Raw genomic sequence first — 217,691 nt, 5'->3', positions numbered from 1 at the left:
ACATAAAGGGAAGCAGGAGAGTAGGGAACGGGAGCGGTTGCTGCAAGAACTTCTGAGGGCGGACAGGCAATATGCAGAGGCACCGGAGGAGGGACTGTACAGGGAAAGGCAAAGGCTACATGTAGAATTTGACTTGCTGACAACGGGTACTGCAGAGGCACAGTGGAGGAAGGCACAGGGTGTACAGTACGAATATGGGGAGAAGGCGAGCAGGTTGCTGGCCCACCAATTGAGGAAGAGGGGAGCAGCGAGGGAAATAGGGGGAGTGAGGGATGAGGAAGGAGAGATGGAGCGGGGAGCGGAGAGAGTGAATGGAGTGTTCAAGACATTTTATTAAAAATTATACGAAGCTCAACCCCCGGATGGGAGGGAGAGAATGATGGGCTTTATGGACCGGCTGGAATTTCCCAAGGTGGAGGAGCAGGAAAGGGTGGGACTGGGAGCACAGATTGAAATAGAGGAAGTAGTGAAAGGAATTAGGAGCATGCAGGCGGGGAAGGCTCCGGGACCGGATGGATTCCCAGTTGAATTTTACAGTAAATATGTGGACTTGTTCGCCCCGCTACTGATGAGGACCTTTAATGAGGCAAAGGAAAGGGGACAGCTGCCCCCGACTATGTCTGAGGCAACGATATCGCTTCTCCTAAAGAAGGAAAAAGACCCGCTGCAATGCGGGTCCTATAGGCCTATTTCCCTCCTAAATGTAGACGCTAAGATTCTGGCCAAGGTAATGGCAATGAGGATAGAGGATTGTGTCCCGAGGGTGGTCCATGAGGACCAAACCGGGTTTGTGAAGGGGAGACAGCTGAATACGAATATACGGAGGCTGCTAGGGGTAATGATGATGCCCCCACCAGAGGGGGAAGCGGAGATAGTGGTGGCGATGGATGCCGAGAAAGCATTTAATAGAGTGGAGTGGGATTATTTGTGGGAGGTGCTGAGGAGATTTGGTTTTGGAGATGAGTATGTTGGATGGGTGCAGCTGTTGTATAGGGCCCCAGTGGCGAGTGTGGTTACGAATGGACGGGGATCTGCAAAGTTTCGGCTCCATAGAGGGACAAGGCAGGGATGCCCTCTGTCCCCATTACTGTTTGCACTGGCGATTGAGCCCCTGGCAATAGCATTGAGGGGTTCCAAGAAGTGGAGGGGAATACTTAGAGGAGGAGAAGAACACCGGGTATCTCTGTATGCGGATGATTTGTTGTTATATGTGGCGGACCCGGCGGAGGGGATGCCAGAGATAATGCGGACACTTCGGGAGTTTGGAGAATTCTCAGGATATAAACTGAACATGGGGAAAAGTGAGTTGTTTGTGGTGCATCCAGGGGAGCAGAGCAGAGAAATAGAGGACTTTCCGCTGAGGAAGGTAACAAGGGACTTTCGTTACTTGGGGATCCAGATAGCCAAGAATTGGGGTACATTGCATAGGTTAAATTTAACGCGATTGGTGGAACAAATGGAGGAGGACTTCAAGAGATGGGACATGGTATCCCTGTCACTGGCAGGGAGGGTGCAGGCGGTTAAAATGGTAGTCCTCCCGAGATTCCTCTTTGTGTTTCAGTGCCTCCCGGTGGTGATCACGAAGGCTTTTTTCAAATGGATCGAAAAGAGTATCATGAGTTTTGTGTGGGCCGGGAAGACCCCGAGAGTGAGGAAGGGATTCTTACAGCGTAGTAGGGATAGGGGGGACTGGCACTACCGAGCCTAAGTGAGTACTACTGGGCCGCCAATATCTCAATGGTGAGTAAGTGGATGGGAGAAGAGGAGGGAGCGGCGTGGAAGAGATTGGAGAGGACGTCCTGTAGGGGGACTTGCCTACAAGCTATGGTGACGGCCCCATTGCCGTTCTCACCGAAGAAATACACCACAAGCCCGGTGGTGGTGGCGACTTTGAAAATTTGGGGACAGTGGAGACGGCATAGGGGAAAGACGGGAGCCTTGGTGGGGTCCCCGATAAGAAACAACCATAGGTTTGCCCCGGGGGGAATGGATGGGGGATTTGGAATATGGCAAAGAGCAGGAGTAACGCAACTGAAAGATCTGTTTGTGGATGGGAAGTTCGCAAGTCTGGGAGCGCTGACCGAGAAATATGGGTTGCCCCAAGGGAATGCATTCCGGTATATGCAACTGAGGGCTTTTGCGAGGCAGCAGGTGAGGGAATTCCCGCAGCTCCCGATGCATGAGGTGCAGGACAGAGTAATCTCAAAGACATGGGTGGGGGACTGTAAGGTGTCAGATATATATAGGGAAATGAGGGACGAGGGGGAGATTATGGTAGATGAGCTGAAAGGGAAATGGGAAGAAGAGCTGGGGGAGGAGATTGAGGAGGGGCTGTGGGTGGATGCCCTAAGTAGGGTAAACTCATCGTCCTCGTGTGCCAGGCTAAGCCTGATTCAATTTAAGGTGTTACACAGGGCACATATGACTGGAGCACGGCTCAGTAAATTTTTTGGGGTAGAGGATAGGTGTGCGAGATGCTCGAGAAGCCCAGCGAATCACACCCACATGTTCTGGTCATGTCCGGCACTACAGGGGTTCTGGGTGGGGGTGACAAAGGTGCTTTCGAAAGTAGTGGGGGTCCAGGTCGAACCAAGCTGGGGTTGGCTATATTTGGGGTTGCACAAGAGCCGGGAGTGCAGGAGGCGAGAGAGGCCGATGTTTTGGCCTTTGCATCCCTAGTAGCCCAGCGCAGGATACTGTTGATGTGGAAGGAAGCCAAGCCCCCGGGGGTGGAGACCTGGATAAATGACATGGCAGGGTTTATAAAGCTGGAACGGATTAAGTTCGTCCTAAGGGAATCGGCTCAAGGGTTCACCAGGCGGTGGCAACCGTTCGTCGAATACCTCACAGAAAGATAGAGGGAATGGAAAAGAAGAAGGCAGCAGCAGCAGCCCGGGGGGGGGGGGGGGGGGGAGGGGGGGGGGGGGGAGGAACCAGAAGGAGTCTCAGGGTTATGAATATATATGTATAATATGTATAGGTCGTTGCTATAAATAATTGTATATTGGACTGTTAAATCATATTTTTGGAGAGTGTTTATCTGAGACAAGGCAGTTGCCATTTAGTTTTAGTTTTCGTTTTTGTTATATATTATTTAATCTTTGTTTATAAAACAGGTCATTGTTATTTATACTGTTATATTATTGTGTGAAGGATACACAGTGTACTGTGATGGTTGACCAAAAATTTTCAATAAAATATTTTAAAAAAAAGATATAGTCGCGACCATTCGCGTGGAATAGGTCAATGCCAACCTTGGATCACGGAGAGGTCTCTAGGTCATGTGGTTGGAGTATCTCCTTACTCTGCGCTGGTTGGAACCTCTGACAAGTTTCGCAGTTCAGGACCATGTCCGTGATGTCCTGGTCGATGCCAGGCCAGTAGACAGCTTGCCGGGCCCTGCGTCTGCACTTTTCTACGCCCAGGTGTCCCTCATGAATCTGCCGCAGCACCATGCTCTGGTGACGTAGCGGGATGACAATCCTGTCCAGCTTGAGCAGGATGCCGTCCATCAGCGTCAGGTCGTCCTTGACGTTGTAGAATTGAGGGCATTGCCCTTTCTGCCAGCCATTGCTGAGGTTGTGGGTAACTCGCTGCAACAGGGGGTCTTTGGCCGTCTCTTCTCGGATGAGAACGATCTTCTCATCTGTTGCCGGGAGAGTGCTTGCACACAGTTGTACCTGCAATTCAATGTGCTGGATGATCTCCAGTGGTTCACTGGGCGAGGTGACGGAGCGGGACAATGCATCGGCGATGATTAGCTCCTTGCCAGGTGTGTACACCAAACTAAAATCATACCTCCGGAGTTTGAGCAGAATTCTCTGCAAACGAGGCGGCATGTCGTTCAGGTCCTTTTGGGTGATGTGGACCAGAGGCCTATGATCCGTCTCAACAGTAAATGTTGGCAAGCTGTAGACATAATCATGAAATTTGAGGATGCCGGTGAGAAGACCTAAACACTGCTTCTCAATCTGCGCATATCTGGTCTCAGTGGGTGTCATTGCCCGTGATGCGTATGCTACTGGTACCCAGGATGACGTGTCGTCTCTTTGAAGCAACGCCGCCCCGATGCCATCCTGACTCACATCTGTGGTCTCTCGGTCTGGGTCAAAGAATGCAAGGACGGGTGCAGTGGTGAGCTTGGCTTTCAGCTCCAGCCACTCTGTTCGGCGCTCCGCCTTCCACTCAAAGGCGGTTGATTTTTTCACCAGGTTGCGTAGGGCCGTGGTGTGTGTGGCCAAATTCGGGATGAACTTGCCAAGGAAATTGACCATCCCCAGGAAGCGCAGTACTGCCTTCTTGTCCTCGGGGACTTTCATTGCCTCGATGGCTTTATTTTTGTCTGTGTCTGGGCACACACCGTGTTGCGAAATCTGATCACCCAGGACCTTCAGCGTGGATGTCCCAAAACAGCACTTGGACCTGTTTAGCTTGAGGCCATGTTCATGTGTGCGTCGGAATACTTTCTTGAGTCGCGACACATGTTCCTCTGGGGTTGTGGACCAGATTATGATATCATCAACGTAGACACGAACCCCGTCTATTCCCTCCATCATCTGTTCCATGATGCGATGGAAAATCTCTGATGCCGAGATGATGCCAAATGGCACTCGGTTGTAGCAGAATCTGCCAAAAGGTGTGTTGAAGGTGCAGAGCCTTCTGCTGGATTCTTCAAGTTGGATTTGCCAAAATCCTTAGGATGCGTCCAATTTTGTGAAGAAGCGCGCGTGTGCCATCTCACTTGTGATTCCTTCCCTCTTCGGGATGGGGTAATGTTCCCGCATAATGTTTTTGTTTAGATCCTTGGGGTCAATGCAGATGCGTAGGTCCCCTGAAGGCTTCTTTACGCACACCATCAAGCTGACCCAGTCGGGTGGTTCAGTGACCTTGGAGATGATGCCTTTTTGTTGTAGACTCGTGAGCTCTGCCTTCAGGCGTCTCTCAGTGGGGCAGGGACACGTCGTGGTGCGTGGACCACTGGTTTGGCATCAGGCCGCAGTAGAATCTTGTACTCGTACGGCAGCGTGCCCATCCCGCTAAATACATCTGGGTACTGGGTTAGGATGGCGTCGATGCCGGCCTGAAGATCCGAATGGGACGGCGTCGTGGTGTAGACCCTTTGAATGAGGTTCAGTTGCTTGCAGGCGTGCGCACCTAGCAGGGACGCCCTGGCTGGTTTAACAATCTCAAAGCGTAAGCTTGCTTGTGTGTGTCGGCTGGACACCTGCAGTTGGCAGGACCCCAGTGCCTTGATTGCGTTTCCATTGTAGTCCAGGAGTTTGCAGTCAGCTGGAAGGATTGTGGGGGGATTCTTGATTCGCTTGAAGTCATTCTGCGAAATCAGGTTGGCGGAGGCACCTGTGTCCAGTTTGAACTGGATGGGGCAGTGGTTGACCTTCATCACTGCATGCCATTCGTCCTCGGAATCCACGGCCAGGATTGATTGGACTTGCGATGTGTCCGGTGTGGGGTATTCGCACTTCGTAATAATGGCCACTCGGTAAGTGTTGTCCAGGTATTCATCACCTGGATCCATCGCACTGCCTGGATCAGTCATGCATTCGGTGTTGCACACATCTGATGCGCCGCTGTCAGAATTGGGAGCGTTGGCTCCTGACTGGTGGTGCAGATCTGCACAGGGCTGCATAGAGGTTTGGTTTCCCACAGTTTAAACAGCGCTTGCCTCTTGCAGGGCAGTTAAAAAAAAATGGGTGGTGCCGCAGTTCGCACACGTCCGCGTCATGATGCTCAGTGCGTCGTTGCGCATGCGCAGTGTGGTTTTCGGCCACTTCGAGTTCCCGATCGCATTGCACATGCGTCGGGCCCCGGGAAGAGCGCGCAAAATGGCCGCTTTCGTCAATGTGGAGGCGCTGCAACCGGGAGATGGCCTGAACACTCGCCATCTCGTGGGAGGCTTGTTTTTATCTTTCTGCCGTTTTGTACTGTGAATAGTGATTTTTAGAGTGCTCATGCACAGTACACGTTTCAATCGCGACTGGCAGGGCCATGTGCTTGATTTCCCCCGCAGAGGATCAGAGTGGACTCCAAAAACGATTTGGTCCCTGATCATGGAGTCAGTGATATCACTGAAGTTGCAGGATTGCGCTAGCAGTCTAAGGTTAGTTAGATAGGAGTTGAAGGATTCATCTTGACCTTGCATCCTCTGCTTGAAGATGTAGCGCTCGAAAATTTAGTTGGTGTCCACCCCGCGGTGGCTGTCGAATTTGTCCAGGATGGTTTGGTACTTTGTTTTGTCCTGCCCTTCGGAAAAGTGAAAGGAGTTGAGGCTCTCTATCGCATGGTCACCCGCAGTGGTGAGTAGAAGAGCTATCTTCCGAGCATCGGTCGCGCCATTGAGGTCGGATGCTTCCACGTATAGTTGACATTTCTGCTTGAATGATCGCCAGTTGGCACTAAGATTGCCGGTGGTCCCGAGCTGACGAGGAGTCTGAATCTTGTCCATTGTGCCTGTATTCAGTAGCTGGTTGTCACGCATCTTGCTGAGTTGAACTAAATAGATTGAACAGTCACTCCTGGTATCATGTTGTGCTATGCTGCTTCGGATAACACAGGCTGCTACTTGATGCAGTCTTAACTAAAGGATGCTCCAGACTTTGAAATGAGTTCACCGTGTTTATTGAACTATTAACACAGTTCTCAAATGAGTTCGACTCTCTGCTAATCTAACTGTAGTAACTCAGTCTAACTGTACCAGCCTGCTCTAAGCCACGTGCTGGGGTGTGATGCTGCTGATCAACCCTGTCTAACTCTCTAGATGTCTGTCTGTGGAAAGAGGCAGGGTGTGAGTGCCTCATCCCTTTTATAGTGTTTATGGCATGCCCCCTTGTGGTGATGCCACCTCTGAGTGTCCTAACTGCCCATTGGTTGCGTCCTATTCTGAGTGTTCATTGGTTGCATGTTTGCATATCATGACAAGGAGGACGGTCGCATCACATTGGGGTGGGGCTGCGCGAGGAACGTCCATGATACAATGGGCAAGAATGGGAGTGGTGGGCGGAACCTCGGTGAGGTCACAAGAGGGTGAAGCGCGGCCTGTGGGGGAGGTGGGGGTGGAACCTCGGTGAGGTCACAATAGGGTGAGGTGCGGCCTATGGGTGGTGGGCGGAACCTCGGTGAGGTCACAAGAGGGTGAGGCGTGGCATGTGGGGGGGGGTGGGCCGAACCCCTCTGTGAAGTCACAATAGGATGAGGCCTGTGGGGGGGTGGGTGAAACTTTGGTGAGGCCACAATTGGGTGGGTGGAGTCTGTGGTGGTGGGCGGGGCCAATGACCTCACCAACCGGCAGGTGTGGTTTCTCCTCCTACAACCCCCGCCCTCCGTCAGTAAGCAAATGGCCGCCCTGAGGTGCCTCTCCCGCCTCCTCCCGGTTGCTAGGTCGCCCCTCGAACAGGGGCTCGCCGGGAACCGGCGCAGCTACTCCAAGGGGCAGCAGCCATTCGGCAAGATGTACGGCGGCCGGATCACGGTCACCCTGATCCCTGGCGACGGCATAGGCCCCGAGCTGATGCAGCACGTCGCGCATGTCTTCCAGGCCACGCACGTGCCGGTGGAGTTCGAGGAGGTGCGGGTGGACAGCAGCGCCTCCGACAGCCGGGACATTAATGCCGCCATCGAGGCCATCCGGCGCAACCGGGTGGCGCTGAAGGGTAACTTCGAGACTGCTGTCGACCTGATAGCCAAACACCGCCGCTCGCTCAACGTGTTCTTCCGCACTGAACTTGACCTCTTTGCCAGCGTCAACCACTACCGCAGCCTGCAAGGGGTGGCCTCCCGGGCCGGGCCGCTGGATATCGTGGTGGTGCGGGAGACCACCGAGGGCGAGTACGCCCACCTGGAGCACGAGAGTGTGCACGGCGTGGTGGAGAGCCTGAAGATCATCACCCGCAAACGCTCCATCCGGCTGGCCGAGTTTGCCTTCAACTATGCCCGCCGGCATGGCCGCAGCCGCCTGGTGGTGGTCCACAAGGCCAACATCATGAAGCTGGCGGACGGCCTGTTCATGCAGTGTTGCCGCGAGGTGGCCGCTGGCTACCCGGAGATCGAGTTCAGCGACGTGATCGTGGACAACGCCACCATGCAGCTGGTGTCGCGGCCCAGCCAGTACGATGTCATGGTGACGCCCAGCCTGTATGGGGTGGTGATCAACAACATCTGCGCCGGCCTGGTGGGGGGTCCGGGTCTGGTGCCGGGCGCCAGCTACAGCCACGACTGCGCCGTCTTCCAGACCGCCATCCGCAACACTGCCCCGCGGCTGGCCAAGCGCAATGTGGCCAACCCCACTGCCATGCTGTTGGCCGGCTGCCTGATGCTTGACCACCTGCAGCTCAGCACGCACGCCACCATCATCCGCGACGCCATCATAAAGGCCGTGACTGACGCCAAGATCCACACGGCCGACATCGGGGGTCGTGCCAGCTCCACCGACATGGTGGACTACATCATTGACCGGATCGCGAAGGTGACCTCCAGATAAACTTTGAAATGGATAGTTTATCTGATAGCCCACCCATTGCCCAATGCTGCATACCAACCCCTCCCCCCCACCCTCCCAACCACCCCCCCCCCCCCCACCCCCATTGCCCCTATTGATTGTTTTGCTTGTGCAGTCTGCCTGAGTACATTGAATTAAAGAATATAAATTGTTTTTTAGTGCGCGACTTGAATGTTGCTAAGCGAGGGAGAATGTTGGCCGAGCACGTGTCAGGGCTGATGCAAGAATGGCAAGCTTCAGAGAGAGAGAGAGAGATAAAGAACAACAATTTATACTGCGCGAGAAGGGACCACCGGGGCAGGGTGGGACACGGTTACAAATCAACAGGTCTAGGCAGCGGGTGAGCAAGGGGGCCGTCCAACACAACTGTCTGCCCCTCTACCGCTCAGAGCTGCATTCACGTCCGGGTGCTCCTCGCGAGCAAGGGTGGAGTGTCCGTTGGCACCGTCGAGGTCTTCCATGTCCGGCTCTGCCGCGGAGGACTGGGGTGCAGTATCGACTTTCTTAATTGGATTGGATTGGATTGGATTGGTTTATTGTCACGTGTACCGAGGTACAGTGAAAAGTATTTTTCTGCGAGCAGCTCAACAGATCATTAAGTACATGGGAAGAAAAGGGAATAAAAGAAAATACATAATAGGGCAACACAACATACACAATGTAACTACATAAGCACTGGCATCGGATGAAGCATACAGGGTGTAGTGTTAATCATGTTTTGGTTTGAGGTTTTAAGTTTCATTCCCGATTTGTTTGTGTTTAAAGGTGGTATACCTTTAAGGGGCTGTCCCTTTAATTTGCCCTTCAGTTTATTTGATTTTTTTTCCCAATATTTTTATTCGCCTTTTTCACATTTTCTCCCAAATTTGCACTCACCAACAATAAACAATAATCAGTAACGAATGTAATGTCAATCCCCATATCAATAACAACGCTCCCATCCTCCCAGCAACCCCCAGACATTAGCCCGCATGTTAACATCAACAAATAACAAAAAGGAATCAGGAATCGCCCATAGTCGCCATTAACACACACAGCCCCCCTCCCCCCAACCCTCCCACTGCCCTTTGAGGAAGAGAGTTCCAAAGACTCCCAACCCTCTGAGAGCAAACGTTCTCCTCTGCCTTAAATGGGCAAGCTGATACTTTTAAAGTGACTCCAATTTCTAGATTCTCCCACAGGGGGAAACATCCTTTCCACATCCACCCTGCCGAGGCTCCTCGTGGTCTGATATGTTTGACAGTGGCAGCAGCGTGTGTACCATCTACAACTTCGACAGCACCTTCCAAACCCACCACCTCTACCATTCAGGCAACCCGCCCATTCCAGGTCTTAAAGCCTAATAAACCCTCCCCTGAATGGCTTGACCCCTTCCTGACCTTTGAGCACCTCGGTCAAATCGCCTCCCATCTCCGCCTGAGAACAGTCCCAGATTCTCCAACCCGCCTAGCCAACCAACGCCCCCTCATCCCAGGAACCATTCTTTCCCGACCCCCTCGGATACCTTTGAATGTTTCCCTGAAGCGCGGAGCCCAGAGCCAGATGTAGTCCTCCTGGTTGAGGCTGAACCAGGTGCTTTCCGAAGGCTCACCCGCGGCATCCTTGCTCTCGGACACGAGGCCTCCGTTCTTTTTCACGTATATACATTTTTATGAAGCCCAGAACCCTGGATGTGCTTTCTTTTAAACGCCAGAATGTTACCCTGAACATTCCTGCTCCATCGATCCTCACGAGCGCAGTCAGCCCCTCTTGAGCCATTTCGCTCTAACCGCAGTAACGAAATAGTTGGCAGGTGGAGCCTGATTGGTACAGACGTTTCCATGGAGAATGCAATAGTTGACGACCGACTGACAGTTAACTGCCAAGCATTCTTTGAAACTTAAAGCAGGCAGCCTGACTCTGATTGGTCAAGGCATTGTTTCTGAGGAAAATAGCACACAACAGAGAGGGGTTCATCAATTTGCTTTAATTTTCACAAAGCTTTACATGTAATACCTCAGCGTCTTGTTGACTAAAATGCGATTTTAACTATAGTTGGACTGATATCTGCGTACCTCTGTGGCTGGGTGGGCTATTAATCGACTCCTGTAGCTTCTTCTGGTCCAGAGGGTGAAAGTCCAAAGTCGCTGCCCTACCCACTGCCTTGAATGAGGGAAGGGCTTTCACTGCAAAGCTAATCATCAGCCACCACTTCCTTGTGTCAGGAGCGACCCCTACCTGAATGGTTGGTCAGAGAATGGGATGGGGGAGAGTTGGGGTTGGGGATCATTTTCACCTTTGATTTGATTTGTCTTTGACCCAGAAATCTTGATACCGAGTTATGCCATCCCAGCAACCATTGCTGTGATACCCCACTCATCCCCACCATTACACCCTCTTCCACCCCCAACCATCTCCACTTCTACCCCCCCCCACCATCACCCCCTCTTCCACCCCCACCTTCACCCCGTCTTCCACCCCCACCTTCACCCCCTCTTCCACCCTCACCTTCACCCCCTCTTCCACCTCCACCTTCACCCCCTCTTCCACCCTCACCTTCACCCCCTCTTCCACCCCCACCTTCACCCCCTCTTCCACCCCAACATCACCCCCTCTTCCACCCCCACCTTCACCCCCTCTTCCACCCCCACCTTCACCCCGTCTTCCACCCCCACCTTCACCCCCTCTTCCACCCCAACATCACCCCCTGTTCCACCCCCACCTTCACCCCCTCTTCCAACCCCACCTTCACCCCCTCTTCCACCCCTACCTTCACCCCGTATTCCACCCCCACCTTCACCCCCTCTTACACCCCACATCACCCCCTCTTCCACCTTCATCCCCTCTCCACCCCAACATCACCCCCTCTTCCACCCCCACCTTCAACCCCTCTTCCACCCCAACATCACCCCCCTTCCACCTTCACCCCCCCTTCCACCCCAACATCACCCCCTCTTCCACCCGTACCTTCACCCCCTCTTCCAACCCCACCTTCACCCCCTCTTCCACCCCCACCTTCACCCCGTCTTCCAACCCCAACTTCACCCCCTCTTCCGTCCCCACCTTCACCACCTCTTCCACCCCCACCTTCACCACCTCTTCCACCCCCACCTTCACCCCCTCTTCCACCCCAACATCACTCCCTCTTCCACCTTCACCCACTCTCCTATCCCAACATCACCCCCTCTTCCACCCCTACCTTCACCCCCTCTTCAACCCCACCTTCACCCCCTCTTCCACCCCCACCTTCACCCCCTCTTCCACCCCTACCTCACCCCATCTTCCAACCCCACCTTCACCCCCTCTTCCACCCCCACCTTCACCCCTCTTCCATCCCCACGTTCACCACCTCTTCCACCCCAACTTCACCCCCTCTTCCAACCCCACCTTCACCCCCTCTTCCACCCCCACCTTCACCCCCTCTTCCACCCCCACCTTCACCCCTCTTCCAACCCCACCTTCCCCCCTCTTCACCCCCACCTTCACCCCCTCTTCCACCCCCACCTTCACCCCCAGTTCCACCCCCACCTTCACCCCCTCTTCCACCCCCACCTTCACCCCCTCTTCCACCCCCACCTTCACCCCCTCTTCCAACCCCACCTTCACCCCCTCTTCCACCCCAACATCACTCCCTCTTCCACCCCCATCTTCACCCCCTCTTCCACCCCCACCTTCACCCCCTCTTCCACCCCCACCTTCACCCCCTCTTCCACCCCCACCTTCACCACGTCTTCCACCCCACCTTCACCCCCTCTTCCACCCCAACATCACCCCCTCTTCCACCCCCACCTTCACCCCTCTTCCACCCCCACCTTCACCCCCTCTTCCACCCCCACCTTCACCCCCTCTTCCACCCCCACCTTCACCACGTCTTCCACGCCCACCTTCACCCCCTCTTCCACCCCCACCTTCACCACGTCTTCCACCCCACCTTCACCCCCTCTTCCACGCCACCTTCACCCCCTCTTCCGCCCCCACCTTCACCCTCTCTTCCGCCCCCACCTTCACCCCCTCTTCCAGCCCCTCCATCTCCTCCACCTTCACCCAATCCCCCCTCGTCTTAACCCTCCATCTCCCTCTCTTCCACCCCCATCCCAACCCCTTCTTCTCCACCCCCATTTTCCCTCTTCCACCCTGTCCATTCCCCCCCACCACCCCCCCCCCCCCTCCCCCACCATCTTCCGACTCCTTCACTGTCCGCCTCCCCCACTGCTTCCTGGAATCTAGCCCCCTTCCAAACAAAAGGATGCGGAGAGCACGCGAAAAAAAGAGTTTGCACAGGTGACCATCCTAGAGCTGAGGGAATAGACTTGGCAAGAAGAGTAATGAACAGGCCGAGGGCGAACTCCAGAAGGCTAAGAGCCTTTGAAATTCCGGCAGTAAAGAGGGAAATGGGTCACAGTATCGGTGTTAACGGTGAGCGACATATCGTGGGCGTGCACCTCTATTTTAATTGACCAATCCACCACTCCCCAAGGCACCTCCCTCCAATCCCCCACCACAGGCCACAATTCCAATATGGAAGAAAAGTCCATGTTCTTTAAGGTTAAAACATTAATGGGCAGTGGTGGCAGTAATGGGGTTAGATACAGAGTACAGCTCCCTCTACACTGTCCCCATCAAACACTCCCAGGACAGGTACAGCACGGGGTTAGATACAGAGTAAAGCTCCCTCTACACTGTCCCCATCAAACACTCCCAGGACAGGGTCAGCACGGGGTTAGATACAGAGTAAAGCTCTCTCTACTCTGTCCCCATCAAACACTCCCAGGACAGGTACAGCACGGGGTTAGATACAGAGTAAAGCTCCCTCGACACTGTCCCCATCAAACACTCCCAGGACAGTTACAGCACGGGGTTAGATACAGAGTAAAGCTCCCTCTACACTGTCCCCATCAAACACTCCCAGGACAGGTACAGCACGGGGTTAGATACAGAGTAAAGCTCCCTCTACACTGTCCCCATCAAACACTCCCAGGACAGGTACAGCACGGGGTTAGATACAGAGTAAAGCTCCCTCGACACTGTCCCCATCAAACACTCCCAGCACAGGTGCAGCACGGGGTTAGATACAGAGTAAACCTCCCTCTACACTCTCCCCATCACACACTCCCAGGACAGGTACAGCACGGGGTTAGGTACAGAGTAAAGCTCCCTCTACACGGTCCCCCATCAAACACTCCCAGGACAGGGACAGCACGGGGTTAGATACAGAGTAAAGCTCCCTCTACGCTGTCCCCATCAAACACTCCCAGGACAGGGACAGCACGGGGTTAGATACAGAGTAAAGCTCCCTCTACACTGTCCCCATCAAACACTCCCAGGACAGGTACAGCACGGGGTTAGATACAGAGTAAAGCTCCCTCTACACTGTCCCCATCAAACACTCCCAGGACAGGTACAGCACGGGGTTAGATACAGAGTAAAGCTCCCTCGACACTGTCCCCATCAAACACTCCCAGCACAGGTGCAGCACGGGGTTAGATACAGAGTAAACCTCCCTCTACACTGTCCCCATCAAACACTCCCAGGACAGTTACAGAGTAAAGCTCCCTCTACACTGTCCCCATCAAACACTCCCAGGACAAGTACAGCACGGGGTTAGATACAGAGTAAAGCTCTCTCTACACTGTCCCCATCAAACACTCCCAGGACAGGTACAGCACGGGGTTAGATACAGAGTAAAGCTCCCTCTACACTGTCCCCATCAAACACTCCCAGGACAGGGACAGCACGGGGTTAGATACAGAGTAAACCTCCCTCTACACTGTCCCCATCAAACACTCCCAGGACAGGTACAGCACGGGGTTAGATACACAGTAAAGCTCCCTCTACACTGTCCCCATCAAACACTCCCAGGACAGTTACAGCACGGAGTTAGATACAGAGTAAAGCTCCCTCTACACTGTCCCCATCAAACACTCCCAGGACAGGTACAGCACGGGGTTAGATACAGAGTAAAGCTCCCTCTACACTGCCCCATCAAACACTCCCAGGACAGGTACAGCACGGGGTTAGATACAGAGTAAAGCTCCCTCTACACTGTCCCCATCAAACACTCCCAGGACAGGTACAGCACGAGGCTAGATACAGAGTAAAGCTCCCTCTACACTGTCCCCATCAAACACTCCCAGGACTGGTACAGCACAGGGTTAGATACAGAGTAAAGCTCCCTCTACACTGTCCCCATCAAACACTCCCAGGACAGGTACAGCACGGGGTTAGATACAGAGTAAAGCTCCCTCTACACTGCCCCATCAAACACTCCCAGGACAGGTACAACACAGGAAGTTAGCAGAGTGGAGAAGGAGACATCTGACATATTGTTGGGATTAATAACTGGAAGCACTTTAAGGCCTTTTCTTGGGGAATAAGAGCGGGTTAGAAAAATAAAATGGCGCAAACATTCTCCCCCTCTCCCGTCCCCACCCCTCAACGCTGTCCCTCCTCCTTCCCCTTACCCACCGCCCCTGTCCTCATGGTTTGCCGTTGAAGTTTGCGAACAAAGAATGTTGTATAATTGACCCGCTGTTTTCGATGAGCAATTCGCAGAGCTTCGTCAGCTGTTAGTCCGACACCAAAAGGGGCAGGTAGGGGGTGAGGTGCGAAGGGGGTGGGGGGGGGGGGGGGAAGCACAGTGGTGAGGTTTCAGGGAGGTGGGGTTGAGGGAACGGACAGAAGAGGGAGGGAGAGATCCCGCCAAGTCATTTGGAGCCTTTGACCTTCTGATCGTAGGTGCCCTTGCCCTTGTAGGCCGCCACGAAGCCTGTGTGCTCCACCAGGTTCTCCCTGCCGGCCTTGCCTCTGCCCTTGCCGGCCTCGTCGAAGCGCTCCTTGTGCGACCCGGTGAACTTGGAGACGTCCGTCAGCCGGTCCACGGCCCCGGCCTTGGCCGATTTCTAGAAGGGCGGGGAAAAGGTACGTTAGGCGGGAGGTCAAGAGGGCGGGGGGGGGGGGGGGGGGGGGGGGGGGGGGGGGGGGGCAGATGGAAGCCGTATCGGTCCATCAAGCCGGATCGGAACCCGGGAGTAGGCGCCTGGGGAGGTGGGGCCCGCTCCAGGGCCCCACGGGAAGGCAAGAAATACGAGCTGTGTGGGGGCAGGTAGGCCATTCGGCCCCTCGATCCCTCGCCGCTATCCCATAAGATTGCGGCCAATCTTTTTTTAATATACATTTCGAGTACCCAATTCATTTTTTCCAATGAAGGGGCAATTTAGCGTGGCCAATCCACCCACCCTGCACATCTTTGGGTTGTGGGGGCGAAACCCACGCAAACACGGGGAGAATGTGCAAACTCCACACGGACAGTGACCCAGAGCCGGGATCGAACCTGGGACCTCGGCGCCGTGAGGCAGCAGTGCTAGCCACTGTGTCACCGTGCTGCCTTGATTGCGGCCAATCGGATTGTGGGCCTCAACTCCACTCTCCTGTCCCCACACCCCCCAACCCCCACCCCATCCCCCATAAACCCAGTTGGTTGATCAGAACTCTCTCTCACTCTTGAATACATTCAGTGACCCGCAGCCTCCGCTGCCTCTCTGGGGGGAGAGGATTCCACAGACTGGCCTCCCTCTGAGGGAAGTAATTCCTCCTCATCCCCGACTCCAATGGGAGACCCCCCTCAGTTTTAAACTGTGCCCCTAACCCCCACGAGGGGGAAACATGCTCTCAGCATCCACCCCGTCAACACCCCCCCTCAGAATCTGATCTGTTTCAATAAGATCTCCTCTGGTTCTTTCTAAACCCCAATGGGTACCGGCCCCGACCGGCTCAACCTTTCCTCAGCGGACAAACCCCCTTCATCCCGGGAATCGGCCCCGTGAACCTTCTCTGAACGGCCTCTGATGCCGGTACGTCCCTCCTCAGGTAAGGCGACCAGAACTGTGCCCAGTGCCCCGGGTGCGGCCTCACCAAGGCCCCGTACGGTTGAAGAAAAACATTGCTAACTTTTAAACTTCACACCCCCTTTGCAATAAAGCCAACATTCCTGTTTGCGTTCCTGATCGCTGGCTGTGCCTGCGTCACAATTTTTTGTGATTCATGTTATTAGTCTCTGATGGGATGAGGGCCGATGGGGACCCGAGCATTTGTTGCCCGTCCCTAATTACCCCTTTGAACTGAGTGTGGGCTCGCTTGGCCATTTCAGAGAGGGGGCGGTTAAGAATCAACCACATGTGTGTGTGTGTGTGTGTGGGGGGGTTGGCGGTTATGCTCTGGAGTCAGACGTAGGCCAGATTTGGACGGCAGATTTCCCTTCCCCGAAAGGGGGATTTTAGTGAACCAGAAGGGCTTTTTAAAAAATACATTCAGAGTACCCAATTCACCTTTTCCAATTCAGGGGGCAATTTTAGCGTGGCCAATCCACCTACCCTGCACATCTTTTTGGGTTGTGGGGGCGAAACCCACGCAGACACGGGGAGAATGTGCAAACTCCACACGGACAATGACCCAGAGCCGGGATTGAACCTGGGACCTCGGCGCTGTGAGGCAGCAGTGCGGCCCTTGATGGGCTTTTTTTTAAAACAACAATCGATGATAATCGTGCCGGTCATCATTACCAAGATTAGCGCCGCATATTCCAGATTTTATTCATTGAATTTAAATTTAATCTTGAAAACTTTTTCACCCAGGGGGTGGTGACGGTCTGGAATGCACTGCCTGGGAGAGTGTTAGAGGCAGGTTGCCTCACATCCTTTAAAAGGCACCTGGAGGGCACTTGGCGCTTCATAATATTCAAGGCTATGGGTCAAGTGCTGGCAAATGGGAATAGGTGGGCAGCTCAGGTGTTTTTCATGTGTCGGTGCAGACTCGATGGGCCGAAGGGCCTCGTCTGCTCTGGGTTTTCTGTGATCCTGTGATAGCAAATATAACAGCAGTAGCAGACGTTAGTGACAGGTACAAGATACAAGACCCTCTCTCCTTCAGATAAACCAACCAAATACCCCACCACCACCACATCCCCACACCGTCCCCCATCCCCGACCTCACTTTGAAGGACACGACGGGTAGACTTTCCATACCCACCGTGATTCCCACCAGCGTGGGCTCCTTCCTGGCGATGAGTGCATTGACCGCCTCCAGGGCCTCGTCCTCGCCCAGCTCCCTGAATCTCTTCTTCGCCAGCTCCTTCAGCGCCTGCTTGAACTCCTCGAAGGTAATGACGCGAGCGGCCTTGGCCCTGCGGCGGAAGGAGGAGGGCGCAGATTGGAAGGGATTTGAACAAGAGGCAAATGTGATTTGAGAAAACCCCTTTTCCACACAGCGTGTGGTCGGGGTCTGGAATGCACTGTCTGGAAGTGCGGTGGAGGCGGGTTCAATCGGAGCGTCCGAGAGGGCGAGGGATGATTATCTGAAAAGAGACAATGTGCGGAGGGGGAAAAGGCAGGGGAACGGCAGTAGGTCACGATGCTCGTTTGGAGAGACGGTGCAGACACGATGGGCCGAATGGCCTCCCTCTGCCCCGTAAACGCTCTGTGATTCACTCTCAATGAGAGAGAGGAGTCGGAGAGACACCAGTCAGTGTACAGATATCTCCCTGAGAGAGAGGGGGGACTGAGAGACACCAGTCAGTGTACAGATATCTCCCTGAGAGAGAGGGGACTGAGAGACACCAGTCAGCGTACAGATATCTCCCTGAGAGAGAGGGGACTGAGAGACACCAGTCAGTGTACAGATATCTCCCTGAGGGAGAGGGGACTGAGAGACACCAGTCAGTGTACAGATATCTCCCTGAGAGAGAGGACTGAGAGACACCAGTCAGTGTACAGATATCTCCCTGAGGGAGAGGGGACTGAGAGACACCAGTCAGTGTACAGATATCTCCCTGAGAGAGAGGGGACTGAGAGACACCAGTCAGCGTACAGATATCTCCCTGAGGGAGAGGGGACTGAGAGACACCAGTCAGTGTACAGATATCTCCCTGAGAGAGAGGACTGAGAGACACCAGTCAGTGTACAGATATCTCCCTGAGAGAGAGGACTGAGAGACACCAGTCAGTGTACAGATATCTCCCTGAGAGAGAGGACTGAGAGACACCAGTCAGTGTACAGATATCTCCCTGAGAGAGAGGACTGAGAGACACCAGTCAGTGTACAGATATCTCCCTGAGAGAGAGGGGGGACTGAGAGACACCAGTCAGTGTACAGATATCTCCCTGAGAGAGAGGGGACTGAGAGACACCAGTCAGCGTACAGATATCTCCCTGAGGGAGAGGGGACTGAGAGACACCAGTCAGTGTACAGATATCTCCCTGAGAGAGAGGACTGAGAGACACCAGTCAGTGTACAGATATCTCCCTGAGAGAGAGGACTGAGAGACACCAGTCAGTGTACAGATATCTCCCTGAGAGAGAGGGGGGACTGAGAGACACCAGTCAGTGTACAGATATCTCCCTGAGAGAGAGGGGACTGAGAGACACCAGTCAGCGTACAGATATCTCCCTGAGGGAGAGGGGACTGAGAGACACCAGTCAGTGTACAGATATCTCCCTGAGAGAGAGGACTGAGAGACACCAGTCAGTGTACAGATATCTCCCTGAGGGAGAGGGGACTGAGAGACACCAGTCAGTGTACAGATATCTCCCTGAGAGAGAGGGGACTGAGAGACACCAGTCAGCGTACAGATATCTCCCTGAGGGAGAGGGGACTGAGAGACACCAGTCAGTGTACAGATATCTCCCTGAGAGAGAGGACTGAGAGACACCAGTCAGTGTACAGATATCTCCCTGAGGGAGAGGGGACTGAGAGACACCAGTCAGTGTACAGATATCTCCCTGAGAGAGAGGGGACTGAGAGACACCAGTCAGCGTACAGATATCTCCCTGAGGGAGAGGGGACTGAGAGACACCAGTCAGTGTACAGATATCTCCCTGAGAGAGAGGACTGAGAGACACCAGTCAGTGTACAGATATCTCCCTGAGAGAGAGGACTGAGAGACACCAGTCAGTGTACAGATATCTCCCTGAGAGAGAGGGGACTGAGAGGCACCAGTCAGTGTACAGATATCTCCCTGAGAGAGAGGGGACTGAGAGACACCAGTCAGTGTACAGATATCTCCCTGAGAGAGAGGGGACTGAGAGACACCAGTCAGTGTACAGATAACTCCCTGAGAGAGAGGGGACTGAGAGACACCAATCAGTGTACATATATCTCCCTGAGGCATGCAGGCAGGGAAGGCCCCGGGACCAGACGGGTTTCCGGTGGAATTCTACAGGAAGTATATGGATCTGTTGGCCTCGCTCTTGGCGAGAACCTTTAATGAGGCTAAGGAAAGGGGGACACTACCCCCGACAATGTTGGAGGCGACGATATCGCTAATCCTGAAACGAGATAAAGACCCGCTGCAATGCGGGTCATACATGCCCATCTCCCTCCTAAATGTAGATACCAAACTGCTGGCCAAAGTGATGGCGACAAGGATAGAGGATTGCGTCCCAGGGGTGGTGCATGACGATCAGACAGGGTTTGTAAAGGGGAGACAACTGAATGTTAATGTACGAAGGTTGCTGGGGGTGATGATGACGCCCCCACCGGAGGGGGAGGCAGAGATAGTGGCGGTGATGGATGCAGAGAAGGCATTCGATAGGGTGGAGTGGGACTATCTGTGGGAGGTGCTGAAGAGGTTTGGGTTCGGTGAGGGGTTTATTAGATGGGTCAGACTCTTATATGGGGTCCCGATGACAAGCGTAGTCACAAACCGGCAAAGATCGGGGTATTTTCGGCTACATAGGGGTACAAGACAAGGGTGTCCACTGTCCCCGTTACTGTTCGCGTTGGCAATTGAACCACTGGCCATAGCGCTGAGGGATTCTAAGAAGTGGAGGGGGGTGCTTAGAGGGGGAGAGGAACACCGAGTGTCGCTCTACGCAGATGATCTACTGCTATACGTTGCGGACCCGGTAGAGGGGATGCCAGAAGTAATGCAGATACTTAGGGAGTTTGGAGAGTTCTCGGGATATAAACTAAATATGGGGAAGAGTGAGCTTTTTGTGATGCACCCCGGGGAACAGGGAATGGGGATAGATGCTCTGCTGCTGAGGAGAATGGTAAGGAACTTTCGATACCTGGTGATCCAGGTGGCCAGGAACTGGGGAACCCTGCATAGACTTAACCCGACGCGACTGGTGGAGCAGATGGAGGAAGACTTTAAGAGGTGGGATATGGTGCCGCTGTCGCTGGCGGGCAGAGTGCAGGCAGTTAAAATGGTGGTTCTCCCAAGGTTTCTTTTCATGTTTCAGTGCCTCCCCATCCTGATTACAAAGGCCTTTTTTTTTAAAATAGATAGGAGCATTACGAGCTTTGTGTGGGCAGGAAAGACCCCGAGAGTAAAGAGGGGGTTCCTGCAGCGCAGTAGGGACAGAGGGGGACTGGCACTGCCGAGTCTGAGTGACTACTATTGGGCCGCCAATGTGTCGATGGTCTGTAAGTGGATGAGGGAGGAAGAGGGAGCAGCGTGGAAGAAGCTGGAGATGGCGTCCTGTAAGGGAACGAGCCTAAAGGCGCTGGTGACGGCGCCGCTGCCGTTCTCCCCGAAAAGGTATACCACAAACCCAGTGGTGGTGGCAACCTTGAGGATCTGGGGGCAGTGGAGGCGACATAGGGGAGTGACAGGTGCCTCGGTGTGGTCCCCGATAAGGAATAACCACAGGTTTGTCCCAGGGAGGATGGATGGGGAGTTCCAGTGTTGGCAACGAGCAGGAATTAGGAAGCTGAGGGACCTGTTTTAGACGGGACGTTTGCAAGTCTGGGAGCGCTAGAAGAAAAATATAAGTTGCCCCCAGGGAACGCCTTCCGGTATATGCATTTACGAGGCAACAGGTGAGGGAATTTCCGCTGCTCCCGATACAGGGGATCCAGGATAGAGTGATTTCGGGGGTATGGGTCGGGGAGGGCAAAGTGTCCGAAATATACCGGGAGATGAGGGACGAGGGGGAGGCGATGATAGAGGAGCTGAAGGGAAAATGGGAAGAAGAGCTGGGGGAGGAGATTGAGGAGGGGCTGTGGGCTGATGCCCTGAGTAGGCTAGATTCCTCGTCCTCGTGTGCCAGGCTTAGCCTGATACAATTCAATGTTCTACACAGAGCACACATAACGGGAGCAAGACTGAGCAGGTTCTTTGGAGTGGAGGACAGGTGTGGGAGGTGCTCGGGAAGCCCAGCGAACCACACACACATGTTCTGGTCGTGTCCGGCACTGGATGAGTACTGGGGGGGGCGTGGCAAAGGTGATTTCAAAGGTGGTGAAGGTCCGGGTCAAGCCAGGCTGGGGGTTAGCTATATTTGAGGTAGCGGAAGAGCCGGGAGTGCAGGAGGCGAAAGAGGCCGATATTCTGGCCTTTGCGTCCCTGGTAGCCCGGCGAAGGATCTTACTTATGTGAAAGGAAGCGAAACCCCCAGGCGTGGAGGCCTGGATAAACGATATGGCAGGGTTCATAGGATTGGAACGAATAAAATTTGCGTTGAGAGGATCAGCTCAGGGGTTCACCAGGCGGTGGCAACCGTTCCTTGACTATCTCGCAGAACAATAATGAAAAGATAGAAATGACAGCAGCAGCAACCCAGGGGGGAGGGAGGGGAGTGCTATTTTGTGTTTTTGCTATTTGTTTTTCTTTTTTAGTTGTTGTTAGTTCACTATATTACTAAATAATGTTATTTACCAGTTAATGTATAATCCCTTGTTGAGTTGTAAAAACGGAAACATTTTTGTTTGAAAAATTTAATAAAATATATATTTTTAAAAAAATATATCTCCCTGAGAGAGAGGGGACTGAGAGACACCAGTCAGTGTACAGATATCTCCCTGAGAGAGAGGGGACTGAGAGACACCAGTCAGTGTACAGATATCTCCCTGAGAGAGAGAGAGGACTGAGAGACACCAGTCAGTGTACAGATATCTCCCTGAGAGAGAGAGAGGACTGAGAGACACCAGTCAGTGTACAGATATCTCCCTGAGAGAGAGGGGACTGAGAGACACGAGTTAGTGTACAGATATCTCCCTGAGAGAGAGGGGGCTGAGAGACACCAGTCAGTGTACAGATATCTCCCTGAGAGAGAGAGGACTGAGAGACACCAGTCAGTGTACAGATAGCTCCCTGAGAGAGAGGGGACTGAGAGATACCAGTCAGTGTACAGATATCTCCCTGAGAGAGAGGGGACTGAGAGACACCAGTCAGTGTACAGATATCTCCCTGAGAGAGAGGGGACTGAGAGACACCAGTCAGTGTACAGATATCTCCCTGAGAGAGAGGGGGCTGAGAGACACCAGTCAGTGTACAGATATCTCCCTGAGAGAGAGTGGGCTGAGAGACACCAGTCAGTGTACAGATATCCCCCAGAGAGAGAGGGGACTGAGAGACACCAGTCAGTGTACAGATATCTCCCTGAGAGAGAGGGGACTGAGAGACACCAGTCAGTGTATAGATATCTCTCTGAGAGAGAGGGGTCTGAGAGACACCAGTCAGTGTACAGATATCTCCCTGAGAGAGAGGGGACTGAGAGACACCAGTCAGTGTACAGATATCTCCCTGAGAGAGAGGGGACTGAGAGACACCAGTCAGTGTACAGATATCTCCCTGAGAGAGAGGGGGCTGAGAGACACCAGTCAGTGTACAGATATCTCCCTGAGAGAGAGGGGACTGAGAGACACCAGTCAGTGTACAGATATCTCCCTGAGAGAGAGGGGACTGAGAGATACCAGTCAGTGTACAGATATCTCCCTGAGAGAGAGGGGGCTGAGAGACACCAGTCAGTGTACAGATATCCCCCAGAGAGAGAGGGGACTGAGAGACACCAGTCAGTGTACAGATATCTCCCTGAGAGAGAGGGGACTGAGAGACACCAGTCAGTGTACAGATATCTCCCTGAGAGAGAGGGGACTGAGAGACACCAGTCAGTGTACAGATATCTCCTGAGAGAGAGAGGACTGAGAGACACCAGTCAGTGTACAGATATCTCCCTGAGAGAGAGGGGACTGAGAGACACCAGTCAGTGTACAGATATCTCCCTGAGAGAGAGGGGACTGAGAGACACCAGTCAGTGTACAGATATCTCCCTGAGAGAGAGGGGAGTGAGAGACACCAGTCAGTGTACAGATAACTCCCTGAGAGAGAGGGGACTGAGAGACACCAGTCAGTGTACAGATACCTCCCTGAGAGAGAGGAGACTGAGAGACACCAGTCAGTGTACAGATATCTCCCTGAGAGAGAGGGGACTGAGAGACACCAGTCAGTGTACAGATATCTCCCTGAGAGAGAGGGGACTGAGAGACACCAGTCAGTGTACAGATATCTCCCTGAGAGAGAGAGGACTGAGAGACACCAGTCAGTGTACAGATATCTCCCTGAGAGAGAGGGGACTGAGAGACACCAGTCAGTGTACAGATATCTCCCTGAGAGAGAGGGGACTGAGAGATACCAGTCAGTGTACAGATATCTCCCTGAGAGACAGGGGACTGAGAGACGCCAGTCAGTGTACAGATATCTCCCTGAGAGAGAGGGGACTGAGAGACATCAGTCAGTGTACAGATATCTCCCTGAGAGAGAGGGGACTGAGAGACACCAGTCAGTGTACAGATATCTCACTGAGAGAGAGGGGACTGAGAGACACCAGTCAGTGTACAGATATCTCCCTGAGAGAGAGGGACTGAGAGACACCAGTCAGTGTACAGATATCTCCCTGAGAGAGAGGGGGGACTGAGAGACACCAGTCAGTGTACAGATATCTCCCTGAGAGACAGGGGGCTGAGAGACACCAGTCAGTGTACAGATATCTCCCTGAGAGAGAGGGGACTGAGAGACACCAGTCAGTGTACAGATATCTCCCTGAGAGCGTGGGGACTGAGAGACACCAGTCAGTGTACAGATATCTCCCTGAGAGAGAGGGGACTGAGAGACACCAGTCTGTGTACAGATATCTCCCTGAGAGAGATGGGACTGAGAGACACCAGTCAGTGTACTGATATCTCCCTGAGAGAGAGGGGACTGAGAGACACCAGTCAGTGTACAGATATCTCCCTGAGAGAGAGGGGACTGAGAGACACCAGTCAGTGTACAGATATCGCCCTGAGAGAGAGGGGACTGAGAGACACCAGTCAGTGTACAGATATCTCCCTGAGAGAGAGGGGACTGAGAGACACCAGTCAGTGTACAGATATCTCCCTGAGAGAGAGGGGACTGAGAGACACCAGTCAGTGTACAAATATCTCCCTGAGAGTGAGAGGACTGAGAGACACCAGTCAGTGTACAGATATCTCCCTGAGAGAGAGAGGGGACTGAGAGACACCGGTCAGTGTACAGATATCTCCCTGAGAGCGAGGGGACAGAGACACCAGTCAGTGTACAGATATCTCCCTGAGAGAGGGGACTGAGAGACATCAGTCAGTGTACAGATATCTCCCTGAGAGAGAGGGGACTGAGAGACACCAGTCAGTGTACAGATACCTCCCTGAGAGAGAGGAGACTGAGAGACACCAGTCAGTGTACAGATATCTCCCTGAGAGAGAGGGGACTGAGAGACACCAGTCAGTGTACAGATATCTCCCTGAGAGAGAGGGGACTGAGAGACACCAGTCAGTGTACAGATATCTCCCTGAGAGAGAGAGGACTGAGAGACACCAGTCAGTGTACAGATATCTCCCTGAGAGAGAGGGGACTGAGAGACACCAGTCAGTGTACAGATATCTCCCTGAGAGAGAGGGGACTGAGAGATACCAGTCAGTGTACAGATATCTCCCTGAGAGACAGGGGACTGAGAGACGCCAGTCAGTGTACAGATATCTCCCTGAGAGAGAGGGGACTGAGAGACATCAGTCAGTGTACAGATATCTCCCTGAGAGAGAGGGGACTGAGAGACACCAGTTAGTGTACAGATATCTCACTGAGAGAGAGGGGACTGAGAGACACCAGTCAGTGTACAGATATCTCCCTGAGAGAGAGGGGACTGAGAGACACCAGTCAGTGTACAGATATCTCCCTGAGAGAGAGGGGGGACTGAGAGACACCAGTCAGTGTACAGATATCTCCCTGAGAGAGAGGGGACTGAGAGACACCAGTCAGTGTACAGATATCTCCCTGAGAGAGAGAGGACTGAGAGACACCAGTCAGTGTACAGATATCTCCCTGAGAGAGAGGGGACTGAGAGACACCAGTCAGTGTACAGATATCTCCCTGAGAGAGAGGGGACTGAGAGATACCAGTCAGTGTACAGATATCTCCCTGAGAGACAGGGGACTGAGAGACGCCAGTCAGTGTACAGATATCTCCCTGAGAGAGAGGGGACTGAGAGACATCAGTCAGTGTACAGATATCTCCCTGAGAGAGAGGGGACTGAGAGACACCAGTTAGTGTACAGATATCTCACTGAGAGAGAGGGGACTGAGAGACACCAGTCAGTGTACAGATATCTCCCTGAGAGAGAGGGGACTGAGAGACACCAGTCAGTGTACAGATATCTCCCTGAGAGAGAGGGGGGACTGAGAGACACCAGTCAGTGTACAGATATCTCCCTGAGAGAGAGGGGACTGAGAGACACCAGTCAGTGTACAGATATCTCCCTGAGAGAGAGAGGACTGAGAGACACCAGTCAGTGTACAGATATCTCCCTGAGAGAGAGGGGACTGAGAGACACCAGTCAGTGTACAGATATCTCCCTGAGAGAGAGGGGACTGAGAGATACCAGTTAGTGTACAGATATCTCACTGAGAGAGAGGGGACTGAGAGACACCAGTCAGTGTACAGATATCTCCCTGAGAGAGAGGGGACTGAGAGACACCAGTCAGTGTACAGATATCTCCCTGAGAGAGAGGGGGGACTGAGAGACACCAGTCAGTGTACAGATATCTCCCTGAGAGACAGGGGGCTGAGAGACACCAGTCAGTGTACAGATATCTCCCTGAGAGAGAGGGGACTGAGAGACACCAGTCAGTGTACAGATATCTCCCTGAGAGAGAGGGGACTGAGAGACACCAGTCAGTGTACAGATATCTCCCTGAGAGAGAGGGGGCTGAGAGACACCAGTCAGTGTACAGATATCTCCCTGAGAGAGAGTGGGCTGAGAGACACCAGTCAGTGTACAGATATCCCCCAGAGAGAGAGGGGACTGAGAGACACCAGTCAGTGTACAGATATCTCCCTGAGAGAGAGGGGACTGAGAGACACCAGTCAGTGTATAGATATCTCTCTGAGAGAGAGGGGTCTGAGAGACACCAGTCAGTGTACAGATATCTCCCTGAGAGAGAGGGGACTGAGAGACACCAGTCAGTGTACAGATATCTCCCTGAGAGAGAGGGGACTGAGAGACACCAGTCAGTGTACAGATATCTCCCTGAGAGAGAGGGGGCTGAGAGACACCAGTCAGTGTACAGATATCTCCCTGAGAGAGAGGGGACTGAGAGACACCAGTCAGTGTACAGATATCTCCCTGAGAGAGAGGGGACTGAGAGATACCAGTCAGTGTACAGATATCTCCCTGAGAGAGAGGGGGCTGAGAGACACCAGTCAGTGTACAGATATCCCCCAGAGAGAGAGGGGACTGAGAGACACCAGTCAGTGTACAGATATCTCCCTGAGAGAGAGGGGACTGAGAGACACCAGTCAGTGTACAGATATCTCCCTGAGAGAGAGGGGACTGAGAGACACCAGTCAGTGTACAGATATCTCCTGAGAGAGAGAGGACTGAGAGACACCAGTCAGTGTACAGATATCTCCCTGAGAGAGAGGGGACTGAGAGACACCAGTCAGTGTACAGATATCTCCCTGAGAGAGAGGGGACTGAGAGACACCAGTCAGTGTACAGATATCTCCCTGAGAGAGAGGGGAGTGAGAGACACCAGTCAGTGTACAGATAACTCCCTGAGAGAGAGGGGACTGAGAGACACCAGTCAGTGTACAGATACCTCCCTGAGAGAGAGGAGACTGAGAGACACCAGTCAGTGTACAGATATCTCCCTGAGAGAGAGGGGACTGAGAGACACCAGTCAGTGTACAGATATCTCCCTGAGAGAGAGGGGACTGAGAGACACCAGTCAGTGTACAGATATCTCCCTGAGAGAGAGAGGACTGAGAGACACCAGTCAGTGTACAGATATCTCCCTGAGAGAGAGGGGACTGAGAGACACCAGTCAGTGTACAGATATCTCCCTGAGAGAGAGGGGACTGAGAGATACCAGTCAGTGTACAGATATCTCCCTGAGAGACAGGGGACTGAGAGACGCCAGTCAGTGTACAGATATCTCCCTGAGAGAGAGGGGACTGAGAGACATCAGTCAGTGTACAGATATCTCCCTGAGAGAGAGGGGACTGAGAGACACCAGTCAGTGTACAGATATCTCACTGAGAGAGAGGGGACTGAGAGACACCAGTCAGTGTACAGATATCTCCCTGAGAGAGAGGGACTGAGAGACACCAGTCAGTGTACAGATATCTCCCTGAGAGAGAGGGGGGACTGAGAGACACCAGTCAGTGTACAGATATCTCCCTGAGAGACAGGGGGCTGAGAGACACCAGTCAGTGTACAGATATCTCCCTGAGAGAGAGGGGACTGAGAGACACCAGTCAGTGTACAGATATCTCCCTGAGAGCGTGGGGACTGAGAGACACCAGTCAGTGTACAGATATCTCCCTGAGAGAGAGGGGACTGAGAGACACCAGTCTGTGTACAGATATCTCCCTGAGAGAGATGGGACTGAGAGACACCAGTCAGTGTACTGATATCTCCCTGAGAGAGAGGGGACTGAGAGACACCAGTCAGTGTACAGATATCTCCCTGAGAGAGAGGGGACTGAGAGACACCAGTCAGTGTACAGATATCGCCCTGAGAGAGAGGGGACTGAGAGACACCAGTCAGTGTACAGATATCTCCCTGAGAGAGAGGGGACTGAGAGACACCAGTCAGTGTACAGATATCTCCCTGAGAGAGAGGGGACTGAGAGACACCAGTCAGTGTACAAATATCTCCCTGAGAGTGAGAGGACTGAGAGACACCAGTCAGTGTACAGATATCTCCCTGAGAGAGAGAGGGGACTGAGAGACACCGGTCAGTGTACAGATATCTCCCTGAGAGCGAGGGGACAGAGACACCAGTCAGTGTACAGATATCTCCCTGAGAGAGGGGACTGAGAGACATCAGTCAGTGTACAGATATCTCCCTGAGAGAGAGGGGACTGAGAGACACCAGTCAGTGTACAGATACCTCCCTGAGAGAGAGGAGACTGAGAGACACCAGTCAGTGTATGTCATGATATTCAAACACACACATCATGATGGACACACTAACAGGCAAATCAGAGTACACAACACCACAACCAATCACAGACAAGAACACCAACCACATAAAAAGCACGAGCACGACACCTGGAGGTCAGTAGGTCTGGGGAGAAGGAAGCATGAAAGAGCTGTTGAAACACCACAAGCAGGGAGCCCCCCACGTGCAGAGTGCAAAGACCAAGTTGTAAATAGTGAGTTTAAATAAACAAGTGTTGTACCATATGCAACTGTGTTGGCTCTTCTGTGTGTTAGAACACCCAACACCACATGGTACAGGAGTGGATCGATACCTGCCTACCAACCTGCCATTCTGGACATGGACCACACCGGCAAACCGCAGCCGATGCAAGTCACGGGGAACCTAGGCACCAACTGGAAGCTCTACAGGCAGCGATTTGACCTGTACATCCGTGCCACCGAAAAACAGAATGTCTCGGATGATTCGAAGATTGCAATGCTCCTCTTCTACGCAGGCCCCCACCCAAATGATGTCTTTAATTCACTGGTGTTCGAGGAAGGCGAAAACCAGGCCAAATATGACACGGTCATCCTCAAAATGGACCAGCACTTTCAAACTGAAGTAAACGAAACTTTCGAAAGATACATCTTTCAGCAACGCCTGCAAGGTAAGGAGGAGCTTTTTCAACCCTTTTTGACGCACCTCCGGATTCTAGCGCAGTCCTGCGGTTACGGCACCACCACAGAGTCCATGATCAGGGACCAGATTGTTTTTGGCGTGGCCTCCAGTGGCCTACGCCAGCAGCTTCTTAAAATAAAGAGCCTCACCTTAGCGTCTGCTGTGGAAGCCTGTGTCCTCCATGAAAATGCGACCTGCCGTTTTGCCCGATTCCAGGCGTCCGAGTTGGCACGGAGGGGGTCCCCAGCCGTCGAATCGGCAAGCCAGGCCGCCCACGACGTTGAACGCATCCAGGCCGTCGATTTCTTCCCGCCCCACGGCCCGGACGACAGCGGCCGCTTCCCGCGCTTTTCGCGGTCTCCCGCGCAGGTGCGCGCCAAGAATAACGGCCACAACGAGGGACGCACTGCGCAGGCGCGCCCACCGCAAGATCGCACTGCGCATGCGCAGTGGCGCAACGAACGCCGTGACGTCATGACGTGCAGCAAGTGTGGAGGTCTACACTTAAAAGGGCAATGTCCTGCAAAATACCAACAGTGCAACAGATGTGCCATGATAGGCCACTACGCAGCCCGCTGTCGTGCGGCTCAACCCATGGATCCGGCGCATCCTCGACAACCTCGCACACGAGTCAGGACCGTCCAGCCCACGCATCAAGACTTCCAGTTAAGTGATGCAGATGACCAGGATGACTTCAGAGTTGCCGTCATTGATGTCAACAAGGTCAATGCCATCAATCCAGACGATGAGTGGTGTGCCACCCTGACGGTCAACCGATCGCGCGTCGCCTTCCGTCTGGACACCGGCGCATCCGCCAACCTGATTGCTTACTCTGCAGTCCAGGCCATGAAGGTCAAACCACTCATCACACCATCCCGGCTTAAGATGGTTGACTATAACGGGAACGTTATCCCGTCCGTAGGATCTTGCCAGCTACAGGTGACTCACAAGGGGTACACGGCCACACTCCCCTTCGAAGTTGTGGGCTCATCAAAGGACTCGTTACTGGGCGCACAAGCGTGTAAGGTCCTTCACCTGGTACAGCGCATCATGTCTCTCTCTCCAGATGAGATATCCGACTTCCCGGATGCTGAGTTCCACGCGAATCTCCATTCCCTCCTCGCTCACAACCAGGAGGTTTTTGAAGGCATGGGGACATTGCCACACACGTACAAGATTCGACTCAGACCGGACGCCATCCCTGTCGTTCACGCACCTCGCAGGGTTCCTGCGCCTCTCAAAGACCGCCTCAAGGCACAACTGCAGATTCTTCAGGACCAAGGGGTCCTATCCAAGGTCACGGAGCCCACGCCATGGGTCAGCTCCATGGTCTGTGTAAAGAAGCCCTCTGGCGAGCTCCGTATATGTATAGATCCAAAAGATCTGAACAACAACATCATGCGGGAACACTATCCCATCCCAAAACGAGAAGACCTCACCAGCGAGATGGCGCGAGCCAACATATTCACTAAATTGGATGCGTCCAAAGGATTCTGGCAGATCCAACTGGACCCGGCCAGCCGAAGACTATGCACATTCAACACCCCTTTTGGCAGATTCTGCTACAACCGGATGCCATTCGGCATCATTTCGGCATCTGAAGTATTCCACCGCATTATGGAGCAGATGATGGAAGGCATCGAAGGGGTACGTGTATATGTGGACGATATCATCATTTGGTCCACCACTCCGCAGGAACACATGCATCGTCTTCGACGTGTCTTCACCCGCATACGGCAAAATGGCCTGCGTCTCAACCGTGCGAAGTGTGCTTTCGGCCAGACGGAGCTGAAATTCCTCGGGGACCACATCTCAAGGTCCGGGGTCCGTCCCGATGCAGACAAGGTTAGCGCCATCACAGCCATGCCACGACCGGCTGACAAGAAGGCTGTCTTAAGATTCCTGGGCATGGTCAACTTCCTTGGGAAGTTCATTCCCAACCTGGCTTCTCATACAACAAACATGCGCCATCTCGTAAAAAAATCGACGGAATTCAACTGGCACCAGTCGCATCAGCAGGAATGGGAGGAGCTCAAGCACAAACTGGTCACGGCACCAGTGCTGGCCTTCTTTGACGCGACTCGCCCTACAAAGATCTCAACAGACGCCAGCCAATCTGGTATTGGAGCGGTACTCCTGCAAAAAGACAGCACGTCATCATGGGCCCCGGTTGCGTATGCCTCACGAGCCATGACCCCTACCGAACAGCGCTACGCGCAAATCGAAAAAGAATGCCTGGGCTTGTTAACTGGACTGGACAAGTTCCACGACTATGTGTATGGCCTGCCACGATTCACGGTCGAAACTGACCACCGCCCCCTGGTCAACATCATTAACAAAGACCTGAACGACATGACTCCTCGCCTCCAGCGCATCTTACTCAAACTCAGGAGGTACGATTTTGAACTGATCTACACTCCGGGGAAGGAACTCATAGTGGCGGACACTCTTTCCCGAGCAGTGAGCACACCACCAGATGCGGAGGGGTTCGTGCGTCAAATTGAGGCACACGTGACTCTGACAGCAGCAAATATGCCAGCTGATGATCCTTGTCTGGCCCACATACGCGCAGAGACGGCGACTGACCCTCTGCTGCAGCGAGTGATGCGCCACATGACGGAAGGGTGGCTAAAAGGGCAGTGCCCCCAGTTTTACAATGTGCGAGATGATCTCACCAATATAGACGGGGTCCTTATGAAATCGCATAGGATCGTCATTCCACACAGTGTGCGCCAGATGATTCTTCGTCAACTACACGAAGGCCACTTGGGTGTCGAAAAATGCAGACGAAGGGCCCGGGCGGCGGTATATTGGCCGGGTATTAATGAAGACATAGCCAACATGGTGCTCAACTGCACAACCTGTCAGAGGTTTCAGCCGGCGCAACCTCCGGAAACACTTCTACCACACGAGATGGTGACGTCCCCCTGGGCGAAGGTGGGTGTTGACCTATTTCACGCGCTCGGCAGAGATTACATTGTTATTATAGACTACTTCTCAAACTACCCGGAAGTCATGCCTCTCCATGATCTGACGTCGTCCGCAGTCATTGGGGCCTGCAAGGAAACGTTTGCTCGCCATGGCATTCCAAGGACTGTCATGTCAGACAATGGACCTTGTTTTGCCAGCCGTGAATGGTCGTCCTTTGCCGCAGCATATGGTTTCACTCATGTGACATCCAGCCCTCTGCATCCACAATCGAACGGGAAGGCTGAAAAGGGTGTCCACATCGCAAAGCGGCTCCTGTGCAAGGCGGCTGATGCCGGATCGGACTTTAACCTTGCCTTGCTGGCCTATCGATCGGCCCCGTTATCCACGGGCCTCTCGCCAGCGCAGCTACTAATGGGTCGCTCCCTCAGGACGACGGTACCTTCCGTCCTGGCACCGACAACAGACCATGAGGCGGTTCTTCGGGACATGCAACTGCAGCGTGATCGCCAGAAAGGTCGGTACGACACACGAGCGACGGACCTGCCCCCCCTGTCCTCCGGAGACAAAGTACGCGTCCATCAACCGTATGGTGGCTGGTCAGCACCGGCCGAAGTCCTCCGACAAGTGGCTCCCCGCTCGTTCCTGGTTCGCATGCCGGATGGTTCCGTGCGTCGCCGCAATCGGCGCGCCCTTCGCCGACTTCCACGTTCACAGCCACACAACACGCCAGATCCTCAACAGGCTTCCGAGGATGACTTTGTGGAGCTGCCGCACATCACGCCCTTTCCATCGCCACCCATGGCCATGCCTGCACAGCAGCCGGTGGTTCTTGATCCACCCTTAAGGCGGTCAACCCGAATTCGTCGCAAACCCATTAGAATGGACTTATAATACAGTTCATATGTTTAATAAGTTGGACAATTTTACATGATAACCTGTTGTTGTTTATCGTTCCAGATGTCGTCTGACTGGACAACTGTTCAAAAATTTTTTTTCTTCTTCTCTCGTTCGCATTTCTGTTATGTTATGGTACAACTGGATTCATGTGACGCACTCGACATCGCCCCATGTACATAGTTCCGTCATAGACACATGCTGCACACGACACACACACACTCTTAGATGCACTCACGTCACGATCATATTTATTACCACGTAGGCACATATCTTTGTAAAAAGGGGGGATGTCATGATATTCAAACACACACATCATGATGGACACACTAACAGGCAAATCAGAGTACACAACACCACAACCAATCACAGACAAGAACACCAACCACATAAAAAGCACGAGCACGACACCTGGAGGTCAGTAGGTCTGGGGAGAAGGAAGCATGAAAGAGCTGTTGAAACACCACAAGCAGGGAGCCCCCCACGTGCAGAGTGCAAAGACCAAGTTGTAAATAGTGAGTTTAAATAAACAAGTGTTGTACCATATGCAACTGTGTTGGCTCTTCTGTGTGTTAGAACACCCAACACCACAGTGTACAGATATCTCCCTGAGAGAGAGGGGACTGAGAGACACCAGTCAGTGTACAGATATCTCCCTGAGAGAGAGGGGACTGAGAGACACCAGTCAGTGTACAGATATCTCCCTGAGAGAGAGAGGACTGAGAGACACCAGTCAGTGTACAGATATCTCCCTGAGAGAGAGGGGACTGAGAGACACCAGTCAGTGTACAGATATCTCCCTGAGAGAGAGGGGACTGAGAGATACCAGTCAGTGTACAGATATCTCCCTGAGAGACAGGGGACTGAGAGACGCCAGTCAGTGTACAGATATCTCCCTGAGAGAGAGGGGACTGAGAGACATCAGTCAGTGTACAGATATCTCCCTGAGAGAGAGGGGACTGAGAGACACCAGTTAGTGTACAGATATCTCACTGAGAGAGAGGGGACTGAGAGACACCAGTCAGTGTACAGATATCTCCCTGAGAGAGAGGGGACTGAGAGACACCAGTCAGTGTACAGATATCTCCCTGAGAGAGAGGGGGGACTGAGAGACACCAGTCAGTGTACAGATATCTCCCTGAGAGAGAGGGGACTGAGAGACACCAGTCAGTGTACAGATATCTCCCTGAGAGAGAGAGGACTGAGAGACACCAGTCAGTGTACAGATATCTCCCTGAGAGAGAGGGGACTGAGAGACACCAGTCAGTGTACAGATATCTCCCTGAGAGAGAGGGGACTGAGAGATACCAGTCAGTGTACAGATATCTCCCTGAGAGACAGGGGACTGAGAGACGCCAGTCAGTGTACAGATATCTCCCTGAGAGAGAGGGGACTGAGAGACATCAGTCAGTGTACAGATATCTCCCTGAGAGAGAGGGGACTGAGAGACACCAGTTAGTGTACAGATATCTCACTGAGAGAGAGGGGACTGAGAGACACCAGTCAGTGTACAGATATCTCCCTGAGAGAGAGGGGACTGAGAGACACCAGTCAGTGTACAGATATCTCCCTGAGAGAGAGGGGGGACTGAGAGACACCAGTCAGTGTACAGATATCTCCCTGAGAGAGAGGGGACTGAGAGACACCAGTCAGTGTACAGATATCTCCCTGAGAGAGAGAGGACTGAGAGACACCAGTCAGTGTACAGATATCTCCCTGAGAGAGAGGGGACTGAGAGACACCAGTCAGTGTACAGATATCTCCCTGAGAGAGAGGGGACTGAGAGATACCAGTCAGTGTACAGATATCTCCCTGAGAGACAGGGGACTGAGAGACGCCAGTCAGTGTACAGATATCTCCCTGAGAGAGAGGGGACTGAGAGACATCAGTCAGTGTACAGATATCTCCCTGAGAGAGAGGGGACTGAGAGACACCAGTTAGTGTACAGATATCTCACTGAGAGAGAGGGGACTGAGAGACACCAGTCAGTGTACAGATATCTCCCTGAGAGAGAGGGGACTGAGAGACACCAGTCAGTGTACAGATATCTCCCTGAGAGAGAGGGGGGACTGAGAGACACCAGTCAGTGTACAGATATCTCCCTGAGAGACAGGGGGCTGAGAGACACCAGTCAGTGTACAGATATCTCCCTGAGAGAGAGGGGACTGAGAGACACCAGTCAGTGTACAGATATCTCCCTGAGAGAGTGGGGACTGAGAGACACCAGTCAGTGTACAGATATCTCCCTGAGAGAGAGGGGACTGAGAGACACCAGTCTGTGTACAGATATCTCCCTGAGAGAGATGGGACTGAGAGACACCAGTCAGTGTACTGATATCTCCCTGAGAGAGAGGGGACTGAGAGACACCAGTCAGTGTACAGATATCTCCCTGAGAGAGAGGGGACTGAGAGACACCAGTCAGTGTACAAATATCTCCCTGAGAGTGAGAGGACTGAGAGACACCAGTCAGTGTACAGATATCTCCCTGAGAGAGAGAGGGGACTGAGAGACACCGGTCAGTGTACAGATATCTCCCTGAGAGCGAGGGGACAGAGACACCAGTCAGTGTACAGATATCTCCCGAGTACCTCAGTGTCCTTTAGCGATGGGAATAGGAATTCACCATTCTACTGTGGGTGAACCTACACTGCCTGCACATCTGCCCAGGGAGGAAGCACACCATTCACCACTGTTTTCCCCACGGTGAACTACCAGCGGGAGGCCCCAGATCTCTTTGGGTCTGGAAAGCCGGAACACAGGTGGACGTGGCGGTGGAGGAAGGGGACTTCTCCACGAGATCCTGATGCCGATATATAACCATTAAAGACGATCTGGTGATTATGAAGTGGTGGAAGCTTACTGCGCGTGCTAAATGCATGACATGGTCGCCCATTCAGCACGGAGATGAGGAGAAATACTTTCTCCCACAAGGTTCAAGAGGGGGGCGTGGGGAGCAGGCACTGAATATTTTTGAGGTAGCGGTCGATAGATTCGGCAGAGGAAATCAAATATTATTGTCGGGGTGGAGGAGCAGGGAGGGGCGGTGGATGGGAATGTGGGATTCGAAGCCCAAACATATCAGCCATGATCTTAATGAATGGGGGGGGGGGGGGGGGCCCTAGGTTTCGGATGGCCTACTCTGGCTCCTTCCGAGGCAGCCACTTACTTGACCTTGGTGAAGACGATGTCAACGTCGGTGCCCGTCACGCTCTTGCCATCGATCACCTTGCAGTCCTTGCAGAGTTTGGCAAAGTTTTTCCCCGTCATGTCGCGCCCCGTGGCCTTGCTGTCTCCGTGGATGGCGAACCTGCGGAAGGACTCCTCCAGCTCGGGCAGACTTCCCGCTCCCTCCGCCATGCTTCGCCTCTCCCCTTCTTTGCCGGACCTGGGCGGGTGGTGGAGCTCGAGGCAGGCACAATGTTGGGGGGGCTGGTGGTGTGGGGCGGTGTAGGAATCTGCCGGCGTTGCTGCTCTGCAAGCACAGCCCTTCTGCCCACTCAAAGCCTGCAAGCGGCACACGAGAAAGAAAAATTAGCTCGTCGCCTAATACCTAGAGCTTCAGTTGGTCTCTCGCTCACAGCAGGCTGGGTAACAGGCTCAAGGGGCTGAATGGCCTACTCCTGTTCCTATGTAACAGGCTCAAGGGGCTAATTGGTCACCGCATGCTGTTCCTGTGTAACAGGCCCGAGAAGGCTGACGGGCCTTCTCCCCTTCCTATACAGGCTGGATGGGCTGAAAGGCCTGTTCCTATGGCAACAGACACAAGGGGCTGGATGGCCTGTTCCTGAAGTAACTGCCCAAGGCACCCAAGGTTATCCACGTCGGTAGCAAAAATAGGAAGGCAGATTGTTACAGGGCAGCACGGTAGCACAAGTGGGTAGCACTGCTGCTTCACAGCTCCAGGGTCCCAGGTTTGATTCCCGGCTTGGGTCACTGCCTGTGCGGAGTCTGCACGTTCTCCCCGTGTGTGCGTGGGTTTCCTCCGGGTGCTCCGGTTTCCTCCCACAGTCCAAAGACGTGCTGTTGGGTGGATTGGACACGCTAAGTTGCCCTTAGTGACCAAAAAGATTAGGAGGGGTTATTGGGTTGTGGGGATAGGGTGGAAGTGAAGGCTTAAGTGAGTCGGTGCAGACTCGGTGGGCCGAATGGCCTCCTTCTGCATTGTATGTTCTATTATTTGAATGGGTGTAAATCGAGAGAGGTGGATAGTCAGCGAGACCTTGGTGTCCTCGTGCTTCAGTCGCTGAAAGTCAGCGCGCAGGTACAGCAGGCAGTAAAGAAGGCAAATGGTATGTTGGCCTTCATAGCGAGAGGATTTGAGTATTGGAATAGAGATGTTTTACTGCCATTGTGTAGGGCATTGGTGCGGCCCCACCTGGAGTATTGTGTACAGTTTTGGTGTCCTTATCTCAGGAAGGATGTTCTTGCTATGGAGGGAGCGGAGATTTACCGGGCTGATTCCTGGGATGCCGGGACTGTCCTATCAGGTTAGGATGACAGTCATTGGAGTTTAGAAGAGTGAAAGGGGATCTCATAGAAACTTACAAAACCCTAACAGGATTCGACAGGGTAGGTTCAGATAGAATGTTCCCGATGGTGGGGGAGTCCAGATCTAAGGATGATAGATTGAGGATAAGGGGTAAACCTTTTAGGACTGAGGTGAGGAGAAATTTCTTCACCAGAGGGTGATATGCGTATAGGCATATCTATGTACAATTGTACCAATGTATATATTTGTATATAATAGCGCCACTGTACAAAGACACTGACCAATACATGTCGGGATAGCTATGACCTCCCACCAGCAGGTGGAACCAGACACAGACATATATATATATATCGGTGGTGGGGGGGGGGGGGGGGGGAGACATCTCCTTTCATAGTTTTACAGTAACGGAGACAGAATCGTTTGTACATAGAAATACATGGTTACCATCAGGAATAAATACGTGCAGCAATAGAACATCTTCGTGTTCTATGTATACCTCCGTGATCAAGGAAGCAACAGAACACAACACCAGAGAGTGGTGGATCTGTGGAATTCACTACCACAGAACGTAGCCGAGGCCAAAACGTTGTGTAATTCGAAGAAGGGGTTAGATGTTGCTCTTGGAGCTAAAGGGATCGAGAGATATGGTGGGGGGCGATGTTCAGGGCATTGAACCTGATGATCAGCCATGATCATATGAATGGCGAAGCAGGCTCGAAGGGCTGAATGGCCTCCTCCTGCTTCTTTTTCCTATGTAGGTTTCTACATAAGGCGTCAAATGTCCTGCTCCTGAGCCGCAGCCCTAATCCGCCCTCCTGGTGCCCGCTGCAGCAACGGGTACCAGCTGGGCCCCTGACCCAGGCCTGCAGGGTTTCTGATATGTTCTGCCAGGGACTTTCATTGTAAAACTTCTCGCCTGAGGCTATCGGGGCGGGGAGAGGGGGGTGGGGGAGGAAGACAGACTGTCCAGTTATGGTTTTGCGCGGGTGCGTGGGAGGCGGAGGCGCTTTTCGCAGTATCTTCATTGCAGTGTAATGTAAGCCTACTTGTGACAATAATAAAGAGAATATTATTACCGAGTGGGGGGCGTTGGGGGGGGGGGGGATGAGCCTGTTCATTTGCCCAGCAGACGGAGACCTGAGCCCTGCAATGCAAGGCCGACACTTGCTCTGCCAGGGCTGAGGGAGCTGCGCAATGTCGGAGACCCTGCCTTTCGGATGATGTATTAAACTGGAGACCCCCGCCAGGAGCACTTGAAAGATCCCACGGACGCCATTTCTGCTGGAAGAGTCGGAGGGGGACGCTCCCTGCCATCCCTATGGCAAATATTTATCTCCCAACTGACACCTCCGGGAAAAAAACACTCTCCTGTTTCTGGGATCTTGCTGTGCGACACATTGCCTCCCAGGTTTCTCCACAAACGTATGTCATTTGGTTGCAACGCCTGAAATCCCACAAAATCGCAGATCATCGCACATCATTCTTCCTATTTCACAACTTTCCCACATTCCAGGACAGCGGCCAACAAAATGCATTGTCACTCGATACCTGCTCATTCTCATAAGGGCACGCTGTCCCTGTCCTGGGAGTGTTTGATGGGGACAGTGTAGAGGGAGCTTTACTCTGTATCTAACCCCGTGCTGTCCCTGTCCTGGGCGTGTTTGCTGGGGACAGTGTAGAGGGAGCTTTACTCTGTATCTAACCCCGTGCTGTACCTGTCCTGGGAGTGTTTGTTGGGGACAGTGTAGAGGGAGCTTTACTCTGTATCTAACCCCGCGCTGTACCTGTCCTGGGAGTGTTTGATGGGGACAGTATAGAGGGAGCTTTACTCTGTATCTAACCCCGTGCTGTACCTGTCCTGGGAGTGTTTGATGGGGACAATGTAGAGGGAGCTTTACTCTGTATCTAACCCCGCGCTGTACCTGTCCTGGGAGTGTTTGATGGGGACAATGTAGAGGGAGCTTTACTCTGTATCTAACCCCGTGCTGTCCCTGTCCTGGGAGTGTTTGATGGGGACAGTGTAGAGGGAGCTTTACTCTGTATCTAACCCCGTGCTGTCCCTGTCCTGGGAGTGTTTGATGGGGACAGTGTAGAGGGAGCTTTACTCTGTATCTAACCCCGTGCGGTACCTGTCCTGGGCGTGTTTGTTGGGGACAGTGCAGAAGGAGCTTTACTCTGTATCTAACCCTGTGCTGTACCTGTCCTGGGAGTGTTTGTTGGGGACAGTGCAGAAGGAGCTTTACTCTGTATCTAACCCCGTGCTGTACCTGTCCTGGGAGAGTTTGATAGGGACAGTGTAGGGGGAGCTTTACTCTGTATCTAACCCCGTGCTGTCCCTGTCCTGGGAGTGTTTGTTGGGGACAGTGTAGAGGGAGATTTACTCTGTATCTAACCCCGCGCTGTACCTGTCCTGGGAGTGTTTGATGGGGACAGTGTAGAGGGAGCTTTACTCTGTGTCTAACCCCGTGCTGTCCCTGTCCTGGGAGTGTTTGATGGGGACAGTGTAGAGGGAGCTTTACTCTGTGTCTAACCCCGTGCTGTCCCTGTCCTGGGAGTGTTTGTTGGGGACAGTGCAGAAGGAGCTTTACTCTGTATCTAACCCCGTGCTGTACCTGTCCTGGGAGAGTTTGATAGGGACAGTGTAGGGGGAGCTTTACTCTGTATCTAACCCCGTGATGTACCTGTCCTGGGAGTGTTTGATGGGGACAGTGTAGAGGGAGCTTTACTCTGTATCTAACCCCGTGCTGTACCTGTCCTGGGAGAGTTTGATGGGGACAGTGTAGAAGGAGCTTTACTCTGTATCTAACCCCGTGCTGTACCTGTCCTGGGAGTGTTTGATGGGGACAGTGCAGAAGGAGCTTTACTCTGTATCTAACCCCGTGCTGTACCTGTCCTGGGAGTGTTTGATGGGGACAGTGTAGAGGGAGCTTTACTCTGTATCTAACCCCGTGCTGTACCTGTCCTGGGAGAGTTTGATGGGGACAGTGTAGAGGGAGCTTTACTCTGTATATAACCCCGTGCTGTACCTGTCCTGGGAGTGTTTGTTGGGGACAGTGTAGAGGGAGCTTTACTCTGTATCTAACCCCGTGCTGTACCTGTCCTGGGAGTGTTTGATGGGGACAGTGTAGAGGGAGCTTTAACCTGTATCTAACCCTGTGCTGTACCTGTCCTGGGAGTATTTGATGGGGACAGTGTAGAGGGAGCTTTACTCTGTATCTAACCCCGTGCTGTATCTGTCCTGGGAGTGTTTGATGGGGACAGTGTAGAGGGAGCTTTACTCTGTATCTAACCCCGGGCTGTATCTTTATCTACCCTGTTTTTCCCTGTTAATATCTTAGATGCTTTGATCAGATCACCCCTCAACCTTCTAAATTCTTGCGGAAACTGGCCAATTTATGTAATCTCTCCTTTTACTCAACCCCCGTATCATTTTTGTAAACCTATGTTGCACCCCCTCCAAGGCCAAAATAAGGTGTGGTGCCCAGAACTGCTCACATTGCTCCAAGTGGGGTCAAACCAGGGTTTTGTATACAGTGAAGCAACATCTGGGCAGGGACTCATTCCATTTTCTCCACTCTGGATGTGTACTTGTACAGGAGCTGTCACTGAGGCATGGTGGCCTTTATTGCCAGGTGTGATAAATGTAGGGATTTCAGATATATGGTGTGATATCTATTTGGTGCAGTAAGGGTTAAAACCCTGGGTTAGTGTGCGACTGCTGCGGTCATGTTCTTAATAATCCTGTTTTGAAAGGCAGCTAGGCTGTTTGGAGACAGAGGGGCAATTAAAGCATCGTAAAAGTTGGGCGAATGGATTTTTAAAAAAAAAATTCATTCATGGGAGGTGGGTGACGCTGACTGTGCCAGCATTTTTTGCCCCTTCCTGAGTGCACGTAAGAGTCAACCACATTGCTGTGAGTCTGGAGTCATATGTAGGGCCAGACGAGGTAAGGACGACAAATTTCCTTCCCTCAAGGACATTAGTGAACCAGATGGGCTTTTACGACAATCAGCAATGGTTTCATTGGTCATCATTAGACTTTTAATTCAGATTTTATTGAATTCAAATTTTACCGTCTACCATGGTGGGATTCGAACCCTGGTCTCCAGAGCATTATTACCCTGGGTCTCTGGATTACTAGTCCAGCGACAATAACACTATGCCACTGCCTCCCCATGCATAAAGAGTGTTAGAACAAAGAACAAAGAAATGTACAGCACAGGAACAGGCCCTTCGGCCCTCCAAGCCCGTGCCGACCATACTGCCCGACTAAACTACAATCTTCTACACTTCCTGGGTCCGTATCCTTCTATTCCCATCCTATTCATATATTTGTCAAGATGCCCCTTAAATGTCCCTATCGTCCCTGCTTCCACTACCTCCTCCGGTAGTGAGTTCCAGGCACCCACTACCCTCTGCGTAAAAAACTTGCCTCGTACATCTACTCTAAACCTTGCCCCTCTCACCTTAAACCTATGCCCCCTAGTAATTGACCCCTCTACCCTGGGGCAAAGCCTCTGACTATCCACTCTGTCTATGCCCCTCATAATTTTGTATACCTCTATCAGGTCGCCCCTCAACCTCCTTCGTTCCAGTGAGAACAAACCGAGTTTATTCAATCGCTCCTCATAGCTAATGCCCTCCATACCAGGCAACATTCTGGTAAATCTCTTCTGCACCCTCTCTAAAGCCTCCCCATCCTTCTGGTAGTGTGGCGACCAGAATTGAACACTATATTCCAAGTGTGGCCTAACTAAGGTTCTATACAGCTGCAACATGACTTGCCAATTCTTATACTCAATGCCCCGGCCAATGAAGGCAAGCATGTCGTATGCCTTCTTGACTACCTTCTCCACCTGTGTTGCCCCTTTCAGTGACCTGTGGACCTGTACACCTAGATCTCTCTGACTGTCAATACTCTTGAGGGTTCTACCATTCACTGTATATTCCCTACCTGCATTAGACCTTCCAAAATGCATTACCTCACATTTGTCCGGATTAAACTCCATCTGCCATCTCTCCGCCCAAGTCTCCAGACAATCTAAATCCTGCTGTATCCTCAGACAGTCCTCATCGCTATCCGCAATTCCACCAACCTTTGTGTCGTCTGCAAACTTACTAATCAGTGTTCCCTGGGGGAGTAGATAATTAGAGACATTGAGCGGGATTCTCTGGTCCACCAGCTGTGTTTTCCTGGGCGGTGCACCCTGGTCGGCAGTGGAATCCTCCATTCCCACCACCTGCCAAATGGGGGGGTGGGATTCTCTCAGCCCGGGGCCGGGCCGGAGAATCCCCGCAACCGGCGCGATTCGCGCCGTGCCGCCCCGACGCTGGCACGCGATTCTCCGGCACCGGTCGGGGGGCCGCTCTACGCAAGCCGTCTCACCGATCCTCGGCCTGCCGTCATAAAAAAGACAAGTCCCGCCGCCGTCGTCCACACCTGCTCACGGCCAGCGGGAACTCGGCGCGGAAGGGTCGGGGGGCGGCCTCTGCGGGGGGGGGGAGGGGGGGAGTCTGACCCCCGGGGGGGGGGGGGGGGAGCCTCCGATGTGGCCTGGCCCGCGATCGGGCCCACCGATAGGCAGGCAGGCCTCTCTGGCCGGCGGCTCCTTTCTTCCACGCCGGCCCCTATAGTCCTGCGCCGTGTTGCGTTGGGGACGGCGCGTTTTAGGAAGCCACCGCCCATGCGCGGATCCCGCGGCGCCCATTTGACCCCAGGAACAGCAGCTGTAGCGGCGATAAAACGCTCCAGTGCCGGGCTGGCCCCCTATCGGGGCCAGAATTGCTGATCCTGAGGCCGCGTTGACGCCGGCGAGGGGCGCGACGGCGTTTCCGACGGCGTCAACACTTAGTTTCAGGATCACCGAATCCCGCCCGGGATTTCCCATTGCGGCCACGGGAAATCCGCGGACGGGGGTGCACTGGTGCCGGGAAAAGGCAATTGTAACGGTCGTAGAATTCCAGCCATTGTCTTTATGATATTAAAGTTAGTAATTTTGTGTTGGTAATAAAGTTTGTTTCAATATACCACATCCCTATTTAATAATAATAATAATCTTGATTAGTGTCTCAAGTAGGCTTACACTACCGCAAGAAACTTCAGAGAGTCGTGAACACCGCCCAGTCCATCACACGAACCTGCCTCCCATCCATTGACTCAATCTACACCTCCCGCTGCCTGGGGAAAGCGGACAGCATAATCAAAGATCCCTCCCACCCGGCTTACTCACTCTTCCAACTTCTTCCATCGGGCAGGAGATACAGAAGTCTGAGAACACGCACGAACAGACTCAAAAACAGCTTCTTCCCCGCTGTCACCAGACTCCTGAATGACCCTCTTATGGACTGATTTCATTAACACTACACCCTGTATGCTTCAAACGATGCCAGTGCTTATGTAGTTACATTGGAGATGTTGTGTTGCCCTATTATGTATTTTCTTTTATTCCCTTTTCCTCTCATGTACTTAATGATCTGTTGAGCTGCTCGCAGAAAAATACTTTTCACTGTACCTCGGTACACGTGACAATAAACCAATCCAATCCAATCCAATCCAATCCATTAACACTGCAGTGAAGTTACTGTGAAAATTTGTGCGCGGAATCAGTCCTGGGGCGAGTTACCTTTTAAAAAATTAAAATAAAATATTGGGGTTTCTATCCGGTATCTTAGCAACTGGACCAGGATCACAATACAGGGGATCGGAGTACAGGAATGAAAGACATCTGTTCTAAAGTTGTGCAGCAATTTGGTGAGACCACATGTGTAGTATTGTGATTGGTTTTCTGAGTCCATGTTTAAGAAAGGGCAGACTTGCGTCGGAGGCCCTAGGATGAGCGGGGTGGGGGGGGGGGGGTGCTGGCGGTCTGAGCTGTGATGAGAGGCTGAGTAAATCGGGGCCTCGATTCTCTGTGGAGCTCAGAAGAATGAGAGATAATCTTGGGGAGGTCTGGAAGGTTTTGGGGGGGGGGGGGGGGGTGCTGATCGGAGGGCAGGTTGAGAGATTGTTTTCGCTGGCTGTGGAATGTAAAATACGGGGGCAAAGCATTTGACAAGGTCCCACATGGGAGACTTAGAAAGGAGGCAAATACACATAGGGTACAGGGGAACTTGATAAAGTGGGTTCATAGCTGGCTGAGCTGTAGGAGACATAAGAACATAAGAACTAGGAGCAGGAGTCGGCCATCTGGCCCCTCGAGCCTGCTCCACCATTCAATGAGATCATGGCTGATCTTTTGTGGACTCAGCTCCACTTTCCGGCCCGAACACCATAACCCTTAATCCCTTTATTCTTCAAAAAACTATCTAGCTTTATCTTAAAAACATTTAATGAAGGAGCCTCTACTGCTTCACTGGGCAAGGAATTCCATAGATTCACAACCCTTTGGGTGAAGAAGTTCCTCCTAAACTCAGTCCTAAATCTACTCCCCCTTATTTTGAGGCTATGCCCCCTAGTTCTGCTTTCACCCGCCAGTGGAAACAACCTGCCCGCATCTATCCTATCTATTCCCTTCATAATCTTATACGTTTCGATAAGATCCCCCCTCATCCTTCTAAATTCCAACGAGTACAGTCCCAGTCTACTCAACCTCTCCTCGTAATCCAACCCCTTCAGCTCTGGGATTAACCTAGTGAATCTCCTCTGCACACCCTCCAGTGCCAGTACATCCTTTCTCAAGTAAGGAGACCAAAACTGAACACAATACTCCAGGTGTGGCCTCACTAACACCTTATACAATTGCAGCAGAACCTCCCTAGTCTTAAACTCCATCCCTCTAGCAATGAAGGACAAAATTCCATTTGCCTTCTTAATCACCTGTTGCACCTGTAAACCAACTTTTTGCGACTCATGCACTAGCACACCCAGGTCTCTCTGCACAGCAGCATGTTTTAATATTTTATCATTTAAATAATAATCCCTTTTGCTGTTATTCCTACCAAAATGGATAACCTCACATTTGTCAACATTGTATTCCATCTGCCAGACCCTAGCCCATTCACTTAGCCTATCCAAATCCCTCTGCGACTTCCAGTATCCTCTGCACTTTTTGCTTTACCACTTATCTTAGTGTCGTCTGCAAACTTGGACACATTGCCCTTGGTCCCCAACTCCAAATCATCTATGTAAATTGTGAACAGTTGTGGGCCCAACACTGATCCCTGAGGGACACCACTAGCTACTGATTGCCAACCAGAGAAACACCCATTAATCCCCACTCTTTGCTTTCTATTAATTAACCAATCCTCTATCCATGCTACTACTTTCCCCTTAATGCCATGCATCTTTATCTTATGCAGCAACCTTTTGTGTGGCACCTTGTCAAAGGCTTTCTGGAAATCCAGATATACCACATCCATTGGCTCCCCGTTATCTACCGCACTGTTAATGTCCTCAAAAAATTCCACTAAATTAGTTAGGCATGACCTGCCCTTTATGAACCCATGCTGCGTCTGCCCAATGGGACAATTTCCATCCAGATGCCTCGCTATTTCTTCCTTGATGATAGATTCCAGCATCTTCCCTACTACCGAAGTTAAGCTCACTGGCCTATAATTACCTGCTTTCTGCCTACCTCCTTTTTTAAACAGTGGTGTCACGTTTGCTAATTTCCAATCCGCCGGGACCACCCCAGAGTCTAGTAAATTTTGGTAAATTATCACTAGTGCATTTGCAATTTCCCTAGCCATCTCTTTTAGCACTCTGGGATGCATTCCATCAGGGCCAGGAGACTTGTCTACCTTTAGCCCTATTAGCTTGCCCATCACTACCTCCTTGGTGATAACAATCCTCTCAAGGTCCTCACCTGTCATAGCCTCATTTCCATCAGTCACTGGCATGTTATTTGTGTCTTCCACTGTGAAGACCGACCCAAAAAACCTGTTCAGTTCCTCAGCCATTTCCTCATCTCCCATTATTAAATCTCCTTTCTCATCCTCTAAAGGACCAATATTTACCTTAGCCACTCTTTTTTGTTTTATGTCTTTGTAGAAACTTTTACCATCTGCTTTTATATTCTGAGCAAGTTTACTCCCATAATCTATCTTACTCTTCTTTATAGCTTTTTTAGTAGCTTTCTGTTGCCCCCTAAAGATTTCCCAGTCCTCTAGTCTCCCACTGATCTTTGCCACTTTGTAAGTTTTTTGCCTTCAATTTGATACTCTCCCTTATTTCCTTCGATATCCACGGTCGATTTTCCCTCTTTTTACCGTCCTTCCTTTTTGTTGGTATAAACCTTTGCTGAGCACTGTGAAAAATCACTTGGAAGGTTCTCCACTGTTCCTCAACTGTTTCACCATAAATCTTTGCTCCCAGTCTATCTTAGCTAGTTCTTCTCTCATCCCATTGTAATCTCCTTTGTTTAAGCACAAAACACTAGTGCTTGATTTTACCTTCTCACCCTCCATCTGTATTTTAAATTCCACCATATTGTGATCGCTCCTTCCGAGAGGATCCCTAACTATGAGATCCTGAATCAATCCTGTCTCATTACACAGAACCAGATCTAGGACCGCTTGTTCCCTTGTAGGATCCATTACATACTGTTCTAGGAAACTATCACGGATACATTCTATAAACTCCTCCTCAAGGCTGCCTTGACCGACCTGGTTAAACCAATCAACATGTAGATTAAAATCCCCCATGATAACTGCTGTACCATTTCTACATGCATCAGTTATTTCTTTGTTTATTGCCTGCCCCACCATAATGTTACTATTTGGTGGCCTATAGATTACTCCTATCAGTGACTTTTTCGCCTTACTATTCCTGATTTCCACCCAAATGGATTCAACCTTATCCTCCATAGCACCGATGTCATCCCTGACTGTTGCCCGGATGTCATCCTTAAATAACAGAGCTACACCAACTCCCTTACCATCCACTCTGTCCTTCCGAAAAGTTTGATACCCTCGGATATTTAACTCCTAGTCGTGACCATCCTTTAACCATGTTTCAGTAATGGCCACTAAATCATAGTCATTCACGATGATTTGCGCCATCAACTCACTTGGGACAGAGGGCGATGACAGACGGCTGCTTTAGTGTCTGGAAGCCAGTGACTAGTGGCGTACGACAGGGATCTGTGCTGGGCCCCCTAATGTTTGGCATTTATATAAATGACATTTCTGCCTATGTTGGGGTAGGATCGGTAAGTTTGTGGATGAGCAAAGATTGGCCGAGTGGTTAACAGTGAGTTAAAGGAGGATACACACGGATAAGTAGCAGATGGAATTTAACCCTGGAAAGTGTGAGGTGATGCACTTTGAGAGGAGCAATTTGACAAGGAGATATTCAGTGAATGGCATGACACTGGGAAGTGTGAGTAACTAAGGGACCTTGGCGTGTTTGTCCATAGATCTCTGAAGGCAGAGGGGACATTTGCCTTTGTCAATCGAGGCATAGATTACAGAAGCAGAGAGGCGATGATTGGAGCCGTGTAGAACGTTGGTTCGGCCACAGCTGGAGTACTGTGTGCAGGTCTGGTCACCACACTGTAGGAAGGATGTGATTGCACTGGACGGGGTGCAGAGAAGATTCACTGGGATGGAACGTTTAAGTTATGAAGAGAGGTTGGATAGGCTTGGAGCAGAGAAGACCGAGGGGCAACCTGATCGAGGTGTGCAAGATTATGAGGGGCATGGACAGGGTGGGTAGGGAGCAGCTGTTCCCCTCAGTTGAAGGGTCAGTTACCAGGGGACACAAGTTCAAGGTGAGGGGTAGGAGGTTTAGGGGGGGATTTGAGGAAAAACTCCCCCAGGGGAGTTTGGACGCTTCTTCATCTAACACTTTCAAGACCGGGACTGAGTTTTAGTCTCCCTTGGAAATCGAAGGACAGGGGGAGCAGGCGGGAAAGTGGAGTCGAAGCCCCTGAGATCAGCCACGATGGTACTCAATGAGGGAAGCAGGCCCGACCGGCTGAATTGTACACCGCAGAAGGAGGATATTCAGCCCATCATGCCCGCCTTCTCCCCGTCACCCCCGCAACGTTATTTCATTTCAAACCATCGCCGAATTCCCCTTGGGAAAGCCTTGGCTGAACCTGCCTCCACCACAGTCTCAGCCAGCGTATTCCAGATGTGGCGAATGTAAGAAATTGTTAAATATTATATTTTATATTTGTGGCAGCAATGTTATTAAAATCCATCCAGGCAGTGTGCGCACTCAAGCTGTGATTAAAGAGCCGTTAAAAAGTGAGACAACCACGGTTTCTGACTATTTACTTGTTTCCAGAGAGGAGGTTAATGGGACATTTTTTTTGATTGCTTGAGGCATCCTGGGGTTGAGATAATTTATGAGGGAGTGCAATGAAATGAAATGAAAATCGCTTATTGTCACAAGTAGGCTTCAAATGAAGTTACTGTGAAAAGCCCCTAGTCGCCACATTTCCTGCGCCTGTTCGGGGAGGCTGGTACAGGAATTGAACCGTGCTGCTGGCCTGCCTTGGTCTGCTTTCAAAGCCAGCGATTTAGCCCAGTGTGCTAGACAGTGGTGTCGAAACCCCAGCTAAACAGGCCGTGGGACATCTTAGTTGTGGCAGCACGGTAGCACAGTGGTTAGCACTGTTGCTTCACAGCGCCTGGGTCCCAGGTTCGATTCCCGGCTTGGGTCACTGACCGTACGGAGTCTGCACGTTCCCCCCGTGTGTGCGTGGGTTTCCTCCGGGGGCTCCGGTTTCCTCCCACAAGTCCCGAAAGACGTGCTGTTGGGTGAATTGGACATTCTGAATTCTCCCTCTGTGACCCGGACAGGCTCCGGAATGTGGCGACTGGGGGCTTTTCACAGTAACTTCATTGCAGTGTTAATGCAAGCCTGCTTGTGACTAATAAAGATTACTTTTATTGCAGATGGGAAAGTTTATGCGAGGAGCCAGGTCTGTCTGTAGTTTTGTGGTTTTGGCAAATTCTGTTAGGTTGAGCAGAAGGGTCTGACAAGACAGAAGAGCACTGGATCTGCTTTTTGAAAGGGTCTCTCTCCAAAGGTCTGCGCGGATACGTAAGTAAACCTGTTTCGTTAACTATATTTATAAGTGGCACTTGAACTGTATTGGGTTGCTCGATTGGAATATAGTGGCAGGTACAGATAGTGGGCGGGATTCACTCAGCCCGGGGCCGGGCCGGAGAATCCCCGCGACCGGCGCGAATCGCGCCACGCCACCCCGACGCGGAGAATCACCGCCATTGGCGCCTGCTTGATCAGCGCGGCGCCGGTCGGGGGCCACTTTACACGCCCCCCCCCCTCCCCCCCGATGATTCTCGGCCAGGGATGGGTTACAAAAAGCCCGACTCCCGCCGGTGCCGTTCTAATCTGCTCTCAGCCGGCGGGGCCTCGGGTGGGAGGGTCCGGGGACAGCCTGTGGGGGGGATCGACCCCGGGGGGGGGCGGGGGGGGGGCTCTGTTGTGGCCTGGCCTGCGATCGGGGCCCACCAATCGGCGGGCCGGCCTCTCGGGCTGCGGCCCTCCTTGTTGCGTCAGGGCCGGCGCGGAGAAGGGAGCCACTGCGCATGCGCGCGTTGGCGTCGGTGCCAAGTTGACGCCGGAATCAGCAGCGAGGGTCGTTCCAGTGCCGTGCTGGCACCCTGTAGGGGCCAGAATTGCTGATCTTGAGGCCATGCTGACGGCTTCGAGAAAGGTTTAGCTCACAAAGGGCTGGTTTAGCTCACAGGGCTAAATCGCTGGCTTTTAAAGCAGCCCAAGGCAGGCCAGCAGCACGGTTCAATTCCCGCACCAGCCTCCCCGAACAGGTGCCGGAATGTGGTGACTAGGGGCTTTTCACAGTAACTTCGTTTGAAGCCTACTTGTGACAATAAGCGGTTTTCATTTCAAGTTGTTCCTGTGCACCAGTCCAAAGATGTGCAGGTTAGGTGGATCGTCTGATCTGCCTTGAGTTCAATGACCCCCCGCCTTCTGAGGAAGAGAGTTCAGGGAGAGGCAGAAGGGTACCAGACAAGAGAGAATTGTTCCCTTTTAGCTGTACCCACTGAGGTGTATGTTATCCAACCACCCCCCTTTGAGTGACAAGTGACAAGTTGGATCTTGGGGGCCCTTCTCTCAAGCCTTGGGTCAGGGATTGGAGGGTACCTGGTGGCCTGTTTCCCACAGCGACCCACATTGCGCAGAATACCAAACTTGCACCGCAGCGACTCACCAAGTCGACAGCATCTTCCAAACCCACCACCTCTACCATCTAGAAGGACAAGGGGCAGCAGACACATGGGGAACTCCACCACCTGCAAGTTCCCCTCCGAGCCCCACACTCACCATCCTGACTGGGAAATATATCGGCCGTTCCTTCACTGTCGCCGGGTCACAATCCTGGACCTCCCTCCCTGACAGCACTGTGGGTGTTACCCACACCACACAGGGACTGCAGCCGGTTCGAGAAGGCGGCTCACCCACCACCTCCTCAAGGGGCAATTAAGGACGGGCAATAAATGCTGGGCCCGGCCAGTGACGCCCATGTCTTCATCAAGTGAATTAAAGATGCAGGCCTTGACATCTTTCCTGATGCCTGGCGCCCAGAATCGAACACTATTTTCTCGCTAAGGGTCTGACCGGACTTTTCAAAGCCAAGGCCAGTGGGGGCACAATACGCCGAATGGCCTCCTACGCCTCGACCGCTCCGTGTTTCTGTGAAGGGTGCCCGTGTGCCTTTTTAACAGCCTTCCGCCTGCAAAAATGTGCGCCGATGCCACTCTCTTTAAGGTAGTGCCCATATTACTTATTCTGCCTTACCTCCTTCCTCATAATAGAACACCCACTGTGCAGAAGGAGGCCATTCGGCCCATCGGGTCTGCACCGACCCTCTCAGAGAGCACCCTGCCTCGGCTTACTCCCCGCCCTAGCCCCATAACCCCACCTAACCTGCACATCTTTGCACTCAGCATGCGCGCGTTGGCGTCGGTGCCAAGTTGACGCCGGAATCAGCAGCGAGGGTCGTTCCAGTGCCGTGCTGGCACCCTGTAGGGGCCAGAATTGCTGATCTTGAGGCCATGCTGACGGCTTCGAGAAAGGTTTAGCTCACAAAGGGCTGGTTTAGCTCACAGGGCTAAATCGCTGGCTTTGAAAGCAGACCAAGGCAGGCCAGCAGCACGGTTCAATTCCCGCATCAGCCTCCCCGAACAGGCGCCGGAATGTGGCGACTAGGGGCTTTTCACAGTAACTTCATTGAAGCCGACTTGTGACAATAAGCGATGATTATGTCTACCTGTCATAACCCCCCACAAGGCCCAAGAGGAAAACCATTATGGATCTCCCTGTTGGGCCCGGGGGTTACGAGCTACCCGTATAGCGGGCAGTGGCCCACTCAGCTGGGGCTTGGAAACCGAGCATAAGAGCTGGCCCGAGCAGGGACCGGCGCCTTGGTTGTCCCTTGGGGGACTGCGATTGCAGATCGTCACTGCCCCGGAAGACTTTATGTTAAAAGTAAAATAAATCTTTGTCCTTCCTACCTCCCGGCTTCCTTGGTCATTAAGCAGCCCCTTGTTATTTCTATCGTGGGTATCAAACTAGGCGGCAAGACTCTTCCGGGCAGTAGGTTTATTCATGAAAGCGTCTGCTTCCTGCCACCTCCAGTTGGAAACCGCCTCTACGTGGAAAGCGTCTTTCCTTCCTCGCCCCCCACATTGCCCCTCCCCCACATCTGGGCAGGAAATCTCCCACCTCAGATGGGCCCACGGCTCTGTCGTCCCACCAGCGCCACGATCGAGCGGTGGCCACCGCCGGGACTGCACGCCTGGTCTCAGATGAAAAGGAAGTTGTGTAGGCCGGACTGAGCTGGGGGGCGGTTGGCTGGGTTTGAGAAGCTGGGGATGGCCGGGGTGGGGGTGGGGGCACGGAGGGAAGGTTAAACTGGCACAGTCAAAGGCCCCCCCCCCCCGGCCTCCCCTTAATCATGCCCGATTTCAGCCCGTGTGGTTAAAGCTGCCAGACACCGGGTGACGGGGGCGGGATGAGGCACAACAGGCTCCAGGGCAGGCAGACGGACTGACTGCCTGACCCCCCTCCACTGCTAAAATGTGAGATGGGGTGTGGTAATACCAGGTATTGCGGTACCTGAGAGATGGATGACCATTGGCTAGATCCAGGAGTCTACCATTGGCTAACGTACATAGCCCCGCCCTGAGAGGCGGGGTAGAAGAACCCATGCCGTCCCAGCAGCCTTCACTTTCTGTATCAAAGCTGCCGGGTACAGTTCTAGCAGATTAAAGCCTATTAGTTATGACTCACCTTGTCTCGAGAGTAATTGATTGCGCATCATGGGGCAGGGGCGGGCAGGATGGGGTGGGAAGGCCACGCACTGTATTTTACAATAATCCCCGCCCCCACCTTCAAATACTCTTCGATGAGGTAGGGGGGTGGGTGGGGAGGGCATTAGCTCCAGCCCCATGTGTGCAGAGATGGGGGTGGGGGGGTGGGGGGAGAGAGAGAGATAGACAGACGGGGCAATTTTACTAAAAGGGAACAAAGTCCCTTGGCGAGTGCATTTAGCCGCCTGTTTCCCGGCCCTCGCTGCGCAGAGAAACACAAGGCTATAAAACGCGACTCGCATTTGATAAGGGGCCTCAACGGGCAACGTGCGGCTGAGGCTGCGCGGAGCTCCATTTTGTGCACTGAGGAGTTCCGCTCGCAGTGTTGCACTATGGGAGGGTCCCGGGTTCCCCCCTCACACAACCCCCAACACCCATTACACCCACATCAAAAATGCCAGCTTTGCACCTTGGCAGTGCTGCTGCCAGTGCCACCTGGGCACCAGCAGTGCTATCCTGCCCAAAGTGAATGCACCTCGGGGTCTCCAATCCCCTGGGAGACCCCCACATGTGCTATTCCCTCTGGTCCCTGTTTGTGGAGACCAATTTCTTTTTCTTTTTTTTTCAAAAAATATACTTTATTCATAAAATCTATCATAAACATTACAGAGCATTTCGAATTGTCTTGACTGTACATTTCCATCAGAGTTACACATTCCCTTGACTTTCTTCCATTCAATTTTGATAACATTACACACATATCGCTCTTTACATTACAATTCCTTCTTAAACATTTACATTGTCATGTTTGTTTTACACATTGGAGTGTTAATGACCCAGACCGAGGGGGGTTTACACTGTTACCCGCCCCTCGGTGTACATTTGCTGGAAAGACTTTACACAGTGGTCTTTCCCCATTGCGCCTTGGCGGCAGCTGCCCCAAGCTTGAGTGCGTCCCTCAGCACGTAGTCCTGGACCTTGGAATGTGCCAGTCTGCAACACTCGGTCGAGGAGAGTTCTTTTCATTGGAAGATCAGCAAGTTTCGGGCAGACCAAAGAGAGTCTTTCACCGAGTTGATGACCTTCCAGCAGCAGTTGATGTTTGTCTCGGTGTGTGTCCCTGGAAACAGTCCGTAGAGCAGAGAGTCCTGTGTCACAGAGCTGCTCGGGATGAACCTTGACAAATACCACTGCATCTCTCCCCAGACCTTCTTTGCAAAAGCACATTCCACAAGGAGGTGGGTGACCGTCTCATCTCCCCCGCAGCCAATCCGAGGGCAGCGTGCGACGGTGCTGGGACTTCGGGTGTGCATGAAGAATCTGACAGGGAGGGCCCTTCTCACCACCAGCCAAGCTAGGTCTTGGTGCTTGTTTGTAAGTTCTGGTGATGAGGCGTTCTGCCAGATGACTCTGGCAGTCTGCTCAGGGAACCACCCAACGTCCTCCACAGTCTTTTCCCTGAGGGCCTAACAGAGCTCACCCAAGGTCTCCGAGGTGAAGAGAATAGATCTTAAAGCCTCAGATACCTCGGGAATCTGCACATTAAAGTGAGACTAGCTGCCTCGCTCTAATATGCAGATTTGGTAAACGATGGCCCCGCCCACATTGAGCGGATTCACATTGCGACGTCTCAGGAGATCACGTAAGATCTGACGAGGTGTTGCGAGCCGGGTAGATCCCGGGAGCGGGGTTTCCCGGCGTCCATTGGCCACATTGCGCCGGCGGCGAGCTGCTTTCCGGGTTCAGCGTGACCATTCGATCGCGTCCAGAGGGCGAGAGAGACAGAGAGAGCGAGAGACAGAGAGAGAAAAACAGAGAGAAGAGAGACAGAGAGCGAGATAAAGAGAGACAGAGAGAGGGACAGAGAGAGAGAGACAAAGAGTGAGCGAGAGACAGGCATAGAGAGATAGAGTGAGACACAGAGAGAGCAACAGAGATAGACAGAGTGACAGAGAGAGAGATAAAGAGAGACAGAGAGAGGGACAGAGAGAGAGAGACAAAGAGTGAGCGAGAGACAGGCATAGCGAGATAGAGTGAGACACAGAGAGAGCAACAGAGATAGACAGAGTGACAGAGAGAGAGATAAAGAGAGACAGAGAGAGGGACAGAGAGACAAACAGAGTGAGGGAGAGACAGGCCTAGAGAGAGATAGAGAGAGACAGAGAGAGAGCGACAGAGAGAGAAACAGAGATACACAGAGCGAGAGAGAGAGATAAAGAGAGGGAGACAGACAGAGAGAAAGACATAGTGAGAGAGGAGAGAGGCACAGAGAGAGACAGACAAAGAGAGATAGACAAACAGAAAGAGACAGAGAGAGAGAGAGAGAGAGAGAGAGAAAGTGAGATAGACAGGCACAGAGAGAGTGAGAGAGAGACAGAGAGAGAGAGAGAGACAAAGAGAGAGAGAGTTGGAGAGACAGGCACACAGAGAGGGAGAGAACCAGATGAATAGAAAGATAGAGAGAGACAGAGAGACAGGCACAGTGTGGTAGTCACCACTGTTGTATTATATTGTATATACGGGTTTCACGGTAAGGCCCCTGTACTACAGGTACGGGGGTAGATCCGTGCCTGCAGGCTCCGCCCAGTAGGCGGAGTATAAATGTGTGTGCTCTCCGAACTGCAGCCATTTCGGCAGCAGCTGCAGGAGGCCACACATCTCTGCTTAATAAAGCCTCGATTACTCTCTACTCTCGTCTTGTCGTAATTGATAGTGCATCAATTTATTACACAGAGATTTTACAAAGCTGGATCTCCGCATCAAGCCGGATCGCCTACAGCTGCACCCTCAGCAGACAACGCCAAAAAGGACTTCACACATTGGCTAGCTTGCTTTGAAGCATACATCGGGTCTGCGACAGGCCCAATCCAGAAGCACAGAAGCTCCAGATTCTGTACACGCGGCTGAGCTCCGATGTCTTTCCCCTCATCCAGGACGCGCCTACCTACACAGAGGCCATGGCGCTACTGAAGGAGAACTACGCTCAGCAGACCAACAAGATCTACGGCAGGCACCTCCTATCCACGCGGCACCAACTTCCCGGTGAGTCTGTGGAAGTATTCTGGCGTGCCCTGCTTGCCCTGGTGAGAGACTGTGATTGCCAGGCCGTTTCGGCCGCTGAACATTCTAACCTGCTAATGACGTGTTCATTACGGGCATAGGGTCGGCCTCCATCCGCCAGCGCCTCTTAGAAGGGCTACGCTTGACCTCGCGGCGACCAAGAAACTAGCGCTCTCGCTCACAGTCACCTCACGCAACGTACAGGCTTATGCCCCCGACCGCACGGCCCACCCCTCCTCGGCATCATGGACCCCGCCAGCGGCCACCCCATCGTGGACCCCAACAGCGACCGCCCCCAGCCAACCCCACGCCTGCGCCGCGCGGCAGCCAACCGACCTTGGGGGACCCAAGTGCTACTTCTGCAGACAGACAAAACACCCCCGGCAGCGCTGCCCGGCACGGAGTGCGCTCTGCAAGGCCTGTGGCAAGAAGGGACATTTCGCTGCAGTGTGCCAGGCCCACTCAATCGTCACTATTGTCCCGGCACCCCCCACGTGTACCCAATGGGCGCCGCCATCTTCCTCTCCTCAGGCCACGTGCGGCCCGTGGACACCGCCATTTTGCTCCACTCACAACACGTGCGGCCCATGGACGCCGCCACCTTGTTTGCCTCAGAACCAATGGGCACCGCCATCTTCCCTGCCCCAGGACACGTGCGGCCTGTGGGCACCGCCACCGTACCCGTCTCAGGACCCCTCATCGGGCCGCTCATCGCCTGCAACCGCTGCCGACCAGCCGCATCTTGCCTAGGTCACAATCCACCAGTCTCGACTGCACAACCTCGCGACCGCTTCGACAAAGGTGAAGGTCGACGGGGATGGGATATCCTGCCTTCTGGACTCCGGGAGCACTGAGAGCTTCATCCACCCCGATACGGTAAGGCGCTGCTCCCTCGCGGTACACCCCGCTAACCAAAGAATCTCCCTGGGCTCCGGATCGCACTCCGTGGAGATCCGGGGGTTACTGCATCGCCACCATCACCGTCCAGGGCGTCGAGTTCAGCGGCTTCCGGCTCTTCGTCCTCCCCAACCTCTGTGCTGCCTTGCTACTCGGCCTGGACTTCCAGCGTAACCTCCAGAGCCTAACCCTGAAATCCGGCGGGCCCCTACCCCCCCTCACTGTCTGCGGCCTCGCGACCCTAAAGGTCAACCCACCTTCCCTGTTCGCAAACTTAACCCCGGATTGCAAACCGGTCGCCATCAGGAGCAGACGGCACAGCGCCCAGGACAGGACCTTCATCAGGTCAGAGGTCCAGCGGCTGCTTCGGGAAGGCATCATCGAGGCCAGCAACAGCCCCTGGAGAGCCCAAGTGGTAGTGGTGAAAACGGGGGAGAAAAACAGGATGGTCGTTGACTACAGTCAGACCATCAATCAGTAAACGCAGCTCGACGCGTACCCCCTCCCACGCATATCTGACATGGTCAATCAGATTGCACAGTACCGGGTCTTCTCAACAGTGGACCTGAAATCTGCCTACCACCCGCTCCCCATCTGCAAGGCAGCGTTTGAAGAAGACAGCCGCCTTTACCATTTCCTTAGGGTTCCATTCGGCGTCACTAACGAAGTCTCGGTCTTCCAACGGGAGATGGACCGAATGGTTGACCGGTACGGACTGCGGGCCACTGTCCCGTACCTGGATAACGTCACCATCTGCGGCCACGACCAGCAGGACCACGACGCTAACCTTTCCAAATTCCTCCACACCGCCAAACTCCTCAACCTAACCTACAACAAGGAGAAGTGCGTGTTCAGCACAAACCGATTAGCCATCCTCGGCTATGTGGTTCAGAACGGAGTTCTAGGGCCCGTCCCCGATCGCATGCTCCCCCTCATGGAGCTCCCCCTCCCCCACTGCCCCAAGGCCCTCAAACGATGCCTGGGGTTCTTTTCATACTACGCCCAGTGGGTCCCTAACTATGCAGACAAGGCTCGCCCACTCATCCAGTCCACCGGTTTCCCACTGACGGCCGAGGCTCACCAGGCCTTCAACCGTATCAAGGCCGACATCGCCAAGGCCGCGATGCACGCAGTCGACGAGACCCTCCCCTTTCAAGTCGAGAGCGATGCATCAGACGTCACTCTGGCTGCCACCCTCAACCAGGCGGGCAGACCCGTGGCATTCTTTTCCCGCACCCTCCATGCCTCCGAAATTCGGCACTCCTCTGTCAAAAAGGAGGTCCAAGCTATTGTTGAAGCTGTGCGGCACTGGAGGCATTAACTGGCCGGGCGGAGATTCACTCTCCTCACTGACCAACGGGTCAGTTGCCTTCATGTTTAACATACAGCGGGGCAAGATCAAAAATGATAAGATCTTGAGGTGGAGGATCGAGCTCTCCGCCTACAATTACGAGATTTGGTATCGCCCCGGTAAGCTCAACGAGCCCCCCGATGCCCTATCCCGAGGTACATGTGCCAGCGCACAGGTGGACTGACTCCGGACTCTGCACGACGATCTCTGTCACCCAGGGGTCACCCGCTTTTATCACTTCATTAAGGCCCGCAACCTGCCCTACTCCATCCCGCCTACGTCCACAGCGACCGGGGATCCTCATTCAGGAGCGATGAGCTGCGCCAGTACCTGCTCAACAGGGGCATTGCCTCGAGCAGGACGACCAGCTACAACCCCCGGGGAAACGGGCAGGTGGAGCGGTAGAATGGGACGGGCTGGAAGGCCGTCCAGCTGGCCCTACGGTCCAGGAATCTCCTGGCCTCCCGCTGGCAGGAGGTCCTCCCCAACGCACTTCACTCCATTCGGTCGCTCCTGTGCATGGCGACTAACGAAACCCCCCCATGAACGTCTCTTTGCCTTCCCCAGGAAGTCCACCTCCGGGGTTCGCTCCCAACGTGGCTGGCAGCTCCAGGACCTGTTCTCCTCCGCAAACATGTTCGACTCCACAAGGCGGACCCGTTGGTTGAGAGGGTACAGCTGCTACATGCAAACCCGCAGTACGCCTACGTAGTGTACCCCGACGGCCGCCAAGACACAGTCTCCCTCAGGGACCTGGCACCAGCTGGGTCCCCGCAGCCCCTCCCCCTGCCCTGGCACCACCCTCCCCTCCCTCGGCGCACCCCACCACAGCCCCCGCTCCAGGACAATCCGTCCTCCCCTTGCTTCCACCCGGGGATGAAGAAGATGTCGACACGCTCCCGGAGTCACCGAAGACCAAGCATCTGCCTGAGTCGCCACCAGCACTGCGACACTCTCAACGACAGATCAAGGCACCCGACCGTCTGAATTTGTAACCTTCTCTGTAATTTTAAAACCAATCTGTATGTAAATAGTTTTCCACCACTCCCGCTGGACTCATTTTTAACAGGGGGTGAATGTGGTAGTCATCACTGTTGTATTATATTGTATATATGGGTATTACGGTAAGGCCCCTGTACTACAGGTGCGGAGGTAGATCCCTGCCTGCTGGCTCCGCCCAGTAGGCGGAGTATAAATGTGTGTGCTCTCCGAACTGCAGCCATTTCGGCAGCAGCTATAGGAGGCCACACATCTCTGTGTAATAAAGCCTCGATTACTTCTACTCTCGTCTCGTCGTAATTGATAGTGCATCACACAGAAAGAGAGTCAGATAGAGAGAAACATAGAGAGAGAGGTAAAGAGAGGGAGAGAGAGAGAGCTAGGCACAGAGAGAAGCTGAAATAGTGTTTGTCGGCGACAGAAATAAGGGCCTCAAGGCAAAAGTAGGTGACATGGAGAACAGGTGCAGGCGTATGAACCTGAGACTGCTGGGTTTGGAACCTGGGTTTGCCGGAGCTAGTCGAGTGCTCAAGACCAACTGAACACTTCTCTGCAAAGTTTTTTCAGCTGGTGGGCGGATTTGAGGGGCCGGATTCTCTGCTTCAGCGACTAAGTGCCGGCTCGAACGGAGAATTCGCGAGTGGCGTAAGCTGGAAAACGTCCAGGACTGGTAAGGGGCTCGCAGTGGTGCGGAATGAAACCCCCGGCTCCCGCGCCGAAAACGGGCGGAGAATGGGCGGGAGGGCCAGCCGACGACAGCGGCGCGCGGCGCAGTGACTCAATTTCCGGGGGGGGGGGGGGCGGAGCATGGCTGACCGGTGGTCAAACCGGCGCCCCCCCCCCCCCCCCCCCCCCCGATTTCTCCACCCAATCGCTGATTACGACATCGGCGCCGGGCAATGGTTAATCCTGCCCGCGGTGTTTGCTATGCCGTAACCGGACAGGGAGAGCCGGGCCGTGGGGCAGAAGCCGAGGCCGGATGAGTCACCATGGGCGGTGATCAGTCGGTTCCGCAATTCCCAAAGGAAGGAACGTGGACCAAGAAATGGCAGGGCATTGATTGGGACGGTAACATGGTAAGAATCTCCCAGGACATCGGCACTGAGTGGGCGAGACGACGGGCGGCCTGTCCTCCGGTGAAGGTGGTCCTGTACAATCAAGCAGTGCGGCGATTTGGGGTGGTGTACCCGGCGAAGCTGGGAATGACCTTTCCTTCGAAACTCCGGAGCAGGCTGAAACCTCCATCAGAGACCACGGGCTCGGTTTGAGGGGTGCGGGCGGGCTGTTTTGTGCGGGTGGCTTTACTGTTTGTGTTGATTCGAGTTGATTGGGGTAATGGCAGAGTTGGTTAGAACATAGATCATAGAAAATACAGCACAGAACAGGCCCCTCGGCCCACGATGTTGTGCCGAACCTTTGTCCTAGATTAATCATAGATTATCATTGAATTTACAGTGCAGAAGGAGGCCATTCGGCCCCCTGAGTCTGCACCAGCTCTTGGAAAGAGCACCCTACCCAAACTCAACACCTCCACCCAACACCAAGGGCAATTTGGACATTAAGGGCAATTTATCATTGGCCAATTCACCTAACCCGCACATCTTTGGACTGTGGGAGGAAACCGGAGCACCCGGAGGAAACCCACGCAGACACGGGGAGGACGTGCAGACTCCGCACAGACAATGACCCAAGCTGGAATCGAACCTGGAACCATGGAGCTGTGAAGCAATTGTGCTATCCACAATGCTACCGTGCTGCCCTTAAGAACAAATAAATCTACACTATATCATTTTCCCGTAATCCATGTACCTATCCAACAACTGCTTGAAGGTCCCTAATGTTTCCGACTCAACTACTTCCACAGGCAGTGCATTCCATGCCCCCACTACTCTCTGGGTAAAGAACCTACCTCTGATATCCCTCCTATATCTTCCACCTTTCACCTTAAATTTATGTCCCCTTGTAATGGTGTGTTCCACCCGGGGAAAAAGTCTCTGACTGTCTACTCTGTCTGACTGTTAGATAGGAGCACAGCCTCCGTTCTGTTTTCATGTTTATTCTCTTGTTCAAGTTCCATAGTTGTCGGGACGGTGCAGTGGGTGTAGTGATCTGTACATCTGTACATACATCTGCACATACACCAGGGACTGCAGCACAGATGTAACAGCCACAGCATCACTAGAGGGCATCAGAGACGGGTATAAGGGGTCCAGCCCAAGGTAGGATCCGCCTCTTTCAGAAGCACAGGGCTAGTGAGCAGCAGCAGACAGAGCCAGCTCAGCATAGGCAGCTTACCTTAGCTTCCCTGGTCATACCTCTTGACTGTATTACACCTAGTTAAGCTCTGGAAACAGAACGAACCTACTGAATAAAGTATTTGTGTTAACTGGAAGTCTACAATCTTTATTCAGACTTGGAGAATAACATAGGGGGGAGGACTTTGCTTCCCTCGGCTTAGGTTTCGTTTAAAATGGTTGGGGATGAGGACCATGGGGGAGGGGTGTTGGTTAAGAAATAGGTGGGACCTGGGGTGGGGGTGGGGGGGGGGGGGGGTTAGTGGAGGCGGCAGGCTGTCTGCCAACATTGAGGGGAGGGGAACTAACAGTGGCCATTTGGGTGGGACAGGTCGCCATCTTAGGTGGGCCTGTGGCCTGGGAATCATCGGTGAAGCTCTGGCCTATCGTGGTGGTAATGGCTGACTCGAGGTTGAGGGGGAAAGGTGAGAGACCCTCAGCAGGGGTGGTCACCTGGAATGTGTGCGGGGCCTGTGGGCCCCGGTCAAAAGAGCACAGGTTTCTGCTCCTTAGTCTGGGGGCGTACGGAATGTTTCTCCAGGAGACCCACATGCGCGAGATGAGATCAGGTGACACACAGGTCGCCAGTGACAGTCTGTTTTTAGAACAGTGGGTTAAGGAATTACATATGGGATCCAGGGGCCACTGGGATTGGGGTTGGGGGAGGCTATGAGATCTCTCGCACCCGTGCAAGCGGGCAGACAAGTGGGGGGGGTGGGACTCTCCTGATTTTAACGTCTCATCCGCAGGGCAGCACGGCACGACCGACTGCGCGGCACTCCCTCGCGGAGTGTCTGCCCAGGATCAGGGAGGGGGGCTTCGGTCTCTGGAGGGCTTTGTGGGGAGCCTGTGACCGTCTGGTCGAGGGGAGCGAGAGCCAAACGTGACCCTTGAACTTGGGCTCCAGTCTTAGGCCTCGGCCTTGCCCAGAGGCCAGGATCAGCTCAACATGTATTAATGGCCGGAACTTTTCACCTGTGGCTCCTGCCCCGGACAATTCATCCCACAGCAGGTCCGGATTGGTGCGAAAACGTAAAGGGCCTCTGGGCAATTATTCCTCCACCCCGCTCCCAATCCCTCCCACTTCCCGACCCGTTTCACGTGACTTCAAAATCCTGGCCCATGACCTGGACAAAGGGGCTGGGCCTCCTGGAGTTGGAATTTCCTGACGACGCAAAGATAGGCGGGGAAGCAAGTTGCGAGGAGGATAGGAAGAGACGGCAAAGTGGAATAGACGGTGAACGGGCTGAAATTTGGCAGATGGAGCAGAATAGGGGAAAATGTGTGGAGAAGATTCACTGCGGCAGGAAGAACAGGAAAGCAGCGTATTGCTGAAATGGAGGGGGACTGCAGAACACTGCGGTACAGAGGGACCTGGGTGTCCTTGTACATGAATCGCAAATCGGTCAGCACGCAGGTACAGCAAGCCATTAGGAAGGCAAATGGAGCGTTGGCCTTCATTGCAAAGGGTGGGGGAAATGAGGTTTTAAAGCTAGGGAGGTCTGGCTACAACCGTACGGGGCCTTGGTTAGGCCGCACCCGGGGCACTGGGCACAGTTCTGGTCTCCTTACCTGAGAGGAGGGACGTACCGGCATCGGAGGCCGTTCAGAGAAGGTTCACGGGGCCGATTCCCGGGATGAAGGGGGTTTGTCCGATGAGGGAAGGTTGAGCCGGTCGGGGCCGGTACCCATTGGAGTTTAGAAAGAACCAGAGGAGATCTTATTGAAACGGATCAGATTCCGAGGGGGAGGGGGGGTTTGACAGGGTGGATGCTGGGAGGATGTTTCCCCCTCGTGGGGGCGGTGGGGGAGGATTTAGTACGGGAGGAGTGGCTGGGTTTAAAAATGAGGGGGGTCTCCCATTGAAGACGGAGATGAGGAGGAATTTCTTCTCTCAGAGGGAGGTCAGTCTGTGGAATCCTCTCCCCCAGAGAGGCAGCGGAGGCTGCGGGTCGCCGAATATATTCAAGGCCCGAGTCGGAGAGGGTGGGGGGAGGCAACTCGCAGAAAAGAGGACTTGAGGCCCACGAGCAGATCAGCCGTTATCCCATCGAAGGGCAGAACAGGCTCGATGGGCCGAATGGCCTACTCCTGCTCCTAATCTTACAGACTGGAGTGACAAGACCTCAGCTTTGGAACGTGGCTTTCAATTGTCTGGACCAGAACAGGTCTCCATGTGCGCTCCCAATTGCTGGGCCGGTCGCTGATTGCCCTGCCCCCATCGCCACAACTCTTGGATCCTCTGAACTTTCGCTATTTCTTTCTCAGTTCTTGTTTTTCCTCTTGTGGTTCGGGGGACTGGCACCCTGGTGTTGTGCTGTGTGTTTGACTTGTTGCTGAGGCAACAGTGACAGCAAAACCCGCCTGTCAGCAGTTCACTGGAAGCATCTCGCCTGAGGCGGAGCAGGGTAGGGCAGGGTTAGACTAAAAATTCATCCTTATCTCATTCACTGGGGTCATCGGGAATGACAGAAGGAACAGGAGACGGAGAAAGGGCGAGAGGAAGAAAAAACAACAGAGAGAGGAAGGTCAAGACAGAGGGAGAGAGAAAGGTTAAGATAGAGAGAGCGAGGAAGGTGAAGACAGAGAGAGAGAGAGAAAGGTCAAGACAGAGAGAGAGAGAAAAGAGAAAACAGAGAGAGAGGGAAAGGATAAGACGGAGAGAGAGAGAAAGGACAAAACAGAGGGAGAGAGAGAAAATACAAGACAGAGAGAAAGAGAAAGGACAAGACAGAGCGAAGGAAAGGACAAGACAGAGCGAGAGAGAGAAAGGACAAGACAGAGCGAAGGAAAGGACAAGACAGAGCGAGAGAGAGAAAGGACAAGACAGAGAGAAAGGACAAGACAGAGAGAGAGAGAAAGGACAAGACAGAGAGAGAGAGAGAAAGGACAAGACAGAGAGAGAGAGAGAAAGGACAAGACAGAGAGAGAGAGAGAGAGAAAGGACAAGACAGAGCGAAGGAGAGAAAGGACAAGACAGAGCGAGAGATAGAAAGGACGACAGAGAGAGAGAAGGGACAAGACAGAGCGAGAGAGAGAAAGGACAAGACAGATAGAGAGAGAAAGGACGACAGAGAGAGAGAAAGGTCAAGACAGATAGAGAGAGAAAGGACGACAGAGAGAGAGAAAGGTCAAGACAGAGAGAGAGAGAGGACAAGACAGAGAGAGAGAGAGAAAGGTCAAGACAGAGAGAGAGAGAGAAAGGACAAGACAGAGAGAGAGAGAGAAAGGACAAGACAGAGAGAGAGAAAGGTCAAGGCAGAGGGAGAGAAAGTTCAAGACAGAGCGAGAGAGAAAGAACAAGACAGAGAGAGAGAGAGAAAGGACAAGACAGAGCGAGAGAGAGAAAGGACAAGACAGAGAGAGAGAGAAAGGACAAGACAGAGCGAGAGAGAAAGGACAAGACAGAGAGAGAGAGAAAGGACAAGACAGAGCGAGAGAGAGAAAGGACAAGACAGAGCGAGAGAGAGAGAGAAAGGACAAGACAGAGAGAGTGAGAAAGGACAAGACAGAGAGAGAGAGAGAAAGGACAAGACAGAGAGAGAGAGAGAAAGGACAAGACAGAGCGAGAGAGAGAAAGGACAAGACAGAGCGAGAGAGAGAAAGGACAAGACAGAGAGAGAGAGAAAGGACAAGACAGAGAGAGTGAGAAAGGACAAGACAGAGAGAGAGAGAAAGGACAAGACAGAGCGAGAGAGGGAAAGGACAAGACAGAGCGAGAGAGAGAAAGGACAAGACAGAGAGAGTGAGAAAGGACAAGACAGAGAGAGAGAGAAAGGACAAGACAGAGAGAGAGAGAAAGGACAAGACAGAGGGAGAGAGAGAAAGGACAAGGCAGAGAGAGTGAGAAAGGACAAGACAGAGCGAGAGAGGGAAAGGACAAGACAGAGCGAGAGAGGGACAGGACAAGACAGAGAGAGAGAAAGGACAAGACAGAGAGAGAGAGAAAGGACAAGACAGAGCGAGAGAGAAAGGACAAGACAGAGAGAGAGAGAAAGGACAAGACAGAGCGAGAGAGGGAAAGGACAAGACAGAGCGAGAGAGAGAAAGGACAAGACAGAGAGAGAGAGAAAGGACAAGACAGAGGGAGAGAGAAAGGACAAGACAGAGAGAGAGAGAAAGGACAAGACAGAGAGAGAGAAAGGACAAGACAGAGAGAGAGAGAAAGGACAAGACAGAGCGAGAGTGAGAAAGGACAAGACAGAGTGAGAGAGAGACAGGACAAGACAGAGAGAGAGAAAGGACAAGACAGAGAGAGAGAGAAAGGACAAGACAGAGCGAGAGAGAAAGGACAAGACAGAGAGAGAGAGAAAGGACAAGACAGAGAGAGAGAGAAAGGACAAGACAGAGAGAGAGAGAGAAAGGACAAGACAGAGAGAGAGTGAGAAAGGACAAGACAGAGAGAGAGAGAAAGGACAAGACAGAGAGAGAGAGAAAGGACAAGACAGAGCGAGAGAGAGAAAGGACAAGACAGAGTGAGAGAGAGAAAGGACAAGACAGAGAGAGAGAAAGGACAAGACAGAGAGAGAGAGAAAGGACAAGACAGAGCGAGAGAGAGAAAGGACAAGACAGAGAGAGAGAAAGGACAAGACAGAGCGAGAGAGAGAAAGGACAAGACAGAGAGAGAGAGAGAAAGGACAAGACAGAGAGAGAGAAAGGACAAGACAGAGAGAGAGAGAGAAAGGACAAGACAGAGAGAGAGAAAGGACAAGACAGAGAGAGTGAGAAAGGACAAGACAGAGAGAGAGAAAGGACAAGACAGAGAGAGTGAGAAAGGACAAGACAGAGAGAGAGAGAAAGGACAAGACAGAGCGAGAGAGGGAAAGGACAAGACAGAGCGAGAGAGAGAAAGGACAAGACAGAGAGAGAGAGAAAGGACAAGACGGAGAGAGAGAAAGGACAAGACAGAGAGAGAGAAAGGACAAGACAGAGAGAGAGAGAAAGGACAAGACAGAGCGAGAGAGAAAGGACAAGACAGAGAGAGAGAGAAAGGACAAGACAGAGCGAGAGAGAGAAAGGACAAGACAGAGAGAGTGAGAAAGGACAAGACAGAGAGAGAGAGAGAAAGGACAAGACAGAGAGAGAGTGAGAAAGGACAAGACAGAGAGAGAGAGAAAGGACAAGACAGAGAGAGAGAGAAAGGACAAGACAGAGCGAGAGAGAGAAAGGACAAGACAGAGCGAGAGAGAGAAAGGACAAGACAGAGAGAGAGAAAGGACAAGACAGAGAGAGAGAGAGAAAGGACAAGACAGAGAGAGAGAAAGGACAAGACAGAGAGAGTGAGAAAGGACAAGACAGAGAGAGAGAAAGGACAAGACAGAGAGAGTGAGAAAGGACAAGACAGAGAGAGAGAGAAAGGACAAGACAGAGCGAGAGAGGGAAAGGACAAGACAGAGCGAGAGAGAGAAAGGACAAGACAGAGAGAGAGAGAAAGGACAAGACGGAGAGAGAGAAAGGACAAGACAGAGAGAGAGAAAGGACTAGACAGAGAGAGAGAGAAAGGACAAGACAGAGCGAGAGAGAAAGGACAAGACAGAGAGAGAGAGAAAGGACAAGACAGAGCGAGAGAGAGAAAGGACAAGACAGAGAGAGTGAGAAAGGACAAGACAGAGAGAGAGAGAGAAAGGACAAGACAGAGAGAGAGTGAGAAAGGACAAGACAGAGAGAGAGAGAAAGGACAAGACAGAGAGAGAGAGAAAGGACAAGACAGAGCGAGAGAGAGAAAGGACAAGACAGAGTGAGAGAGAGAAAGGACAAGACAGAGAGAGAGAAAGGACAAGACAGAGAGAGAGAGAAAGGACAAGACAGAGCGAGAGAGAGAAAGGACAAGACAGAGAGAGAGAAAGGACAAGACAGAGCGAGAGAGAGAATGGACAAGACAGAGAGAGAGAGAGAAAGGACAAGACAGAGAGAGAGAAAGGACAAGACAGAGAGAGAGAGAGAAAGGACAAGACAGAGAGAGAGAAAGGACAAGACAGAGAGAGTGAGAAAGGACAAGACAGAGAGAGAGAAAGGACAAGACAGAGAGAGTGAGAAAGGACAAGACAGAGAGAGAGAGAAAGGACAAGACAGAGCGAGAGAGGGAAAGGACAAGACAGAGCGAGAGAGAGAAAGGACAAGACAGAGAGAGAGAGAAAGGACAAGACGGAGAGAGAGAAAGGACAAGACAGAGAGAGAGAAAGGACAAGACAGAGAGAGAGAGAAAGGACAAGACAGAGCGAGAGTGAGAAAGGACAAGGCAGAGAGAGAGAAAGGACAAGACAGAGAGAGAGAAAGGACAAGACAGAGCGAGAGAGAAAGGACAAGACAGAGAGAGAGAAAGGACAAGACAGAGCGAGAGTGAGAAAGGACAATACAGAGAGAGAGAGAGAAAGGACAATACAGAGAGAGAGAGAGAAAGGACAAGACAGAGAGAGAGTGAGAAAGGACAAGACAGAGAGAGAGAGAGAAAGGACAAGACAGAGCGAGAGTGAGAAAGGACAAGACAGAGAGAGAGTGAGAAAGGACAAGACAGAGAGAGAGAGAGAAAGGACAAGACAGAGCGAGAGTGAGAAAGGACAAGACAGAGAGAGAGAGAGAAAGGACAAGACAGAGCGAGAGTGAGAAAGGACAAGACAGAGAGGGAGAAAGGACAAGACAGAGCGAGAGTGAGAAAGGACAAGACAGAGCGAGAGTGAGAAAGGACAATACAGAGAGAGAGAGAAAGGACAAGACAGAGAGAGAGAGAGAAAGGACAAGACAGAGCGAGAGTGAGAAAGGACAAGACAGAGCGAGAGTGAGAAAGGACAATACAGAGCGAGAGTGAGAAAGGACAATACAGAGAGAGAGAGAAAGGACAAGACAGAGAGAGAGAGAAAGGACAAGACGGAGAGAGAGAAAGGACAAGACAGAGAGAGAGAAAGGACTAGACAGAGAGAGAGAGAAAGGACAAGACAGAGCGAGAGAGAAAGGACAAGACAGAGAGAGAGAGAAAGGACAAGACAGAGCGAGAGAGAGAAAGGACAAGACAGAGAGAGTGAGAAAGGACAAGACAGAGAGAGAGAGAGAAAGGACAAGACAGAGAGAGAGTGAGAAAGGACAAGACAGAGAGAGAGAGAAAGGACAAGACAGAGAGAGAGAGAAAGGACAAGACAGAGCGAGAGAGAGAAAGGACAAGACAGAGTGAGAGAGAGAAAGGACAAGACAGAGAGAGAGAGAAAGGACAAGACAGAGCGAGAGAGAGAAAGGACAAGACAGAGAGAGAGAAAGGACAAGACAGAGCGAGAGAGAGAATGGACAAGACAGAGAGAGAGAGAGAAAGGACAAGACAGAGAGAGAGAAAGGACAAGACAGAGAGAGAGAGAGAAAGGACAAGACAGAGAGAGAGAAAGGACAAGACAGAGAGAGTGAGAAAGGACAAGACAGAGAGAGAGAAAGGACAAGACAGAGAGAGTGAGAAAGGACAAGACAGAGAGAGAGAGAAAGGACAAGACAGAGCGAGAGAGGGAAAGGACAAGACAGAGCGAGAGAGAGAAAGGACAAGACAGAGAGAGAGAGAAAGGACAAGACGGAGAGAGAGAAAGGACAAGACAGAGAGAGAGAAAGGACAAGACAGAGAGAGAGAGAAAGGACAAGACAGAGCGAGAGTGAGAAAGGACAAGGCAGAGAGAGAGAAAGGACAAGACAGAGAGAGAGAAAGGACAAGACAGAGCGAGAGAGAAAGGACAAGACAGAGAGAGAGAAAGGACAAGACAGAGCGAGAGTGAGAAAGGACAATACAGAGAGAGAGAGAGAAAGGACAATACAGAGAGAGAGAGAGAAAGGACAAGACAGAGAGAGAGTGAGAAAGGACAAGACAGAGAGAGAGAGAGAAAGGACAAGACAGAGCGAGAGTGAGAAAGGACAAGACAGAGAGAGAGTGAGAAAGGACAAGACAGAGAGAGAGAGAGAAAGGACAAGACAGAGCGAGAGTGAGAAAGGACAAGACAGAGAGAGAGAGAGAAAGGACAAGACAGAGCGAGAGTGAGAAAGGACAAGACAGAGAGGGAGAAAGGACAAGACAGAGCGAGAGTGAGAAAGGACAAGACAGAGCGAGAGTGAGAAAGGACAATACAGAGAGAGAGAGAAAGGACAAGACAGAGAGAGAGAGAGAAAGGACAAGACAGAGCGAGAGTGAGAAAGGACAAGACAGAGCGAGAGTGAGAAAGGACAATACAGAGCGAGAGTGAGAAAGGACAATACAGAGAGAGAGAGAAAGGACAAGACAGAGCGAGAGTGAGAAAGGACAATACAGAGAGAGAGAGAAAGGACAAGACAGAGCGAGAGTGAGAAAGGACAAGACAGAGCGAGAGTGAGAAAGGACAAGACAGAGCGAGAGTGAGAAAGGACAAGACAGAGCGAGAGTGAGAAAGGACAAGACAGAGCGAGAGTGAGAAAGGACAAGACAGAGCGAGAGTGAGAAAGGACAAGACAGAGAGAGAGAGAGAAAGGGCAAGACAGAGCGAGAGAGAAAGGACAAGACAGAGCGAGAGTGAGAAAGGACAATACAGAGAGAGAGAGAAAGGACAAGACAGAGAGAGAGAGAGAAAGGACAAGACAGAGAGAGAGAGAGAAAGGACAAGACAGAGCGAGAGAGAAAGGACAAGACAGAGCGAGAGAGAAAGGACAAGACAGAGCGAGAGAGAAAGGACAAGACAGAGCGAGAGAGAAAGGACAAGACAGAGCGAGAGTGAGAAAGGACAAGACAGAGAGAGAGAAAGGACAAGACAGAGAGAGAGAAAGAAAGGACAAGACAGAGCGAGAGAGAAAGGACAAGACAGAGCGAGAGAGAAAGGACAAGACAGAGCGAGAGAGAGAAAGGACAAGACAGAGAGAGAGAGAAAGGACAAGACAGAGAGAGAGTGAGAAAGGACAAGACAGAGCGCGAGAGAGAAAGGACAAGACAGAGAGAGAGAAAGGACAAGACAGAGCGAGAGAGAAAGGACAAGAGAGAGAGAGAGAGAAAGGACAAGACAGAGGGGGAGAGAGAAAGGACAAGACAGAGAGAGAGAAAGGACAAGACAGAGCGAGAGAGAAAGGACAAGACAGAGAGAAGGAGAGAAAGGACAAGACAGAGAGAGAGAGAAAGGACAAGACAGAGAGAGAGAGAAAGGACAAGACAGAGGGGGAGAGAGAAAGGACAAGACAGAGAGAGAGAAAGGACAAGACAGAGCGAGAGAGAAAGGACAAGACAGAGAGAGAGAGAAAGGACAAGACAGAGAGAGAAAGGACAAGACAGAGAGAGAGAAAGGACAAGAGAGAGAGAGAGAAAGAAAGGACAGGACAGAGAGAGAGAAAGGACAAGACAGAGAGAGAGAGAGAAAGGACAAGACAGAGGGGGAGAGAGAAAGGACAAGACAGAGAGAGAGAAAGGACTAGACAGAGCGAGAGTGAGAAAGGACAAGACAGAGCGAAGGAGAGAAAGGACAAGACAGAGAGAGTGAGAAAGGACAAGACAGAGAGAGAGAGAGAAAGGACAAGACAGAGAGAGAGAGAGAAAGGACAAGAGAGAGAGAGAGTGAGAAAGGACAAGACAGAGCGAAGGAGAGAAAGGACAAGACAGAGAGAGAGAAAGGACAAGACAGAGAGAGAGAGAGAAAGGACAAGAGAGAGAGAGAGAAAGGACAAGACAGAGCGAGTGAGAGAAAGGACAAGACAGAGAGAGAGAAAGGACAAGACAGAGAGAGAGAGAGAAAGGACAGGACAGAGAGAGAGAGAGAAAGGACAGGACAGAGAGAGAGAAAGAAAGGACAGGACAGAGAGAGAGAGAGAAAGGACAAGACACAGAGAGAGAGAGAAAGGACAAGACAGAGAGAGAGAAAGGACAAGACAGAGAGAGAGAGAGAAAGGACAGGACAGAGAGAGAGAAAGAAAGGACAGGACAGAGAGAGAGAGAGAAAGGACAAGACAGAGAGAGAGAAAGGACAAGACAGAGAGAGAGAAAGGACAAGACAGAGAGAGAGAGAGAAAGGACAGGACAGAGAGAGAGAAAGAAAGGACAGGACAGAGAGAGAGAGAGAAAGGACAAGACACAGAGAGAGAGAGAAAGGACAAGACAGAGAGAGAGAAAGGACAAGACAGAGAGAGAGAGAGAAAGGACAAGACAGAGAGAGAGAGAGAAAGGACAAGACAGAGAGAGAGAGAGAAAGGACAAGACAGAGAGAGAGAAAGGACAAGACAGAGAGAGAGAGAGAAAGGACAAGACAGAGCGAGAGAGAGAAAGGACAAGACAGAGAGAGAGAGAGAGAAAGGACAAGACAGAGAGAGAGTGAGAAAGGACAAGACAGAGAGAGAGTGAGAAAGGACAAGACAGAGAGAGAGAGAGAAAGGACAAGACAGAGAGAGAGAGAGAAAGGACAAGACAGAGAGAGAGAGAGAAAGGACAAGACAGAGCGAGAGTGAGAAAGGACAATACAGAGAGAGAGAGAGAAAGGACAATACAGAGAGAGAGAGAGAAAGGACAAGACAGAGCGAGAGAGAAAGGACAAGACAGAGCGAGAGTGAGAAAGGACAATACAGAGAGAGAGAGAGAAAGGACAAGACAGAGCGAGAGAGAGAAAGGACAAGACAGAGCGAGAGTGAGAAAGGACAAGACAGAGAGAGAGAGAAAGGACAAGACAGAGAGAGAGAGAAAGGACAAGACAGAGCGAGAGTGAGAAAGGACAAGACAGAGAGAGAGAGAAAGGACAAGACAGAGCGAGAGTGAGAAAGGACAAGACAGAGAGAGAGAGAAAGGACAAGACAGAGAGAGAGAGAAAGGACAAGACAGAGAGAGAGAGAAAGGACAAGACAGAGAGAGAGAGAAAGGACAAGACAGAGAGAGAGAGAAAGGACAAGACAGAGAGAGAGAGAAAGGACAAGACAGAGAGAGAGAGAGAAAGGACAAGACAGAGAGAGAGAAAGGACAGGACAGAGAGAGAGAAAGGACAAGACAGAGAGAGAGAGAGAAAGGACAAGACAGAGGGGGAGAGAGAAAGGACAAGACAGAGAGAGAGAAAGGACAGGACAGAGAGAGAGAAAGGACAAGACAGAGAGAGAGAGAGAAAGGACAAGAGAGAGAGAGAGTGAGAAAGGACAAGACAGAGCGAAGGAGAGAAAGGACAAGACAGAGAGAGAGAAAGGACAAGACAGAGCGAGAGAGAGAAAGGACAAGACAGAGAGAGAGAGAGAAAGGACAAGACAGAGAGAGAGAGAGAAAGGACAAGACAGAGAGAGAGAGAGAAAGGACAAGACAGAGCGAGAGAGAGAAAGGACAAGACAGAGAGAGAGAGAGAGAAAGGACAAGACAGAGAGAGAGTGAGAAAGGACAAGAGAGAGAGAGAGAAAGGACAAGACAGAGAAAGAGAGAGAAAGGACAAGACAGAGCGAGAGAGAGAAAGGACAAGACAGAGTGAGAGAGAGAAAGGACAAGACAGAGTGAGAGAGAGAAAGGACAAGACAGAGAGAGAGAGAGAGAAAGGACAAGACAGAGAGAGAGTGAGAAAGGACAAGAGAGAGAGAGAGAAAGGACAAGACAGAGAAAGAGAGAGAAAGGACAAGACAGAGAAAGAGAGAGAAAGGACAAGACAGAGCGAGAGTGAGAAAGGACAAAACAGAGAGAGAGAAAGGACAAGACAGAGAGAGAGAAAGGACAAGCCAGAGCGAGAGTGAGAAAGGACAAGACAGAGCGAGAGAGAAAGGACAAGACAGAGAGAGAGAGAAAGGACAAGACAGAGAGAGAGAAAGGACAAGACAGAGAGAGAGAAAGGACAAGACAGAGAGAGAGAAAGGACAAGACAGAGCGAGAGAGAGAAAGGACAAGACAGAGAGAGAGAGAAAGGACAAGACAGAGAGAGTGAGAAAGGACAAGACAGAGCGAGAGTGAGAAAGGACAAGACAGAGAGAGAGAGAAAGGACAAGACAGAGCGAGAGTGAGAAAGGACAAGACAGAGAGAGAGAGAAAGGACAAGACAGAGCGAGAGTGAGAAAGGACAAGACAGAGAGAGAGAGAAAGGACAAGACAGAGAGAGAGAGAAAGGACAAGACAGAGAGAGAGAAAGGACAAGACAGAGAGAGAGAAAGGACAAGACAGAGAGAGAGAAAGGACAAGACAGAGAGAGAGAAAGGACAAGACAGAGAGAGTGAGAAAGGACAAGACAGAGCGAGAGTGAGAAAGGACAAGACAGAGAGAGTGAGAAAGGACAAGACAGAGAGAGAGTGAGAAAGGACAAGACAGAGAGAGAGTGAGAAAGGACAAGACAGAGAGAGAGAGAAAGGACAAGACAGAGCGAGAGTGAGAAAGGACAAGACAGAGAGAGAGAGAAAGGACAAGACAGAGAGAGAGAGAAAGGACAAGACAGAGCGAGAGTGAGAAAGGACAAGACAGAGAGAGAGAGAAAGGACAAGACAGAGCGAGAGTGAGAAAGGACAAGACAGAGAGAGAGAGAAAGGACAAGACAGAGAGAGAGAAAGGACAAGACAGAGAGAGAGAAAGGACAAGACAGAGCGAGAGAGAGAAAGGACAAGACAGAGCGAGAGAGAGAAAGGACAAGACAGAGAGAGAGAAAGGACAAGACAGAGCGAAGGAGAGAAAGGACAAGACAGAGAGAGTGAGAAAGGACAAGACAGAGCGAGAGAGAGAAAGGACAAGACAGAGCGAGAGAGAGAAAGGACAAGACAGAGCGAGAGAGAGAAAGGACAAGACAGAGAGAGAGAGAGAAAGGACAAGACAGAGAGAGAGAGAGAAAGGACAAGACAGAGAGAGAGAAAGGACAAGACAGAGCGAGAGAGAGAAAGGACAAGACAGAGAGAGAGAGAAAGGACAAGACAGAGCGAGAGTGAGAAAGGACAAGACAGAGCGAAGGAGAGAGAAAGGACAAGACACAGAGAGAGAGAGAAAGGACAAGACAGAGCGAGAGAAAGGACAAGACAGAGCGAGAGAGAGAAAGGACAAGACAGAGCGAAGGAGAGAAAGGACAAGACAGAGCGAAGGAGAGAAAGGACAAGACAGAAAGAGAGAGAGAGAAAGGACAAGACAGAGCGAGAGAGAGAAAGGACAAGACAGAGAGAGAGAAAGGACAAGACAGAGCGAGAGAGAGAAAGGACAAGACAGAGAGAGAGAAAGGACAAGACAGAGAGAGAGAAAGGACAAGACAGAGAGAGAGAGAAAGGACAAGACAGAGCGAGAGTGAGAAAGGACAAGACAGAGCGAGTGAGAGAAAGGACAAGACAGAGAGAGAGAGAGAAAGGACAAGACAGAGAGAGAGAAAGGACAAGACAGAGAGAGAGAAAGGACAAGACAGAGAGAGAGAGAGAAAGGACAAGACAGAGAGAGAGAGAAAGGACAAGACAGAGCGAGAGAGAGAAAGGACAAGACAGAGAGCGAGAAAGGACAAGACAGAGAGAGAGAGAAAGGACAAGACAGAGAGAGAGAAAGGACAAGACAGAGAGAGAGAGAAAGGACAAGACAGAGAGAGAGAGAAAGGACAAGACAGAGCGAGAGAGAGAAAGGACAAGACAGAGAGAGAGAAAGGACAAGACAGAGCGAGAGTGAGAAAGGACAAGACAGAGCGAAGGAGAGAAAGGACAAGACAGAGAGAGTGAGAAAGGACAAGACAGAGCGAGAGAAAGGACAAGACAGAGCGAGAGAGAGAAAGGACAAGACAGAGAGAGAGAGAGAAAGGACAAGACAGAGAGAGAGAAAGGACAAGACAGAGAGAGAGAGAGAAAGGACAGGACAGAGAGAGAGTGTAAGGTTTTCGGGCAATTCGGCCCTTTTTGGAGAAACTCAGAGACTGTAAACCGACTTTCCAGCCAAGGGAACAGAACCAGTTTTCCCAGCAGGCTTGGCCCGCTGAGCTGAGTAAGGGCATAAACACATAAATATTTACAAACACCCCCCTAGGAGCTACAAGGAAGAAGGAGCCAGACAACAAGATAACATCAAGACACAGACAAAGGGGCACGGGAATACACAGGAGGCTTGCATGCAAGCAGGACAATGGGATGGTCATAGCCCCATGCAAATGTAAATGACCTGGCCTCCACCAGAGCAGAATCCAATCAACACCCCATCAACATAGCAGCTATCTCCGGAGCAGATGGAAGTCTTTGAAAATCTTCAAGGGAGCTCAACCTCGTTATCTCAAAAAAAAACAGACTGGAGGCGGACCTAGGGGAGGTACTCCCATCTCGACAGGTCTGACCGGCTCAAAGGGGGCGGGACCAGCGGGAACTTTAAAACTTACCTTTTTCAATGCAAAAGGGGCTGGCCGATCACAGAACAAAGCCAGGTAAAGCAATATAAAAGGGGCTGTGTTTTCAATTGGGGGTCTCTTCGTTCCTGGCTCGACCTCTGCACCCCTGACTTGACCTCTGCAGCCTGTGACCGTAAGTAACCCGCAGCAGCTTGCGAAGCTCCCTTGATTTTAATAGTGGTTGAGGCTTTGGGGAAGGGAACTTGTTTTGTGCCTTGTGATTTTGCTAAAACCTGTGTAACCGTAAGAATTTTCGTTGTGTCCGCTATATTACCTTTTGAATAGACTTAGTTGTATTAGAGCATAAGATTTTATTGTGTTTCTTCTGTTGATGATTTTGACCTGGGTTTTACAATAAATCTTGATTTGATGCTAATTGGAGTCGTTTAAATTCTTCAATCCTTCACCAGCGATCTCTGACCAAGTCATTGTTAAAAATACTCCTCACCTTAATTCCGGGTTCAAGAATCGAGGGTCATCTTGAGCGGTTCACTCAGGACAGACTGCTGGTTAGGAAATAAACAGCAGTGTCCTATTCTCTCTCTTGGGAAAGCTACTCTAGTGGAGTAGGAACCGGGTGGGGGTTGTACCACCGGCAAGAGAGAGAATCACCTGGGTATTGGTAGGGGTCTGGAGATCTGTGTGATATAAGTCTCAGGCTGTCGGTTAGGAATAAACGGCAGGCTTGAATCAGTGCTCTCTTCAGTGGAAGTGTCCCAGTGCGACATCCCCTGGCCTCTGAAGTTTCAGTGCCAGCTGGAGAGAGACACACACAGATATTCAAACCCCAGATATCGACCCAGTAGTGGAGTAGCGGAGATGGCACCCTCTACAATGGCGACCGCGGCAGGACCCCGGTGGTTTGGAGTATGTGACTTGGCAGAGGGGGTGAGGGAACGAAGCAAAATGGAGGAGAGAATATCCTCGTATTTGTGGCAAAAGGTCAACCTCACCAAACCTTGGGTTTCAGAATTGATCAATGCGGAGCAACCGGTAATGGCAGCGGCTGCATGGACAGAAAGCAAGGCGCACAAAAGGCACTTGGAGAAGGCAGTTTGGCTAGTTTGCCTGTCCGAGCAGGTAGTCAAGACAGAGGATAGGGTCGAAGAGTTAGAGCAGGAGTTGAGAGAAGTGAGGGCCAGCGCAGGGGACAGCGCTAGCGCAGCGGAACGACTGCGGGAAGAAATGGCAGAAATGAAACAGGAAAGCGAGTCTAACCGGTGTGAGAAGGACTATCTCCACTGCCAGATAGTGGAGGGTAAAGAAAAGGAACGGAGGCTCCAGGAACTATATGCTCGGAGTACAGAGCAGTGTAGGAAGCTGGAGGGGAAGTTCCGGGACATCCAGGCAGCGTACCGGGTGGCTCGCGAGGAAGTAGGGGACTGTGCCCATGGGCCGTGCCAGGCACGAATAACGGAGTTGGAGGAGACCTTGTCCAAGTTCAGGGGACAGATACACCTGGTAGGTCCAGGGGGGGTCCCAAGGGGCAAGGTGCTCCTCGCAGCGGATGATTCCCCAAAGGCCAAGGGGAATAGACCGCCTCCTGAGGCACCGGGATCGTGTCCGGGTCGGCAGGGGGGGATCGGGCTGCACGTTCAGGGGCAAGTCCAAGGGGGGTCGGCAGTGTATCCCCAGATAGCGGCGTCTCCTATATGGGTAGCTAGCCCGGGGACAGGGGGGCTACCCAACGAGGCAGGAGAGCTGGACAGTGGGGAGGAGGAGCAGGAACCCCAGGTAGGGCAGATGTGCCCTGTCAGGCAAAGAAGGTATGGTCCCCCGGCGGGGATGGCAAACAGGGGACCGGTTGAGGGCGACATTATCGTTCCTCATGGGGCATCCGCGCTCAGGGGGATGGTGGCCCACGTTCCCAGACTAACTCCAAAGGGGGATCCGTCGCTGCATTTTATGGAGGTGGAACAGGCAGCCAACATCAATGACTGCGACGAAGGGGAGCAAATAAAGATGCTCCTGATAACCCTAGATGCCCAGCTATGCAGGACAGTGACCTCTGGGAATGGGGGAAGACCTGACACCTGGGCGGCAGCACAGACTGCTGTTCTGGAGGCAATGGGCTTGAATCTGGGGAGCCCTTTCATGAGGGTGGGGGAAACCAAGCAGCAACCAGGGGAATCTCCCACCATGTTCGCAGACAGACTGTGGACTGTCTATATGGAGGCATGCGGGATTCAAGCGGATAGACTGAATTTAGGGGAAAGAACCGCCCACTGGCTGAAGACCCTAGTTGCCAATTGTCTCCCTAACGTTAGGGCAAAAGCCGAACACTGGTTCGACCCGCAGACCCCGGCCCTTAACGAGGAAGAGGTCCTCAGGAAACTTACCCTCGCATATCGTAATGGGGAGAGGGGTGAGGACAAGCCCCTTAAGGGTAAAGTGCACGAAATCGTGCCAGCAGCCCCTAAGAGAGAGTGGAAGCATGAGGGCACCCGGACCTCGGACAAGAAACCGGTATGCTACGGGTGTGGGAAAGCCGGGCATTTCAAGAGGGAATGTAAAAACCCCAGCAAGCAGGAGAGGGCTCCCGCAGTAGAGAGTCAGACCCCGGTGGCAGGAGCAGCTGCTCCGGAAACCTTCGAGGTAAAGAAACTTTTAGCCTTTTTGCAAGGCTCAGGACAGGTGGCCATGGCAACGGGCCAGGGTCAGCCCGCCCCCGCACCCAGGGAAGCCTCCGAATGACTAGCCCCTCAGCAGCCCACCTTTCTATGCCCACTGGAGTATGGCCCGTGCGGGAGACCCTGGGTCAAAATGGAGGTCCAGGATACGGTCGGGAGTTACCTACTGGACACAGGTGCTTCCAGTACTATAGTCCACACGGACAATCCCCGAGCATCCCCTCTGTCTAGCGGGGTACCCTATAGTCTCATTGGCTTTACCGGGAACGAAAAAATGGGTTTTTTCTCTGTTCCCCTGTCTATCAGGTTAGGGGCACTCCAGGCGCACTGGAAATGCGTCCTGATGAGATGGGAACAGGAGGGGAAAGGGATCCTAGGAGCTGATTTCATAGTGGCTCATCAGATCCTGGTGGACCTAAGAAATCACTGCCTGTGGGGTGCAGCAACGGAAGGGACTGAAAGGGAGTTGAGGGTAATAGACAGAGCCCAGGAGAAGGGAGCTTTGTGCGTGGTACAGCCAAAGGAAGGGTACGATCTAGAAGCCCTGGAGAGGAATACCCCGGAAGAGTTCAGGGAGTATGTCCGCAAGAATCTGGCTGCTTTTGCCACCCACAAGCATGATTGTGGGAGAGTTACTGGGACAGAGGTCAGGGTAGATGGGGACCCCATGTCCCAGCCCCAGAAACAGTACCGCTTCCCCCGGGAAGCAGAGGCAGACTTGGAGGTGGCCCTAAACTCACTGGTGCGGCAAGGGGTGTTGAGGACAATCGCCACCCATGTAAACTCCCCGCTCTGGCCGGTGAGGAAGCCGGACAACTCCTGGAGGGCCACCGTGGACTACAGAGTCCTGAATAAACACATTCCGGCCTGCGCCCCAACGGTGGCGGCCGTGGCAGACTTGTTAGGAGAAATTCCAGCATCCGCCTCAATTTTTACGGTGCTGGATATTTCAAATGGGTTTTGGTCCGTCCCGGTCAGAAGGGAAGACCAGTACAAGTTTGCCTTTACTTTTAAGGGGCAACAGTACACCTGGACCTGTCTCCCGCAGGGATTCCACAACAGCCCGAGCATTTTCCATCAATGCATGGCCGAATGCTTAAAGGGTTTCAGTGAGCCACACAAGCTGGTGCAGTATGTGGACGACATCCTGTTGTTCACCAGTACTAGGGAGGAGCATGGGCCCCTAGTGGACGAGCTGTTGGGGATGTTACACAAAGGAGGGCTGAAAGTTAACCCTAAAAAGGCACAGATCGGGCTAGGAGAGGTGAAGTTCCTGGGGTTAACCCTGAGAGCTGGGGAGAGAGGGATTGACACCGCCAGGAGACAAACAGTGCAGGAACTCCCAGTCCCCGTAGATGTAAAGGGGATACGGTCCTTTTTAGGAATCACCGGCTACTGCAGGGATTTCATTGAGGACTATGCCACCACAGCAGCGCCTCTGCTTAGGCTGCTGCACAAGGGGGTGGAGTGGGACTGGGACAGCAAATGTGAGACGGCGTTCGTACAACTCAAGCAGGACTTGCAGAAAGCCCCAGCCCTGGGAGCCATTAACCCCCGGGAGGAGTTTTTCCTGGAGGTGGCACTAGGACCCTGGGGAGCCGGGCTGTAAACACAGAACCCCAGACAGGCTGCGGCAACTTCAAAGCAGGAGCTGCTGCTGCCACCGGATAGCACCCATGCACTTTAAGGTAGATAGGGCTGTAGAGGCAAGAATGTGTTTTGTTTTTACAGATGGGGCACCCGACGATGTGGAGTTTGATGATCTTGGCGATGGTGGGACCGGGAGAACTCCGCAGAGGCGAGACAGAAGAGTCCTTCGACTGACCGGGTTAGGGTGACTGAGGGCAGGCGGGTGTGTTCAACCTGTGAGGGGGACCTTCCTTTGGGGAGACGGTGGTGGCCCAGGAAGCTGAGGCTGGACATGAGGGATCGGTCCTCGGACTGGGAACGGACTGGACAACACCTAACGGACCATCACGGGGTCACCGGGTAGGATCACCGTTTGCGGGGATAAGGGGTGGGCTTCTGACCAGGGCATTTATTTGTGTTCATGGGGATCTACCAAGGCATGTCCACAAGGGGCATTAATCACTTTTGTAAGGTGGTGGCAGAACCCAGGGAACGGGATAAATTGACCGCAGTGGGGAGGGATGTGTAACGCCCAGGGAAGGGATGACTGTAGAAGCTACCGAACTGCTGGTTCAGGTAAAGCGACCCCTGCCCACAGCCCAACCGATCGACCCTCACAACTGTCCGATCACCACCAGGGGGGAGCCTGAGAATGGTTTAGTGTTTGCCCCACAAAGGAAATGTTGTACAGGGGGTACATTGTGCTGTCGCCTCAGTTGGACTAAACCTCTCAGCTGCAGGTATCGACGATGGAGAGTAAATGAAGAGCCCTCATCGGGAAGAAGCGAAGTGCAGCCAAGAAAGGAGGATCCTTGGTGAAATAAACAGATGCAATTGTAAATAGTTGTATGGATTCGCGGGTTACAGGGACCCCTACGTTTGGGGTTCCGGTGAAATGTGTACTTGATTGTGATATATGTATCACCCTGCGGATGTGCCCCAACGAGACCTTTCTCTTCTTGGGGTCCGGGTTATTGGTAGCACACACCAGGCAGCTCGCACAAAAATCGCGAGCATCCTCCCGGAGGCTCGGCCACCACCCCACCCTCTCCACCCGTTGCCAGGTGGTCTCAGGGCCGGGATGTCCCGCTCCGGGGCTTTCATGGGCCATTTCGATAAATTCCCTATGATGCTGGGAAGGCACTATCCACTGGTCCCCCCTGAAGAGCATGCCCTCCTTCAGTGTGATGTCCTTTCCCCCATAGGGCCCCTCTATCCTTTCCTGTCTGCCCATGGTCGTTATGACTTTCTTCAGCTCGGGGTCCTGTCCCTGGGCAGTGGCCAGATCTGGGGCCAAACTCGTCCCATCCCCCCTCTGGGGCTGTCTTGTAACGGCCGCTACTTGTCCCTCTTCGTACGGGTCCCATGCTATCCCATTCTTAGCCCCCTCTCGAGCCAGGCCGTTTAGCGGGGCACAGTTTTAATTTGGCCACCCGGAGACTGTATATATCATATTCCCTTTTCTTTCCCCCTGCTAGTTCTAATTAGTATGTAGTTATGTGTGAGGTATTTGGGATCGTGGGGACACAGAAGCGTTATCTCAAAAAAAAACAGACTGGAGGCGGACCTAGGGGAGGTACTCCCATCTCGACAGGTCTGACCGGCTCAAAGGGGGCGGGACCAGCGGGAACTTTAAAACTTACCTTTTTCAATGCAAAAGGGGCTGGCCGATCACAGAACAAAGCCAGGTAAAGCAATATAAAAGGGGCTGTGTTTTCAATTGGGGGTCTCTTCGTTCCTGGCTCGACCTCTGCACCCCTGACTTGACCTCTGCAGCCTGTGACCGTAAGTAACCCGCAGCAGCTTGCGAAGCTCCCTTGATTTTAATAGTGGTTGAGGCTTTGGGGAAGGGAACTTGTTTTGTGCCTTGTGATTTTGCTAAAACCTGTGTAACCGTAAGAATTTTCGTTGTGTCCGCTATATTACCTTTTGAATAGACTTAGTTGTATTAGAGCATAAGATTTTATTGTGTTTCTTCTGTTGATGATTTTGACCTGGGTTTTACAATAAATCTTGATTTGATGCTAATTGGAGTCGTTTAAATTCTTCAATCCTTCACCAGCGATCTCTGACCAAGTCATTGTTAAAAATACTCCTCACCTTAATTCCGGGTTCAAGAATCGAGGGTCATCTTGAGCGGTTCACTCAGGACAGACTGCTGGTTAGGAAATAAACAGCAGTGTCCTATTCTCTCTCTTGGGAAAGCTACTCTAGTGGAGTAGGAACCGGGTGGGGGTTGTACCACCGGCAAGAGAGAGAATCACCTGGGTATTGGTAGGGGTCTGGAGATCTGTGTGATATAAGTCTCAGGCTGTCGGTTAGGAATAAACGGCAGGCTTGAATCAGTGCTCTCTTCAGTGGAAGTGTCCCAGTGCGACATCCCCTGGCCTCTGAAGTTTCAGTGCCAGCTGGAGAGAGACACACACAGATATTCAAACCCCAGATATCGACCCAGTAGTGGAGTAGCGGAGATGGCACCCTCTACAAGAGAAAGAAAGGACAGGACAGAGAGAGAGAGAGAAAGGACAAGACAGAGCGAGAGTGAGAAAGGACAAGACAGAGCGAGAGTGAGAAAGGACAAGACAGAGCGAGAGTGAGAAAGGACAAGACAGAGCGAGAGTGAGAAAGGACAAGACAGAGAGAGAGAGAGAAAGGACAGGACAGAGAGAGAGAGAGAAAGGACAAGACAGAGCGAGAGTGAGAAAGGACAAGACAGAGAGAGAGAAAGGACAAGACAGAGAGAGAGAGAAAGGACAAGACAGAGAGAGAGAGAGAAAGGACAAGACAGAGAGAGAGAGAGAAAGGACAAGACAGAGCGAGAGTGAGAAAGGACAAGACAGAGCGAGAGTGAGAAAGGACAAGACAGAGCGAGAGTGAGAAAGGACAAAACAGAGCGAGAGTGAGAAAGGACAAAACAGAGCGAGAGTGAGAAAGGACAAAACAGAGAGAAAGGACAAGACAGAGAGGGAGAGAGAAAGGACAAGACAGAGAGGGAGAGAGAAAGGACAAGACAGAGAGAGAGAGAGAAAGGACAAGACAGAGAGAAAGAAAGGACAGGACAGAGAGAGAGAGAGAAAGGACAAGACAGAGAGAGAGAAAGGACAAGACAGAGCGAGAGAGAGAAAGGACAAGACAGAGCGAGAGTGAGAAAGGACAAGACAGAGCGAAGGAGAGAGAAAGGACAAGACACAGAGAGAGAGAGAAAGGACAAGACAGAGCGAGAGAAAGGACAAGACAGAGCGAGAGAGAGAAAGGACAAGACAGAGCGAAGGAGAGAAAGGACAAGACAGAGAGAGAGAGAAAGGACAAGACAGAGGGGGAGAGAGAAAGGACAAGACAGAGAGAGAGAAAGGACAAGACAGAGAGAGAGAAAGGACAAGACAGAGAGAGAGAGAGAAAGGACAGGACAGAGAGAGAGAGAGAAAGGACAAGACAGAGCGAGAGTGAGAAAGGACAAGACAGAGAGAGAGAAAGGACAAGACAGAGAGAGAGAGAAAGGACAAGACAGAGAGAGAGAAAGGACAAGACAGAGAGAGAGAGAAAGGACAAGACAGAGAGAGAGAGAGAAAGGACAAGACAGAGAGAGAGAAAGGACAAGACAGAGCGAGTGAGAGAAAGGACAAGACAGAGAGAGAGAGAGAAAGGACAAGACAGAGCGAGAGAGAGAAAGGACAAGACAGAGAGAGAGAAAGGACAAGACAGAGAGAGAGAGAGAAAGGACAAGACAGAGAGAGAGAGAAAGGACAAGACAGAGCGAGAGAGAGAAAGGACAAGACAGAGAGAGAGAAAGGACAAGACAGAGTGAGAGAGAGAAAGGACAAGACAGAGAGAGAGAAAGGACAAGACAGAGAGAGAGAGAAAGGACAAGACAGAGAGAGAGAGAAAGGACAAGACAGAGCGAGAGAGAGAAAGGACAAGACAGAGAGAGAGAAAGGACAAGACAGAGCGAGAGTGAGAAAGGACAAGACAGAGCGAAGGAGAGAAAGGACAAGACAGAGAGAGTGAGAAAGGACAAGACAGAGCGAGAGAGAGAAAGGACAAGACAGAGCGAGAGAGAGAAAGGACAAGACAGAGAGAGAGAAAGGACAAGACAGAGAGAGAGAGAGAAAGGACAAGACAGAGAGAGAGAGAGAAAGGACAAGACAGAGCGAGAGAGAGAAAGGACAAGACAGAGAGAGAGAAAGGACAAGACAGAGCGAAGGAGAGAAAGGACAAGACAGAGAGTGAGAAAGGACAAGACAGAGCGAGAGAGAGAAAGGACAAGACAGAGCGAGAGAGAGAAAGGACAAGACAGAGAGAGAGAGAGAAAGGACAAGACAGAGAGAGAGAAAGGATAAGACAGAGCGAGTGAGGGAAAGGACAAGACAGAGAGAGAGAAAGGACAAGACAGAGAGAGAGAGAGAAAGGACAGGACAGAGAGAGAGAAAGAAAGGACAGGACAGAGAGAGAGAGAGAAAGGACAAGACAGAGCGAGAGTGAGAAAGGACAAGACAGAGCGAGAGTGAGAAAGGACAAGACAGAGAGAGAGAAAGGACAAGACAGAGAGAGAGAAAGGACAAGACAGAGAGAGAGAGAGAAAGGACAAGACAGAGCGAGAGTGAGAAAGGACAAGACAGAGAGAGAGAAAGGACAAGACAGAGAGAGAGAAAGGACAAGACAGAGAGAGAGAGAGAGAAAGGACAAGACAGAGAGAGAGAGAGAAAGGACAAGACAGAGAGAGAGAGAGAAAGGACAAAACAGAGCGAGAGAGAAAGGACAAGACAGAGAGAGAGTGAGAAAGGACAAGACAGAGCGAAGGAGAGAAAGGACAAGACAGAGCGAGAGAGAGAAAGGACAAGACAGAGAGAGTGAGAAAGGACAAGACAGAGCGAGAGAGAGAGAAAGGACAAGACAGAGCGAGAGAGAGAAAGGACAAGACAGAGAGAGAGAAAGGACAAGACAGAGCGAGTGAGAGAAAGGACAAGACAGAGAGAGAGAGAGAAAGGACAAGACAGAGAGAGAGAAAGGACAAGACAGAGCGAGTGAGAGAAAGGACAAGACAGAGAGAGAGAGAGAAAGGACAAGACAGAGAGAGAGAGAAAGGACAAGACAGAGAGAGAGAAAGGACAAGACAGAGAGAGAGAAAGGACAAGACAGAGAGAGAGAGAGAAAGGACAAGACAGAGAGAGAGAGAGAAAGGACAAGACAGAGAGAGAGAGAAAGGACAAGACAGAGAGAGAGAGAGAAAGGACAAAACAGAGCGAGTGAAAGGACAAAACAGAGAGAAAGGACAAGACAGAGAGGGAGAGAGAAAGGACAAGACAGAGAGAGAGAAAGGACAAGACAGAGCGAGTGAGAGAAAGGACAAGACAGAGAGAGAGAGAGAAAGGACAAGACAGAGAGAGAGAGAAAGGACAAGACAGAGAGAGAGAAAGGACAAGACAGAGAGAGAGAGAAAGGACAAGACACAGCGAGAGTGAGAAAGGACAAGACAGAGCGAGAGAGAGAAAGGACAAGACAGAGAGAGAGAGAAAGGACAAGACAGAGAGAGTGAGAAAGGACAAGACAGAGCGAGAGAGAGAAAGGACAAGACAGAGAGAGAGAGAGAGAAAGGACAAGACAGAGCGAAGGAGAGAAAGGACAAGACAGAGCGAGAGAGAGAAAGGACAAGACAGAGAGAGTGAGAAAGGACAAGACAGAGCGAGAGAGAGAGAAAGGACAAGACAGAGCGAGTGAGAGAAAGGACAAGACAGAGAGAGAGAGAGAAAGGACAAGACAGAGAGAGAGAAAGGACAAGACAGAGAGAGAGAAAGGACAAGACACAGCGAGAGTGAGAAAGGACAAGACAGAGCGAGAGAGAGAAAGGACAAGACAGAGAGAGAGAGAAAGGACAAGACAGAGAGAGAGAGAAAGGACAAGACAGAGAGAGTGAGAAAGGACAAGACAGAGCGAGAGAGAGAAAGGACAAGACAGAGAGAGAGAGAGAGAAAGGACAAGACAGAGCGAAGGAGAGAAAGGACAAGACAGAGCGAGAGAGAGAAAGGACAAGACAGAGAGAGTGAGAAAGGACAAGACAGAGCGAGAGAGAGAGAAAGGACAAGACAGAGCGAAGGAGAGAAAGGACAAGACAGAGAGAGAGAGAAAGGACAAGACAGAGAGAGAGTGAGAAAGGACAAGACAGAGCGAGAGAGAGAAAGGACAAGACAGAGAGAGAGAGAAAGGACAAGACAGAGCGAGAGAGAGAAAGGACAAGACAGAGAGAGGGAAAGGACAAGACAGAGGGTGTGAGAGAAAGGACAAGACAGAGCGAGAGAGAGAAAGGACAAGACAGAGAGAGAGAGAAAGGACAAGACAGAGGGGGAGAGAGAAAGGACAAGACACAGCGAGAGTGAGAAAGGACAAGACAGAGCGAGAGAGAGAAAGGACAAGACAGAGAGAGAGAGAAAGGACAAGACAGAGGGGGAGAGAGAAAGGACAAGACACAGCGAGAGTGAGAAAGGACAAGACAGAGAGAGAGAGAAAGGACAAGACAGAGCGAGAGAGAGAAAGGACAAGACAGAGAGAGAGAAAGGACAAGACAGAGGGTGTGAGAGAAAGGACAAGACAGAGCGAGAGAGAGAAAGGACAAGACAGAGAGAGAGAGAAAGGACAAGACAGAGGGGGAGAGAGAAAGGACAAGACACAGCGAGAGTGAGAAAGGACAAGACAGAGCGAGAGAGAGAAAGGACAAGACAGAGAGAGAGAGAAAGGACAAGACAGAGAGAGAGAGAGAAAGGACAAGACAGAGAGAGAGAGAAAGGACAAGACAGAGCGAGAGAGAAAGGACAAGACAGAGAGAGAGAGAGAAAGGACAAGACAGAGAGAGAGAGAGAAAGGACAAGACAGAGCGAGAGAGAGAAAGGACAAGACAGAGAGAGAAAGGACAAAACAGAGAGAGAGAGGGAAAGGACAGGACAGAGCGAGAGTGAGAAAGGACAAGACAGAGCGAGAGAGAGAAAGGACAAGACAGAGCGAGAGAGAGAGAAAGGACAAGACAGAGAGAGAAAGGACAAAACAGAGAGAGAGAAAGGACAAGACAGAGAGAGTGAAAAAGGACAAGACAGAGAGAGAGAGAAAGGACAAGACAGAGAGAGATAGAAAGGACAAGATAGAGAGAGAGAGAGAAAGGACAAGACAGAGAGAGAAAGGACAAAACAGAGAGAGAGAGAAAGGACAAGACAGAGCGAGAGAGAGAAAGGACAAGACAGAGCGAGAGAGAGAGAAAGGACAAGACAGAGAGAGAAAGGACAAAACAGAGAGAGAGAAAGGACAAGACAGAGAGAGTGAAAAAGGACAAGACAGAGAGAGAGAGAAAGGACAAGACAGAGAGAGATAGAAAGGACAAGATAGAGAGAGAGAGAGAAAGGACAAGACAGAGAGAGAAAGGACAAAACAGAGAGAGAGAGAAAGGACAAGACAGAGAGAGATAGTGCGGTGAATGGAACTACTGTTAATTTACCAGTGCACTGTGATATCATGTGACTGCTGTATCGTGTTACGTTTTGTGTTTAACCCTGTGGGATATGTCTGGGCATGTACGGGCTCGCCCATGGCTCCACCCCTTACAGGAAGTATAAAGGCAGCTGACCTGCGGGGCCGCATTCATTGTTGTACCGGTCACAGGCAGGCTCAGTTGTAAGCTGATTAAAACCACGGTTTACTTCTCAACGTGTCTCTCAGTGAATTGATGGTCGCACCAATTTAATCAGCTTATAATACTACTATGGAATCAGCCCTCAAACCTGATAGACTGGAACTCGCGGAGGCGAGAGAAATTTTTTCGCACTGGCTTCGATGCTTCAAGGCCTATCTCGCCGTGTCGTCTACGCCATCCGTCACGGACGAACAGAAACGGAATCTTCTCCACGCACGGGTGAGCCATCGTATTTCTGTTCAGCTTGACGGCGCCGCGTCCTATACAGAGGCCCTCGCACTACTCGAATGCATATATGTACGGCCCGTGAACGAGGTCTACGCGCGGCACATCTTCACCACTCGCCGCCAGCACCCCGGGGAGTCGCTAGATGACTACCTACGCGACCTCAAAGCCCTCGCGCGCAACTGTAACTACCAGGCCGTTATGGCCCCTCAGCATATGGAGCTCGCTATCCGAGACGTTTAGGTGGCGGGGGTCCGATCAAACTATGTAAGACAGCACCTGCTCGAAAAAGGGGCCCAGGACCTGGAGGACACGGTAACACTAGCTACCTCTCTGGAGGCCGCGTTTCAGAGCCTTACTGCGTTCCCCGCCGACCATGCGACCCCCTCGTGGGCCCCCGACCAGAGACTACCCCAGGTTTGTGCCGCGCGGCCGCCCGCCCATCATGGGGGGCTGCCCTGCTATTTTTGCGGCCAGTCCCAACGCCCCCGACAGCACTACCCGGCCCGTAACGCGAACTGTAGTAACTGCAGGCGAAAAGGACACTTCATCAAGGTCTGACTGGCCAGGTCGAAAAACTCGAACTCACAGACCCGATCCACAGGCCCGCAGACCCCGCAAAGTGGCAGCGTGTCTGCCGACTCCGCCTCCGCACAACACGTGCAACTCATGGGGGCCGCCATCTTGGCCATCCTCCCCCACGCGGCCGGCCACGTGCGATCCATGGGGGCTGCGATCTTGGCCATCCTCGCCCACGCGGCTGGCCACATGCGGTCCATGGGGGCCGCCATCTTGGACGCCATCGTCCTCACCGCCCGCCACGCTTGACCAACGGGGGCCGCCTTGGCCGCCATCTGCTACACCGCCTGAGATGTACGAACGACATGGACAACAGCCATCGCGGGGCCGCCCCAGCACCTCCGATCACACCGCCGGCTACCCCCAGCTCAGCGCGGTCACCCTGGACCAGTTGTGACCAAAGCACCTCCGGAGCTCCATGATGGCCGTCCGGGTAAACGAGTACGAGACACCTTGCCTTTTCGACTCCGGGAGCACAGAGAGCTTCATTCACCCGGACATGGTAAGACGTTGTTCGCTCCCAATATTCCCGATGCGACAAACTATCTCCCTCGCCTCTGGGTCGCACTTGGTGCAAATCCAAGGGTGCACTACTGTAACACTAGCGATCCAGGGCGCTGAGTATGCTAATTTTCAACTATATGTGCTCCCAGACCTCTGCGCTCCGCTCGTCTTAGGACTTGATTTTCAGTGTAACCTCAGGAGCCTAACTCTTAAATTCGGGTGGCTCCTGCCCCCGCTCACCATATGCAGCCTCGCGACCCTAAAAGTTGACCCTCCCCCTCTTCGCAAACCTCACCGCCGATTGCAAGCCAGTCGCCACCAGAAGCAGGCGGTATAGTATGCAGGACAGGACGTTCATTAGGTCCGAGGTCCAGCGTCTCTTGCGGGAGGGGGTCATAGAGGCCAGCAATTGCCCCTGGAGAGCTCAGGTGGTGGTCGTCAAGACCGGGGAAAAGTTCCGGATGGTGGTTGATTACAGCCAGACCATTAACCGCTTTACGCAGCTCGATGCGTACCCCCTTCCCCGGATTGCAGACATGGTAAATCAGATCGCACACTACCGCGTGTTCTCCACGGTGGATCTGATGTCTGCATATCACTAGCTCCCAATCCGCCTGGAGGACCGCCACTACACGGTGTTTGAGGCAGACGGCTGCCTTTTCCATTTCCTCCGGGTCCCCTTTGGCGTCACGAATGGGGTTTCGGTGTTCCAACGAGCAATGGACCGAATAGTGGCCCAGTACGGGCTGCGGGCCACGTTCCCGTACTTGGACAATGTCACCATCTGCGGCCATGATCAGCAGGACCACGACGCCAACCTCCACCGATTTCTCCAAACCGCCCAAAAACTCAACCTCACCTACAAGGAGAAATGCGTTTTCCGCACAACCAGGCTAGCCATCCTCGGCTACGTCGTGGAAAACGGGGTCCTAGGGCCCGACCCTGACTGTATGCGCGCCCTCCTCCAATTCCCTCTCCCTCACTGCCCCAAGGCCCTGAAGAGGTGCCTTGGATTTTTCTCCTATTATGCCCAGTGGGTCCCCCAGTATGCGGACAAAGCCCGCCCACTATTTAAGGCCACCCTCTTTCCACTGGCAGCCGAGGCTCGCCAGGCCTTCAACTGCATCAAGGCGGACATCACCAAAGCTTCAATGCGCGCGGTGGACGAGTCCGTCCCCTTCCAGGTGGAGAGCGACGCCTCAGAGGTCGCTCTCGCCGCCACCCTCAACCAAGCAGGCAGACCGGTAGCGTTCTTTTCCCGCACCCTCACCACCTCTGAACTTCGACACTCCTCGGTTGAAAAAGAAGCCCAAGCCATCGTGGAAGCCGCGCGGCACTGGAGGCACTACCTCGCTGGTAGGAGGTTTACCCTCGTCACCGACCAACGATCGGTTGCCTTCATGTTTGACAATACGCAGCGCGGCAAGAATGACAAGATTTTGAGCTGGAGGATCGAATTCTCCACCTATAACTACGATTTGGTATATCGTCCTGGGAAGCTCAACGAGACCCCAGATGCCCTGTCCCGCGGCACATGCGCCAGCGCGCAAGATGACCGACGACGGGCTATCCACGATGACCTCTGCCACCCGGGGGTCACCCGGCTCGCCCATTACATCAAGGCCTGCAACCTGCCCTACTCCACCGAGGAGGTCAGAGCTATAACCAGAGACTGCCAAATCTGTGCGGAGTGTAAACCGCACTTCTATCGACCGGATAAGGCCCACCTGGTAAAGGCATCCCGGCCCTTTGAACGCCTCAGTATCGATTTCAAAGGGCCCCTCCCCTCCAATAATCGCAAAATGTACCTCCTGAACATCATAGATGAGTTTTCCTGTTTTCTGTTCGCCATTCCCTGCCCCGATATGACCATCCCACGGTCATCAAAGCCCTGCATAGTGTCTTCACCCTGTTTGGTTTCCCCAGTTATGACCACAGCGACAGGGGCTCGTCGTTCATGAGCGACGAACTGCGTCAGTACCTGCTCAGTAAGGGCATCGCCTCGAGCAGGACTACCAGTTATAACCCCAGGGGAAACGGGCAGGTGGAGAGGGAGAACGCGACAGTCTGGAAGACCTTCCTACTGACCCTGCGGTCCAGGAATCTCCCAGTTTCTCACTGGCAGGAGGTCCTCCCCGATGCGCTCCACGCTATTAGGTCCCTCCTTTGCACGGCCACAAACCAGCCTCCTCATGACCGCTTGTTTGTTTTCCCGAGGGGAGCTACCTCAGGGGCCTCGCTTCCACCCTGGCTGATGACACCAGGTCCAGTCCTCCTCCGAAAACCCGTTCAGAGCCATAAGACCGACCCCCTGGTAGAGAGGGTCCAGCTCCTGCACTCAAACCCACACTATGCGTATATCAGACACCCCGATGGCCGGCAAGATACCGTCTCCCTCCGGGACCTGGCGCCCGCAGGCTCCAACACCACTCCCACTACTGCATCCCCCACACTATGTCCCGTCCAACCTCCCATGTTCAGCGCCCCCACCCCTATCCAACCTCCCATGTTCAGCGCCCCTACCCCTATCCAATGTCCCACGTTCAGCGCTCCTACCCCGATATGGTTCTCGCGCTCCCTCCCACCCGCCGCACCGGTCCACAGGAATGAAGCTCCAGAAGAGCCGCTCCCTGAGTCCACGCCTGTGCCTGCTCCGGACCCACTTCCACAGCCACCCGAAGCGGCTGCAACACCAGTGCTTCGGCGGTCGTAACGTACGATCCGGGCACCGGACCGACTGAATCTATGAGCCCGTCACCCCCGCCGGACTTCATTTTTTAAACAGGGGGTGAATGTGGTGAATGGAACTATTGTTAATTCACCAGTGCACTGTGATATCATGTTACTGCTGTATCGTGTTACGTTATGTGTTTAACCCTGTGGGCTCCACCTATGGGCCATTGTATGGCTTCACCCACAGGGGGATATGTCGGGGCATGTACGGGCTCGCCCATGGCTCCACCCCTTACAGGAAGTATAAAGGCAGCTGACCTGCGGGGCCGCATTCATTGTTGTACCGGTCACAGGCAGGCTCAGTTGTAAGCTGATTAAAACCACGGTTTACTTCTCAACGTGTCTCTCAGTGAATTGATGGTCGCATCAGATAGAAAGGACAAGACAGAGAGGGAGAGAGAGAGGACAAGACAGAGCGAGAGAGAGAAAGGAGAAAATGAATGTCAGGTAATGAGAGATGCACAGCAGGCAGGAAAGGGTGTGGCACTGAATGTGACAAAGGGAAGCGTAATAGAGACCGACAGTTAGAGAGTCAAAGTGTACAAATTACACTCCATATTTACCATAAGCTCTCTCTACAATGTGCCCATCAAACACTCCCAGGACAGGTACAGCACAGGGTTAGGTACAGAGTAAAGCTCCCTCTACACTGTCCCCATCAAACACTCCCAGGACAGGTACAGCATGGGGCTAGATACAGAGTAAAGCTCCCTCTACACTGTCCCCATCAAACACTCCCAGGACAGGTACAGCACGGGGTTAGATACAGAGTAAAGCTCCCTCTACACTGTCCCCATCAAACACGCCCAGGACAGGTACTGCACGGGGTTAGATACAGAGTAAAGCTCCCTCTGCACTGTCCCCATCAAACACTCCCAGGACAGGTACAGCACGGGGTTAGATACAGAGTAAAGCTCCCTCTACACTCTCCCCATCAAACACTCCCAGGACAGGTACAGCACGGGGTTAGATACAGAGTAAAGCTCCCTCTACACTGTCCCCATCAAACACTCCCAGGACAGGTACAGCACGGGGTTAGATACAGAGTAAAGCTCCCTCTACACTGTCCCCATCAAACACGCCCAGGACAGGTACTGCACGGGGTTAGATACAGAGTAAAGCTCCCTCTGCACTGTCCCCATCAAACACTCCCAGGACAGGTACAGCACGGGGTTAGATACAGAGTAAAGCTCCCTCTACACTCTCCCCATCAAACACTCCCAGGACAGGTACAGCACGGGGTTAGATACAGAGTAAAGCTCCCTCTACACTGTCCCCATCAAACACTCCCAGGACAGGTACAGCACGGGGTTAGATACAGAGTAAAGCTCCCTCTACACTGTCCCCATCAAACACTCCCAGGACAGGTACAGCACGGGGTTAGATAAAGAGTAAAGCTCCCTCTACACTGTCCCCATCAAACACTCCCAGGACAAGTACAGCACGGGGTTAGGTACAGAGTAAAGCTCCCTCCACACTGTCCCCATCAAACACTCCCAGGACAGGTACAGCACGGGGTTAGATACAGAGTGAAGCTCCCTCTACACTGTCCCCATCAAACACTCCCAGGACAGGTACAGCACGGGGTTAGATACAGAGTAAAGCTCCCTCTACACTCTCCCCATCAAACACTCCCAGGACAGGTACAGCACGGGGTTAGATACAGAGTAAAGCTCCCTCTACACTGTCCCCATCAAACACTCCCAGGACAGGTACAGCACGGGGTTAGATACAGAGTAAAGCTCCCTCTACACTGTCCCCATCAAACACTCCCAGGACAGGTACAGCATGGGGTTAGATAAAGAGTAAAGCTCCCTCTACACTGTCCCCATCAAACACTCCCAGGACAAGTACAGCACGGGGTTAGGTACAGAGTAAAGCTCCCTCTGCACTGTTCCCATCAAACACTCCCAGGACAGGTATAGCACAGGGTTAGATACAGAGTAAAGCTCCCTCTACACTGTCCCCATCAAACACTCCCACGACAGGTACACACGGGGTTAGATACAGAGTAAAGCTCCCTCTACACTGTCTCCATCAAACACTCCCAGGACAGGTACAGCACGGGATTCGATACAGAGTAAAGCTCCCTCTACACTGTCCCCATCAAACACTCCCAGGGCAGGTACAGCACGGGGTTAGATACAGAGTAAAACTCCCTCTACACTGTCCCCATCAAACACTCCCAGGACAGGTACAGCACGGGGTTAGATACAGAGTAAAGCTCCCTCTCCACTGTCCCCATCAAACACTCCCAGGACAGGTACAGCACGGGGTTAGATACAGAGTAAAGCTCCCTCTACACTGTCCCCATCAAACACTCCCAGGACAGGTACAGCACGGGGTTAGATACAGAGTAAAGCTCCCTCTCCACTGTCCCCATCAAACATTCCCAGGACAGATACAGCACGGGGTTAGATACAGAGTAAAGCTCCGTCTACACTGTCCCCATCAATCACTCCCAGGACAGGCACAGCACGGGGTTAGATACACAGTAAAGCTCCCTCTACGCTGTCCCCATCAAACACTCCCAGGACAGGTACAGGACGGGGTTAGATACAGAGTAAAGCTCCCTCTACACAGTCCCCATCAAACACTCCCAGGACAGGTACAGCACGGGGTTAGATACAGAGTAAAGCTCCCTCTCCACTGTCCCCATCAAACATTCCCAGGACAGATACAGCACGGGGTTAGATACAGAGGAAAGTTCCCTCCACACTGTCCCCATCAAACACTCCCAGGACAGGTACAGCACGGGATTGGATACAGAGTAAAGCTCCCTCTACACTGTCCCCGTCAAACACTCCCAGGACAGGTACAGCACGGGGTTAGATACAGAGTAAAGCTCCCTCTACACTGTCCCCATCAAACACTCCCAGGACAGGTACAGCACGGGGTTAGATACAGAGTAAAGCTCCCTCTACAATGTCCCCAACAAACACTCCCAGGACAGGTACAGCACGGGGTTAGATACAGAGTAAAGCTCCCTCTACACTGTCCTCATCAAACACTCCCAGGACAGGTACAGCACGGGGTTAGATACAGAGTAAAGCTCTCTCTACACTGTCCCCATCAAACACTCCCAGAACTGGTACAGCACGGGGTTAGATACAGAATAAAGCTCCCTCTACACTGTGCCCATCAAACACTCCCAGGACTGGTACAGCACAGGGTTAGATACAGAGTAAAGCTCCCTCTACACTGTCCCCATCAAACACTCCCAGGACAGGGACACACGGGGTTAGATACAGAGTAAAGCTCCCTCTACACTGTCCCCATCAAACACTCCCAGGACAGGTACAGCATGGCGTTAGATACAGAGTAAAGCTCCCTCTGCACTGTCCCCATCAAACACTGCCAGGACAGGTACAGCACAGGGTTAGATACAGAGTAAATCTCCGTCTACACTGTCCCCATCAAACACTCCCAGGACAGGTACAGCACGGGGTTAGATACAGAGTAAAGCTCCCTCGACACTGCCCCCATCAAACACTCCAGGACAGCTACAGCACGGGGTTAGATACAGAGTAAAGCTCCCTCTACACTGAGCCGATCAAACACTCCCAGGACAGCTACAGCACGGGGTTAGATACAGAGTAAAGCTCCCTCTACACTGACGTATGAAACACTCCCAGGACAGGTGCAGCACGGGATTAGATACAGAGTAAAGCTCCCTCTACACTGTCCACATCAAACATTCCCAGGACAGGGACAGCACGGGGTTAGATACAGAGTAAAGCTCGCTCTACACTGTCCCCATCAAACAGTCCCAGGACAGATACAGCACGGGGTTAGATACAGAGTTAAGCTCCCTCTACACTGTCCCCATCAAACTCTCCCAGGACAGGTACAGCACGGCTGAGATACAGAGTAAAGCTCCCTCTGCATTGTCCCCATCAAACACTGCCAGGACAGGTACAGCACAGGGTTAGATACAGAGTAAATCTCCGTCTACACTGATCCCATCAAACACTCCCAGGACAGGTAGAGCACGGGTTTAGATACAGAGTAAAGCTCCCTCCAAACTGAACCCATCAAACACTCCCAGGACAGGTACAACACAGGGTTAGATACAGAGTAAAGCTCCCTCTGCACAGTCCCCATCAAACACTCCCAGGACAGGTACAGCACCGGGTTTGATACAGAGTAAAGCTCCCTCTACTCTGTCCCCATCAATCACTCCCAGGACAGGTACAGCACGGAGTTAGATGCAGAGTAAAGCTCCCTCTACACTGTCCACATCAAACACTCCCAGGACAGGGACATCACGGGGTCAGATACAGAGTAAAGCTCGCTCTACACTGTCCCCATCAAACATTCCCAGGACAGGTACAGCACAGGGTTAGATACAGAGTAAAGCTCCCTCTACACCGAACCCATCAAACACTCCCAGGAGAGGGACAGCACGGGGTTAGATACAGAGTAAAGCTCGCTCTACACTGTCCCCATCAAACATTCCCAGGACAGGTACAGCACAGGGTTAGATACAGAGTAAAGCTCCCTCTACACTGAACCCATCAAACACTCCCAGGACAGGTACAACACAGGGTTAGATACAGAGTAAAGCTCCCTCTACACAATCCCCATCAAACACTCCCAGGACAGGTACAGCACGGAGTTAGATGCAGAGTAAAGCTCCCTCTACACTGTCCCCATCAAACACTCCCAGGACAGGTACAGCACAGGGTTGGTACAGAGTAAAGCTCCCTCTACACTGTCCCCATCAAACACTCCCAGGACAGGCACAGCACGGGGTTAGACACAGAGTAAAGTTCCATCCACACTGATCCCATCAAACATTCCCAGGACAGGTAGAGCACGGGTTTAGATACAGAGTAAAGCTCCCTCCAAACTGAACCCATCAAACACTCCCAGGACAGGTACAACACAGGGTTTGATACAGAGTAAAGCTCCCTCTACTCTGTCCCCATCAAACACTCCCAGGACAGGTACAGCACGGAGTTAGATGCAGAGTAAAGCTCCCTCTACACTGCCCCCATCAAACACTCCCAGGACAGGTACAGCACATGGTTGGTACAGAGTAAAGCTCCCTCTACACTGTCCCCGTCAAACACTCCCAGGACAGGCACAGCACGGGGTTTGATACAGAGTAAAGCTCCCTCTACACTGTCCCCATGAAACACTCCCAGGACAGGTACAGCACGGGGTTAGATACAGAGTAAAGCTCCCTCTACACTGTCACCATCAAACACTCCCAGGACAGGTACAGCACAGGGTTAGATACAGAGTAAAGCACCCTCTACACTGACCGATCAAACAGTCCCAGGACAGATACAACACGGGGTTAGATACACAGTAAAGCTCCCTCGACACTGCCCCCATCAAACACTCCCAGGACAGGTACAGCACGGGGTTAGATACAGAGTAAAGCTCCATCCACACTGACCCCATCAAACACTCCCAGGACAGGTACAACACAGGGTTAGATACAGAGTAAAGCTCCCTCTACACAGTCCCCATCAAACACTCCCAGGACAGGTACAGCACCGGGTTCGATACAGAGTAAAGCTCCCTCTACCCTGTCCCCATCAAACACTCCCAGGACAGGTACAGCACGGAGTTAGATGCAGAGTAAAGCTCCCTCTACACTGTCCCCATCAAACACTCCCAGGACAGGTACAGCACAGGGTTAGATACAGAGTAAAGCTCCCTCTACACTGACCGATCAAACAGTCCCAGGACAGGTACAACACGGGGTTAGATACAGAGTAAAGCTCCCTCTACACTGTCCCCATCAAACACTCCCAGGACAGGCACAGCACGGGGTTAGACACAGAGTAAAGTTCCATCCACACTGATCCCATCAAACATTCCCAGGACAGGTAGAGCACGGGTTTAGATACAGAGTAAAGCTCCCTCCAAACTGAACCCATCAAACACTCCCAGGACAGGTACAACACAGGGTTAGATACAGAGTAAAGCTCCCTCTACACAGTCCCCATCAAACACTCCCAGGACAGGTACAGCACCGGGTTTGATACAGAGTAAAGCTCCCTCTACTCTGTCCCCATCAAACACTCCCAGGATAGGTACAGCACGGAGTTAGATGCAGAGTAAAGCTCCCTCTACACTGTCCACATCAAACACTCCCAGGACAGGGACATCACGGGGTCAGATACAGAGTAAAGCTCGCTCTACACTGTCCCCATCAAACATTCCCAGGACAGGTACAGCACAGGGTTAGATACAGAGTAAAGCTCCCTCTACACCGAACCCATCAAACACTCCCAGGAGAGGGACAGCACGGGGTTAGATACAGAGTAAAGCTCGCTCTACACTGTCCCCATCAAACATTCCCAGGACAGGTACAGCACAGGGTTAGATACAGAGTAAAGCTCCCTCTACACTGTCCCCATCAAACACTCCCAGGACAGGTACAGCACCGGGTTCGATACAGAGTAAAGCTCCCTCTACCCTGTCCCCATCAAACACTCCCAGGACAGGTACAGCACGGAGTTAGATGCAGAGTAAAGCTCCCTCTACACTGTCCCCATCAAATACTCCCAGGACAGGTACAGCACAGGGTTAGATACAGAGTAAAGCTCCCTCTACACTGACCGATCAAACAGTCCCAGGACAGGTACAACACGGGGTTAGATACAGAGTAAAGCTCCCTCGACACTGCCCCCATCAAACACTCCCAGGACAGGTACAGCACATGGTTGGTACAGAGTAAAGCTCCCTCTACACTGTCCCCGTCAAACACTCCCAGGACAGGCACAGCACGGGGTTTGATACAGAGTAAAGCTCCCTCTACACTGTCCCCATGAAACACTCCCAGGACAGGTACAGCACGGGTTTAGATACAGAGTAAAGCTCCCTCTACCCTGACCCTGACGAATGTGATATAAAATAGTTACTTTAGAGATATTAGTTAATGTAATGTAGAAATAAGCCACTTTGATTCTGGCAGATAGAGACAAAGCGATTTGAGACCGCATGGAAAAAGCAGGAAGAGGTGTGTCTATGAGAGTGATGCTGCATTGATAGGGGCCAGAGATAGGGATTGGAAGTGAGCCAATCAGAATAGATCAAACAGGTCAGGAGGGATATAGGCTGACCTATGGGCGTCGAGTATGTGAAACTTGACACCATTTGAATTGATTTGCAGAGATCCCTTTGTCTCTTTGTTCATTCGCTTTCTGGGATGTAGGAGACTGGATGTCTCTTATGTTTCTGTGAGATGAATTAAGCTTGCAAGCTAAATAAAATAACTTCTTTTTACATGCAAATCCATCTCGACTTTATTGAGGCCAGACTGACGTAGAAAGAAATTTTGGAATCAACAACCCCATCAAACACTCCGAGGACAGGTACAGCACTGGGTTTGATACAGAGTAAAGCTCCCTCTGCACTGAACGATCAAACACTCCCAGGACAGGTGCAGCACGGGATTAGATACAGAGTAAAGCTCCCTCTACACTGTCCCCAACAAACACTCCAAGGACAGGTACAGCACCGGGTTTCATACAGAGTAAAGCTCCCTCTACTCTGTCCCCATCAAACACTCCCAGGACAGGTACAGCACGGAGTTAGATGCAGCGTAAAGCTCCCTCTACACTGTCCACATCAAACACTCCCAGGACAGGGACAGCACGGGGTTAGATACAGAGTAAAGCTCGCTCTACACTGTCCCCATCAACCAGTCCCAGGACAGGTGCAGCACAGGGTTAGATACAGAGTAAAGCTCCCTCTACACTGTCCCCATCAAACACTCCCAGGACAGGTGCAGCACAGGGTTAGATACAGAGTTAAGCTCCCTCTACACAGTCCCAATCAAACACTTACAGGACAGGTACAGCACGAGGTTAGATATGGAGTAAAGCTCCCTCTACACTATCCCCATCAAACATTCCCAGGACAGGTACAGCACGGGGTTAGATACAGAGTAAAGCTCCCTCAACACTGTCCCCATCAAACACTCACAGGACAGATACAGCACGGGGTTAGATACAGAGTAAAGCTCCCTCTACACAGTCCCCATCAAACACTCCCAGGACAGGTACAGTACGGGGTTAGATACAGAGTAAAGCTCCCTCTGCAATGTCCCCATCAAATAATCCCAGGACAGGTACCGCACGGGGTTAGATACAGAGTAAAGCTCCCTCGACACTGCCCCCATCAAACACTCCAGGACAGCTACAGCACGGGGTTAGATACAGAGTAAAGCTCCCTCTACACTGAGCCCATCAAACACTCCCAGGACAGCGACAGCATGGGGTTAGATACAGAGTAAAGCTCCCTCTACACTGTCCCCATCAATTACTCCCAGGACAGGTACCGCACAGGGTTAGATTCAGAGTAAAGCTCCCTCGACACTGCCCCCATCAAACACTCCAGGACAGCTACAGCACGGGGTTAGATACAGAGTAAAGCTCCCTCTACACTGACCCCATCAAACACTCCAAGGACAGTGACAGCATGGGGTTAGATACAGAGTAAAGCTCCCTCTACACTGTCCCCATCAACCACTCCCAGGACAGGTACAGCACGGGGTTAGATACACAGTAAAGCTCCCTTTACACTGTCCCATTCAAACACTCCCACGACAGGTACAGCACGGGTTTAGATACAGAGTAAAGCTCCCTCTGCACTGACCCCATCAAACACTCCCAGGACAGGTACAACACAGGGTTAGATACAGAGTAAAGCTCCCTCTACACAGTCCCCATCAAACACTCCCAGGACAGGTACAGCACCGGGTTTGATACAGAGTAAAGCTCCCTCTACTCTTTCCCCATCAAACACTCCCAGGACAGGTACAGCACGGAGTTAGATGCAGAGTAAAGCTCCCTCTACACTGTCCACATCAAACACTCCCAGGACAGGGACAGCACGGGGTTAGATACAGAGTAAAGCTCGCTCTACACTGTCCCCATCAAACTCTCCCAGGACAGGTACAGCACAGGGTTAGATACAGAGTAAAGCTCCCTCTACACTGTCCCCATCAAACACTCCCAGGACAGGTACAGCACAGGGTTTGATACAGAGTAAAGCTCCCTCTACACTGTCCCCGTCAAACATTCCCAGGATAGGTACAGCACGGGGTTAGATACAGAGTAAAGCTCCCTCTACACTGTCCCCATCAAACACTCCCAGGACAGGTACAGCATGGAATTAGATGCAGAGTAAAGCTCCCTCTACACTGTCCACATCAAACACTCCCAGGGCAGGGACAGCACGGCGTTAGATACAGAGTAAAGCTCGCTCTACACTGTCCCCATCAAACACTCCCAGGACAGGTACAGCACGGGGTTAGATACAGAGTAAAACTCCCTCCACACTGTCCCCATCAAACACTGCCAGGAAAGGTACAGCACGGGGTTAGATACAGAGTAAAGCTCCCTCTACACTGTCCCCATCAAACACTCCCAGGACAGGTACAGCACGGGGTTAGATACAGAGTAAAGCTCCCTCTACACTGTCCCCATCAAACACTCCCAGGACAGGTACAGCACGGGGTTAGATACAGAGTAAAGCTCCCTCCACACTGTCCCCATCAAACACTGCCAGGACAGGTACAGCACGGGGTTAGATACAGAGTAAAGCTCCCTCTACACTGTCCCCATCAAACACTCCCAGGACAGGTACAGCACGGGGTTAGATACAGAGTAAAGCTCCCTCTACACTGTCCCCATCAAACACTGCCAGGACAGGTACAGCACAGGGTTAGATACAGAGTAAAGCTCCCTCTGCACTGTCCCCATCAAACACTCCCAGGACAGGTACAGCACAGGGTTAGATACAAAGTAAAGCTCCCTCTTCACTGTCCCCATCAAACACTCCCAGGACAGGTACAGCACGGGGTTAGATACAGAGTAAAGCTCCCTCTGCACTGTCCCCATCAAACACTCCCAGGACAGATACAGCACGGGGTTAGATACAGAGTAAAGCTCCCTCTACACTTTCCCCATCAAACACTCCCAGGACAGGTACAGCACGGGGTTAGATACAGAGTATAACTTCCTCTACACTGTCCCCATCAAACACTCCCAGGACAGGTACAGCACGGGGTTAGATACAGAGTAAAGCTCCCTCAACACTATCCCCATAAAACATTCCCAGGACATGTACAGCACGGGGTTAGATACAGAGTAAAGCTCCCTCTACACGGTCCCCATCTAACACTCCCAGGACAGGTACAGCACGGGGTTAGATACAGAGTAAAGCTCCCTCTACACTGTCCCCATCAAACACTCGCAGGACAGGTACAGCACGGTATTCGATACAGAGTAAAGCTCCCTCTGCACTGTCCCCATCAAACACTCCCAGGACAGGTATAGCACAGGGTTAGATACAGAGTAAAGCTCCCTCTGCACTGTCCCCATCAAACACTCCCAGGACAGGTATAGCACAGGGTTAGATACAGAGTAAAGCTCCCTCTACACTGTCCCCATCAAACACTCCCAGGACAGGTACAGCACGGGGTTAGATACAGAGTAAAGCTCCCTCTCCACTGTCCCCATCAAACACTCCCAGGACAGGTACAGCACGGGATTCGATACAGAGTAAAGCTCCCTCTACACTGTCCCCATCAATCACTCCCAGGACAGGTACAGCACGGGGTTAGATACAGAGTAAAGCTCCCTCTCCACTGTCCCCATCAAACATTCCCAGGACAGATACAGCACGGGGTTAGATACAGAGTAAAGCTCCCTCTACACTGTCCCCATCAATCACTCCCAGGACAGGCACAGCACGGGGTTAGATACACAGTAAAGCTCCCTCTACGCTGTCCCCATCAAACACTCCCAGGACAGGTACAGGACGGGGTTAGATACAGAGTAAAGCTCCCTCTACACTGTCCCCATCAAACACTCCCAGGACAGGTACAGCAATGGGTTAGATACAGAGTAAAGCTCCCTCTCCACTGTCCCCATCAAACATTCCCAGGACAGATACAGCACGGGGTTAGATACAGAGGAAAGTTCCCTCCACACTGTCCCCATCAAACACTCCCAGGACAGGTACAGCACGGGATTGGATACAGAGTAAAGCTCCCTCTACACTGTCCCCGTCAAACACTCCCAGGACAGGTACAGCACGGTGTTAGACACAGAGTAAAGCTCCCTCTACACTGTCCCCGTCAAACACTCCCAGGACAGGTACAGCACGGGGTTAGATACAGAGTAAAGCTCCCTCTACACTGTCCCAATCAAACACTCCCAGGACAGGTACAGTACGGGGTTAGATACAGAGTAAAGCTCCCTCTACACTGTCCCCGTCAAACACTCCCAGGACAGGTACAGCACGGGGTTAGATACAGAGTAAAGCTCCCTCTACACTTTCCCGTTAAACACTCCCAGGACAGGTACAGTACGGGGTTAGATACAGAGTAAAGCTCCCTCTACACTGTCCCAATCAAACACTCCCAGGACAGGTACAGTACGGGGTTAGATACAGAGTAAAGCTCCCTCTACACTGTCCCTATCTAACACTCCCAGGACAGGTACAGCACGGGGTTAGATACAGAGTAAAGCTTCCTCTACACTGTCCCCATCAAACACTCCCAGGACAGCTGCAGCACGGGGTTAGATACAGAGTAAAGCTCCCTCGACACTATCCCCATCAAACATTCCAAGGACAGGTACAGCACAGGGTTAGATACAGACTAAAGCTCCCTCTACACGGTCCCCATCAAACACTCGCAGGACATGTACAGCACGGGGTTAGATACAGAGTAAAGCTTCCTCTACACTGTCCCCATCAAACATTCCCAGGACATGTACAGCACGGGGTTAGATACAGAGTAAAGCTCCCTCTACACGGTCCCCATCTAACACTCGCAGGACAGGTACAGCACGGGGTTAGATACAGAGTAAAGCTCCCTCTACACTGTCCCCATCAAACACACCCAGGACAGGTGCAGCACAGAGTTAGATACAGAGTAAAGCTCCCTCTACACTGTCCCCATCTAACACTCCTAGGACAGGTACAGCACAAGGTTAGATACAGAGTAAAGCTTCCTCTACACGATCCCCATCAAACATTCCCAGGACAGGCACAGCACGGGGTTAGACACAGAGTAAAGCTCCCTCTACACTGCCCCCATCAAACACTCCCAGGACAGGTACAGCACAGGGTTAGATACAGAGTAAAGCTCCCTCTACACTGTCCCCATCAAACACTCCCAGGACAGGTACAGCACGGGGTTAGGTGCAGAGTAAAGCTCCCTCTGCACTGTCCCCATCAAACACTCCCAGGACAGGTACAGCACGGGGTTAGATACAGAGTAAAGCTCCCTCTACACTGTCCCCATCAAACACTCCCAAGACAGGTACAGCACGGGGTTAGATACAGAGTAAATCTCTGTCTACACTGTCCCCATCAAACACTCCCAGGACAGGTACAGCACGGGGTTAGATACAGAGTAAATCTCCGTCTACACTGTCCCCATCAAACACTCCCAGGACAGGTACAGCACGGGGTTAGATACAGAGTAAAGTTCCCTCGACACTGTCCCCATCAAACACTCCCAGGACAGGTACAGCAGGGGGTTAGATACATGGTAAAGCTCCCTCTACACTGTCCGCATCAAACACTCCCAGGACAGGTACAGCACAGGGTTAGATACAGAGTAAAGCTCCCTCTACACTGTCCCCATCAAACACTCCCAGGACAGGTACAGCATGGGGTTAGATACAGAGTAAAGCTCCGTCTACACTGACCCCATCAAACACTCCCAGGACAGGTACAGCACGGGGTTAGATACAGAGTAAAGCTCCCTCTACACTGTCCCCATCAAACACTCCCAGGACAGGTGCAGCACGGGGTTAGATACAGAGTAAAGCTCCCTCTACACTGTCCCCATCACACACTCCCAGGACAGGTACAGCACGGGGTTAGATACAGAGTAAAGCTCCCTCTACACTGCCCCCATCAAACACTGCCAGGACAGGTACAGCTCAGGGTTAGATACAGAGTAAAGCTCCGTCTACACTGTCCCCATCAAACACTCCCAGGACAGGTACAGCACGGGTTTAGATACAGAGTAAAGCTCCCTCTACCCTGACCCTGACGAATGTGATATAAAATAGTTACTTTAGAGATATTAGTTAATGTAATGTAGAAATAAGCCACTTTGATTCTGGCAGATAGAGACAAAGCGATTTGAGACCGCATGGAAAAAGCAGGAAGAGGTGTGTCTATGAGAGTGATGCTGCATTGATAGGGGCCAGAGAAAGGGATTGGAAGTGAGCCAATCAGAATAGATCAAACAGGTCAGGAGGGATATAGGCTGACCTATGGGCGTCGAGTATGTGAAACTTGACACCATTTGAATTGATTTGCAGAGATCCCTTTGTCTCTTTGTTCATTCGCTTTCTGGGATGTAGGAGACTGGATGTCTCTTATGTTTCTGAGAGATGAATTAAGCTTGCAAGCTAAATAAAATAACTTCTTTTTACATGCAAATCCATCTCGACTTTATTGAGGCCAGACTGACGTAGAAAGAAATTTTGGAATCAACAACCCCATCAAACACTCCGAGGACAGGTACAGCACTGGGTTTGATAAAGAGTAAAGCTCCCTCTACACTGTCCCCATCAAACACTCCAAGGACAGGTACAGCACCGGGTTTCATACAGAGTAAAGCTCCCTCTACTCTGTCCCCATCAAACACTCCCAGGACAGGTACAGCACGGAGTTAGATGCAGCGTAAAGCTCCCTCTACACTGTCCACATCAAACACTCCAAGGACAGGTACAGCACGGGGTTTGATACAGAGTAAAGCTCCCTCTACTCTGTCCCCATCCAACACTCCCAGGACAGGTACAGCATGGAATTAGATGCAGAGTAAAGCTCCCTCTACACTGTCCACATCAAACACTCCCAGGACAGGGACAGCACGGGGTTAGATACAGAGTAAAGCTCGCTCTACACTGTCCCCATCAACCAGTCCCAGGACAGGTGCAGCACAGGGTTAGATACAGAGTAAAGCTCCCTCTACACTGTCCCCATCAAACACTTACAGGACAGGTACAGCACGAGGTTAGATATGGAGTAAAGCTCCCTCTACACTATCCCCATCAAACATTCCCAGGACAGGTACAGCACGGGGTTAGATACAGAGTAAAGCTCCCTCAACACTGTTCCCATCAAACACTCACAGGACAGATACAGCACGGGGTTAGATACAGAGTAAAGCTCCCTCTACACAGTCCCCATCAAACACTCCCAGGACAGGTACAGCACGGGGTTAGATACAGAGTAAAGCTCCCTCTGCAATGTCCCCATCAAATAATCCCAGGACAGGTACCGCACGGGGTTAGATACAGAGTAAAGCTCCCTCGACACTGCCCCCATCAAACACTCCAGGACAGCTACAGCACGGGGTTAGATACAGAGTAAAGCTCCCTCTACACTGAGCCCATCAAACACTCCCAGGACAGCGACAGCATGGGGTTAGATACAGAGTAAAGCTCCCTCTACACTGTCCCCATCAAATACTCCCAGGACAGGTACCGCACAGGGTTAGATTCAGAGTAAAGCTCCCTCGACACTGCCCCCATCAAACACTCCAGGACAGCTACAGCACGGGGTTAGATACAGAGTAAAGCTCCCTCTACACTGACCCCATCAAACACTCCCAGGACAGTGACAGCATGGGGTTAGATACAGAGTAAAGCTCCCTCTACACTGTCCCCATCAACCACTCCCAGGACAGGTACAGCACGGGGTTAGATACACAGTAAAGCTCCCTTTACACTGTCCCATTCAAACACTCCCACGACAGGTACAGCACGGGTTTAGATACAGAGTAAAGCTCCCTCTGCACTGACCCCATCAAACACTCCCAGGACAGGTACAACACAGGGTTAGATACAGAGTAAAGCTCCCTCTACACAGTCCCCATCAAACACTCCCAGGACAGGTACAGCACCGGGTTTGATACAGAGTAAAGCTCCCTCTACTCTTTCCCCATCAAACACTCCCAGGACAGGTACAGCACGGAGTTAGATGCAGAGTAAAGCTCCCTCTACACTGTCCACATCAAACACTCCCAGGACAGGGACAGCACGGGGTTAGATACAGAGTAAAGCTCGCTCTACACTGTCCCCATCAAACTCTCCCAGGACAGGTACAGCACAGGGTTAGATACAGAGTAAAGCTCCCCTACACTGTCCCCATCAAACACTCCCAGGACAGGTACAGCACAGGGTTTGATACAGAGTAAAGCTCCCTCTACACTGTCCCCGTCAAACATTCCCAGGATAGGTACAGCACGGGGTTAGATACAGAGTAAAGCTCCCTCTACACTGTCCCCATCAAACACTCCCAGGACAGCGACAGCATGGGGTTAGATACAGAGTAAAGCTCCCTCTACACTGTCCCCATCAAATACTCCCAGGACAGGTACCGCACAGGGTTAGATTCAGAGTAAAGCTCCCTCGACACTGCCCCCATCAAACACTCCAGGACAGCTACAGCACGGGGTTAGATACAGAGTAAAGCTCCCTCTACACTGACCCCATCAAACACTCCCAGGACAGTGACAGCATGGGGTTAGATACAGAGTAAAGCTCCCTCTACACTGTCCCCATCAACCACTCCCAGGACAGGTACAGCACGGGGTTAGATACACAGTAAAGCTCCCTTTACACTGTCCCATTCAAACACTCCCACGACAGGTACAGCACGGGTTTAGATACAGAGTAAAGCTCCCTCTGCACTGACCCCATCAAACACTCCCAGGACAGGTACAACACAGGGTTAGATACAGAGTAAAGCTCCCTCTACACAGTCCCCATCAAACACTCCCAGGACAGGTACAGCACCGGGTTTGATACAGAGTAAAGCTCCCTCTACTCTTTCCCCATCAAACACTCCCAGGACAGGTACAGCACGGAGTTAGATGCAGAGTAAAGCTCCCTCTACACTGTCCACATCAAACACTCCCAGGACAGGGACAGCACGGGGTTAGATACAGAGTAAAGCTCGCTCTACACTGTCCCCATCAAACTCTCCCAGGACAGGTACAGCACAGGGTTAGATACAGAGTAAAGCTCCCCCTACACTGTCCCCATCAAACACTTCCAGGACAGGTACAGCACAGGGTTTGATACAGAGTAAAGCTCCCTCTACACTGTCCCCGTCAAACATTCCCAGGATAGGTACAGCACGGGGTTAGATACAGAGTAAAGCTCCCTCTACACTGTCCCCATCAAACACTCCCAGGACAGGTACAGCATGGAATTAGATGCAGAGTAAAGCTCCCTCTACACTGTCCACATCAAACACTCCCAGGACAGGGACAGCACGGCGTTAGATACAGAGTAAAGCTCGCTCTACACTGTCCCCATCAAACACTCCCAGGACAGGTACAGCACGGGGTTAGATACAGAGTAAAGCTCCCTCCACACTGTCCCCATCAAACACTGCCAGGACAGGTACAGCACGGGGTTAGATACAGAGTAAAGCTCCCTCTACACTGTCCCCATCAAACACTCCCAGGACAGGTACAGCACGGGGTTAGATACAGAGTAAAGCTGCCTCTACACTGTCCCCATCAAACACTCCCAGGACAGGTACAGCACGGGGTTAGATACAGAGTAAAGCTCCCTCCACACTGTCCCCATCAAACACTGCCAGGACAGGTACAGCACGGGGTTAGATACAGAGTAAAGCTCCCTCTACACTGTCCCCATCAAACACTCCCAGGACAGGTACAGCACGGGGTTAGATACAGAGTAAAGCTCCCTCTGCACTGTCCCCATCAAACACTGCCAGGACAGGTACAGCACAGGGTTAGATACAGAGTAAAGCTCCCTCTGCACTGTCCCCATCAAACACTCCCAGGACAGGTACAGCACAGGGTTAGATACAAAGTAAAGCTCCCTCTACACTGTCCCCATCAAACACTCGCAGGACAGGTACAGCACGGGGTTAGATACAGAGTAAAGCTCCCTCTGCACTGTCCCCATCAAACACTCCCAGGACAGATACAGCACGGGGTTAGATACAGAGTAAAGCTCCCTCTACACTGTCCCCATCAAACACTCCCAGGACAGGTACAGCACGGGGTTAGATACAGAGTATAACTTCCTCTACACTGTCCCCATCAAACACTCCCAGGACAGGTACAGCACGGGGTTAGATACAGAGTAAAGCTCCCTCTACACTATCCCCATCAAACATTCCCAGGACATGTACAGCACGGGGTTAGATACAGAGTAAAGCTCCCTCTACACGGTCCCCATCTAACACTCCCAGGACAGGTACAGCACGGGGTTAGATACAGAGTAAAGCTCCCTCAACACTGTCCCCATCAAACACTCACAGGACAGATTCAGCACGGGGTTAGATACAGAGTAAAGCTCCCTCTATACAGTCCCCATCAAACACTCCCAGGACAGGTACAGCACGGGGTTAGATACAGAGTAAAGCTCCCTCTGCAATGTCCCCATCAAATAATCCCAGGACAGGTACCGCACGGGGTTAGATACAGAGTAAAGCTCCCTCGACACTGCCCCCATCAAACACTCCAGGACAGCTACAGCACGGGGTTAGATACAGAGTAAAGCTCCCTCTACACTGAGCCCATCAAACACTCCCAGGACAGCGACAGCATGGGGTTAGATACAGAGTAAAGCTCCCTCTACACTGTCCCCATCAAATACTCCCAGGACAGGTACCGCACAGGGTTAGATTCAGAGTAAAGCTCCCTCGACACTGCCCCCATCAAACACTCCAGGACAGCTACAGCACGGGGTTAGATACAGAGTAAAGCTCCCTCTACACTGACCCCATCAAACACTCCCAGGACAGTGACAGCATGGGGTTAGATACAGAGTAAAGCTCCCTCTACACTGTCCCCATCAACCACTCCCAGGACAGGTACAGCACGGGGTTAGATACACAGTAAAGCTCCCTTTACACTGTCCCATTCAAACACTCCCACGACAGGTACAGCACGGGTTTAGATACAGAGTAAAGCTCCCTCTGCACTGACCCCATCAAACACTCCCAGGACAGGTACAACACAGGGTTAGATACAGAGTAAAACTCCCTCTACACAGTCCCCATCAAACACTCCCAGGACAGGTACAGCACCGGGTTTGATACAGAGTAAAGCTCCCTCTACTCTTTCCCCATCAAACACTCCCAGGACAGGTACAGCACGGAGTTAGATGCAGAGTAAAGCTCCCTCTACACTGTCCACATCAAACACTCCCAGGACAGGGACAGCACGGGGTTAGATACAGAGTAAAGCTCGCTCTACACTGTCCCCATCAAACTCTCCCAGGACAGGTACAGCACAGGGTTAGATACAGAGTAAAGCTCCCCCTACACTGTCCCCATCAAACACTCCCAGGACAGGTACAGCACAGGGTTTGATACAGAGTAAAGCTCCCTCTACACTGTCCCCGTCAAACATTCCCAGGATAGGTACAGCACGGGGTTAGATACAGAGTAAAGCTCCCTCTACACTGTCCCCATCAAACACTCCCAGGACAGCGACAGCATGGGGTTAGATACAGAGTAAAGCTCCCTCTACACTGTCCCCATCAAATACTCCCAGGACAGGTACCGCACAGGGTTAGATTCAGAGTAAAGCTCCCTCGACACTGCCCCCATCAAACACTCCAGGACAGCTACAGCACGGGGTTAGATACAGAGTAAAGCTCCCTCTACACTGACCCCATCAAACACTCCCAGGACAGTGACAGCATGGGGTTAGATACAGAGTAAAGCTCCCTCTACACTGTCCCCATCAACCACTCCCAGGACAGGTACAGCACGGGGTTAGATACACAGTAAAGCTCCCTTTACACTGTCCCCATCAAATAATCCCAGGACAGGTACCGCACGGGGTTAGATACAGAGTAAAGCTCCCTCGACACTGCCCCCATCAAACACTCCAGGACAGCTACAGCACGGGGTTAGATACAGAGTAAAGCTCCCTCTACACTGAGCCCATCAAACACTCCCAGGACAGCGACAGCATGGGGTTAGATACAGAGTAAAGCTCCCTCTACACTGTCCCCATCAAATACTCCCAGGACAGGTACCGCACAGGGTTAGATTCAGAGTAAAGCTCCCTCGACACTGCCCCCATCAAACACTCCAGGACAGTTACAGCACGGGGTTAGATACAGAGTAAAGCTCCCTCTACACTGACCCCATCAAACACTCCCAGGACAGTGACAGCATGGGGTTAGATACAGAGTAAAGCTCCCTCTACACTGTCCCCATCAACCACTCCCAGGACAGGTACAGCACGGGGTTAGATACACAGTAAAGCTCCCTTTACACTGTCCCATTCAAACACTCCCACGACAGGTACAGCACGGGTTTAGATACAGAGTAAAGCTCCCTCTGCACTGACCCCATCAAACACTCCCAGGACAGGTACAACACAGGGTTAGATACAGAGTAAAACTCCCTCTACACAGTCCCCATCAAACACTCCCAGGACAGGTACAGCACGGGGTTAGATACAGAGTAAAGCTGCCTCTACACTGTCCCCATCAAACACTCCCAGGACAGGTACAGCACGGGGTTAGATACAGAGTAAAGCTCCCTCCACACTGTCCCCATCAAACACTGCCAGGACAGGTACAGCATGGGGTTAGATACAGAGTAAAGCTCCCTCTACACTGTCCCCATCAAACACTCCCAGGACAGGTACAGCACGGGGTTAGATACAGAGTAAAGCTCCCTCTGCACTGTCCCCATCAAACACTGCCAGGACAGGTACAGCACAGGGTTAGATACAGAGTAAAGCTCCCTCTGCACTGTCCCCATCAAACACTCCCAGGACAGGTACAGCACAGGGTTAGATACAAAGTAAAGCTCCCTCTACACTGTCCCCATCAAACACTCGCAGGACAGGTACAGCACGGGGTTAGATACAGAGTAAAGCTCCCTCTGCACTGTCCCCATCAAACACTCCCAGGACAGATACAGCACGGGGTTAGATACAGAGTAAAGCTCCCTCTACACTGTCCCCATCAAACACTCCCAGGACAGGTACAGCACGGGGTTAGATACAGAGTATAACTTCCTCTACACTGTCCCCATCAAACACTCCCAGGACAGGTACAGCACGGGGTTAGATACAGAGTAAAGCTCCCTCTACACTATCCCCATCAAACATTCCCAGGACATGTACAGCACGGGGTTAGATACAGAGTAAAGCTCCCTCTACACGGTCCCCATCTAACACTCCCAGGACAGGTACAGCACGGGGTTAGATACAGAGTAAAGCTCCCTCTGCACTGACCCCATCAAACACTCCCAGGACAGGTACAACACAGGGTTAGATACAGAGTAAAGCTCCCTCTACACAGTCCCCATCAAACACTCCCAGGACAGGTACAGCACCGGGTTTGATACAGAGTAAAGCTCCCTCTACTCTTTCCCCATCAAACACTCCCAGGACAGGTACAGCACGGAGTTAGATGCAGAGTAAAGCTCCCTCTACACTGTCCACATCAAACACTCCCAGGACAGGGACAGCACGGGGTTAGATACAGAGTAAAGCTCGCTCTACACTGTCCCCATCAAACTCTCCCAGGACAGGTACAGCACAGGGTTAGATACAGAGTAAAGCTCCCCCTACACTGTCCCCATCAAACACTCCCAGGACAGGTACAGCACAGGGTTTGATACAGAGTAAAGCTCCCTCTACACTGTCCCCGTCAAACATTCCCAGGATAGGTACAGCACGGGGTTAGATACAGAGTAAAGCTCCCTCTACACTGTCCCCATCAAACACTCCCAGGACAGCGACAGCATGGGGTTAGATACAGAGTAAAGCTCCCTCTACACTGTCCCCATCAAATACTCCCAGGACAGGTACCGCACAGGGTTAGATTCAGAGTAAAGCTCCCTCGACACTGCCCCCATCAAACACTCCAGGACAGCTACAGCACGGGGTTAGATACAGAGTAAAGCTCCCTCTACACTGACCCCATCAAACACTCCCAGGACAGTGACAGCATGGGGTTAGATACAGAGTAAAGCTCCCTCTACACTGTCCCCATCAACCACTCCCAGGACAGGTACAGCACGGGGTTAGATACACAGTAAAGCTCCCTTTACACTGTCCCATTCAAACACTCCCACGACAGGTACAGCACGGGTTTAGATACAGAGTAAAGCTCCCTCTGCACTGACCCCATCAAACACTCCCAGGACAGGTACAACACAGGGTTAGATACAGAGTAAAGCTCCCTCTACACAGTCCCCATCAAACACTCCCAGGACAGGTACAGCACCGGGTTTGATACAGAGTAAAGCTCCCTCTACTCTTTCCCCATCAAACACTCCCAGGACAGGTACAGCACGGAGTTAGATGCAGAGTAAAGCTCCCTCTACACTGTCCACATCAAACACTCCCAGGACAGGGACAGCACGGGGTTAGATACAGAGTAAAGCTCGCTCTACACTGTCCCCATCAAACTCTCCCAGGACAGGTACAGCACAGGGTTAGATACAGAGTAAAGCTCCCCCTACACTGTCCCCATCAAACACTTCCAGGACAGGTACAGCACAGGGTTTGATACAGAGTAAAGCTCCCTCTACACTGTCCCCGTCAAACATTCCCAGGATAGGTACAGCACGGGGTTAGATACAGAGTAAAGCTCCCTCTACACTGTCCCCATCAAACACTCCCAGGACAGGTACAGCATGGAATTAGATGCAGAGTAAAGCTCCCTCTACACTGTCCACATCAAACACTCCCAGGACAGGGACAGCACGGCGTTAGATACAGAGTAAAGCTCGCTCTACACTGTCCCCATCAAACACTCCCAGGACAGGTACAGCACGGGGTTAGATACAGAGTAAAGCTCCCTCCACACTGTCCCCATCAAACACTGCCAGGACAGGTACAGCACGGGGTTAGATACAGAGTAAAGCTCCCTCTACACTGTCCCCATCAAACACTCCCAGGACAGGTACAGCACGGGGTTAGATACAGAGTAAAGCTGCCTCTACACTGTCCCCATCAAACACTCCCAGGACAGGTACAGCACGGGGTTAGATACAGAGTAAAGCTCCCTCCACACTGTCCCCATCAAACACTGCCAGGACAGGTACAGCGCGGGGTTAGATACAGAGTAAAGCTCCCTCTACACTGTCCCCATCAAACACTCCCAGGACAGGTACAGCACGGGGTTAGATACAGAGTAAAGCTCCCTCTGCACTGTCCCCATCAAACACTGCCAGGACAGGTACAGCACAGGGTTAGATACAGAGTAAAGCTCCCTCTGCACTGTCCCCATCAAACACTCCCAGGACAGGTACAGCACAGGGTTAGATACAAAGTAAAGCTCCCTCTACACTGTCCCCATCAAACACTCGCAGGACAGGTACAGCACGGGGTTAGATACAGAGTAAAGCTCCCTCTGCACTGTCCCCATCAAACACTCCCAGGACAGATACAGCACGGGGTTAGATACAGAGTAAAGCTCCCTCTACACTGTCCCCATCAAACACTCCCAGGACAGGTACAGCACGGGGTTAGATACAGAGTATAACTTCCTCTACACTGTCCCCATCAAACACTCCCAGGACAGGTACAGCACGGGGTTAGATACAGAGTAAAGCTCCCTCTACACTATCCCCATCAAACATTCCCAGGACATGTACAGCACGGGGTTAGATACAGAGTAAAGCTCCCTCTACACGGTCCCCATCTAACACTCCCAGGACAGGTACAGCACGGGGTTAGATACAGAGTAAAGCTCCCTCTACACTGTCCCCATCAAACACTCGCAGGACAGGTACAGCACGGGATTCGATACAGAGTAAAGCTCCCTCTGCACTGTCCCCATCAAACACTCCCAGGACAGGTATAGCACAGGGTTAGATACAGAGTAAAGCTCCCTCTGCAATGTCCCCATCAAACACTCCCAGGACAGGTATAGCACAGGGTTAGATACAGAGTAAAGCTCCCTCTACACTGTCCCCATCAAACACTCCCTGGACAGGTACAGCACGGGGTTAGATACAGAGTAAAGCTCCCTCTCCACTGTCCCCATCAAACACTCCCAGGACAGGTACAGCACGGGATTCGATACAGAGTAAAGCTCCCTCTACACTGTCCCCATCAATCACTCCCAGGACAGGTACAGCACGGGGTTAGATACAGAGTAAAGCTCCCTCTCCACTGTCCCCATCAAACATTCCCAGGACAGATACAGCACGGGGTTAGATACAGAGTAAAGCTCCCTCTACACTGTCCCCATCAATCACTCCCAGGACAGGCACAGCACGGGGTTAGATACACAGTAAAGCTCCCTCTACGCTGTCCCCATCAAACACTCCCAGGACAGGTACAGGACGGGGTTAGATACAGAGTAAAGCTCCCTCTACACTGTCCCCATCAAACACTCCCAGGACAGGTACAGCAATGGGTTAGATACAGAGTAAAGCTCCCTCTCCACTGTCCCCATCAAACATTCCCAGGACAGATACAGCACGGGGTTAGATACAGAGGAAAGTTCCCTCCACACTGTCCCTATCAAACACTCCCAGGACAGGTACAGCACGGGATTGGATACAGAGTAAAGCTCCCTCTACACTGTCCCCGTCAAACACTCCCAGGACAGGTACAGCACGGGGTTAGACACAGAGTAAAGCTCCCTCTACACTGTCCCCGTCAAACACTCCCAGGACAGGTACAGCACGGGGTTAGATACAGAGTAAAGCTCCCTCTACACTGTCCCAATCAAACACTCCCAGGACAGGTACAGTACGGGGTTACATACAGAGTAAAGCTCCCTCTACACTGTCCCAGTCAAACACTCCCAGGACAGGTACAGCACGGGGTTAGATACAGAGTAAAGCTCCCTCTACACTTTCCCGTTAAACACTCCCAGGACAGGTACAGTACGGGGTTAGATACAGAGTAAAGCTCCCTCTACACTGTCCCAATCAAACACTCCCAGGACAGGTACAGTACGGGGTTAGATACAGAGTAAAGCTCCCTCTACACTGTCCCCATCTAACACTCCCAGGACAGGTACAGCACGGGGTTAGATACAGAGTAAAGCTTCCTCTACACTGTCCCCATCAAACACTCCCAGGACAGCTACAGCACGGGGTTAGATACAGAGTAAAGCTCCCTCTACACTGTCCCCATCTAACACTCCCAGGACAGGTACAGCACGGGGTTAGATACAGAGTAAAGCTTCCTCTACACTGTCCCCATCAAACACTCCCAGGACAGGTACAGCACGGGGTTAGATACAGAGTAAAGCTCCCTCTACACTATCCCCATCAAACATTCCCAGGACATGTACAGCACGGGGTTAGATACAGAGTAAAGCTCCCTCTACACGGTCCCCATCTAACACTCGCAGGACAGGTACAGCACGGGGTTAGATACAGAGTAAAGCTCCCTCTACACTGTCCCCATCAAACACACCCAGGACAGGTGCAGCACAGAGTTAGATACAGAGTAAAGCTCCCTCTACACTGTCCCCATCTAACACTCCTAGGACAGGTACAGCACGAGGTTAGATACAGAGTAAAGCTTCCTCTACACGATCCCCATCAAACATTCCCAGGACAGGCACAGCACGGGGTTAGACACAGAGTAAAGCTCCCTCTACACTGCCCCCATCAAACACTCCCAGGACAGGTACAGCACAGGGTTAGATACAGAGTAAAGCTCCCTCTACACTGTCCCCATCAAACACTCCCAGGACAGGTACAGCACGGGGTTAGGTGCAGAGTAAAGCTCCCTCTGCACTGTCCCCATCAAACACTCCCAGGACAGGTACAGCACGGGGTTAGATACAGAGTAAAGCTCCCTCTACACTGTCCCCATCAAACACTCCCAAGACAGGTACAGCACGGGGTTAGATACAGAGTAAATCTCTGTCTACACTGTCCCCATCAAACACTCCCAGGACAGGTACAGCACGGGGTTAGATACAGAGTAAATCTCCGTCTACACTGTCCCCATCAAACACTCCCAGGACAGGTACAGCACGGGGTTAGATACAGAGTAAAGTTCCCTCGACACTGTCCCCATCAAACACTCCCAGGACAGGTACAGCACGGGGTTAGATACATGGTAAAGCTCCCTCTACACTGTCCGCATCAAACACTCCCAGGACAGGTACAGCACAGGGTTAGATACAGAGGAAAGCTCCCTCTACACTGTCCCCATCAAACACTCCCAGGACAGGTACAGCATGGGGTTAGATACAGAGTAAAGCTCCGTCTACACTGACCCCATCAAACACTCCCAGGACAGGTACAGCACGGGGTTAGATACAGAGTAAAGCTCCCTCTACACTGACCCCATCAAACACTCCCAGGACAGGTACAACACAGGGTTAGATACAGAGTAAAGGTCCCGCTACACTGTCCCCATCAAACACTCCCAGGACAGGTACAGCACGGGGTTAGATACAGAGTAAAGCTCCCTCTACACTGTCCCCATCACACACTCCCAGGACAGGTACAGCACGGGGTTAGATACAGAGTAAAGCTCCCTCTACACTGCCCCCATCAAACACTCCCAGGACAGGTACAGCACGGTGTTAGATACAGAGTAAAGCTCCCTCTACACTGTCCACATCAAACACTCCCAGGACAGGTACAGCACGGGGTTAGATACAGAGTAAAGCTCCCTCTACACTGTCCCCATCAAACACTCCCAGGACAGGTACAGCACGGGGTTAGATACAGAGTAAAGCTCCCTCTACACTGAGCCCATCAAACACTCCCAGGACAGCGACAGCATGGGGTTAGATACAGAGTAAAGCTACCTCTACACTGTCCCCATAAAATACTCCCAGGACAGGTACCGCACGGGGTTAGATTCAGAGCAAAGCTCCCTCGACACTGCCCCCATCAAACACTCCAGGACAGCTACAGCACGGGGTTAGATACAGAGTAAAGCTCCCTCTACACTGTCCCCATCAACCACACCCAGGACAGGTACAGCACGGGGTTAGATACAGAGTAAAGCTCCCTCTGCACTGACCCCATCAAACACTCCGAGGACAGGTACAGCACGGGTTTGAGACAGAGTAAAGCTCCCTCTACACTGACGGAGCAAACACTCCCAGGACAGGTGCAGCACGGGATTAGATACAGAGTAAAGCTCCCTCTACACTGTCCCCATCAAACACTCCCAGGACAGGTACAGCACAGGGTTAGATACAGAGTAAAGCTCCGTCTACACTGTCCCCATCAAACACTCCCAGGACAGGTACAGCACGGAGTTAGATGCAGAGTAAAGCTCCCTCTACACTGTCCACATCAAACTTTCCCAGGAAGGGACAGCACGGGGTTAGATACAGAGTTAAGCTCCGTCTACACTGTCCCCATCAAACTCTCCTAGGACAGGTACAGCACGTGTGAGATACAGAGTAAAGCTCCCTCTGCACTGTCCCCATCAAACACTGCCAGGACAGGTACAGCACAGGGTTAGATACAGAGTAAATCTCCGTCTACACTGTCCCCATCAAACACTCCCAGGACAGGTACAGCACGGGGTTAGACACAGAGTAAAGTTCCATCCACACTGATCCCATCAAACATTCCCAGGACAGGTACAGCACGGGTTTAGATACAGAGTAAAGCTCCCTCCAAACTGACCCCATCAAACACTTCGAGGACAGGTACAGCACGGGGTTTGATACAGAGTAAAGCTCCCTCTACACTGAACCCATCAAACACTCCCAGGACAGGTACAACACAGGGTTAGATACAGAGTAAAGCTCCCTCTACACAGTCCCCATCAAACACTCCCAGGACAGGTACAGCACGGGGTTAGATACAGAGTAAAGCTCCCTCTGCAATGTCCCCATCAAATAATCCCAGGACAGGTACCGCACGGGGTTAGATACAGAGTAAAGCTCCCTCGACACTGCCCCCATCAAACACTCCAGGACAGCTACAGCACGGGGTTAGATACAGAGTAAAGCTCCCTCTACACTGAGCCCATCAAACACTCCCAGGACAGCGACAGCATGGGGTAAGATACAGAGTAAAGCTCCCTCTACACTGTCCCCATCAATCACTCCCAGGACAGGTACAGCACGGGGTTAGATACAGAGTAAAGCTCCCTCTCCACTGTCCCCATCAAACATTCCCAGGACAGATACAGCACGGGGTTAGATACAGAGTAAAGCTCCCTCTACACTGTCCCCATCAATCACTCCCAGGACAGGCACAGCACGGGGTTAGATACACAGTAAAGCTCCCTCTACGCTGTCCCCATCAAACACTCCCAGGACAGGTACAGGACGGGGTTAGATACAGAGTAAAGCTCCCTCTACACTGTCCCCATCAAACACTCCCAGGACAGGTACAGCAATGGGTTAGATACAGAGTAAAGCTCCCTCTCCACTGTCCCCATCAAACATTCCCAGGACAGATACAGCACGGGGTTAGATACAGAGGAAAGTTCCCTCCACACTGTCCCCATCAAACACTCCCAGGACAGGTACAGCACGGGATTGGATACAGAGTAAAGCTCCCTCTACACTGTCCCCGTCAAACACTCCCAGGACAGGTACAGCACGGGGTTAGACACAGAGTAAAGCTCCCTCTACACTGTCCCCGTCAAACACTCCCAGGACAGGTACAGCACGGGGTTAGATACAGAGTAAAGCTCCCTCTACACTGTCCCAATCAAACACTCCCAGGACAGGTACAGTACGGGGTTACATACAGAGTAAAGCTCCCTCTACACTGTCCCAGTCAAACACTCCCAGGACAGGTACAGCACGGGGTTAGATACAGAGTAAAGCTCCCTCTACACTTTCCCGTTAAACACTCCCAGGACAGGTACAGTACGGGGTTAGATACAGAGTAAAGCTCCCTCTACACTGTCCCAATCAAACACTCCCAGGACAGGTACAGTACGGGGTTAGATACAGAGTAAAGCTCCCTCTACACTGTCCCCATCTAACACTCCCAGGACAGGTACAGCACGGGGTTAGATACAGAGTAAAGCTTCCTCTACACTGTCCCCATCAAACACTCCCAGGACAGCTACAGCACGGGGTTAGATACAGAGTAAAGCTCCCTCTACACTGTCCCCATCTAACACTCCCAGGACAGGTACAGCACGGGGTTAGATACAGAGTAAAGCTTCCTCTACACTGTCCCCATCAAACACTCCCAGGACAGGTACAGCACGGGGTTAGATACAGAGTAAAGCTCCCTCTACACTATCCCCATCAAACATTCCCAGGACATGTACAGCACGGGGTTAGATACAGAGTAAAGCTCCCTCTACACGGTCCCCATCTAACACTCGCAGGACAGGTACAGCACGGGGTTAGATACAGAGTAAAGCTCCCTCTACACTGTCCCCATCAAACACACCCAGGACAGGTGCAGCACAGAGTTAGATACAGAGTAAAGCTCCCTCTACACTGTCCCCATCTAACACTCCTAGGACAGGTACAGCACGAGGTTAGATACAGAGTAAAGCTTCCTCTACACGATCCCCATCAAACATTCCCAGGACAGGCACAGCACGGGGTTAGACACAGAGTAAAGCTCCCTCTACACTGCCCCCATCAAACACTCCCAGGACAGGTACAGCACAGGGTTAGATACAGAGTAAAGCTCCCTCTACACTGTCCCCATCAAACACTCCCAGGACAGGTACAGCACGGGGTTAGGTGCAGAGTAAAGCTCCCTCTGCACTGTCCCCATCAAACACTCCCAGGACAGGTACAGCACGGGGTTAGATACAGAGTAAAGCTCCCTCTACACTGTCCCCATCAAACACTCCCAAGACAGGTACAGCACGGGGTTCGATACAGAGTAAATCTCTGTCTACACTGTCCCCATCAAACACTCCCAGGACAGGTACAGCACGGGGTTAGATACAGAGTAAATCTCCGTCTACACTGTCCCCATCAAACACTCCCAGGACAGGTACAGCACGGGGTTAGATACAGAGTAAAGTTCCCTCGACACTGTCCCCATCAAACACTCCCAGGACAGGTACAGCACGGGGTTAGATACATGGTAAAGCTCCCTCTACACTGTCCGCATCAAACACTCCCAGGACAGGTACAGCACAGGGTTAGATACAGAGGAAAGCTCCCTCTACACTGTCCCCATCAAACACTCCCAGGACAGGTACAGCATGGAGTTAGATACAGAGTAAAGCTCCGTCTACACTGACCCCATCAAACACTCCCAGGACAGGTACAGCACGGGGTTAGATACAGAGTAAAGCTCCCTCTACACTGACCCCATCAAACACTCCCAGGACAGGTACAACACAGGGTTAGATACAGAGTAAAGGTCCCGCTACACTGTCCCCATCAAACACTCCCAGGACAGGTACAGCACGGGGTTAGATACAGAGTAAAGCTCCCTCTACACTGTCCCCATCACACACTCCCAGGACAGGTACAGCACGGGGTTAGATACAGAGTAAAGCTCCCTCTACACTGCCCCCATCAAACACTCCCAGGACAGGTACAGCACGGTGTTAGATACAGAGTAAAGCTCCCTCTACACTGTCCACATCAAACACTCCCAGGACAGGTACAGCACGGGGTTAGATACAGAGTAAAGCTCCCTCTACACTGTCCCCATCAAACACTCCCAGGACAGGTACAGCACGGGGTTAGATACAGAGTAAAGCTCCCTCTACACTGAGCCCATCAAACACTCCCAGGACAGCGACAGCATGGGGTTAGATACAGAGTAAAGCTACCTCTACACTGTCCCCATAAAATACTCCCAGGACAGGTACCGCACGGGGTTAGATTCAGAGCAAAGCTCCCTCGACACTGCCCCCATCAAACACTCCAGGACAGCTACAGCACGGGGTTAGATACAGAGTAAAGCTCCCTCTACACTGTCCCCATCAACCACACCCAGGACAGGTACAGCACGGGGTTAGATACAGAGTAAAGCTCCCTCTGCACTGACCCCATCAAACACTCCGAGGACAGGTACAGCACGGGTTTGAGACAGAGTAAAGCTCCCTCTACACTGACGGAGCAAACACTCCCAGGACAGGTGCAGCACGGGATTAGATACAGAGTAAAGCTCCCTCTACACTGTCCCCATCAAACACTCCCAGGACAGGTACAGCACAGGGTTAGATACAGAGTAAAGCTCCGTCTACACTGTCCCCATCAAACACTCCCAGGACAGGTACAGCACGGAGTTAGATGCAGAGTAAAGCTCCCTCTACACTGTCCACATCAAACTTTCCCAGGAAGGGACAGCACGGGGTTAGATACAGAGTTAAGCTCCGTCTACACTGTCCCCATCAAACTCTCCTAGGACAGGTACAGCACGTGTGAGATACAGAGTAAAGCTCCCTCTGCACTGTCCCCATCAAACACTGCCAGGACAGGTACAGCACAGGGTTAGATACAGAGTAAATCTCCGTCTACACTGTCCCCATCAAACACTCCCAGGACAGGTACAGCACGGGGTTAGACACAGAGTAAAGTTCCATCCACACTGATCCCATCAAACATTCCCAGGACAGGTACAGCACGGGTTTAGATACAGAGTAAAGCTCCCTCCAAACTGACCCCATCAAACACTTCGAGGACAGGTACAGCACGGGGTTTGATACAGAGTAAAGCTCCCTCTACACTGAACCCATCAAACACTCCCAGGACAGGTACAACACAGGGTTAGATACAGAGTAAAGCTCCCTCTACACAGTCGCCATCAAACACTCCCAGGACAGGTACAGCACGGGGTTAGATACAGAGTAAAGCTCCCTCTGCAATGTCCCCATCAAATAATCCCAGGACAGGTACCGCACGGGGTTAGATACAGAGTAAAGCTCCCTCGACACTGCCCCCATCAAACACTCCAGGACAGCTACAGCACGGGGTTAGATACAGAGTAAAGCTCCCTCTACACTGAGCCCATCAAACACTCCCAGGACAGCGACAGCATGGGGTAAGATACAGAGTAAAGCTCCCTCTACACTGTCCCCATCAAATACTCCCAGGACAGGTACCGCACGGGGTTAGATTCAGAGTAAAGCTCCCTCGACACTGCCCCCATCAAACACTCCAGGACAGCTACAGCACGGGGTTAGATACAGAGTAAAGCTCCCTCTACACTGACCCCATCAAACACTCCCAGGACAGTGACAGCATGGGGTTAGATACAGAGTAAAGCTCCCTCTACACTGTCCCCATCAACCACTCCCAGGACAGGTACAGCACGGGGTTAGATACACAGTAAAGCTCCCTTTACACTGTCCCATTCAAACACTCCCACGACAGGTACAGCACGGGTTTAGATACAGAGTAAAGCTCCCTCTGCACTGACCCCATCAAACACTCCGATGACAGGTACAGCACGGGGTTAGATACAGAGTAAAGCTCCCTCTGCACTGACCCCATCAAACACTCCGATGACAGGTACAGCACGGGGTTAGATACAGAGTAAAGCTCCCTCTGCACTGACCCCATCAAACACTCCGATGACTGATCCAGCACGGGGTTAGATACAGAGTAAAGCTCCCTCGACACTGCCCCTAACAAACATTCCCAGGACAGGTACAGCACGGGGTTAGATACATAGTAAAGCTCCCTTTACACTGTCCCCATCAAACACTCCCAGGACAGGTACAGCACGGGTTTAGATACAGAGTAAAGCTCGCTCTACACTGACCCCATCAAACACTCCGAGTGCAGGTACAGCACGGGTTTGATACAGAGTAAAGCTCCCTCGACACTGACGGATCAAACACTCCCAGGACAGGTGCAGCACGGGATTAGGTACAGAGTAAAGCTCCCTCTACACTGTCCCCATCAAACACTCCCAGGACAGGTACAGCACGGAGTTAGATGCAGAGTAAAGCTCCCTCTACACTGTCCACATCAAACATTCCCAGGACTGGGACAGCACGGGGTTAGATACAGAGTAAAGCTCCCTCTACACTGTCCCCATCAAACACTACCAGGACAGGTACAGCACGGGGTTAGATACAGAGTAAAGCTCCCTCTACACTGTCCCCATCAAACACTCCCAGGACAGGTACAGCACGGGGTTAGATACAGAGTAAAGCTCGCTCTACACTGTCCCCATCAAACACTCCCAGGACAGGTGCAGCACAGGGTTAGATACAGAGTAAATCTCCCTCTACACTATCCCCATCAAACATTCCCAGGACAGGTACAGCACGGGGTTAGATACAGAGTAAAGCTCCCTCCACACTGTCCCCATCAAACATTCCCAGGACAGATACAGCACGGGGTTAGATACAGAGTTAAGCTCCCTCTACACTGTCCCCATCAAACTCTCCCAGGACAGGTACAGCACGGGGTTAGATACAGAGTAAAGCTCCCTCTACACTGTCCCCATCAAACACTGCCAGGACAGGTACAGCACAGGGTTAGATACAGAGTAAATCCCCGTCTACACTGTCCCCATCAAACACTCCCAGGACAGGTACAGCACGGGGTTAGACACAGAGTAAAGTTCCATCCACACTGATCCCATCAAACATTCCCAGGACAGGTACAGCACGGGTTTAGATACAGAGTAAAGCTCCCCCAAACTGAACCCATCAAACACTCCCAGGACAGGTACAACACAGGGTTAGATACAGAGTAAAGCTCCCTCTACACAGTCCCCATCAAACACTCCCAGGATAGGTACAGCACCGGGTTTGATACAGAGTAAAGCTCCCTCTACTCTGTCCCCATCAAACACTCCCAGGACAGGTACAGCACGGAGTTAGATGCAGAGTAAAGCTCCCTCTACACTGTCCACGTCAAACACTCCCAGGACAGGGACAGCACGGGGTTAGATACAGAGTAAAGCTCGCTCTACACTGTCCCCATCAAACATTCCCACGACAAGTACAGCACAGGGTTAGATACAGAGTAAAGCTCCCTCTACACTGAACCCATCAAACACTCCCAGGAGAGGGACAGCACGGGGTTAGATACAGAGTAAAGCTCGCTCTACACTGTCCCCATCAAACAGTCCCAGGACAGGTGCAGCACAGGGTTAGATACAGAGTAAAGCTCCCTCTACACTGTCCCCATCAAACACTCCCAGGACAGGTGCAGCACAGGATTAGATACAGAGTAAATCTCCCTCTACACTATCCCCATCAAACGTTCCCAGGACAGGTACAGCACGGGGTTAGATACAGGGTAAAGCTCCCTCCACACTGTCCCCATCAAACACTCCCAGGACATATACAGCACGGAGTTAGATACAGAGTTAAGCTCCCTCTACACTGTCCCCATCAAACTCTCCCAGGACAGGTACAGCACGGCTGAGATACAGAGTAAAGCTCCCTCTGCACTGTCCCCATCAAACACTGCCAGGACAGGTACAGCACAGGGTTAGATACAGAGTAAATCTCCGTCGACACTGTCCCCATCAAACACTCCCAGGACAGGTACAGCACGGGGTTAGACACAGAGTAAAGTTCCATCCACACTGATCCCATCAAACATTCCCAGGACAGGTACAGCACGGGTTTAGATACAGAGTAAAGCTCCCTCTACACTGACCCCATCAAACACTCCCAGGACAGGTACAACACAGGGTTAGATACAGAGTAAAGGTCCCGCTACACTGTCCCCATCAAACACTCCCAGGACAGGTACAGCACGGGGTTAGATACAGAGTAAAGCTCCCTCTACACTGTCCCCATCACACACTCCCAGGACAGGTACAGCACGGGGTTAGATACAGAGTAAAGCTCCCTCTACACTGCCCCCATCAAACACTCCCTGGACAGGTACAGCACGGTGTTAGATACAGAGTAAAGCTCCCTCTACACTGTCCACATCAAACACTCCCAGGACAGGTACAGCACGGGGTTAGATACAGAGTAAAGCTCCCTCTACACTGTCCCCATCAAACACTCCCAGGACAGGTACAGCACGGGGTTAGATACAGAGTAAAGCTCCCTCTACACTGAGCCCATCAAACACTCCCAGGACAGCGACAGCATGGGGTTAGATACAGAGTAAAGCTACCTCTACACTGTCCCCATAAAATACTCCCAGGACAGGTACCGCACGGGGTTAGATTCAGAGCAAAGCTCCCTCGACACTGCCTCCATCAAACACTCCAGGACAGCTACAGCACGGGGTTAGATACAGAGTAAAGCTCCCTCTACACTGTCCCCATCAACCACACCCAGGACAGGTACATCACGGGGTTAGATACACAGTAAAGCTCCCTTTACACTGTCCCATTCAAACACTCCCACGACAGGTACAGCACGGGGTTAGATACAGAGTAAAGCTCCCTCTGCACTGACCCCATCAAACACTCCGATGACAGGTGCAGCACGGGGTTTGATACAGAGTAAAGCTCCCTCTACACTGACCGATCAACCACTCCCAGGACAGGTACAGCACGGGGTTAGATACAGAGTAAAGCTCCCTCGACACTGCCCCTAACAAACATTCCCAGGACAGGTACAGCACGGGGTTAGATACATAGTAAAGCTCCCTTTACACTGTCCCCATCAAACACTCCCAGGACAGGTACAGCACGGGTTTAGATACAGAGTAAAGCTCCCTCTACACTGACCCCATCAAACACTCCGAGGACAGGTACAGCACGGGTTTGAGACAGAGTAAAGCTCCCTCTACACTGACGGAGCAAACACTCCCAGGACAGGTGCAGCACGGGATTAGATACAGAGTAAAGCTCCCTCTACACTGTCCCCATCAAACACTCCCAGGACAGGTACAGCACGGGGTTAGATACAGAGTAAAGCTCCCTCTACACTGTCCCCATCAAACACTCCCAGGACAGGTACAGCACGGAGTTAGATGCAGAGTAAAGCTCCCTCTACACTGTCCACATCAAACTTTCCCAGGAAGGGACAGCACGGGGTTAGATACAGAGTTAAGCTCCGTCTACACTGTCCCCATCAAACTCTCCCAGGACAGGTACAGCACGTGTGAGATACAGAGTAAAGCTCCCTCTGCACTGTCCCCATCAAACACTGCCAGGACAGGTACAGCACAGGGTTAGATACAGAGTAAATCTCCGTCTACACTGTCCCCATCAAACACTCCCAGGACAGGTACAGCACGGGGTTAGACACAGAGTAAAGTTCCATCCACACTGATCCCATCAAACATTCCCAGGACAGGTACAGCACGGGTTTAGATACAGAGTAAAGCTCCCTCCAAACTGACCCCATCAAACACTTCGAGGACAGGTACAGCACGGGGTTTGATACAGAGTAAAGCTCCCTCTACACTGAACCCATCAAACACTCCCAGGACAGGTACAACACAGGGTTAGATACAGAGTAAAGCTCCCTCTACACTGTCCCCATCAAATACTCCCAGGACAGGTACCGCACGGGGTTAGATTCAGAGTAAAGCTCCCTCGACACTGCCCCCATCAAACACTCCCAGGACAGTGACAGCATGGGGTTAGATACAGAGTAAAGCTCCCTCTACACTGTCCCCATCAACCACTCCCAGGACAGGTACAGCACGGGTTTAGATACAGAGTAAAGCTCCCTCTGCACTGACCCCATCAAACACTCCGATGACAGGTACAGCACGGGGTTAGATACAGAGTAAAGCTCCCTCTGCACTGACCCCATCAAACACTCCGATGACTGATCCAGCACGAGGTTAGATACAGAGTAAAGCTCCCTCGACACTGCCCCTAACAAACATTCCCAGGACAGGTACAGCACGGGGTTAGATACATAGTAAAGCTCCCTTTACACTGTCCCCATCAAACACTCCCAGGACAGGTACAGCACGGGTTTAGATACAGAGTAAAGCTCGCTCTACACTGACCCCATCAAACACTCCGAGTGCAGGTACAGCACGGGTTTGATACAGAGTAAAGCTCCCTCTACACTGACGGATCAAACACTCCCAGGACAGGTGCAGCACGGGATTAGGTACAGAGTAAAGCTCCCTCTACACTGTCCCCATCAAACACTCCCAGGACAGGTACAGCACAGGGTTAGATACAGAGTAAAGCTCCCTCTACACTGTCCCCATCAAACACTCCCAGGACAGGTACAGCACGGAGTTAGATGCAGAGTAAAGCTCCCTCTACACTGTCCACATCAAACATTCCCAGGACTGGGACAGCACGGGGTTAGATACAGAGTAAAGCTCCCTCTACACTGTCCCCATCAAACACTCCCAGGACAGGTACAGCACGGGGTTAGATACAGAGTAAAGCTCCCTCTACACTGTCCCCATCAAACACTCCCAGGACAGGTACAGCACGGGGTTAGATACAGAGTAAAGCTCGCTCTACACTGTCCCCATCAAACACTCCCAGGACAGGTGCAGCACAGGGTTAGATACAGAGTAAATCTCCCTCTACACTATCCCCATCAAACATTCCCAGGACAGGTACAGCACGGGGTTAGATACAGAGTAAAGCTCCCTCCACACTGTCCCCATCAAACACTCCCAGGACAGATACAGCACGGGGTTAGATACAGAGTTAAGCTCCCTCTACACTGTCCCCATCAAACTCTCCCAGGACAGGTACAGCACGGGGTTAGATACAGAGTAAAGCTCCCTCTACACTGTCCCCATCAAACACTGCCAGGACAGGTACAGCACAGGGTTAGATACAGAGTAAATCCCCGTCTACACTGTCCCCATCAAACACTCCCAGGACAGGTACAGCACGGGGTTAGACACAGAGTAAAGTTCCATCCACACTGATCCCATCAAACATTCCCAGGACAGGTACAGCACGGGTTTAGATACAGAGTAAAGCTCCCTCCAAACTGAACCCATCAAACACTCCCAGGACAGGTACAACACAGGGTTAGATACAGAGTAAAGCTCCCTCTACACAGTCCCCATCAAACACTCCCAGGATAGGTACAGCACCGGGTTTGATACAGAGTAAAGCTCCCTCTACTCTGTCCCCATCAAACACTCCCAGGACAGGTACAGCACGGAGTTAGATGCAGAGTAAAGCTCCCTCTACACTGTCCACGTCAAACACTCCCAGGACAGGGACAGCACGGGGTTAGATACAGAGTAAAGCTCGCTCTACACTGTCCCCATCAAACATTCCCACGACAGGTACAGCACAGGGTTAGATACAGAGTAAAGCTCCCTCTACACTGAACCCATCAAACACTCCCAGGAGAGGGACAGCACGGGGTTAGATACAGAGTAAAGCTCGCTCTACACTGTCCCCATCAAACAGTCCCAGGACAGGTGCAGCACAGGGTTAGATACAGAGTAAAGCTCCCTCTACACTGTCCCCATCAAACACTCCCAGGACAGGTGCAGCACAGGATTAGATACAGAGTAAATCTCCCTCTACACTATCCCCATCAAACGTTCCCAGGACAGGTACAGCACGGGGTTAGATACAGAGTAAAGCTCCCTCCACACTGTCCCCATCAAACACTCCCAGGACATATACAGCACGGAGTTAGATACAGAGTTAAGCTCCCTCTACACTGTCCCCATCAAACTCTCCCAGGACAGGTACAGCACGGCTGAGATACAGAGTAAAGCTCCCTCTGCACTGTCCCCATCAAACACTGCCAGGACAGGTACAGCACAGGGTTAGATACAGAGTAAATCTCCGTCGACACTGTCCCCATCAAACACTCCCAGGACAGGTACAGCACGGGGTTAGACACAGAGTAAAGTTCCATCCACACTGATCCCATCAAACATTCCCAGGACAGGTACAGCACGGGTTTAGATACAGAGTAAAGCTCCCTCCAAACTGACCCCATCAAACACTCCGAGGACAGGTACAACACAGGGTTAGATACAGAGTAAAGCTCCCTCTACACAGTCCCCATCAAACACTCCCAGGACAGGTACAGCACGGGGTTAGAGACAGAGTAAAGCTCCCTCTGCAATGTCCCCAGCAAATAATCCCAGGACAGGTACCGCACGGGGTTAGATACAGAGTAAAGCTCCCTCGACACTGCCCCCATCAAACACTCCAGGACAGCTACAGCACGGGGTTAGATACAGAGTAAAGCTCCCTCTACACTGAGCCGATCAAACACTCCCAGGACAGCTACAGCACGGGGTTAGATACAGAGTAAAGCTCCCTCTACACTGACCCCATCAAACACTCCCAGGACAGTGACAGCATGGGGTTAGATACAGAGTAAAGCTCCCTCTACACTGTCCCCATCAAACACTCAAAGGACAGGTACAGCATGGGGTTAGATACAGAGTAAAGCTCCCTCTACACTGACGTATCAAACACTCCCAGGACAGGTGCAGCACGGGATTAGATACAGAGTAAAGCTCCCTCTACACTGTCCCCATCAAACACTCCCAGGACAGGTACAGCACCGGGTTTCATACAGAGTAAAGCTCCCTCTACACTGACCCCATCAAACACTCAGAGGACAGGTACAGCACGGGTTTGATACAGAGTAAAGCTCCCTCTACACTGACGTATCAAACACTCCCAGGACAGGTGCAGCACGGGATTAGATACAGAGTAAAGCTCCCTCTACACTGTCCCCATCAAACACTCCCAGGACAGGTGCAGCACAGGGTTAGATACAGAGTAAATCTCCCTCTACACTATCCCCATCAAACATTCCCAGGACAGGTACAGCACGGTGTTAGATACAGAGTAAAGCTCCCTCCACACTGTCCCCATCAAACACTCCCAGGACAGATACAGCACGGGGTTAGATACAGAGTTAAGCTCCCTCTACACTGTCCCCATCAAACTCTCCCAGGACAGGTACAGCACGGCTGAGATACAGAGTAAAGCTCCCTCTGCATTGTCCCCATCAAACACTGCCAGGACAGGTACAGCACAGGGTTAGATACAGAGTAAATCTCCGTCTACACTGTCCCCATCAAACACTCCCAGGACAGGTACAGCACGGGGTTAGACACAGAGTAAAGTTCCATCCACACTGATCCCATCAAACATTCCCAGGACAGGTAGAGCACAGGTTTAGATACAGAGTAAAGCTCCCTCCAAACTGAACCCATCAAACACTCCCAGGACAGGTACAACACAGGGTTAGATACAGAGTAAAGCTCCCTCTACACAGTCCCCATCAAACACTCCCAGGACAGGTACAGCACCGGGTTTGATACAGAGTAAAGCTCCCTCTACTCTGTCCCCATCAAACACTCCCAGGACAGGTACAGCACGGAGTTAGATGCAGAGTAAAGCTCCCTCTACACTGTCCACATCAAACACTCCCAGGACAGGGACATCACGGGGTCAGATACAGAGTAAAGCTCGCTCTACACTGTCCCCATCAAACATTCCCAGGACAGGTACAGCACAGGGTTAGATACAGAGTAAAGCTCCCTCTCCACCGAACCCATCAAACACTCCCAGGAGAGGGACAGCACGGGGTTAGATACAGAGTAAAGCTCGCTCTACACTGTCCCCATCAAACATTCCCAGGACAGGTACAGCACAGGGTTAGATACAGAGTAAAGCTCCCTCTACACTGAACCCATCAAACACTCCCAGGACAGGTATAACACAGGGTTAGATACAGAGTAAAGCTCCCTCTACACAGTCCCCATCAAACACTCCCAGGACAGGTACAGCACCGGGTTCGATACAGAGTATAGCTCCCTCTACCCTGTCCCCATCAAACACTCCCAGGACAGGTACAGCACGGAGTTAGATGCAGAGTAAAGCTCCCTCTACACTGTCCACATCAAACACTCCCAGGACAGGGACAGCACGGGGTTAGATACAGAGTAAAGCTCGCTCTACACTGTCCCCATCAAACTCTCCCAGGACAGGTACAGCACAGGGTTAGATACAGAGTAAAGCTCCCTCTACACTGTCCCCGTCAAACATTCCCAGGATAGGTACAGCACGGGGATAGATACAGAGTAAAGCTCCCTCTACACTGTCCCCATCAAACACTCACAGGACAGGTACAGCATGGAATTAGATGCAGAGTAAAGCTCCCTCTACACTGTCCACATCAAACACTCCCAGGACAGGGACAGCACGGCGTTAGATACAGAGTAAAGCTCGCTCTACACTGTCCCCATCAACCAGTCCCAGGACAGGTGCAGCACAGGGTTAGATACGGAGTAAAGCTCCCTCTACACTGTCCCCATCAAACACTCCCAGGACAGGTGCAGCACAGGGTTAGATACAGAGTAAAGCTCCCTCTACACAGTCCCAATCAAACACTTACAGGACAGGTACAGCACGAGGTTAGATATGGAGTAAAGCTCCCTCTACACTATCCCCATTGTCATGATATTCAAACACACACATCATGATGGACACACTAACAGGCAAATCAGAGTACACAACACCACAACCAATCACAGACAAGAACACCAACCACATAAAAAGCACGAGCACGACACCTGGAGGTCAGGAGGTCTGGGGAGAAGGGAACAGAAAGAGCTGATGAAACACCACAAGCAGGGAGCCCCCCACGTGCAGAGTGCAAAGACCAAGTTGTAAATAGTGAGTTTAAATAAAGAAGTGTTGTACCATATGCAACTGTGTTGGCTCATCTGTGTGTCAGAACACCCAACACCACATGGTACAGGAGTGGATCGATACCTGCCTACTAACCTGCCATTCTGGACATGGACCACACCGGCAAACCGCAGCCGATGCAAGTCACGGGGAACCTAGGCACCAACTGGAAGCTCTACAGGCAGCGATTTGACCTGTACATCCGTGCCACCGAAAAACAGAATGCCTCGGATGATTCGAAGATTGCAATGCTCCTCTTCTACGCAGGCCCCCACCCGAACGATGTCTTTAATTCACTGGTGTTCGAAGAAGGCGAAAACCAGGCCAAATATGACACGGTCATCCTCAAAATGGACCAGCACTTTCAAACTGAAGTAAACGAAACTTTTGAAAGATACATCTTTCAGCAACGCCTGCAAGGTAAGGAGGAGCTTTTTCAACCCTTTTTGACGCACCTCCGGATTCTAGCGCAGTCCTGCGGTTACGGCACCACTACAGAGTCCATGATCAGGGACCAGATTGTTTTTGGCGTTGCCTCTAGTGGCCTACGCCAGCAGCTTCTTAAAATAAAGAGCCTCACCTTAGCGTCTGCTGTGGAAGCCTGTGTCCTCCATGAAAATGCTACCTGCCGTTTTGCCCGATTTCAGGCGTCCGAGTTGGCACGGAGGGGGTCCCCAGCCGTCGAATCGGCAAGCCAGGCCGCCCACGACGTTGAACGCATCCAGGCCGTCGATTTCTTCCCGCCCCACGGCCCGGACGACAGCGGCCGCTTCCCGCGCTTTTCGCGGTCTCCCGCGCAGGTGCGCGCCAAAAATAACGGCCACAACGAGGGACGCACTGCGCAGGCGCGCCCACCGCAAGATCGCACTGCGCATGCGCAGTGGCGCAACGAACGCCGTGACGTCATGACGTGCAGAAATTGTGGAGGTCTACACTTAAAAGGGCAATGTCCTGCAAAATACCGACAGTGCAACAGATGTGCCATGATAGGCCACTACGCAGCCCGCTGTCGTGCGGCTCAACCCATGGATCCGGCGCATCCTCGACAACCTCGCACACGAGTCAGGACCGTCCAGCCCACGCATCAAGACTTCCAATTAAGTGATGCAGATGACCAGGATGACTTCCGAGTTGCCGTCATTGATGTCAACAAGGTCAATGCCATCAATCCAGACGATGAGTGGTGTGCCACCCTGACGGTCAACCGATCGCGCGTCGCCTTCCGTCTGGACACCGGCGCATCCGCCAACCTGATTGCTTACTCTGCAGTCCAGGCCATGAAGGTCAAACCACCCATCACACCATCCCGGCTTAAGATGGTTGACTATAACGGGAACGTTATCCCGTCCATAGGATCTTGCCAGCTACAGGTGACTCACAAGAGGTACACGGCCACACTCCCCTTCGAAGTTGTGGGCTCATCAAAGGACTCGTTACTGGGCGCACAAGCGTGTAAGGTCCTTCACCTGGTACAGCGCATCATGTCTCTCTCTCCAGATGAGATATCCGACTTCCCGGATGCTGAGTTCCACGCGAATCTCCATTCCCTCCTCGCTCACAACCAGGAGGTTTTTGAAGGCATGGGGACATTGCCACACACGTACAAGATTCGACTCAGACCGGACGCCATCCCTGTCGTTCACGCACCTCGCAGGGTTCCTGCGCCTCTCAAAGACCGCCTCAAGGCACAACTGCAGCGTGATCGCCAGAAAGGTCGGTACGACACACGAGCGACGGACCTGCCCCCCCTGTCCTCCGGAGACAAAGTACGCGTCCATCAACCGTATGGTGGCTGGTCAGCACCGGCCGAAGTCCTCCGACAAGTGGCTCCCCGCTCGTTCCTGGTTCGCATGCCGGATGGTTCCGTGCGTCGCCGCAATCGGCGCGCCCTTCGCCGACTTCCACGCTCACAGCCACACAACACGCCAGATCCTCAACAGGCTTCCGAGGATGACTTTGTGGAGCTGCCGCACATCACGCCCTTTCCATCGCCACCCATGGCCATGCCTGCACAGCAGCCGGTGGTTCTTGATCCACCCTTAAGGCGGTCAACCCGAATTCGTCGCAAACCCATTAGAATGGACTTATAATACAGTTCATATGTTTAATAAGTTGGACAATTTTACATGATAACCTGTTGTTGTTTATCGTTCCAGATGTCGTCTGACTGGACAACTGATCAAATTTTTTTTTCTTCTTCTCTCGTTCGCATTTCTGTTATGTTATGGTACAACTGGATTCATGTGACGCACTCGACATCGCCCCATGTACATAGTTCCGTCATAGACACATGCTGCACACGACACACACACACTCTTAGATGCACTCACGTCACGATCATATTTATTACCACGTAGGCACATATCTTTGTAAAAAGGGGGGATGTCATGATATTCAAACACACACATCATGATGGACACACTAACAGGCAAATCAGAGTACACAACACCACAACCAATCACAGACAAGAACACCAACCACATAAAAAGCACGAGCACGACACCTGGAGGTCAGGAGGTCTGGGGAGAAGGGAACAGAAAGAGCTGATGAAACACCACAAGCAGGGAGCCCCCCACGTGCAGAGTGCAAAGACCAAGTTGTAAATAGTGAGTTTAAATAAAGAAGTGTTGTACCATATGCAACTGTGTTGGCTCATCTGTGTGTCAGAACACCCAACACCACACCCATCAAACATTCCCAGGACAGGTACAGCACGGGGTTAGATACAGAGTAAAGCTCCCTCCACACTGTCCCCATCAAACACTCACAGGACAGATACAGCACGGGGTTAGATACAGAGTAAAGCTCCCTCTACACAGTCCCCATCAAACACTCCCAGGACAGGTACAGCACGGGGTTAGATACAGAGTAAAGCTCCCTCTGCAATGTCCCCATCAAATAATCCCAGAACAGGTACCGCACGGGGTTAGATACAGAGTAAAGCTCCCTCGACACTGCCCCCATCAAACACTCCAGGACAGCTACAGCACGGGGTTAGATACAGAGTAAAGCTCCCTCTACACTGAGCCCATCAAACACTCCCAGGACAGCGACAGCATGGGGTTAGATACAGAGTAAAGCTCCCTCTACACTGTCCGCATCAAATACTCCCAGGACAGGTACCGCACGGGGTTAGATTCAGAGTAAAGCTCCCTCGACACTGCCCCCATCAAACACTACAGGACAGCTACAGCACGGGGTTAGATACAGAGTAAAGCTCCCTCTACACTGTCCCATTCAAACACTCCCACGACAGGTACAGCACGGGTTTAGATACAGAGTAAAGCTCCCTCTGCACTGACCCCATCAAACACTCCCAGGACAGGTACAACACAGGGTTAGATACAGAGTAAAGCTCCCTCTACACAGTCCCCATCAAACACTCCCAGGACAGGTACAGCACCGGGTTTGATACAGAGTAAAGCTCCCTCTACTCTTTCCCCATCAAACACTCCCAGGACAGGTACAGCACGGAGTTAGATGCAGAGTAAAGCTCCCTCTACACTGTCCACATCAAACACTCCCAGGACAGGGACAGCACGGGGTTAGATACAGAGTAAAGCTCGCTCTACACTGTCCCCATCAAACTCTCCCAGGACAGGTACAGCAAAGGGTTAGATACAGAGTAAAGCTCCCTCTACACTGTCCCCATCAAACACTCCCAGGACAGGTACAGCACGGGGTTTGATACAGAGTAAAGCTCCCTCTACACTGTCCTCGTCAAACATTCCCAGGAGAGGTACAGCACGGGGTTAGATACAGAGTAAAGCTCCCTCTACACTGTGTAGCGCACAAAGACTCCATGAGACAAATAGAGTGAAGTCGATGAGGCTCTATTAAGCGTGTCTGTTCCCCAGCAGCCCGATAGTAAACTGGCCTGCGGGGGAAGGCACCGGCTTCTTATACTTCGCCTTCAGGGCGGAGTATGAGGTCAAGGGCCAATCAGGACCCGGGATCTGTCAGCCAATGACATTATGGCTTCCAGTCCCACATGACCCCCAATACATACTACCACACACTGTCCCCATCAAACACTCCCAGGACAGGTACAGCATGGGGTTGAATACAGAGTAAAGCTCCCACTACACTGTCCCCATCAAACACTCCCAGGACAGGTACAGCACGGGGTCGGATACAGAGTAAAGCTCCCTCTACACTGTCCCCATCAAACACTCCCAGGACAGGTACAGCACGGGGTTAGATACAGAGTAAAGCTCCCTCGACACTGCCCCCATCAAACACTCCAGGACAGCTACAGCACGGGGTTAGATACAGAGTAAAGCTCCCTCTACACTGAGCCCATCAAACACTCCCAGGACAGCGACAGCATGGGGTTAGATACAGAGTAAAGCTCCCTCTACACTGTCCCCATCAAATACTCCCAGGACAGGTACCGCACGGGGTTAGATTCAGAGTAAAGCTCCCTCGACACTGCCCCCATCAAACAGTCCCAGGACAGGTACAGCACGGGGTTAGATACAGAGTAAAGCTCCCTCTGCACTGTCCCCATCAAACAGTCCCAGGACAGGTACAGCACGGGGTTAGATACAGAGTAAAGCCCCCTCCACACTGTCCCAATCAAACACTCCCAGGACAGGTACAGCACGGGGTTAGATACAGAGAAAAGCTCCCTCTCCACTGTCCCCATCAAACACTCCCAGGATAGGTACAGCACGGGTTTTGATACTGAGTAAAGCTCCCTCTACATTGACCGATCAAACACTCCCAGGACAGGTGCAGCACGGGATTAGATACAGAGTAAAGCTCACTCTACACTGTCCGCATCAAACACTCCAAGGACAGGTACAGCACCGGGTTTCATACAGAGTAAAGCTCCCTCTACTCTGTCCCCATCAAACACTCCCAGGACAGGTACAGCACGGAGTTAGATGCAGAGTAAAGCTCGCTCTACACTGTCCCCATCAAACAGTTCCAGGACAGGTACAGCATGGGGTTAGATACATAGTAAAGCTCCCTTTACACTGTCCCCATCAAACACTCCCAGGACAGGTACAGCATGGGTTAGATACAGAGTAAAGTTCCCTCTGCACTGTCCCAATCAAACACTCCCAGTACAGGTACATCACGGGTTTAGATACAGAGAAAAGCTCTCTCTACACTGTCCCCATCAAACACTCCCAGGATAGGTACAGCACGGGGTTTGATACAGAGTAAAGCTCCCTCTACATTGACCGATCAAACACTCCCAGGACAGGTGCAGCACGGGTTTAGATACAGAGTAAAGCTCCCTCTACACTGTCCCCATCAAACACTCCCAGGACAGGTACAGCACGGGGTTAGATACAGAGTAAAGCTCCCTCTACACTGTACCCATCAAACACTCCCAGGACAGGTACAGCACGGGTTTAGATACAGAGTAAAGCTCCCTCTACACTGACCCCATCAAACACTCCGAGGACAGGTACAGCACGGGGTTAGATATTGAGTAAAGCTCCCTCCACACTGTCCCCATGAAACACTCCCAGGACAGGTACAGCATGGGTTAGATACAGAGTAAAGCTCCCTCTGCACTGTCCCAATCAAACACTCCCAGGACAGGTACAGCACGGGTTTAGATACAGAGAAAAGCTCTCTCTACACTGTCCCCATCAAACACTCCCAGGATAGGTACAGCACGGGGTTTGATACAGAGTAAAGCTCCCTCTACATTGACCGATCAAACACTCCCAGGACAGGTGCAGCACGGTATTAGATACAGAGTAAAGCTCCCTCTACACTGACCCCATCAAACACTCCGAGGACAGGTACAGCACGGGGTTTGATACAGAGTAAAGCTCCCTCTACACTGTCCCCATAAAACACTCCCAGGACAGGTACAGCACAGGGTTAGATACAGAGTAAAGCTCCCTCTACACTGTCCCCATCAAACACTCCCAGGACAGGTACAGCACGGGGTTTGATACAGAGTAAAGCTCCCTCTACACTGTCCCCGTCAAACATTCCCAGGATAGGTACAGCACGGGGTTGGATACAGAGTAAAGCTCCCTCTACACTGTGTAGCGCACAAAGACTCCATGAGACGAATAGAGTGAAGTCGATGAGGCTCTATTAAGCGTGTCTGTTCCCCAGCAGCCCGATAGTAAACTGGCCTGCGGGGGAAGGCACCGGCTTCTTATACTTCGCCTTCAGGGCGGAGTATGAGGTCAAGGGCCAATCAGGACCCGGGATCTGTCAGCCAATGACATTATGGCTTCCAGTCCCACATGACCCCCAATACATACTACCACACACTGTCCCCATCAAACACTCCCAGGACAGGTACAGCATGGGGTTGAATACAGAGTAAAGCTCCCTCTACACTGTCCCCATCAAACACTCCCAGGACAGGTACAGCACGGGGTCGGATACAGAATAAAGCTCCCTCTACACTGTCCCCATCAAACACTCCCAGGACAGGTACAGCACGGGGTTCGATACAGAGTAAAGCTCCCTCTACACTGTCCCCATCAAACACTCCCAGGACAGGTACAGCACGGGGTTAGATACAGAGTAAAGCTCCCTCTACACTGTCCCCATCAAACACTCCCAGGACAGGTACAGCACGGGGTTAGATACAGAGTAAAGTTCCCTCTACACTGTCCCCATCAAACACTCCCAGGATAGGTACAGCACGGGGTTAGATACAGAGTAAAGCTCCCTCTACACTGTCCCCATCAAACACTCCCAGGACAGGTACATCACGGGGTGAGATACAGAGCAAAGCTCCCTCGACACTGTCCCCATCACACACTCCCAGGACAGGTACAGCACGGGGTTAGATACTGAGTAAAGCTCCCTCCACACTGTCCCCAGGAAACACTCCCAGGACAGGTACAGCATGGGTTAGATACAGAGTAAAGCTCCCTCTGCACTGTCCCCATCAAACACTCCCAGGACAGGTACAGCACGGGGTTAGATACAGAGTAAAGCTCGCTCTACACTGTCCCAATCAAACACTCCCAGGACAGGTACAGCACGGGGTTAGATACAGAGAAAAGCTCCCTCTCCACTGTCCCCATCAAACACTCCCAGGATAGGTACAGCACGGGGTTTGATACTGAGTAAAGCTCCCTCTACATTGACCGATCAAACACTCCCAGGACAGGTGCAGCACGGGATTAGATACAGAGTAAAGCTCACTCTACACTGTCCGCATCAAACACTCCAAGGACAGGTACAGCACCAGGTTTCATACAGAGTAAAGCTCCCTCTACTCTGTCCCCATCAAACACTCCCAGGACAGGTACAGCACGGAGTTAGATGCAGAGAAAAGCTCGCTCTACACTGTCCCCATCAAACAGTCCCAGGACAGGTACAGCATGGGGTTAGATACATAGTAAAGCTCCCTTTACACTGTCCCCATCAAACACTCCCAGGACAGGTACAACATGGGTTAGATACAGAGTAAAGCTCCCTCTGCACTGTCCCAATCAAACACTCCCAGGACAGGTACATCACGGGTTTAGATACAGAGAAAAGCTCTCTCTACACTGTCCCCATCAAACACTCCCAGGATAGGTACAGCACGGGGTTTGATACAGAGTAAAGCTCCCTCTACATTGACCGATCAAACACTCCCAGGACAGGTGCAGCACGGGATTAGATACAGAGTAAAGCTCCCTCTAAACTGTCCCCATCAAACACTCCCAGGACAGGTACAGCACGGGGTTAGATACAGAGTAAAGCTCCCTCTACACTGTACCCATCAAACACTCCCAGGACAGGTACAGCACGGGTTTAGATACAGAGTAAAGCTCCCTCTACACTGACCCCATCAAACACTCCGAGGACAGGTACAGCACGGGGTTAGATACTGAGTAAAGCTCCCTCCACACTGTCCCCATGAAACACTCCCAGGACAGGTACAGCATGGGTTAGATACAGAGTAAAGCTCCCTCTGCACTGTCCCAATCAAACACTCCCAGGACAGGTACATCACGGGTTTAGATACAGAGTAAAGCTCCCTCTGCACTGTCCCCATCAAACACTCCCAGGACAGGTACATCACGGGGTGAGATACAGAGCAAAGCTCCCTCGACACTGTCCCCATCACACACTCCCAGGACAGGTACAGCACGGGGTTAGATACTGAGTAAAGCTCCCTCCACACTGTCCCCAGGAAACACTCCCAGGACAGGTACAGCATGGGTTAGATACAGAGTAAAGCTCCCTCTGCACTGTCCCCATCAAACTCTCCCAGGACAGGTACAGCACGGGGTTAGATACAGAGTAAAGCTCGCTCTACACTGTCCCAATCAAACACTCCCAGGACAGGTACAGCACGGGGTTAGATACAGAGAAAAGCTCCCTCTCCACTGTCCCCATCAAACACTCCCAGGATAGGTACAGCAAGGGGTTTGATACTGAGTAAAGCTCCCTCTACATTGACCGATCAAACACTCCCAGGACAGGTGCAGCACGGGGTTAGATACAGAGTAAAGCTCACTCTACACTGTCCGCATCAAACACTCCAAGGACAGGTACAGCACCGGGTTTCATACAGAGTAAAGCTCCCTCTACACTGTCCCCATCAAACAGTCCCAGGACAGGTACAGCATGGGGTTAGATACATAGTAAAGCTCCCTTTACACTGTCCCCATCAAACACTCCCAGGACAGGTACAACATGGGTTAGATACAGAGTAAAGCTCCCTCTGCACTGTCCCAATCAAACACTCCCAGGACAGGTACATCACGGGTTTAGATACAGAGAAAAGCTCTCTCTACACTGTCCCCATCAAACACTCCCAGGATAGGTACAGCACGGGGTTTGATACAGAGTAAAGCTCCCTCTACATTGACCGATCAAACACTTCCAGGACAGGTGCAGCACGGGATTAGATACAGAGTAAAGCTCCCTCTACACTGTCCCCATCAAACACTCCCAGGACAGGTACAGCACGGGGTTAGATACAGAGTAAAGCTCCCTCTACAGTGTACCCATCAAACACTCCCAGGACAGGTACAGCACGGGTTTAGATACAGAGTAAAGCTCCCTCTACACTGACCCCATCAAACACTCCGAGGACAGGTACAGCACGGGGTTAGATACTGAGTAAAGCTCCCTCCACACTGTCCCCATGAAACACTCCCAGGACAGGTACAGCATGGGTTAGATACAGAGTAAAGCTCCCTCTGCACTGTCCCAATCAAACACTCCCAGGACAGGTACATCACGGGTTTAGATACAGAGAAAAGCTCTCTCTACACTGTCCCCATCAAAAATTCCCAGGTTAGGTACAGCACGGGGTTTGATACAGAGTAAAGCTCCCTCTACATTGACCGATCAAACACTCCCAGGACAGGTGCAGCACGGGATTAGATACAGAGTAAAGCTCCCTCTACACTGACCCCATCAAACACTCCGAGGACAGGTACAGCACGGGGTTTGATACAGAGTAAAGCTCCCTCTACTCTGTCCCCATCAAACACTCCCAGGACAGGTACAGCACGGAGTTAGATGCAGAGTAAAGCTCCCTCTAAACTGTCCACATCAAACACTTCCAGGACAGGGACAGCACGGGGTTAGATACAGAGTAAAGCTCACTCTACACTGTCCCCATCAAACAGTCCCTGGACAGGTGCAGCACAGGGTTAGATACAGAGTAAATCTCCCTCTACACTGTCCCCATCAAACACTTACAGGACAGGTACAGCACGAGGTTAGATATGGAGTAAAGCTCCCTCTACACTATCCCTATCAAACATTCCCAGGACAGGTACAGCACGGGGTTAGATACAGAGTAAAGCTCCCTCCACACTGTCCCCATCAAACACTCCCAGGACAGATACAGCACGGGGTTAGATACAGAGTAAAGCTCCCTCTACACTGTCCCCAGCAAACGCTGCCAGGACAGGTACAGCACAGGGTTAGATACCGAGTAAAGCTCCGTCGACACTGTCCCCATCAAACACACCCAGGACAGGTACAGCACGGGTTTAGATACAGAGTAAAGCTCCCTCTACACTGTCCCCATCAAACACTCCCAGGACAGATACAGCACGGGGTTAGATACAGAGTAAAGCTCCCTCTACACTGTCCCCATCAAACACTCCCAGGACAGGTACAGCACGGGGTTAGATACAGAGTAAAGCTCCCTCTACACTGTCCCCATCAAACACTCCCAGGACAGGTACAGCACGGGGTTAGATACAGAGTAAAGCTCCCTCTACACTGTCCCCATCAAACACTCCCAGGACAGGTTCAGCACGGGGTTTGATACAGAGTAACGCTCCCTCTACACTGACCCCAGCAAACACTCCCAGGACAGGTACAACACAGGGTTAGATACAGAGTAAAGCTCCCTCTCCTCTGTCCCCATCAAACACTCCCAGGACAGGTACAGCACAGGGTTAGATACAGGGTAAAGCTCCCTCTACACTGTCCCCATCAAACACTCCCAGAACAGGTACAGCACGGGGTTAGATACAGAGTAAAGCTTCATCCACACTGACCCCATCATACATTCCCAGGACAGGTACAGCACGGGGTTAGATACATAGTAAAGCTCCCTTTACACTGTCCCCATCAAACACTCCCAGGACAGGTACAGCACGGGTTTAGATACAGAGTAAACCTCCCTCTACACTGACCCCATCAAACACTCCGAGGACAGGTCCAGCACGGGGTTTGATACAGAGTAAAGCTCCCTCTACAGTGACCGATCAAACACTCCCAGGACAGGTGCAGCACGGGATTAGATACAGAGTAAAGCTCCCCCTACACTGTCCCCATCAAACACTCCCAGGACAGGTACAGCACGGATTTAGATGCAGAGTAAAGCTCCATCTACACTGTCCACATCAAACATTCCCAGGACAGGGACAGCACGGGGTTAGATACAGAGTAAAGCTCGCTCGACACTGTCCCCATCAAGCACTCCCAGGGCAGGTTCAGCACGGGGTTAGATACAGAGTAAAACTCCCTCTACACTGTCCCCATCAAACACTCCCAGGACAGGTACAGCACGGGTTTAGATACATAGTAAAGCTCCCTTTACACTGTCCCCATCAAACACTCCCAGGACAGGTACAGCACGGGGTTGATACAGAGTAAAGCTCCCTTTACACTGTCCCCATCAAACACTCCCAGGACAGGTACAGCACGGGTTTAGATACAGAGTAAAGCTCCCTCTACACTGACCCCATCAAACACTCCGAGGACAGGTACAGCACGGGGTTGATACAGAGTAAAGCTCCCTCTACTCTGTCCCCATCAAACACTCCCAGGACAGGTACAGCACGGGGTTAGATACATAGTAAAGCTCCCTTTACACTGTCCCCATCAAACACTCCCAGGACAGGTACAGCACGGGTTTAGATACAGAGTAAAGCTCCCTCTACACTGACCCCATCAAACACTCCGAGGACAGGTACAGCACGGGGTTGATACAGAGTAAAGCTCCCTCTACTCTGTCCCCATCAAACACTCCCAGGACAGGTACAGCATGGGGTTAGATGCAGAGTAAAGCTCCCTCGACACTGTCCCCATCAAATACTCCCAGGACAGGTACAGCATGGGGTTTGATACAGAGTAAAGCTCCCTCTACACTGACCCCATCAAACACTCCCAGGACAGGTACAACATAGGGTTAGATACAGAGTAAAGCTCCCTCTACACTGTCCCCATCAAACACTCCCAGGACAGGTACAGCACCGGGTTTGCTACAGAGTAAAGCTCCCTCTACTCTGTCCCCATCAAACACTCCCAGGACAGGTACAGCAGGGAGTTAGATGCAGAGTAAAGCTCCCTCTACAATGTCCACATCAAACACTCCCAGGACAGGGACAGCACCGGGTTAGATACAGAGTAAAGCTCGTTCTACACTGTCACCATCAAACACTCCCAGGACAGGTACAGCACGGGGTTAGATACAGAGTAAAGCTCCATCTACACTGTCCCTATCAAACACTCCCAGGACAGGTACAGCACGGGGTTAGATACAGAGTAAAGCTCCCTCTACACTGTCCCCATCAAACACTCCCAGGACATGTACAGCACATGGTTAGATACAGAGTACAGCTCCCTCTACACTGTCCCCATCAAACACTCCCAGGTCAGGTACAGCACAGGTTTAGATACAGAGTAAAGCTCCCTCTACACTGTCCCCATCAAACACTCCCAGGACAGGTACAACACAGGGTTAGATACAGAGTAAAGCTCCCTCTACACAGTCCCCATCAAACACTCCCAGGACAGGTACAGCACCGGGTTTGATACAGAGTAAAGCTCCCTCTACTCTTTCCCCATCAAACACTCCCAGGACAGGTACAGCACGGAGTTAGATGCAGAGTAAAGCTCCCTCTACACTGTCCACATCAAACACTCCCAGGACAGGGACAGCACGGGGTTAGATACAGAGTAAAGCTCCCTCTACACTGTCCCCATCAAACACTCCCAGGACAGGTACATCACGGGGTGAGATACAGAGCAAAGCTCCCTCGACACTGTCCCCATCACACACTCCCAGGACAGGTACAGCACGGGGTTAGATACTGAGTAAAGCTCCCTCCACACTGTCCCCAGGAAACACTCCCAGGACAGGTACAGCATGGGTTAGATACAGAGTAAAGCTCCCTCTGCACTGTCCCCATCAAACACTCCCAGGACAGGTACAGCACGGGGTTAGATACAGAGTAAAGCTCGCTCTACACTGTCCCAATCAAACACTCCCAGGACAGGTACAGCACGGGGTTAGATACAGAGAAAAGCTCCCTCTCCACTGTCCCCATCAAACACTCCCAGGATAGGTACAGCACGGGGTTTGATACTGAGTAAAGCTCCCTCTACATTGACCGATCAAACACTCCCAGGACAGGTGCAGCACGGGATTAGATACAGAGTAAAGCTCACTCTACACTGTCCGCATCAAACACTCCAAGGACAGGTACAGCACCAGGTTTCATACAGAGTAAAGCTCCCTCTACTCTGTCCCCATCAAACACTCCCAGGACAGGTACAGCACGGAGTTAGATGCAGAGAAAAGCTCGCTCTACACTGTCCCCATCAAACAGTCCCAGGACAGGTACAGCATGGGGTTAGATACATAGTAAAGCTCCCTTTACACTGTCCCCATCAAACACTCCCAGGACAGGTACAACATGGGTTAGATACAGAGTAAAGCTCCCTCTGCACTGTCCCAATCAAACACTCCCAGGACAGGTACATCACGGGTTTAGATACAGAGAAAAGCTCTCTCTACACTGTCCCCATCAAACACTCCCAGGATAGGTACAGCACGGGGTTTGATACAGAGTAAAGCTCCCTCTACATTGACCGATCAAACACTCCCAGGACAGGTGCAGCACGGGATTAGATACAGAGTAAAGCTCCCTCTAAACTGTCCCCATCAAACACTCCCAGGACAGGTACAGCACGGGATTAGATACAGAGTAAAGCTCCCTCTACACTGTACCCATCAAACACTCCCAGGACAGGTACAGCACGGGTTTAGATACAGAGTAAAGCTCCCTCTACACTGACCCCATCAAACACTCCGAGGACAGGTACAGCACGGGGTTAGATACTGAGTAAAGCTCCCTCCACACTGTCCCCATGAAACACTCCCAGGACAGGTACAGCATGGGTTAGATACAGAGTAAAGCTCCCTCTGCACTGTCCCAATCAAACACTCCCAGGACAGGTACATCACGGGTTTAGATACAGAGTAAAGCTCCCTCTGCACTGTCCCCATCAAACACTCCCAGGACAGGTACATCACGGGGTGAGATACAGAGCAAAGCTCCCTCGACACTGTCCCCATCACACACTCCCAGGACAGGTACAGCACGGGGTTAGATACTGAGTAAAGCTCCCTCCACACTGTCCCCAGGAAACACTCCCAGGACAGGTACAGCATGGGTTAGATACAGAGTAAAGCTCCCTCTGCACTGTCCCCATCAAACTCTCCCAGGACAGGTACAGCACGGGGTTAGATACAGAGTAAAGCTCGCTCTACACTGTCCCAATCAAACACTCCCAGGACAGGTACAGCACGGGGTTAGATACAGAGAAAAGCTCCCTCTCCACTGTCCCCATCAAACACTCCCAGGATAGGTACAGCACGGGGTTTGATACTGAGTAAAGCTCCCTCTACATTGACCGATCAAACACTCCCAGGACAGGTGCAGCACGGGGTTAGATACAGAGTAAAGCTCACTCTACACTGTCCGCATCAAACACTCCAAGGACAGGTACAGCACCGGGTTTCATACAGAGTAAAGCTCCCTCTACACTGTCCCCATCAAACAGTCCCAGGACAGGTACAGCATGGGGTTAGATACATAGTAAAGCTCCCTTTACACTGTCCCCATCAAACACTCCCAGGACAGGTACAACATGGGTTAGATACAGAGTAAAGCTCCCTCTGCACTGTCCCAATCAAACACTCCCAGGACAGGTACATCACGGGTTTAGATACAGAGAAAAGCTCTCTCTACACTGTCCCCATCAAACACTCCCAGGATAGGTACAGCACGGGGTTTGATACAGAGTAAAGCTCCCTCTACATTGACCGATCAAACACTCCCAGGACAGGTGCAGCACGGGATTAGATACAGAGTAAAGCTCCCTCTACACTGTCCCCATCAAACACTCCCAGGACAGGTACAGCACGGGGTTAGATACAGAGTAAAGCTCCCTCTACACTGTACCCATCAAACACTCCCAGGACAGGTACAGCACGGGTTTAGATACAGAGTAAAGCTCCCTCTAGACTGACCCCATCAAACACTCCGAGGACAGGTACAGCACGGGGTTAGATACTGAGTAAAGCTCCCTCCACACTGTCCCCATGAAACACTCCCAGGACAGGTACAGCATGGGTTAGATACAGAGTAAAGCTCCCTCTGCACTGTCCCAATCAAACACTCCCAGGACAGGTACATCACGGGTTTAGATACAGAGAAAAGCTCTCTCTACACTGTCCCCATCAAACATTCCCAGGTTAGGTACAGCACGGGGTTTGATACAGAGTAAAGCTCCCTCTACATTGACCGATCAAACACTCCCAGGACAGGTGCAGCACGGGATTAGATACAGAGTAAAGCTCCCTCTACACTGACCCCATCAAACACTCCGAGGACAGGTACAGCACGGGGTTTGATACAGAGTAAAGCTCCCTCTACTCTGTCCCCATCAAACACTCCCAGGACAGGTACAGCACGGAGTTAGATGCAGAGTAAAGCTCCCTCTAAACTGTCCACATCAAACACTTCCAGGACAGGGACAGCACGGGGTTAGATACAGAGTAAAGCTCACTCTACACTGTCCCCATCAAACAGTCCCTGGACAGGTGCAGCACAGGGTTAGATACAGAGTAAAGCTCCCTCCACACTGTCCCCATCAAACACTCCCAGGACAGATACAGCACGGGGTTAGATACAGAGTAAAGCTCCCTCTACACTGTCCCCAGCAAACGCTGCCAGGACAGGTACAGCACAGGGTTAGATACCGAGTAAAGCTCCGTCGACACTGTCCCCATCAAACACACCCAGGACAGGTACAGCACGGGTTTAGATACAGAGTAAAGCTCCCTCTACACTGTCCCCATCAAACACTCCCAGGACAGATACAGCACGGGGTTAGATACAGAGTAAAGCTCCCTCTACACTGTCCCCATCAAACACTCCCAGGACAGGTACACACGGTGTTAGATACAGAGTAAAGCTCCCTCTACACTGTCCCCATCAAACACTCCCAGGACAGGTACAGCACGGGGTTAGATACAGAGTAAAGCTCCCTCTACACTGTCCCCATCAAACACTCCCAGGACAGGTTCAGCACGGGGTTTGATACAGAGTAACGCTCCCTCTACACTGACCCCAGCAAACACTCCCAGGACAGGTACAACACAGGGTTAGATACAGAGTAAAGCTCCCTCTCCTCTGTCCCCATCAAACACTCCCAGGACAGGTACAGCACAGGGTTAGATACAGGGTAAAGCTCCCTCTACACTGTCCCCATCAAACACTCCCAGAACAGGTACAGCACGGGGTTAGATACAGAGTAAAGCTTCATCCACACTGACCCCATCATACATTCCCAGGACAGGTACAGCACGGGGTTAGATACATAGTAAAGCTCCCTTTACACTGTCCCCATCAAACACTCCCAGGACAGGTACAGCACGGGTTTAGATACAGAGTAAACCTCCCTCTACACTGACCCCATCAAACACTCCGAGGACAGGTCCAGCACGGGGTTTGATACAGAGTAAAGCTCCCTCTACAGTGACCGATCAAACACTCCCAGGACAGGTGCAGCACGGGATTAGATACAGAGTAAAGCTCCCCCTACACTGTCCCCATCAAACACTCCCAGGACAGGTACAGCACGGATTTAGATGCAGAGTAAAGCTCCATCTACACTGTCCACATCAAACATTCCCAGGACACGGACAGCACGGGGTTAGATACAGAGTAAAGCTCGCTCTACACTGTCCCCATCAAGCACTCCCAGGGCAGGTTCAGCACGGGGTTAGATACAGAGTAAAACTCCCTCTACACTGTCCCCATCAAACACTCCCAGGACAGGTACAGCACGGGTTTAGATACATAGTAAAGCTCCCTTTACACTGTCCCCATCAAACACTCCCAGGACAGGTACAGCACGGGGTTGATACAGAGTAAAGCTCCCTTTACACTGTCCCCATCAAACACTCCCAGGACAGGTACAGCACGGGTTTAGATACAGAGTAAAGCTCCCTCTACACTGACCCCATCAAACACTCCGAGGACAGGTACAGCACGGGGTTGATACAGAGTAAAGCTCCCTCTACTCTGTCCCCATCAAACACTCCCAGGACAGGTACAGCACGGGGTTAGATACATAGTAAAGCTCCCTTTACACTGTCCCCATCAAACACTCCCAGGACAGGTACAGCACGGGTTTAGATACAGAGTAAAGCTCCCTCTACACTGACCCCATCAAACACTCCGAGGACAGGTACAGCACGGGGTTGATACAGAGTAAAGCTCCCTCTACTCTGTCCCCATCAAACACTCCCAGGACAGGTACAGCATGGGGTTAGATGCAGAGTAAAGCTCCCTCGACACTGTCCCCATCAAACACTCCCAGGACAGGGACAGCACGGGGTTAGATACAGAGTAAAGCTCGTTCTACACTGTCCCCATCAAACACTCCCAGGAAAGGTACAGCACGGGGTTTGATACAGAGTAAAGCTCCCTCTACACTGTCCCCATCAAACTCTCCCAGGACAGGTACAGCACAGGGTTAGATACAGAGTAAAGCTCCCTCTACACTGTCCCCATCAAACACTCCCAGGACAGGTACAGCACGGGGTTTGATACAGAGTAAAGCTCCCTCTACACTGTCCCCGTCAAACATTCCCAGGAGAGGTACAGCACGGGGTTAGATACAGAGTAAAGCTCCCTCTACACTGTGTAGCGCACAAAGACTCCATGAGACGAATAGAGTGAAGTCGATGAGGCTCTATTAAGCGTGTCTGTTCCCCAGCAGCCCGATAGTAAACTGGCCTGCGGGGGAAGGCACCGGCTTCTTATACTTCGCCTTCAGGGCCGAGTATGAGGTCAAGGGCCAATCAGGACCCGGGATCTGTCAGCCAATGACATTATGGCTTCCAGTCCCACATGACCCCCAATACATACTACCACACACTGTCCCCATCAAACACTCCCAGGACAGGTACAGCATGGGGTTGAATACAGAGTAAAGCTCCCTCTACACTGTCCACATCAAACACTCCCAGGACAGGGACAGCACGGGGTCGGATACAGAGTAAAGCTCCCTCGACACTGTCCCCATCAAACACTCCCAGGACAGGTACAGCACGGGGTTAGATACAGAGTAAAGCTCCCTCGACACTGCCCCCATCAAACACTCCAGGACAGCTACAGCACGGGGTTAGATACAGAGTAAAGCTCCCTCTACACTGAGCCCATCAAACACTCCCAGGACAGCGACAGCATGGGGTTAGATACAGAGTAAAGCTCCCTCTACACTGTCCCCATCAAATACTCCCAGGACAGGTACCGCACGGGGTTAGATTCAGAGTAAAGCTCCCTCGACACTGCCCCCATCAAACACTCCAGGACAGCTACAGCACGGGGTTAGATACAGAGTAAAGCTCCCTCTACACTGACCCCATCAAACACTCCCAGGACAGGTACAGCATGGGTTAGATACAGAGTAAAGCTCCCTCTGCACTGTCCCAATCAAACACTCCCAGGACAGGTACAGCACGGGGTTAGATACAGAGAAAAGCTCCCTCTCCACTGTCCCCATCAAACACTCCCAGGACAGATACAGCACGGGGTTAGATACAGAGTAAAGCTCCCTCTACACTGTCCCCATCAAACACTCCCAGGACAGGTACAGCACGGGGTTAGATACAGAGTAAGCTCCCTCTACACTGTCCCCATCAAACACTCCCAGGACAGGTACAGCACGGGGTTAGATACAGAGTAAAGCTCCCTCTACACTGTCCCCATCAAACACTCCCAGGACAGGTTCAGCACGGGGTTTGATACAGAGTAACGCTCCCTCTACACTGACCCCAGCAAACACTCCCAGGACAGGTACAACACAGGGTTAGATACAGAGTAAAGCTCCCTCTCCTCTGTCCCCATCAAACACTCCCAGGACAGGTACAGCACAGGGTGAGATACAGGGTAAAGCTCCCTCTACACTGTCCCCATCAAACACTCCCAGAACAGGTACAGCACGGGGTTAGATACAGAGTAAAGCTTCATCCACACTGACCCCATCATACATTCCCAGGACAGGTACAGCACGGGGTTAGATACATAGTAAAGCTCCCTTTACACTGTCCCCATCAAACACTCCCAGGACAGGTACAGCACGGATTTAGATACAGAGTAAACCTCCCTCTACACTGACCCCATCAAACACTCCGAGGACAGGTCCAGCACGGGGTTTGATACAGAGTAAAGCTCCCTCTACAGTGACCGATCAAACACTCCCAGGACAGGTGCAGCACGGGATTAGATACAGAGTAAAGCTCCCCCTACACTGTCCCCATCAAACACTCCCAGGACAGGTACAGCACGGATTTAGATGCAGAGTAAAGCTCCATCTACACTGTCCACATCAAACATTCCCAGGACAGGGACAGCACGGGGTTAGATACAGAGTAAAGCTCGCTCTACACTGTCCCCATCAAGCACTCCCAGGGCAGGTTCAGCACGGGGTTAGATACAGAGTAAAACTCCCTCTACACTGTCCCCATCAAACACTCCCAGGACAGGTACAGCACGGGTTTAGATACATAGTAAAGCTCCCTTTACACTGTCCCCATCAAACACTCCCAGGACAGGTACAGCACGGGGTTGATACAGAGTAAAGCTCCCTTTACACTGTCCCCATCAAACACTCCCAGGACAGGTACAGCACGGGGTTAGATACATAGTAAAGCTCCCTTTACACTGTCCCCATCAAACACTCCCAGGACAGGTACAGCACGGGTTTAGATACAGAGTAAAGCTCCCTCTACACTGACCCCATCAAACACTCCGAGGACAGGTACAGCACGGGGTTGATACAGAGTAAAGCTCCCTCTACTCTGTCCCCATCAAACACTCCCAGGACAGGTACAGCATGGGGTTAGATACAGAGTAAAGCTCCCTCTACACTGTCCCCATCAAACACTCCCAGGACAGGTACAGCATGGGGTTTGATACTGAGTAAAGCTCCCTCTACATTGACCGATCAAACACTCCCAGGACAGGTGCAGCACGGGATTAGATACAGAGTAAAGCTCCCTCTACACTGCCCCCATCAAACACTACAGGACAGCTACAGCACGGGGTTAGATACAGAGTAAAGCTCCCTCTACACTGACCCCATCAAACACTCCCAGGACAGTGACAGCATGGGGTTAGATACAGAGTAAAGCTCCCTCTACACTGTCCCCATCAACCACTCCCAGGACAGGTACAGCACGGGGTTAGATACACAGTAAAGCTCCCTTTACACTGTCCCATTCAAACACTCCCACGACAGGTACAGCACGGGTTTAGATACAGAGTAAAGCTCCCTCTGCACTGACCCCATCAAACACTCCCAGGTCAGGTACAGCACGGGGTTAGATACAGAGTAAAGCTCCCTCTGCACTGACCCCATCAAACACTCCCAGGACAGGTACAACACAGGGTTAGATGCAGAGTAAAGCTCCCTCTACACTGTCCACATCAAACACTCCCAGGACAGGGACAGCACGGGGTTAGATACAGAGTAAAGCTCGCTCTACACTGTCCCCATCAAACTCTCCCAGGACAGGTACAGAACAGGGTTAGATACAGAGTAAAGCTCCCTCTACACTGTCCCCATCAAACACTCCCAGGACAGGTACAGCACGGGGTTTGATACAGAGTAAAGCTCCCTCTACACTGTCCCCGTCAAACATTCCCAGGAGAGGTACAGCACGGGGTTAGATACAGAGTAAAGCTCCCTCTACACTGTGTAGCGCACAAAGACTCCATGAGACGAATAGAGTGAAGTCGATGAGGCTCTATTAAGCGTGTCTGTTCCCCAGCAGCCCGATAGTAAACTGGCCTGCGGGGGAAGGCACCGGCTTCTTATACTTCGCCTTCAGGGCGGAGTATGAGGTCAAGGGCCAATCAGGACCCGGGATCTGTCAGCCAATGACATTATGGCTTCCAGTCCCACATGACCCCCAATACATACTACCACACACTGTCCCCATCAAACACTCCCAGGACAGGTACAGCATGGGGTTGAATACAGAGTAAAGCTCCCTCTACACTGTCCCCATCAAACACTCCCAGGACAGGTACAGCACGGGGTCGGATACAGAGTAAAGCTCCCTCTACACTGTCCCCATCAAACACTCCCAGGACAGGTACAGCACGGGGTTAGATTCAGAGTAAAGCTCCCTCGACACTGCCCCCATCAAACACTCCAGGACAGCTACAGCACGGGGTTAGATACAGAGTAAAGCTCCCTCTACACTGAGCCCATCAAACACTCCCAGGACAGCGACAGCATGGGGTTAGATACAGAGTAAAGCTCCCTCTACACTGTCCCCATCAAATACTCCCAGGACAGGTACCGCACGGGGTTAGATTCAGAGTAAAGCTCCCTCGACACTGCCCCCATCAAACACTCCAGGACAGCTACAGCACGGGGTTAGATACAGAGTAAAGCTCCCTCTACACTGACCCCATCAAACACTCCCAGGACAGGTACAGCATGGGTTAGATACAGAGTAAAGCTCCCTCTGCACTGTCCCAATCAAACACTCCCAGGACAGGTACAGCACGGGGTTAGATACAGAGAAAAGCTCCCTCTCCACTGTCCCCATCAAACACTCCCAGGATAGGTACAGCACGGGGTTTGATACTGAGTAAAGCTCCCTCTACATTGACCGATCAAACACTCCCAGGACAGGTGCAGCACGGGATTAGATACAGAGTAAAGCTCACTCTACACTGTCCCCATCAAACACTCCCAGGACAGGTACAGCACGGGGTTAGATACAGAGTAAAGCTCCCTCAACACTGTCCCCATCAAACACTCCCAGGACAGGTACATCAAAGGTACAGCCTTTGCATCAGTATTCACCAAAGAGAAGGAATTGGTAGATGTTGAGTCTGGAGAAGGGGGTGTAGATAGCCTGGGTCACATTGTGATCCAAAAAGACGAGGTGTTGGGTGTCTTAAAAAATATTAAGGTAGATAAGTCCCCAGGGCCTGATGGGATCTACCCCAGAATACTGAAGGAGGCTGGAGAAGAAATTGCTGAGGCCTTGACAGAAATCTTTGGATCCTCGCTGTCTTCAGGGGATGTCCCGGAGGACTGGAGAATAGCCAATGTTGTTCCTCTGTTTAAGAAGGGTAGCAAGTATAATCTCGGGAACTACAGGCCGGTGAGCCTTACTTCAGTGGTAGGGAAATTACTGGAGAGAATTCTTCGAGACAGGATCTACTCCCATTTGGAAGCAAATGGACGTATTAGTGAGAGGCAGCACGGTTTTGTGAAGGGGAGGTCGTGTCTCACTAACTTGATAGAGTTTTTCGAGGAGGTCACTAAGATGATTGATGCAGGAAGGGCAGTAGATGTTGTCTATATGGACTTCAGTAAGGCCTTTGACAAGGTCCCTCATGGTAGACTAGTACAAAAGGTGAAGTCACACGGGATCAGGGGTGAGCTGGCAAGGTGGATACAGAACTGGCTAGGCCATAGAAGGCAGAGAGTAGCAATGGAGGGATGCTTTTCTAATTGGAGGGCTGTGACCAGTGGTGTTCCACAGGGATCAGTGCTGGGACCTTTGCTCTTTGTAGTATATATAAATGATTTGGAGGAAAATGTAACTGGTCTGATTAGTAAGTTTGCAGACGACACAAAGGTTGGTGGAATTGCGGATAGCGAGAGGACTGTCGGAGGATACAGCAGGATTTAGATTGTCTGGAGACTTGGGCGGAGAGATGGCAGATGAAGTTTAATCCGGACAAATGTGAGGTAATGCATTTTGGAAGGTCTAATGCAGGTAGGAAATATACAGTGAATGGTAGAACCCTCAAGAGTATTGAAAGTCAAAGAGATCTAGGAGTACAGGTCCACAGGTCATTGAAAGGGGCAACACAGGTGGAGAAGGTAGTCAAGAAGGCATACGGCATGCTTGCCTTCATTGGCCGGGGCATTGAGTATAAGAATTGGCAAGTCATGTTGCAGCTGTATAGAACCTTAGTTAGGCCACACTTAGAGTATAGTGTTCAATTCTGGTCGCCACACTACCAGAAGGATGTGGAGGCTTTAGAGAGGGTGCAGAAGAGATTTACCAGAATGTTGCCTGGTATGGAGGGCATTAGCTATGAGGAGCGATTGAATAAACACGGTTTGTTCTCACTGGAACGACGGAGGTTGAGGGGAGACCTGATAGAGGTATATAAAATTATGAGGGGCATAGACAGAGTGGATAGTCAGAGGCTTTTCCCCAGGGTAGAGGGGTCAATTACTAGGAGGCATAGGTTTAAGGTGAGAGGGGCAAGGTTTAGAGTAGATGTACGAGGCAAGTTTTTTACGCAGAGGGTAGTGGGTGCCTGGAACTCGCTATCGGAGGAGGTAGTGGAAGCAGGGACGATAGGGACATTTAAGGGGCATCTTGACAAATATATGAATAGGATGGGAATAGAGGGATACGGACCCAGGAAGTGTAGAAGATTGTAGTTTAATCGGGCAGCATGGTCGGCAGGAGCTTGGAGGGCCGAAGGGCCTGTTCCTGTGCTGTACATTTCTTTGTTCTTTGTTCTTTGTATTACGGGGTGAGATACAGAGCAAAGCTCCCTCTACACTGTCCCCATCAAACACTCCCAGGACAGGTCCAGCACGGAGTTAGATACAGAGTAAAGCTCCCTCTACACTGTCCCCATCAAACACTCCCAGGACAGGTACAGCATGGGGTTGAATACACAGTAAAGCTCCCTCTACACTGTCCCCATCAAACACTCCCAGGACAGGTACAGCACGGGGTTAGATACAGAGTAAAGTTCCCTCTACACTGTCCCCATCAAACACTCCCAGGAAAGGTCCATCACGGGGTGAGATACAGAGCAAAGCTCCCTCTACACTGTCCCCATCAAACACTCCCAGGACGGTCCAGCACGGAGTTAGATACAGAGTAAAGCTCCCTCTACACTGTCCCCATTAAACAGTCCCAGGACAGGTAGAGCACGGGTTTAAATACAGAGTAAAGCTACCTCGACACTGTCCGCATCACACACTCCCAGGACAGGTACAGCACGGGGTTAGATGCAGAGTAAAGCTCCCTCGACACTGTCCCCATCAAACACACCCAGCACAGGTACAGCACGGGGTTAGATACTGAGTAAAGCTCCCTCCACACTGTCCCCATGAAACACTCCCAGGACAGGTACAGCATGGGTTAGATACAGAGTAAAGCTCCCTCTGCACTGTCCCAATCAAACACTCCCAGGACAGGTACAGCACGGGGTTAGATACAGAGAAAAGCTCCCTCTATACTGTCCCCATCAAACACTCCCAGGATAGGTACTGCACGGGTTTAGATACAGAGTAAAGCTCCCTCTACACTGTCCCCGTCAACCACTCCCAGGACAGGTACAGCACGGGGTTAGATACAGAGTAAAGCTCCCTCTACACTGTCGCCATCAAACACTCCCAGGACAGGTACAGCACAGGGTTAGATACAGAGTAAAGCTCCCTCTACACTGTCCCCATCAAACACTCCCAGGACAGGTACAGCACGGGGTTTGATACAGAGTAAAGCTCCCTCTACACTGTCCCCATCAAACACTCCCAGGACAGGTACATCACGGGGTGAGATACAGAGCAAAGCTCCCTCCACACTGTCCCCATCAAACACTCCCAGGACAGGTCCAGCACGGATGTTAGATACAGAGTAAAGCTCCCTCTACACTGTCCCCATCAAACAGTCCCAGTACAGTTAAAGCACGGGGTTAAATACAGAGTAAAGCTACCTCGACACTGTCCCCATCACACACTCCCAGGACAGGTACAGCACGGGGTTAGATGCAGAGTAAAGCTCCCTCGACACTGTCCCCATCAAACACTCCCAGGACAGGTACAGCACGGTGTTAGATACTGAGTAAAGCTCCCTCCACACTGTCCCCATGAAACACTCCCAGGACAGGAACAGCACGGGGTTAGATACAGAGTAAAGCTCCCTCGACACTGTCCCCATCAAACACTCCCAGGACAAGTACAGCACGGGGTTAGATACAGAGTAAAGCTCCCTCTACACTGTCCCCATCAAACACTCCCAGGACAGGTACAGCACGGGGTTAGATACAGAGTAAAGCTCCCTCGACACTGTCCCAATCAAACACTCCCAGGACAGGTACAGCACGGGGTTAGATACAGAGAAAAGCTCCCTCTACACTGTCCCCATCAAACACTCCCAGGATAGGTACCGCACATGTTTAGATACAGAGTAAAGCTCCCTCTACACTGTCCCCATCAAACACTCCCAGGACAGGTACAGCACAGGGTTAGATACAGAGTAAAGCTCCCTCGACACTGTCCCCATCAAACACTCCCAGGACAGGTACAGCACGGGTTTGATACAGAGTAAAGCTCCCTCCACACTCTCCCCATGAAACACTCCCAGGACAGGAACAGCACGGGGTTAGATACAGAGAAAAGCTCCCTCGGCACTGTCCCCGTCAAACACTCCCAGGACAGGTACAGCATGGGTTAGATACAGAGTAAAGCTCCCTCTGCACTGTCCCAATCAAACACTCCCAGGACAGGTACAGCACGGGGTTAGATACAGAGAAAAGCTCCCTCTACACTGTCCCCATCAAACACTCCCAGGACAGGTATAGCATGGGGTTAAATACAGAGTAAAGCTCCCTCTACACTGTCCCCATCAAACACTCCCAGGACAGGTACAGCACAGGGTTTGATACAGAGTAAAGCTCCCTCTACACTGTCCCCATCAAACACTCCCAGGACAGGTACATCACGGGGTGAGATACAGAGCAAAGCTACCTCTACACTGTCCCCATCAAACACTCCCAGGACAGGTCCAGCACGGAGTTAGATACAGAGTAAAGCTTCCTCTACACTGTCCCCATCAAACAGTCCCAGGACAGGTAAAGCACGGGGCTAAATACAGAGTAAAGCTACCTCGACACTGTCCCCATCACACACTCCCAAGACAGGTACAGCACGGGGTTAGATGCAGAGTAAAGCTCCCTCGACACTGTCCCCATCAAACACTCCCAGGACAGGTACAGCACGGGGTTAGGTACTGAGTAAAGCTCCCTCCACACTGTCCCCATCAAACACTCCCAGGACAGGTACAGCATGGGGTTAGATACAGAGTAAAGTTCCATCCACACTGATCCCATCAAACATTCCCAGGACAGGTACAGCATGGGTTTAGATACAGAGTAAAGCTCCCTCTACACTGACCCCATCAAACACTCAGAGGACAGGTACAGCACGGGGTTTGATACAGAGTAAAGCTCCCTCTACACTGACCACATCACACACTCCCAGGACAGGTACAGCACCGGGTTTGATACAGAGTAAAGCTCGCTCTACACTGCCCCCATCAAACAGTCACAGGACAGGTACAGCACAGGGTTAGATACAGAGTAAAGCTCCCTCTACACAGTCCCCATCAAACACTCCAAGGACAGGTACAGCACAGGGTTAGATACAGAGTAAAGCTCCCTCTACACTGTCCCCATCAAACACTCCCAGGACAGGTACAGCACGGGGTTTGATACAGAGTAAAGCTCCCTCTACACTATCCCCATCAAACACTCCCAGGACAGGTACAGCACAGGGTTAGATACAGAGTAAAGCTCCCTCTACACTGTCCCCATCAAACACTCCCAGGACAGGTACAGCACGGGGTTTGATACAGAGTAAAGCTCCCTCTACACTGTCCCCGTCAAACACTCCCAGGAAAGGTACAGCACGGGGTTAGATACAGAGTAAAGCTCCCTCTACACTGTCCCCATCAAACACTCCCAGGACAGGTACAGCATGGGGTTGAATACACAGTAATGCTCCCTCTACACTGTCCCCATCAAACACTCCCAGGACAGGTACAGCACGGGGTTAGATACAGAGTAAAGTTCCCTCTACACTGTCCCCATCAAACACTCCCAGGAAAGGTCCATCACGGGGTGAGATACAGAGCAAAGCTCCCTCTACACTGTCCCCATCAAACACTCCCAGGACGGTCCAGCACGGAGTTAGATACAGAGTAAAGCTCCCTCTACACTGTCCCCATCAAACAGTCCCAGGACAGGTAGAGCACGGGTTTAAATACAGAGTAAAGCTACCTCGACACTGTCCGCATCACACACTCCCAGGACAGGTACAGCACGGGGTTAGATGCAGAGTAAAGCTCCCTCGACACTGTCCCCATCAAACACACCCAGCACAGGTACAGCACGGGGTTAGATACTGAGTAAAGCTCCCTCCACACTGTCCCCATGAAACACTCCCAGGACAGGTACAGCATGGGTTAGATACAGAGTAAAGCTCCCTCTGCACTGTCCCAATCAAACACTCCCAGGACAGGTACAGCACGGGGTTAGATACAGAGAAAAGCTCCCTCTATACTGTCCCCATCAAACACTCCCAGGATAGGTACTGCACGGGTTTAGATACAGAGTAAAGCTCCCTCTACACTGTCCCCGTCAACCACTCCCAGGACAGGTACAGCACGGGGTTAGATACAGAGTAAAGCTCCCTCTACACTGTCGCCATCAAACACTCCCAGGACAGGTACAGCACAGGGTTAGATACAGAGTAAAGCTCCCTCTACACTGTCCCCATCAAACACTCCCAGGACAGGTACAGCACGGGGTTTGATACAGAGTAAAGCTCCCTCTACACTGTCCCCATCAAACACTCCCAGGACAGGTACATCACGGGGTGAGATACAGAGCAAAGCTCCCTCCACACTGTCCCCATCAAACACTCCCAGGACAGGTCCAGCACGGATGTTAGATACAGAGTAAAGCTCCCTCTACACTGTCCCCATCAAACAGTCCCAGTACAGTTAAAGCACGGGGTTAAATACAGAGTAAAGCTACCTCGACACTGTCCCCATCACACACTCCCAGGACAGGTACAGCACGGGGTTAGATGCAGAGTAAAGCTCCCTCGACACTGTCCCCATCAAACACTCCCAGGACAGGTACAGCACGGTGTTAGATACTGAGTAAAGCTCCCTCCACACTGTCCCCATGAAACACTCCCAGGACAGGAACAGCACGGGGTTAGATACAGAGTAAAGCTCCCTCGACACTGTCCCCATCAAACACTCCCAGGACAAGTACAGCACGGGGTTAGATACAGAGTAAAGCTCCCTCTACACTGTCCCCATCAAACACTCCCAGGACAGGTACAGCACGGGGTTAGATACAGAGTAAAGCTCCCTCGACACTGTCCCAATCAAACACTCCCAGGACAGGTACAGCACGGGGTTAGATACAGAGAAAAGCTCCCTCTACACTGTCCCCATCAAACACTCCCAGGATAGGTACCGCACATGTTTAGATACAGAGTAAAGCTCCCTCTACACTGTCCCCATCAAACACTCCCAGGACAGGTACAGCACAGGGTTAGATACAGAGTAAAGCTCCCTCGACACTGTCCCCATCAAACACTCCCAGGACAGGTACAGCACGGGTTTGATACAGAGTAAAGCTCCCTCCACACTCTCCCCATGAAACACTCCCAGGACAGGAACAGCACGGGGTTAGATACAGAGAAAAGCTCCCTCGGCACTGTCCCCGTCAAACACTCCCAGGACAGGTACAGCATGGGTTAGATACAGAGTAAAGCTCCCTCTGCACTGTCCCAATCAAACACTCCCAGGACAGGTACAGCACGGGGTTAGATACAGAGAAAAGCTCCCTCTACACTGTCCCCATCAAACACTCCCAGGACAGGTATAGCATGGGGTTAAATACAGAGTATAGCTCCCTCTACACTGTCCCCATCAAACACTCCCAGGACAGGTACAGCACAGGGTTTGATACAGAGTAAAGCTCCCTCTACACTGTCCCCATCAAACACTCCCAGGACAGGTACATCACGGGGTGAGATACAGAGCAAAGCTACCTCTACACTGTCCCCATCAAACACTCCCAGGACAGGTCCAGCACGGAGTTAGATACAGAGTAAAGCTTCCTCTACACTGTCCCCATCAAACAGTCCCAGGACAGGTAAAGCACGGGGCTAAATACAGAGTAAAGCTACCTCGACACTGTCCCCATCACACACTCCCAGGACAGGTACAGCACGGGGTTAGATGCAGAGTAAAGCTCCCTCGACACTGTCCCCATCAAACACTCCCAGGACAGGTACAGCACGGGGTTAGATACTGAGTAAAGCTCCCTCCACACTGTCCCCATCAAACACTCCCAGGACAGAAACAGCATGGGGTTAGATACAGAGTAAAGCTCCCTCGACACTGTCCCCATCAAACACTCCCAGGACAGAAACAGCATGGGGTTAGATACAGAGTAAAGCTCCCTCGACACTGTCCCCATCAAACACTCCCAGGACAGGTACAGCACGGGGTTAGAAACAGAGAAATGCTCCCTATACACTGTCCCCATCAAACACTCCCAGGATTGGTACAGCACATGTTTAGATACAGAGTAAAGCTCCCTCTACACTGTCCCCATCAAACACTCCCAGGGCAGTTACTACACAGGGTAATATACAGAGTAAAGCTCCCTGTACACTGTCCCCATCAAACACTCCCAGGACAGGTACAGCATGGGTTAGATACAGAGTAAAGCTCCCTCTGCACTGTCCCAATCAAAAACTCCCAGGACAGGTACAGCACGGGGTTAGATACAGAGAAAAGCTCCCTCTACACTGTCCCCATCAAACACTCCCAGGATAGGTACTGCACGGGTTTAGATACAGAGTAAAGCTCCCTCTACACAGTCCCCGTCAAACACTCCCAGGACAGGTACAGCACGGGGTTAGATACAGAGTAAAGCTCCCTCTACACTGTCCCCATCAAACACTCCCAGGACAGGTACAGCACGGGGTTAGATACAGAGTAAAGCTCCCTTGACAGTGCCCCCATCATACAGTCCCAGTACAGGTACAGCACGGGGTTAGATACAGTGTAAAACTCCCTCTGCACTGTCCCCATCAAACACTGCCAGGACAGGTACAGCACGGGGTTAGATACAGAGTAAAGCTCCCTCTACACTGTCCTCATCAAACACTCCCAGGACAGGTACAGCACGGGGTTAGATACAGAGTAAAGCTCCCTCTACACTGTCCCCATCAAACACTCCCAGGACAGGTACAGCACGGGTTTAGATACAGAGTAAAGCTCCCTCTACACTGTCCCCATCAAACACTCCCAGGACAGGTACAGCACGGGGTTAGATACAGAGTAAAGTTCCCTTGACAGTGCCCCCATCAAACAGTCCCAGTACAGGTACAGCACGGGGTTAGATACAGTGTAAAACTCCCTCTACACTGTCCCCATCAAACACTGCCAGGACAGGTACAGCACGGGGTTAGATACAGTGTAAAACTCCCTCTACACTGTCCCCATCAAACACTGCCAGGACAGGTACAGCACGGGGTTAGATACAGAGTAAAGCTCCCTCTACATTGTCCTCATCAAACACTCCCAGGACAGGTACAGCACGGGGTTAGATACAGAGTAAAGCTCCCTCTACACTGTCCCCATCAAACACTCCCAGGACAGGTACAGCACGGGTTTAGATACAGAGTAAAGCTCCCTCTACACTGTCCCCATCAAACACTCCCAGGACAGGTACAGCACAGCGTTAGATATAGAGAAAAACTCCCTCTACACTGTCCCCATCAAACACTGAGGGAAGTTAATATCAGTAGAGAAATGGTGCTGGGAAAATTGATGGGATTGAAGGCAGATAAATTCCCAGGGCCTGATAATCTGCATCCGAGAGAGCTTAAGGAGATGGCTTTGGAGTTAGTGGATGCATTGGTGGTCATCTTCTGGGATGCTATAGACTCCGGAACTGTCCCTGCAGATTGGAGAGTGGCTAATGTCACTCCAATATTCAAAAAGAGAGGTGGAGAGAAAGCAGGGAATTATAGACCAGTATGCCTAACATCGGTAGTGGGGAAAATTCTTGAATCCATTCTCAAGTACTTTATAGTGGAACATTTAGAAAGCAGTGGCAGGATCAGTCAGAGTCAGCATGGATCTATGAAGGGAAAATCATGTTTGACAAATCTGTTGGAATTCTTTGAAGATGTGACTAGTACAGTTGACAAGGGGGAGTCAGTCGATGTGGTATATTTGGACTTTCAGAAGGTGTTTGACAAAGTCCCGCATAAGAGATTATTGCGTAAGATTAAAGTGCATGGGATTGGGGGAAATGTATTGAGGTGGATAGAAAACTGGTTGGCAGAGAGGAAACAAGGGTAGGAATTAACAGGTCATTTTCAAATTGGCAGACAGTAACTATTCACAATCTATATTAATGATTTGGATGAGGGAACAAAATGTAACATCTCAAAGTTTGCAGATGATACCAAGTTAAGTGGGAGGGTGAACTGTGACGAGAATGCAGGGATCCTCCAGCATGATCTGGACAGGTTGGGCGAGTGGGCAAATCAATGGCAGATGCAATATAATTTGGATAAGTGTGAGGTTATTCACTTTGGAAGCAAAAACAGGAAGGCAGATTGCTACTCGAATGGTTGTAAATTGGGAGAGGGGAGTGTGCAGCGGGACCTGGGTGTCCTCGTACACCAGTCGCTGAAGGTCAGCATGCAGGTGCAGCAGGCGGTAAAGAAGGCTAAAGGTATGTTGGCCTTCATTGCGAGAGGTTTCGAGTACAGAAGCAGGGATGTGTTGCTGCAGTTATACAGGGCCTTAGTGAGGCCACACCTGGAGTATTGCGTGCAGTTTTGGTCTCCTTTCCTGAGGAAGGATGTTCTTGCTCTTGAGGGAGTGCAGCGAAGGTTTACCAGACTGATTCCAGGGATGGCGGGACTGTCATATGAGGAGAGATTGACTAGGTTGGGATTGTTCTCGCTGGAGTTCAGAAGAATGAGGGGGAATCTCATAGAGACTTATAAAATTCTAACAGGACAAGACAGGGTAGATGCAGGGAGGATGTTCCCGATGGTGGGTGTGTCCAGAACCAGGGATCACAGTCTGAGGATTCAGGGTAAACCATTTCGGACAGAGATAAGGAGACATTTCTTCACACATAGAGTGGCGAGCCTGTGGAATTCACTACCACAGGAAGTAGTTGATGCTAAAACATTGAATATATTCAAGAGGCGGCTGGATATAACACTTGGGCAGAATGGGATCAAAGGCTATGGGGAGAAAGCAGGATTAGGCGATTGAGTTGGATGACCAGCCATGATCGTGATGAATGGCGGAGCAGGCTCGAAGGGCCAAAAGGCCTCATTCTGCTCCTATCTTCTGTGTATCTATGTACCAAAGTCAGCATAAGATAATCAGGGACGTCGGTCAGTATACAGATATCTCCCTGATAGAGAGGGATTGGATTTTGTGAACTTAAAGACAGTGAAGGATTGTTGCTTTTCCGGTGTGGTATTTTAGTTTAAGTGGGGAGTGTGTGAACAATGGCTCTTTCAGAGGCTCAGAAGAGAGGGAGTGGAAACTGTCACACGCAGTACCTTACGGATGGAGACTAAATGCAGACTGTTAGATTTGGCAAAAACATTGCAGTTAACATTACCTGACAAAATGCGAAAAGATGAGGTAATTATGGCGGTGGTTAAGCATTTAAAGTTGCCTGAGCTACAGTTTGACTCATTGGAAATGGCAAAAATTCAGTTGCAAATTGAACAAATGGAACATGAGAAAGAATTAAAGCGGCTGGAATATGAAAGAGAGAGACGGAAAAAGAAAGAGAAAAAGAGAAAGAGGAAAAAGAAAAGGAGAGAGAAGAAAGGAGAAAAGAAAGAATAGCCCGAGCAGAACAAAAAGAAAAAGAAAGGGAGATACAGATCAGGGAAAAAGATAGAGAGGGAGTTTGAACTTCAGAAAATGGCCATGAAACATGACAGTCAGTTAAAATTGGCAGACGTAAAGGGAAACGTACAGTTGGAGGATGGTGATGAGGATCGTGAGAAAGAGCGTCATAGTCGAAGGCTTGGTGGGAATCTATTTAAATGTGTCCAAGCATTGCCAAGGTTTGACGAGAAGGAAGTGGAAGCCTTTTTCATTTCATTTGAGAAGGTAGCTAAACAAATGAAATGGCCAGAGGACATGTGGGTGTTACTGATTCAAACAAAGCTGGTAGGTAGAGCTAGTGAAGTGTTTGCATCACGACCGGAGGAGGTATCTGGAACGTGTGAGGAGGCGAAGAAATCCATCTTAAGTGCATATGAGCTAGTGCCTGAAGCTTACAGACAAAGGTTTAGAAATTTAAGGAAAGAATTTGGTCAAACATACATGGAGTTTGAAAGGCTCAAACAGAGTAATTTTGATAGGTGGATAAGGGCTTTGAAAATAGACCAAACGTATGAAGCTCTCAGAGAAATTATACTTTTGGAGGAGTTTAAAAATTCAATTCCTGATGTAGTGAGAACTCATGTGGAAGAACAAAGGGTTAAAACTGCGAGATTAGCAGCAGAAATGGCAGATGATTATGAATTAGTTCATAAATCAAAGATTGGTTTCCAACATCAGTTTCAGCCGGTGAGGGACAGAAAATGGGGACATGAGAAATACTCAAGTGGTAAAGGTAAAGGTGATCTGATGGGAGACAATAAAGAGAGTGGGCGCGATTCTCCACCCCCACGCCGGTTGGGGGAAATCGCCTGGGCCGCCAAAATTTCCTGGGACGCCGGTCCGACGCCCTCCCGCGATTCTCCCAAGCGGCGGGAACGGCCCGGTCGAGTTTCGCAGGCCGGAGAATCGCCGGAGACACCCAAAATGGCGATTCTCCGGCACCCCCGCTATTCTGAGGCCCGGATGGGCCAAGCGGCCAGGCCAAAATGGCGGGTTCCCCCCGGCGCTGTCCACACCTGGTCGCTGCAGTCGTGGGCGGTGCGTGAACGCTGGGGGGGTGGCCTGTGGGGGGGGCGAGGGGGGATCCTGCACCGGGCTTCACCTGGAATGTGGGGTGGCCCGCGATCGGTGCCCACCGATCGTCAGGCCGTCCTCTCTGAAGGAGGACCTCCTTCCTTCCACGGCCCCGCAAGGTCCGTCCCCCATCTTCTTGCGGGGCGGATTTAGAGAGGACGACAACCATGCATGCGCGGATGACGCCCGTTATGCGGCGCCGGCCGCGTCATCTATGCGGCGCCGCTTTTACGCGGGCGACCAGGCCTGGCATGTGTGGATGACGCGGCCCCGATCCTGACCCGGTGTCAGGGCCTGAATCGGTCGGGACCAGGGTCGTTCCGCGCCGTCGTGAACCTCGACGGCGTTCACGACGGCTCGGCCACTTCGGCGTGGGAGTGGAGAATCCCGCCCATTGTACCTCAGATTAAAAAAGAAATCCAGGAGGGTGGAAAAGAGATGAATAGTTTCAAATGTTTTCACTGTAATAAACTAGGCCATGTAAAGTCACAGTGTTGGTGGTTGAAGAAAAGCACTGGGAAGGATGATGTGGTAAAACAGGATAAGACAGTTGTTATAACCTGCCTACTTACCATTGGCTGGGGACTAATGACTATCCCACAATCCTGTGGGAGTATGAGCTTCCCCAATGAGGGGGGCGGAGAAACCATTAGTAACCTCCAAGTATAAATAAAGCTGGCCAGTTCAGGAACCAGCAGGAAGGAGTATGTAGCAAGGGAAGTTACTGCTACTGTTATGTATATATGTTATAGTAAATAAATGTTATTACTTTGTATCCTTAAAACTCGTGCTGGATTCTTCGTGGCCCTTACAAAACTGGCGACGAGGATGGGATGTTATAACCTGCCTACTTACCATTGGCTGGGGACTAATGACTATCCCACAATCCTGTGGGAGTATGAGCTTCCCCAATGAGGGGGGCGGAGAAACCATTAGTAAACTCCTAGTATAAATAAAGCTGGCCAGTTCAGGAACCAGCAGGAAGGAGTATGTAGCAAGGGAAGTTACTGCTACTGTTATGTATATATGTTATAGTAAATAAATGTTATTACTTTTTATCCTTAAAACTCGTGCTGGATTCTTCGTGGCCCTCACAAAACTGGCGACGAAGGTAAAAGTGGATAGCTGTCTACCCTGCTGAAGCCACCTCCCTGCAATTTTGTTGGATACAGGTTGGAAGTTGTTTTCTATTATACCATGCCTCTGTACGGACGTTTGGATGTTTTTGATGCTGCGCTGGAAAGCTGGAACCAGTACACACAACGGATGCGTTACTATTTCCGGGCAAACAATATCACCGAAAACGAGCGCCAGGTGGTCATATTGCTCACCGCCTGCGGGCCGCATACATTTGGGGTGATTAGGAGCCTTACGTACCCAGCTGCGCTGGACACCAAAACGTTTGACGAACTTGTGAATATAGTGGGGCAACACTTTAACCCAACCCCGTCCACGATAGTCCAGCGTTACCGGTTTAATACCGCTGAGAGGACCCCTGGAGAATCCCTTGCCGGTTTTCTATCCAGGCTACGCAGGATTGCGGAGTACTGTGACTATGGTGAGACCTTGTCAGAAATGTTACGCGACCGTTTGGTTTGCGGTATTAACAATGCGGCCACCCAGAGAACGTTGTTAGCGGAGCCAACATTGACTTTTCAACAGGCCATTCAAATAGTATTATCCCGAGAGAGCGCAGAGCGAGGAGCACAGGAGCTACAGGGAATGGAAGTGCATGCCTTGGTGCGCAACCCCTTCCGTCCGAAAACATCTCCCCGCACTCCTGCGGTACCTTGGGCGAGGCAATGTCCGGACTGACGCCAGTGGCCGTCGGACATTCCTCCCCGAAGGGAGCCTTCTCCAGAACCAATGGATGAGGAGCCATGTCCGTGTCAGACTTGTAGGCGCTGACCCCGTCGCGGACGGCGGTCCTGGGGGCTGCCGTCGTTCCGACCGAAACTGGGACCAGCCCAGGGGCCGTAACTGGGACCAGCCCAGAGGCCGTACCTTCCATGTGGATGAACCTGCGGCGACTACTCATGAGGACGTGGAGACGGAGGACGACTGCCTGCAGCTGCATTGTGTGGCAGCTCCCTGTGTGTCCCCATTAAGGTGACAGTACGGGTCAATGGCCACCCGCTTGAGATGGAGTTGGATACTGGCGCAGCGGTCTCCGTGATCGCCCAGAGGACATTCGACCGCATCAAGCAGGGTATACAGACCCTTACATTAACCGACTCACAGGCCAGGTTGGCCACCTACACGGGGGAACCACTGGACATTGCAGGACCTACAATGACCCCTGTTGTCTATGGACGCCAGGAGGGGCGTTTCCCACTTATCGTGGTGCGCGGCCATGGGCCCAGCCTGTTGGGTCGGGACTGGTTGCGCCATTTGCGGTTGCAATGGCAGCACATCCTCCAAACAGTTTCTGAAGGGTTGACTGAGGTGCTAGGACGATACCCAGATGTATTCCAGCCTGGTTTGGGGAAAATAAAAGGGGCCGTAGCCCGTATCCAAGTTGAACCAGGAGCCACGCCGCGCTATTTCCGGGCGCGCCCAGTGCCTTACGCCTTGCTTGAGAAGGTAGAAGGGGAGCTCACTCATTTGGAGAGTTTGGGTATTATCAGGCCCGTCCGTTTTGCTGACTGGGCAGCACCAATTGTACCTGTAATGAAGCCAGATGCCACAGTTCGCTTGTGTGGCGACTATAAACTTACAGTGAATACGGTTTCCCGACTCGACCGATATCCAATGCCTCGCAGAGAGGATCTGTACGCGAAGCTTGCAGGTGGACTCTCGTTCACAAAATTAGATATGAGTCACGCCTACCTGCAGTTGGAGCTGGATCCTGCCTCCCGACCATATGTAACGATTAATACACACCGGGGCCTGTATGAATATACACGGTTGCCCTTTGGAGTATCCTCTGCCTGCGCAATTTTTCAACGTGTTATGGAGGGCATTTTGAGAGGCTTACCACGTGTTGCTGTCATTTTGATTACAGAGACGTCGGAGCAGGAACATTTGAAAAATCTGGAGGCTGTCCTTAGACGCCTTTCGGAGGCTGGAGTCCGTTTACGTCGCACAAAGTGCGTATTTCAGGCAAAGGAAGTAGTCTACCTAGGTTATCAGATGGACCGTGAAGGTCTGCACCCCGTCGCAGAGAAGGTGCGTGCAATTCAACATGCCCCAACCCCGACTGACACTTCGCGGGCGTCATTCTCCGACCCCCCAGCGGGTCGGAGAATGGCCGTTGGCCGCCGTGAATCCCGCCCCCGCCGGTTGCCGAAGTCTCCGGTACCGGATATTCGGCGGGGGCGGGAATCGGGCCTCGCCGGTTGGCGGGCCCCCCCGCTGGATTCTCCGGCCCGGATGGGCCGAAGTCCCACCGATAAATTGCCTGTCCCGCCGGCGTAAATTAAAGTACCTATTTACAGGCGGGACAAGGCGGCGTGGGCGGGCTCCGGGGTCCTGGGGGGGGCGCGGGGCGATCTGGCCCCGGGGGGTGCCCCCACGGTGGCCTGGCCCGCGATCGGGGCTCACCGATCCACGGGCGGGCCTGTGCCGTGGGGGCACTCTTTCCCTTCCGCCTCCACAATGGTCTCCACCATGGCGGAGGCGGAAGAGACTCTCCCCACTGCGCATGCGCGGGAAACTGTCAGCGGCCGCTGACGCTCCCGCGCATGCGCCGCCCCGACATGTCATTTCCGCGCCAGCTGGCGGGGCAACAAAGGCCGTTTCCGCCAGCTGGCGGGGCGGAAATCCCTCTGGCGTCGGCCTAGCCCCTCAATGTTGGGGCTCGGCCCCCAAAGATGCGGAGCATTCCGCACCTTTGGGGCGGCGCGATGCCCGTCTGATTGGCGCGTTTTGGGCGCCAGTCGGCGGACATCGCGCCGTTTGGGGAGAATTTCGCCCCGCATCTTTGTTCTTTTCTCGGTCTCGTAAACTATTACGGGAAGTTCCTCCCCAATCTGGCAACTACGCTGACCCCGTTGCACCTTCTGCTAAAGAAAAATCACACCTGGGTTTGGGGTCAGCTGCAAGAAACCGCTTTCCGGCGGGTAAAGCAACAATTGTCGTTGTCTGGGTTACTAACCCACTGTGTTCCTGGAAAGCCTTTGCTCGTCACATGTGATGCATCCTCGTATGGTATTGGGGCCGTCCTGTCCCACAAGATGGAGAACGGGGCCGAGCGACCGATAGCTTGCGCCTCCCGCACATTGACTGCAGCGGAGAAAAAGTACGCGCAGATCGAGAAGGAGGGCCTGGCAGTGAATTTTGCAGTGAAACACTTCCACCAGTACGTGTACGGCCGCCATTTCACCATCGTGACTGATCATAAGCCCCTGCTGGGACTTTTCAGAGAGGATAAGCCAATACCGCCCATAGCTTCTGCACGGATCCAGCGCTGGGCTTTGTTGCTTGCTGCATATGAGTATTCTCTGGAGCACAAACCAGGAACGCAGATAGCGAATGCCGACGCACTGAGCCGATTGCCTTTATCGACCGGCCCCATGTCGACCCCCACGACCGGTGAGGTGGTTGCAACCCTAAATTTTATGGACACCTTGCCTGTCATGGCATCACAGATCCGTGAGTGGACCCAGACGGAGCCAGTCCTGTCAAAGGTTTGGCACATAGTCCTGTATGGTGGGCAGCATAGACAGCTCCCAGGCGAGTTGCGGGCATTTTCCTCCAAGCTGTCAGAGTTCAGCGTGGAAGACGGCATCCTCTTGTGGGGGACGCGTGTGATTGTCCTGGAAAAAGGCCAGGAGCTGATACTAACAGACTTGCACAATGGGCATCCAGGCGTGACCAAAATGAAAATGTTGGCCCGGAGTTATGTCTGGTGGCCAGGCCTCGACACCGACATTGAGAAGGTGGCCCAAAACTGCTCCATTTGCCAGGAGCATCTGAAGCTTCCGCCGGCCGCGCCCCTACATCACTGGGAATGGCCAGGGCGGCCTTGGGCACGCTTGCATGCAGATTTCGCAGGCCCTTTTCAGGGATCCATGTTCCTTCTACTAATTGACGCCCAGTCCAAATGGCTAGAGGTGCATAAGATGCAGGGGACAACGTCCTGCGCAACAATTGAAAAGATGCGTTTATCGTTTAGTACGCATGGCCTCCCCGAGGTGCTGGTCACGGATAACGGCACTCCATTCACAAGTGAGGAGTTTGCGAGGTTCACGAAGATGAACGGCATCCGCCATATCCGCACTGCCCCTTACCACCCGGCTTCAAATGGGTTGGCAGAGCGCGCAGTGCAGACATTCAAAAGAGGCCTAAAGAAGCAGTCTTCCGGATCAATGGACACGAGACTGGCTCGCTTTTTGTTTACGTACAGGACCACCCCCCATGCAGTGACTGGGGTAGCTCCCGCAGAACTCCTAATGGGCCGGAGACTTCGCACCCGCCTTAGTACGGTTTTCCCGGACATTGGCGCAAAAGTACGCCGCACACAAGAACGGCAGGGACAGGGATTTTCTCGGCATCGGCCGATTCGGCAGTTTGCGCCCGGTGACCCAGTGTTCGTTCGGAATTTTGCTGGTGGTGCCCAGTGGGTTCCTGGCGTAATCTTTCGCCAAACGGGCCCTATATCTTACCAAGTGCAAGCCCAGGGTCATCTCCAGCGCAAACATGTAGACCACGTTCGGTCCAGAAGACCATCCCCTCAAAAGATTCCCCGCCCCCAGAGCTCATTTCTACAGCCGCAGAGACCAGAGACAAGGGAAGGTAGTCCTCACAATCCTCCACTGGTGCCTCACTCGAAGCCTGCGCAGGTCGTTACAGAACCGAATGGAGATAGAGACGCTGACATGACGGAGGCAGCAGACTCTGACTCCGAGATGGAGACACAGGATGCATCAGAGGGGGAATCCTCGGGTCCACGGGCCGTGGATGTACAACCGTTGTGCCGTTCATCACGGAAGCGCCGGTCTCCATCTCGTTACACGCCGCCTGATCCAGCACCGCGTGCAAATGGTGTCCGGCCTGCGGCAAAACGAGTCCGACGCCCTCCTTCGCCAGGGTCTTCGGTGGATTCCTTGGACTTTGGGGGGGGGAGGGATGTTATAACCTGCCTACTTACCATTGGCTGAGGACTAATGACTATCCCACAATCCTGTGGGAGTATGAGCTTCCCCAATGAGGGGGGTGGAGAAACCACTAGTAAACTCCTAGTATAAATAAAGCTGGCCAGTTCAGGAACCAGCAGGAAGGAGTGTGTAGCAAGGGAAGTTACTGCTACTGTTATGTATATATGTTATAGTAAATAAATGTTATTACTTTGTATCCTTAAAACTCGTGCTGGATTCTTCGTGGCCCTCACAAAAACAGTGGGATTTGTTAGAGTGGTAAAGGAAAGCCCAAGGGAAGCGAAGGAGGTGCAAACGATTGTACAGCCTGTTCAAGAAGTAATTGTTAAGAAGGTGCCTGATGTCTTTAAAGAATTTACTTGTGTGGGTAAAGTTTGCTCATGTGTATCAGGAGGAGCAGGTAAAGAGCAGGTAAAGCATAATGATAGTACCTAAACCAGACGGTACCCAACGGGTGTGTGTGGACTATTGGAAGGTGAATGCAGTTACAAGAACGGACTCTTATCCTATCCCACGTTTGAAGGATTGCATTGCGAAAGTGGGACAATCTGCTTTTATTTCCAACTTCCAGACATGGAAAGAACATGTAAAACATCGCATGGAGTTCTTCGATCGACTTCAGGAGGCGGGTTTGGTGATGAACCTAGCCGAAAGTGAATTTGGAGAAGCCTGGATCACTTTCCTTGAGGAGTTTCCGATACCCTCAAGATGAAGGGAAATAATGCAATCTCCTAGCATGAATGAATTTGATCGAACCTTTGTGCAAAAGATTTGTAGCGTGATTACTCCACTGATGGACTTGCTAAAGAAACGTAAAAGATTTCAGTGGACAGCGGACTTTCGACAGGCGTTTGACTGCCTGAAAGCTGTGATCACCAATGTTCCTGTATTGGGGAATTGCAAGGGACTCTGTGGTCAGATTGAACTAAAGTATCTGATTCTAAAGAGAAATGCCGGGGAGTAGAGGAATGGATGGATCGTGCAGAGACTTTGTTCAAAGAGACTGTCAATCGAGAAGGATTTTGGTTGGAGGAAGAAGAACAAAGAAAAATGGATTATATTATTATACCTGTTTACGTGTGCTAGTTGTTGGTTTTTTTTAAACCAAAAAGGTATATTTACTGTGTACATTTCTCAGTGGATGGTGAAAAATGAAACCATCTTAAAGTTGATGGGTTTTTTTTTCTTGGGGGGAGGTGTCATGTGAGAGTGTCTTTAAGAAATGGATGTTTAAGCAATGTACCTTTAAGAAATGCAGTGATGTCAGAGTGTGGGTGGAGCTGGGTTTTAGATCAGTCATTTTGCAGTTTAGTTTTCAGTTTTGAGGAAAAGAGCTTGGGTTTATGTCTGTGTTTGCAGTGAGCTGGATCTGCTGTGATCTCGGCCATGAAAGACTATCTCTGGATCATTTGGGTGATTTAAACTCATAATAGTAAAGCCTTTAACCTGATGTGTTTCTGTTTAAAGGTGTTAACTCTCTTGGCTGTTGAAAGAAATAACTGAAGGATTATTTAGTGTTGTAATATTTTCGGGGTTATCTTTGAAGTAAGGGGTGTTAAGAGATCAAATGTTTATTTAAGAGGTTAAGTTGAGTTCATGGAATAAACATTGTTTTATGTTTAAAAACCCACGTGTCCATAATTGTAATCCCACCCCTGGAGAACAAGCCGTGTGCTCGGAAAAGCAACAAATACATTAAAGGGGAGGTTGGTTGAACTCCATGATACATTCTGAAAACGCCTCTCCCATAACAGTGTGCAGATATCTCCCTGAGGGGAGGGGACTGAGAGACACCAGTCAGTGTACAGATATCTCCCTGAGAGAGAGGGGGGACTGAGAGACACCAGTCAGTGTACAGATATCTCCCTGAGAGAGAGGGGATTGAGAGACACCAGTCAGTGTACAGATATCTCCCTGAGGGAGAGGGGACTGAGAGACACCAGTCAGTGTACTATCCCTGAGGGCAAGACGATGGCTAGTTGGAAGAAGGGTGAGAGGAGAGTGGGGGCAGGAGAGGGAGGGCAGGTGCCTGAGTATGAGAGATAGAGACAGGGAGAGCCAAGGTGTCAGGATCGGGCAGGCAGGTGTAAGACAGAAGAAAAGGATGGAGGTGCACGATAGCAAATGAAGGAGCAGAGCAGTAGGAGATAATCGCACACACACACATGCGCACACACACACATGCGTACACACACACACAAGTGCACACGCATACACAAGTGCACACGAACACACACACATGTGCACGGACACACATATGTGCACATGCGCACACACACACACACAAAGTGCATACGCATACACAAGTGCACACAAACACACACACAAGTGTGCACGCACACACACGTACGTGCACACAGAGGCAGACACAAGGAGAGAGGCAGGGAGATACATCATTGAGAGACCGAGCGCGACGCACACACAGACACACGTACGCACACATCCATAACTTACACAAACGTGGGGCCTGATTCAGCGGTCTCGTCGCGCCCGACTTGGTGACGGGACGAGGCCGTCGAATCGCGTGAGAGGCCTCTTGTGAGATTCGCCGGCTCGAAACATCTCGCGGGATTCAATCGTAACTGGCGAGACGTGACGATCAGGACCTCGCCCTCACCGGGCGTGATCCACATCAGCATATTTAAATGAGCCGTACGGCTAATGTAAATGGACGTCCGCCGGATTCACCCGGCGCCCAGGACTCAACGGCCGTGCCTGGGGGACCCTGAGCAGGGCGCCGTTTAGTACTGATCCACACAAACGTGGACCCGTCCTAATGGCACCTGGAGGGCTCTCCCAGGCAATTGGAGACCCACCGGGTGACAGCTTGGTTCTATCCCTGGCAAACTTGGCACTGCCAGGTTATGGATGGGGGGAGGGGGTGAGGGGGTTTCCCAGGGACCTCCCCAAGGTTTCTAAAATTTAAAAACGTTTTTTAAATTTCGGGGCCATTTAGCGTGGACAATCCACCTACCCTGCACATCTTTGGGTTGTGGGGGGTGAGACCCACGCAGACACGGGGAGAATGTACCCACCTCCCCAAGGTTGGAGGGGTGAGTGAGAGTCACAAAAAGGGGGTGGGGTGGGAAGGGGGGGCTCTAAAGGGGGAGGGCGGGGCAGCAAGATTGGGGCAGCCAGAAAAATTGGCACCCCGATCTGCAAGGAGCCTTTCCTGTTGGCGCCCCGATCTGCAAGGAGCCTCAGCGGGGGAGAAGCTCCCTGAGGTAAAAGGAACGGCAAAGTGCTGTTGATTAGTGGGACGTTCAACTCAAGTCCACTGCATCACATCCGTGATAGCACACACACACGCAGAACACATGTATGCATGCAACACTCACACAAGCATATAGTACACACATATGCATGTGTGTATTATCCATATGCATGTTAGAAATGTGTTATGTGTGTTATGCATGTGTTCCTAACACACGTATGTTCATAACATAGGTGCATAACACAAATGTTCATAACATGTGCAAAACACACAAACATGCACAACACCTGCATGCATAACACACAAATGTGCATAACACAAAATCATGCATGAGACATATGCATGCATAATGCACACATCCATAACACACACATGGATCATGCACATGCATGGATAACACACTTGCATGCATAACACATATTCATAACATACACATGTATAACACATACACATGCAAAACACATACATGTGCATAACACCAATGTGCAAGAGACACACATGTGTAACAGGCATATGCATAACACACATGCATACATAATACACACGCAAGCATAACACACATGCATGCATGACACACATGCATGCACAACACACATGCATGCACAACACACACATGCATAACACACATGCATAACACATGTATGCATAATACCCACACATGCATAACACACATGCCTGCATAACACGCACGCATGCATAACACACACATGCATAACACACACATATGCATAACACACAAGTGTGCATAACACACACGTATGCATAAACCACACGTATGCATAACACACACATATGCATACCACATACATATGCATAACACACATATGCATAGCACACACATATGCATAGCACACACATATGCAAAACACACATGTATGCATAACACACATGTATGCATAACACACATGTATGCATAACACACACATGCAAAGTGCACATTCATAACAAGCACATGCATAACACACACATAGGTAAAACACACTAATATGCATTCCAAACATAATACACGTGCATAACACACTTCTGCATAACACACATGTGCATAATACAGATGTGCATAACATAACACACATGTGCACGACACACACAAACATGCATCACACATGTGAGTACCACACATTCATAACTTGTGCATGCACACCACACATATGCACACACATGTGCATAACTTGTGTAACACATGCACGTGCATAACACAACACATACAAATATGCATAGCACACACGTGCATAACACATCTAACATACACAAATGTGCATCACACACATAACACACATGCATGATGTGCATTCATAACACACACACATGTGAATAATACACAAACATGAATACCACACATGCATAACACATAACACACACAAATGTGCATCACACACATACATGCATAACATACATTCATAACATATACATGCATAACACACGCAAATGCATAATACACATATATACATAACACACATGGGCTGTTTAGCACACTGGGCTAAATCGCTGACTTTGAAAGCAGACCAAGGCAGGCCAGCAGCATGGTTCAATCCCCGAACAGGCGCCGGAATGTGGCGACTAGGGGCTTTTCACAGTAACTTGAAGCCTACTTGTGGCAATAAGCGATTTTCATTTTCAAGGGCAGCATGGTAGCATTGTGGATAGCACAATTGCTTCACAGCTCCAGGGTCCCAGGTTCGATTCCCGGCTTGGGTCACTGTCTGTGCGGAGTCTGCACATCCTCCCCGTGTCTGCGTGGGTTTCCTCCGGGGGCTCCGGTTTCCTCCCACAGTCCAAAGATGTGCAGGTTAGGTGGATTGGCCATGCTAAATTGCCCTTAGTGTCCAAAATTGCCCTTAGTGTTGGGTGGGGTTACTGGGTTATGGGGATAGGGTGGAGATGTGGATCTTGGGTAGGGTACTCTTTCCAAATATGTTAGTACACGTGCATAATAGACACACATGCATAACACACACATGTGCATAACACACATAACACACACGTGAATCACACCCACGTGCATCACACACACGCGCATCACACACACTGATGTATGAACACACACATGCGTAACACATGAATAACACCTTCATAACACAGGCGTGTATAACACACAGAATGGTGCATAACACACTGAAGTGTGCATCATGCACAAAGATGTGTAACACATACATGCATAAAATATGCACTTACATAACATACATATGCATTACGTACACAAATGCACATAACACATGTGCATAACACACATGTGCATAACACACATGTGCATAATACTCTCGTGTGCATAACACACATGTGCATAACACACATGTGCATAACACACATGTGCAGAATATGCCCATACATAACACAGATGCATAATGCATACACATGCATAACACATACACATGCATAACACACATTCATAACACACATGCAGAAGACACAAATGTGCACAACTCACATGCGTAACACACATGTGCATAACACGGGTGCATAATCCACATGTGCATAACACACATGTGTGCATAACCCAAACGTGCATAACACACATGCTTTAAAAACAAGTTAGAGTTCCACGCAGAAACGGGGAGAATGTGCAAACTCCACACTGCCCCAAATAACACACATGCGTAACACACATGCACAAGACACAAACGTGTGTAACACATATTCACAACACACAAACCTGCATATTACCCACATGCATAACACACTTGCACAACATACGTGCATAACAACACATGCATAATACACATTTACAACACATATTCTGAAGACACATGCATAACACACATAATCATGCAGAACACAATTGTGCATAACACACACACACACTTCTATAATAAAGATGGATCACACAGACACAGTCAGACTCGCAATGTGAGTTGAAGGCACTGAGTGACTGCATTAGACAGAGGCTGACAGTGAGATAGAGAGAGCGGAGGTGAAGAGATGAAAGAGAGACGCAGGGCGGTGGTTAATCATTTGAGAGCCAGTGAGAGATGCACGCCTCATGATAACAGGCAGAGAACCAGCGGCAGGCACAGAGGCACAGAGAGACAGAGGGAGAGACAGAAGACAGGGAGAGAGACAGAGGGAGAGGCGGAATGAGACACAGGGGCAGGGATGCAAGTGTTTTAAAAGGCATGAGAATGAATGAAAGCTGGAGGGAGTCAGCGTCCAGCCACACACAATTCCTCTGCACCTTACCGTGCAACCGTGACAAATCCCAGTCCTCTCAGTGAAGTGTCTCCCCTGGAATCAGTGCTGGCATCTGGTGCCGTGGGTTTTTGGCATCGACTTAAAGCGATTCCTTGTTGATGGATGAGAGGACGAGGCTGACACTGTCAAGCACTTAGCTCATAGCTGGCTGCAAGGAACAAGGAGGGAGGCGTCTCTCCTGGTGTCACAGCCTATTACAGAGACAGGAGCTGTCCCAGCCTGGCCGGGTTACGTTATCAAACCACTTCAGGGGGAATATTCCCTAGAAATGTTGTTGAACAGGAGGAACCTTCCTCTCCGGCCTCCCCCCCTGCAGCCCATCCTACCCACCCTGTATTGAGTCTGAGCCCCCCCCCCCCCCCCACTCCCTCAGTTTAACAATGAGACCATCTGTGTGGTCTGGTTTCCTTGTCGACTGCCTTTCTGGTAGGCTCTCGCCTTTTCGATAGCATTCCCAAGAGATGGAGAGAGAGAGACAGAGATGGAGAGAGGGCGAGATAGAGGCAGAGAAATACAGAGGGCGACAGACACAGAGAGGGAGTGAAAGAGAGAATGTGAGAGAAAGGGAGAGACAGAGGGGGGGGGGGGGGGGGGAGTCAGGCAGAAGGAGAGGCAGACAGACAGAGATGGAGGAGACAGAGTGAGAAAGACACAGGGAGGGAGGGAGAGAGATGGATAAAGGGAGGGAGAGAGTGTGAAATAAAGAGCAAGACAGATAGGGAGAGATGGATAAATAGAGAAAGACAGAGAGGGAGAGAGACAGAGAATAACAGAGTGAAACAAAGAGCGACATATATATATATAAGAGAGAGAGAGAAGTCAGGCAGCACGGTAGCATTGTGGTTAGCACTGTGGCTTCACAGCTCCAGAGTCCCAGGTTCGATTCCGGCTTGGGTCACTGTCTGTGTGGAGTCTGCACATCCTCCCCGTGTCTGCGTGGGTTTCCTCCGGGTGCTCTGGTTTCCTCCCACAGTCCAAAGATGTGCAGGTTAGGTGGATTGGCCATGATAAATTGCCCCTTAGTGTCCAAAATTGCCCTTAGTGTTGGGTGGGGTTACTGGGTTATGGGGATAGGGTGGAGGTGTTGATCTTGGGTAGGGTGCTCTTTCTAAGAGCTCGGTGCAGACTCGATGGGCCGAATGGCCTCCTTCTGCACTGTAAATTCTATGATTCTATGAAGTCTTCCAACACCAGGTTAAAGTCCAACAGGTTTGTTTCAAACAATAGATTTCGGAGCGCTGCTCCTTCCTCAGGTGAATGCTCCGAAGCAGCGCTCCGAAAGCTAGTGACATCGAAACAAACCTGTTGGACTTTAACCTGGTGTTGTAAGACTCCTTACTGTGCTCACCCCAGTCCAACGCCGGCATCTCCGCCTCATTATATATATATATAGAGAGAGAGAGAGAGAGAGAGAGAAATAGAGAATGTGACAGAAAATGAGAGCGGTGGATAGAAGGAGAAAGGCAGAGAGGAGAGAGGGACAGAATGACAAAGAGCGACACATATATATATATATATATAGAGAGAGAGAGAGAGAGAAATAGAGAGTGTGACAGAGGAGAGAGATGGATTGAAAGAGAGAGCGAAAGAGAGTGCGAGACATAGAGAGAGAGAAACAGAGTAAAATTGAGAGATGGACAGAGAGACGAAGAGAGAGTGAAACAGAGTGCGAGAGAGAGTGGATGAGAGTGGAAGTCATAGAGAGAGAGAAACAGAATTAAATAGAGAGATGGACAGAGAGACAGAGTGAAACAGAGTGTGAGAGAGATGGATAGAGAGAGAGAGACAGAGGGTGAAAGAGAGTGCGAGACATGGAGAGAGAGGTGGATAGAGAGAGAGACAGAGAGAGAGAGACAGATAGTGTGAGACATAAAAAGAGAGAGACAGTGAAAGCAAGATAGAGACAGTGTGAAACAAAGAGCAACAGACATAAAGAGAGAAGGAGAGACAGAGTGAAATAGAAAGCGAGGCAGAGCGGGAGGCAGAGAAGGAGAGAGATCGACAGAAACAGGGAGAGAGAGAGGACAGACAAAGAGAGATAGAGATATAGTTAGGCAGAGAGGGAGAGCCAGACAGAAACTAGAAAGACTGAGAGAATAAGAGAGACAGAGAGGGAGAGAGCGATAGAGATATAGGCCGGAATTCTCCCGCCTTCCGTCGGCGGTGAGATCCTCTGTTCCTCCCGGCAGCACACTCCTTGCCCGGGTTTCCCAGCGGAGTGGGGTGGCTTCAATGGGAATCTTCACTGAGAACAAAGTGTGACCAATACCCCGTCCTCGCTAGCAGTGATAGCAGGGCGGCCCCGCATCGGTAACTCCTGGCCCTTAGTCAGACACAGAAGGAGAGGTAGGGATGGAGGCAGTTTGGGGTTAGAAGGTTGAAGGGATGAGGTGGGGGGTGGAGCAATGCACCAGTGGCCACTTTGGGGCATGTCATGAGGTGGGTGTGTGCGACTCCTGAATTAATTGCACCCCTTTCCCTAATACAGGGTTGGGCGGGAGGAGCTACGAGGTCCGATGGTGGCCTCTGGTTATCAAACCCTGTTGCCAACCAAAAAGGTTTCAGCCCATGTACGCCATCGAAACCCCCCTCGCAACGCGAAGCTACCTATTGTCCAATCTCCCCATAACCGTCCCGTCTCTCCGAAGAGGCAACTCCTTACTTTGTTGGCCTTCCCCAGTGACTGGGGTCTCCCTCTCTGCCTGTTAAATCGCAGCCCCCCACCCCCGAACGCTGTGAGCCGGGCCCACATGGGAGAAACACATTAAGGCATCGTTTCCGGACAAGGGTTAAGTGATCGCAACCAATTCCGTGGGGAATGCAGCCACTCAACGGAATGAGAGGAGCATTAAGTAGGAGCCGTACATTACAGCTTAATGGGATGAGGCTGTCTCCCTGTTTGACAGGAGCGAGATGAACTGGCTGATTTTATAATGTTCCTGGAGGTATGGCGTAGAGCATCTTGCAGAAGCTCAAGATACGAATTTGGGGCAGGGGTAATTAAGCCACTCAGCCCCCTCGAGCCATTCGATGAGATCACAGGGGATCTGATTGTAACCTCACCTCCACACCCCTGCTTACCCCTCCACCGGTGATATATCGTTCCCCCCTTGTTAGTCAAGAATCTAGCCAGCTCTGCATTAAAACGATTCAATGCCGCCGCTTTCCCCCCTAGCCCCTTAATTTTAAACTTTGCCATCCTCGTTCCAGCCTCCGCCACAAGGAGGAATCATCCTTTCAACATCCACCCTGTCAAGCCCTCTCAGGATCGTATATGTCAACACAGAGAGAAGGGGGTGGTTACAATTGACCAGAAACTAAATTGGAGCAGCCATATTAGCTCAGTGGGCGAGGCAGCTGGTTCGTGATGGAGAACAAGGCCAGCAGCCTCCCCGAACAGGCGCCAGAATGTGGTGACTAGGGGCTTTTCACAGTAACGTCACACTTGCGAGAATGAAAGATTATTATTATTATATTAATTCTGTGGCTACAAGAGCAGGTCAGAGGCTGGGATTCCTGCGTGGAGTTGCTCACCTCCTGACTTCCCAAAGCCTGTCCACCATCTACAAGGCACCAGTCAGGAGTGTGATGGGATACTCTCCACTTGCCTGGGTGAGTGCGGCTCTGACAACACTCGAGAAGCTCGACACCACCCAGGACAAAGCAGCCCCGCTTTGATCGGCACCCCATCCACAAACATTCACTCCCTCCACCACCGACGCACAGTGACAGCAGCGTGTGTACCATCTACAAGATGCACCGCAGCGACTCACCAAGGCTCCTTCGACAGCACCTTCCAAACCCACCACCTCTACCATCTAGAAGGACAAGGGGCAGCAGACACATGGGGAACTCCACCACCTGCAAGTTTCCCTCCGAGCCCCACACTCACCATCCTGACTGGGAAATATATCGGCCGTTCCTTCACTGTCGCCGGGTCACAATCCTGGACCTCCCTCCCTGACAGCACTGTGGGTGTTACCCACACCACACAGGGACTCCAGCCGGTTCGAGAAGGCGGCTCACCCACCACCTCCTCAAGAGGCAATTAGGGATGGGCAATAAATACTAGTCTAGCCTGCGATGTCCCACATCCTGTAAATGAAGAGATTCAATAAGATCACCTCTCATTGTTCGAAGCTCCGAAGGGCACAGGCCCAGCCCTCGTAAGATAACCCCCTCCATTCCAGATCTTGCTCGGGTGAACCTTCTCTGAGAATCCCTATGGCCAGCGTATGATCGGAGAATCCTGGCCATGGTCTCGACTACGCCTTGTGCAACTGCAGCAAAACATCCCTGCTTTTATATTCCACCCCCCTCGGACTAAACAACAACATTCCATTGGCCTTTCTAATCACTAACTTTCTCCGATTACTGTACCAGGTGTAGCCATCTAAAATGGCCACCTGCAAAGGACCATGGGAATTGTGGTCAACTTGAGCTCAGACAAGTACACAGCCTCCGTGGATTGTGCAAAGAAGCCAGACCTGACCGAAACTTGCTCCCATTAAAAGTCAATCACCATTTCCCCCAGGACAATGGAACTCGAATCAAGGGACGGCAACAGTAGCAGACTAACCGGCGCCACCTCCCCTTATTTGGAAAGGCCTATATGCCTGGAACAATGACAGCTAGGACCCGCTCAGCCACCGAGGCATCCGCCCCTTAATTGGCCAGGATCAATGAGGGTGATCGAAACTCTATCGATCCATTGGATCTGGAGTTAGGACCGTCCAAAAGGGCGCGAAAGCGAAGCAGGATAAGAAGCCCTGTGCACTAGGGATCGGCCTCTTTTGGACCGGCCTGCGTGCAACCAATTGCAGCATACCGACCAGCCAAGTCCAAGGACCCGCGATCGCTACCTGAAGGACAAGCCCAGCCGAGACAAACCTGACGACTTCCAGCCGACCCACGTGGACACAGATGAAGACCTTGGGAGGAATTCTCCGCAATCGGCGCGATGTCCGCCGACTGGCACCAAAAACGACGCGAATCAGTCCGGCATCGCGCCGCCCCAAAGGTGCGGAATCCTCCGCATCTTGAGCGGCCGAGCCCTAACCTTGAGGGGCTAGGCCCACGCCGGGCTGATTTCCACCCCGCCAGCTGGCGGGAAAGGCCTTTGATTCCCCGCGCGCGAAGCTGACTTCGCCGGGCAGCGCATGCGCGGGAGCGTCAGCGGCCGCTCACGGCATCCCCGCGCATGCGCAGTGGACGGGGCCTCTTCCGCCTCCGCCATGGTGGAGACCGTGGCGAAGGCGGAGGGAAAAGAGTGCCCCCACAGCACAGGCCCGCCCGCGGATCGGTGGGCCCCGATCGCGGGCCAGGCCACTGTGGGGGCACCCCCCCGGGGCCAGATCGCCCCGCGCCCCCCCCCCCCCCCCCCCACCAGGACCCCGGAGCCCGCCCGCGACGCCTTGTCCCGCCGGTAAGAGAGGTGGTTTAATCCACGCCGGTGGGACAGGCATTCCAGCAGCGGGACTTCGGCCCATCCGGGCCGGAGAATCACCGGGGGGGGGGACCCGCCAACCGGCGCGATTCCCGCCCCCGCCGAATATCCGGTGCCGGAGAATTAGGCAACCGACGGGGGCGGGATTTATGCTGGCCCCCGGCGATTCTCCGACCCCCAGCACAGAGCCGGTCACCCCGAAGTTAAGTAAAGGTCACCTTAGTTATTAGGTTTAGTTTAGTACGTAGCCGCATGTATCATTGCATATGGAACAAGTGTGTTTGTTAATAAACTGTCTTTTGAACTAATATACTGGTTGTGTGGTCATTCAGTCAATATAAGAAACAGCTTGTGGTTCACATAGAAATAAAGAAGTCAACACTGGTCATCCAGATCCCTCGGTATCGCAGAGACCTGCAATCTTTCTCCATTTAATTAATTTGCCAAGTATTACAGTCCCGGACAGACCCCCAACAGTTGCTAGGATACTGGACAAAATCCCCAATATTTTATTGAATTTGTAAGACTGTGAGGAAAGGATACTTCTCTCCAGGAGTGCTTTCACACAAAATAGGGACATGGAATATTAAAACAAACTTTCTTATTGACTAACTTTAACCTCAGAAAGACAAATAGCTTACAATTACCAGTTAAACAATGCTTTCCAGTGCAATGGCACAATAACCCTTAACTGCTATCTTTATCTCCACTCAAGCAGAACCCATCTCAGGTCACAATCCACTGTTCAATACAGTTGGCAGACTCAGTAGTACTACTTGCTGTAAGCAGCTGGATAAACCACTTTGAGAAAGAGCAACGCTCCAGGAACCAGCTGCGGATTCAATACGTCTTCAGCTTATTGTTTATGCTCATAAGCTATTCACAGGCAAATCTTTAACTCGCTGTCTTGAGACCAGCTACTTCTGGCCTATCCACAGCCAAACCTTTAACCGACTGTTGCTACGGAAGCTGCTGGTCTGCTCACGGACAGATCTTTAACGGAACTGTATTGAGAGCACAGCTTCGAGTCTGTTCACATCCCAATCTAAAAGTAAGCTTCGAAACCAAAAAATTCAATACCTGACTGCTTCAGCCCCTTGTTCCTCCCATTATCTACATCATCTGCCTAAAACTAAGATGGGCAGCATGGCACGGTAGCACAGTGGTTAGCACTGTGGCTTCACAGCGCCCGGGTCCCAGGTTCGATTCCTGGCTTGGGTCACTGTCCGTATGGAGTCTGCGTCTTCTCCCCGTGTGTGCGTGGGTTTCCTCCGGGTGCTCCGGTTTCCTCCCACAGTCTAAAGATATGTAGGCTAGGTGGACTGGCCGTGCTAAATTGCCCCTAGGTTGGGTTATGGGGATAGGGTAGGGATTAGGCCAAGATAGGGTGCTCTTTCAGGGGGTTGGTGCAGACTCGATAGGCCGAATAACCTTCTTCAGCACTCCCGGGCAGTGCATTCCAGATTCCCACCAGCCTCCAGGTGAAAATACTATTCCTCAAATCCCTTCTAAACGCCCCGCCAGCCCAGCAATTACGACAAGAAATCAGGATATGTTTTCCGTGCCATGTTTGGTTGGGCGCACACATCTCCCTCAACTCTAGCAGCACAAAAGGTGCCAACGACCCACCACAGCCTCCTGTCTTCGGATAGCCAGACCTATCTGCACCCAGTCCAAAGATGTGCAGGTTGATGCACTATCAATTATCACAAAGACGAGAGTAGTGGAATAATCGAGGCTTTATACGCCGCCTACTGGGCCGAGCCAGCAGGCAGGGATTTACCCATGTACCTCTAGTATACGTGTCTTACCGTAATACATATAATACAGCTAGTGGTGACTACCACATTCACCCCCTGTTAAAAAAAGAGTCCGGCGGGGGTGGTGGAACAAAATTTACACATTCAGTCTGTCGGGGGCCTTGACCCTCCTCTGCGATCGCCTCGGTCCCGATGGTGATGCGGGCGCCAACTTGGTCACCTGCGACTCCGGGAGCGTGTTGTCCTCGTCTTCGTCACCCCTGCGTGGATCCAGTGGGAGGACAGATCCTGCTGGGGTGGGGGCTGCGGCGAGGTTCGCTAGAGGGAGGGTGAGTGGCGCAGGGGTGAATGAGGCAACCGGAGGGGGGTCGGGGGGGGGGGGGGGGGGGGGGGTCGGGGGGGGGGGGGTCGGGTCGGGGGCCGTGGAGGGGGATCCAGCAGGTGCCAGTCCCGGAGGGAGACAGTGTCCTGGCGCCCGGGGTGTGCCACGTAGGCGTACTGCGGGTTCGCGTGTAGGAGGTTGACCCTTTTGACCAGGGGGTCCGACTTATGGGTCCGCACATGCGTGCAGAGGAGGACGGGTCCAGGAACTGCCAGCCATGTTGGGAGCGAGACCCCGGAGGTGGACTTCCTGGGGAAGGCAAAGAGACGTTCATGGGGGGTTTCGTTAGTCGCGATGGAGTGGAGCGCGTCGGGGAGGACCTCCTGCCAGCGGGAGGCCGGGAGATTTCTAGGCCGCAGGGCCAGCAGGACGGCCCTCCAGACCGTCCCATTCTCCCGCTCCACCTGCCCGTTTCCCCGGGGGTTGTAGCTGGTCGTCCTGCTCGAGGCAATGCCCCTGCTGAGCAGGTACTGGCGCAGCTCATCGCTCCTGAATGAGGATCCCCTGTCGCTGTGGACGTAGGCGGGGAAACCGAACAGAGTGAAGATGCTGTGGAGGGCTTTAATGACCGTGGCAGAAGTCATATCGGGGCATGGGATGGCGAAAGGGAACTGGGAGTACTCATCGACCACGTTCAGAAAGTACGTGTTGCGGTCGGTGGAGGGGAGGGGCCCTTTGAAGTCCACGCTGAGGCACTCAAAGGGGCGGGAGGCCTTCACCAGGTGCGCTCGATCTGGCCGGTAGAAGTGCGGCTTGCCCTCCGCGCAGATCTGGCAGTCTCTGGTGACGGTCCTGACCTCCTCAATGGAGTAGGGCAGGTTGCGGGTCTTGATGAAATGGAAGAACCGGGTGACCCCCGGGTGGCAGAGGCCAACGTGGAGAGCCCGGAGTCGGTCCACTTGTGCGCTGGCACATGTACCGCGGGACAGGGCGTCTAGGGGCTCGTTGAGCTTCCCCGGGCGATACAAAATCTCGTAATTATAGGTGGAGAGCTCGATCCTCCACCTCAAGACCTTATTGTTTTTGATCTTGCCCCGCTGTGTATTATTGAACCTGCCGGCCAGGTAATGCCTCCAATGCCGCACAGCTTCCACAATGGCTTGGGCCTCCTTTTCGACAGAGGAGTGCCGGATTTCGGAGGCATGGAGGGTGCGGGAAAAGAAGGCCACGGGCCTGCCCGCCTGGTTGAGGGCGGCGGCCAGAGCTACGTCCGATGCATCGCTCTCGACCTGGAAGGGGAGGGACTCGTTGACCGCGTGCAACGTGGCCTTGGCGATGTCTGCCTCGATGCGGTTGAAGGCCTGGCGGGCCTCAGCCGTCAGGGGAAAAACTGTGGACTGAATGAGTGGGCGGGCCTTGTCCGCATAGTTAGGGACCCACTGGGCGTAGTAGGAGAAAATCCCCAGGCATCATTTCAGGGCCTTGGGGCAGTGGGGGAGGGGAGTTCCTTGAGGCGGCGCATGCGGTCGGGGTCGGGCCCTAGAACTCCATTTCCCACGACATAACCAAGGATGGCTAAGCGGTTGGTGCGGAACACGCATTTCTCCTTATTGTACGTGAGATTACAATATACTATTGTACCTCTAGTATATGTGCTTTACCGTAATACATGTAATACAGCTAGTGGTGACTAGCACACTGGTTAGGTGGAATGGCATGATAAATTTGCCCCTTAGGATGGGCTTGCAGGAATAGGGGGGGGATTGGTCCTAGGTAGGGTGCTCTTTCCAATGGTCGGTGCAGACTCGGTGGGCGAAATGGCCTCCTTCTGCACTGTAGGGATTCTATGATTCCGTGATCCCATGTAAGGAGCCAAGGACATACCCACCCCTGCAAAAGCAAAGAAAATACGTGGGAACCCCAGTTTGAAGGGGGAGTTAGATACAAAACACACAACACACCTTAACTCCGAACTCAGGCCCAAAGCAGAGCCAACAACATTCCGCTCGACTGTGCAGAGAGGGTCGGCGGCAACCTGTCCGGATTATAACCAAACCTTCGGAGCCTCCCAAGGAAGGAAGAAAAGGATAAAGGAAGGATAAGCTAGAAGCACCAGGACGAAGCCACGCGGTAACAAGGGATCCAAGACCATCTCAGTCTCCGTATCTCCCTAGCGCATGCTGAAAAGCCACCAATGAAGAAGAGAAGAGAACAGCTCATTCAATTAACCAAAAAGGCACCTACCCCCCAAACCCCCCCCCCCCCCACCCACCCCCACCCCGCTCCACCCCGGAGGGACAACAGGATATCCACCAAAGCTTAGGACTTGGCTCATCCTCAGGTCTCTGTGCACCAAAGAAACGGAACCCAACCTCCTAGGATGCCCCCAACAAACACCCTCGACTTCACAAGCCCCCCCCCCTCCTCCCCCCCTCCCCCTCCCGGGGGGAAACAGGATTTGAGGCGCAGCGCCGGATGCGGCCTAGCTCAGCTCAGGACATCCTGATAGGAAACCATAGCCCCTCCCCTCCACTCCCTGGGCCTCCAGCACTCCCAAAACTTGCCCCCCAGAGCCTAACCCATACCTCTCCCACCCCATCCCGGGGCCACGTGTGGTCCCCGCTTACATGGAGGTGAAGAAGGGGGTGATCACCCCAGCCCCAACAGGTGAGACCCCAATCCAAGAAGAGGAAGAACCAAAAATTAGGCGTACCTCCTCCACTGCACAACCTGATTAATCAATGAGTCATAGAATTTTTTTCTCATAGAATTTACAGTGCAGAAGGAGGCCATTCGGCCCATCGAGTCTGCACCGGCTCTTGGAAAGAGCACCCCACCCAAGGTCAACACCTCATCCCTATCCCCATAACCCAGTAACCCCACCCAACACTAAGGGCAATTTTGGACACTAAGGGCAATTTATCATGGCCAATCCACCTAACCTGCACATCTTTGGACTGTGGGAGGAAACCGGAGCAACCGGAGGAAACCCACGCACACACGGGGAGGATGTGCAGACTCCGCACAGACAGTGACCCAGCGGGGAATCGAACCCGGGACCCTGGAGCTGTGAAGCAATTGTGCTAACCACTGTGCTACCATGCTGCCCTGTCATAGAGTCATAGAGTTATACAGCACAGAGAGAGGCCCTTCGGCCCTCCATGTCTATGTTGACCATCAATGCCAATCTACATTAATCCCATTTACCAGCACTTGGTCCATAGCCTACTCGTCCTTGACGATTTAAGTTCTCGTCCAGATGCTTCTTAAATGTTGCGAGAATCCCTGCCTCCACCACCCTCTCAGGCAGTGCATCCCATATTTCCGCCACCAACTGGGTGAAATATTGTTTCTCCAGGTCCCCTCTGAACTCCGATCGTGGGCCAGACCCCATCGGAAGCCCCCCCCCCCCCCCGGTGAAGGCCGCCCCCCGACCTTTTGCGCAGCGTTCCCGCCGGCAGCGACCAGGGGTGAACGGCGCCGGCGGGACTCTGTCGTATCCGCGCGGCCACTTGGCCCATCCGGACCGGAGAATCGGCGACCCGGCCTCATACAGCGGCGCTGATCCTCCGCACCTCGGAGAATCGCGCGGCGGCGTTGGGGCGGCGAGGCGGGGTTGCGGCGATTCTCCGGCCCGGCGCGGGGCTCAGAGAATCGCGCCCATTGTATTTTATATCCATCGTACAAATGTTTTTTTTCATGCCTGAGTTCAGCTATATATATCTGTTGCAGTAATATCATTAAATAATCTAGGTTAAGGTATCCAGACTCTGTGACAGCAGTAGGTACAATTAAGGTGTTGTAAAAGAGTGACCATCATTCATTTAAAAAGAGAGGATTAGTGGGATTCTGTGGGGAGTAGATAATGTGAGACATTGGCTGGAATTCTCTCTCCGTTGCGATTCGCTTTTCCCGCTGGCCACGCACCCCTGCCCAAGGGTTTCCTGGTGGCGTGGGGATGCTTCAATGGGAAATTCCATTGATAAGCGGTGGGAAGACCGAATCCCGCTGCCAGCGAACGGCGTGCTGCCCAGAAACACGTGACTGGGGAGCAGAGAATCCAGCCCACTGTGTTTAGACTTAGGTAAGCTGGTCAGGGGATCTGTGTGGGATAACGGTGACGTAATTAATGGGAGGAGCCAGGTCTGTTGCAGGCAGTTTAGCTTTTAGTTTTGCTGGGGGCTTTGAGCTGAGCAGCGGCTTTTGCAGAAGGCTGTCAGGTTAAGCAGTGGTCTGAAACAGATAATGATCCACCGCACAGACAGTGACCCAGCGGGGAATCGAACCTGAGACCTTGGAGCTGTGAAGAAACAGTGCTAACCACTGTGTGCCCGCTCCAATTCCCACAGAATCCAATCCCGGGAGCAATTTCCCGTTCATAGACAAATTTGTTCCTTTCCATTCTTTCTGGGTGGTCCCATCTCAGATACGCCTCTCTCGGAGAGAGGTCCCTGCAAGGTTTTGTCTTTTATGTTGATTGGGCTGGACTCCCGGGAACATGTTCCCTGAATTGTTAAAAAGAATATATGTTCCAGATGACTATTCCAGCTGTGAGAAAGTCCGCATCGCTCTCTTCAAAAACCCCAGCAACTGGCCTTGCTGTAGCTCAATAAGCCCCACCGGTAAAGACTGCTCCATATGGGTGAAAGAGCTAGGTTGCCCCTTATCTCAGGATTAACTCTCCAACTATCTGTCTCCATTAGGTCAGTGTCCCTATTTATTTATTTATTTTCATTTATTTATTCGTTCCCGGGATGTGGGCCGTCGCTGGCTTGGCCTCTTGCCTTTACTGCCCATTCCTTATTGCTCCTTGAGAAGGTGGTGGGTGAGCCACCATCTTGAACCCGCTGCACCCACAGTGCTGTCAGGGAGGGAGGCCCAGGATTTTGTCCCGGCGACAGTGAAGGAACGGCCGCTATATTTCCAAGTGTCATGTGAGAGTAGCTTTAAGAAATGGGCGTTTATAAATAGGTGTGTATATAAATGTCTACAGTGAGAGTACCTTTAAGAAATGGCCGTTTACTACTGCAATGATGTCAGAGAGTGGGTGGAGCTGGGTTGTCTGTCAGCTTTTTACTTTCGTTTTAGGCTGTTTGCTGCAGGGTGTGTTTTAGTTTAGTTTTCAGAGCTGGATAGCTGCAGTCACAGCCAGAAGGTGTGTTAGAATCTCTCTCTGTAATCTAAAGACTGTGAATCGATCCTGGTGATTTAAAACTAATAACAGTAGTGACTTTAACCTGATGTGCTTCTGGTAAAAGGTGTTTTAAGTCTTATGGATGTTAAAAGGAAAGCTTAAAGGATTACTTAGTGTTGTATTCTTTGGGGGTTGTATTTGAATTGACGGTTGCTAAGATGTTCACTGTTTGTTTTAAAAAGGTTAACTCGAGTTCATAGAATAAACATTGTTTTGCTTTTAAAAAATACTTTTCCATTTCTGCTGTACCACACCTGTAGAGTGGGCCGTGTGCTCCCCATACCACAATCTATTAGAAGTTGTGGGTCAGGTAAATTCCATGATACACTTTGGGGTTCTCTAAACCCTGGCCCATAACACAAGTCAGGATGGTGAGTGTGGGGCTCGGAGGGGAACTTGCAGGTGGTGGAGTTCCCCATGTGTCTGCTGCCCCTTGTCCTTCTAGGTGGTAGAGGTGGTGGGTTTGGAAGATGTTGTTGGAGCTCCACACCTGCAGAACCTATCCTCCATCAATCAGCTTTCCGGAATATAATATCAAAGAATGGTTGCCAGAGGGTGGCACAGTGGTTAGCACTACCGCCTCACAGCGCCAAGGCCCCGGTTCAATTCCGGTCTCAGGCGACTGTCTGTGCGGAGTTTGCAATTTCATAGAATTTATAGTGCAGAAGGAGGCCATTCGGTCTGTCGGGTCAGCAGCGGCCCTTGGAAAGAGCACCCTACTTAAGCTCACATCTCCGCCATACCTGTGGGCAGCATGGTAGCACAGTGGTTAGCACTGTGGCTTCACAGTGCCGGGGTCCTCGGTTCAATTCCCTGCTGGGTCACTGTCTGTGCGGAGTCTGCACGTTCTCCCCGTGTCTGCGTCGGTTTAGGGAGATAGGGTGGAAGTGAGGGCTTAAATGGGTCGGCGTAGACTCAATGGGCTGAATGTCCTCCTTCTGCACTGTATGTTCTATGTTCTATATCCTTGTAACCCAGTAACCCAAAATAACCCTTTGGACATGAAGATGCAATTTATTGTGGCTAATCCACGTAACCAGTACATCTTTGGACTGTGGGAGGAAACCCACACGGACACAGGGGGAAAGTGCAAACTCCACACATACAGTCACCCGAGGCCGGAATTGAACCCAGGAGCTGTGAGGCAGTAGTGCTAACCACTGTGTCACCATGCCGCCCTGTGTCTGCATGGGCTCCCTCTGGGTGCTCTGGTTTCCTCCCACAGTCCAAAGATGTGCAGGTCAGGTGAATTGGCCGTGATAAATTGCCCCTTAGAATCATCATAGATTCATAGAATTTACAGTGCAGAAGGAGGCCATTCAGCCCATCGAGTCTGCCCCGGCTCTTGGAAAGAGCACCCTACCCAAGATCCACACCTCCACCCTATCCCCATAACCCAGTAACCCCACCCAACACTAAGGGCAATTTTGGACACTTAAGGGCAATTTATCGCGGCCAATCCATCTAACCTGCACATCTTTGGACTGTGGGAGGAAACCAGAGCACCCGGAGGAAACCCACGCACACACGGGAGAACGTGCGGACTCCGCACAGGCAGTGACCCAAGCCAGGAATTGAACCTGGAACCCTGGAGCTGTGAAGCAATTGTGCCAACCACTGTGCTACCGTGCTGCCCAAAGATGTCCAAAGATGTGCAGGTTAGGTGGGCTTAGGTAGGGTGCTCTTTTGGAGGGTCAGTGTTGTCTGATGGGCCGAATGGCCTCCTTCTGCAACTATAGGGCTTCTATGAAATCTCTTTGACAAAATGATTTTATTTCCTATTGGGAAACACCAATGCCACGGCCAACCCTCGTCTCGTCCTTGGGGGCTACACAGCCAATATACATATAAATATACAAAGAGATGATAACTGCCATTCACCAACTGGTCACTGCTATTGTGTCACATTCCAGAAAGCTGACTGGTGAAGGATATAACTGGATCCAATCTTTCTATGCATTCAGAAATATTTATTTGCAGAGTTGCACATTGTCAGTATGTGCCTCCTAACCCAACCACCACAGTTTCAGTCTGTGTCTGTATACAGGGGCACAAGAGAATCCTCATTTACTTACCAACCTCTCCCCCCATTCATGCCACCCTGCATGTAATTATACAGCATTGATATACAATTAATATCCTGGCTTTTGTTGTGGGTCAATGCGGGGTGAGGCGCGGGGGGGGGGGGGGGGCTTTAGCTTTTTTAACCCCTCTCTGTGACAGAAGGTAAAGGGGCCGAATCTCGCCCCAGACACCCGAGTCCCATAATCGGGCTCGGCCCTCCCGGTGCCATTAGTGAGGGGGTGCTGCACTTTCGGGGGCACTGTCGTCCGGCCGAGACATTAGAACTGGGGCTTGTTGCCCTCTCGACCTGTGCAAACCATCCCCTCTGGTCTTTGGTAGGACCGCAATGAGTTCTCGCTGTGCAATAATTGGCCGCTGCGTTCATCTGGATAACAGCCGCAGGCGCATCTTAAACAGGCAGGTGTTGGCTGGGAAGAACTGAGGGCCATCCTGATGAAATGATGCGCAAATAAATGATCATCAAATGAGCTGCAGGTTTCCCCACAGTAACCTGGAAAACCCTGTTGCTGAGCCACTGTTTACAAAGGAGTGAATGGGAAGGGCTACGGGTCCATTGGGATTGTGTACAGTGGGAGTGAATGGGAAGGGGTTTGGGTCCATTGGGATTGTGTACAGTGGGAGTGAATGGGAAGGGGTTTGGGTCCATTGGGATTGTGTACAGTGGGAGTGAATGGGAAGGGGTTTGGGTCCATTGGGATTGTGTACAGTGGGAGTGAATGGGAAGGGATTTGGGTCCATTGGGATTGTGTACAGTGGGAGTGAATGGGAAGGGGCTTGGGTCCATTGGGATTGTGTACAGTGGGAGTGAATGGGAAGGGGTTTGGGTCCATTGGGATTGTGTACAGTGGGAGTGAATGGGAAGGGGTTTGGGTCCATTGGGATTGTGTACAGTGGGAGTGAATGGGAAGGGGTTTGGGTCTATTGGAATGTGTACAGTGGGGGTGAATGGGAAGGGGTTTGGGTCCATTGGGATTGTGTACAGTGGGAGTGACTGGGAAGGGGTTTGGGTCTATTGGAATGTGTGCAGTGGGGGTGAATGGGAAGGGGTTTGTGTCCATTGGGATTGTGTACGGTGGAAGTGAATGGGAAGGGGTTTGGGTCCATTAGGATTGTGTACAGTGGGAGTGAATGGGAAGGGGTTTGGGTTCATTGGGATTGTGGACAGTGGGAGTGACTGGGAAGGGGTTTGGGTCTATTGGAATGTGTGCAGTGGGGGTGAATGGGAAGGGGTTTGTGTCCATTGGGATTGTGTACAGTGGGAGTGAATGGGAAGGGGTTTGGGTCCATTAGGATTGTGTACAGTGGGAGTGAATGGGAAGGGGTTTGGGTTCATTGGGATTGTGGACAGTGGGAGTGACTGGGAAGGGGTTTGGGTCTATTGGAATGTGTGCAGTGGGGGTGAATGGGAAGGGGTTTGTGTCCATTGGGATTGTGTACAGTGGGAGTGAATGGGAAGGGATTTGGGTCCATTAGGATTGTGTACAGTGGGAGTGAATGGGAAGGGGTTTGGGTTCATTGGGATTGTGGACAGTGGGAGTGACTGGGAAGGGGTTTGGGTCTATTGGAATGTGTGCAGTGGGGGTGAATGGGAAGGGGTTTGTGTCCATTGGGATTGTGTACGGTGGAAGTGAATGGGAAGAGGTTTGGGTCTATTGGAATGTGTACAGTGGGGGGTGAATGGGAAGGGGTTTGGGTCCATTGCGATTGTGATTCAGATACCCCAGCTGTCTTAGCTGGGGCATCTGAAAGCGAGCTCCTCCAACCGTGCCGCACTCTCTCAGTTCTGGCATAGGGAGCAGCCCCAGCTTAGAGGTCAAGGCTCGAGCTCTGGGGCCCTCGAGCCCAAAGCTTTCAGGCGAGCAGGCCAGAGCAAGGCCACGTGAGTCGTCAGCCCCCCACCCCCCCCCCCCCCCCCCCACACCTTCAGCCCCACCCTAAAACCAGGCCCCAGCTTCAAAATCAACTTGGTGGGTTAGGCCGAAGGATGGGCCGCAGTCTCTTCCTGCGTTCTTGAAGCGTTGTGAGATTTGACACCAGACTGCACCTTGGCTCAGATTCTGTAACTGGAGTTCCCCTCACCAGTTCGCAGAAGGCCGCGGGGCTCCCCCAGCCCATTCCCCGCCAAGACAACAAACTGCATCAGAGGAGCCTAGGCCTTGCTTGGCACCGGGCCCCCACCCACAGACCCCACGTCGCCCAGGGCAACTGCAGTGGAAAGGTGAGGGTCGGCTGACTGAACAATTCCTCTCCACCCGAGGAGGAGCAGGGTTGTTTCTGCGGCCTTCTCTCCCCACTGGCTGTAAATATTTGTGGCACCAGGTGCGTCGCCGTAGCAACAAAGGCCTGAATCCCAACATTGTTTTGTTTTAATATCACATCAGCAACTTGGCTCGCAGGATGCAAAATAAAAAATGTGTAGTGGAACCTCTGCCTTAAAGGGACAATCCTTCGCTGAGATGCAACGATCTATTACCCTGCACTACACCATTCACCTCAGCCCCTCTATACTCCCGCACCCCACTAGCCCGCCACATATCCACTCTATCCACTGTCTTCTGGCCAGGTAGCTTGAGATCAAATTGGGCAGGTTACTGCCTGTTACAGGGTGGATTAGAGGGATTAGTTTGGGATTGATGAAGGGCTATGGAGAGCGGGGCTGTGGGATTTGCTAGGGATTGATACAGGGCAATGGGGAGAGTCAAGGACAGTGGGATTAATTTGGGATTATTACAGGGCTATGGGGAGAGAGTGGGGCAGTGGGATTAGTTTGGGATTGATACAGGGCTATGGGGAGAGATGGGCAGTGGGATTAGTTTGGGATTGACGCAGGGCTATGGGGAGAGAGCGGGACAGTGGGATTAGTTTGAGATTGATACAGGGCTATGGGGAGAGTCAAGGACAGTGGGATTAATTTGGGATTATTACAGGGCTATGGGGAGAGAGTGGGGCAGTGGGATTAGTTTGGGATTGATACAGGGCTATGGGGAGAGATGGGCAGTGGGATTAGTTTGGGATTGACGCAGGGCTATGGGGAGAGAGCGGGACAGTGGGATTAGTTTGAGATTGATACAGGGCTATGGGGAGAGAGCAAGGCAGTGGGATTAGTTTGGGATTGATACAGGGCTATGGGGAGAAAGTGGGGCAGTGGGATTAGTTTGGGATTGATACAGGGCTATGGGGAGAGAGCGGGGCAGTGGGATTAGTTTGGGATTGATACAGGGCTATGGGGAGAGAGTGGGGCAGTGGGATTAGTTTGGGATTGATCCAGGGCTATAGGGAGGGAGTGGAGCAGTGGGATTAGGCTGGGATTGATACAGGGCTATGGGGAGAGAGTGGGGCAGTGGGATTAGTTTGGGATTGACACAGGGCTATGGGGAGAGAGTGGGGCAGTGGGATTAGTTTGGGATTGATACAGGGCTATGGGGAGAGAGCTGGGCAGTGGGATTAGTTTGGGAATGATACAGGGCTATGGGGAGAGAGTGGGGCAGTGGGATTAGTTTGGGATTGATACAGGGCTATGGGGAGAGAGTGGGACAGTGGGATTAGTTTGGGATTGATACAGGGCTATGGGGAGAGAGTGGGGCAGTGGGATTAGTTTGGGATTGATACAGGGCTATGGGGAGAGTCAAGGACAGTGGGATTAATTTGGGATTATTACAGGGCTATGGGGAGAGAGTGGAGCAGTGGGATTAGTTTGGGATTGATACAGGGCTATGGGGAGAGATGGGCAGTGGGATTAGTTTGGGATTGATACAGGGCTATGGGGGGAGAGTGGGGCAGTGGGATTAGTTTGGGATTGATACAGGGCTATGGGGAGAGAGCGGGGCAGTGGGATTAGTTTGGGATTGATACAGGGCTATGGGGAGAGAGTGGGGCAGTGGGATTAGTTTGGGATTGACACAGGGCTATGGGGAGAGAGTGGGGCAGTGGAATTAGTTTGGGATTGATACAGGGTTATGGGGAGAGAGAGTGGGGCAGTGGGATTAGTTTGGGATTGATACGGGGCTATGGGGAGAGAGTGGGGCAGTGGGATTAGTTTGGGATTGATACAGGGCTATGGGGAGAGAGCAAGGCAGTGGGATTAGTTTGGGATTGATACAGGGCTATGGGGAGAGAGTGGGGCAGTGGGATTAGTTTGGGATTGACACAGGGCTATGGGGAGAGAGTGGGGCAGTGGGATTAGTTTGGGATTGACACAGGGCTATGGGGAGAGAGGGTGGGGCAGTGGGATTCGTTTGGTATTGATCCAGGGCTATAGGGAGAGAAAGTGGGGCAGTGGGATTTGTTTGGGATTGATACAGGGCTATGGGGAGTGTCAAGGACAGTGGGATGAATTTGGGATTGATACAGGGTTATGAGGAGAGATTGGGGCAATGGAATTAGTTGGGATTGGTACAGGGATTTGAGGAGAGAGCTCTGGACCTCATTCCAGCCTTGGTTGAAACATGGACAAAAGAGCTGAATGTCGGATGTGAGGTGAGAGTGACTGCCCTTGACATCAAGGCAGCATTTGACCGAGTGTGGCATCAAGGAGCCCAGCTAAACTGGAGTCAATGGGAACCAGGGAGAAAACTCTCTGTTGGTTGGAGTCTTACCTGGCACAAAGGAAGATGGTTGTGGTGGTTGGAGGTCAATCATCTCAGCTCCGGGTCATCACTGCAGGAGTTCCTCAGCATGGTGTTCTAGACCCAACCATCTTCAGCTGCTTCATCAATAAGGTCAGAAGTGGGGATGTTTGTGGATGTTCAGCACCATTCACGACTCATCAGAAAATGAAGCAACCCATGTCCAAATGCAGCAAGACTTGTGCAATATCCAGGCTCCCCACCCACCTCCCTCCCCAAAGCCTGTCATAGAATTATCATAGAATTTACAGTGCAAAAGGAGGCCGTTCGGCCCATCGAGTTTGCACCGGCTCTTGGAAAGAGCACCCTACCCAAGGTCCACACCTCCATCCTATCCCCATAACCCAGTAACGCCACCCAACACTAAGGGCAATTTTGGACACGATGGGCAATTTATCATGGCCAATCCACCTAACCTGCACATCTTTGGGCTGTGGGAGGAAACCGGAGCACCTGGAGGAAACCCACGCACACACGGGGAGGATGTGCAGACTCCGCACAGACAGTGACCCAAGCCAGGAATCGAACCTGGGACCCTGGAGCTGTGAAGCAATTGTGCTAACCAGTATGCTACCGTGCTGCCCTACAATGCTACCGTGCCACCATCTAAAAGGCACCAGTCAGGAGTGTGATGGGATACTCTCCACTTGCCTGGGTGAGTGCGGCTCCGACAACACTCGAGAAGCTCGACACCATCCAGGACAAAGCAGCCCCGCTTTGATCGGCACCCCATCCACAAACATTCACTCCCTCCACCACCGACGCACAGTGACAGCAGCGTGTGTACCATCTACAAGATGCACCGCAGCGACTCACCAAGGCTCCTTCGACAGCACCTTCCAAACCCACCACCTCTACCATCTAGAAGGACAAGGGGCAGCAGACACATGGGGAACTCCACCACTTGCAAGTTCCCCCCCCCCGAGCCCCACACTCACCACCCTGACCTGGAACTGTGCAGGCAGACCTCAACTTTACGGTGCTTGAGTTATGACCAACGGCATCTGAGACCATTTGTACATTTGCGGCTTGTTTTCGACCTTTACAGCGGCAGTCGCTGACCCCCAATGAACCCTTGCAGGCGGAAATGTCACCCTCCTAATTTCCGGTCAATCTGTGGCCTTACAGTCCAGAGAAATGGGGACAGAGACGGACAAGATGATAGATGGACAGGAAACAGGGGAGGTGTTAGCTGGGCTGGAGCGTTTCAGCGATGAAGAGAGGCTGGTTAGGGCTGGGGTTGTTTTCTCTGGAGTGGAGAAGGCCGAGGGGGACCTGATCGAGGTGCACAGTGTATAAGGGACATAGATAAGGTAGATAGAAAGGAACTTATTCCCCTGATTGGAGTGTCAATAATCAGGGGCATAGATTTAAGGTAATGGGCAGGAGGTTTAGAGGGGATTTGAGGAAAAGCTTTTTCACCGAGAGGGTGGTTGGGAATCTGGGACTCGCTGCCTGAAAGGGGGATCGAGGGGGGAACCCTCACAACATTTAAGAAGCATTTAGACGAGCACTTGAAATGCCACAGCGTGCAAGGTCTGCGAGCCAAGTGTTGGAAATAGAGGTTACAGAATCCCTACAGTGCAGAAAGAGGCCATTCGGCCCATCGTGTCGGCACCAACTCTTCAAAACAGCACCCTACCGAGCCCACTCTCTGCCCTATCCGTATAGCCCCACCCAACCTGCACAACTTTGGACACAAAGGGGGTAATTTAGCAAGGCCAATCCACCTATCCTGCACATTGGATTGGATTGCATTTGTTTATTGTCACGTGTACCGAGGTACAGTGAAAAGTATTTTTCTGCGAGCAGCTCAAACAGATCATTAAGTACATGAGAAGAAAAGGGAATAAAAGAAAATACATAATAGGGCAACACAACATATACAATGTAACTACATAAGCACTGGCATCGGATGAAGCATACAGGGTGTAGTGTTAATGAGGTCAGTCCATAAGAGGGTCATTTAGGAGTCTGGTGCCAGTGGGGAAGAAGCTGTTTTTGAGCCTGTTCGTGCGTGTTCTCAGACTTCTGTATCTCCTGCCCGATGGAAGAAGTTGGAAGAGTGAGTAAGCCGGGTGGGAGGGGTCTTTGATTATGCTGCCCGCTTTCCCCAGGCAGCGGGAGGTGTAGATGGAGTCAATGGATGGGAGGCAGGTTCGTGTGATGGACTGGGCGGTGTTCACGACTCTCTGAAGTTGCTTGCGGTCCTGGGCCGAGCAGTTTCATAGAACTTACTGTGCAGAAGGAGGCCATTTGGCCCATCGAGCCTGCACCGGCTCTTGGAAAGAGCACCCTACCCTATCCCCATAGCCCAGTAACCCCACCCAACACTAAGGGCACTTTTGGACACGAAGGGCAATTTATCATGGCCAATCCACCTAACCTGCACATCTTTGGACTGTGGGAGGAAACCGGAGCACCCGGAGGAAACCCACGCACACACGGGGAGGATGTGCAGACTCCGCACAGATAGTGACTCAAGCCGGAATCGAACCTGGGACCCTGGAGCTGTGAAGCAATTGTGCTATCCACAATGCTACTGTGCTGCCCCAGGTTGCCATACCAGGCTGTGATGAAGCCCGATAGAATGCTTTCTATGCTGCGTCTGTAAACGTTGGTACGGGTAAGGGTTAATGCGGACATGAAAAAGTTGGTAAGGGTTAATGTGGACATGGGCAGAGGGGCACACCTTTGGTCTGTGGGAGGAAACCGGAGCACCCGGAGGAAACCCACGCAGACACAGGGAGAAAGTGTGAACTCCACACAGACAGTCACCCGAGGCCGGAATCGAACCCGGGTCCGTGGTGCTGTGATTCAGCAGCGCCAACCGCTGTGCCACCATGCCGTCCAAAGCGGGTCCCCAGGACATTACCTGGGGTCCATGGATTGTTGTTCCGGCGTCGGTTACGCAATGCCAGCAAGGCCCCTTCTAACCAATGAAGACAGGTACCCAAGATGTCAGAATGGCCACCTTCGCATCCGCCCCGCCCCTTGACGACGCCACCTATGTCCATCACTTCACCTCGAGGTCACTCCTTAGCGGGGCAGGAAGTTAGTCATTCGGCCCTTGAGCCTGCTCCACCATTCAATAAGATCTGATTGACTGAGCTGTTTGCATTTTGAGTTCCACATTCCCCATTTGCCGCCTCCCCGCCCCCCCCGATAATCTTTGACCCCTCTGCCTAACAAGAATCTATTGACATCCTGCCGTCTGAACACACGCTGAAGCGGAATGTGAGGGCAACCTCCTGCCAAGGGCTCGCCGCAGGACTCCTGCCAATCCGATCGTATCGAAGGCACCGGCGAGAATCCTACGGGCAAAGTCCAGGATGCCCGCCCGACCTGGACGCGTGTGAAATGGCTCAGGGGGCAGACGCCGGGCGTGTGTCCCGACGTCATGGCGAAACCTCGCGCCCCTCTGACTTGCTGGTGCCCGCCGGCGGTCAAACCTGCCGATTTGTTCCATTAAGGGGGTCGGCGGCACAGGGGGACTGTAGCTGGACTCGTGATCCGGAAACCTGGGGCAGTGCCCCGGCTGCCAATCCCACATTAGCAGGCGGAGCAATGGGAAGTCAACAAAAAAACCAGGAATCAAATGTCTTGATGGTGACCCGTGAAAAGCATTGGCAACAGGCGTTAAGAATTCCCATCCAGTTCACACTGATGTCCCTTTAGGAGGGAGGGCGCCTGCCGTGCACACCAGGCCTGGGGCCTACGTTTGACCCCCGATATATGCCAGTGTGGTTGAATCTTTTGTCTCAAGCGGTCACAGGGCGGTGAAGCAAAGGGGCAGACATGTAGGTGACAGGAGAGGCCTTGTTTTTCTATGATCTGGAACAGGCTGCCAAAGGGGTTGGCGGCGACAGAGTCAGCGGTAGTTCTTGAGGACGGAAGTGGGAAAACGTTTGAGTCGGGAAGGAATCTGAACGGAAGAGCTCAAACTGGCGGGCTCGTGCAGAGGGCCAACACGGGCACGGGGGGGGGGGTTCTAAATGGCCTCCTCCTGACCACGATTCTACGCCAGAGTGTAGGGGTTAGGGGGGGTTAGTGATGGGATAGAGGAGGATTTATCCATCGCTGCTGCGGGAATGGACGACAAGAACGTTCAGCGGACTAGGATCCGGGATCTCCCTGTCGCCTGGCTCAGGTTCCAGCGACATCACACAGCACTGCCTTTATCAGCCCCGTATCCAAGTAAACAAAACACAAACATGATTAAGTAAATTCCACTGCTTGCAGGAAGGAAGGACATGATTGCAAACGTCAGCTGGAGCCAGACAGCTGCTACATGACACTCACACGCCAGCTGTTGTACCTCCCCTGGGAGTGTTTGCTGGGGACAGTGCAGAGGGAGCTTTACTCTGTATCTAACCCGTGCTGTACCTGTCCTGGGAGTGTTTGATGGGGACAGTGTAGAGCGAGCTTTACTCTGTATCTAACCCCGTGCTGTACCTGTCCTGGGAGTGTTTGATGGGGACAGTGTAGAGGTAGCTTTACTCTGTATCTAACCCCGTGCTGTACCTGTCCTGGGAGTGTTTGATGGGGACAGTGTAGAGGGAGCTTTACTCTGTACCTAACCCCATGCTGTACCTGTCCTGGGAGTGTTTGATGGGGACAGTGTAGAGGGAGCTTTACTCTGTATCTAACCCGTGCTGTACCTGTCCTGGGAGTGTTTGATGGAGACAGTGTAGAGGGAGCTTTACTCTGTATCTAACCCCGTGCTGTACCTGTCCTGGGAGCATTTTATGGGGACAGTGTAGAGGGAGCTTTACTCTGTATCTAACCCCGTGCTGTACCTGTCCTGGGAGTGTTTGATGGGGACAGTGTAGATGGAGCTTTACTCTGCATCTAACCCCGTGCTGTACCTGTCCTGGGAGTGTTTGATGGGGACAGTGTATAGGGAGCTTTACTCTGTATCTAACCCCGTGCTGTAGCTGTCCTGGGAGTGTTTGATGGGGGACAGTGTAGAGGGAGCTTTACTCTGTATCTAACCCCGTGCTGTACCTGTCCTGGGAGTGTTTGATGGGGACAGTGTAGAAGGAGCTTTGCTCTGTATCTAACCCCGTGCTGTATCTGTCCTGGGAGTGTTTGATGGGGACAGGTAGATGGAGTTTTACTCTGTATCTAACCCCGTGCTGTACCTGTCCCGGGAGTATTGGATGGGGACAGTGTAGAGGGAGCTTTACTCTGTATCTAACCCGTGCTGTACCTGTCCTGGGAGCATTTTATGGGGACAGTGTAGAGGGAGCTTTACTCTGTATCTAACCCCGTGCTGTACCTGTCCTGGGAGTGTTTATTTGGGACAGTGTAGAGGGAGCTTTACTCTGTATCTAACCCCGTGCTGTACCTGTCCCGGGAATGTTGGATGGGGACACTGTAGAGGGAGCTTTACTCTGTATCTAACCCCGTGCTGTACCTGTCCTGGGAGCATTTTATGGGGACAGTGTAGAGGGAGCTTTACTCTGTATCTAACCCCGTGCTGTACCTGTCCTGGGAGCATTTTATGGGGACAGTGTAGAGGGAGCTTTACTCTGTATCTAACCCCGTGCTGTACCTGTCCTGGGAGTGTTTGATAGGGACAGTGTAGAGGGAGCTTTACTCTGTATCTAACCCCGTGCTGTACCTGTCCCGGGAGTGTTGGATGGGGACACTGTAGAGGGAGCTTTACTCTGTATCTAACCCCGTGCTGTACCTGTCCCGGGAGTGTTGGATGGGGACAGTGTAGAGGGAGCTTTACTCTGTATCTAACCCCGTGCTGTACCTGTCCTGGGAGCATTTTATGGGGACAGTGTAGAGGGAGCTTTACTCTGTATCTAACCCCGTGCTGTACCTGTCCTGGGAGCATTTTATGGGGACAGTGTAGAGGGAGCTTTACTCTGTATCTAACCCCGTGCTGTACCTGTCCTGGGAGTGTTTGATGGGGACAGTGTAGAGGGAGCTTTACTCTGTATCTAACCCCGTGCTGTACCTGTCCTGGGAGCATTTTATGGGGACAGTGTAGAGGGAGCTTTACTCTGTATCTAACCCCGTGCTGTACCTGTCCTGGGAGTGTTTGATGGAGACAGTGTAGAGGGAGCTTTACTCTGTATCTAACCCCGTGCTGTACCTGTCCTGGGAGCATTTTATGGGGACAGTGTAGAGGGAGCTTTACTCTGTATCTAACCCCGTGCTGTACCTGTCCTCGGAGTGTTTGATGGGGACAGTGTAGATGGAGCTTTACTCTGCATCTAACCCCGTGCTGTACCTGTCCTGGGAGTGTTTGATGGGGACAGTGTATAGGGAGCTTTACTCTGTATCTAACCCCGTGCTGTAGCTGTCCTGGGAGTGTTTGATGGGGGACAGTGTAGAGGGAGCTTTACTCTGTATCTAACCCCGTGCTGTACCTGTCCTGGGAGTGTTTGATGGGGACAGTGTAGAAGGAGCTTTGCTCTGTATCTAACCCCGTGCTGTATCTGTCCTGGGAGTGTTTGATGGGGACAGGTAGATGGAGTTTTACTCTGTATCTAACCCCGTGCTGTACCTGTCCCGGGAGTATTGGATGGGGACAGTGTAGAGGGAGCTTTACTCTGTATCTAACCCGTGCTGTACCTGTCCTGGGAGCATTTTATGGGGACAGTGTAGAGGGAGCTTTACTCTGTATCTAACCCCGTGCTGTACCTGTCCTGGGAGTGTTTATTTGGGACAGTGTAGAGGGAGCTTTACTCTGTATCTAACCCCGTGCTGTACCTGTCCCGGGAATGTTGGATGGGGACACTGTAGAGGGAGCTTTACTCTGTATCTAACCCCGTGCTGTACCTGTCCTGGGAGCATTTTATGGGGACAGTGTAGAGGGAGCTTTACTCTGTATCTAACCCCGTGCTGTACCTGTCCTGGGAGCATTTTATGGGGACAGTGTAGAGGGAGCTTTACTCTGTATCTAACCCCGTGCTGTACCTGTCCTGGGAGTGTTTGATAGGGACAGTGTAGAGGGAGCTTTACTCTGTATCTAACCCCGTGCTGTACCTGTCCCGGGAGTGTTGGATGGGGACACTGTAGAGGGAGCTTTACTCTGTATCTAACCCCGTGCTGTACCTGTCCCGGGAGTGTTGGATGGGGACAGTGTAGAGGGAGCTTTACTCTGTATCTAACCCCGTGCTGTACCTGTCCTGGGAGCATTTTATGGGGACAGTGTAGAGGGAGCTTTACTCTGTATCTAACCCCGTGCTGTACCTGTCCTGGGAGCATTTTATGGGGACAGTGTAGAGGGAGCTTTACTCTGTATCTAACCCCGTGCTGTACCTGTCCTGGGAGTGTTTGATGGGGACAGTGTAGAGGGAGCTTTACTCTGTATCTAACCCCGTGTGTACCTGTCCTGGGAGTGTTTGATGGGGACAGTGTAGAGGGAGCTTTACTCTGTATCTAACCCCGTGTGTACCTGTCCTGGGAGTGTTTGATGGGGACAGTGTGGAGGGAGCTTTACTCTGTATCTAACCCCGTGCTGTACCTGTCCTGGGAGTGTTTGATGGGGACAGTGTAGAGGGAGCTTTACTCTGTATCTAACCCCGTGTGTACCTGTCCTGGGAGTGTTTGATGGGGACAGTGTAGAGGGATCTTTGCTCTGTCTCTGAAATTGTGTTTTAATTGATGTGATGTTAGTACACAGCACCATCTGCTGGGTATCTCTGCTTCCTTTGTTCATTCCCAGTCCGTTGTTGCTATGGCTTGTCAAAGGGCATTAATCCTTTCACCCACCTCTCACCCAGTTAGGGTCAGACACCGGGGTTGCCTATTCCTATTGGAGGGGACCCTGGGTGAGGGTGGGTCAGAGTCGGAGTGGGTGTGGTTGAGGGTGGGTGAAGGCGAGAGTGTGTGAGAGAGGGTGTGAGTGAGCATGAGTGTAAAAATGAGGGTGAGCGAGGATTAGAGAGGATGAGGGTGTGAGTGGGTGAGCTTGAGAATGGGTGAGAGTGGGTGCGGGAGTGTGTAAGAGTGTGTATTCCCATTAATATAAAAATAAAGATAAGACTTGGAAGTATTTGTGAAATAATTGGACATTTCAGCAATTTATTTTTACTGGATGTGGGCCGTCGCTGGTCGGGCCCAGTATTTATTGCCCGTCCCTAATTGCCCCTTGAGGAGGTGGTGGGCGAGCTGCCTTCTTGAACCGGCTGCAGTCCCTGTGTGGTGTGGGTAACACCCACAGTGCTGTCAGGGAGGGAGGTCCAGGATTGTGACCCGGCGACAGTGAAGGAACGGACGATATATTTCCCAGTCAGGTTGGTGAGTGTGGGGCTCGGAGGGGAACTTGCAGGTGGTGGAGTTCCCCATGTGTCTGCTGCCCCTTGTCCTTCTAGATGGTAGAGGTGGTGGGTTTGGAAGGTGCTGTCGAAGGAGCCTCGGTGAGTCGCTGCATGAGACCATAAGACATAAGAGCAGAATTAGGCCACTCGGCCCATCGAGTCTGCTCCGCCATTCAATCATGGCTGATAGTTTCTCATCCCCATTCTCCTGCCTTCTCCCCGTAACCCCTGATCCCCTTATTAATCAAGAACCTATCTATCTCTGTCTTAAAAACTCTCAGTGATTTGGCCTCCACAGCCTTCTGCGGCAAAGAGTTCCACAGATTCACCACCCTCTGGCTGAAGAAATTCCTTTTCATCTCTGTTTTAAAGGATCGTCCCTTTAGTCTGAGATGGTGTCCTCTGGCTCTAGTTTTTCCTACCATCACTGAATCCCCACAATATCAACATCCTGGGGGTTACCATTGACCAGAAACTGAACTGGGCTAGTCACATTAATATTCCTCTTCTCGTCCACTCTATCCAGGCCTCGCAGTATCCTGTAAGTTTCAATAAGATTCCCCCCTCATCCTTCTAAACTCCAATGAGTACAGACCCAGAGTCATCAAGCGTTCGTCATAACCTTAAGAGAATCATGAACTAGGACTCTGAGGTCCCTTTGTGCCTCTGATTTCCTCAGCATTTCCTCATTTAGAAAATAGTCTCTTCCTCCATTCTTCCGACCAAGGTGCATAACTTCACACTTTTCCACATTGTATTCCATCTGCCACTTCTTTGCCCATTCTCCTAGCCTGTCCAAGTCCTTCTGCAGCCCCCCTGCTTCCTCAACACAACCTGTCCATCTGCATATCATTGTGTCATCTGCAAACAATGCCCTCGGTTTCTTCTTCCTTCTTCCAGATCGTTAACGCAGTGCATCTTGTAGATGGTACACACGCTGCTGTCGCTGTGCGTCGGTGGTGGAGGGAGTGAATGTTTGTGGGTGGAATGCCGATCAAAGCGGGGCTGCTTTGTCCTGGATGGTGTCGAGCTTCTCGAGTGTTGTCGGGGCCGCACCCACCCAGGCAAGTGGAGAGTATCCCATCACTTGTGCCTTGCAGATGGTGGACAGGTGTTTTGGGGGGAGGCGGGAGTCTTGAGGGGAGTTACTCTCCGCAGAATTCCAAGCATTTGACCTGCCCTGGTAGCCACAATATTAATGTGACTAGCCCAGTTCAGTTTCTGGTCAATGGTAACCCCCAGGATGTTGATATTGTGGGGATTCAGTGATGGTAATATCATGTGAGAGTACCTTTAAGAAATGGACGTTTAAGAAATGTACCTTTAAGAAATGGGTGTTTATCAGTGATGTCAGAGTGTGGGTGGAGCTGGGCTGTCTGTCAGTTACTTTCGTTTTAGGCTGTTTGCTGCAGGGTGTGTTTTAGTTTTGTTTACAGTGGTGGAGCTGAAGCCAGACAGAGCAGGTGTACTGTTGATCATTCTCCCATCAAAAGACTGTCTCTTGATCATTTGGTGAATTCAGAATTATAAATGTTCTCAGTAGTGAATGTGAACCTAATGTGCTTCTGTTGAAAGGTGTTTCTTCTGGATGTTGTTTGGGAAGTTATTAAGAATTACTTAGTGTTGTATTCTTTGGGGGATGTATTTGAATTGATGGTTGCTAAGATGTTCACTATGTTTTAAAAAGGTTAACTTGAGTTCATAGAATAAACATTGTTTTGCTTTAAAAAATACTTTTCCATTTCTGCTGTACCACACCTGTAGAGTGGGCCGTGTGCTCCCCATACCACAATCTAGTAAAAGTTGTGGGTCAGGTGAACTCCATGATACACTTTGGGGTTCTCTGAACTCTGGCCCATAACAGTAATGCCATTGAATGTCAAGGGGCTATGGTTTGTTTTTCTCTTGTAGGAGATAGTCGTTGCCTGGCATTGTGTGGCACGAACGTAACTTGCCACTTGTCAGCCCAAGTCTGGGTATTGTCCAGGGTCTTGCTGCATTTGGACACGGACTGCTTCATTATCTGAGGAGTCACGAATGGTGCTGAACATTGTGCAGTCAGCCGCAAACATCCCCACTTCTGACCTTATGATGGAAGGGAGGTCATTGATGAAACAGTTGAAGATGGTTGGGCCTAGGACACTACCCTGAGGAACTCCTGCTGTGATGTCCTGGAGCTGAGATGATTGACCTCCAACCACCACAACCATTTTCTTTTGTGCCGAGTATGACTCCAACCAGCCGGAGAGTTTCCCCCCTTGATTCCCATTGACTCCAGTTTAACTAGGGCTCCTTGATGCCACACTCGGTCACATGCTACCTTGATGTCAAGGGCAGTCACTCTCACCTCACCCCTGGCATTCATCTCTTTCGTCCATGTTTGAACCAAGGCTGTAATGAGGTCAGGAGCTGAGTGACCCTGGCGGAACCCAAACTGAGCATCCGTGAGCAGGTTATTGCTGAGTAAGAGTCTCCTGATAGCACTGTCGATGACTCCTTCCATCACTTTACTGATAATGGAGAGTAGACTGATAGGGTGGTAATTGGCTGGGTTGGATTTGGCCTGCTTTTTGTGGACAGGCCATGCATGGGAAATTTTCCATATTGCCTGGAAGAAACAATAACCAGGGGGTGGAGATTTTAAAGGGCTGAAGATTTAGAGGGGATTTGAGGGAAAACCTTTTTTTTTAACAAACAATTTTTAATGAGGTATTATTGGCACAACAAACAACCACAGTACAAAAAACAATAGAGTACAAAGAACAGTAATCAGAAAACAGTCGCCGTCATCCGCCCCTCCAAGGCCCGCCTATTTAACCCCCTACTCTATACTACCCTAGCCCCCCCACTGCTGACGATTAATTCCCCGTGAAGAAGTCAATGAATGGTTGCCAGCTCCGGGTGAACCCTGACACCGACCCTCTGAAGGCGAACTTGATCTTTTCCAGGCCGAGAAAGCTCGCCATATCGGTTAACCAGGCCTCTGACTTCGGGGGCCTAGACTCCCTCCAAGCCAGTAGTACCCGTCGCCGGGGTACCAAGGAGGCAAAGGCCAGAACATCTGCCTCTCCCTCCTCCTGAACACCCGGGTCCTCCAACACCCCAAAGATGCTACCCCTGGACTCATTTCCACCCTTGTCTTCAATACCCTGGACATGACATCCGCGAACCTAATTTTGGGGCGTGCCCAGAACATGTGGACATTGTTCGCTGCTCCACCCGCACATCTGACACACTTGTCTTCCACCCCAAAAAATCTACTCATCCGGGTCGCTGTCATGTGCGCCCGGTGCACCACCTTAAACAGGATCAAGCTGAGCCTGGCGCATGTCGCGGTCGCGTTGACTCTGCTCAGCGCCTCCGCCCATAGGCCGTCTTCCATCTCACCTCCCCCCCCAGTTCCTCCTCCCACTTACGCTTCAGCTCCTCTGTATGCGTCTCCTCCGCCCCCATTAATTCTTTGTAGATGTCCGAGACGCTCCCCTCCCCCCCCCCCCCCCCCATCCCCTAACTTGAATCCCTCTTCGTGGCAGGAGTGGGAAGGGTGGTACCTGCCTGCGCAGGAAGTCCCGCATCTGTAGATATCCGAAGTCATTCCCTGCGAGGAAAAACCTTTTCTCCCAGAGAGTGGTGGGAGTCTGGAACTCGCTGCCTGAAAGGGGGGAGGAGGCAGGAGCCCTCATAACATTTAAGAAGCATTGAGATAAGCACTTGAAACACCGCAGCGTATAAGGCTACAGTCCAAGTGTTTGAAAGTGAGATTAGAATAGATAGGCGCTAGGCGGCTGGTGTGGACATATGGGCCGAAAGCCTCTTGCTGTGCTGTAAAACTCTATGATCCGAGGTGCATATTGAGCTATATAAGACATAGGGTGGATGCTTCCTCTTGTGGGGCAATATTGACGAGACGTCATGGTTTTAGGATGAGGGATAGCAGATTTAAAATAAAGATTAAGAGAAATTACTTCTCTTGAAGGAGTGCGGTGAATGCCGGACATTGAGTAAACTTAAGGCGGTGTTGGACAGATTGTTAATGAGCAATGGGTTGAAGGGTTATGGAGAACGGGCAGGAAAGTGGAGTTGAGGCCTAGTGGCGATCAGCTTTGATCGTATTGAGTGGCGGAGTGAGCAATTTAGCGCGGCCAATCCACCTACCCTGCACATCTTTGGGTCGTGGGGGGGGTGAGACCCACGCAGACACGGGGATAATGTGCAAACCCCACACGGACAGCGACCCAGAGCCGGGATCGAACAAGGGTCCTCGCCGCCGTGAGGCAGCAGTGTTCACCACTGCGCCACCGTGCTGCCCCTCTTCCTCCATTTAAAGTCACGATCGAACATCCCTCTACCTAACTACCCGCCGCACGAAAAAAGTTTGACTCCTGTCACCATTTCACCTTCAATCCTTCCATCAAGAAGAATGGTTTCTCTCCGCCTACTCTACCCAGACCTCTCATGACATATTTATATATATATACGTATACACATAATTAGATATATTTCGATATGGAGACACACATGCAAAATATATCAGGTTGTTGGTTTATAATTAGCCCTGTCTCAGTTGACCTTCTGAAAGATAAGTGGATTTTCAAGTTCATTGCAATACAAGCAATGGGGAGATGGCGGAGCAGTGGTAACATCACTAGACCAGCAATCCAGAGCTCCAGACTGCAATCCAGGTTCAAATCCTATCAGCTAGTGGAATTTATATTCAATTAATAAATTCTGAAATATGTGGTGCGAATCCAGTAACTGGGACAATTCATCTATTTTTGTTGTCGAAAACCCCATCTGGTTCACACTAAGGAAGGGGAAATCTGCCGTCCCTACACCGGCCTGGCCTACATGTGACTCCATGCACCCCCCCCCCCCCCCCCCACCCCCCGCAACCAACATACACAGCAATGTGGTTGACCCCTGAAGCGGGAAATGCTTCAGAAGGGCACTTGGCACAGAAGATGGCTGCCTGACACACAAGATGGAGACACAGAGAATAAAGCAGACATAACTGACGCCTGGAGCCCAGCGGGGTGCCGGTGGGACAGATAGGAACAGATCCAGGACAAAGAGAGCCAGACAGGAAGACTAAGAAATACATAAATGCAGGACACCACTTGAATAAAGCTGACTTTAGCCAAGGTGTACACAATGATATGCTAGTACGAATGTCTTGGGCCATTTCCTAAAACAAAGGGACAATCGATACTGCTTTCCTGCTGCTACCTGTAACCTGTAGAACCTCTTTAACTATAACCATGTGTACATGGCAAAACGCTTACAAATAGCGATGTACAGTCTATAAAATGTTTAAAAACAAGGTGATAATTGTTTTGTATCTGGGCTCATTGTGAACCCGAAGTGGCTGTTTAAAGATAACACGGTGATAATTGTTTTGTATCTGGGCCCATTGTGGACCCCAAAGTATAAAATGAATGACTGCCATTCAAACCACGAGAAAGGCTGGCTGCCGTACCGCGGGGTACGTACGCTTTCTCCCGAAGCTTCGTGTAACAATAAAACTGCACTGATTGGGCACAGCAAGTCTGACTCCTGAAGTGGTTGATTTTTCCCACAACACCCCGCTCTCTGAAATGGTCGGGCGAGTCCACTCAGTTCGAGGAGGGCAATTATGGATGGGGAAACAAAAACAAATGCCGGGGGGGGGGGGGGCGCGAAGTCCACGTTCCCGCGAAAGAATGAATAACTTTGTGAGGTGGTGCATTTTGATGAAGACACCCACTGCTTGGTGGCGATGCAAATAAACTCAGGGAATACGAATGCACGAATTGTAAAAATGTTGGCGGTTACAGAAGCAGGAGGTTCGACACCATCCGGGACAAAGCAGCCCCGCTTGGATCGGCACCCCATCCACAAACATTCACTCCCTCCACCACCGGCGCACAGAGGCAGCAGTGTGTGTACCATCTACAAGATGCTCGGAATGGGTTAAGAGACCTTTCAATTACATATTAAGTTGATTGATTGATATTTATTGTCACATGTACCAAAGTTCAGTGAAAAGTATTTTTCTGCGGCCGCGGGGACGTACGCAGTACGTACATCGTAGACAAAAAGAATAATCAACAGAGTACATTGACAAATGGTACATCGACAAACAGTGATTGGTTACAGTGTGGAACAAGGGGCCAAACAAGAGCCGCTTAGGGCGTCGTGAATAGTGTTCTTACAGGGAACAGATCAGTCCGAGGGAGAGTCGTTGAGGAGTCTGGTAGATGTGGGGACGAAGCTCTTCCTATTTCTGGATGTGCGGGTCTTTAGACTTCTGTATCTTCTGCCTGATGGAAGGGTCTGTAAGAGGGCAAAGCCTGGGTGGGAGGGGTCTCTGACAAAGTTGATGTTAAGTATCCAATAAAAACGCTGATATGTAAAGGGGTTACAGGTGGCACTTGTTCTTGTGGTGAAATAAATAAAGATGTTTTGGGAGAAGCAGGGCACTGTTTCCTTTAATCAAACAGCATCCAGAAGCTAAACAGAGATAGCACAGGATGGTTGCTGGGCCAAAGTAAAGTACTTTTCCAGAAAAAACATCAAAATCAACAAAGGAGTGAGCAAGAAGACAACGTATGGCTGGAACCAAAGTAAAAATGTCAGGATATGACTATCCACCATTATTTTCAGAAAGGGGACCGTATGACCTATGGAGAAGCAAAGTTATCATGTGGACTATGGTAACTGCTTTGGGGGAAAGGAAACAAGGTACGGCATTGGCTCTTTGTTTACCTCGCACAAGTCAAATCAGCAGCAAAGTGTTTTCCGAACTAGATTTGGAAGATTGGAACTGGGAAGAAGGATGTATCGAACATCATGGATAAGATTTATCAAAAGGGTGACTTAGTAAGTGCGAATGAATCCTGGTCGGAATTTGATAGACTCCGGAAAACAGAGGATACTTCTATTGAGGAGTACGTAATGTTTTTTAGCAGTCTGTACAAACACCGCCTGGAATTTCCCCAATCCGTGTTGGCATTTAAGTTACTGGACTGTGCTAGAGTGACCAAAATGGATAGGCTCCTGGTTTTGACAGGAGTTAAGTTTGCAGATAATGATACCTCATTTGATCAAATGATAAGAGGCCTTACATTTTTTTTAGGGAAACATTCCAGTCCTATAGCTCTTGCGGCACAAATGGGTAGGTCAGCAACTAAGCAGAATATGGAAGGTACACTATTCACAGGATGGCGAGATCATACAGGTACAAGTAGGCTGCGAGAGTATGGGAGGACTACTGACCCAGAAATTGAGGATCCTTTTTAATAACTATAACAGGATGAGGGATATGGAGAATGGTAAAAGGAAAATGAACCCCAGAAATGCCCCGTGTACGATAAATCGATGTTTTCAGTGTGACTCTCAATACCATTGTGCATTCAACTGCCCAACACGTTTTAATAGTGTTTGAAGCGACACATGACACGGGAGAATTGGAAGAGGAAAGAGATAGTGACCAAAAAGAAGGCATTGTCTTTTTTTTTAAATATTTTTTATTCTCCTCCTTTTTCACATTTCCCCCCAAATTTACACCGACCAACAATAAACAATAATCAGTAACAAATATGTCAATCCCCATATCAATAACAACGATCCCATCCTCCCACCAAACCCCAAACATCAGCCCGCATGTTCACATAAACAAATGACAAAAAGGAATCAGGAATCACCCATAGTCGCCATTAACACACACAGCCCCCCCTCCCTCCAACCCTCTCACCCCCCCCCCCCAACTAATGTTCGATGTGATCCAGTTCTTGAAAGTGCATAATGAATAACGCCCATGAATTGTAGAACCCCTCCATCCTTCCCCCCAGTTCAAACTTCACCTTTTCAAGAGTCAAGAATTCCAGCAGGTCCCCCCGCCACGCCAGGGCACAGGGTGGAGAGGCTGCTCTCCAACCCATCAGGATCCGCCTTCGGGCGATCAACGAGACGAAGGCTACAACATCTGCCTCCGTTTCCAACCCCGGCTGGTCCAACACCCCGAATATGGCCTCCCGAGGGCCCGGGTCCAGTTTCACGTGCACCACTTTAGAAATTACCCTAAAAACCTCCTTCCAGTAATCCTCCAGCTTTGCACGGGACCAAAACATATGAACGTGATTAGCGGGGGGGCCCCCGCAACGTTCACACACATCTTCAACTCCTTCAAAGAATCGGCTGGCATTGTCTGATTGACGAGACATTTTACTCCGGTAATGAAAGCGATGGTTGCAGAGTCCTTCAATTGTGCTGTATTGGACAGTGGAATTGACTGGTTAAAATGCTACCTGGACTCTTTAAATACTGAAAATCGTAACTAGGTTAAGGAACAAGTTTCAGGTTTGAGGATGATAATACTCTGAAGTCGCTGAAAAGAGCGGTGATCCCTTGCAATATTGCCGGGGTGAATCATTTCATTCGCACGGATGTTGTATCAAGTGAGATACCTTTGCTTCTGAGCAGACCATTGATGAAGAAAGCACACATGAAACTGGATATGGAAAAGGAACAGTTTTTGGAAAGACGGTGGACTTACCATTTACACATTCGGTACACTATTGTATTCCATTACTGACAAATAATATTTTGGGTGCAGTCGTTCAGACGGTGCTATTCGCAGCTGGAAGTGGGACTTTAGCTGGTGAGGTGGTGGCATAGTGGTATTGTCACTGAACTAATAAACCAGAGACCCAGAGTAATACTCTGAACACCCAGGTTCAAATCCCGTAACTGCAGATGGTGAAATTTGAACAAAATAAAAATCTGGAATTAAAAGACCATGAAACCATTGCCATAAAAACCCATCTGGTTCACTAATATTCTTGAGGGAAGGAAACCTGCCATCTTTATAAGGGCAGTGGATAGCACTGTGGCTTCACAGCTCCAGGGTCCCAGGTTCGATTCCCGGCTTGGGTCACTGTCTGTGCGGAGTCTGCACGTTCTCCCCGTGTCTGCGTGGGTTTCCTCCGGGTGCTCCGGTTTCCTCCCACAGTCCAAAGACGTGCAGGTTAGGTGGATTGGCCGTGCTAAATTGCCCTTAGTGTCCAAAAAAGGTTATGTGGGATAGGGTGGAGGCATGGGCTTAAGTAGGGTGCTCTTTCCAAGGGCCGGTGCAGACTCGATGGGCTGAATGAGCTCCTTCTGCACTGTAAATTCTAGGTAAAAGCTCATTGTATTGAAACTGCATAGACAATTTGAGCAGCTGTCTCCTCGGACGCTGAAAAATATATTAAAGGATGCAGGGGTAAGGGATGAAGACTATACTAAACTGATAGAACAGATTAGTGATCGCTGTGAAGTTTGTAGGAAGTACAGAAAGACGCCAGCACGACTGATAGTAACCCTACCCTTGGCCAGGGATTTCATGACCGATAGTAACCCTACCCTTGGCCAGGGATTTTGACAAAATTGTGGCCATGGGCCTTAAGATTTGGGATAAAGCATTATTTAGCATTTGTAGATTTAGCAACCAGATTTAGTCAATCGACCATTGTATGTAGTAAAGAAAAGAGAGTAATCCTGGATCAGATCATGGACAAATGGATAGGGAAAGGAATGGGCCCACCGGCAAAATTCCTTCCAGACAATGGTGGAGAATTTGCCAATGATGAGTTTAGGAATATGTGAGCCTGAATATCACAGTCATGAGTACAGCTGCGGAAAGCCCATTTAGTGATGGCCTGTGTGAAAGAAACCATGCTGTAACAGATGACATGCTCTGGAAAATCTTGGTAGATCAACCAAATTTTAAGCTAAATTCAGCCTTAGCATGAGTGGTGCATGCAAAGAATTTGTTGCCGAGCCCCCAACCAATCAATTAGTATTTGGTAGAAATCCTAAAATTCCGTCCATTTTGGATGACCAGCCTCCAGTTTGGGAAGGGACTACAGTTAGCTCTGCCTTTGCTGAGCATTTAACTGCATTACATAGCAGTAGAAAAGCTATTTTGGAAACCAGAAGTCTCTGAAAGAATTCGTAGAGCTTTAAAACCATTTTTCAGCAAGGAGACATAGTTTACTATAAGAGACAATTTTAATGAATGGGAAGGTCATAGGCATGATGGCACAACAATTGTTTTTGCAACATGGAATCAGACTATTGGGGTACATTCATCAAGGATAATGGGTACAGATTACAAACTTGCAAATTTAGAAAGAGCAGACGAACATGATGAGGAACCAGGGTTGTCTGGTGCGCACGTGTTACAGAACTATGAGGACCAGTTAACTGAAATAGACAGGGTATCTGTAGAGGAACACAATACTTCTGATGAATTAGAACAGGCCATTTTTCCGAAAGGACAACGGCCAAAAGTTGGTACAAAAGTAACATATCTGCCTGAAGGGTCTAGTCAATGGTAGAATGCAACTGTTATTAGTAAAGAAGGGACGGCCACTGGAAAGTAAAAACACTGGTTGAATGTACAGAATAAATGGAAGGCTGTCAAGACAATAGATTGGGAACACAAAGTTCAAAAATGGAGGGCACAGAAACGCAGTGCCAGTTCAGATAGTACATCGGATAGTGAAGAGGTTCCCAGGAAAAGGTCGAGGACTATTGAAAGGACATCCCACAGCAGAAGGGAAAGATCAAGTAGTAGCAGTATAGAACGAGATTCCAGGCGGGAGAGGGGATGTAGTTTGACAAGGTCTTGTAACATGGGTAAGACTAAGAATGCTACTAGGAGTAGAAGCCCACATGCTCGTGAGATTTAGGTGGCCTCCAATAAATTAGATGAAAAGGTTATCAAAGATGCCAAACAGCAAGAACTGCATAGTTGGAGTGAATTTAGGATATACATGGAAGTACCGGATAGGGAACAAAGAGCTCTATCTTGAGCAGGGGAGGGTCCCTTCTACATGGAAACATACATAGAAAATAGGAGCAGGGGTAGGCCATTCAGCCCTTCGAGTCTACTCCACCATTCATTATCATCATGGTTGGTCATCAAGTTCAATACCCTGATCCCGCCTCCCCCCCAATATCCCATGATTCCTTTAGCCCCAAGGCCTATATCTGATTCCTTCTTGAAATTTCACAACGTTTTGGCCTCCCGCTAGGACCCCACTTATAATTATGTACCGTGTTCATTGCTGTGAAGTCCACCATTTTATTGAACAGTATTGCTACCCGGTGACCCTTGTGTCGAAACAGGCCCGATATGCCTGTCCGATCCAGCTTTTCCTTACCTTCATTCTAAGGTGCGTCGCCTGGAGGAATATAACTATGACCCTCAGGCTGATTAGATGGATGAATACTCTGGATCTTTTCACTGGGCCATTAAGTCCCCTCACGTTCCAGGTGACTATCCTGATGGGAGGTTTCTGCCCCCCCCCTCCTATGGGGTCAGCTATGTTTGTCTCGTGGACATGCCCCTGCATACGTAGGTTCGCATTTGTTCAGGGGTCACCCAAGATGGCTGCCGCCACCTTCCTCCCCCCCCCCCTTCCCCATGTACACGTGTGACCTATGTGTCTAGCATTCTATCCTTACGTTAGCCAAACACCCCCGAAACCCTATCCTCCTTCGCTCACCCCCTCCCTTTTCCTATCCCCTCCCTCTCTTACGCTTCAAACCCTGCCCCCTCCCTCAGTGCATCCGCCGCAGACCCCCCCCCCCCCCCCCCCCCGCTTTACTCCTGTTCACCAGCTTATCCACTGGTGTGGTCCCCCCCCCCCCCCCCCACCTTTCCCCCGGAAACAGAGCCCTATGGTCCCAACCCGTCAGAACACCC

General features: G+C 51.6%; 2 protein-coding genes across 3 annotated transcripts; one reads left to right on the top strand and one right to left on the bottom strand.

Moving 5' to 3' along the window:
* Window positions 1-7,374: 7,374 nt before the first annotated feature.
* Window positions 7,375-8,568, top strand: LOC140422693 (isocitrate dehydrogenase [NAD] subunit gamma, mitochondrial-like). Its single transcript, XM_072507658.1, has one exon. The coding sequence runs from the start codon at window positions 7,466-7,468 to the stop codon at window positions 8,492-8,494; it is 1,029 nt and encodes a 342-aa protein (XP_072363759.1). The 5' UTR covers window positions 7,375-7,465; the 3' UTR covers window positions 8,495-8,568.
* Window positions 8,569-14,053: 5,485 nt separating this feature from the next.
* LOC140419828 (tubulin polymerization-promoting protein family member 3-like) lies at window positions 14,054-178,558 on the bottom strand. Of its 2 annotated transcripts, none has more exons than XM_072503859.1 (4): window positions 178,235-178,558; window positions 36,377-36,714; window positions 17,516-17,669; window positions 14,054-15,390 (listed from the first exon to the last, which is right to left on the bottom strand). In XM_072503859.1, exons 2-4 carry the CDS (start codon window positions 36,565-36,567, stop codon window positions 15,196-15,198), a joined length of 540 nt encoding a protein of 179 aa, XP_072359960.1. In that variant the 5' UTR covers window positions 36,568-36,714; window positions 178,235-178,558; the 3' UTR covers window positions 14,054-15,195. The 2 variants fall into 2 exon arrangements, with proteins under 2 accessions (XP_072359960.1, XP_072359961.1); XM_072503860.1 differs by lacking the exon at window positions 178,235-178,558 and adding an exon at window positions 52,148-52,252.
* Between the last annotated feature and the right edge of the window lie 39,133 nt (window positions 178,559-217,691).

This window comes from Scyliorhinus torazame, chromosome 5 (genome assembly GCF_047496885.1).
Source record: "Scyliorhinus torazame isolate Kashiwa2021f chromosome 5, sScyTor2.1, whole genome shotgun sequence".
In the NCBI taxonomy this organism is placed as follows: Eukaryota; Metazoa; Chordata; class Chondrichthyes; order Carcharhiniformes; family Scyliorhinidae; genus Scyliorhinus; species Scyliorhinus torazame.
This window is presented reverse-complemented; position numbering and strand designations above follow the sequence as displayed.

Coding starts and splice junctions, on each gene's coding strand:
- LOC140422693 (XM_072507658.1), top strand. CDS start 7,466: ATGTACGGCGGCCGGATCACGGTCACCCTGATCCCTGGCGACGGCATA.
- LOC140419828 (XM_072503859.1), bottom strand. CDS start 36,567: ATGGCGGAGGGAGCGGGAAGTCTGCCCGAGCTGGAGGAGTCCTTCCGC. Junction 17,670..36,376: donor ATCGTCTTCACCAAGGTCAA/GTAAGTGGCTGC, acceptor CTTCCGCCGCAG/GGCCAAGGCCGCTCGCGTCA. Junction 15,391..17,515: donor CCACGCTGGTGGGAATCACG/GTGGGTATGGAA, acceptor CCGCCCTTCTAG/AAATCGGCCAAGGCCGGGGC.